This window comes from Anas acuta, chromosome 10 (genome assembly GCF_963932015.1).
Source record: "Anas acuta chromosome 10, bAnaAcu1.1, whole genome shotgun sequence".
NCBI classification, from domain to species: Eukaryota; Metazoa; Chordata; class Aves; order Anseriformes; family Anatidae; genus Anas; species Anas acuta.
Genome location: NC_088988.1, coordinates 9,713,018 through 9,926,697, shown reverse-complemented (window position 1 = coordinate 9,926,697; position 213,680 = coordinate 9,713,018). Strand labels below are relative to the sequence as shown.

At 41.6% G+C, this 213,680-nt stretch overlaps 7 protein-coding genes and 4 long non-coding RNA genes across 16 annotated transcripts; 5 read left to right on the top strand and 6 right to left on the bottom strand.

Moving 5' to 3' along the window:
• The first annotated feature begins 21,598 nt into the window (after nt 1–21,598).
• On the top strand, nt 21,599–56,049 carry LOC137861711 (uncharacterized). 2 transcript variants are annotated; one of them, XR_011099789.1, is made up of 6 exons: nt 21,599–21,980; nt 48,612–48,812; nt 49,853–50,035; nt 51,833–52,025; nt 53,229–53,378; nt 55,838–56,049. It is a non-coding gene; the product is annotated as an uncharacterized lncRNA (long non-coding RNA). The 2 variants fall into 2 exon arrangements; XR_011099790.1 differs by lacking the exon at nt 21,599–21,980 and adding an exon at nt 44,057–44,660.
• Nucleotides 53,884–132,256, bottom strand: WTIP (WT1 interacting protein). 3 transcript variants are annotated; one of them, XM_068693098.1, is made up of 8 exons: nt 130,234–132,256; nt 105,807–105,908; nt 79,112–79,179; nt 66,406–66,468; nt 63,887–64,017; nt 62,887–62,938; nt 60,906–60,974; nt 53,884–58,092 (listed from the first exon to the last, which is right to left on the bottom strand). In XM_068693098.1, exons 1-8 carry the CDS (start codon nt 131,711–131,713, stop codon nt 57,940–57,942), a joined length of 2,118 nt encoding a protein of 705 aa, XP_068549199.1. In that variant the 5' UTR covers nt 131,714–132,256; the 3' UTR covers nt 53,884–57,939. The 3 variants fall into 3 exon arrangements, with proteins under 3 accessions (XP_068549199.1, XP_068549201.1, XP_068549200.1); XM_068693100.1 differs by lacking the exons at nt 105,807–105,908; nt 130,234–132,256 and adding an exon at nt 84,943–85,161; XM_068693099.1 differs by lacking the exons at nt 53,884–58,092; nt 60,906–60,974; nt 62,887–62,938; ... (1 more) ...; nt 66,406–66,468; nt 79,112–79,179 and adding an exon at nt 96,936–97,226.
• On the top strand, nt 57,996–59,421 carry LOC137861712 (uncharacterized). The gene is made up of 2 exons (XR_011099791.1): nt 57,996–58,133; nt 58,605–59,421. It is a non-coding gene; the product is annotated as an uncharacterized lncRNA (long non-coding RNA).
• Nucleotides 132,257–133,620: 1,364 nt separating the features above from the next.
• LOC137861713 (uncharacterized) lies at nt 133,621–145,905 on the top strand. Of its 2 annotated transcripts, XR_011099792.1 has the most exons (4): nt 133,621–135,708; nt 144,347–144,403; nt 144,595–144,670; nt 145,465–145,905. It is a non-coding gene; the product is annotated as an uncharacterized lncRNA (long non-coding RNA). The 2 variants fall into 2 exon arrangements; XR_011099793.1 differs by lacking the exon at nt 144,595–144,670.
• Nucleotides 140,239–156,922, bottom strand: UBA2 (ubiquitin like modifier activating enzyme 2). Its single transcript, XM_068693101.1, has 17 exons — nt 156,657–156,922; nt 153,240–153,323; nt 152,919–152,989; nt 151,664–151,728; nt 151,086–151,186; nt 150,804–150,925; nt 150,140–150,207; nt 147,628–147,749; nt 146,659–146,758; nt 145,952–146,112; nt 144,946–145,039; nt 144,734–144,846; nt 144,106–144,261; nt 143,424–143,520; nt 143,209–143,314; nt 142,338–142,474; nt 140,239–141,318 (listed from the first exon to the last, which is right to left on the bottom strand). Exons 1-17 carry the CDS (start codon nt 156,798–156,800, stop codon nt 141,140–141,142), a joined length of 1,920 nt encoding a protein of 639 aa, XP_068549202.1. The 5' UTR covers nt 156,801–156,922; the 3' UTR covers nt 140,239–141,139.
• Nucleotides 156,923–158,162: 1,240 nt separating this feature from the next.
• Nucleotides 158,163–163,335, bottom strand: PDCD2L (programmed cell death 2 like). Its single transcript, XM_068693109.1, has 7 exons — nt 163,176–163,335; nt 162,881–163,044; nt 162,698–162,767; nt 161,234–161,628; nt 160,419–160,532; nt 158,870–159,018; nt 158,163–158,317 (listed from the first exon to the last, which is right to left on the bottom strand). The coding sequence occupies exons 1-7, from the start codon at nt 163,326–163,328 to the stop codon at nt 158,187–158,189; spliced, it is 1,176 nt and encodes a 391-aa protein (XP_068549210.1). The 5' UTR covers nt 163,329–163,335; the 3' UTR covers nt 158,163–158,186.
• A 1,811-nt stretch (nt 163,336–165,146) lies between these two features.
• LOC137861706 (fatty acyl-CoA hydrolase precursor, medium chain) lies at nt 165,147–174,710 on the bottom strand. 2 transcript variants are annotated; one of them, XM_068693102.1, is made up of 14 exons: nt 174,504–174,710; nt 173,531–173,735; nt 172,548–172,692; nt 171,879–172,012; nt 171,413–171,566; nt 170,409–170,510; nt 169,342–169,446; nt 169,157–169,207; nt 168,498–168,638; nt 168,326–168,412; nt 167,144–167,291; nt 166,807–166,938; nt 166,356–166,428; nt 165,147–165,915 (listed from the first exon to the last, which is right to left on the bottom strand). In XM_068693102.1, the coding sequence occupies exons 1-14, from the start codon at nt 174,571–174,573 to the stop codon at nt 165,738–165,740; spliced, it is 1,725 nt and encodes a 574-aa protein (XP_068549203.1). In that variant the 5' UTR covers nt 174,574–174,710; the 3' UTR covers nt 165,147–165,737. The 2 variants fall into 2 exon arrangements, with proteins under 2 accessions (XP_068549203.1, XP_068549205.1); XM_068693104.1 differs by lacking the exon at nt 169,157–169,207 and having other exon boundaries at nt 174,504–174,709.
• Nucleotides 174,711–178,849: 4,139 nt separating this feature from the next.
• Nucleotides 178,850–188,981, bottom strand: LOC137861891 (fatty acyl-CoA hydrolase precursor, medium chain-like). Its single transcript, XM_068693490.1, has 13 exons — nt 188,824–188,981; nt 188,061–188,265; nt 187,518–187,656; nt 187,122–187,255; nt 186,454–186,607; nt 186,094–186,195; nt 185,147–185,245; nt 184,547–184,687; nt 183,677–183,757; nt 182,185–182,332; nt 181,358–181,507; nt 179,550–179,622; nt 178,850–179,385 (listed from the first exon to the last, which is right to left on the bottom strand). Exons 1-13 carry the CDS (start codon nt 188,915–188,917, stop codon nt 179,196–179,198), a joined length of 1,710 nt encoding a protein of 569 aa, XP_068549591.1. The 5' UTR covers nt 188,918–188,981; the 3' UTR covers nt 178,850–179,195.
• A 1,806-nt stretch (nt 188,982–190,787) lies between these two features.
• CIAO2B (cytosolic iron-sulfur assembly component 2B) lies at nt 190,788–193,171 on the top strand. The gene is made up of 5 exons (XM_068693491.1): nt 190,788–190,985; nt 191,111–191,188; nt 191,430–191,555; nt 191,990–192,035; nt 192,560–193,171. Exons 1-5 carry the CDS (start codon nt 190,848–190,850, stop codon nt 192,655–192,657), a joined length of 486 nt encoding a protein of 161 aa, XP_068549592.1. The 5' UTR covers nt 190,788–190,847; the 3' UTR covers nt 192,658–193,171.
• Nucleotides 193,172–198,124: 4,953 nt separating this feature from the next.
• LOC137861921 (uncharacterized) lies at nt 198,125–208,900 on the bottom strand. The gene is made up of 2 exons (XR_011099925.1): nt 201,698–208,900; nt 198,125–198,643 (listed from the first exon to the last, which is right to left on the bottom strand). It is a non-coding gene; the product is annotated as an uncharacterized lncRNA (long non-coding RNA).
• A 136-nt stretch (nt 208,901–209,036) lies between these two features.
• On the top strand, nt 209,037–212,664 carry RRAD (RRAD, Ras related glycolysis inhibitor and calcium channel regulator). Its single transcript, XM_068693539.1, has 4 exons — nt 209,037–209,522; nt 209,634–209,707; nt 210,224–210,428; nt 211,760–212,664. Exons 1-4 carry the CDS (start codon nt 209,168–209,170, stop codon nt 212,035–212,037), a joined length of 912 nt encoding a protein of 303 aa, XP_068549640.1. The 5' UTR covers nt 209,037–209,167; the 3' UTR covers nt 212,038–212,664.
• The last annotated feature ends 1,016 nt before the right edge of the window (nt 212,665–213,680 follow it).

Here is a 213,680-nt window from a genome sequence, read left to right as displayed (position 1 = left end):
TTTGCTGACCGGCGGTGAAATTACCGACCGAGTAAAACGCTCAGGAGGAGTTCTTAGCCGTGACTTGCCGGTGAATCAGGCTGGATACCAGAATTATTACCTGATAATCAGAGTTCGTGGAGCGTGAAAACGACTGCTGCCTGACATAATCCCTAATGTCCACAGCCAACTGCAGGAAAAAGGCAGTGACGCAGCTTTGATGGCGATTCTCCCCTCAGCAGGGCAGAGCTCACAGTCACAGGTACAAATAAACACAAGGGAACAGACTCTGGCTGCATTTTGGAGATGAAACGGCTGTGAGGGTGACTGGCTGCCTAGCAAACCCTGTATGCATACAAGTCTGTGAGGCAGTCTGCTCGCTGAATGTTTTCCTTTTAAATGCACAAATGCTTAGCTTGAAGCCCCTCTTCCACAAAAAATGGCAGGTGCTAAAACCAACACCACTGAGGTAACTTGTAAGCGTTGCTGTGCTGCAACCCTGGCTGAGGGAGGCAGGCGCCAGCCCGGACGGGAGCCATGAGGAGAGTGCCTTGAGGGCTGGGTGGGAGCAGGGTCGGACAACAACCCAAAAACACCTAGAGAAGAGGGCACAATCCCCAGAACTTTGGAGACCTCACATGGGGCAGGCAGGAGGCAGATTCAGAGCAACATTTTTTTTTTTTTTTTTTTTTTTTTTTTTTTTTTACTAAATAGTAGACTTGCAGAGATTCCTGACAGTATCTGGAAGATGTTGAAGTTTTTTTTTTAAAAAAAAAGGCAGGAGGAGTCACTGGACAGATCACTGTTTGAAAAGGTAATTTGAGGATTACTAAATACATATAAACCACACATGGTTCAGGAATTCGCATTTAGTTACAAGAGTTGAAGAGTAAGAGCCAAGAAAGGTACTATAGGCTTGCACCCTCCTCATTTTTCCCCATGTATGTCCTTACCACCACTGCTGGAGGTGGGATGGTGGCCACGCTGGGCACCTGCACTGACCCAGCACTGCTGGTCCTCTCCAGCCATGATAAACCTCATGTTGAAGGAAAAAAAAACATGAGAAGTTTCAGATGCTGTTTCTGCTACTAGAACTCCAGTGAATCAGTTGAAATTTTGTGCAATACCAAGCTAGGCATGAATAAAACCCCAAGAGTTCTTCATGAATAGCGTTTGCATAATGAAAAGGCCTAATCTGGTCATTTCTGACTGGGAAACTAAGGGATGTGGCTGAGTGTCCTGATGAGACAGCATTATCATTATGCTGCAGGAGAGAATAAAGGTTACTAGACGGGCCAAGAAACACAGAAATGGTTTTTCTTCTGGAGAACACAGAATTACACTGAGACAGAAAATGTGAGGAAAAGAGAATATTTTGTTGTATATATTTTTGACAGCTATCTAGAAAGGAAGTACTATGCCTAAAGTAAGCAGAAACTCATCAGTCCTTTGAGCTGGAACAAGATCTTCTGATCCTCAGCCCAGTGTGTTAGCCACAAAATACGTTTCTCTTGAAGGTTCAGGAAAACACAGTATGGGAGTGCGTCAGCGTACGCAGGTAAGTCAATGATATACATGTATGTATGTACAATTGTACTGTAAGTGTTAAACATGGAACATCGATTACATAATAATAATGTTCACAGTAAAAATTGATCTATGAATGTATTTAAAGAGTTCTTGAGAAGGAAATTACTTAAGATAATTTAATATTTTTAAAGAGAATCATGTGAATTTCATCTTGTATTCCTACTGGGTATGCACTTGTTATAGGCTGTGTGAGAACCAGGGTAAACAAAGAATGTTTGTATTATTATGTGGTTTAAAAAGACTGAGCCTGTATGCTATGATTACAACGAAGATACCTGCGCTTTTGTTTGAAGAAAATTTTATTATAATGGATGTGATCCCCTTTGGCCCAATTTGCAGTTACCTGATCTGTTGGGTTGTTCTAATTTCCAAACTATCCAGCACTAAATGCAGAGTTTCTGCAGGCTCAATGATCATAATGGTTTGAGCTTGAACTGCTTGAAGAAAGGTAAGATGAGTAAAATTTCCCAGGCTGCACTGGAAACCTAAATTAAATCCATTGCTGTTCTACAAGAAAAAAAAGCACTTGCCGATCTGCAGTGTCAGGGCTTCAGCAGGTGAGCCATGATTCTATATAGATTAGTCAAGTAAAAAAATTATTTTTCCTCATTTGTTCATATTGCCTGGAAGAACATGACAATGAAAGTGCTTAAATTTGTATACTCCTAGAAGTATTCTGCTCTAGCAAGTTCTGTTGCTATTTTTTTCTTGAAATGGATTTTGGAGAGAACATTGTTAAGTAGATATGTACAGTATACAACAGAGTTATGAAGTCTAGAGCGTTAAAGTTTCACAATATGTTTTTCAGTAGGAGTTGGAAATTTAAATCAACAGCATGACTTTTCACAAAGACTTCCATTTATAATTGGTCTAACTTATTTTTAAATTGTATTCAGTGACATTAACTTAGGTGGCTTGCACTTCAGGACTGTCTCTCCAGGCTTTTCAAGAAATGAATTTGTAGCCATAGCATTGTTTAATTGTACAGACAAATCTCTATGCAGCATTGTTTTTTTCTCTAATAAATTATCTGATAGGTCTTTTTAACATTTGCTTTATTTCCTAAATCCATTATATATATTAAAATAGACAACTAAAGGGCTGTTGGCATGGCTCCCTGGCTGGATAGTCTGTGATCTAGCAGCAGTGGTTCCTGAACTACTTAAGAAAAGCAGTATTAGAAGAGACAGTACAAGGCCTCATATGGAGGCTCACTGGAGTTCTCCATAACTCTCCATCAATAACCATATCAGTTCTGATCTTCACTAGCCTTCTAACACTATTTGGAGTTGGAAGAGTTATGATGATCTATCGTCTAAGCCATGTTTAATTCACAGGTTATATAGCTGCTGCCCATAATAGTAGTAAATTTCAGAATGACAAGCAAAAAATATAAAAGGTATTGAGTCTTCATCCATTTTAATGTTAAAGTGGGGAGCATGGTATAATGGTAGAGGACTACTGGCCAATATGCATGTATACCAGCTTAATAATGCCCTTTAATTCTATTTGCATGGGATTGAGATTTTACTGAGAAGGCCTCTTATCTCACCGTTCAAAACTAGGCGGTCAAATACAAGTGAAAACGTCATTTTGACATAAACAGACATTGATCTGGTTGTTGGATTATTAACTGCAGTCAGGAGGCAATTCTCGAGACATGTATTTTGCAACAATTTTGGACTATTTCAGCCTGGCTACAGATACGCTTCTCTGTAAGTGGAAATAAAAAGCAAGCCTCCATGCTGAGGCAGACACGTGAGGGAACCTAAAACGTAGTGTGTACAATCTAACTTGGTTTCATAGATCTCTTCAGAGGTAAGCAGTATTTAATAATAAAAAGCACCAATTTTATTTGAAATATGTACCTTTGGAACAAAATTAAAGGAGAGGATTGACGCTAGCTAATCAACTGTGGTAGAGAAGCAATGTTTGCTGGAACAAAATAATGTTGGTGATGTCCTCAAACTTGGGGATACCTTTACTAAAAAAAGTATACATCAGTATATATATATATATATACTAGTATACACATGTATACTGGTTGGAGTTGCGTATACACACACACACACATATATATAAGTACATCAAACTTTCTTTCCTCTTTAAACCCACAGAGATCTTCCTCCTGGGAGATACCGACATTCCCTTCATATTGGGTGGATTTACCGCAAGGAAAGCTAGAGGAAACTTAAAAGTGTCCGATTTTATTTAAAACCTTGGTGGTCTTTAACGGCTGCCCCACAGTTCCAGCCTGGTACAAACTTAAACAGAGCTCTTTGTTGCTCTTGAATGTGACATAATCCTTTCATCTGGCATGCTGAATGAAGTATGCACATGGCTTTTTTGCTACCCCTGCTGGGCTGCCTTGTTACACCTTCAGAGCAAACCACCCCTCAGTAAAAAAAAAAAAAAAAAAAAAAAAAAAAAAAAAAAAAAAAAGGCAAAAAAAAAAAAAGCTTGGACTCTGTCATCCACCCTAACGCCAATAAACAACAGATAACTATGGTATCTTTTGGCTTTAAAATGCTGCCCCTCGTTAAACTTCTGTGTTGAGGAAGGAAACGGCTCCCCACATCATTGTTTCAAGCAGATACAGATACAGAGTACATTTTTTTGTTGTTTGCATGTTTGCTAATTTGAAGCTCTTTGAAGAATCCTACAGGGAGATCAAAGACAAAAGATTAGAACGTTTTTAATAAAGTGAAGAAGGATCAGGTTAGATCAAAGGGACAAGCTGACAGGAAATAAGTAGGTGCCGTTGTTGGCTGACACTTGCATGCTGTAGGGTGATTTCTGTGTTAATGTGAGGTCAGAAGGAGGATTGCTTTACATCTTATTGTCTCCAGACTTTGCTGACTGGGTGTGTCTTTGTACTTTGCTTTAATCTCAAAAATTAAAACCCATAAAGTCACAGTTTGGCTCAGCCACATGATTTTTCTAGTTATTTAGCTTTGATTTTGAAATAAAAATAAAATTTGGAATGCATCAGCAGGGTATGGAGGTAATTAATTGGCTTGCAAAGGGTTTTGGCTACAGGAGTACTCATTATCAGAGGTACTGGGCCTCAGTCATCCCCAGTGTCTTTTCACTGACTTTAAGGGAATTAAATCTTACCCCACTGTCCCTCTGAGGATATGTGTTTTCTTTATGTATGCTAAGGCCTTGTGTGCTCACAGGTTGTACCACCATAATTAAAGCAGGACAATGAAATTAATGGATGTTGTTTAGTTTGGATGCAGTTTTATTGATATAGAGCTGCTAATTGGATAGAGTTTAGATCCCTGAGAGAATAAAGTGACACTGCTAACCAGGGCACTCTGCTCACTGGCCTCCTTGTGATCTTCAGTTTGTAGATCGTGGTGGATGCATAGTAATCTTCTAATAAGAAATCACCCTTCTGCATGATGTAGCTAGAAACTAATTTGAGTGCTTGAAGACACTTCAAGAAAACAAGCCTTTTTTTTTTTTTTCTCTACATGGTGGGTGATTTTACAGTTGCACAGAGCTTGATCTCCCCATATGTCTTCACAGGTGAAAGGAACAAATTTTTGAGAGGCTTGTGTGACTTTTTCTCTGTTAGCAGGAAACCTCCTCTGCCTGAAAGGACGTTTGAAGGTAAAGGTGCAGGATTGGGCCCAAACAAAAATGCTTGTTTTGTTCTGCAAACACAAGGGCTAGTAGCATTAGTTTCTGTTCTGCGCAAGGACATGCACGGTTCCTCTTTTTGCACCAGGGGTTTCTGCTGTCCTAATGCAGATTATGGCACTCCAGTGATTAGATAATTATTGCTTACACCACATCAAATAAAGTGTCTTTTTTTATCCAGTCATGTTAAACTGAAATTGCAAGTTTTGGTATGTCCCTAGCAGAAAAAGCGCTGCTCAACGCCTAGCTTGTTACTGCAATACAGGTAATAATCACATTTTATGAAAATATTTAGAGAAATGTATTTTTATTGCATTTTGTAATTTTTGTCGTGCAGTCAGTTAATGAAACCGAGTGATCACTCTACAAACCCAAAGGAAAGTATTCAGTAAAATTAAGGTGCCTAAATTAGTGAGGCAAAGAAAAACGAAGGAAGAGGTTAGCTCACATTTAGGAAAGTGAGGAAAGTTTGTGAGCCTCAAAGGCATGTTAGTACTGGGTGGAACTAATGTGCACAAGTCAGGAAAAATGTTCCTTTTCACTGTGCTGCTGCTGAACAGAGCTTCTCTTTCCTGGTGCACATGGCTGTAAGCCAAAACTTCACATACTGTACTGTTGTTTGCTGCTTGTACACATGCATTATCTAGGGTTCCTGATTAAAAGCAGCATGGCAGATTGTATGAAGGGCTGCTGTTTTGGAGCCAATTTTATGATGCAGTCAGGATTCATTTTCAGTAGAGCTGACCTTGGGCATGCAGTGCTATTAAGCCAACAGCTGAGAATGGCATATGGGAAGAAGACAACCTGATTTGATTTGGAACGTAGTCCCATTTTCTTTATTTGATCACATTCTGTGGAGCCTCCTGGGTTGCCAGTCTGCTATTTTTCATGTCCAGTGGGCTCTAATTAAAATGACTTCTAAATCAGATATATGCAGTGTTCAGAAAGGGGGAAGACAAAAGTGAATGCTCCTCAAATGCTCAAAGTGTTGTCATTGTAATGGCATATCTCCCAGAGGCATCTACCTCTGTAACAACAGCCTCTGTTGAGTCCCATGCTAGACGTGGCTTTAGATGGCAAATATACACTAACGTGCTTCTCTAAGCATTCAGGTTTAGAAGTGGCAGGTCATTCTGAGATTTATCCGCCCAGTCAAAACACTGAGTTTGTGCCTAAACTTTAGATGTTTCATGGAGCCAGTGTTCTACAATAAAACCTACCATCACTGGAGAAGGATAGATGATGGCTTGAAAAAGGTGTACTGACTGAGTAGCAGAAAAATAGGTTGTTTGGCCATCTGAGCAGTAGGCAGACACATCTAAATTCTACTGAAGTTGTGAGGATACTAATGGGACCAGCTGGACAGATGTTCCTGAATTTCAAAAGTGCAAGAAAAAAATAAGCCACGTCCTAAACAGGCAAATCTGGAGTTGTAAATTGATTTAGTTAAATTTGTGTAATTTTTATTACATGTAAGGCCATAAATTTACAGGTATTGCAAGAGCCTGATAAGACTGGAATGTAGCAGAAATTCAAGGTACTTGAGGCAGTCAAACAGTACGAAGGGAAAAAGAATAAAAGAGTCCTTTAATGGACTTTGCAGAATGAAGATTAACCATTCAGAGAGAGGTGCAAAGCAGGGGAATGGGGATGTTGACCAAGTGTTATAGTAACAGAAATTTCAGTGATGAAACACAGAATTCCCTGAGGAAATCGTAAATCAGCTTTAGTCTACAAGGTATGTTGGTTCCTAAATCAGCAGGAGTCTGGTACCTAAATAGCTTTGCAGTCTAGTCTGTTAGTCTGTGATGCTTTACTTTGGACTCTTTGCTTCTCTTTAGGTTTTGTGTAGTTTTGAATGGGAATTTTCAGAGTTGTGAAATGCTAAGTTTTTTAGTATAAAGTGGAAAGCATTAGCACGGTTGGAAAATGACAGAAAATGTCAAGCTGAGACTGAATAATTTTGGGAGGTTTAATTTATCCAAATTCGTGCTTGAAGCATTAATGAGTGTTTTTGTGGTTCACTGCGTGTGGGCCTTCAGTGGTAGCATATTAAGAACAAGTAATTATGATCAAGATCCATATACAGCAGTTTACAAGTTGATTAGTACATCAATAAAGGGAAACGTTAGAATGTCGCGTGTGGAGGGAGATCAGAGGGCTGGAGTAGAAATGCAGTAGGAGCACTCTGTCCACTAGGTGGTAATGCTGAATCTTAAATCCTGTTCCAGCAGTGGGAGGCTCCCTCCTGCTCGCTGGGGCCTTGTACCTTTCTGCTGGAGGGAAATTTTGAACACTAATGAGAAACATCAGATCTGAGAATCTATAGGGTTTTCAAGGAAAGCAGGACTTAGTAAAGTTTAAGTTTTACCATGTGGTTTGCAGCAGTGTCCTAAAGCTTTGTGTAGATGTGCCTCACCTTGTGGTATGTCTGTAATGTCTCTAGGTAAGTTTTTTGGTGGCTTCTGAAATTGTAAAGCATTCACTCTACAATCACCAACTTCAGCACCCGTTACCATCTCTCTTTTAAAAATCTTCATCATTGTAAGTAATAATCTTCATCCCAAATGACATAAGAAACTGAAGAAACGACTGGAGTATGATAAAGTGTTGTTATCAGCTTCGATTTGCAGGTGAATTTGCCACCCACAGTGGTTTGTGGGAAAAAAAAATGAGAGGCATTTAATATTAACTGAAGTACAGCAACCTGTAAGATGAAGCATTTGTTTAACAGCATACCATGGTGTCTAGAACTGAAACAGTGCTGGGCTAGAAACTAATCCAAACTGAAAAGGGAATCTGGCAGGAAAGAATATGATTATCTGAGCTAGAGTTTGGAGAAAGCAGTTTAAGAAAATTTACGTTGAATCCTGACTCTAGATATCAGCTATGTGTCTATATCTTTTCAGCAGGCCTACCTTTTCTAAAGGCAAAATATTTCATAGCAACAAGGTCAAACTTCGGGTCTTTCAGCACTCAAAGATTGACTTTGTAATATTATTCCTTCCTGAAAAAAATTGGGGTGCCCACTAGCTGCTCAAATACAGATCTCATTCATCTTATTTTTCTTTGCTGAATCTATGAAGCAAGCTAATAGGCAGTAGGATAACAGATGCAGAAGGGCAACACTATGCAAGTCTGTCCCTGAAGAAGTTGCAACCCCAACTTGCTTTGGGGTACAAAGTAAAAATTCTGGAACTGATTTTACAGAATTTCATAAAACTCTGAAAAATTTGGTTGGGAAAATCTACATGAAAGAACTCTGATTTTGGAGTTGAATATGAATATATGAAAATGTAAATAAAATAAAATTTAGCTTTCAATTCAGAAGTATTAAATTTCAGTGTTGTATTCTATGCCATCTGTTCTATGCTCATGGATTGAGGATTGTACTCCATATTAATCTTTCAGCAGTTTAATCTGTAGTATTCAAGATAGAAGAGAAAAGAAGCATCTTATTTTCCAAACTCTGGCAACATTTACTGGGGAGGTAAGGAGGTACCTTTCTTTTATTCTTTTTTTTTTTTTTCTTTCTCCAATGTTAAGAAAGTGTGGGATGGCCATGGGAGGCACTGGACAGCTCTGCTTTCCAGTAGGAGCCCAGGTGTTAATTTGAGCTTTGGATGTAGGCAGGATAGCTGGAGAAGGGATTGCAGCTGCGCCTGCTCCTCTCTGCAGGTGCCACCTGGGCCACCACAGAAGAGGCAGCAGGGAGGCTGTGCCCTTGCACTTCTGCCACACTGATAATTCAGCCATAAAGCAGCCAAAGAGCCCTGTGTCATACAAAATTTAAGGTTATAAGTACAGAATGTGAGGTAATGTGCAAAATTCCAAGCTGTAGGTGGGGGATACGTGAATACCTTTCAGGAGGATTGGCTGAATTTTATTTTTTCCCCACAGTTTGAATTCATTCTGGAGGCATGCTGTGCACTCACTGCTTTCATCCTCTTGTCTTTTCTCTCTCAATCAGGTGTTTATCTCACTTCAAGTGTCAATATATTTCAAAGTGCCTTTAAGCCCCAGTATTAACTCTACACTACAGACAGTGCTGTAATGCCACTGGCATATAAATGCAGGTTTTACAAGGACAATAGATATTACCATTTTAGTGTTGGCAACAGAGATGACTCATATTCCTTGTTTTGAAGCAGCTTTTGTGTTTTTGTAGAAGCAGACTGTTAAATGCATGGAATTCATGCCCTTCCCAATTGTATTTATTAAGCTACATAACTTAATTTTTACTAAGCGTGTCATTGCAAAAAGAACACTGACATTAGCAACACTAAAACTTTGTTTTCTTGTTGTTGATCCTGCAATCTCACCCACAAAGATGGAACTTTTGGTTGGTGTGGAGCCCACTAGATTAAATGTATTTATTTGTGTCCATAATGGTTTGATTGGGCAAATCAGTGGCATGGTCAAGGACTGCATTTGCTGGGATTCGCTCAGAGTTGGAAGTACATCGGTCATGATTTGTCAGATCTGTAAAATACTTTGCCTTGTCCACCAGCCAACTGACTACGTTTTAACTCTAGGAATAATGCAGCTAATATCTCCAGTGGTGATCTATTTCCTTTTATCTTTTTTTTTTAATCACTATTATATACACTTTTTTCCTTATCTGCATTTATTTACCTCTCTTATTAGCTGTATTTGATGTAATTATCTGCAACTGATCTCTAATACCTCATGTTTCTGTGACTGGAAAAATCCCAGTAGTTAGCAAATCAGTTACATATTTTGGCATTCTTACACTTCTCCCTCAAAAGTAAAACATTAACGTTAGGTGAAATGAGGCACACCGACTAATATGTTAATTATGAAGATATATAATCATTAACTTTATTAAAGCCTTGAAGGATGATTCAGGTTTATAGAAAAATATTTTATCTCACATTTTGGCAGATATTTCTGTACTTTAAAAATACATAAGTGCACTGTATGGGATTTGAAATTTAGTTGCAAGTCTCAATTCTGTAAAATACAGAGTTCTGACAAGACATAGGATTGCAGTCTCTAGGTTAAGCTTGCTGAAACATTTTAAGTTTTCTCCAGAAAATTGTAAATAAAACTACTGATTGAAAATGGAAAACAGAATTATGAAACATTTGTGTTCTTTATAGTTAAAAAGTAACAATTCCTACCTATATCTTTTAAGACTTTAGATCTCTCATATCTGTTGTTTGCACCAGAAAAGACACAAAATACAAGAATATCCCAAACACAGTAGAAACAAAGTTATAGTAGAGAATACTTGCTCAGGGAGACTAGAAATATTGGTGTAAACAGTGCATATCCTACAAATGAATCAGACATTTCTCTTCATTGTATGAACACCACGCCTGGTATTAGCATTAGATGCATTCTGATCAAAAAGTCTACTACAAACCCCTCTGAAAAGATGTGAGGGGGACAAGGCTAAGCAACTCTGAATTTGGCCTCTGCTGTTTGGGCAAGCCTCACTGCCTTGATCCATGCCAGCACGTAAAAATTGTGCAGGGTTTGCTGGGGACATGGGACATGACAGGACTTGGTGTCCTACAACCACTGTTTTAGTAGGAATTTCTTAAACGCGCCCTCTATTCTGCTTTTCCTGGTTTTGTTCTCACCCATTGGAGAAGCTGCAGCCTAACTAGCAGGAGCTCCAAAACCAACAGAAACCTGTTGCGGGTGCAACTTTGAGAAACAGGGGCAAGGATGGCACTTTTACCAGCAGTTGCTTACAAGCTCCTCTGTGTTTTGGGGATGAGAAGGAACTTATTACAGCCTAGCTAGAGGCTGAACTTTCTCTTCTGAACACTTAAAAAAATAAATACTCTGTTTAGAGCTTTCCCTTGACTGCACAAAAGGAAGCAATTTGGGGAATGCACCAAAGGGTTTTGGGTAACTCAAACAGGACAGTGCCAGTCGAAAGCTCTCCAGCTTCTGTCAGCACACTGCTGTGTATGTATGCCTTTGCCCATACCCTGTTATTTCAGAAAAGATCTGATTTTTGCAGGCATAGGTGCTAATCTTCTCAGGCCTGACAGAATCTTACAGAAGATGCTCATATGCTTTCCTAATGCGGCACCGCCACCTTCTGCTTTGCTTTCAGGAATTAAGGCATGTGTGATGAACATATGGTATTCGATTTCAAGAGTACTTTGCAAATCAAGCATTTCAAAGTGGGAAACTCAAAGTTAGACCCGCAAATCCATATTTAGGTTACTGCTTATGTTGGCTGGTTTTCAAGAGTACAGATACCTCTGACTTAAGTGGTGGCTGCTGAATGTAAACCACTACAAGTCAGATGTCTCCTTTCAGAAATGTGGGTACTTGATTTGGACAATTGTGGCAGAATGAACATGACAACGATGTTTGTGCATGGACTTAAAGCAGAATCAATCTCTTCTTAAACTCCAAATGGGAAAAAATTCAGAAAATGATATGCAACAATAAGTTAGGCTTCACTTCCAAATGTTATTTTCTATGCTGCAGGTTTTGCATACCTGGAATTTGGAGTACATACTGAAATACGGGAAACATTACAGAATTTGTCCATTCAATATGCTTTTCTTTTTGTATGGAATTTAGCGTGTTTTTCTGTGACTGAAGATTGTGGGTATCTCTGGCTTCCAAGGGAAAACTTGTTCTTCTGGCTGGAGAGTCCTGTATACCACTTGTGCATTTTGAAAGGATAAAATAATGCTTACCAACATTTACATTCTTTACAAGGAAGATATAGCTGTTTCTGTGTGTACTGGGGACTGAAGGATTTATTGCTTTTTTTCCCCTAATAAGTTGATAGATAAATCACATTCTGTTGTACCCTTCATTTCCTGTCTTTTTGTACAATGTTGTTTTTGTAGTTATAGGCAACGTTTAGTGTGTAAAAGGGCAGAAGAGAGAGGAGAAAATTGACAGCAAAATATTCAGTATTTTTAGACATCTACTCTGTATAGCTGCATTACTACAAAAGGAGAGATTATATTGATTTTAAAAAGTACTAGTTGTTTCTTAAAAGGCAGTGGCCTTATGATGTTAAATTGGAACTGGACTAAAGCAAACACAGGCTTTCTCCTTTGACAAGCTTACAGTCTCATTAGGGTAAATTACCCAGTATTGAGCTCCCTGTTTCTATGATTAGATGGTTATTGGGATCCAACCTAATTAGTTTAAAGCTGGCTTGGTATCTCTATACAACACTGTCGTTATTTCTGTGCTGCTGTGGAGGCATAGTCTGAAGTCTTCATTTGAAATCCATTAAAGTCGAAGGAACTCTTTCTGCTGGCTGAATGAGCTTTGCATCAGGCTGCAAACATGTCAAGTGTACAGTACAGAAAACAGAGAGACCCTGGCCATGTGGCCCAGGCCTGGCATTTCTATTGGGATGCCGTGCAGTGGGGAGGGGGGCCGGGGGTGCAGGCTGGGGGCCAGGCCAGGGAGCAGATGGGGGGGGCATGTGTGTAATGCAAAAGCGCAGCAAGGAGAGGGAGAGAAATCAGAGCATCAGGGAGATGAGGAAAGATTTCTGAGGCGATGACAGTGATGGGAGAGACTTGCATTTTGTATAGAGCAGGGCAGAAGGGCAGTCTGGCACAGATGAAGCAGCACCCGGTGGAAACGTGCTCTGAGCCAGAATTTCAGGGAGAGGCAGGCGAGTGAAGGCAGGGCTGACGACGTGTGATAAATGACACTAACAGAAAACAGTCAGGGGGGAGGCCTGGCTGGGGGAATGGGCAGCACAACCGATCTGGTGGTGAATAAAAAGTCTTCCCTTTCCTAGTGCCTGAAATGATTTGCTACCAACACAAATTATTTGTCAACTGCTTAAAGAAATCCAACCCGACAGGAGTGGGGGAGCAGGAGGTGAGCCCCAGGGTGCTGGAACTGACAGTTGCTCTTCAGACTGGTGGAGACTTGAACCTGCTAAGGGGTAATACATTCCCACTCCCCACTAAAAAAAAAAAAAAAAAAAAATCAGAAAAAGCATAGCAAGCATATTTTAGGGCTGGATGGAATGTTTACTCAATTAACTAGTCAAAACAGGATTTCTTTGTGTTTCTCACAGTGCTGCAAAGGAAACTCCCTTTATGAGATTCAAATTCTTTGCCTGTATCTTCATTACCCAACATGTACCATCTTAGGAGCTTTACTAGTGTTGGCTGATCCATCTCTGTTGTGAAGTAAAGTAGCTCCATTTCCTCCTGACCTGACTAGATGTAGAAACATAGGGCAGAAATTAGGCAGCTTGCTCAAAACCTCTGGAGGACGTGCTATCACAGTGAACATCACAATTCTGTTCTGCTCATGCAGGTAGAACTGTAAGGTTAGAAAGAATCAATCATTAAGTCTTGCTTACTGCTACCATGTTGTAGTTATGTCTGGGAAGTCCAGAATGATCGTCAGAACATCACTCTGTATGCTTCTACAAACCACAGCTTGCAGAACACACTCTATAACAAAGTTAAAACTACTAATCTTATGGAAAAGATCAAAAGCTGCAAACTGCCATGTCCCATTGGAAGAGATCTGAAGTGACTAAGAGCTTCATCATGCTCCTAGATATTAGCATTAATATGGAACTTGTTAAGTGACATTCCTAGATTATCTGGAAAGTCAACTCTGCATTACACTATGCAAGAAGATAAAACAATTACAGTCATATTCCTTAACAATCTGATTTGAATGGAAAGTTTTCCTGATTTTGCCTAACCCTGTGCATCAAAGATGTTTAATACCATAAAGAGCATGAATGCCTTGGCTATACCTAATGTTTGCTACTTCAGGAAAAAGGCATCAATTTTTCCTTTTCCTAAAAGGTCAGAATATATATCAGATGGAAATGCATAAGCTGAACTCCAGTCAAGTTAGTGGCAGTTGCTGTCACTGCTGCAGCTGCACAGTTGCTGAAATCCAGTTCCTCTGGTTCCATTTCACCCTTAAAATCTTCCAGCTCATTACCAGCTGCATCACTAAAACTGTTGCTTCTTGCAGGAAGGGCTTAGGCTCTATTTACCATCCAAACAGTAGGAAGAGGAGGAAGACTTACTCTCTGCAAGGCTGACCCATTTCCAGGCCTCACAAATAGGATAAGGCCAAGAAAAGCAGTCTAGCATAAGCTCTGTGCCTGCCTTGGCCTGGCGAGATATAACCTCTTTTGTCAGGTTAGGATTGCTCAAATCCACTGTTTCTCTACTGATCTCCCAGCACTTGTAATGAGCTATTGTGTACCTTTGGCATAGGTGTTATTTGAGGTCCTTAACAGACAGGCAAAGTGTTTTTCCCCAGCCAGGTCACTCAGCCTGTCTTTTCTGTGTATAATTAGCATATTGATGAGAATATAAATCTTCTCGATGCCCCAGGAAGAGCGGAGGACTGATGAATGCGGAGTGAGCAATACTGTGCTGTACTTCTGCTCACTGATCGCCTTCAGTGCACAAGAGACCTCAAGAGAATAAATGCCATGTCAGGCTGTGAGGCTGAGTGGTGGCTACTGATTGCCAAGGTGGTAGCATTGTGGGTTTAATGACACTTGAAACAGAAGCGTTTTTGGTGTCACTTTTGTCTGCAGAAAGCCAGATGGTATAGCGTCGTTTGATGACTGGTCTGGGATGGGTAGAACCCCTTGCTGGTCTTGTTTTCTGGTATTATTTGTCAACAGAGTGGATTTTGACTGTATTAATGAAAATGCGGTTGCATTTGCCACTAGCAAGATAATAAAATGTAGCTTGGAATATGGTAACAGAGAGCCTTGAGCAGGCTGGCAGGTAGTTGTATTTCTGAAGTGCTGCTTGGGAATAGCAATGGGTGCAATTAGCCTACAGGCACTTCATGGATTCCTTTTATTTGCAGCTAGTTTAACTCTCCATCCTTGTATCCTAATGACTATAGCAGCTAGAGCTCTTCAATATATAAGCAACCATAGGCCTCGTTAATGCTGGTAGGTAGAGCAAATGCTTTCTTTTCATACCAAGCAGAAAACAAATGAAAAGCCTTTCCTACAGCCATAGCAGAAAGCCATGGAGATGTGAAGGCAACAAGTTAAGCTAAAGTCTCCCTACAGGTTGTTGGAGAATTTCTCTGGAAACAGCTGTAAGTATACAGGGGTGGGGGACTGACAAGCTGCAGCTGTCAGAGTGAGTGCACCACAGGTGAAGACAAGGTAGGAAGCATGGGACAAGCAGAAGCAGAGAGGCAGGATTTCTTGAGCCACAGGCCTGACCAGAAAGGTAGACTTGAGATTTGTAAGGTAAGCAGGTGTTTGTTTTTATTAATACCTGGTATGTTCAGAGGAGCAAGGTTTGGTTATGTTCCCTTTAAATAACGAGGGTTGCACCAAATAAATGCCTGATCTCCATTGTCAGCTTCTTATTCTGGAGTGATGCAGCTCAGGGCTGAGTGGCTGAAGAGAGGCAAAAAAAGCCAACACAACAAATATAGATAAAATTAAGTTTTGTAAATTTAAACCTCTTCAGGCAACATAGGTATTTCAGAAAGTAAGCAATCAAGCTATCAACCGTTTTCGTTGTTGTTTGTTTGTTGAGAAAAAGTCCTCTGGAACTGGCAATTATTTTGAGTTTCTTATCTCATGGATAAATATGATTGATCTTCTGCCTTCTCTACTCCACCCAAACACACCTCAGGCATATGGCTTAGTCTTCATTCATTGAAAAGTGATAGGATTTCCCAAAGTCCACTAGCTGTAATGTGTCAAGTATGTAAGCCTAATACTTGTGCTTTTGTTTTGTTTTTTAATTTATAAAAGCACTATTCTAATAATGCTGTCTGAAGACACACATACTTGTTTATAGTTTTTGTTCTGGCTTCACTTGAGTATTCCAATTATTAGAAAAATGTTCACTAAAAGTAACAGTTTCTTCCAGTTGTGGCCTTTTGACAATTGTTGTGTGTTTTGCCCAAGAAATATTATTCTTTTTTTTTTGGATTTGGTATAAAACTTTTGGGACCACTTGAAATGGAAGATTTATTTTTTACTTGTTTTAATATTATTTTTTTCTGCTTCACATTCCTTCTGAAGCTGCCCTAGCTACCTTTAAAAACATCTGAACGGTTACTCTGTTTTCAAATACAAAGAACAATAGCACCTCAAGCGCAGTGAAAACACCGAGTATTGATCTGTGCCTTGAATACCAGAAAAGCTCAGCAGGAGGTATATGGAATATTTCTGAAAAAAAAACGATAGCTTATCACCTGCAGACCTGGAGACTGCTGTCCATTATTACAATGACTTGCTGGGGGGCTTAAGTGACCTCCAGCCTTCAGCTATTTGTGTCTCTTCCAAGGCAAAAGAAAAAAAAAATCTTAGTTCTCTCTGCAATGTTTGCATTCACCTTGTTTCCCGTGTCTTTCTTTCACCTGAATTTACAGAGGTGCATTGAAATACGTCACCCACAGTGATGCAGCAGCATCAAAATTTCACTGCACTTGTGGAAACTGATGCGTGAACTGCTTTCGGAGTAAAGATTTAGCTGGCTTGTTTACACCCTTGCAAACATGCATGGCTCTATAACTTGATTCAGCAGGGGGCTTTGGAGGAGTTACTCTTGCTATGTGATGTCTTTGGATTCCTGATTAAAACCATACTGCACCTGAATGCCTATTTTCACTGTGCGCTCTGCTATGCTAATTATTTCCCTCTTGAAAATACTCTTGCATTACTTTGGGGATACCAGAATGGGGTAAGAACTGTTGCCAGACCTCGGCCAGCCTAGAAAGCTGTTGGTCAAAGAAAGTGTTTCCTTTTCCTTCTGGGAATAGATATGAATTAGTAGCTTTTAATTTAGCAACTGTAAAATGGAAGTGTGTCTGTCCCTTGTCCTACTTATAGGAAAGGTAGTGATACTCCTGGTCTTTTTTCTGGTGAGAAAATGGGTGAAAGACAGTGTTTTGGATGGGGTATGTGTGACTGTGGTGCACGAGTCTACCTAACAAGCAGAAGGAGAAGAGCTGAGTACTGTTGAGCTGGGTTTCCTTACGTGACTGGAAAACTTAAACATACTGCCACAGAAAGTAGGCTTGAATGAGCAAAATGGTCGATCTCCATGTACTGTATAAATACACTTAAAATGATTTTTTTCTTCTAGACTTAAAAATGTCACGTACACCAGTGTATATAACACAGTAAACCATTTCCAGTCTAGTAGAGTTTTTTGTATGCTCTACTGCTCGATATGCTCTAGCTACTTTCACGTTCCAGGTGACGTCTATGTTCTGTTGCCTTTAGTATGGAATTGGGTATCGTGTGATTCTTTTAAAATATCTCATCAGTTACTACCAGCGCTCAGGTTTTGTCATGCTGTTCTGGTTGGCTGTATGCTGTTGTCTGCTTCAATATCCTCATTATTCATATTTGTAGTGTTCACAGGACTTCGTTAACATTTTACTCAAAATGTGCAGCTGAATTAGCCATCCTGGTCAAACACTGGCTCATATTTATCCCTACTGTGATCCCACTGAAATTAATGGAATACCAGAAATGAGTTTATCCCAGTATGATCGGTCTACCACTGAGAAAAGGTGAAGGAAAGTGGTGTTGTTTTGTTTGTTTGCTCGCTTTTTTTTTTTTTTTTAAACTATGGAAAGAGGGTGGTTTGAATAGATGCTGAAGTATTTTTTTCTGACTTCTCTGCTAAAATTTCCAAGCTTAAAATTAAAAAAAAAAAAAAAAAAAAAAACAAATCCCCCAGAGTTTAGCTTCATGTCTCTCTCTCTTTCTCTCAACACAAAAATTACATATTCACTTGTGGTTAATAACCCCTGAGATGATTTAATTGAACTCTTTCTTTTGCATTATTTTTTCTTTAATCTTGCCTTTCTCCAGTATATAAAAACAATCATCCCTTGGGTTAATTGCTCTCAGAATTAAAATTTATTTTTCTTCTATTTCACAATAGAGGGAGCTCTAAAGAAACTTATCTTTCCATAGAAAGCATAAACAGGCTGCATCTTCAAAAGTGCTTGAGGGAACAGTAACAACAATACACTTACTCCTTGTGATAGGTATAAAGCGCACATTCATGTTTAAGTCAAGCCTGTCTTGCTGTCTACCACAAATGAGCTTTCATGGATTGCTGAGTAGAAGCTCAGTAGAAGCTTTGGCTTGCTTGATGAGAGTCACACTGCAAAACTCACTTTACAGTGTTTCTCCTCTGAGGATGCCTGGGGGCTCTGCTCCTGTTAGTGCTGTACCAGGAGAGCTAGGTGGTCTTTACTAAAGGAAATTGACAGCAGAGCATATGTATCAAGATGGGTGCTCTTATATGAGGGAGTGCTGGACCTGCAACTTTAATGGAATGGTTAATTCATGCTGAGTGGTTAGAAATCATGCCTTGCGAGGTTAGCAGTGACAAATGAGATAGCTATAATAAATGGTGGCCATGATGATGCTGAGGTGTTTCTATGTGGGAAAGTGGGCCAGCAGTGCCAGCTGGGACATTAGATCGCTTCCCCTGTGGCTTTGAACATCTTATTTACCTGTTCTTTTCCTTGTGTACAAAAAGAATATAGAATATCTTTTATACTTTGAGGATAAAAAAACTATTAGGAGCCAGGCTGGTCCTGAGTATGTAAGTGCAGTGTGTAGAGACTGGGTATGGCTTCATCAAAACCATCTGTCGACAATATATACTCAATATCTGGCAGGGACCTATGGATTTTTTTTAAGCTGTATTTGTTTTTGCAGCACCTGGAAGCACAAGGCCAAGTTCTTCCAAAAATTATTTTGATTTACTCTTTTGGAAGGAAGAAAAAAAAGCATAATGTTGGGTAACAGTTCTTAAAATCTTTTTTTTTTTTTTTTTTTTTGTAATTATAATGTAGTATGTGTTTGGCTGTGTTATTTTTTTTTCTCCAATGAGTTTCTTTTTGCCATACACCCAAAGACATCCAGCCTTCCTACAGAATTAACTTTTAGAAGAAGCAAATTGTTGTTTATGATCTCAATATATCTTTATTTTCATAAGACCGTCTTTACTATATTTCTTGGACCAAAGCTTTTTATTAGAATTCACATATTCCTTATTTTTCAGAAAATGTTTTACTGAAGTGCTTCTATTTAAACAAACAAAAATGCTTCTTCCCCAGATGACAAATGCTCTTTAATGTACAATGTGCAGTAATATGTACATCATGCCACCTTGCTCACATTAGAAATCTTTCTGAGGAGTAAAATGGCAAAGATAAGATAGTAAATTTTTGTTTTTAGGGTTAGTGTGAAGCTTATATTGTTCTGTTTTTTCAGTCTGCCAGCTCTTGACACAGCAGATGTTGATGGTATTTACCATCATCAGCTGAAAGGTGACTATACATCAACATAAAGAATTTCAGGTGTGATCAATTTAGCTTTCTATTTTTGGCCTGCACAATTCTGTAGCGTTTTAAAATATGGCCTGCTTTGTATGTTGAATTGTATGATTAAAGAATGGACATTTCTATAATATGCAACAATTTGTGTTCTCCCTCCCTCAGTGGTGATTGTTGAAGGCTTTTATTGTTCTCTCTGAGGAAGTCTCTATGCAAGCAAAAGCCAGACTGCAGACACAGCTTTAGTAATAAAAACACTTGCTGATACAGATTGTTTTGCTTGTAAACCAATACAAGATAGGTTGATTTTTAAAACAAACAAGCAGTATGTCTTTTAATCAAGGTAAGCTGCATGTATTCTAAGACATTTTGTTCATCATTGCATCTATACAGGAAAACTGCTAGGAATGTGTCTTGTTTTGGGAGGAGGTATTTTGTGATTGCTTGCTTTGACATTTTGGGATTGCTGTGCTTAAACAATGGCAGTTCCAAACCTCCGTAGAGCCTGATACCTCACAGAGCAGAAACAGCAGTAAGGCTTTCTGTCTGATCCTTATCTGGCTAGCTGCAATTATAAAAGTTTAGTTTGAGAGAGAACTTAACATCACCAGTGCTTGAAGTGTATTGAAATTGCCCTAGGGAATTCATTACATTTTGTCCCTAAAATCTTGGTAGGCTCTCTTGTTCACATGCATAATCAAAAGAGCCAAAACTCTTACTGAAATCGAGACTATGGTTAGTTGCAGAGAAGTTCTGTGAGGCATGGTAATAGGGGAGTTTAAGGATCCCTGTTTTATCCTGAGGAAAGGCTTAGTGAGGAGAGTTTTTTGACTATCAGCTGTTGTAGCTGTGACACCACATCTACTACAGACATTAAATCACTATGTTAGTGTGCCCAACTGACTTGCAGTTTGATGATACAGAGCTGTTAGAGGGGGGAGCAGTGGTACAAAAACTTTAAGGAGAACATAAATTGAAATGGGTCTACAGATGTCTGTCTGAATATTCAGCATTGATCTCTGGTGTGGAGCAGTATGCTTTGTATACAGTTACTTGCATTATTTATATTAATTATTCAGTTCTCATAGCCACGAGTCTATCATGAGACTATATTCACACAATAAATATAAAAAAAAAAAAAACACAAAACAACAACACATAATAAACCCCAGTTGATGAAGAATTTCTTCTTTTAACCTTTTAAACTATTTCTTTTCAAGACTACAACAATATACAGCTTTGCAGAAATGTCAGGTTTGAACAAAGTCCATGTTCTTTGAACAAAAAACCTCCTTCAATCCTAGAAAATAAGAGTAAGCAGAAATTTCTTCCAAGTAGCATGTTTCAAATTTCAGTTTGCTGCCAAGGGCAAATGGAGGCACCAGGCCTGCCTCTGTGCCTTTGTTTTTGCTATTTTGCATCACCTGAGTATTGCCTTGCTTGTTTGCAGCTGTGCAAGTGTCTGCTTGGGAGAGGAGACGCCTTCCTTTGCTGAGCTACCCTGACCCAACAGTAAAATCCCAGCTTGTTCTCCTTGCTGTTTTTCTGCCGATAGATGTTTGAGATTATGGTTGTGGTGCTGGTTTTTGGTTTGTTTGTTTGTTTGTTTTCCAGAAATCAAGTGTGTAACTGGAAGCTGTCTCAAATACTGCAATGTGTTTGTGGAGTATAGGCCCTTGTGAATGGCTAGTAGACAACAAAATGCATTTGAATTGTAAACATGGGTGTTAGATTTGGGGGGGTTGTTTGTTTTTTTATTGTTCTAATCCCACTGATCTTAAAGATATGCCTTCCATCTTTATACTGTAATGCTGTCTTTATTTTTATAAGTGTGAGTAGCTACTCCAGTTTGTATTTCCCCACAGTATGCGTGAGTTGCCTAATTCTTGCTTTGACAAATTTGCCATCACATAAGCATGTACTTAACTTAAAGTATAGGGATAAGAATCCTTCTGTGTAATTGGTAAACTCACGTTTATATTTGTTGCACCAGTCACTCTGCTTTCAAAAAATCAGCCACTAGGTGGGGGGGGGGAACTATCCTGCACAATACATTTTCACATTGAAAGTCTATGTGACACAGAAAAAGTTGTTTGAGGAGCCCAGCTGGAGAGGTGATGGGAAGGCTGCATGGCTATGAGCTTGTTGCTCTGCTCCCGGAGGTGGGTGTTAGGTGCTGAGCAAGCCAGCAGGGGCTGCAGCCTCTTCCCCATCCCCTGGCTGTGATCAGTTCCAGCTCTGATGGGGTGCAGCTGTGTAACTTCTCATCAGGGTGCTGTGGAAAAACCTGTGAGAAGTGTTGCTGGGGGCTTTCTCCCTTTGTTCATGAGCTGTATTTAAGCTCAGATCCTGGTCTGAGCTACACTGCACATGTGCCAGTCCTTGGTTGCGTGCTCTTATGACCCTGACCTTGCCTTCCTGACTACCTTGGACCTGCTCCATCTTTGAGAACTTGTCTGGTGAGTGTGGGGCTGTGGCTGACCCCAGTTAATGCCACTGGACCTGCTCTGCTTGCTCAGGGGCTGTAGGACTGTGTTGGTTGCTGCAGAGTTCCCTGCCTGCCTTGCTCCAGATTTCTCCCAGGGCACAGCTCTTGCTGCCCCAGCAGGGCAACAGCAATCTGGGCACCTTTTAGTAACAGCTGATGGATCCTGGGTGTTTTTTGGCTCTGTTGAGAATACCTTGCTGTCAGTCAGAGTGTCCATGAGAATAGACAAGTTTTCCTGGGAGGATGGACTTTTGGAAATATATGAAGATGCATTATCCTGATGGGTTATTGCCTTTATTTTTTTAATGATCAATATAAGTTGTATTGTTCTGTGATTATGGATGGTGCTTTATCTCAAAAAGGTAACCGTTGTGCATTCTGGTGACATTAAAAAATAAAAATGAGTTACGTAAGTGATGATTATATTATGAGTTCTTCAGACAAGAGGCTGGATCTACTTTCTCTTAGACAAGAAGAGTATATGATACTTTCTTTTTGTTGATTGAAAGTGGCTTGAAAGTTCAGAATTGAGGAAAAAAATAAATAAAGAAAAAAGGCTCTGGTAAATATTGCTACTGCAGGTTTCCTAACTAAGAAATAGATTGCTTTCAGTCATGTCTGGAGCATGTCATCCTCAGACAGCTGTGCACGTCAGTGAGCTAACAGTGCCCATGCCTGTGGGAAGAGAGTAGGGGGGCACAGAGTTCTCTCTGATAGTGGCCAATACTGATCTGCCTGTGGTTTACATTTTGTGGCCTCAACCAGGCTTGTGTGTGCTAAGCATCTGATTTGAACAAGCACAGTAAAATGTTAAGATAGTAAGATGAATTTGGTATAAGTCCAAAAATAATCAGTTACATCTTGAGGAATGGCATAGTGCTTACTGTCCCTTAAATAGAGCTTGTCAATTGATGGCAGGTAACTGGTTCTAAGAAGCAATTCTGAAATAAAAGGGTACGATGACAGTAAATAAACTCACGCTTTGGGTCAAAGATCTTCCTCTGCTGTGATTCTGGGTTGTTGCTCACACCAGCTTATTTTGCTGAGTAGGAAAGAGGAATTAAAGATTCCACATTGTATGCCAGAACGAGGCCTGGCAGAACAGCCCCCCACTCTTGCTTGGTGCTCGGGCTGAGCTCCCCACCCTCCTTATGCTGCATGCCTGCCTGCTGTCTGGAGCAGTGGCAGCTGTGGGGGACCTGTGTTGCTCTGCTCACCTACAGGGCATGGATTTGAATCAGTGGCTGAAAGGAGGATATTTGCACCCAACAGCTACATTCACATGTAGAGGCTCCCAACTTCTTTTAAGATTTGAGCCTTACCTGAAATTAAAATTGCTTTTGTTCTGTTTGGCATCACCCCCTCCTGGTTGGCTCGCAGCCACTGTTGCCCATCCAACCTTCCCTGCTGGAGACCCTTTCCCAAAGCCTGCCCCCATTCTCTCTGTTGTCTCCTCTGCTTTTCCCCTGGCAGCTCTGGGGGTCTGGGGCTGCGACTAAGCTTGGAGGACTTTCAGAGACTCAGGTGCTGCTGTATGGCACTCCTGCTGTGGTCCTGGGCCCAGCCTGGGTGAAGTTCCCACCAGTGCCAGGCTGTGACTTGGCTGTGGAAATCTCAAGGGACTCAGCTGCTGGGAGTCACGGCTGAGGGGCTCCTGGCCTGCAGGGTCTGCGAGTAGCTCTGGCTGCAACTTGCTCCGGAGGAAGCCCTGGAATTGCTGCAGTCCTGGCAAGCTCGGAGAGCCCTGGAGCAAAGTCCCTCTGGTTTTGTGGATGTAAAGCAGCTAATATGATGGAGACACTTGCAGGACCTCAGGAAATTACTGTAGTATGCATAATAATTAATAATAGTAGATTCACCTTATCGCTCTTAATTTTCGGCTTTGGCGGGTCATTATTAAGGGACCAGACATATTTTAGAAAGGCTGAGTGTAAACATTACTTCATCCCTTTGCTATGAGTACTCAGTGGAGCTATGCTCCCCTTTTTTATTTTTTCTTCTTCCTTAAGAAAAGAGGAATGTTTTCTCTTTGTGAATAGGTGTAAAGTACTAGCTTGTGCCAAGATGCCTGGTATTTGGCCTCCTCACATGCTTGCAGGACATGGGTTGCATGTAAAGCAGGAGAAGTGTAGAGAGTTGGGACAATGGATATTGGGGAGTAATTGAAAGCTTAAAAAGAAATCTCAGACATTGCAGGAAGACAAAGATTATAATGAAAATAAAGGCAAGGGAAGGTATAAGGGCAAAACTTTGTAGGGCAAAAGAAGCAATCTTTTTTTTTTTTTTTTTTTTTTTCCAAGGGACAAACATAGCCATGCAGCTTTTCTTTGGTTTGTGGCAAGTACATACTTTTAGTATAACAAGAGCATTGCGGTCGAGTTGTTTGGTGAGAACTTACATGAAAAATTTGCAATGGTACTGTACCCTGACTCGTTCTTTTTTCTTCATCCCTCTGTTCCCCTTGCTTAATTCTCCATAGACAGAGCAGCAGAGGGGAAAAGAGCTAATCGCACCTAAATGGTCTTCATCCCTCTGCCTGAATCTCCTCTTTAGAATTATTAGTTGAAGTCCAGTGGACTGTTTGTTTTTAAATAGCTCAGTCTCGAGGCCACTTTGACACTTCACATTAAGCAAGTGAACAAAATCTCCTCTGTTCTATGGCTTACTTCAATAAATAGATGTTCCAGTTTGCCTGTTGCCCTGTGATGTGCTGTGTTCCTTGATCAGGCTGAACAACTACTGCTTGGCAAGTCTTCAAGTGAGCTGGAACTCATACATTACACCCTCCTGGGACAGAAAGGGGATGCAGGGATAGGTCGGTGCCCTCGCTGTGGATCAGAGCAGTTCGATCCTTGCTCTGGAGTAACTTGAATTCACCCCCAGTGGGTCATCTGGTTGTGTAAGGGGTCAGAGGCAACTGGAGCTGACACTAGCCCCACTGGTTCTTCATTTACTGCAGAAGGTGTTGGGCTTTTAATTGCATTATCACACACAGCTGCATAAGCTAAGGCTAGATCTGTCTCTGAAGTAGAATGATGTGATGTTCTGGGTTCAGTGGCTGTTAGGAAAGATGAAAGTAATCTATGGCTCTGATGTGGTTTCTGAATGATGCAGTGGGGAAGGGCAACTCGGTTGCTTTAAAAGCTTTCAGAAATAATCAGAACTTGAAGGTGGGGAACTCAGCTATGCCCACATTGAGTATTCTCACTGATCTTCAGAAACCTTCGTCTATCTCTGACACTACAAATTTACTTTGCATATGGGATTTATCTGACTTACCTATTCCTAACTAGAAAAAAAAAAATAAAATGCTTTGAAATCTGTAATCTCTTCTTAATTTTTCATCCATTAATAAGCTTATATATTAGCAAAATAGTCTAGGAAAATAAATAAGCTTTTTCTTCTGTGGAATATAACTTCAGAAACACTAATTATTGTTCAGAACACCTCGATCTGTTATTGAACTTTCTTTTACACTGCTTTTTAAGAAAAATGCTTAGTGTTGTCGTATCAGATTCTGCCCTAATGCACCAGACTTCATAATTATTTTAAATCAAAACTAGTACAAAAGCAAACAAATCAAAGTTATTACCAAGTCTACAAGAGTTAATGTTTACATTTTTCATAGAAATTATCCAAGTTCCCAAACTACAGGAGTATTTCACAAAATAACAATGTCTAACCTCAGTACCTAAAAAAATAATTATTTTAAATACTGTAAAGTAATACAAGTTATGCTGTACTAGTGACATTTAGCACTACAACAAAATCCTAATGCAACACTGAAATCCCCAAATTTCACCCAGAACTTAACAATGAACATTAACAACTTAATAAAGAATGTTAAGTCTTTATTTTGTTTCATACTGAAAATGGACATCAAGATTTTCTTTGAAAAATATATAAAAACTTAGATTTCATGCAGCTTCGACAATAAGCATAATAAAGATGCTTTTAAAAGAAGCACCTGCCTTGTAAGAATTCTTTTTTGGAAACGGGGATTAGTTTTTCCAAAGATCTACAGCTCTTATTTTGGATTTCTCTCCTATATGAGTACTTGCTTGATTGAGGAATTGGGCTTTAGAGGTAGAAAATGAGAACTGGCTGGTGTCCAGGTGTCACTTAGATATGTTAGTTTTATTTATTTTTTTAAATAAGCAGTCACTAATGGGATACAGACCAGGACACACATTCAAGCTCATGGAGATTTATTAGCTTGCTGCTGTTCCCCTCTCATTTCATTAACCCTGCTCGGCGCCAGGCACTTGCTCCAAGTAACTTGAGGCAGGGGCCAAGTCCTTCTTTCCTTGGTGTACGGGCAATATCCAGCCCTGCCCATGAGCAGGAAGGTACACGAGGAGGAAAATGGAGTAGCTTTGGGAAATGTTTTGCCAAGGTTGTTGAGTTCAGAGAAGCTCCCTGCAGCTTCACCCATGCTGGTGCAACAACCTTTCTCCAACTGGGAAAGCACCCATATGCACTGGCACTCTGAGATTGACATCCGTTAGAGGGAAAGTCCTAGAAAACTTTTTTTTTTCAGAGATCAAATGGAAGACTACTCAGAAAAGCTCAGCTTGATTACAGCGGGCTGACACAGAGTCAGGAAATGGAGGTCACGGCTCGCTGCCTTGATGGAATTCTTTGAAGATATTGCTGCTCAAGGAGATATGGGGGACGAGCTGTAGTGACGGCACCCAAAGCTTGCTAAAGAGGGTCTCAAAATGATCATGTGCTTAATCTGCATTTCAAGACTCTGCCTTTTTAATGCCTTCTTATAAAGCTGTATGCACTATTCTGCATTTACACAGTATGACCAAAGCCTGTGTTGTAAGCATCATTGATTGGTCTTATGGCACACTATTTAAGTCATTTTTATGAGTGAGTTTTGCCAGCTTGTTAGTGACAAATATTGATGGAAAATTAAGGCTGATCAATGAAGTACAAAGAAGTGATAGGATAAACATATGGAAGCTTCATGCAGTGGAGCTCATTTCAATTCTTCTCCTTGTTTGTATTGAAAATAAGGAAATTCAGGGACAAGAAATGGAAAATAAATGTTATGTGGCAGAATGAATGGTCCAAATTTGAGGAACCTATGACTGGGGAAATGGATCGGCTTCAGATTCTTTTCTGAAGGGCCTGGAATTGGAGAAGTAGTGACGCTGTAATATCATCCTCTCTTGTGGAGCCCTTCAGCAGCTGCTCTGTGGGGCTTCCCACTGCAAATGGAAAGGGGGTCAGATCACAAGGGCAACATCTGTGTACCAAGCTGACCCTCAGCCATGCATGCTGTCCTTGTTAGGGTCATGCAGACATGAGTAATGTTACCTGTTAGGTTGAGGTGAATCTTTTTCATATCACATTCCACCATTAATATTGCTGAAGGATGACTTACTGAGTCTGGGAGCAGGATATAATACCTCTTCTCTGCTTCCCAGGAGATTTATTTCTAATTCCTTGGCTCTCTGAATCTAGAGAATCCAGACTGAGTTTCAGTGTCCAGGGAATGTCCATAGTTGTTTCCAAAGGAACAAAGAGACTTGACCATCAGCAGCAACGTGTGCTAGTTCTGGCATCTTTGTTAATATGGTATTTACCATTAAGATTGGGCAGCTTTGGCTGACAGATCTGGGGAATACCAGCCTGTTGAACAACCCAAGGCCTTACGATTTTGTTGAATATATGATGGGAAGAGGTGCTCAAGACCACCTGAAAGCTTAGGACCTTCAAGTCTCTAGAGATTGCATTAGGTAACTACTTATAAGCCAACTGACCAAAATGTTTTCTCCAGAGAAGTGTGGAAAGCTTTTGGCTATGATAAAAAGGCAGAGGTGGAGGTGTCTCTAAAAAAAAAAAATAAAAAATTGCCTTGTTAGCACATCTTAGAAGAGAGAAGGAAGTAATAGAGAAAATAAGGACGGGAATCTGTATTTCAGGTTTCCACCTACCAGCAGGAACTGAAGATAGCCTGACCCACATTACAGCTCTTAATGCAAATGCATGAAATATGGAGAAATACCAAAGTTTTGGTGTTGTGTGTGGCACTCCTTTCAGTTGCTGGCAAGCTGACTGAGGGTGAGGAAATGTGTAGTTAAACCTTTGCATTTAGAAAGCAATATAAAGGCTGTGTCAAAGCTGAGAACCAAAACTGTAAATAGAAAGTGCAGAGTTAAGTTTTGGCCAGCTCCTTCTGCTAAGGCGTTCTTTTTAGCATATAACCTGCCAAATCAATATATACAAACTAGACGCGTCTTTTACAACTGTGGGTTCAATAAGGTATAACAGTTGTTTGTTTTTTTTTTTTTGTTTAGACTTCTTCGTTGTCTTCAGTCTTTTTCTAAAGAAATCATGCTAGAAACAGGGTCTATGCCATTGCTTTATGAGTCCCCTTATAGCCTCTAAATTTTTGGGCCAACTTCTAACCAAATTTGAGAGAGATAGAGATATCAAAGGTCCTGTTGTCTTAAAGTGATCTGAAAATACCTGCAGAAAAAGTGGAAAGGGACTTAGACTTTTTCTGAGGGAAAAGCTGTGTTCGTTACAGAATCCTCTAAGGACTTCAATCATTAGATAAACTGTGAGAAATAATGCTTTATTTTGCTGCTCAGAGAATTATTTGTTTTAACATCTTAAAAAGATCTCTAAAACACTATATTGAAATAGCCTCAAAATTATAGAGACAATTTTATTAGTCCATAGTGCTACAAATGTTTATGTGCAAGACTAGTCTTGGCAGTTCATTAGGCTCATTAATTTAATCTCAGCTATTCCCCATTAAGCCAGTGTATAAATACTTGCAAGATCAGGCCTTTGCTGAAGCTACATAAGTGCTGGAAAGTGCTCTTCACTGTGCCTGGAATAAAATGTCTTCAGTGATGGCCCAGTACCATGCCTTATTATTTAATTATTAATTAAGAAGGGGGAAAAAATGTAACATTCCACTTGTTCATGATACAGAGAACTTAGTGGATCTCCTTCCTAAGTAGGCTGACTTACCTTCTGCTCAGGGATGCTATAGCTAGGCAAAAAGAAACTATGGACAAATGAGATAAAGACATTTTATTTCATGAAGTATGGTGGTAGGAAAGTGCATGCAAAGTGGAATTCTTCTTACATAGCTTTCAAAAAAAAAATCCTAAATGTTCTAAGGCCATTTACACAAGGGAATGGGAGTTGAACCAAACATCTGAAAAAAATGCAACACAGTTGCTCTTTATTATTTAAAAAATATGAAAAAATAGCCCACTCTGATGTCAAACTGGAACTATTTTTTTAAGATTTAAAATTAGCATTGAACAGTCTGTTCTGGGAGCCCCTGGTTTTAGTACAACATTTTTTTTTCTGCCACAGACAGTACTGGTTTCACTAGCTTTGCTTTCCTTGCTTCAAGTACTGTAGCTGTTCAGTCAGGAATGTAAAACTAAAACGAACAACAGTGAGGAGGAATTATTAGGATTGTTTACAAATTTAGATTTGCATGAGGGAGTGGAGATGTTGACAGTTATACTTTAAGAATCAAGCTACTGCAGCTGGATAAACATTTATTGGATATCTCAAGGCCCTTCTCTCTCCCCACCCCCACAACAGAGAATGAAGCAAATGCAAGTCCAAGCTAATCTGAAAAATAATAGAACGGCTTTCAACAAAACCTATTTATCTATGAGGTCAAAAAGTCTCAGCCTAGTTACACTCCTAGATAGGCTCTTCTTGACAATATCGTCATACTATCTAGGAGGCCAGGAGTTGTAGTGTTACAGACCACCCAGAATTATTGCTCCCACAAGGCGATGATAATGGTGGTATGATTTCACTGCCTGCAGACTTGAACTAACCTTTTAATAACTTGAGTAGCCATGGGAAACATACTGCATTGTTGTGTTTTACAGATCACTTTTCCTGGATGCCTTTTAGCCACCAATAAAACCATGTTGGTAGATGAAAAAAATAAAGAAAAAATATTCTGTACGTAAAGAAATAAAGAACTAAAGAAACAAGCTGGTATCAGTGTACAGAGCCTAAGCAAAGCTAGCTGTGATTAATAAATAGATTTTAGGTTTTTAGGCTTCAGTATGTTTGACGTACCAGAATTCTGTCAAACTTCTTATAAAAGTATAATATCTGATGTTTCTTATGATAAGAACATAGCAGTCTGTTCTCTGGAATAAAATCTGAATGCATCCCAAATGCAAAGGACTCTCTGTTTTCTGAATCTGTTGGTAAAGCTTCTAGGGCCTTTGGGTGCACCAGAAATGTAAATCGGAGTACAATCTAGAGGGAATAACCACTTGTGAATGCTTTTCTGAACATGTGTTGAGGAAAGATCGTAGAAATGGCTTCCCATAAATTTATTTCAATTGCTGAACGATCTTCAAGCTGATGAACAGTCCCATACGTAGGTCTGACGTAAAATAAAGCAAGCAATCTTGAGAATGTTTTTTGCAGAGGTCAGATTTCTATTCCTGCTTCATCTTAAGTCATTAGAAATTGTACTATAGATTTGAATTGAAGCAGGTTTGGCTGAAGAAATAAGCATCTTCCATGGGGAAATGGCTGTGCACATGGAGATCTCTTTGTATGAGTGTTGATTTACATACTCACATACCAGTTTGCATAAGGAAAGGTATTTGGGCCCAGCTGTTCATAAATATTGCAAGGTGCATGTAAGTCTCATTTTCTTCATTACTGTTTGAAATAGTCTGCTACCATCTGACTAAAGCTGAAAAATAACATAATCTCTTCTGTCTTAATCTTCTTGCCCTCCATGCCCTCTCAACAAATCTACTAAGTTAGCTATGAATCATATTGCTTTGCTGATAAATCTTTGATGTCTACAAATAGCTTACAGATACGGTTATCTTTCGTTTTTCATAAAGTTGGGTGGATCACTGATAGCAAATACTTTAATCAACCTTCTTTCTCTCATTTTTTTAATGGTTGTGGTTTATGTTTGGAGTATTTTTCAATGCATTGGGATGTAGTGATTAACACCTGTATGCTTTTGGTAGGTATTGAGTAAGTGTTTGTTTCGTTTGACACATTTTCAATTCTGAATGCTGAAGTCATATCTAGTACCAAATGGGAATGATGCCATCATTGTTTTCCCAAGAAGCTCCCAAACTTCTGACTGCAATTCTACTCTTTGAGCTGTAGTTCAGCATGAACACAACTACTTGCAAAAATACTAGCTTTAACTGGATTTCTGTTAGGCTCAAACAAGCCCTCTGTGATTGTACAACCATACCTGGTGTCATGAACCCCAGTGTATGAAGAGTTGCCTTAAAATCTGCTTTCTGGTGGTTATTAGCCTTGATATCTGGAAAAGCACATGTGGTGGACGAGGAGGCTATGAATGCTCTGTTATTTCCCTCCTAGCTCCTTCAAGTGACTTTTATACTGAAAGCTGTCAGAATTCAACCCCCTTCATCACCTTCAGTTATTATAAAGGTGAATATCAGACATCATACACCTCTCTGAACTAGCATCTTGGAGACAGAGACAGATAAACATTAACTGCAGATTATCAATAATGTAACAATATGGCTAGAAACAAGTTTTATTTATATTAGAATACTGTAAACTAAAGCTGTCTTTCCACTGTGTTCAAATTTCCACTTTGAATACAACAGCTCTTTCTGTTTACCATTTTGCTATATATAAACCTTGTCATGGAAACAGAGATGTTTGTGTGATTTCTTTTTCACTTTATCGCATTAGTCATAGATTTGTGTGTTGGTGTTGTTTTTTTTTTTCGTTACCCTGTTTGTTTTGTAAACCGCTGAGAAATGTCCCACTCCTGTTGTTGTTAATTCTGTGTGCAGCGTGCCAGCAGAATGAGGTGTCACTGAAACACTCTTCCCATCTGAGTAGATGTGTTTCACAGCCAGAAGAGCACGGGGTGTGGTGAGCCGTTCTCAGCAGCCTGAGTCATGTAGCCCAGGAACAGGGCGCCTCCTCTTCCATTGATTTGGCAGCATGTAGCCCTTGTAACATCTCATAGAAAAAGACCTATAAAAATAGGAATAAGCTTGTGGTGCTTGTCCAGAGATGGATGGTTTGGGCTGCACTTCTCCTAGAACTGATCTCTAGAGAGAACTATAAGATTTTTTGTACTTCATTTTCTGGATGAAGAGGGTCTTTAGTTGAAGAAAGCTCCAGTTACTTGGTCTTCTTTAAAAACTGGCCCAAGTGCTGTCCTTTGAGAAAAGACAGGCTGTGACACAGTGCCATCTAAACCCACAGTGATGATTCCTCAGTATCAGGCAGAGAATCATTGTCTCCAGTTTCTTTTCTTCTTTACTTTCCTCATCTCATCCAAGTTCTGGGCAAAGAATCCCACTTTGCTTACCACATAACATGCACTGGCTGGAGGCACCTTGAAGCATCATGCGTTTCCTCTAGAGTTTTAGCCCTAACTTCATGGCCCTTCACAATTCAGCTGAATCTCCCTGTGCAGTTTGGTAATATCCAGTACAGCTGCATCTGGCAGAAAACCTGTGAATTATTCCTCTGTGTGAAGTATTCTCTATTGTTGATGTGTTGCTTGAAGTCTTAAGAAGTATCCATGTCTTCCAACTACTAGTGATACTGTTCCCTATGTATTTTCTTCCAAAGGGGAGAGCTTGAACAGCCTGTTCTGCAAAACAGCAAGAAATGTCACTGTCTGAAGTGCCCTGGTAACTCGAACGCAGCTCTTGCTTGGACAGTGCAGACTTTGCATGTCCTGTGATCTGAACCAAAAACCTTTAAAACCTGTACTAGGAAAGCTGGTAAAAATACCCTAAGATGTGAAAGGAATTAAGTAATTACTGGGAAATGTTTCTCCGTCGTTGCTTTCTCTGGACCAACTGAGTTTCTGTCACCTTTTCTTTCTAATTTCGTAATAGGGCATAACTACTAGAAAATACAGTAGATCCAGGAAAATTGCAGTTTTGAACTTGAGATGATTCTCCATGATCCTAGGGAAGTTTCTGATAAACTCATTCAACTTTTTTTTTTTTATTTTTTTTGGAAGATGACTGTATTCTTTTTGCACTGAACAGGGAATGTGTTTCAAGCACTCTCTATTGCTTTGCTGAAAGCTCTGAGCAAATTTGTTACTTAGGAGTTACTCAGATAGGTTTGTGGTTAAAGCCACCCCCAGGACAGGGAGAGATCCCATGTAGTGTCCTGGATGTCAGTGAGGAAGTAGCTGCTGCTTTCACCCCTACACAGGAGGGCTCCTAGCCCTGGAAGAGCAGCTTATTTCTCTCATGCCTTGAAGCAGTACCAACACAGTGTACTTAAGAGGTTGTTGTTGTTGTAGTTGTTTCTAATGGGAATTAGATAGAGCCCTTCATTAGAGTTACCTGCTCTGCTGTTGATTTCCAATCCAACAAAGCAGTCTGTGGCCACTCAATTCCTCTCAGAGACATGATTCATTTCCAAGATGAGATGTGTTTTGTGGTGGGAGTCAATGAACTTCTAAGGGACACAGTGGCTTTCTCTGTAGAATTGTCCCAAATAACTCAATGCTGGGCAAGGAATGCACTGATGTATGAACGTCCATTATGTTGCAGTGTAAACGTGCTGTGTCCTCTTCTTTTTGTGACGCGTCAGTATGTCCTCAGGGAAGAGAATACTGTCCTTGAATGAATGCAGTGAACCATAAAGTCCTACCTGTAGGTTTGTAGAAATTAACTTAGGTAGTGGGTATTGCGAGTCTTCCCACTGAACACTTAAACATCGAGAGTGGGTTTTTTAATGTTCTAGAAACTATTATTTTTATTTATTTATTTAAGGGATATTTTTGATATTTAATTAAACCACCGTGCAAGTGTAAATATATGAAGGATTTATTTCTTTGGGGAGAAAAAAAAGAAAAAAGCATTCACTCCTGTGAACTATTTTAGCACTTTTTTTTTTCCGTCTGAAACCCTGGTTTTGTTCTGGAAAGGAGAGCTATTTTTATGTTCAGAAATCTGCAATTTCTCTTTTAACCATAAGAGATGCAAGCAGTGATCTCAGTTGACTTGAGAGTCAGATGAAAGTGTCCAAAACATGTGCAATGAAATGTTCTGCTAGGAAACAGCTTTCAAAATTTCATCTAATGATGGAAAACAATCTGTCTTGCCAAACCTTTCCCTACATGTTTAACAGGATTTTTAGCTTTAAAAGTCTATTTCTTACTGAAAAGCAAAACAGCTGTACTTTGAATGCAAGGTGTTTTCACGTTTTGCTGTTTGGGAGACTTATATCCAAACTCTTCTGCAGTAAATGTAACCACTTGTTATGTTTCTCTGTTTACCAGATGTAGTATTATTTTTTTTTCTGCTGTTTGAATTTTGGTGATTTCAGTGTTTCAGCGGAGGCGTATCAGTACCTGAAAATGGTCATGTAAACGTGAAAGTTGGATAAAAGACTTAAAGTTTCACCTGGTTTTTATGCAAGGTAGTAATTTGCTCATAAGAAGCTACACTTTAGGAAAATATGGAGAGAATGTGTTATTATTATTATTTTTAACACAATGTACTTATTTGCATGGATAAAAAAGTATCAACAGTGTTGAAGGCACAGTGAGTCTGTGTCTGGTAGTGTCCCTTTGTGCAGAAAATATACCTGCTGCACTGGTTCAGAGGTTACCATTAGTTCATGATAAGTTCCACGGTAAAAGGCTCTTCCCAGCATTAAAACAAAGATTTTTGCACAAACTTTGCTTGTGCATTTTGTGGATTTGCTTTGTGCATTGTGGATTTTATCTAGTGATTCCCCATGTTCAGCAACTCATGAATTTGCTAGTCTCGTAAGTGTCATAAATATTCTGCTCTTTGCTTTTGTTTTCAAGACAATAACTTCTCACACAGGACAACCACAGGGAATAAGGAGAGCAGATAAATGCTAAGATTAGAGATTGTCAGGCATTTCTTGGCTGAACAAAATCTAATTGAAATGTATTACTGTGCCAGAACATGCCTGGGACAAGTGAGATAGGGGAAGAAGCACTAGTAGTAAAAAGATTGCTTGCACTTGGGATATGAGAAACCAAGTACATGCAATGTCTGAGTCAAAGCAGAGATTTTTCACTCCAGGTCAATGAAGTTTGGCAAGATTTGAACATGGGGATCTCACCTCTCAGTGAAGTCCCCAGCATCTACTGTTTTGTGCATTTTGATGGCCATTCCTGTTTGTGGAGAGGATTTGTGCCAGAATATCTGTACTCTGTAGGACTTGTGTTCCATGTGCTGTGGCATCAGAGAAAAAGAAAACAAACAAACAAACAACGAGATAAAGACCTTTGTAGTTGCCACAGAAGAGGCTTTCTGTCCTTGATTTATTCTGGTCAGGGTTGAGTTGAACAGATCAGTAGATCTAGAGATGGCTTTGAGAGTTTTGAGAGTGATCTCAGTAGGAGTAAATGCTGCTCACCTGCTCTTCGGGAACTACTGGCTGGAGTAGTCTTGGTAGTTTTTCTGCCTGTGTGCAAGCGTACTTCTTTCCTGCAAGCCATGTAATCCTTCCAGTAACTGCCACTGGAAACTTCAAGGAAGAAATGTTTTTCCTCCTTGCTGGGAAATGAGTGAGATAGGAATTATTGTGCTAACGGTTTTCCAATAGACTGAACCTGAAGCTATGGAAGGGACAAGAATTAATGCAAGACAGACGATAAGGAAAATAGATGTTAAATAATAGCAACAAATTTTGTACAGAAGATAAATTTGTGGTTTGTCTCAACTGTGCCTTGAAAGACTTTGTCAGCTGTCCTTAACTGAGGAAAACAGTGGTGTGGAATGATAACAAAAATGTACCAACAACTAACTGTAGCTAAAAACTGTCCCAGATAAGCAGCCCAGAAGTGTTCACCCCAGGCACTCCCTTACTATTTGCTTATTTTTTGGTTCACTGAGATGAATCACTTCTAGTAGCCTGAAGTTGTACCTTACTTGTAAGTTAGGGTAAATGCACTTATTACCCAGCCAGTTTTGAAGCCTTGATTAAGGATGTAAGTGGGGTGACATTATGTTTTGCTGATAGTGAAGGGACAGCTTGCAGGTAATGGTAGTGTCATTTGACTTCCACGAGACGCTCCTCACTGAATCCTGGTATTTAGGAATGGAGCAGCAGGAGCATGGTGGTGCCTAAAGCCACCCCCCTGTGGAAATACGGATCAAGGCTTTGCTGTGTACAGACATTTCCTGTGAGTCTTGCTTCTAACATTTCCTAATAACATTAAAATTGTATTGACATACCGGAAATCCCTCCTCCTTAACTATCTGCTGTGTGATTCTCACATATGCTATTAGAGGGTCTCTGCTAATGGGGAAGGAGATCTTGACTTTGGTTAATCTTCACAGAAACTTTGAGGCTTGCTAAAGTACAGTCCTTATGTCACCTCGACTGACTTTATTCTTTTAAGAGGTATGTTTTCAGGAAGAGATGTCCAGGACAAAATGTCCTCTTGGTTGTCTCACAAGCGTTGCTTTGATACTGTTGTGGAAAGTATAGACCTTGTGTTTGAATTCTGTGAGGAAAAATCACACAGACTTTGTGTTGTAGTTCAGTTTGTTCAGAAACCATCTCTTATGTTTACTAACTAGAAGGTCTCTGCTATACAGGGTTGGATTTATAAAAGTATTAAATATTATATGTTTACACATTCACAGGTGTGTTTTTTTTCCCCCTCCACAGACATCTGTTTCTAAACGTTTCTCTAGTGTCCATCACCACAGAGTCAAAACAGCACACAGACGTCAACAAATTATTTCTTGTGATACTGGCAGATGGATACCACTATTTCAGCTCAGTGGATAGATTTCTTAGGATTAAGCGAGTTGCTCAAAGAAAGACAGTGAGAGCAGGCAGGAGCAGAAGCGTTAAGTGTTGTGCTTGCACCCTCACTCCAGGCAGAGTTGCACAAATGAGCTATCTGTTCAGCTGTCGGGAACCCGCTCTGCTGTATGGCACTGTCTCCCTTCAAAACTTTAAAATATGTTAGAAGGCTAGACATCCATGGTATCCACAAAAAGACTTGGAAACAAATGTCTCTGTGTGCTTTGAGCCGTACTTATTTTAGAAATCTCAGCTTTGGAAACTTGTTTTGCGTAATTAGAGAAAGGCTCAGGTTTCAAAATGCAGCTCTCAGTCCTTTTGTCCATCTCTTGACTCTCTCCAGCTCTGAGGTTTGGTGTCAGCTTGTATGTAGCCATTATCAAATTGTGGAGAAGTCTTTTTGGTATGTGTGCAAGCCTTGGCAAAACGTCTTGCGACAGTATGAGAGGTCTTCTAAGAGAAAGAGTTTGTATTTCTCTTCATATAACGCTTAGCTTCAGCTTAGCTTCATTCCTATGAATTGCTACTACTTATATGATTTCTATACACTTACTCGTGGAGCTGCAGTGCTTTTTGGGGTGTGTGTAACTATGGGCCATATGCTCTCTTTCCCAGTGTAACCGTGTGATGGTTCATAAACCATTTGCCTATTCAGCTTCTTATAACAAATTCTAGTTCAATTACAAATGATGCTGTACCTGAGAGATTCAGTTCTCTGCTGATGATAGCACCATTACTTTCCTGAATTATCTGGATAGTCTTTAAACAAGTGTGTGGTACTGCCACTGGCCCAAGGCCACAGCTTAGTAGGTTAAGATTCATTCTTGCATCCGTTCTGATACATAATGTTGCCTGTCCCACCTCACGTGAGCTGGTCAGTCTGGAGGTACCTTGGAAGTTCATGTGCAGAAACTACTTATTGCTCTGAAGCTACAGATAAAGACAGTTTAAAGGACCTTTATAGGCTTTACACTGAGCTCCATGCGCATTAGCAAGGACTTCAGAAGATCTGCACGCAGTTAAGGCGTAAAGGTCCAACAGCACAGTTTTGCACGGCTTTCATTGAGGTGCCTTGGATGGAGGGATTCATATCCATTCTCATCCCTAACGAGAGCAGATCACACTGCCTAAGTTACATCTGTTTTGCTTTGTTCATGAGGGGAGTGCCTTTCATGTTACCTGGCTAGTCTGCAGACACAGTAGCATTAATGCTGCCTGGATTCCAGTAAATCTTTGGGTTTTACAGTGGGAAATGTAAAGATGTAGCTTCTCCAAGAAGCTATTCATGTAATTGAAATTAACTGCTATGCTTCTGCTCTAAAAAGATTTTTCCAGTTACAAATATGGGTGAATGCAGTGTATTTATAATACAGTGTAAGTTCAATCTTATCACTGCCCTACAAGCAAAGAAAGCAAGTGGCAAATTCACAGTTCAGGTCAGCAAAGGTTTGTGTATGGACAGAGGGGCTCTCCAGGGTGGAAACAAGGTTTGTCATTAGTGACTGCCAGGAACGCCAGCAGTTGTCCACAGGGAGGCAACATGCAAATGGCTGAAGGGAAGAGAAGGATTATGGTGGGGAGATCCCTGTAACTGAGCTGACAGTGACTGTTGCTGGCAGGGAACTTTGGGAATAGTCGGGTGTGCAAGCAGCAGTGGCTCCCACCTGGCCCCTGTATGGCATGTCACTGTCACGGGCACAGTTATAGGGCTTCGGTCCTGCTGAGGGCGGCCAGATGTGCTGGGAGAGGTGCAAGCAAGCTTCCTGTGGCAGACACCAGACACGAAGGTCATGTTGGCCCATCTCACTTTTGCAGAAATATATTTCTGGCCAGCACAAGGCTGCTTGCTTTGGCTTGAGTGTGTGGCAAAATGCATAACAAAATATTTAGGAAAAAAAGTAGGTGTGCACCTGAGCACAAATTCTTAAAGCTCTTACAACCTCATCCATCTAGAGTTCAGCTCTGCAAATGAAATCTTGTTGTATGCTACTGGCTCTTGAGCATGCAGCCAGTATTCTTGTGGGTTACGTTTTCATATACTTAAGCTGTAGCTATATAGACCTTTATGTATACACTTGAATTCCTTTTCCTTCCATTGTATCGTTCCAGAGCTTGAGGATATAGCAAAAAATGAACACGGAGAGGAGAGTGTTTCTTGGGCTGTGGGTTTTTATTTATTTATTTTTTACTCCTCAGGAGCCATATGAATCACTCATAACCACAAAAAGACTTTGTAAATAATTTGGAAAAACAGGCCTTCTGACCTATTTTAGTCCTCCAAGATGGCAAAAAAAATCCTTCAAAACTGCTAAAGTAATCTGGAGGTAGGAGGATTACTGTTTCCCCCTTGCATGCCACCACTGCTGCTCTGGAGACTTTTAAAAGCCCTGAGCGGCATGAAAGGTAGATGTGACATTGTGCAGGGAGCTGCAGATGGTAGGCGCTCGCAGGCCCACGAGAGTAAACTTTCTGGGGGCAGCTGTTCTGTGTCACTGCTGTCACGTTGCTCTTTAACAGGAGGCAGCAGTACTGGGAGGGAGACAGTGCTGCGCAGAGCTGCTGTTTGTACAGGCAGCTTCACCCTCAGTCAGTGAATAAGGAGAGTTTGACAAGCATAAAGGGAATCTCGAAGTGCTAACACATTAATTCATGCCTCTGCTTGTTTCTCGTAGTAGTACTCCACCATGGGACTGGCTTTTTGATATAACAACTTATAAATAGCAGACGCCAAGGCAGAGGGATGTCTGGTTTGCCACCATTGCTTGGTGGGCCAGTACGAGCCTGAAAATCTGCTGGTCATCTGCTTTTTTCAAATACCATTGCTTTTCCAATTTCTGCTGCTCATAGGATGAGTATCAGGCTTTGGTGCCCAGAAATGGTGATCTGGTTGTTCATGACATCTATTTTTGTTGTCTTTGAGCAATAAGGTGACATTTAAGACATCTCTGATAATGCTGTTCTGTCTCATGGGTATTATACACACGCAAATGTGTAATACAAGCAGAAATGTAGGTATTCTTTTTTGTAAATTTGGCTGAAGCTTGACAGGTATGTTGGAAAAGCTTATCTCCCTTTAGAGTACAAAATTTGGGTGGCTGCTATGCTGCAGTCATGCCAAAGGGCTTTGCTGGCATTGCATATATAAACAGAGGTTTGGGATGAAACTTACTTTTTGGGTTAACATTGCTGTTTCTTATTTTTCAGTACTTTATGTAGACTAAATCATGAAACAGAATAAGTAATGGACTGTCTGACTCTATTACCAGTGAAGAGCAGAGTTGTAGGAACTTCTTTGGTTTTGGCCAAAAGGAACATTTGTCTTTAATGTTCAGCATTAAAAATGACACTTGTGAATCCTTTCATTTTTGCTGGTTTGAGAAACAAGACAACCTGGAAAAAAAAGACATACCAAGAAAGTTATCTGGCAAAGAGTAAGTTGATCATGAATTAAATTAATATTTCTGTATTGCTAAAGCTTGTAAAGATTGTAAAGCTGATGCTTTACACAGTCATCAGAGACTAAACCTGTAGTGATTGAAAGAAATCAGCTTTTGGGCTTGTTCTTTGACCAAAAATTTAGTTCTGTTCACTGAAAGGAATATTCCTGCCCCCTGACACTGTGAGGCAGGAGTCGTTCAAGAAATGTGTGTGTTCTCATGCTATGTTATTATCGGCTATGTTATACCAATTCCTTTGTTACGGTTTCATTTAAGCTTTTGGTTCAGAACCAAGCTGTAAAATTTAGAGAGGAATCTGAGGATATGAGGCAATTGATGAGGTAGTTATTTCTTCTTTCTATACGATAGGGGAAAAAAAAAAAATGTTGGATTTTGTCTGAACTGAAACTAGAGGGGGGATAAACAACTCCTCTTGTATCCTGTTCTGCTAAGAGCTGGTCGCGCAGAGGGAGGTACTCACCCTTCCAGCAGTTGGTTAGGCTCCTCACCCAGACACATTTATTTACCTCCTGGTGGATTATGCTTTAAATGTATATGAACACCAGGAAAGCATGACCTGAAATGTGGCTTGTAGTAAATTTTTCCATGAACGCAGTTCAGGAGAGCTTTCCTTCCAAAAGACGTTTATAAACTGTCTCTTCTATTCAAGGCAGAGCTGGCTGGTTGGTGGCTATGCTTTATTATGTAACTTTATCTGGGAAATGGAAAATTGGGTTTTTCCTCCCTGAAATAACCTCTAAAATGCATCAGGAAAATGCTGCAGCTCCTCTGGGAGAACACTTGCGGGTGCCTCTCTCTGTTAGCCAGCTGGAGCGAGAGCACTGACACCACACTATCATTTAAGCACCATAATGCTTAATATTCCTCTGAAATGCGTCTGATCCTTTATCATGAGGACTGAATGAAGTGAAACCATTACTGTAAACACAGAAAACATTCCACAACGTTCCAAAGTGCACATTTTTGGCAGCAGTAAGCTTTCTCCAGATAGTTGCCTGGGAATTTACAAATTGGTCACATCTGAGCCTGTTTTGTGAACCTTCCTCAAATCTGCACCTGCCTCCCAGAGACATACAGAAGGAGAGAGCCTATAGATACTTTTGCTGATGTTTCATTAAAGGCAAATGGAAACAGCCACGTTTTAAGGTCTGGTTATAACATCTTGGGTGGCAAAACATCTTGTTATTTGTTGGAAGTGAACACTTGGGGAGTGAGTAGCGCATTTTTTTTTCTTTTTTCTTACCCACCCCCCAGAATTACTGGGACATTTTTTTTCTTTTTTTTTCTGAATGAAACATACAACTTTCTCCAGGTTACTTTTGTTGTGAAGAGAGGACAAATACTTAATTTGAATCGCTGAGTGGGAAGAGGTCTCCTGGTGCTGTTTTTATCAGGCTCTGGAACTGATACTGGAGTAAAGAGGGCAGCAGTGAGTTGCAATCGTACAGGAAGGGTTGAAATAGAGCGTGTAGGTAACACAGCAGGAACCTCTTTTGAAAGACTGTTGAATTGTGCTAATAACACTGCTCCAACATCCACAAAGTATATGTTTGGTGGTGAAAGATAGACCATGGCAAATTTCCCTGCAAAATTATCAAAATATTTGCCCATCAAATGTAAAGAGTGATTTATTTTTTTTCCCAGTAGTAGTAGTATTTGGCTAGTTGTCCTTTTAGATTCAGGTACAGAAACAGAATTTAAAGCTTACTTACAGATTTGCAAAGAGATTAATTATTATTCTAGTTCAGCAGCTCTGGAAATGCCCAAAAATTCTCTTAAGACCTGTATAGGCTTTTTGGTCAATACATGGTCCTGTCTTATTACAGGACAATTTCATCCTGGACTGTGGCACTCTGAATTTGCTGTATTATTTAACTGTTATGAAAACGTTTCAGGCTGTTTGGTCATGACCCTTTTTTAGTCCCAAGTACAACTTGTTTGATGTAAGTAGCCAGTTGCTGGTGGAAATGAATGCTTTGTAACAACAAGGTAGGGTTGAAAGATTTTTTGTTTCTTGGTGAAGATTTTTGGTCAGCCAGAAAAAAACAGAGTGGTTAAGTCTGGGTTTAAATCTTTGGATGCAGAAGCTTTTATAGTCCCTCTGGCTTCAGTCAGAGCAAGCATGCAGGTATAAACCTGGGAGGAATCAAGAATTCATACTCTTATTCTGAGTGTTAAGGAAGGTATCTCCCAGTCTGTTGTGTCCTTGTTGCTTTATTAAACGATGCAAGTTCTTATGTATTTACATACATGCACACACCCTAAAAAAACAAATGCTTTCTCTCCCATTCTTTGTGAAGACATCCTTTCAAAGCTGGCAGTGATGTAAAGGTGGAGCATCTACTCTTTTTTACTCTTTCTCATATCTGTTTTTTATTATCTGTTTCTAGTGGGAATAGAATATCTTAAAGACCTTCTCTACTTTCTCTATGTTGTGAACACTTCCAAATGGAATTTGGGATCGAGTCTCAGAGAAGGAAATATTGCTTTACAGAAGGCATCAGTACACCTGCATGACATTCCTTTAATAACAAGTTAGTTGTTTATGTGCAAGTCAACAGTTGGATTGTATCAGCTGCTCTCCCTTTTTTCTAGCATGAACCTTTATGCTGAAAAAAAGGCTGATGTTTTATAACAGGTAATGGAGTCTCTGTACAGCGTGGTCCATCTGCATGGCAACTTACAGCAATACCTTTATCCCTTCCCTTGCTCGTTCCTGTTCAAGTCTTCTGACAAAGGCCCAGCTTTATCTCAGAAGGTACGAATAGTATCTCTTTCACACCTCAGCTAAAAAGTTGTTCCCATGGCAGCTTCAAAAGCCTCTGGGTTTATCAGTGGAAAAAATGCTTGGAAAGGAGAGATTTAGTACTTACATTAGTTCTATCAGCACTTTTTTTTTTGGCTGGGACTTGTTCTCACAGAACTTCAAGCTGGATTATTTGTATTAAACTTCCTGACTGAATTCCAAACAAGTCATCTTTCCCCACAACACTGACCTTTAGTTCGAGGCCAGAATAATTTTAATTTGTTTCAAGTTTCCTTTATAAGCAAGAGAACAAGCAATAAAATCCAAGACCTGGTTAGCTCGCTGCATGGCAAAATATTTTTTAATTCTAAGGAGGGAAAAAAAAATAACAATAAATATGAACATTCCATACTGACATCCAAACTGGGCACTTCCTGAAAGTGGTTAACTGCAACCTTCTGGGCATCCAGTCTGAAAGCTACAGAAAAATAATGGTTTTAAAGAAAAGTGTTAGGTAACTAACCTGTTTTTAACTAGGTTTATGCCCCACTGGAAGTGTTACAGGGCATATTTCAGGCCCCCATTTGCTGTTTCTGGCCGGGGGTGAGGCAGAAGTGATGTCTTGGGCTGTCATTTACTGAATGCATCAGGCCACCAGCTTGCACCAGTGCTGTCCCCGCTCTCCTGCACAGGCATTGGAGCCCCTATGTGGTGAGCTGGATCAGGTAATTGATCTGGCTGAATGCAACCTTTTTTTTTTTTTTTTTTTTTTTTTTCTGTGCTGGTTTAGTGTTAACCCAAATAAATTCCCTGATCTGCTCCATTGCATGGCTGCACAATGTGCCAGCACATGGGAAAAGGCCAAGGCCATGTGAGGATAGGAGCACGTAATGTGGAGGAAGCACACCACAGGTATTTTATAGCCATGACTAGATATGAGGACATGCACTTGGTCCTGTGATGGCAAGGAGTAGCTGAGAAATAGGAAGGATTTGACTGAAGCAAATCTTGGAGGTGCCCTGTTAGGAAGGGAAGAGAGCAACATGGCTGGAGAGCAGGAGGTCTGAGGACCCGCAGTGGGGTGGGCAGCTCAGATGCCTTTAAAATACCCATATTTACTTGCTACTCAGCTTAGACCAGCAGCATAGAGGAGAGGTGCCACAAAAAATGACCACTGGTGAATCCATGGTCACTAGCCATGTCTTTTGTAGGGTGTTCTTCTTAATCTTAATTTATTAGGATAAAAATGCATTTCCTGTGTGCACAGTTCATCGGCTGTTTTGTTCTCAGACTTGCTGCTGCCCATAAGTGGAAGTGTGCAGTCTTGACTTTTGCAGAGACTTGGCTTTTGTTCCGGACACTTAGTCCCAAGTATTTATGGGACTGCAGAGAATGGTCGCAGAAGTGGGAACATGAAATTTTTTTCAGCACTAGGTGGCTGTATGGAGTTCTGCAGCATCCTGTACACAAATATTTAGTAAGCTGGGGAATGGACAAAAGGATAAACTTCTGCTTTTTCACACACCTTCAATAGGTTGTTTGGGTGTCTTTTCTTTAACGATGGAAAATCAAAGAATGAGGACATTTTATTTTTATGAACTCATCAATCGCTGGCTGCAGACACCTTCATCTCTGTGGAGTCAAGGTAAGTATGGAGCCTATCAAAGAAGCTGCTCCAGTCCAGGGGCTGGGCTGGGATTGCTGTGGTTGGCTGGTGTGGCTGCTGCTTTTTGCTTAGAGGACTGGATTTGAGCACTGAAGGGGGTGAGTGAGTGTATGTGATTAAAAAGTAAGTAAAATATCTGGTCCTGAGCTTTCCAAATGATCATGTTGCTTGGAGGCCCTTTGGAGCTCCCAGTGGTCTCTGCACCTACGATTTCGGTAGGTCCCTGACTTCTGGTGATCCTCAAGTTGGTTGCAGAGCTGCTCTAGGCTTTGCTGAAGGACTTGCTGGTGGACCAAGCTTGGAGAGGATGAAGTTGTTGTAAGGCATAGCTGTGCCTGGTCTCCGTTGTGCTAGGTGCTGTACATGGGTAGCAAAGCGTTGGTTTGGACTCCCAGATGTTTTTTGTAAATCTGCATAAATGTTCAAGTGGTACTGCTTTGCAGCCTCGTTTCATGCTTACCTTCGTTGTTTCAGAAGTTTTCAGCAACACTTCAGGTAGTGGCCAGCAATTTTCTAACCAATGTTATCTCTACTGGGCAGGGAAAGCAAAAGACTAGTTGGGTAAGTTCTTGTGAACTGCTTGTGAATTTCTATAATTTATACTTAACAGTGTAAATCTCTGGCAGGTACGCTACTGCTGCTAGGGGTGGCTTTGATAGATGTTTACATGTCAGTGTCAGACATTGGTAGAGAGGTTCTTCCTGTAGCAGAAGTGCCATTATGTGAGGTCAAGGAGATTTTGGCAGTAGCGAAGATTTTGGTGGTTTTTACTCATAAACTCGTAATTGTACGGTTGCAAATATGTAATCAATTTTTAATAATTTAAATGATTTTAATCTTTTTTTAAAAATCATTAATATAATAATTTTTAATCATTAATCATTTAAATCATTTATTTTAAACAAACAAAGAAAGCTTTTTGCCCTCAGAAGTTGACTGTTGTGATTTCAGATGGAATAATAGATGGGTACAGGTGGTAGCCACTGAGCACTACCAAGCCTGATTGGCAGAGCTCTTGCAGACATCACAGCAGGTGAGGGTGTTAGGTAGGGTCTTAAAGGAACCTACCTTACACCCTTCTAAAGGAACTTTGTTGGACAAAGCATGTGAAAACAAGCAGGCAGTAGCGGAGGGCATCCTGGTAGCTGACAGTGGGGTTTGAGCTCTATCACGACAACTTCGGAGTGGTTGCTGTGTGGTGTGAACCTCTAGCGTTGGCCAGGAATGCATCAAAACTCAGGAGGGGAATGGGGAAAAACATAAATACTGGCTGATACAATCCAAGCCACTCATACACATCTAAATTACTGCCTTGTAATATGTTTAATGGAAAAGTAGTTGGGCAAGAGTTTGGTTTTTGGGAAGAAAAAAAGTCGGTTCATTTTAGTGTCTAATTTTATACTGAAAGCAAACTTTCTTGTTTGCCCTCTGAAGTCAGCAGCAGTATGATGGGTCTCTGGGGGGGCAGCAGAGCTGGCCGGAAGCGGCCTGCCAGGGCTGCTCTGGGATTTGTTTTCTTTTGATTATGGGAAAAATAGCCCGAGATATTTCTGTGCATGCAGAGCATTCTTAATGACTGAAAAATCTGTTGTCAAGTAGGGACAAGGGGGAAGTGCCATCTTGAAAGACAACAAAAATGTGTTTGGATTAGGTCTGAAAACCCAAACAAATTTATTTTTAGTGACTTCCAGAAGCTTCTATTAAAAAAAAAAAAAAAAAAAAAAAAAAAGTTGCACGGCTAAACCTGGACTCGCTGCACTGGAGTTTAGTGGAGTTCATGGAGACGTGCAGCAGCAGGCATGGGAAGAGGGTGTCTTCCACTGCCTCTGAGATATCAATTACTGATTTCCTTCACAATTTGTTAAGCAAGAAACATAGCAGAGGTGCTGTTATACAACATGGGGGATTTGATAAGGCTTTGTGCCAGCCTGTGGCTCCAGACAGCCATGTTAGAAAAGGAGGACAGACAGGATGTGCAGCTCTCCCATTTCCAATGGTGACTGGGTGGCTGGCTCTGCCGCCTGCAGAGGGAGGCTCTGGGAAGGATAGAGTATGCTCCACAGGGGTATCTGTTTTGAAATAACTTTGATATTTCCACTGGAAAAACATCCTCTGGTGCCATTCCCATGTCCTTCAAAGTCAGTGCACTTGGCACCATGTGGGAGGCTGAGCAGTGGCCATCTGCTCCTCAAACTGTGCCACTGGCCACGTCACCTCTGGCTCTCCCAACTTCTGTCTTTGATTTTTAGCTCAACTGACTGCAAATTTTTTTTTATCTGAGACCCAAACCCCAGGACACACAGAAGGGTGCCTCTTGCTGTGCTCTTGAGGCTGTGTTTTGTTGCAGCAGGCTGCATGGTGGTATCTCTGAAAGCAGTCTCCAGAAGCAGTGCAGGAGTTTGGTCCTTGCTGTCTGCTGTAGCCTGGCAGAGCCCCTGTGCCATTCCTGCCTCCTCTGCTGCCTGTCCTTGAGCACATATCTGCAACTTGGATGGGGAGAATTTCCCCACTGGTAAAATGGGATATTTAGTAAACTTCAGCTGGAGAGGGAGTAAGAAAAATGTACAATGCCAGATAACAAAGCGTGAGGAAATGTACTTACCTACGTGCAAGAGTTGTTATCTCCTGCCTCCAAACAATGATGTTGGGATAGAATCATAGAATATCCTGAGTTGGAAGGGACCCTTAAGGATCATCAAGTCCAACTCTTGACACCGCACAGGTCTACCCAAAAGTTCAGACCATGTGACTAAGTGCACAGTCCAATCTCTTCTTAAATTCAGTCAGGCTCGGTGCAGTGACCACTTCCCTGGGGAGCCTGTTCCAGTGTGCAACCACTCTCTCTGTGAAGAACCCCCTCCTGATGTCAAGCCTAAACTTCCCCTGCCTCAGCTTAACCCCGTTCCCGCGGGTCCTGTCACTGGTGTTAATGGAGAAAAGGTCTCCTGCCTCTCGACACCCCCTTACGAGGAAGTTGTAGACTGCGATGAGGTCTCCCCTCAGCCTCCTCTTCTCCAGGCTGAACAGGCCCAGTGCCCTCAGCCTTTCCTCGTACGTCTTCCCCTCCAGGCCTTTCACCATCTTCGTAGCCCTCCTCTGGACACTCTCCAACAGTTTCATGTCCTTTTTATACTGTGGTGCCCAGAACTGCACACAGTACTCGAGGTGAGGCTGCACCAGCTTAGAGTAGAGCGGGACAATCACCTCCCTCGACCTACTAGCGATGCCGTGCTTGATGCACCCCAGGACACGGTTGGCCCTCCTGGCTGCCAGGGCACACTGCCGGCTCATATTCAACTTGCTGCCTACCACGACCCCCAGATCCCTCTCTTCTAGGCTGCTCTCCAGCGTCTCATCGCCCAGTCTGTATGTGCAGCCAGGGTTTCCCCGTCCTAGGTGCAGGACCCGGCACTTGCTCTTATTGAACTTCATGCGGTTGAACTTCATGCAGATACATTTAAAATACCCTGTAGCTCTTTGCCACTGAATCTCACCATGGCCTATTCCAGTCTAAAATAAGGTATTTCCACATTACAGCCCTTCATCCTAGTTACACCTCTACATGTGGATTCATGTTTTATATGTATGTTGAATACAGTATGTAGTATAAGCAGTAAGCTCGTGTATATGGGTTTGGGGATATTGGGGGTGGGAGGTGCTACTAGAAGAAACAAAACCTTTGCTACTTCCACAGGCAGCTACAAAGGACTGTGCACTGATAGCACCACAGAGATGCTGGATGAAGCATTAAGAGGCTGTTCTTGCTGTTGCAGCAAGAGCTTAATGGCTTGCTTTGCTTTTCCTCTGCTAATAGGGACAGCAGCTGGTATGTTATTTACAGTCCTGCTCACCTCTTCTTCACTTGTGTTCAATATGGAAGCATTGCAGAGACCCTGCAGCACCCTCTCTACAAATCTGCTTTTCTTTCAGGCTACGTGTTCATATGCAAGGCTGCAGCTGAAGTGCTGGCTCAAAGAAAACAGCAGTCTTGGGTACTCCTGCTTCATGCTCCCTGATGGTGCCTGCTCAGCCTGCAAGTGAGTTCCAGCTGCAGGAGATCCTTAGACCTGGGATACAAACAGCCACAAGACATTTGGGAAAGAGCATATGGAAATTACTCACCGCAGTGCGGTATGTGCATCTTCGTATTATCTTCCAGCTTATCAGCGAAATGATTTCAGCTCTGAGGATGTTATGATTAATGAAAAATAAAAAAAAAATTCAAACCAAAGGTTACATCATGAAATCTAGCATGCTTTATCAAAGCATTGTCTGGCAGTTGCCAGAGCAGTTGATTTAGCACATTTTCTGCTGTCTTACAGGACAAAATGAGAAACATTTAAAAGAAACTTATATTTTCCTCCAGCTTCCTTCTTTTTGATTCAGTTAAGAAGATGCAGTTGTGCATCCTTTAAGGACCCTCACTTTGTTTCAGAGGCATTCACGAGCTCTTCCATTTAGACATTCTTGTTATTTTTTTCCCATTCTGACAGTGCTTTTGGAAAATAATTGGCCAATTGCATATTACCTGACCGTAAACATGCTCATTGTTAAAACAGGTTTTCTAGCTTTTGATCCAGAGCTTGGAAAATGTGCTGTGGATAAGAGAGAGGCTACCAGCTGATAGCAGGAAAAGTATGTGTTTTTTGTTGGTTGTTTGTTTTTAAAAAGGTTGCAAATTACATATCTCTATATATATCTATCTCTATATATATAGATATTAATAGAGAATAAAATAACCACTTATAACCAACTGAAGGCGGCTCTTACTACAGCTGAGAGTCTGTCACTTTGACTATTAAGTGTGGTATCTGGGGTGACAGAATAACAAGGAGCCAAAGAAATAGCAGGTATAGCTTTTATAGGCTGGGAATCTAGACAGCAAGGGATCTATTTGAAATGATATGACTGCTAGAAACAATAGGATGTGTCTAAAGTTAGCATACTGTTTGTTGAACTGAGACTTGCCATTTTGATAAAAAGGATCCACACGTGACAGTGACCGTTGGCAAGTGCCAGAGTCCTGTCTCCAGCAGGGTGCCACCTTCCTCTTTTCCCTTTTTGGTAAATGCACTGTTGAGAAATGGGAAGTGAATAATGCAGGAAGCTTTGATGTCTCTCTCTTTTTTTTTTTTTTCTTTTTCTTTTTTCCTGTTCTTTTTCTGCTGTAGGGAGAAGTGAGAAAAAGGAAAAACATAGCCAGGCGTGGAGGAGTGCTGCCACTGTCATTGTTTTGGAAGACCGTCAGCATCTCTTGCTGTAGGACACCAGTGCCCTTTTCTACCTCATGCCATTATAGAAGCTTAGTGGATTTTTATTTTTTTTTTTCCCAGGATCTGTGTCCACTTGTAGAGGTAAGTGCAGTTAAATGCATGCCTTGCAGGTATCACAGGTAATTCTTGTTGCTCTCTCCCTATTGTTGAAACCAGCCATACATGCTGTTTTTTTTCTTCCCTATTCCTTTGCTGCATCTATCCTTATACATAGTGTGTGAATGTTGCGGACTTCAGGAAAAGGCACTAAGGTGAGACCTGAGTCATGCAACAGCTGACCTTCACAGAGCAAAATTTTTGCTTTATTACTTCCTTTATTTCTGCATTTAATGCCTGAAGCTTTCAGCTGCAGGTTTGAGGTGGAAAAGGACACAAGGAATAATTTTTTTGTATTAATCTACCCTAATGCCCTATCTTCGGTGGGACAAGAGACACTGGTTTGGCTTGAACCAGCAGAGCTCTTTGCTTTTATCAGAGTCACATCCACCTGTACCAGCTGAGAGCTGTGTGTGTGTCACTGTTTCCTTGCTGTACCTGGAAGCACTGAGGAGTGCCTCTGCATTTGCACCAGAGCAGCCAGTAATTAACTGATTAGTTGGCTTTAATGTTCTTGCAATAGTTTCATGTGCCTTTTTTTTTTTTTTTGATTTTTTTTGATAGTCCAGTTAGCCACTGGAATCATCACTAACTAATGCAGTACTTTTTCTCTGAGGTGATGACTTCACCAGATGTGCACCTACAAATGTGGATTTTTGCAGATTCTTCTCATCCATGACACAAACCTCTGAGTTTGGTATTAAATGTATTTCTAGATAGACACTTATTTTATCATTTCTGGATGAATAGCTTTCCATGTGGTTTCTTAGCTTTTAAACAGTTTTCAGCTTGTACTTCTCCTATGCTGTGTGTGAATGCAGTGATGTATGCTAGCTGAGGTTGAGTATTTTCTTCTGATGGGACAGAAACTGACAGCACAAGAAAAATGCAGGTACAGCAGAACATGCCAGTTCTGATTATGTGCTCCTAAAAAATAATATGGCAACTTAAAAAAATTTTTTTTGCCGTCTCAGTGTTAAGTGAAGACTGGGTGAGCACTTGGTAGAATCTTAATTTTAAACAAGAGGAAAATATTTCTGGTCTTCTGGAGTTTTACCAAAAAATTGCGGTTAACTCCATAGCTTTAAAAATATGCAATTCAGCTGTCTGGTGCTGATGCGTCCAGGGATGGTCGTTGAGGGATAGCCTGCAATTTCTTCCAGAAGCAAATGCTGTCTGCTTAATGGGTGACATTTCTATGTTTAGCTTGGGCACTCAGAGAAGGCTGATGTATCCTTCTCAACATCCAGCAGGTCTTGCTGACTTTTTCCATATCTTTCTGAATAGATAAGAAACTTTAAGGGAGGAAGTATGGGTGGTTCCCAAGCATGAGGCTGTAACACCAGCTGGGATCACAGTCTGACAGTCAGCGAAATTTAGCACATTGCAGTACATTTCAGCAAGGCTTCAAGTAGGGCAGCAAGAAGCTTGCAGATTGCTGCCACCCTGAATTGCGTTCAGAGTAACAATGTCCAAACTTCTGGATGGGAAATTAGCTGTAATTACAGAATACTGTCCTTTGCTTTTAAATGAATTTCATAAGTGAAGGTATCATCTGTTGGCATGTTCCAATGTTTAATGTAAACAAATTGATGATTGAAATGAGAATGTTATAGTAAAAAAAACAGCACCCCATAGATGTTGCCTTTGCAAGAAGACATGCCTGCCAAAAATGTGTGCAAACTGCAGTGATCCAAAGATTGTTTGCATCACTTTTAGCGCAGCCCTAGTTCCTCATCTTTCTTGGTTTGCTAACCTCTTATATTTTTTTGCTCCTCTTAGCTGGTGTGAAGGTAAAGGTATGGGCAGCTATGATCCAGCCAGCTGGAGTCTCAAAAAGAAACCTGCAGCACTAAATGTGAGCAGCTGACTTTGCTGGTACCTGTCCGACTGGGCCACTTAGAAAATGCTGTAGCGGTGGGAATGAGCCTGCAATTCCAGCTTCCTCAATGCCACACCCAAGGGAATATTTAAGGTATTACACATATATAAGCTTTTTTTTTTTAAGCTCTGCTTTTGGGCCTTGTGGAAGGAAGGTGGTGTTGCACTTGAAGTCTTGTCCCAGCCTCACTCACTCATTCTCACTTAGTCTTCACTTATTCCTTGGTCTATGCATTAGGGGGACTAAACGAGTATCAGGGAGCTGTGCTGAGGACTCACTAGTCTAGCTCATGTATTCCTCATTGTTCCAAGCGGTAGCCAGTGTCTTTAGTTCAGTTTTGGGAGACTTGGCAAATCCTTCTTCGCCTTTATAGCTGCAAATTGAAAGCTGCAGACCTTCCCCTGCAGGGATGGCTGTTAAGGTGAAATGCAAGGCTAGCAAAGACCTCCTGAATAATCTGCATGCCAGCAGATGAGCTGCCATGCATCATGCAAGTTTCCAGTTACACATTGCCCTGTGGCTCAGATGCCACGCCAGGGAGACATGCCACTGCAGAGTTCTGTGGTGCTTCCCTCTGGGAGCTGGGTCCTGACTCATACTCTTCCTGCAGTGAATGTATATTCATTTTCCAGCATGTGTTTCCTGCAAGGAGGCCCGCAAGGGGCAGTTAGTATTTTTAACTATGCTTTTCTTTTCAACCAGGCTGGTTATGGGCTGGCATAAACACTTGCTGCATTAAGAATATGTCCTAGATTTTATTGACTATATTTGTGTCACCCACGTGATGATGTACTGTTTAAACACTTCATGAGCTGGACAGTCTCTGTGCTTTTTTTTTCTTCAAGGAGGGCATGAATTGCTCATTTTGAATGAATTTCTTGAAGTTGTGAGAAAATAGTGTGCATTTGAAGGCCTTATAGATGTGTAGTACATCTGTTTCAAAGCACAGGCTGTCTTCCTTAAAATAATTGTGGTGTTTGTAACTTCCCATTTTGACTATGCAAAAGAAAAAAATTGCCCAAGTAGTCATTGTGTGAAACCCACCAGTAAGCTTCACTTCCAAATATGAAGTCACTTGTACTTCACAAAAGCCAGTGTGGCTGAGCTGTAGGCAGGCCTCCTTTGAGGAGAGGGTGGCATTGCACTTGGAGTAGCTGCTTGTGAATATTTGGCTTGAGTCACTGGGGGAAAGATCATCCACAGGGTTGGGAGACTAAGCAGCTTAATTGAAAAGATGCCTACTAAATAGAAGTATGCAGAAAACAGGAAAAAACTCATGCTTAAAATCTTTCCCAGGCATCAACTTCTGGACATAGTTGGAGACAAGATACCAGTGCTGCCGATCCTTCAGCCTGACAGATCCTCACAGGACCACTGTGTACATGGTAAATGTGACCATCTGTGCCGTGAAGCTGGAGGCAAGAAATAGGCGGAGAGCTACAAAAGGTAAAATATATTAAAAAACATATATATATTTGATCCTATCAGAAAGATGGCCGTTGATTCATTGTGACTGTGACTTAGCAAGAAATTTGAGAGAATTCATTGAAACCAGGGTCCTAGTGTTTAATGCTATGCAGGTTCATAGCCCAGGATAATACTACTCTTCTGGAATACTCCAAGAAATAATAGGAATCTTGAAAAGGAAGTGTTCCTCCATGCCAACTGGCCTACATGTGAACTAGCCAGACTGGTTAAAGCTTAATTAAAAATTGCCAGAGTGGCTAAATTCTTTTCTAAGTGCAGCTGCAAAACATTAGCTGTGGGCATATTTTAGACCTTAATTAGTAACACTTGCACTGGAGGACCAAAATCCTTCATGACTGCAGCTGCAATCAATTAATATCAGTTAGGCATTTTTGTAGGTAATACAAGGGTCTCCTGAAAATGGTGTTAGAGCCCACCTAGATTAAAAAAAATACTTAAATGTAATAAACTACAAAATCAAAGATAACTACAAAATGTCTTTATTGAAAAAAGCAGATTATAGCATCTAAGGTTAAATGAAACTTCTGACTTTAATATTAAATAACTTAGGATGATAGCAAGTAGCTTCTTCTTTAGATAAATAAAATCTACATTTCCCAATTTTTTTCTTCAACAATCAAGGGAATCAAACACTGAAACACAAAACCACAAGTAATTCTAAAGACTAAAAGACAGAAGCACATTGGAAGGTTTTACAAGGATATATACAAAAATAGTTAAACTAATGTATATTTTCAGCATGTAAACTAGTTACATGATATACAAACAGGGAATTTATATATTTCCTAACAAAATAAAAATCAACGTTGGTCCAAGTTCTTGGAAGAAAACTATATTCTTTTAAAGAAAATGAAAATATTTCTCAAATGAAACTTAATTTAAGTCAAATTATACACTCTAGTTACGGCATTAGTTACAGGATGAATCACAAACTTTTAAACTTTTCTTGAAACACAAGAAAGCAGCTTTTGTCTCCTTTAGAGCTTTGGTTTACTTAACTACTCTGGAATTTCTGGTCTTAAAGAGCTCCTCTAACCGTGTTTTCCTTCTGAAGCTCCACCTTACAAAATATATACACACACACATACACACATGCACACAAGTGAAAAGAAAAGAAACCCAAACAACCCCTTTTTGAAAGCTCAATTATCTGAGTGCATTCTTCTGTTTTGTTTTCCAATTATTATTTTGGTCCTTTCTTTGGATCACGTCCTCCAGTGCATGAGGAACTCTGAATTGCCTAGGACAGCGTTGTATTGTAGGGACTTTGTAAGACTGCCTTACCAAAATGGAAAGGTGTACTCCTGATGCAAATGAGATCAAGTTGTTATTGTTTTAACTTTATGGAAATATTCTGACAGTACAGAATGCAGAAAAGGCTTCTGATGAACAATCACATCATAAAATGAACTCCAGAAAGTTTACATCTTTGTTGAACTGATTTTATATAAGCATACTCCTTAAGAAAATAATTAAAAGAAGCTTTCTCATTTACATAATTCCCCAGACAGGATGTAAAATGTGAAGAAACTGTCACTAGCACTACAGATTGCAGCACACCGTTGGTTTAGATTTGCTTTTATTTTTTTTCCGTTCTTTGATTGAAAAACTGGCAAATTTCTTTCAACCTCCAGCTTTTATACTTAATGCTGGAAAAGCAAAGCTGTACTTCATTAGCCAAAAACAAAATGGACATGTCTGTAGAAACTGATGGAACAACAACTGCTGCTTTCTGGTTTTTAAACAAATTACTTATCCTATATTGAAACAGTCAGTAAAAACTTTCAGTATTTACTGTGATGATACTTAACACATTGGAACTGAGAAGAACTACAAGACTGACAAATTAATGTGAAATTAAATATTATTCTGTTCTAAGGTATGATCGTTTTTAAAAAAGAAGAAAAGGTATTGTATGTACATGTTAGATAGTGTGCTGACCCTTGAAAAGTAATGTCAAACTGGAAACTTAACCTTGCCCCTGACTGGAGGCAAAGTGCTAAGGAAGGTGCTGGCAGAAGACTGGGCTAAATGCCAGCATCATCTCCTCCTCTGGCCACTGTGATTTTTAAGGTTTTGCTTTTACGATGGTAGAGCAAAGCATGGTTCAGTACAGCAAGTACTGTTATGGGACGGCTTGCTCACAGGAACAGACCCAAACCTTATCTGTATTTTAATGATTGTTTTCTTAATTTGGATTCTTTAATATGTATCACAAAGACAAGTAAATACAAGTACCTCAGAGCTAGATGTGGGCTAAAGCAGCATCTTTAAATAGAAAAGTATTACATCGCATCTCAGGCTAAAAGTTTATCCTGAAGGTCTGCTCGGTTCCATTTCATATTGTTTGTAGTAACCTTAATGGAACTGACCTAGTCATACAATCTAATTTAAGACAATTTTTTTTCCTTTTCTAGAATTTGCTGTTTGGGCAAGAGGCACATGTACTTCTGTTTCCCTCTGAGGCTGGTTTGGTGACTACAGACAAACAGGTAATGCTTGCAAATGCAGAGAAAGTGTGCACGCAGTCAGTGCCCACTCTTTGGAGGGCAGGCCTCTTAGGTCAAACTGTAGGAACAGGGCACTAGTTGCATTGTAATTCCATTCAAAACACAGTTCTCACATTAAATATGTTAATTTTAAACATATATTAATAAGAAAATTACTTTTTAAAGGAGCATCTGACTTGCCAAGGAGCATTCAATAGAACAGGTTCATCTAGGCCAATGGAAGTTTGGCAGAAGTTCAGAAAAGATACCTTTTGTTCCTTACTAACAGAAAAAAATAATTCACAGGAATTTTTCCTGCCTCCTTGCTCTCCCCCACCCCCCCAAGGAAATTCCAGACTATCAAAAAGTTCTGTTAAAGGAGTTAATTATTCCACTTAGGAATTAGTGTCCATTGGATGCCCTTTGTACTGCTCAAGAGCACCACAAATGGCTTTCAAAAAATCAATGGAGCATAAGAAACTAAACTGCAATGGTGTTACCAAATAAGTCATTTCATCAGTCTGCATGCTGAATTTAACGTGACTATTTCTGAACAGATTGGTCAGATTCTCGATGTGTTGAAAACTGGCATGGAAATGTCCCAATTTACACATGCGGAGAATCTGGTATTTCCACTTCCTTTGGAGCAGAAAAAAAAATATTTTATTGTAATTTTGGATACAAAGACAGCAATGATGGATTTATTTAAAATATAAATTCAGGAAGGCTGGATCAATTCTCATGAGAATGCAAGGAATTTTTTAAACATACAGATGTGTGATTTGCATGTAAATCATCAACACATGGTAGAAAACAAACCATAAAAAAGATTCATCTAACTTCCTATATGGAAGACATATATTTCCCCAGAGCTCTGAGGTTACTGTAAAAGCTTATGCAAAACATGAAAGTGTGTACATTCTATGTACACCTAATACTTGTTATAAAATACCAATGTTTCAATTGTCAGTGTCTAAATTATTATTTCTGCTAAACTGTATTTTGTTTTCCCATGAACATAATTACCATAATCAGTTCAAAAGTATATCTAGAAAAGAACACAAAGCTGAAGAGATAATACAAAAAACACTGTCGTCCCCCCCCTTTTTACTAACATCTCAACACACAATCATAAAGCAGTTGGTAACAAATTCTTGTATAAAACAAGTAGCGTGAAGACAAGTGTACCTTTGCATAGAAAGGGGCTGCTAACCCTATTAAACAAAAACAGGTTTAAAAGATTGTTTAGTAAGTGCCAAATCATCAAGTTGGTATGAATGCATTCTGAAACTGTGGCTACACTTGTACACGACAAGCAATTACAGAGGTCTATTACTTCCTTCAATTGTTGTGAACTTGCATGTAGCAATCTTTTAGATATGTTTGTCTGTGTTTTTCATGAGATGCTTGACATATTTCTTTAGCAAGCAAAATAGTCTTTGGATGACTGTGAAACCATGTAGGATGAAGAGTTGGCCTGGTGCTTCTTCACAGAATGCCATTATTTAACCCCTGCTGAAAACTGCCATTGCTAAAAATGTTTGCTTGCTTCCTATTCACTACTGTTGGGAATTTACGTTTTTAAAACTGTGAGACTGCATTCTCTAAGACCAGAATTCGAAGAAACGAGTTAAAATGCTAGTGTTGTTCTTATCATGCCTGCTGCAATATGATAAGGTGCTAACTTCTGGAAATTAATTCTGCACTCCTTACTTTGGTGAAACCTCCACTGAAGAAGAGTGAGTAGGGAGTGCAGAACAGCCCTTTATACCACTGTTTTTAGAATTGCTGCCACTTACAGTTACAATTTAGTGGCACGTTATTTGTTCAAGTAGACGGTGTCTCAGTGAAAATGTCTGGATAAAAGAACACATATGTACAAGATCAGAAAGAACCCCTCACCTCTGATTTAAAAAATAAATAGCTGGTTTAGATGGTTATTACTGGGATATCATCTTTAAAGGAAAAGGAAAGTCATTTAAGATTTCTGTCTTCTCTTTCAAACAGCTTACTGGTAATGGAAATGTCTTTCAGAGTTCTGTGACGTGCATCGGATAGCTTGGAGGTGGATGTGATGGCAATTTAATATTAAGGCGCCTGATATGACAGCCATGACAGAGCAAGTGGCCTTCTAATGGGTAACAACGATGGCCTTCCTCATCATTGAGCTGCAAGCCACAGTCCTGGAAGAAAAATTTAAATCCTGGGTTAGTGAGTGATTCAGGTAGGTTATCTCATATCAGTGTTGATCCGACTTGTGTAACTGTGAGAGCTCCCTCCCATGCCTCCAAAAGCAACAATCTCAAGAGTTTGTGGTAGACAGACCCTGACTATCTTGTATTAAACAAAATGCCGTCACTGAAATCTGCTAGGACAATCTCTAGAAGGACCCAGCCCAGTTGTCGCATTTTTTTTTCTGTTGTTTCCCACTTATCTTCATCTACTAAATGTTGAAGCAAATCAGATAAAATTAGGCTAAGGACTAACCCTGATAGACGCACAACGTGGAACAGGTTAGGAAAAAAAAAAAAAAAGGAGCTGATTCTACAACAAGGGTGTGAGCAGGAATTAGGGGAGTATAAGCAGAGAATGAGAAAGAGGAGTAAGGCCAGGAGGGGAGATAAGGCATATTTTACTTACAAATCAGGACTGAACTTTCATATTATTATTATTTTTTTAATCTAATTTGAATTAGAGAAAGACTTCAAGGCCCATGGTTTGTATTTTTGGTGGAGACACATTAGTATCTGTGGGACTGGCACATAACTACAGGGATGACATAAATGAACAACACTGGAGGAACAGAAATAAAAACAACAGAGTAAACAGCGATGCTGCCTGCTGACAACTGTGTACACTGTAATAGAGGTAATCCTGGTGCTCAGTTATCATTGCAACCTTGAGAATATTTGAAAGTTAGAGTGGTTTTGTGCTTGGATTTGATGTTTCAAGAGTTGTAAGTACTTAAAATTGTTACTGTGACCAATTCTGACTACTCTGAGATTCTGAATATGTAACTGAACACTTAACAGAAGAAAAAATGTGATCAAACTGGGCATATAGGTAATTTTAGTACTGAAAATCAATGCAGAGTTTTTAATTGGACTCAAAGTATGATTTTTCAGCTTTCATAGATAATGTTAAAATCTTTATTTTTTATAATGCTGAAATAAGAATGAAAACTTTTAAAGTAAGCTTTAAAACTGAGATGTTAGAGAGGCTTTAATCAAAGCTTCTGCCAATTTCTATTTTCTGTGTGAATATATGCTACATCCTACCTTTATAGTCTGTTATATTAAGATTTAAAATTCAGTTCCTCTTTATAATTTAAAAAATTCAGATATATTACAAGCATTTGGAATAGCTGTTGGGTACCTTTTCCCTGTCCAGAACTGGATTCCTTTTTCTGCAACAAGAAAGTCTACTTTCTCAGTGATTTCAGTTCTAGAATAAGTCTATATTGATCTGCAAGCCAGCTTGAACTTCACAGCAAATTTTAAGCTGTTGCATAAGGAAGAGATGACATGAAAAAGCAGAAAAGTTTCTGAGCTAGTGACTAGTGACTTTGAGTGACCAACAGGTGGTGATGACAAATGGCATTTCATAGAAATTTGGCCTTTAAAAAGAATCCATATGAATCCCTCAAAATACTGGTACTAACTGAACCAGCAATATTTGGAGACAGCAGTGACTCAGTGTGTACAGTTTGAGCCTAATTTGAGGATGTTAGGCAGTAACCTACCCCTGTTAACACATGGCTAACCCCCTAATTTCTGTACATAAATGCACTCTGCCATTCTGGGCAGATGTGGAGGCAGCTTGATTTCCCAAACTGGAAAGAGAATGGGGAAATGAATAATGAAACAGAACTGAAAATAACCCCCTGTCTGGACATTCTAATATAACATTGATAGGCTGGGAGAGAAGGGGAGGGAGCTGTTGTTTTAGGTGAAGCCTGCACAAAGCAATAGATGAGGAAAGGAGGAGGAGGGAAATACAGTTTTCCAAAATTCTGAAATTTCCTGTGCCAATTTTTCTGGAATATCAGCTACCTCTGCTGGAAGGAGATAACTAAGAGGATGGGCTCCTCCTAGGGTTTAGGTTCATGTACATTTCGAGAAGCCCTGAATTTTGCTATTTTCTCCCTCAATTGGAAATCTCTCTATAAAACCTTTCTGTGCAGGAGTGCACAGAAGACAGCATGGCTACATTTTTTGCTTCTGGTGCTTATGACAGGCCATGCTGGATGGCTATCACAGTTACCACCTGCATGAATAATAGAATGTATTTATCAGATAGCCGTACCTACTGCAAAAGGGAAGTTTTGGGTTGATCCCAAATTAAAGGATTTGTCTCCTCCCTTATGGGATGCAGAGCTAGGACTGAGCTCAGCTCTCCTCCCTCCCTGTGAAGCAAAGCCACTAGTCCCAGAACCTGATCTGCCCCCCCAAATGTTTAAATGTTCTGCACAAAAAGAAATAGCAAGTCACTGGTACCCGTCTCTTTTGTAGTAAAAAATCACTGTTCATCCAGCATGGAAAAACTCGGAACCCCTTCCCAGCATAGGGTAATGGTCTTTCCCTGCAAAGGCCATGTGGATTCAAGGCCCCTCAGACCACAGCCATGCAAACTGTATCCAAAAAGATCAGGCAAAAAAGAGAACCAGCACTTCCCTCTTTGTTCTTTCCTCATCTACAAGTACAGAGAAAATTCCACTAAAATTCCACTAAAACCCGGCCTTTGAAATTCATATACTGTGAGAAGAAAAAAGGAACTAATCTGGTGCTACTAGAGACGGCAGCACGACTGGCAGCCTATTGTGTATTCCTTCCTCTGACTCCTTTTGGGAGCTGTGGGGCAGAGCCCTGCCTGCCCAGGCACGTAGGAACCAGCAAACGCACTCTGGGGCGCGAGTCACGCACTGATCGGGAGGATGCTCGCTACTAGCAAAGCCTTGCCGTGGGGGAGCTGGGCAGAGGCACGCAGTGACACTTACCTCGCAGTGATAGCACTCCACATGGTAGTCTTTGTCCATTGACACTACTCGAATTGTCTCCTCGGAGCCCTGTTGGGGAAAGCACAAAGAAGGTAAGAATGTGTTTTTAAGTGGTGTTTTCTCTATCTTCTTTGAGTGCCCAGCTTATAGCTTTGGAAAGCTGCTTCCCAGGAGGATCCCCTCTCCTGCAGAGCAGAGCATGCTGAGGGTCTTGCCCCACTAGGCACAGCACTGCACCGCTGCTTTTGCAGTTCAGCAGCAGCACGGGTATCTGACAGAGCTAAGCTGTAGAGGTCCTTTGGGAAGTGTAGCCAAAACTTCATGCTCAAGGGACAAATTTCTCTTGAGATCAAATCATTTTCCAAGGGCACCCAGGATTTGCACAAATTACCAGCCAAACAACATGACTTACTGATTGGGTCACTCTTCCCTATAGAAATCCTGACCTGATCTTTCCAGGACTATTCCCCTCAAACCAGATGGTACACAGATATTTTGCACACACATGTGTCACTCTATGTACCCCATGGCGATTTACATACTAGTCCAGCAGGTAATTATGTGCACAGGCCAAAAACCTCAGCATGAGGGTGGATGTAGTGGAGTTGTGTAATACCTGGCTGAGCCCCAGGCCCTGCTGAGCAGCCCATACCCTTCTTCTAACCTCACAGACTTTCTCTGAGCCACTCTGATGCCTCTGAAGACAGAACTCATTAAATTTGCTGCCCTGCATTGTTTCCAGTTGCAGGCGTGGTCAGAGCATCAGATATGACGTAGCCTACGTCTAAGAGAAGCTGTAGGCAAGTTAGCACCTGCACTGCTAGTTTTGATCTAACCTATGAAACCTCCATGGGAAAGAACATGGAGTCTATCCCGCTAACCATCAGATGAGTCAGCAGTAGGGCTGCTTTTTCTTCTCTTTTCTTTTTATTTACTTTTGTATCTAAATATATATATATTTGTATTTATATTTTATATGTTTTATATATATATATATATATATAATTTTGTAAGACACAAAACCAAGGGAAGTTTCCATAGGGCTTTTCTCCTTACACCCCACCAGCAGGGCAGGTAGTTCTGTCTCAGCCTTTATAAGGTTTTAAATTATGTGAGACTTTACCGTTTAACAGAAAGAATTACAAATGGAAAATAACATGCAGAGTGGTAGAGGTGGGCATGCTGAGAGAGGCTCTATCCCTAAGCTTTACTGGGGCACAGCAGCTTACAGGCAGCAAGCTCTGGCTCTATAAACATGCCAAAGAAGAGGAGTGAGATGCTGAGGCTCTTGCTTGTGAATGAGCTGGTCAGTGACCTCAGCAATGGGAACTCAGAGGGTCCTACACAAACATCACTGCAGCAGGCAGAAAAGGATTGTCTTAACGTACAAATCTTACTGTATTCACGGCACTGCCACAATGGGCTGAGGTTGCAAGCAGCAGTCATTCATCTGGCTTTCCTTTTAGCCATCCTTTCTACCTGCTTTTCCACCCCTTCAAGCACTCATTACAGTGCCACCCCAGGATGACAGGCTATGTGGCCTTTTCACAGGGTCAGGGTAACCCCTCAGAAGTCTTTTCAAGCTTGGGCATCTTCACACATTCCATCAAAAATGCAAACACAGCTCAAACAGCAATTTTCCTTGTCTGCTAATGGGAGATTCTAAAAATAAACAGGGCTTTACTTCTTGGGTTGTTCTTGGAGCCCTGGTCAGGGCTTTCAATTAAACAAGATTTATAACAGCATAATCAAGACCTGGAAAGCACCCTAAAGATACAAAGTACTACGCTGCATAAGTGCTATGACTATTACAACCTCTGGGAATGTTTGGGAGTGACACTACTGCTGAACTGTATTTAATTTAGTATCTGACATACTACAGCCTCTGAAAGAGGGAGGAAAAGCATCTAATGTGTTTTTGCGAAGTGTTCATATGCCAACAGCTGTTTTCTCTAAAGAGTCTGTGCATGTTAACACGTACCTGTGCTGGTAGAATTGGCTGGTTACAGGAAGCACATTTTGGTGCGAAAACCCTAGGGTGCAAGAAGAAATTGTTCAAATTACATGCAAAGCTTCTCCAAAAAGTAGAACCAAGCCTTCTCATTAGCAAAATGTAAATCCAGGTTTGTATTTTTTGGTAATATTTCGTGAAAAGGAAGTTTACAAAGGCAGATCTACCCCACACCTTTACTGCATAGGTCTTCCTGACCTCTAGGCATAGTCAGTCCAGCCCTACTCCCATATATGCCCTTTCTCTCAGCTTTCTTTACTCTTAAAGTTGTTCAAATTTTGCAGAGCACCTCACGACCCAAGGAATGTCACCAACTGACACACTAAGTGTGAAAGGGTCTGATCTTGGCTAGGACCTACTTAAACCAAATACATCAACTGGTTTTATCCACAGCTGTACTTTATGACAGTTACTGAGCCAACATTTGCTCCATCCTCACCAAGCAGTCAGTTAAACCAATAGGGCTGAGTTTAAAGTGCAGAGCAGAAGGGAGTCCAAAAGCAATCACTTAACCACAAAACATTTTGTAAGGTGAGGCTAAAATCATTCTAACACTAGCTGCTAATTACATGTCTACTGTCCAGTCTAGGTTAATGTAACTTATACTCTCCAGTGATGCGCTACCAGAATCTAGACTTATGAAAGCCAGCAAAACCTAACATCATTGCACAATTAGCTATGTCTACTTCACGTTGGAAATCCTGAAAGCAGTAGAGAAGCAGCCACCAGAGGAATACATCCTCTGATATAACTTGATTTTCAACCTCACCTAGCCCCTGAATGTCACACTAGGCCCACAAAGTGACATTTAAAACTTTAAAACACTTTACAAATGCAAAATGTCAGAAGAGCACTAAGGGACATCACAGCAGACAGAAATAACCCTTTTTATCTGCTGCAACGCTTACAACTATACCAATAATTTAACTTGTATAATTTTTCCAAGCATGCACTGGATTTATTTACTTACGTATGGTAGTCTTTGACACAGTAAATATTGTTTTCCACATCTACAGTGAAGGGGACTCCATCCAAACACTCGTTACATACCACACAGCGGAAGCAGCCAGGATGGTATGACTTTCCAAGGGCCTGCAAGATCTTAAGAGGCAAAACAAAATAAGTGGATGCATGATTACATGAGATCCCCCATCCACTGCTATCTCCGACTCTTAAAAATTACAGTAAGAAACACAATTCAGAATGAAATTACCACTCTGGAGATCTGTCAGCAAGGGGCCGTTTAAAACAATGAGCTTGCTTATTTCTGTGGGTTTCTATTAGGCTCCCAATGATGACAGAGAACTGTGAAAATCAGACTAAGTCCCATCACTTTTAGCTCTGCAGAGCCAATATTGCCCAGTAGAAATTAAAAATAGTTTCAGTGACTACTTCTTGGAAAAATCTGTTGCAGATACAAGTTAGTGAGATACAGAGTTAATTCACAAAATGTAACAGGCTGTGACAGAGAGTCCAAACGAGTCATTATTAAAATCTACAAAGTAAAACAATAAAGCAAGCAAGTAGATAGCCTTTTATTAACGCTCCTGTTCCACCACAGTTACTAACTAGCTATTTGTCACTGGGGCCCATCAGTTTCAGTTTAAATTCCATCTGTATCGATGGGTAATCAAAACTGCACTGCCTTCTGCCATGCTGACCTTCCCTGCTGCATTTTAAAGGCTTTAAGGACAGGTTTATGCAGTCTCCATTATGTTGCTACAGAAAAATCCCCTCCTCATGGCATCCTTGTACTTACTGTGACAGCACAAAGGGCACATCAAGCCCATGAACATGGTTCTGGGAAGGGTTAGACATAGTATCATCTTCAGGCATCTCTCAACACCTTATAGCACCACTTGCATGCATTTCAGGTATAAGAATCACCTTTGAAAGGTAATCTCAGAAAGTTTCTGCTAGCAAGAACACTCATCTTGGAGCTATTAATAAGCTGGAGATGGAAAATCTCCCCCGACCAAGTTCTCATGGCCATGTAGGTGTTTCTACAGATAAAGTTCAAATCAACATGAAATAAGGTATGGAGCATAGGAAAAATGTGTGAAGTCAACTTAACTTCACCTTTTCCCTCTTCTAACAAATCTCTATAGCTCTCTGTTCAATGACTGACATCAGAGTCTGATTTGCAAGCCTGTTCCTACCCAGACACAACTTGTCTGTGTGTGTGTTGCTATCCAAGCAGCTACAAAACATGCACTGTTAGCCTGCCGTGGTTGCGCAGCCACCCTTTGCACAGAACAATCCCTAATTCGACTGCACTTTCAGCCTTGAACAGCTTCAGGCTTGCACCCAAGCCTGTGGGGCTGCAGCACGGTTCCTCAGCTGCACACCAGTAATACGACTGTGCAGGCATGTTTGTGTCTGTGCACTCCTGGGGAGGAACACAGAGCAATTAGCCAAATAAGACTGCTTAATCCCTGGAGCTCCCAGAGCTGTTTCCTTTTGTTGGAGCATACTTGCTGATGGAAGAAAAGCAGATGAGCACCTGCCAAACTTCCAGCTACTGAGCTCCACCAACTAGATATTATGGACTCTTGCCTGGCGTTCTGCAATTAAGGGCCAGCTGAAAGCATGCAAGTTGGGATCCCCCTCCCTGCACGACACAACTCTAGAAATTTGCTCTTGGGCTAAAACGAACAATATCCTTGTCCAACCAGTGGTGCCAGGATATGAGCCAGAATCCTCATTAGTGAAGTCTCTGTTCCAGCTCCTACTGCACCTCCGTGTTGCAATGCAATAGCTAGTTCTAGTAGGCATGCTAATGTTCACATACATTTTAAAGCAAAAGGAAAACACTGACATATACATGATCTGCACTTCTTCAATGTGCAAGCAATTTCATTTGTTTGGGAATTTTTGCTTAGGAAGAACAGACAAAATTCATCCTACTTTTTTCCCAGTGAAATGATGCCAACAGTATCTGGCCCAACCTATGGCTCTTTGATTTTTAATTATAAAAGTAATTCTGACTGCTGGCTCCCTGCACATCACAGTAGCAATAATGGATTTTAACAGACATGGAGCAAGTGACAGAAGGTAAATAAAGCAAGTCACAGAGCTGGCAACAAACCTCAGGACTACTGATAATGCTCCTCTCTTCCTTAGACCAGACTCCATCCTCTTACTGTCCTATTGTCTTACACAACACCTGCTTTCCTTTACCACATTCTCATACAAAGCTGTGGTCTATTTTCCCCTGTTAGTATTTAGATTCCTTTTATTTTTTATTTTTAATTGGCACATGGCAGAACAACAGAATCCCATGATCTCAGGTATAAGAAAAGCCCAACTTCCTGTACTTTAGAGTAATACAACATGAATATATTTATGATACTGCTTCAATTTGAAAAATTACCTTTACAATAATGGTGACAACAATAGTCTGACAAGGGAAAAAGCACAGTGTCTCAAAGAGCACTATCCAAAATACATCAAAAAGATATCCCACAATTAGAAGCTTAGCTCTCTTACCATTTCCATTATGAGGTGTCCACAAACAAAGCACTTGTCTGCTGTTTGCTGAAAACCTGAATACTGTTAAAATGACAGAAAAAACAGGATTATTAGTAACCACTCTTCTAGCTGCAGAAATACCTTTTAAACGAACACCGTGCTGTTTGCCAGCAAACTACACAATAGGTTTGGAAGACTGATGCAGAAAACTTGGTTCTGCTCTTGCAGCATGCTGAAGTACCAGCTTGGCCTCCTGATCTGCTGTAAATACTGAGCTTTGCAACATAACAATATCATTTAAAAACATGATTTTTAGATTTGAAGCCTGTTCAGGGAGTTTGCATTCATTTGGCGTGCTGGAATTAGCTTCTAGTCACTCTTTTTGCTGTGCTAGTGGGGTAAAGTAAATAATTTAGAAGTAAACAATGCAGGACTGACCTCCTGACTCGCACTCAAAACTAGCAACAGGATGCTTACTGACCTCAGTTTTAGGACCTACATTTCACTCAGTACTATATGCAGCCTGGAAAGATGGAGACAGGCCCAAGGATTATTTAGCTACCTTGTGGATACCAAGCTTTTTATCAATAAGACAATTTTAAAAGTCCAGATGGAGGAGCTTGTGTTCCCTGTGATACGAAGCCCAGCTGCAAGCAATGGGAACAGGAAAGGCTGGGCAGCCTGGCAGCAGAGCCCTCTTGGGTGCAGTGCCTGGGGCATGGCCGCAGGGAAGTACTTCGTGCACTTGGGACCACAGCTCCACATTCCCTGCCTGCACATTTTTTGTCTCAACTTTGTACCTGGGCCCCTAAAGCAGGTCCTGTTTCAGATGCCAAAGTTTCTTTAACCCTATGCTTAGGCACGTACAAATAATATCAAGGTTATCAGGCCAGGTGACTGACCTACCCAACAACTACCCTACAGGAAAGAGACATTTGCTTGATGAACTCCAGCCATGTAATTTTGAAACTGGTATTTACAGTGGCTGAACTTTACCCTCATCCGTACAAGTGCAGCATGTGTACCCCTTCCTTCCAGAGGAAAGGGGTGCCCAGGCACTTGTACGGTTATTTCAGCAACTAGGTTTGTAAGCTTGCCTGAAATGTACTGTAGTCACATACGATAAAAGATGGTGACTGGGAGGATAAGGGCAAACTGGACTCTCCTGACAGAGCTCAGGGTAATTGACTCAGAGCACCTAATGCATCCTCAGAGGCTCAGCCTAACAGAGCCTATGGCTTGCTCCATTCCCCCTTGATTTCGTGGGGATTAACTGTCCCCTCACTTCAAAAGCCAGTGGTTCACAGCCTAGCGCTGCCATATGTTTTCCTTTTTATTGGTGTGAGGGGATTACATATTATTTCACATCAAGAGGTTCGAGGCAAAATTATTGTTGCTATGCAACACAGCAGTTTAGAAGAAAAAGGTCTTGCAGACCCTTTGATGGGCCCTGAAAGTCAGTAAACGATGCTACAGCAGCTCTCACAGCTCTGTATTTGCTATGCACTAAGGAACACAGCTTGTACAATCTGAAGAAACTTTCAAACTTCAGCAAAGAGACCAGAGTGTTGAGGAACACATCCAGGGGTGGCAGTTGTAGCTGGCTACTTCTGGGAGATCCCATTCTGAATTGAGTAATGAAACTGGTGTGCAAGTCTGGACATGGAGAAATGGCTGAGTTCACCTCCCTGATTTCAGGTAGCAGTTTTTGTATCCAAATACTTGTTTTGTTCTTTTTACTGAGGTAGAAAAAAGTCCTCACTACTTGGGATGCTTCTTGGCTGCACTGTATCTGAGTAACCATCTGGCTAGACTATTTCCTAAGGTTGTGAACTCGAGGGTTACTGGAAACAGGTGGGTAGGTCCTGGCAGCGCAGACAGCAGGGGATTAACAATAATACAAACCCAGCTAATTCTAAAATCCTGCTGGAATGAATTTACCAGTACCATCTGGCTGTCATTTGATAAGGAATGCAAAGGAGCATTTACCCAGCTATTGATTAAGAGGGAACGTTATTCCCCAGGAACAGAATGGCTTAGTGGTCAGATTAATGTCATTTATTGCTAACTAGATTGTCATAAATTACACTGTTTGTCAGAAAGAAAGGTTTTGCTGACACAAAATCACTCTTTATATGACTAACCCTATTATATTAAAACCATGATTTGTTTTTAACAAGAGAATTGTTATTTGTCAAACACATCCAGAACTGGATTACCCAATTAAGACTTCGCAAAATGGCAGTAAGTCTACTAGCAGTGATAAAATCTTTCACTGTCCTTCACCACTACACTGTTCTCTTTTCTGATCACAGTATTGATCCCAGACAAACCAGAAACCTCCTGATTCACTGAAAGCTGGGGTTTGGATTAGGCTCTGCTTGTGCTTTAAATTTTCTTGGACTGGAAAAGAAAAATAGTCTAGGATCCCAGCAGCACCATTTTTCTATATGGTGGTTGTACTGTGGACAGTGCTGTGCAAAGGTAAAGAATAAAACATTTTCTCTACATTTTTGTATCTCACCTGTAAACTTCTTTAGAAACTTTGAGAATTCAAACAGCTGTTATGCTAGGTTTTCAATTTTAGAAGAAAACTTACAAAGTCTTAAAATACTAATTAAAATTGTTAACCTCTGTCTTTGAAACACTCAATTACTATTAAGCTTCACAAGCCTTGTGTGTGCAACAAGACAGAAGTTACAACTTGATCTAGACAGTAGACAAGGCAGAACGGCGGCATTATCATCCCAGCACACCCAAGAGCCTCCCTGATGGTGGGTTCCCAGCATGGCCGGGTGGAAGAAGCACTGGTCCCCCAGAGCTTGTGAACTACTTAACTGCATGAGAAGTTAGGCTGTACAGACTTGTAGTTTCTTTCATTACTGACATAGCTGGAGGGTGAAAAAGAAATTTTGGGCATACCAGCCCTTCCTCACAATCTGGAGACATGAAAAGCAGACTGAGGTGAAACAGTGAAATAATATGAGCTGATATGCAAGATCCTAACAGAGAAGCCATACCACAGATACAGTTCCTGTACACGTGGTATTTTATACATACAATTTCATTCCAGATGGAAGGAGAAGTAGGCTTACTTTATAACGTTTTCAAATGTGCCATTTTTTTAAAAAAAAAAGGAACTGTTGGCAGACCAGTAAGATGATAAATACTGACCAAGCTCAAAACTAGACTAGCATGTTCAAAAGGCTACAGACAGTACATACCCAGGACAAATAAGCGTATTTTTGAACTTTCCCAAATATTCATTATAAATGTTCACTAGGCACATACAAAAACTTTGAAAGAAGTTGTTATAAAACAACAGCTCTGACATTCAAAGCTCAAAATGAAGCATTAGCCTTTACTGTCTTTTCCGTGCATTAGAAATAAGATGCTAGTTAACAAAATGCAAAGAAAACATTACCATGGAAGAGCTGGTGTATTATTTTTCCTGATTCCTCAGTTTGATCCCAACTGTTTTTTCCCATATTTACCTTGTCCTTGAATTCTCTTTCAGGATAATAAAATCTCAGTCTGTGTGCAAGAATCTAGACTTCAAAATAAAGCTCCCCAATGATATTCATATAAAATAAGACTCAGAAAACTAAATAAACCTTGAAGTTATGTCAACCACGTCAAAACAGAAGAGTAAAAAATAAAGTAGAAGAACTGGCTGGATGAACTTCTATTTTGTTTGCCATCTACTATACTTTGATTACCAAACAGGCTAAAAATGTCTAATGATTCTGTCCAAGAGTCTTTGTTCCAGTGTAAGAGGAAAACAAGTCCCCTTCTGTCCCAAATACTTGGACTGTTAGTGTCCTTCTGTGATAATCTTGGGGTCTGTGAACTCTTCTGTCTAATGTGCAATATGTCCAAAAGAATTTAACAATGAATTTTTAGTATATAATGAACAATTATGCATGGAGGATAATCCCACCAAGTACTGTAAGAAAACATTTTTCCTGTCTGCCATCAATCCTTCAACTGAATCTTCGTTATCTACCAAAGGGTCTTTCACAGCGCTATGTTCTCATCACCATTTTCAAAAGCAAAAACAATAAAAAAAACAGCATGCCTGAAAAAGGCTTCAGGACCTTAAGTTTCTACCTTAGGCAATGTCAGATCTTTGAAAAGACATGTCGCTGCTCCTCCTTCACATGCCTAACCATGCCCAAGGAGAGGCTGATGCACTTCCCTGCTGTTAGGCACTCAGCAAAACAAAACCTTCCTCCTGGAAACAGACCCTGGAATCTCATTCAGGCCCATTTTCTTCTTTGATGGGGATGTTCAAAACCTGCTAAAGGTTTGTGCAAACAGATCAAGTGGGTTACATTTCAGTAGGTGTGGCAATTGCTGCCTATGGTATGAAGCTGTAAAAACTGTTACAGCACTGCAAAGTTGCTGAATGTGACTGCTCAGCCTAAAATTGACATTCTTACCCTTTCATGCTTTAAGGGCTTTAGAGAGGGATGATCAGGAGTTTTTGCCAAAATGCTGCAGGCATTTAATTCTGAAAACGAATTTCTGAATTGGGTGCTATGCTAATAATGTATTCCAACCCCAGGCTGCCTGTAATCCCTCACAGACTCTCTTCTCCTTGGTTTCCCATTAGCAGAGCATCTGTCTTCTCGCTGCTTTATTGTTTGCTCTCTGCATGGGACCCTTAGTACATGGGACACAACAATGCAAGAAATTCATAGGGTCACATTAAAAGAGAGAGAGAATATCAAATTTGGTTTCATGCAGATGGGTTTTTGTTGTTGTTGTTTTACCCACACATCTAAATGCAACGATTAAACTAAACTGAACAAAATGGGGCCTTAGCAGGCTCAGAGATACAGGAGCTTCGGAGCAGGTGGCAGAGATTAAACTAAAGCAGAATGGTCCAGAACATTACTCTTCATCTCGCCTGAAACCCTTTCATATATCTTCCTGTTGCTTTGTTCTGTCTTGGTGCCAGTAAGGAAACACTAACACAGCAGCATATCTTCATGCTTCTGTGTTTCCACTTAGTTAAGTTTGAAGGACATGGATAGAGCAGGGAGGGACTTTATGTTCTCTCAGTTTGTTGGGCCGTGCACAAAACACTGCCAAAACTCAGGAATTTAGCTGGTAACTAACTTTGCCTTAGCAGTCAGGCATTTCATCACCTCTGAGAAGGGAACAGCCATCTACTTCATGGGGAACCTACAGAGATCCCTAAGTGAGCACTCGCCAAGGATACTTTGTCTGATTAATTATGAGTAAAATGATGATTTTCTCAGCTAGATCTTCCTCAGACAAACTCCTATGGAAGCTTTGCAGTGACAATGAACAAGAAAGAAACCTGAAGCAACACATTTAACTCAGCACTGTATCATACAGTGCAAAATCTATGAACTCAATTCACATTGTACAGCGCCTTACATTGCGTAGCACTTACACTCTTGCTACGGCTTATTTATTGTCAATGCTACCATCTATTATGCACACTGTGAAAGAAGCTGTCTAGAACATATCTTCCTGAAAAAAGTCTGCATTTTATTCTAAACAGTTGTTGAAAGATTTCAATTCAAAACATACAGCAACTAATACCAGCATTTACTACAGAAGTGGAAACACACCACTTTCTCACATGTTTTTTTTTCTAATGCTCCCATAGAAAAAAATTAATGCTGTCTGCTTACAAGTGTTTGGCAGGAGTTCCACATAATTAAAAAGAGCTCTAGTTCCTCTTTAAGTGTGCTTCAGTTACTGTAATTTATTTTTCAATGCAATATTAAGAAAAAAAGGGATAATCGGAGTTTTTGGATCAGCATCTCAAGAGGAAGTGGGGAATGACTCTCTGACATGAAATTGACTGGACTTCCTAACGTACTTTCCACAACATGCCACTAGCACATGTGAAGAATGGGACAGCTGCAAGACCTAAGTCCATAGTGGTAAGTGTCAGAAAATAAATAATAAAAAAAAATCTTTGTCTTCCTTGTCTATTTTGTCATGGCTCAAAGAGTGATTCCCGTGACCCACTTAGCAATCCATAACCAAATTCAGGAAACACCGAGCATCTTCTTAGCAAATACAGATCCTACACATTGACATTCATTACATTATGTTTATCTGTATTACCATCTGGGGCTAGGTACTGCCTGTGTATTGCTCTTTTACAAACCCGAGATTTTTCTGGACTCCAGTCGGTCTCCTGTTTCAAAACACCACTTTTCTCCTATTAGCAGCCTACAGTCTGCCATGCCATGCAATGCAGTGTTTGCAGAATTCAGCCTTATGTTTCTCAGCCTTGGTGCCAACATTTTAACGTGGGCTTTAGCTTTAAAAACTTGTCCTCTGGGATTAATTCCTGGGGGAAAATCCAGCTCCTCCTGAAGTCCATGGGAGTTCTGCTACCGGCTTCAGTGGCCGTGTAACCCCTTGATGTGGGCTATACAGCAGTACGGTGAGGTACAATGAGAGGTGAATCCAGACTGCCAGCTCTACACGCTCCTTGGGATGACTGAGATAATTAACTCTAAACTGCACAAGCCAATAAGTATCTGGCTATCCCCTAAATATTGTGAAGTTTGTATTTAAAGCCCATCTGTAGGTTTGATGCAACACTTCAATTCAGAGTACCACAATTAATCATCGCTGCTGTCAAATCTGTTTATAAAATAAAACCTGGACCACTGGTATACCATGAACTGTCAAGAAAAAATAAGGAAAAACAGTATTCATAATTTTTTTGGCAGGGAGGGGATGAAGCAAGACACACACAAGTAACAACTTGAACCTCACTCCCTCATGCACGGATTACAGAACATGCTATAATCTGTTTGCCGTTGTTTTCAGGGGTAGTGTTTGGGAGCACAGCAAAGCCCAGCGTTCAGGATGCCTTTCACTGCGTGTGCCGTGGATCTGCCCATGTCTGATTAATGCTATCAGCGTTCTGGAACTTGAAGGCACCTCCTGTCCCAACCCAGAGGGTCAGTGCCTTGAAACTGCTCACAGACTTCCACACATTTCTGTCTACCAGGACTATTGCAGCCTTTCCAAGCTTTGATTCCGTTATTCTGTTAAACACATCAATAAACAAATGTGTCTGTCTGTCCTTTGACTGGAGAATGCATTTTAATAGCGAGTCTCTGAAATGCAACATCCTCATAAGTATCTAGAACTACATTTGCTTTCCGATTCCCCTTAGATATGAAATGGACATAAGCTGCAACTTTAATCGTTTACCTTTTCAACTGGAGTCTATTTTTTCTGAGAGAGTCTCACTTAGCAGTGATGGGCTCTCTGGCTAATGCACTAGCCCCAGTGCTCACCTCCCAAGGGGATCTCCAAACATTTATACTCACTGAGATGGAAAATCAAACCCCTGACTCCAGCTGACACCAGCTTCCACCACTCTAAATAAAAACTATCTTCCTAGGGCCCCAGTGAGTGGGGAGGCCATTTCCCACACTGCCAGGCTTGGAGAACAGCACGTGCACAAACCGAGAAGAATAGCTTCGTTATTATTAATATTTACATTGCAGCCCTGTATGCCAGGGGCCCAAATTAGGGTAAGGGTCTCATTGTATTTGGTGCTACAGGAGATGAAGGTGCAAATCCTGCTCCCAAACGCCCACCGCCCAGCTAGTCCTGCATTAGCATCCCGCCCCATTTCCCCCACTGCCCGCGGGCTGCCTGCCCTCCCTTCTGCCACAGCCTCAGCCCTTGCCTCTTCTGGAGGCCAGGGCAGGAGGCACTCAATGACCATCATGAGGGCTGGCCACGCTCAGGGGTAGGAAGGGCAGAAAGCCGACACCCCAAGGCCTGGGGGCTTGCAGCATCCTAAGTCTCTCTTTATGGTCGGCATGTGCAAAATTACATTTTTAGAGCCTTTCACTTTGAGGATTTATGGGCAAAGTGACAAATCTTCCCCTAGTCCTACTGAAACGGATGAACAGGTTTAGATGAAACTTTTGACAATAAATGACAGCAGAGCTGGCCAGAAGCACAATCCTGGCATGGAGAAATTCAGCCTAAAAGATTAAATTTGGCAAAGTTGTTAGAAAAATGGGAAAATCTTGAAAGGGGAAGTTTTAGATGACCTTAATGCTACGCGCTACAGCTTGTGGTGTCTGTAATAGGCTATCTCCATTGCATCTGAGTGTCTTCAGCAGTGCATTAAGCAACATAACTAACATCTGTCACAAGGTTCATTTTCCCTCTCATCTCCTCCCTGGAGGGAAATTCTCTAATTTCTTAACCTCTGCTGGATCCCCACTCAATAATGCTCATTACCTCAAGAGAAAAAGGAAAAGCCTATCAAAAAGTTAAAAAAAAAAAAAAAGAGAGAGAGAAAGAAAGGCAACAATAGATCTAAGATTCAGGCTGCTTTGGTGACACTTTTAAAGTCTTTTTTGCCAAGAAAAACAGTAATTTCTTTTAAATTTCTTTACGTGATATTTGAGCATTGAACAGGAAAGACAAATTAAAATTATTGAGCTATTTTTCCTTCGCCCTTGATTAGGCAGCAATTTATCAACGAAATGGAACAAGAACATCTGACTGGGATTATTTATTATACAGTAAGGCATTTATTTTTTGTTCACTTCACCAGGAACAGTGTCCTTGTTATGGCTAGTTAGCCATCTGTGTCCTAAAAGCTTTCAGGGAAGGATTAAACTGTCATTTGTTTTATTTCCTTTCAAGAAACTGTCCTAACAGGGCTGAGAACAGAGCTGGGTATTGCTGGACTTGCTGCCTTAAGGTGGCGTGAAGACAAGTGACTGCATCTTCCCTCGAGCTAAAGCAAACCAGGGAAAAAGTTTTTTATTTTGTTTTCTTCTTTTTACTGCTCTTTTTATTGTCCAATAACACAATATCACTACCCAAGTGCTCCTACTGGAAATTGGTTAGGCAATCTCTACACCATGCTTAGGCAGAAGTGGAATATCTGGGATATATATATATTTTTTTTAAATCTGATTCGCTGACCACGTTTAGCCAATATGGTTTGGATTTAAGCAGTGACAGAATCTGCAGCTAATCAGGGAACCAGGAGGCTGACAAGTGAAGAAGGCAGAGCAGTGCCATGCCATCTGCTCTCGTGGGGGTGTCCCATCCCTAACGCATCGATTCGCAGCCCTGCACACAGGAAGGCTGGCACTGTTCTCAGAAGGACGACCACAGCAGTTCCATGTGGCATCTCTTCTCCACCTGCAACTCCACGAGTGTGCCTAAAAACTTCTAGCATTTCTTCCCTGGAAAGAATGAGCAAAATAAGCTGCCTGATTCAGAGAAAGATAATCTGTGCCCTCAGTAAGAGCAAACATGTGGGAAAACTATTTGTTAGAAGAATGTACCTTGCGGCTATTGCCAGAGGTTTTGATGGGTGTATCTGTGCTTTGGATTGCTTTATGGCTCCACAGTGGAAATTGCTCATAATGAATGATAACATCTACATTTCTATAACACCTTTTCCAGAAATTTAAAGTACTTTTCAAAGAAAGGGTCAGATTTGGAATGCTTAACACTAGCAGCTCCTCATGTCACACTTTCACAGACTGATTTTTTTTGAAACAACTTGGTAGACAAAGCTCTCTGGCGCTCACCGTGCTTTAAGTGACAACTGAGCTCTCCTGAAAAATGCAAGCCATTTCACCACTGAAATGCAACTGCTTCTAGGGTGGAAGAGACACACCTTGAGTGGGTGGCACCAGCACTGTGCTAAACCTTGAAAGAGACGGTTTAGCCAAGGAGGGTGACCTCTGCTCTTACAGCAGGTGCCGAACACTTCCAAGGATCAGGTAACAGCATTTCTGAAGGTCTTGCCTTCAAGGACCATGAATAATACCTCAGTGAATTCAATGTAACACCTTTGGAGAGAAAGAGCTGACCTGAGAGTTAAAGTACCTGGTACCTTCTGTGAGCTACAAAGTACAGTTCTGGAGGCTGCTTCTACAGGAGTTGTTTTGACACAGAGAACAGCAGCACTCCAGAAGTAAAATACTGACACACATGGCAAAAATTTAAACTTTTCTAAAATTTCCAATAAGTAGAAACCCATACATAATATCCATTCTTCCCTAAAATGTATGTCCATTGGCTATTTCACAGCAAGAACCAGTTCAGCTTTCTTGCCTTATCACTGTTCCTGCCCAACTTACTGCAGGGCCACAGCGGGGTGCTGCTTCTTCCCTGTGCCCAGCCCAGCCTCAGGGACATCCCCAGTCCTGCCAGGGGGGTGCTGAGGGAGCACCTGGAGCAAACCCGTGAGACACAGAGCAGTAGCAGGGGGACGGACAGCACTGCCCCGTGCTGCCTGCTCCGGGCACACAGGAGCACATATCTAGGCTCTATATACACGCTGCTGCTATAGGACGGGACGGAGGCTTGCAGGAAAGAGGAGACAGCTCTTTGTGAGGGACCTGTGGAGCCAGGGCTACAGGACAACTGCAGAGGCTGTTATAATGCACGGCAGCACCCACAGTTCTGCCTCCTTCTGTGTGCTCTCTTCTTGGCCTGCAAAGCATGCATGGCAGTGGTCAGAGGCCACAGTGCAAGATTAGCCTAATACATCCAAAAGGAAAAACTTTTTACACAAACTCCTACCCCCGTCTTTGACTTCCCTAACATCCTACCAGTGTACTGTCAAAAAAAAAAAAAAAAAAAAAAAAGTATGGTATATAAAGCTGCAGTAAGAGTGTTACAATGGAGACTTGGAATTACAATGAAGACTTAAATTCTCAGTTACACAAGAAGCATTTGGCTACCTGCTTTAGATGGAAAACACCTCTTTTTTAGACAGAACTGGGACCTTGTAGTGGCTAGGAACAAAACCTGGGGGCAAGAAGCAGTTAAAATTATTTCCTTTTAAATGCTACTCTGCAGACTTTTCCTCTGACTGCTACGCTTTGAGCTTTCTCAGTCCTCAGGACTCTGAAGTAGGCAAAGGTGTTTGATTTTATTAGAGAAACAAGGCAATTCCTGGTATGCTTGCTATGAGGTCTGCTCAAGGGAAGCTAAAAGAGAATGAATTTACTTTTTGAGAAGCAGTGAGTTTAACACTGGCAGGGATAACATCAGAATTTAATTTCTTTTACTGCCTTTTGCTGCAGTCCCTTGGTCTGCTTCTCTCTCATCTCCCTGTGACAATGGGAACCTGCTAAGATGCATCCAAAGGAGGCTTGGGCTTAAAAATCGATGCCTGGAATGTCCCAACTGTTCCTCTACTTGCAGAAAATGTATTCTTATCAGGTCCTTAACCTCAGTTTTCTTGAGAAAATCACTGCGTCTCCCTTCAGAAGTCTACTGCAACACGTCTAAGAATTAAACGGTTCCACCCATCCCCTTTGTGCCTCCCCCCCCAATTGAATGTTCTCCAAAAAGATGTAGATTTTTAGATTTTTGTCATGTTTAGGCTGAAATTTCAAGATAATAGCAACAATCACATCATTCAACCTGGATTAAAGTTTTGGTCATGGGCACTGTTCAACAAAGTACATTCCAACACAGTAAAAAAAAAATAAAAAAAATCTCAAAGGTTCGAGCCCCTCTATCATACACTCCACCTTTCCTTCTTCTCCCTACACTTCTGCAGAAATGGGGGAAAGAAAGCTGAAAACAGCATGGAAGAACAAATAATTTTCTCTCTTAAAAGCAAACAAAACAGTAACACATTTCAATTATAACACAAAACATTTCTGCACAAAGTACAATTTGCTCTTCTCGGCAGCCTCCAGCCGTGGTAGGCTGAGAGTAAAGGTAAAACATATGAAGGCAAATACGGCTTATATTTTAGGAATTTCCATTATTTTTATGGATTGCATTGATGAGAAATGCATTTGTGTACTCTGAACTGCCAGTAACATTTTTGTTGTGGGATATACTTTGAGTAATTCCTTTGCAAAAAGGATGGCCATATTTTCATTAGAAATGGAAAGTTGTTCTGGAAGACCAATGCTTCTAAATGAATGGTATTTCAATAAATAAAGGTGCTGTAAATTCAACATACTGCTTCTCCAATTCATCATCCTATAAGCTAAAATATATCAGTTCAATTCCCAGCCATGCTGTCCCCTTATTCTTAATTATAAATGGTCTGCCACTTATCAAATCATTCTCTGTGTACCGCACAATCCTCACCCTTAATTGCACAAATATTTTATTTTTGGAACAACACAGCTCAGCAACAAGCTCCATTTTTCTTTTCATGACTCAGTCTCTATTAAAGCACACCATTTATAAAAGCTCTGGGCACATGGAGAGAAAATTAGTTGCTCCTCCGTGGCTAACAGTTTTTAGCTAATCACAATGCAGCTCCACATCACTCCTAGCAGAGCAGTGATTAAAACTGCGCCTGCAACAAAGCAACATTGTACACAGCGATGACGTGCTCCAGTCAAAAACGTCTCCCCTCTTGCTGTGATTGGTATTCCCCAGATGTTTGACTTTGAGCTTGGCAGGAGAGCCTTTGTGGCTGCAATTCAAGTCCCAAGCTTGAGCAGCTCTGCTGTGTATTCTCATAATTTACACTTTGTGATGGCTTATGGACAGTTATGTACTTGGTTTCATAGCCACCACTATGGGTCTGACTCCATCTTCAAGGAGTTAGTGGTAAATGCTCCCCTAATTCCAGCACTGGCAGAAGGATGTCCCAGAAGAGTAAACGAACTCTCAAAGCAAACAACCCAATATAAAAGAACAATTTGGTCTAAAAGAAAAAAATGAAAATAATGCCAAAAGTCTTACTTACTAGGAAGTCTTCTTCACAGTACACCTTGCCATTGACATTGTAGAACGCTTTTCCTCGTAGTCTTCTCCCTGTTAAAACAGTGTACTGTCAGAATTTTGTACTCTGTTCTGAAACCCAGTTGTTCAGGATGCCAAATAAAAAGCACACCCTGCTGCATGTGTTAGCAAGGCCAGTTCCTGGCTTCTCTCCCCCCTGCAATGTCCATCCAAATAAATGAGGATTAGGCTCCTGTCTCCATCCTGCATTCACAAATTCCTAATCAACTAAACATTACTTGTAAGCAAAAATGATGGAACCCAGCTCATTACAATTCCTGCAAATTTTGAAATCTAAAACCAAGGAAGATTATTCTGGACAAAAGGCTTCTTTGTAAATTGCAACAATTTTCTTAGCAGGTGAAATCACACCTAGCATAGATCCATTGGAATCAGCATCAGTGATGTACTTGTCTCTAAAGGACCACAAACATGGCATAAAGCAAATGGATGAGCCTGTCACCTTTAAAAATATTAATACATTAATCACTGTCACACCAACCACAGCCAGAGCTACCTGTGGTATCAAGGCAATACCAGGTGTATATGATGGAGGGAAGGGCAGAACATCACACTGAAAACAAGAGATTTCATTTTCAAGCTTGAACATTTTCTATTGCGTTACAGCTGGCTGAACTCTATTGACAATGCTTGTGATCATCATAAACTCATGGCTCCCTTTAGAGTTAAGAAATATACAACAGACTCCAGAGAGTCCCAAAAAAATAATTTAAAAAAGGAACGCAGAAATCACTGAACCCAACCAGATTTTAGATACGACAGATCAGATCCCTGCCTTACACCGGAGCTGCTACATTGAAGGCAATGAGATTTTATCAGTGTAAAAGCAGTGAGCGAGGATGGAAACCAGAATTACCCTGACTCACCTTATTTCTACTCTGTGTCAGGGTCCCCGTGACCAAAGCTCTGAAATATTTGGGTGCTCTCATGAGCCATTTGCAGCCTTGGCAAGCAGATGGCACGGTGCATGCTGTGGGCTGCATACCAGCTGCTGACGGCAATGCACACCAACAACACTGCCAGGGATATAGAGCAGGGAAAAGGGCAAAAGACTGTACTTACAGGTCAACAGATAACCTGTCCCAGGTCACTGCTGAACCTTTTGTTTCACAGAACAAGCTTGGACTTCTCCAAAACAGAGTAGCTGCACCGTACACACCACCTATCTGTGAAGGGTTCAACTCTCAGGGCCAGCAAGCTGAGCCAGTTGGCCAAGCACAGAGGGGCAGAAGTGCTCTCCATGGTTTCCATAAACAATGTTGAGGAAAATATGATTAATTTTCAGTGTTTAAAAGTGCCTTTTACACGTTGCCACTGTGATCCGATCCTGGGAAACAGTGTGTGGCACAAAAAAGTTGGGATCTGGGCTGATGCTTTTGGGAAATCACATGCTGCATGTGGTTGTCTGGCGGTTTTACTGTCGTGGCAGAGGGAAATGCTTCTTTTGTGTGCACATTCTTGGGCTGTCGATCTCACAGGCTGCTGTCTCCATACTGCTGGTAGGTGGAGTCAGCTCTTGTTTGTCTTTCCAGCTGCCTGGTAGCTCTGGTGGGGACCAGGAGCCCAGTGGCGTAGGCAATGCACTCAGACTGTCAATCTGCTCTGAGGCACTGAGGTAAAACTGGTCCATGCCATATGTCACAGAAACAAGACACTGGGCCAGGACAGCCCTCAGGGGACCACGGGGCCTCCCTAGGCTGGCACAGGAGCAACCACCTCTAGATCTCCCCTGCTGCTTATCCAGCTGTTCTTAAACCTCTCCCCTGAAAGCTTTGTCACTGCCCTTCCTTGCTCACTCTTGGTCTTTCTCACTGACAGCACAGGCTTCTTTCCGTAAATATCTTTACACCCTCCCTATGCAGATGCTGAAGAAGCCGTTCCCCGCTTGACTGCCACATCTCCCAGCTCACAGCTCTGAGCAGGGCCCTGTATAAAACTGTAAATATGCCTCAGGTGACCTTCAAGTGCTGGTCGGTCCCTGTGAGGACCCGCTCAAAGTTAAACCCAGGTGCACCACCAGCAGCCTTTACCTCAGGTGCTAGCTCCAGCAGGGCAGTACAGATGCCCAGGCCCACCAAGAGTCTCTCAGGTCTCCTCAGCGCCACAGGTTTGTGTGGTGGTGTCGCTGTTCCTCACCACGCCTCTGAGCAGTGCTCGTGCCAGCTGCCGGGCAGTCACTTCCCTGTGGGGCAGTGGAGGCCCAGCAGGCCCGGAACCAGGCAAGGGCACACCTGGCCAGGGAAGTAATCTGCTGCCAGGAAAGAAAACAGGAACTGCTGCCCCGATGCCTCTACCCAAATAGAAATGAAGGCGCTAACAATAAACTAATGTAAAAGGAAGGGAAGGAAGAAAAGGCGAGAGGTCAGAGCAGCTTTTGAAAGGCCATCTGGGCTGTGCCGGACCGGGCCAGGACATGGGGCCTGCTGTCAGGCAGTGGAAGTGAAGCGGCCGCTCCCAGGCCGCAGCCCAGGCTTTGATGTGCTGAGGCAGCTCCTCGCCGTGCCCACACACACTGCCTGCACAGGTGCAGGGCCGGGGCATTCGCTTCAGGTGGTGAAGCTCTGGCCATCACCCTCACCACACACCCATTATGGTTAGAGGCAGCAGAGATAATTAGGGACAAATTGTGAACTCTGCTGCTGGAAGGATCTCTGCAGGAAAGGAATGCCCTCAGCAAGGGCAGGCGTCAGCATCTCCTGAGGCATGGCAGAAGGTGAACGAGAACCTGTGTGTCCTGCTTAGGTCCCAGTGTGCAGACCCTGGCAGCATTCAGGTTGCAGAAGGACCAGGTCCTTCTGTTTCCTTAGCACAGCACTTCAGCAGTCAATGGTCCGAGGCTTCCCTGACCAGGAAGGAGTAGGAAGCCTAGGACCCAAAGCAAACATGACTAAAAGGATGATTTGGACCGTCTCTCAGTGATGCCTGTGTTATCAAACTTGTTTGGCACCTGATTGCTGGGTGACATGAAACAACCTCACCTCACCTAAGTGCAGCAAAGCTGTGAGTCCTTTCATCAGCCACTGCATAGCTTGTGGGCCACTGCTCACTGATTACACACAGCGCAGCGAATCCTCCAACCTGCCAAACACACACACACCCCAACCTCCCTTTCCACACATGTGGTTAAAAAGTCTGCTTTATATGCTCACAGAGCAGCACCTTTCTAACTGAGAAAAAACACCTTTTTCCAGCTGAAAAAAACAAGCTGCCTATTAGGGAACTGACTTGCCTAAACTCATAAAGAAAGCAAGTAGCTTACTCACATGATAATTACTATTATTAGCAATAATTAATATGATTGACAGGCCTGTTACCTTAGAGGAATTTCATTCAGGGATAGCGCAATAATTATCTCATAAACAAGAAGCAGCAAGTTTATCACACAAACAGCACGGCCTTCACTTCACTTCACTGGCTTCTACATACTGCGTCTTAGAAATAAAGGCAGAAACACACATTCCTGGTGCCCTCCAGAAGCATTTGCTGAATGACAGCGCTGCACACAGCCATGAAGCCATGTACCAGCAGGTGCAGGGCCTGGTAGGCTGGGACAGCCGCCTGAGCTCCATCAGCCAGGCAACACGGCTTCGCTTCTTGGGGTACTGGAGGAACTCCAGGCCTGGGCAGCACTAGCCTGTTCCATGGAGCTGTAGCCTATTACTGTCAGTCAAGCAGAGATTTCAAGTTTTTTCAAAAAACTCGCATTGTTTTAGGCAACTGAGTCAAGTGCCTGGCCAGCTAGACAAGGTACAGACATCCTGCCCACTGGTGCAAAGAACCTGCTGCTTGCTTTTCCTTGGAATGACTGAGCACAGCCAGGTGCAGGTTACCATTTGCTTTCATAATAGTGAAACAAAAGTCAGAGTTTCTAACAAAACTTGAAGCAACTTGCAGATAGCTCATTATAATAATAATGAGCACTTTTAATGAGCAGCCTAGCAGAGGGTTCACAAGTACCGGGTTTCACAAGCACTGTGCTGCTTTCCTCTTTTAGCTGGATACCCACCTTGGCACATCTGCCCCGTCAGACCAGTTTTCGGCAGCAGCAAGGAAGAGGCTCGATTTCAGACCCGACCTGAGCAGCAGTGGGTCGGCCAGGACCACGCAGGGGGATCACAAGGGTCCAAAGAGGGGGGCAGAACACCACCCAGCCTGCAGCCCAGGCACAGACATCAAACATCAGCTGTTACAGGGAAGCCCTTTTTTAGACTCTTTAGCCTCACTTACTGTAGAAAACAAACCTTATGCACTCAAAGTGACAACACCTGCCCACCAACTAACTTTTAAACTGATACCCAGATGTTGATGAGGTAGAGAGCTCCAGGATAACAAGGGTCCATCACATCAGGCAGAAAGCAGAGATCTTCCCAGTGAAGAAGGAGGTGTTTCGTGTAGACACTCTAGTATTTAGTAAAAAGTAAGCCAGAAATGACTTTGTCCCAAGGAATGATCACAATCGGTGTTTGCAACCAGGACAACAAAAATCAAAAGAAAGCAATCTTTTTGGAATTTTCTTTCGATACATAAAATCAGAAAAGCTCTAGATTTTTAACAAATATTTTCACATTTAACCAGTTTTTGAGTTTCCAGTATTTGAATGTGTCTAATAATTACTTCCTACACAATTTTTATGTCCTGTGTGCTGCATCTAAAAGGACGGAACAGGAGAACTGTTGCTTTAGCAAGGGACTCAACTGAAAGATTGGGCTTGCAAAAGGAAAAATGACCCACAGTTGACACATGCTGTCCACAACTATTCTCTTCAGTCTCCACAACACTTTGCTGGGTGGTGAAAACACACCAGCCAGGGAGCCAAGATGGGGTAAAACTTTTTCCAGCAGTTTCAAAAGCTGCTCCAGGCCCTCACAGAACAAAATGTGAATCAGACCGGGTTTTACAGTCTCAAGGAGAAGCTCTGAGTGCTGAAAATGTCCCGCTCCTTCCCCAGCAGCGCTGAAAGCATCTTCAAAGCCCTTCTGGCCGCTGCTAGCAGCGGGAGATTTGCCTACGGGGAGGTAAGTTTATCAAGTCACAGCCTTCAGTGGTAGATCTCCAGCCTCACACGGGATGATGCAACCGAATCAGGGGCCGACCCCCCTCTCCTTTGTAGAGCAGGAGATAGCCACGTCTCACTGTCACAGCATGGTTATTAGACCTAATTACTGTTTGCAGCATGCTTTGAAGTTGAAAAGTGCCAAGCATTATTATAATATTTTAAGTACTTTGATGATTAAAAACATGCAACTGTTGGGTAATAATCGTGATTTACTAGTATTGTAGTGTAAGCAAGTTCATGTGAGAAGTCTGCATTGTCTCAGTGGCTGACGCTACTTAAAAACAAACAGCTCCCCTCTGACATAATGGGAATGCTGCAGCAGCCTCAGCCTCGCCTCCCAGATAACGCCTGGCGCGTCCCTGAGACTACCAACGTGCTGAAAAAACACACCGGCACGCTTCCTCGCCATCGGGAGCTATGCTGGGGTATTTTAGATACATGTGCCTCTTGTAACTGCATGCTGGAAGGTTTCAGCATTAGGCGGAGGGAACAAAGCGCAAGATGACTAATAATATCCTTTTTATTTCTCATGTTACAGCTGTATGGAACAAGAGGCCTGTATTTTACTCAGAAAATGTAATTAAAACCTCCCGGTACGAAGCGCAATCGAAGAGGTCAGCTGTATTGCTGCTACAGATAAGAAAACTTCCTTCGTTAAAGCAGAGCTAATTAAAAGCCTGAACAGCCAAAGCTATCGCCACGGAATATTATTTGAGTACCTGCCATTCCTGTTTGCTGCAGACATGCCTGGGTAGGTCTGACCACACACGAGCACAGACCTCGCCTCTGCCGCTGCTTCTCCCATGGGGGCACAGCCCCCCCAGGCCCCCGCGCAGGCAGCAAGGTGCAAGACCAGGCGGGCGCTGCCCTGCTGCGGCACCTCTCCGCCAGCTGCAGGCACAGCAGCGGCACTGAGGACGTGTTCGAGACCCTGGCACAGCCCAGTGCTGCTCCCAGGAACCCTGGTGAGGATTTCCACACTCTCAAAGTTCTGGTCCACGACTCATGCAGCTTTCTGAGCACGTCAGCCCCTGGCTCTTCATGCCTGACTGACCAATGGACTGTGCGTATCTGTTTTATTTAGCGATGTTGAACATGGACCTAATTGCTTGTTAACAGCTTCAGATGCCATCTCTGCAGCAACTGATGGGACACCAGCATCATTATTGGTCTTATGGTAGCATCCTAAGTGAGCCTCTCAAAGCATTCAGGCAAAATGAAATGTAAATATAGAGGAAGGATTAATACACAACATTCACTCAAGTATTTCACAGCTCCATAAGAGAGAAGGGAAGTTCCCCCATATTACACCAGAGCCCCATTCGAGTGAAACCAGACTAGTCACAGGTAGCTGAGGCTGAGCAGCAGTTGTGTTTGCTTGCCTGCTGTCCTGCAGCCAGAGCTGCCACTACTTCAGGAAATTCATCACCTCTGGGTCCTATCACAAATTTTGTGCCAGGGCAATTGGTGCCATGTGATCCGTGCTAGGTGCTGCAGACACCATAATGACAGCACAGGGTGCCACAATGGGGACCTCATCCTTAGCATTACACTGAACTCTCAGGTGCAGATGCTGCAGCTTCTCACCATGCAAGGTGCCAGCCACTCTCTGAAGAGCATGTGTGCACTCTCTGAAAACACGCAACCACTCAGTTTGCCTTCTGATAGCATCAGACAGATTCAGATTTCAAAAATGCTGGGTTAAAAATTTAGGTATGCATTTTAGCAACTAAGAAGCAAGGCCCAAGAGAACCCAAACATTGAAAGGTGAATGCAATATCCAGCATCCAATCTGTTCTCTGTAAACCCTGAGGCCAGAACACTAGTATGGTCTGAAAAGCAGAAGCTAAAATTAAAGTCAGAAGCTGACACTTCAAGAGAAATACCAAGTTTTACAAACCTGGAATAAAACCTTGAAAATATTAAAAACCAACAACCCGTTTCTGTTACATCCTCTACCAGTTATCACAGGATAAAACCGATGCTGAATTTCATCCAGGAGAAGTATTTTCTTTCACTAAGTAGAGGAGATTCATCTGTCCAGGAATTAAAGATGTGCCAGAAGAAAACAAAAGCTTCCAACAGTTTTTATTCGTTACCATTTCTCCTTGACTCACATTTGAGTTTGGGCCTGCAGTTCTCCACCCCTCCCTCTGCTTTATGAGGGAGATCTGCAAAGGGATTTTCTTTCCTTGGGGTTTCTGCTACTCCACCCACTTGAAAATGGGGAGCACCAAGGCTGCTTTAGCCCCTGGGTAACTGTTAATTACATTTTTCTTCTCCATCTCCTACGGGGGACTTGCACAAAGCCACTGAACAACGTGAGCACAACCTCTCCACACGTAAGGAGAGCCGGGTCTGCAGAGCTCCGAGCTGGACCCGCGGCCCCAGAAGCGGGGTGCAGCCACAGGGCAGAACCTCTTTGTACTGGGGAAGGAGTCACCGCGCAGAGCTGTGCTCCAACCCTGCAACTGGGGTGGGTGAAATTTCCATCCCCCCCCCCGCCCGGTCCCCTCCTCACAATGCTCAGTTGCTTGGGCTTTGTGAAAGGAGGGGTGAATTTCTAGGGCTTTCAGGGTTTTTAAGATAGAAAAAAAAAATCAATGCCAAATTCCTCTGAATAGAAGATACTGCGTGTTGGCAGAAGCCACTTTTCACAGACTGCAGCCGTTTGAAATCTGAAACACTAAAAAGTGGCTACTGTGGATGTGCTGTATTCTTCTTTTCAAAGCAATCTGGCACACAATTTTGGTCCCCGTTTCAGGACCCAATCCTGCATTCCTTTCACGCTCAGACTCCCATTGACTTTAAGGAATGCAGGATTGGATCCTAAATGTGTGCTTTACTCACACAATAGCTCCTCATGGTTACGATCTATTGAGAAAGGCACACTTTAAAAACCATTTGGAATTGCAGGCTCATCCACCAGGCCAGAATGCTTGTAAAGATCTTCCATTATTTCGGGAAAAATGCTTGGTGTGTGAATTACACACACACATACATTCACACATTTTTCTGGTTTCAAGCTGCAGGCACAGCTTAGCTTGAGATGCATCAAAATATTTTGAGCTGGCCTGACAGCTAATAAAGAAACCACGTGTAAATTCAGTTTTCAAAAAAAAAAAAAAAAGAAAGAAAGAAAAAAAACTCCAGGGAAAAAGAAAACACTAAAGCAAACATATAAACAGCTGAATCTTTAGGACAGTTTTTCAGAGAACATTTGTAAAGCCTTTAAAGACCTGCACTGGCTAAGACAAAACAGAGTCTTGCACTGTTATTTTTGAGGATGCTGTAGATTGAGTTACGAGGCTATTACGATGCAAATCTCAAATGTACAAGCTTTTTACTTGGCCATAAACACAAAACAGTATACATTGTCCTTTCAGAAGAAAAGGTTTGCTGCTAAAATAGCAGAAGCCCTACGTAAATAACCAACATTCTTTCTGACTGAGGTCACTGACTTGGCCTATTCAATTCCGGGCTAGTCTGGGATTTGACAATCTAAGCAGGGGAGAGGCCCTTTCCTTTTTTTCAAAAGAATGCTGGGATTTTATTTGAAATTTAAACTCTTGCAAACAAAAGGTGGCATCGTATGCTAGAGGCCTATGAAGGTGGAGTACAGGATGTGTATTGTTTTCTCCCTTTACATAGATTCTTTCAGGAAAGAGTATTCATAGTCTGTGAACAAATTCTAATCAAAAATTATCATCAGGTAGGCAGAAATAGTAAGATATGAATTAACAGTTTTAAAAAATTAGGGTACTTGATTTTAAAACTATGGATCCAGGGCAAGTATAAAAAATTGTGTGATGATTTAAAATAATGTATTTAAAACATCTGTAAAAATCTTGACTGAAAATTCCTCCATAGCCTAAGTTCCTACACCAACTCTTATTTGCACGCTAAAAAATTACCTCGCTGCAAATTAGCTGTGACTGCGAAGTAGCATCCTTTTCCATCTGTCTCAGGTTGGTCCGTCCTGAAGAGGCAGACGGCAGTTCGCAGTTCTTCCTCCTGGCTCCTGTTGCCCAGCTCTTGTCTGGGCACTCACAGAAGCACCCCCTTTGCAGAACACTGACCAATTCCTCTCTGTGCCGCTAACCAGGCTCTGCGCTGCCTGCCGCAGACAGCTATGCTAAGCTGACTTCGCAGCTGGTGTGAACCATCACAGCATCACCGAGTTCATCACAATTTATACAAGCTGCAGACCTGCCCCAAGGTACTATCTTCACCAGAAAGAACTCCTCCCTGCTATGCGCTAGCTCCCATGTGGTAAAATCCAGATGAAAACAAGGCACTTTATCACTTTGACATGTTTGTAGCTCAAGGTAAACTCTAGACTCTCTTCTGCAGTTTACCTTAACCTGCCATGATGTCAAAATGAAAAACTTCATTACCTTCTCTTGGATTTTGCCTCATGTCAGCCAGCACGCTGAAGAAAACATCCTTCTATCCAGAAAGCACCTCGCTGCTGCCAAGAAGCCTTGCAATTGTGCTCATCGGTTGGTAACGTGTCTTGCTCTGACCAGTGGGCAGCGTTCATCGCCACCAAAGTCAGCAAGCCCAGGACTGGGTGGAGAGGATGTGGAGGTACATTTCTGCCCCAACCTAGCTGCGTGGCACAAACTGTCAGCCTCCAGCAGGGTTATGTAGATAGATAGCTAACATCTTTTGTTACCTTGCTGGAAAACTCCACCTTTCTTGGCAGGGTATCCACAATCTCTGTGCCATGTTTACTCTACTGTGGAATTCTCTCTTCCTTTCTCTGTCCTCTTCCTCTCCTGTCAGGTTATTTAACCAAAAGGTTACTTAATGCTGCAGGGACTAGAGGATCTCTGACCTTTGGTATTCAGGCAAAGCGTTCCTGTACAGACATATTATAAACTTCATAGATACTTTCAAGCTTCCATATAATTTGCAGAAGTTAAAATTTGGCAGATGTTTCCTTTCTTTCCCCACTTATGTATTTATTCTATCCCATACCACCCATCAATTCCAGGGTTAAGGCATAAATTATTTCCATGGAGCTCTGATAGATGAACTTACGTTTAGAAGGAGCTGGTAAAAATGTAAGCCAAGCATGTATTTAAAAACAGAAGTGCAACTGCCTGCACTGATCTAATAGCTATTTTTGGCCTATATATATTAACTGATACATTAAAATATATTTCTTTATAAGCTAGCGAGCAGACACACTAACAGAGAAATGTAAAATAAAACTCCAAATGTATGTGAATTAGGATTTTTTTTAGGGCTGGTCTCACAAACGCAAGTAACATCAAAAACAATTGAAAAGTGACACAGATCACTGGGTAAAAGCCACGAGAGGCCTTCCCACCACCCAACAACCTAGAAGGGAAAGGGGCATAGCTCTGTCCCCAAGGTAGCTTCCACTGTGGGAAGCTTTCGTGGCTCCATCACAGACCCCGCTTGTTATCAACAATGAATTCAACTTTTCCAGCTGCTGCCTGTGAGCCGGGACTTGAAAGAGTACTTGTCTTATCATGCTATCCCAGGGGTCCCAGTGTCAGCCCATTCTATGGCAAAATGCATCCATCACCAAACCCCAGTCTATTCCAGGCCCAGTCTTCCCAGCTCTGCAGGACACAGCCTTCCCGAGCAGCCCTGCTAGCTGCTACCCACGGAACGTGGTGGGTGGTTTTCTTTTAAGCTCCTCTAAGAACCACCACAACGGCAGCAGCAAGGATCCCTCCAGCACGGCATCCTGTCTCCAACTCTGGCCAAGAGTGGAAGCTAAATGGGAAAGAGCATTAGAAGCAGGGCTCGCACCGGCTGATGCGTTCCCAAGAATAACCTCTCCGCTTCCAGCTACCAGCACTTAAGGCCTTCCTGCACCGTGGGTTGCATCAGAACTATTATGTTTAATAGCCTCGCTAGACCAATCCTTCTTTAATTTGTCTAATTCCTCTATGAGCTCATTTATACTCCTGGCCTCCACTGTCCCTATGGCAGTGAGTTCCACAATTTCATTATGCATTGTATGAAGTGTTCCCTTTTGTTTGTTTTAAACCTCTGCTGATCTCAGCTTCTGGTGCTTCCTGCAGAACGAGGCAGCCTCTACAGCCACTGCCACCAGACCAGAGAGCAGCGTTGTAAATCAAACCCTGAAACTGCAGTCTTGACCTGCACCCAGCAATGGACAAGGTGCAGTCCCACAGACACAGCTGGTATTTTTATCTAGTGGCTTTTTGAAGCTCTGCTGAGGCTCTCACTGTACAAGACAGAAGTGGACACACACATGGAACCAATAGTTCCTGACTCAGAAACTTCTTGCTGCGTGCGAGCTCCCTGCAGGTGTGACTCAGCCACCACGTTCTGCATGGCCTCAAGTTCAGGAACAGTCTTCATGGAGAGTAAACTGCTGTACCCCACACCAGAGATAATTTCTACGGGAATAGAGCCAAAAAAAGAAGCCACTGTATTCCAGTAAAACTAAATGGAGGAAAAGAAAAAAAAACATTTAGTCTCTTCTGCTATCTGGATATTCAGGGCAGGAATCCACCAGACAAAACTGACAACTACCAGAAATTAGGTGAATGAGGGCACTGCAGACCCCTCACCATTGCCACCTTCTTGCAAGTCCTTATTCGCTTTTTCCTTCCAGTTCAGCCTCAACTAAAAATCATAGCTTAGCCTGCCTCTGGAGCAGGTGATTGGAAATGTGATCAAGAGCTGGTACAACGAAACGAGTCAGACTGCCAAGTATCACCTCTGCACCGAGCGAGCTGCAGCATCACTTTCTCTCCTACCAGTTTGTGCATAAAAGTATGCTGAACACAAGGAGTGGACACAGCCCAATCCTGTGGCAACATGCAACAGTGCCTCAAGGGAGATGAGCAATTTCCCTAACCTATCTTCTGAGTTGTCTCAGAGAAACAAGAATGGATTTGCACAGGAACAGTTTACTTTCTTCCTCCCAGTAGCATCGTATGCGTCAGCACCTCACTGTGAGTAGCATCAAAGGGTGCTGCTGCTGGACCTAAACATGCTGGTAGTGCTTGAGTCACATCCAACACCAATGGCACCCGTGTGTTTGTGAAATGAAGCTCACAACGCTCACATTCTCATTCCAAGATCTCTGCAATAACAGGAGATTGTTGAGATCGGCAGTGCCTAGAGATGGCATCTTGAGCAACAGCTTACATTCTTTTCTTCATGTGATAATGGCAGTTCCTCTTCTGGAAAAGGGGAACTACATACATTCTGTCTGAGCACCAAAACTGCTAAGCAATCTTAGACAGGTTAGTACTAGACAGTGGGGAAAATTCTAAATACTCTCAGGATGACAAAGCTTTAAAATGTTCTGCCAGCCTTGAAGCACAGTCTTTGGGTTCAGATTACTTAGCAGGAAGTTTGAAAGAACTGGACAGAGAGACAACTCTTCCCTTGTTCACACTAGTGAATGATTATACTGATGTTAATTACATTACGCTAGATTTATTCTGCGTAACTTCAAGCAACCCTTGCAACCATCTTAGACGTGTTTTGGTGACAATGTGGCATACGTTGCTTTTGATAAAAAAACAACTGAAAACTATAATTGTACTGAATTACTGAAATGAAGAGGGGCTTGCCCAGCCAATTCAAAATATAATTAGAAAACTACCCTCCCAAACAGCCTGTCCTTGATATTTTGTGGCAGGCTGAGCCCAGTTTCCTGCACAAGGTCACATTAAAACTAAAAGCACAAGCAGATTCCAAGACAGAGAGCTGAATAGGTAGGACTCCTGATAATACACTTGCTTCTTTTGGAACTCAGGTACAATAAAGATATTGTTCCTTTAATGCTTAGATTTCCTTTTAAGAAGTATGTGAGATTTCAGCCAATTCTCCCCAACGATTAGTTCAGGATGAATGTACTTAACTCGGGATTCAGCTGGAAAGAGCCCAAGTAGATGCAATCAATTTTCCACTAAATCCACTTCCTTCCCTGCTTCCTTACCCAGCATGAGACATCAGCTTGCCACTACAGCCAGTGGTGACTATGACGATGAAAACCTCTGCCTTCACCCATGCTTATATCAAACTTAGTTATTCCCTCTTTTGATTTTCCCTGGTTTTCTGTATTCTTATATCCCATTCACTCACCCAAACCTTGGGCTGGAAGACTTGGGTGGAAAAGCAGCTATGGAGCAAACCACAAATGCATTGGTTGCTGTAAGCACCAAGTTATTCATTCAAAACTGCACAGAACCAGCTGTGGAATTCCACTGATAAACGACAACTTTCCCCTTTGCACATCATTTACCCTAAGGTTTTAATGAGCCAGTTCTGTATGCCTACATCTAAGCTGTACTTTCTCCATGTCCAAATTATCTTCACCATCATCATGTAAACACCACAGTACTTCTGAGATATTAGCCACTGGCCATTTTATTTGAGCCAGCCCCACACACCACTGCCTGAAAAACAACAGGGATGATTTGCTACTAGAACTTTGAAAAGGTAAAAGACATCTTTTCCTTTTTCAAAATCAAGGCTTAGAAAACACAATGTCTGGCTCTCACCTATGTGACTTCTTAAAAGTTTAAGTAGACATCTTCCAACCTCATTTCCCCAGTGTATAAACTCTCCTTTGTTGAATAACTTGCAGAAACAGCAAAAGAAGTCCTGCTGGCTGTGTATTCCTCTACAAGAGCAGTCTCCAAACTTTTTAGATCATGCTCCCCTATCCGTAAAAATGTTTTGAGCATGCACCCCTAATGTACCTATACTTATTTATAAATTATATGCAAAGGCTATGAAATTGTAAGGTTTTCTTCCTGCAACCCCATGGATCATCTAGCACATCCCCCGGGATTCATGCACCCTACTGCTCTGGAAAACACTGGGTTGTTAATCCTGATCCAGCAAATTGTTTCCATAGGTCTGAACTTACACTGCTGCGGTTCCTAACATCAGGAATCCACTGACTCACTCTAAGCTATTTGCATTATTTCCAGGAAGAGTTTTGCAGGGACCGCAGTTGGAAAAACGACAGGGCAGCGTATCCAGGCAGCCAGCAAGGTAACTGAGGTCCTGTGACTGCATCCCACCCAATGTTAGGAACATGCCCTACTTGTGATTTTAAATGCACCAATAGACAACCATTTACACACAGCAGACAGTAATCAAAAGTGATTGCTAAATCCATCCACGGTTTTAAATTGGTATTAATCGGATGCCTTCGCTCAGGTACAATTAAAGAGCTGGCAGACCTCCTGTCAGCAGCCACACGCAGGCAAGCTCTGAGTCACCTACACCAAGTCAGCCAGCTGAGCTGGCAGAAGCCAGCAGTAACTGGTGATTTTATTTCTTCTTACAGGAAAAACTTTTTAAGTTTCTTTCCTCAAGTGCTTTACCTATTTCTTGCCTTAACTCATCATTCGCTTCCATCGTTATTACCTCAAACAGTGCAAATCTACAGGATTATGGCAAACAGACCTGAGGCTTTATAGTTTTAGGCAAGAAAAATCAGCCTGGGGAAGGGAGAGAGAAGCAAGCCTGAGGAGGGAACCAGAGCGGGGAGCACTGCGGGAGGCATGCCCTGCAGGAGGCAGGCAGGAAGCCGGGGCAGCCAGGAGCCTCTTCCCGAACACGGCCAGGCTGCTGGCGAGGGATGGAAGAAGACGCAGGGGAAGGGAGGGCTAGAAACCAGACAGCTGAGTCATGGGGGAAGCAGCAATCCGAGCAGGTAAGGAGGCGGTTGGTTGGGGCCCTGAACAGAAGGGGAAGGAATTCACTTTTTTGGGGGTGCATCAATAAAGGGAGCTCGTACAGACAAAGCAGCAGGATGGTACACGAGGCAGCAAGGTAAGCCCTGATGGAGGGCCCAGCTCAGATGCCTCCACACCACCGTCACTCCATGCAATGAACAGGCAGAGGGAAGAGAACATTTGTGAGACACGAAACCTGTTCTCATGAGCCTGCTGCTAATGCCACGAGGCAGTGAGCGCTCTCAGGAGACTCTGGACGTGATTTCACAAGGCCCCAGTAACTTCACAACCAACCAAGCTTACCGTGGGGTTTGAACACATCTCAGAGGCCGTGACTCCATCAGCAGCCTCTCCTACACCCTCCTCTCCAGCTCCTCCCAGACTGCATGCGCAGCAGGAGCACCTGCAAAACCACTCAGCAGAAATTCCTTTGCAAGCACAAACAATGCTTACTACCTCTGGTAGGCTTCCACATCTCTTTAGTTCCAATCACACAAATTAAAATTTAAATGAAAACGTGCTGAGCTACACCTTCACCTGTTACTCTGCTCTGTGGGATGTGGCACAGAGAGGTGGGAGCAGCCTTTGCCATTTCAGCTCGGAGGGCTGTCAAGAACAGCAATGTCATGGGCAAAACGCTGAAGCACCTGAGCCTCCACAGCCCCAAACAACGGTAGCAATTACTCTGGCCCAGGGCCACAGACCCGTTCCCTGAGTACTCAACAGCCATGGGAAGAAGAGGGCCAGGTCCTCAGGTACTCGCACAGAGCATTTATTAGGAGGTGCTGGCCCCAGCCAGACTGCTTCACCCGCAGCAGCTCGCTGATAGCGCAGCGTATCGCCTTGTCTGCTGGCTGCCAAAGCGCACTGGCTGTGCTCAATCAGATACCGGCCCTGCGAGCTGCCAAATGGAGTCAATAATCCTATAAATGGAGGAGCACTGAGTGCAGACTGGCCGTTGGCCATGAGGGAGGCCGTGGTGGGGTTCTGCTTCAGGTTTGTTTTTAGAAAGGAGTGAGTGCACCTAATTCAGCGCTGGGGGACTGGGTTTGCAAGCATGGAGATTTCTTCCTTTTGTACCAGTTCAACACAGGGCACCCACAGAGAAGCTTCACTCCAGTAAAACAGGAGTTTCTCATTAAAACCATAAATTAATTCCTTACTATTTCTGGCATTGCATTCATAATTAAGATTACTTGCTTTTTACACAAGAACAGGCTCACCTAGGGAGTACCGTCAGTGTGAGTGGAGAAGGCTCCCGATGCTCAGCTAGGAGCTAGTGTTGCTCCCCACAAGGGCACTTCGGCAGTAACTGAAACTGGATTTGGCCATGAATGATGATAAATCTAAAAAGTCCCAGTAGAAGTTCTGCTCAAAGGCAGGATTTTCAGGAAATGAGATATTTATTGGAATGGGAAAAAATGCTTTCTGGGTAAGATCAAATATACCGAGTTTTTCCTCCTGCTCTGTATTTGGAGAGAGAGAAGCAGAGAGGAAACCCTACCTGGGTTATAACCGAGCTGGAGTTTCCTGAGAAGTCTAAGGAAGGGAGACGACATCCACCACTGATAAATAACTCTGGAAAGTGACCTATAGAAGTCAATTTACCAGAACCAAGCTGGTTGTTTTATAACCGTAAATTTATAAGCAAGTAAAACATTTGGCTCATGTCAAATACCAGGGGTCACCGAAGCACTTTCCTTGGTGCCCAAGGACAGCCCACTGAAGCTATAATCGGCCAATCCTCCCGAGTCCCGTCAGTTAAATGAGAAAAAATTTATGGTTGTTTATGTAGGCTTTGCGCCAAGCCCGTTTCTCTGATAAGCTTCTCTGGTGCATTTGTGTCTCACATCCGATTCAGAGTCCTCTGCATACTGGAAACAGCATTCCTTGGATACTTAAATTAAAAACACAACGTAGGGCTTGGACAGGGGAATGGGAACCCATGCACTAAGGGCTCTGGGGAACAGCGCTCGGAAAATATTCTTTTTTAAATCTTGCATTAGTCCACGTATTTAATGACATGTAATCCTCAAAATATTCTTTCACAAATTGTAAATACACATTATTTGAGAAAGTAATTATTTTCAGTAGCATGCTGCAACAGCTGTATAGCTTGGATGCCAGATACTGCAAGTGGTTCCTCCCACAAATGCATCTATTTGTGATATAATTATTTCAGAATTTACATAACTTGTCACTGAACTGGTACTTCCAACTCAGGATCTCCAATTCTCTTCAAAATATTAATGAAAGCAGCCCAGTATCACTCCTGTGAGATAGGCAGAAATAATTAGCCACATGGAAAAGGTCAGACAGGTTAAGTGATCTGCCCGAGATGACAACAAGGCTGTGGCAGAGTGGAGCAAAACCCCATCCTCCAATTCACAGGGTGGATTTACTCCTTTGTGACCAACATGTTAATGCTTTCAGCTAAAATGCCTCTGTCTTTTGCTCACGTCCACTGCCAGAAGGAAGCTTGAAAGACAGAATGCTGAAGTGTTCCCTGTCCTTTTTCCAGGGACAGAAACGCCAGGTCTGCTGGTGTTTATTTCATAAATGTGAAGACAAACTACACCAACAAAACCTTTATTTTGTTTTGTACATAGTAAGATTCTGGGAAGCATCGTTCCTGGACTTGCAAGTAGTAGAAGCATTTTTCAAGGTGAAAAGCAGCAGTGAAAACCTTCAATCTGTAAAACTATTTTGTAAGATAAAGTTCTGACTGCTTTCTGCTATTAAACACCAGTGACTTTTCGGGCCATACAGCTGTGTCTCCCTTGAATGAAGGGACAAACAAAAGCACCTAAGGATGAGTTGGTAACCTAGCCTGGATAGGAGACATGGACGAGGTACACACACAGTCCTTTGTTAGAGAGCACATGGGGACAAGGACAACAGCAGCAGCAAAAACTTCCACTTTGCACTGCCTCCGTTGTCAAGAGCTTCATGAAACATTTCACTGACAGATCCTGCCCTATTTTGGCAGGACCTGCAAGGCAGAGGTGAGCAGTGTGCATGTGGCCAGACATACTGCCACCACAGTGTGGAGTATCACCAGAAAGGACAGCAAGAAGTCCAAGACTGGAGACAGAAAACAGGCAACATGACTAAGAACAGAATATGATCTGGTTGACTTAGTACAGGGGCAGCTTGGAAGAGAAGCTGTGTTGGTGAGGGAGGATGTAGTAGGACATAGTGAAGCTTCCATGGCTGCAAAGTGATCATACTCTTGCCTCCTTGGTAAGGGATATGATGGGCTGCCAGCAGTCTGGAGTCTTTAGACCCTGGGAACACAGGGATCCAGGAAAAGCATAAAATACACACAACACTAGGCAAAGTGGAAAGTCATCAGGGTACAGTGAAATTTCAAACAGTGCCAAGGACAAGGGGGAAGCTGACAATTTTCTGGATAAAGAGGTACTGACAAGCAGTTAAATGAAGGTCTTTAGTAAAGAAATTTATTATGCTCATTTGAAATTAAGAACAAAAGATGCCCACACAGAAATAATAAAGTCTGAATTCTTCAGTTGTAGGGTAGGCGCATGCCAGAGCAAACATAGGCAGAGTGAAGTAAGAACTAATCAAGGGAGACAGAAAGCTGGCTTCCCCCTCACAGAAAGGGCACGTGAGAAAAACTGAAGTCTCATTCTTCCAAGACACCAGGAAAAGGATCAGTTAATGTCGACCCACGAAGCACACTTCCAGTCAGTCCAGAGCATGAATAGCAAGCTCCATGCATCCAAAGGACAGGGACAGAGGAACAAGAGATTGAGCCAAATAAGAGGAGAATATGCAAGGGACACACATGTAGAGGGGAGACCAACCGCATGAACATGGACGGGTTTGTGTACACAAACAGGTTTGCACATGAGGCACACATTTACTGGGAGAGGAACCGGAAAGAAACTATCAGTAGTGGGAGGAAGAACTGACTGACTGAGTGCTGAGGTGACAAAGGACAAAACTGATTAACTGGTACATGTGGACGTAGGGTTCATTTATTGTTTAAGGAGTGATTATGATATCAAATCAAATTGTTTCAGCAGGCTCTGGCCTTCTGGGGTCTGGCTTTCAGGTAAGTGACTGCTCTGAATACTAAGGGATTCACTATGTATTTTACAAAACACATAACCTATAACAAAAACCAATATCAACAAAATTAGATGAAGCAAACCCCTCATCACCTTTGATTTGCTTTCTTTTTCTACTTTTTTCCTCCCTGTTTTTGCCTTCAGTTTTAAGTAATACTCAGAAGTTTCAGAACCTGGAAATAGGAAGCAGAAACATCTGTTGATAATGTCAGTGATTTCCCTGTGCTCTGTTCTGGATTATCTGGATTTCTTCTCCTTTGAGAGATGAACCCAGCAGCACAAGGGAATCTGCTCTCTTGGAGAAATTAAGATGTTTTCCAAGAAAACATTTTAAATGGGCAGAGGGAAAGGCAAGAAAGAGCAGAATGGAAAGATGGAAAAAACAGCAGAGATCTGGGCTTCTAAGACAATCAAGAGCTGCAGATAATAGATGTTGATAAGGAAACAGGGTAATTTTTGCAAATCTTGTTATGTGAAACAATAGGTGGCATTCCAAACAAAATTACATAAGTGATTAGATTCCCTCTAGTATTTACCATAGCTCTTACAAATAAGAAACAGAGGCAGAAGCCTTCTTAGCATACATTTTTTGTATTTTACATATTTTCCAAACCCCGAAAGGATCACAGGCACTGTCTGTGATTGGTTCCACATTATTAATACAAAAATATTTTGGGAGGAATACATCTATGGTCAGTCAAGCAATGCAGAGAAAAGTTTCCACTATCAGTTGCCAGGCAACCCCCACCAATTAAAATAACCATCAAATGCCATGGATTTAATGCTAGAATAATTAATAGCAGAATGCAATTAATACCTTTCAAGGAAACAAGGAGACAGACAAACCATCCGCCAACTATTCATCGCATGCCCTCTTATAATCAGAAACGGAGGACTGAAATGTTTCCCATCTCTCTGTTGGCTATCTACTCAGGAGAGCAATACTGTGTGAAGGGAACCATAGGGGCATGTGTTTATCTTCGAGCATCTGAGGTGTCCCCCTGAAAGCAAGAGCCCAGCACTAGGCTGATCAGATGAGTTGCCCTTAAAAAACAGGTCCTAACTTACATTTGAACTAACCTGATTTCAAGCAGCCACAGGAAGGAAAACCTTTCATGACAGAGCACCTATCGTCTGTAGAAGGGACACAGTCAAGGGACTGGTCCATCTATCTGAAGGCAAGCACTTACATCAGCGCTGTGTCAGACCAAGGCATAGCTGAGGCACAAAGCCATAGGCAATGCTGTGAACTACAACTTTAAAGAAAAAAAGGAAAACACCACAAAAAGCCCATGCCCACAGCTAACTACATTCTACACAGAGGAGAGTTTCCTCTGCCAGTTCCATCTCACACACCTGATAACCCATTCCCCATCCCTTCTCATGTCTCTGAAGCCTGGAGTACTATCAGATTAACAAGGGTTAAGATAAAGGAAATATTTTCCTGCCAGTCGGTACCCAAAGGTACTTGGGCTCTTACAGGGGCTGGTGTCCAAGCCTGACTGTTAACTACCAGGAACCAAGATTACATTCCTTTGCTAAGACTCATTCATGGTTCAGAGTCTTGCGCAAAGTAAACCCAAATGTCTGAAGCCGACTGTCATCTCTACGACCTGACTGCCCCCCCCCTTTTTTTTTTTTTTTTTAAAAAAAAAAAAGTGAGTACCTCCCTTTTGGTGAGTTTTGCATTAATGGGTATGTCTGGGACTGCAGCTACAGACATACCTGAAATAACTTCTCACTATCCATCTTGATAGGTGTTAGAACTGAAAGCACGGGGCTAAGTGCAGGCTGTAACTTATCCCAGAGAGGCAGAATGACTCAGGCAGAGTTCTGCACTCCTGGAGCAATGCTGCGAGTTGTCTCAGTTACACAGCTACACAAACTGCAGTTGTAGCAGCATACGCAGCCCCTGAAAGACCAGTGTTTCACAAACCCTTTTTCTTAACTGAACTCACACCTCTCCAAAGCATTTAGCTTTCGCAGTGAATCATTCCTCAAAATAACCGCCTCACACACAGAGCACCAGGAGCTCCTGCCAGCTCCAGTTATGGCTTGGAAATCACCAAACATTCAGGTGGCCGTAAATCCAATCCGAACACGGGGTCTGAGTCGGGGATGAGTAACAATTGCAGTTATGCAAGTTCAGGGCATCCAGCTCTCACGCTCCAGGCCACGGGGGTCGGGGAGGAATGTTCCCACATGCACAGCACTGAATCACCCGCCAGCTTGTCTTCCCCTAAGCACCAGGTATTAGCCAATGGCTCTGGCAGGATTACAGACCAAAAATCCCAAAATTCCAGTCTGCTCTGGCCTGACAGTATGTGGTTAGAAAACTGCAGAGAGAAGTGTGCGAGGACATGAGCTTCCCAGTAGACTTTCACTGCACAGCAATGTACCCCTTGAAGCAATATTCATTAGCTCCTCTGCCTTACATGTCCTCAGTGTGTTTTCTCACTGCTCAGAAGAGCTGCATGGAACAGCGGCAGGCAGATGAACAGATACTGAAGCTACAACTCACTCACCTGAGATTTGGCCACAAGGCACTGAAGAGTTAAAAGCCAACACAAATTTGTACCGCTAACAGCCAACTCTAACATCAGTGGACATACAGTACAGAGATCAGATTTGACGCTAAATTGTTTTATTCTACATGCACATTGCATTCACAGAGATCTGATTTAAAATTCCGAATCAAGTATTGGCAATAGTGCAGTCTGGATGCTGTGACTCACACTAGACTTATAAATATGCTGTGAGGGACAGGACAAATATGAATTGAAAACCAAAACAAACCTTCCACTGGGAAGTTTGCTGTTTTATTTTTGTTCAGTTTGTGTTGGTAGTTTTTTGTGTGCGTGTGTTTTGTTTTTAAAAACTCAGCTACCTTAAGATGTTCTGTGCCTTACCACTGCCAAAAGCAAACAAAGGGTCAACCAGGGGCAGCAAATACGCAAAAGAACATTTGCAGTGTCACAAGGAGCTTCTCAGTACAAGCAGGGACACAATCAACCTTCTATTAATACACATTTACATACAGTAGCAATCAGTGGCCTCAGCAAGAAGGCAGCTGTTGTCTCCAAGATGTAATACAAGTGTAAAGAAAGGTTGCATCTACAGCCACAAACTGATCTCCTTTCTACACCAGCTGGAGGGCATGGGCTAATTCACAACTGTGCTTCGTACCTTTAGGGCAACAGTACCTACTGCTACAGATGTCCCACTTGGACCTTTTAAAATCAGCGTGCTGTCAAGCTTCACTGTAATCCTTCTCTTAGAGCTTGTAGCAATGAATCTGGGGGAGTCTGGACAAAGGATAATGCTGATGTAGTAGCAGCACTGTCGGTAATCAGCTGAACTGTGATACCTTCACAAGCTGTCCCTTAAAATGAAACTGCTGCAAAAACCCCCATGAGTTCTCCAGTCCAATCAATACCTACTAGGTAAGAAATGAGCTGCATACCTTCAGGATTATACAGTTTGCTTTAGGCTTCTGATTGATCTTGCAGTGATTTCCTGTGCCTTAAAACCAGTGGCAAAAGTGCAAATTAAAGACGAATGGCATGCTCAAACATTTGCCTTCAAGAACAGAATGTGTCCCCGCTTTTCAGAGTAAAATACATCTCAGCTTTTAGAGCCTGAGACATCAAGCCCTTAGCTCTGCAAGTACCACCTGAAAGTAACAAATATCAAACTGGTACCTCCTCAGCATAGAGGTTTATCTTACTGCAGTTTCTACAATCATTGCCACTGGATTAAAATATCCAGCCTGAAAAGATGCTGTGGATGGCACTATGATTTGAGCATTGTTGCGCCCCCTGAACCCTAGAGGTGCCTGGTAAGTTATTTTCTGTAATAAGCATCAAACAGATCCTATCAATTCCTCCAACCAACCACCCTCACTGAGGGCACAATTGCAATAATTGCCATTATTGCAATTATCCTTCAAGAAACCCTGCCATGCTCTGAAATACTACCAAGAGGAATTAGATGATGAGCTTTTCAGACATATTTCAGCTCGTCTACCATAAGTAGAATTTGCAACTAAAGTCCTGCCAAAAGTAAAATTTTACACTTAACGGAAGGGACAATCTACCTTGTTGCCTAAATTCATCTCTGTTATTTAAGATTCAGCAAAGCATGCTTACATTTGAGTAATGTAACTTATTCAAGCATGTTTAAGCGTTTTGCTGAATCAAGGCCTAAAAAGAAGTTTCTCTGGTGTTAGAGCTAAAAGAAGATTTGAACCTACATTTAAAAAGCATCCTAACAAACTCCAGTTGTTTTCTGTAAGAGGTTGAGGACAGCGATCTGCATGTAACTATTTGGTCCCAGCAAATGATCCCATTCTCTCCAGGAATTGTGTGTGTGATACACTGACATGCATCCACAGGGGCAGCACTGGGGAAAACACTGTGCTCCCCTTGGAAGGCCCAGCATGGCCCACTCCGCCATGCACTGCCCTTTTCAACCACAGTACCCTGGCAGATTGTCTTTAGCACTGAAACCAAAGTTAAAGAGATACCTAAGGAAGGAGTCTGACTGCCAGAGTTTTGTTCTGACCGTCTCTTCCCATTTATCTGCCTAACTGCACTTGTCTTGCTGAGCTGAAAATACTCACCGCTGAGCACTGAACCTTGGAGGCTCTCCTACTCATCATCACATTTCAGTCTGAGTGGTCTCCAAACCACAGCTTTTCCCAGGAGTGCAAAATGCACTTAATTGTTGTTGGTTAAATATTGGGCTTTTATCGAAATCAAATGTCTTCAGGTACGGATTTTTTCTTCTTTGGTTACTGACTTACTTTCTAGATCTGTTCTATTCAAAGGTACCTGCTGTAGGGTAGTCTGGATCACTCTTCTTATTTAGGAAAAACTGGAAAAAAAGGCAAGCTTGTAATCTTTATCTCACATTTCCAAGTATAAATAGGAACCTGCATGGAAACAGTATTAGGCAGCCACTAATGTGATCCTCTACTCTCCTGTCAAAGGCATAGACTGTAATGGCCAGGAGGAACATTAGTCCATGGGATGTGACTTCCTGCCTAACAAAGGTCATTAATTATCAATTATCACTCAGTTACCTGTGTGTTGAATCAAAAAGTTTGGCTCGACTTGAGACACTTTCCAATGGGACATTTGGTCTTAATTTGAAAGCACTGAAGAACACACAATCTGTCACTTATCTTGCTGTTTTGTTCCAGCAATTAATCATCCTCCTTATATAAAATGTCTCTTTGATTCCCTATTTGAGTTGTGTGGTTTCAGCTTCCAGAAGAAGTCTGTCTTGCATTTGCCTCTAGTATGCATGAAACCACTTTCTAATGCTGTTTCCTGGTAAAAGCTGATTACAAGCTCCAGCCAAGTTCCTCCCCCTTTATTATTTCTGATACTCAAAATACACTGGGCCCTCATGATTATCTTTTCTCCAGGCTTTTATCACCCACATAACTCCTGCTATCAGATCCTGTCCAGTTTTTCCTCATCTTTCTGAAATCCAGCATCAAAACTAGAGCACAGAACCCTCAGCTGGGTCTCACATTCAAGGTAAAATGCACCCCTCGTTCATAAACTCCAGTACCGTGAGGAGTTCGTGTTCAGTTGCTCATACAAGATGTCCAGTAAAGTCTTCTCAGCAGCACATTCCAGGATGCAGCTCCCACAAACGTGACTCGCATGCCTCACTCCCAAGGTCTGGATCTACCGCCTGCACTGTCCCAGAAGTTACTGCAACATCCCCATTCTGGCTGTGCTCACTTTGATACTATTTAGGAGCTGAGTTGAAAGGAAAAACTCTGCTTTTGACTCACAGTTGACCGTAAGTTTTGATCAAGTATTTCACGTGCTGCTGCCATATTAACAGCTTAGATACCTTCCAGTGCTTAACATAAGAAAGGCCCCACACGTTCCCCTTTCACCAGGATTGTATTGGAGCTTGCAGACAGAAGGAAACCCAAGCGCTTCTTGCTTGCAAAACCTCCTGGCAGATGATAGCTGTGCTCTCCAGCCCATAACCACCACAGCGAGAAGCCCAGAGACAACCTGGAGCGCTGTTTCCTCATGCATGCATGTGACTGACTCACAGAAAGTGGTGTGAATCACAGAACTCCACCAGCACGGTGGGGTGAGGCAGAGCTACGCTCCAAAAGGGCATGTCTCAAGTCGCCCTCTGTTAGATGTACACTGGCCACACACACCTCGCCAGGATGGTCACAGAAGCTCATTGTACTTTTGGATAATTAAGTTGGGATTGTGTTTTGCTGTTAAAATACATTCCCCAGCCCTTACCTATTCTTCTGGGGAGGAGTGTGACACTTGTGTACAGGCCCCTGTAGCAACAAACACACATCCTGACTACTTTTAAAGAGAGTCTGCCCCACAGAGGAAGCTGGAATTCACCTATGCAATTAGGCTAGGTTAATGTTGGCGATGAGTGGATAGATATTATCCGATATCATATTTTGTAATCCTCTGCTAAGCAGGATGCTGAAGCACTTCGTTTACTCTGGGAGCCAACAAAATAGCTACTCATTCAGTGTCAGGCTTGAACAAAGTCATGAGTGATCCCTGAAGCTTTGAGACAAGTTTATTCTAGAACCTGGTAATGGTCCAGAGCGATTTATAAAGGTCACTGAACTCTACGTTCAGGTTGTAGGTTTCTTTAAACAAATATTTACTTATCTGTACATATCTCAGGAGAAAAGACAAGACTTCTCTTTTCAAAAGTGAACTTCACAATGGTTCTTTTCATTATAAACTTACTTAGTTCTATGCCAATAATCTTTTACTCTTTTTCTAATCCTTAATTAATCCTTTTTATAAACAATTCATACTCGGCACATTCTGCTCATGGTAAATCTTTTGCTACGTATATTTATCACAACAAGGTCTTCAATATCCAGGCAGATATTATCAACCTAAGTAAATGTGTGGCCGTATCAAGGAAAGCTACCTGACTCCAAAAATGCATTCTCAGAGATCTCTTGAACTTGGTGGGGAATCTGAGCGCACTTGGGCACTTTCAAACAAGACACTGAGGAAGTTACCAACTTCACTTTAATGCCGCCCAACTAAAAGGAAACACTTCTGAAAGTGCTGTCCTGTATTTTCCAAGCCCTGTTTTCCCTGGCAAAGTCATGACTTCCTCAAATCACAGAGTGCATCATTCTTACATTCAAATGAAAAAAGGAACCTGAAAAGGCTCTGAGAGTAGCACGGAAACAGTGGTTTACCCGCACAGCTTTCCTCTGAAAAAATCAAAACATTGTAATAGCTCAAGGGGTTTCAACTCACCATTTCTATTTGTTTCTATCACTTTCAAACATAAGAAAACAATTTTTGAGCACTATATACACACAGAAGTTACAAATATGTGATTGACTGGAGCTGAATTTGCAAATAGAAAGTGAGGGAAAATGGGTTTGGCTGCACAAATTTTACTGTTTTTCTGTAAAAGTAATAAGTATGCATTACAGTTTCATAAACAAGTGATTTAAAGTATGTAGTGCTTATAAAAGCCAGGTTGAAGCCGTTTTGTAAATGCAGCCCTTAAAACAACCAAATACTACTTTTTTGGCCTGTCACTTAAGAAAAAAAAAAAACATTGAACACTTACAGATGGTAAATAAAAAACAACTCTTGAAACCGGACTCCTGCATGGGAATTTTGCCCCAGGAAACAAGCAAGATGAGGTCTCACCTTGCACACTGGTTGCTACAGGAGTACGTATTACAAAAGGAAGCCACTTAATAAGGCTACAGTAAGTCTGACTTACCACAAGAGCAGCACGTGAAGCAGTTGGTATGATAGAGGTTACCCATTGCTTGGCAAGCCTGGCTCGCTCCATACACACCTTTTCCACATTTTATACAGATACCTACAAAGAAGAAACAGAACAAATGTTAGAATTCTCTGCAGCTTCTAAAACCAGCTCAGGGCCATTGATTCATGGCACTCACAATACCCGCAAATCAATGAGCTCCTCTACATCAATAGATTCAAGTACTCAAGTCAGCAGCAGGCAGCTTGTGTGAAATAGATGCATTGAAATTAACCCAAAATAAAAGGGGGAAGTGGAGGGGAGGGCAGAGCCTCTGCTGGCGATTCAACACATGTAGACTGAGGCTGGCTAAACACAGAAATCCCAGAAAGACAGTTGAAATCACAAATAGAACAGAAGATCTGCATGGCCTCTGGAAATAACTCAGTTTACTGAAGAAATAATCTAGTGAGATCTTCATAACTAAGTGCTCTACCATATTACATTCAATAATCACTAATGAAACAACCAATCAGGTTGAAACAATCAGGTCCAAAATCAAAACATTTCTTTTCTTTGACCCTCTCCAGAACCATGATATATCAGCAGTGCTGGTCCACGGTGGGAGCCATGCAGCACAGGGAAATGGGTCTTGCCCATTGGATTTATTAATTTTCCACAAATAGTAATAAGCAACCTCATAAGCATAACCTGGGAGCTTACAAAAACAGAAGAGCAAGGCATTTCCCCTCCTTATGGTCTAAGGGCAAGAAGTCCATCCAGCACTTTTGCAGTGAGGTCAGAAATTCACCTTCACTGCTTGAGCTCTTGGGGAAGCTGGGGATGCCTCTCATATAGTCTGCAGGAGATCCAAGTACAAAGAGCCAACACAGTGCTGGCAAATTCAGCTGTTGGTCCCACACAGGGCACTCACTACAAGGAGGAAATGAAATGCTGGAGAATCTGTATCCTTCCACATACTCAGGAACACTAAGTTTATCAGAGATGCCCACTGGTCTCTGACTACTGCTGTACAGTACATCTCAAAACAAAGCTGTGTGATATTGGAAGTACTACAGCAGGAAAAAAAAAAAAAAAGTGTTTTCTGCATCACGCAACTTTTGAATGAAACTGTTGTGCTCATGCTGTTTGAGACCCTCTTTCTACAGATGCACGCACTAATACACTTGGAAGTCTAGCAAATCAAGAACTACAAAATCAGGCTTTGATCACCCAGAATTTTCCTCTGCTGTGCTGTGAACATTTCACAAACACATGCAGTCACACACACACAAAAAATACAAATATTTATATAATATTAATATATTATGAGCTGGTAGAAACTTAAACAGAAAAAAAAAAAGCCCAAAGTTAATTAAAGTTAACATTGTTAAGATACCCATGTCCCAAGCTAAGCCTGTAACCCTGAACCAGCTGTCAGCTACAGCCATCAGCTCACTGCAAACAAAGTTTTGGGAAAATATTCTGGTCCTTAGACAAGCTCAGCTCTGACACAGGACATGGAAATTTCAGCATATTTGTTGTCTTATGTCTACTTATTTATTTGTAGCCAAAGGTTATGAAAAAGGTCTGCTATTTGCCATGAGTTAATGGTTAACTGCTGCTGAAAGATGGCTATTGATTACTGGGGACACCGATTAGAGAATGCATCCCAGCACCTGCACTGCGACCAGCCAAGCAGTCAGAGCAACCCACAAACCTGCTGTGCCTCCTCACGTGCTACGAGCCCTGACACAACTGTGGTCCCTCCCGGCCTCGGAGAGAGGAGAGGCAGAGCAGAGCAGATGGCCTTCGCTTCTGAAATGAGCGGTTTTAGCATAAGGTCATGATACAATATTTGCCTACTCTTGGTAATGGAGCCAGAAGGGAGCTCTTTCGGAGCTCCCCAGCTGTCTGCACCTTTCTTGCCCATCTCTTCACACCCAATGTTTACCTAAGACAGATGGCTATTGCTAGCCTGGCTGGGAGGTTACACAGAAACCTACCTTTTCCTATTTACGCCTAATTTTACTCCGAGGATAGCAGAAATCCAATCTGTAATTCTGACATCTCTCTGAGTTCTCGTGCACTAATCTACTGCAGCCACAAGCCTCTTTGATAAATGAAGTTATTGCCTAATTTCTTTGCCATTGCTCCACTGAACTGTCAAAAGCAAAAGGATTTATTGTGAATGTTAAACTTACATTGGCCTTTGCAGCAAGTGGTTCGTTAAGAGCAGCTGTCAGTTTGTTAACTCATTTTCTCTAAAAGACCAGTCATTAGCTCCAGGAATAAATGACCACAGAGACCATTAGCATACTAAGAAGGCACATGTATAATTCCAAAAGTGTACTTTGGAAAATATATACGCAGCTGTGGTGTGAGCATACAGTGAGCTCATAACTGCCTAGGAAAAGCACTGATTACATGGCTGTTCAGGTCTGGTTTTCCACCAGTCACAGCCCAGACCGCACATTGCAAGCTTGTGAAAGCCTTGACATAACAGCTACATCACTTTTCTTTTCCAGATTTATTTCCAAAGCTTGTTAAACTGCCTGTGAAGAATGTTCTGTTACAGAGCAAGCATGTCTCATTTCTGACACCTCACTTTATGTGACTTCATGTCAAGTATTTCAGCCTTGGTGCAACTCCTTGCCCCTTGCACCACCTCGACTCGAAGCAGCCATGGTACCTCCAGATCCTTAGCACACCAACTGCTGCATTTTCACCCAGGTCAAGTCTCCTACAGAGCTGGTCTCTCTCTTCAGCTGGGAAAAAGACATTACAAGGTCTTTCACATAGACTAATTCTGTATAAAGGTTCACTCAGCTGGAGCACAACACTGCAGCCTTCTTTAGCTGAGGTTCCTATCCTTACACAGTATTTAACCAAAACTGGGGAGGAAAAAGAAATAAACACACTGTGGACCTCAGCAAAAGTTCATCAATAAAAAAGCAATGCCAGAAAGAGACGGAGCTCCCTGAGAGTCCCTACTAGAGTGAGCTGCAGCATTTTGCCTGCACCCCCCTCACCCGTAACCTGCCCGCTTCATTGGGCTTGACTGTGTCATACAGCAACAGAGCCACCAGATCAGCAATGCTCTCCGGCTGGTGCACACATTAGCAAATCCTGATAAAAGCACCACAAGAAAATAAGACAAAAGTTGTAACTAGCCTAGACATGTATTTTCTGTTGCAGTCACTGATTTTGCTCCAAGACCTGAGAGACTACAACATGACACAGAATAATGGGCAAAGGGACCTGCAGCAACCTAAAGAAAACTTTACAGATATGCAGTAAGCCTGCTGTAACATAGGGGTAAGAGTTCCTTGCTGTAGCCTACACATTTGAACAAGTTTGGTACCTAGACATCAAGTTTAGGGATGATCTTGCTCCTGACAAGCCTTTGCAGTGTCCTTTTGACCATTCAGTACAGGTTGCAGACTGGTACTTCATATAGATTTCACCCAGATTTAAGAAAAAGGCAGTAGCCAAGAGGTGAGATGCCCTACATATAACGGCAGATGTACAATAACCTGCTGGCTAGGCTTTGTCCTCATGCACATGCGGAACTCAGCCTGCACCTAATTCCATCCTCACTTAACCTGAGTCAATGGTTTAGCACAACTACAAGAAAAATGGTACCATATGGCCCCCTCGACTTCAGCAAGCAGCAGTTGCACGAGCCAGAGGGAGAATCTGGCTATCGCATTCCTGACAGCGCGCCACAGCTCAGGGATGAGCTGCAGCTTTACTGCCTTACAGCCACACCGTATCTCCAGGATAAGTGCTACATGCTGCCTACAGTAGGAAACAACCATGCCCTGTCGTCAAGAGTTATGGTAAAGCTAAAATTAACAACTAACACATGGCACAGCTGAATCCCTCCCTGCCTCTGCTGTTTTGTTCATGCTGCAGGGCTGGGAAGAGGGTGGGTGAAATTTACCCTTGGGCTGCTGCAAAGTCCCAATTTCTCTATTCTCACAGGGAAAGACCATCTCTACAAACATCCACAATAAATTTTCTACAATTTTGGCTTACTCAAGATGTGGGGAATGAAAACCTACAGCCATGAATCAGGAAGAACAAAGAAACTGAACTGCAGCCAGCTGTGAAGGCAGGACTGCGGAGGGGCTGCGCTAGCCATCCGTGAGCCACAGCCCACTGGAGGCGTTCCTGCAGCCTCTCACACCTGGGCAGGTTTTGCACAGGATGTTGTTATTACCTTTAAGAACTGTTCTGCTAAGAAGCTGGGTAAATAGGGAAGCATCAAAGGTGCCTCGAGCTGGCCAGCCGTGCTGCAGCGCTACCTGCCTGAGCTGACAGTGGCTACTGTGCAGACATCCTGGGCTGCGGCAGCTCCGGATGCCGCGAGGTGACTTCAGCAGAGAAAAATGCTCCCTTCCTTCCAACAAACACAGGAGGAGGGATGTTCCAATGCACACGTCATCCCCCAGTCAGAGCCTGATAGAAAAAACAAGGCACCTACACGGGACACGGGCAGAGGCTCTTTGCAGCAGGCAGGGAGGAGCTGGAAACGCTCTGCACCCCAGCCCTTGCCATCACTGGGAGCTCTCACCAAAGGGCTTGAATTTGTCACCTAGCCTGGCAAAATTTTCAAGGTTTGATTATCCAACAAGAAATATGACACATGCAAGTTAAAAAATATACTCTGGACACACTCAGCAGCAACATAATTGCATGAAGAGTTGGGCTTACCCTTTTTGGGATAGATATGAGGGAACCACCATCTGGGTAAGCTGCCTTACCTGGGGAAGCTTTCCCCACTGGGAAGATCAGAAGAGATCTCAACTTGATTTAAAGTTGAAAGTGACAGACTGAGACAAGTGGGAAATGCTCAGATAAGCATTCTGAACTCCTGTCCGCAGCAGGAGCCCCAGCACCTCATGGCTGGGAGGGACCTGGCCCCAGCCAGCATCACAGCCCTGGTTTGCAGGTACACACACACAGGGCTGGAGTGGGTTAAACCAGGGGGGAGAAATGGGCCACAGCACCACCTAATACAAGTCCCAGCTTAAGCAAAACAAGACCAGAAGGCTCCTTGCTGTCATTATTAAACCTTATTGACATCATCCCCAACCTAGTTTTCCTCCTCACAGAAAGATCATAAAAACCATCATCAGTAAACTACTCAGGCTCAAAACACTTCCATGCCAACTTGACAAGATCTCTATCACTTCTGTGCCCTCATACTGCAGGAGGCCTTACTCAATTTACAGGTTTGGTGCAAAGAACTTACTCAGAAAATGGAACAGACATTCAGTGAAGAGTTTTGTAGAAGCAAACTATGTTCAAGTTTCAGCTCCTGGAAAAAAATACCTTCGCTTTGCATGTTATTTAACAAGGCTGTGTCTTGCATAGAACAAAGCTGGTGGGAAAGGTCAGAGTCAGGAAAAGAGTTGCTGGGACCAGTTCCAGGCACAGCACTGCAGATCAGGACACTGGAGCCGAGCTTTACCTGCCTGAAGGAATCTGTGCTGCCAGTAGGTCGGCAGGGCTTGGCATCTGCCTATTCCAGCCTGCTTAAATACATCGGATGTTCTGTTTGGCTGGAAACTTTCCAAGGTTTCAGACGCAGGGTGAGGTGATGGGTGCGAGTTTGAAATGACAGAAGGCTGTAGAAATGACTCTGGCACCACCCTCCCCGACTCTGTATTCTAGCAGCTATAAACTCAGCAAATCTCTGTGCTGGTGAATTAAACCCCAGCAGCTCCGGGTCAGCATCGCAGAGAGGGTAATGTCATGGGAGCTGCTATCAGCTCTGATTAGCAGCTGCTAGAAACTGGAAGGCTTTTGTTACTGTTAAAGTCGATCCACCCAATCACGCAGTAAAAGCCTGAAGCTAGTACAGCAAATGCTTATTGCTTCATACAGTATGTGAAATTACTGCTCTGAACCATGAAATTACTGACACTATCTGCACAGAGTTCATCCTGCCTTGGCCGCAGCCGGCATGCCTCTGCATAACTTTCTTTTGTGCGGATATCTCACTCTGCCACGGAGCCTCGCGACGGCACAGGGCATATCACAGGGCTATTGTTCTCCGCAGTGTTGTACTTACACTGACACTTGGTTTACAAATATTCATTCATTTCTCTGCTTCTTGATTTAGTGCATGGCAGTTCCAGGATGATTTATACTTCTCACTTGGCATTTATAGAAGGATCTTTTGCTAGTGAGGCAACGAACTGGAAGACCAAATAGTTCTTGTGGGCTGCTCTGCCTGATTCAGAGCTCAGCTGACTGCTCAAGCTTCATGCCCAAGTTGACAACCACAAGTAGAAGCACAAGGGGACTTACAAATAATTTCAACTGCATTATTGGGGTGCAAAAAAAAAAAAATGCTGATTCTAAAAAGCACCTTGTTATTACTGGAATTATCAAAGCAAGGAGATGTACAGCTGTGAGCAAAGCAGAGCACCAGTGGGAACAACCAACTCTTGCAGGGAAAGTTTGTCTATAAAAACCCTTCTGCATCCCACTCCACCTTCCTGGACACACATCCTACCACAGCTATATTTACAGGGTTTATGTGGGTGCCGTACCACACCTACCTCCAGCTGTTCACCAACACCCCGTGACAAGGCATTACTGTCCCTTTAGATCCACCAGCAGAGCTGGTTGGGTCTGCTCCCAGCCATCCTATTTCACCCCAAAGGGCCCAGGTCAACAAGGCCTTCAGCTTAAAATGCTTACCTTGGCTCTTTTCACCTGACACATCGTGCAGTGTGAACACACAATGAGACCGCTTGAGGAGTGGCAATTTCCAGCACAGTGGTAGCAGCGATCTGATGATAACAGGCTGAGGCCAGCAAAAACCTGAGCTTGTACAACTGCTGGCAGGGAAGGACACACCACCGCATCCACGGGCTGCCTCTGGCCAGGCAAATCCAACAGAGAGGCAAAGGAGTCACGCATACAGTGGGAACAACTTACGCTCCTGAAGATCCTAGTTTCAGCCCAGAAAGATCTAATCCAAAAGCTCCAAAGCAACACCCAAAGCTCCCCAGTGCTCCTGAGCATATTTCTTTTTCAGAAGGTGGTACATGAGAGTGCTGGGGGCGTTCAGCAAGTCATTTAGCTTCTGAGTCTTGGCTCCTTTACACAGGAAAGGGGAGCCACTGACACCTATGCAGTCTTCAAAGAAAAGACAGTTAAGCCTTCTGAGATAGCACTGGAGAGATAATCAATTAAATACTTGAGCTCCAAAGAACCTGTAAAGCCAAGTTACAGTGACAATGAAAACACCAGCAGTGCAGCCCAAATACGCTGAACTACCCAGCATGTCAGACCTGGAAACATCAGCTGCACACAGGTCAGGCTGGAGAGACATTTCATTGCATTCTCCTGACATCGCCTGTATGAGTCATCGCTAATATATGGCAGAAAAAGGTCATATATTACAGCTGCCTTCCTTGACATATTTAAAATGGGTTCATGATTAAACAGGGAGACTAGTCGAAAAGTTTCCAGGTGCACTTTTCTATTTTCTTAGATAATGGTCTATTTCCAGAACGAGCATGACATTCTGGAAAAGGCATGACATTATGTAACCACACTGGGTTATAAATTCAACAGCTCCTTCCATGAGCACTGCCCCAGCGTTATGCACTGACATCAGCCCCCTGCTTCTACCACCTACCCCGCTAAGGTGCCACAGTCATTGGTGTCACCTTCCAACACGGAGGTTGTCGTTTCCAGAAGTACAAACAGGTTTGCTTAAATAAAAAGCATGCACATAGGTAAGTATGATACAACACTGTTTAAAGAGACAGAACTATTCACTAGAGGAAAGCTGGAAACCACCTGAAAACCTCAGTGACCTTAAGAAAAAAAAATCCAACAAACTGATTGGAAGTTTAAGTCATTGCAAGCGAAGTGACTCAAGGATGCTTTCTAAACATGGTGGGGAGGGTGGAACATACCTTCCTATAAGGGCATCCAAGGATAGCAATTTCAGAAAGTCATTTGCTGTAGGCTTCTCACACCTCCAGCTCATGAAACATTCTAATTCTAAAGTCCATGTAACTATTCTGGCAAGCCCCATTTTCCCTGCCCTGGCTGCAGTGCAAAGCCCAGTCCTTCATCAGGCAGTGAGGTGCAGGGAGGAGCTCAATGCTAGAGCAAACAGCGGAGCTCCTCTTCCAGCAGGACAGGAAGCCTCTCAGACCATAAGAAAAGCGTGCCTGATCTAGCAAGACAAAACCCCTGAAGACAGCTGGTCAAATACAGCACTGGCAACATGTAAACAGGATATTCTAATTTTGCTTTCTTCACCTCCCTGTCCCCTGGGAAAGAGTAACACTAAATGCTATATATTCAGGCTCATTTCCTTCCTATGGATCCAAACAGAAATGAAAAAAAATCCGAAACAGAACATACCACCAACATCCACTGCAAAATATGAGTGAGTCTTCTACAAACCCAGCCAGTCCCACACGTTCGGCTGCTCTCCAACACAGACCAAAGGCAGACAAGTAGCATTGTTTAACTCTGTGTGTCAGTCTCCTGGTTGCAATGATTCTTCCCAGAGGACAATTCTGAGCTTTGCATAACCATGCTAGACCTGAGCTCAATTTCCATCTTCTGTGACTTGCTCTCCAAAGCCAGTCAGCACTGTTCAGACCCTTCAGAGTGAGCAAATCTCACTTCACTCCATAGCAGCCTTTCCCTTGAAATGGGCAGTCGGTGCAACAGATGAGGCCATGCTCCAGTGATGGAATAGAACCAGCTTTACAACTCAGTGCTGTATAAAAAAGAAGCTACACAATGTAAAGTACTGATGGCTAACTTTGTATTGGCATGATTTCTGCTAGGTCAGGTATCAACTGTCTGGACTGCTTTGACTTTTTGCTGGATCAGGTATTGCCTGATCTGGATCAGGTAACAGCCTGCTCTCCAGCAGCTGGCATGAACTGCAGGGTACGTGGTCTGTCTGGCTAATTCAAAAGAAATGTGAACACACAATCTACGTCCAGTCTAGCACTGCTCAATGATCCAGGAATGCACAAATATCACACTCAGTAACATCCCTCTTTCCCTGCTTTGTCTCTCACTGTCTCACTCATCTTGATGCAAAATGGGAATAAAGCGGATATAAGAGGACAGAAAATGGGGATGAAGAACAGGGACAGTTTCCCCAGATGAAAGAGCAGGGAAATGGACCTGGTTACAGCATTCAAGTAAATTGTATGCACACTTTGAGCTGTGTTCACTATCTGTTCTGTACCATGTCTCAACTAGTGACAAACCATCATCCAGAATTACAAGACCGCAGGCCTAGAACCTCGCTTGGCTTTGCCACCACCCAACTTTTATATTGGCATGGACAAACCGATGGCAGAAATGCCTGGGCTCCTCTGCAAAAACTGGGCACAGAGGAGAAGTACAAACCGCTGACCGTGTTGACGTGACAAAAGACAAACTCCATCTACAATGTGGTTTTGGTATAACCTGCTCTTTTCACCACCTGCCCACTGCACCTGCAGCCAAAGCCCAGCCCACCACGTCTACAGAGAAACCTGCAACTACTTACCAAAGTGTTAAGCTGCTTCTACTAAAGAACACGTGTCCTGCAACAGCAACTTGGCACAGAGACGGCTGATGTCAAAGTCTATTTGCTTGAGGGATGAGAGGAATTCCCTTCAGAAAGGATCCCTGTGCAAAGCACTGGTGAGCAGGTGCCTAGCGAGCACTGTCTTCACAAGGCAGATGTGGGCAGCTGCCAGCCAGCCCTCGGTGCTGGGGGCCCGACCACACATCACAGCAGGCCTGCTCCAGAACTAGCACCGGGGCTCTCTCCACACTTACCCTACATCCTCTTTTTTAAGCCAAATTTTAGAATGAGGACTCCATTTCTCATGAAGCAGGATGTCAGGCAGAATCAAGTCAAAGCAGTGAGCAAGGTGTGCGCCTTCTCTCCCAGTCCCACCACACAGCACAGCACCCCACTACCCAGACAGCTCCCATTTAGTGAGCAACGAATCAGCTCTACCGACGGGCACCAGACAGGAAAGGAGTTATGGCTTCATTTGTAGTAATACTTACAGAAACACTACTAAAGCGCAGTGGAGCAAACACCTCTCAGACAATTATTCATTAAAACTATTTAGAGGAAGCAAAAAATGCAAAAACAGGGAAAGAATGAGCAGACAGAAAAGACGTAAGGGCTAGAAAGGCAATTTTCCACTTTGTTAGTTTCAGTAAAAATCTCCAAATAAATGTGATCTTACATAGTTTATCAGTCAAACCTGCCCTCTGGAAAGGTTACATAAAGTGGTGAAATGTTAGTTAATTATGTCTTAGAGGACCAGCTAAGAAGTAACAGAAATGTGTAATCCTCTCATAATTAAAATAATAATGAAACTCACCACTTAACTGATATGAGAAGGCTCTATTCATAGCAGCTAAAAGGAACATTCATTCCTCTTTACATCATCCCTTCAGTGGTATGTCTTGATAAAATTTTCAACAGCAGGTGAAATCACTAAAAATTGGAACCTGTGAACAAGTTTCCTATCTGGTTTTAATTAAAATACTCAGCAAAACACAGAGGAGAGATAGAGCGCAGTAACCACTTCAGCAGAGCTGTCTGCTCATCGTTACAGAGCAGGTGGAAACCCCACCAGTGCCGAGCACTTCCCTATTAGAGCAGGGGTTCACTTTAGGATCATGCCAAAAGAATAAAAGATAATTGACAGCTGATTACGATCAACATAGTAATTCTTGGCAACCTCTTAAGTTTCAGAAGGGTCCACCTAAGAAGCAGGCACTATAACCACTGCTGCCTACACTGGCTGAGACCAGGTCGGTCATTCAGGACTGGCGTGTGAATCTCAGTTGCAATGCTCGCTGTCACTTGCTAAACACTGCAGCACAAATGAACACAACCTTCCCTTAATTTCAGGTAGGTCCTTCTGGAACCTTTCCTTTCACTTTGTCCACTAAGAAATACATTTACAAATGTCCCCTTAAAAAAATCCACAAAACTTCTTCTGAAAACTAGCTAAAAAAGGTAGTGTATTTGGTTTTGTTTTCTTATTGATTACTAGAGCCTTTGTTTCCAGATGAATCCAGCCTCTTCTGTAATTATATCCATGGAAATAAGGGGAGCTTTTACTAAATCAACGAAGAATCTCCCCACTGGGCTGTCTTTGTCAGGTTAAGAGCAAAGTCCAGTCATTACTAAGCTGGTGCCTACACATTCCCTGCCTCTCCTACTGGTGCTTTTGAGAGATGGATTTTATTATTTTGGGAGATGAGTTATTTGTCCAGCGTATAGAAGGAATCATTGTTTAATCTCCATTAAGCAAATTCTGTGTCAATCTAGTATCACCCACAACACATCTCTAGTTGTTGTCCACAATAGCCAAGAAGAGAGATGTCTCCTCAAACCAAGCAAGAAAAACAAAGCCATCAGTACAACTGGTTGTTCCCAAGTGATTTTCATCTGATAGCTTCGATCCCTACGTTTCCTTACACCAACTGACACGTTGCAAAGGTGGGAGTGTGACATAGGAGTTAGCAACTTACACCTTACCTCCCCCCCAAAATGAAAGCTATGTTCCTCATAGTGCTAGTTTTAATCTCAATCCTTTACTCGCTGAAAAATAATTAATACCCAAGCATCTGCTAGCAGAAGGCCCTTCAGCTCAGACCTGAAATACTGGGTGTCTCCCAGCCACTGATTTCTGTAGCAACTTCTTTCCCAGTACAATATTGCCCTGAGCACTATTTGCTATTATTTCTAAATGACCTGATCCAGGAGCCCTTCAAGAAGAAAAAAACTTGAAACATTATTCCTATTTAGAATTAAGCATGTGGACTGCTCTCTGCTCAGATCTACACTCCAGCCATCACAAAACAGCCTTACCTCAGCTCTCCCCCAACACAGAAGTCAGTGCCCTGGTGCTGAGCTGCAGGATAGAAACCAAAGATGGGACTACTGGGTACGAAACAGTCTCACTTGTGACAGCTTGTAATAACCATTGGCTAAAGACACCAATTTAAGAGTTCCCCAAATGCACACACTTCCCGTGACTTCCCTGCTCTGTCCCTACCCAGGGCAATGGCCCCCAGCAGCTTCCCAGCTCACCTCCCCACCTGCAGAGCAGGGCTCGAAATTCCCTGCACGGGCACACTGTGCGGACTGACCTAGTTGGAAATGCAAAGCCTCTAAGCCAAAATACTCATTATTCATGGGGTACTTTGTCCAAAAGCTGAAAGAAACCCTGCTTCCCCCCAGACCTCGTGATGCACCGTTTCTCTGACCCCGCAATAATGCACCTCTGGGCTTCCCCATTCTGCCAGTCCTCAACCAAGCCAAACACCCAGCAATTTCAAAGGCAGCTCTGCTCGTGAGGGACTCCAAGACTTGGCCTAAGCTTAGGAGCTAAGTTTTTTTCCCCTCCTCTTTCACAAGATACGGAAATAAATTAGACCCAAGCGAGGTAGGGTGGCCAGAGCAAGGCCACCATGGCACCCAGGGTGCTCCTTCCCCACCAGTGTCAGCCCCAGCGGGCAGAGCCCCTGCGAGGTGAGAGCAGCAGCAGGGAGAGGCAGAGCCTCACGTGCCTGGCACCCCAGGAAGCTGCCTTGCAAGTCTGCACTTGGAGTATCTTCAAAGTATTTTCTTTGTGAGCAAATGCAAATTAGCCTCTGGGGATCACCTCTTTCTGGGCTGGTTCTTCACCAGCCTGAATTCCTCCCAGTTGTGGAGCACGAGTTGAGGAAACGGTTTCCCAAAAAAGTAACGTCTGTTTGCTCTTACACCCCGTGTAAGGCTGCTCCAGCCAAACCCAAGCTACCTCTTCTCTTTTCTCCTATACCTAAGAAGTCAGGGAGGTAGTGGCTGTTTTACATATGTTTTGGTTGTTTTTTGTTTCAAAACACCACCACCACAGCATGGTCTGGCACTCCTGAGTCCTTGCAGCCCCCAGCACAGCGGCTCTGTGAAGCTGCAGGGCTATGCAGGACTTGGTCAGTGAATTATCACGTCACCACCCTGCCAGAAACTGCAGCAAGGGGCAAACCTTGCTTTGTACCTGCCCTGTGCAGCAGTCACACACAACTCCAAGCCCCAACAAGCACCAAACTTGCCTTGGTTTTCTCTCCTCTCAACAGAGCAGTGACCCGAGTTGAAGACGCTGCTTGTGCTGGTGCCAGGAAGCCTTGTGCCTCCCTTGCAGGCCTAGCGCAGGAATGCTCTTCCTCTAAGCTCACGTACAAAAATAACCCTTGGAGAGTCTCCTTCCAGGCCACACAAAGCAAGAAGCTTCTCTCAAACTGGTTATGAAACAGCATACGAATCCACACCTGATTGCCTCCAAAATATCAGGAAAAACTAAGCATCAGTGAGCAGGACCACTATTTTGCTGCAAAAAATGCAACCAAAGGAAAAAAAAGGCACCAGTACCTGGAGCCCTGGCAGTTCCTTTGCAGCTCACGCAGCATCAGGTGGCTCCACGTGACCACCGGCAAACCAGAGACCAGTGGCTCCCATGTCCATACACCCATCAGCCATACCCATGGCTATTCTTCCGCTCTGTGCAACCTCTCCAGTGAAATGTGAAATCTATTTTTCCATTAAACATTTAATTTTTTACCTTTTCATAGTGTTCCAGTGTTATTTCAGACTCTGCATTTAGCACTGTTTACAAGAAATTCCTACCTAACACTAAGCTGTCCACAGTCAAACTGCAACTCGCCTTGAGGACGACTGCAAAACCTCCAAATGTTTCAGAGACTGACTGCCAAAATGCAGAGCTGGTAAAAGGTTTAAAAGAGAGGATGACTGGGCACAATAAAAACACATGAAAACACTAGGTGTGATGTCCTGCTAGCAATATGATGTTGTCCTGGCCACTAAGACAGTTACCCAGCTCCAAGTGTTTGCTCAACAATGAACAAGCACCTCTGAGAAACTGCAACAAAAGGCTACACAAAATCACCACAGCAGCTGACAGAGGACAAACAGGGACAGCAGGGCAAGAGGACACTCAGAGCCCCCATTCTTACCAGCTAGCAGGACTCACTCTCCACATCCTAGCCCCCATGTGCAGCTGAGCAGCACCATCTTACCCTGTCCATGCAGGTTTGTCCTTGTTATGCAACAGCACTATGGAAAAATTGGGTGTCTCATGTTTTTTTCATAGTTAAGTCACTAGGATCTGCACTGACCTAGTGCTTTTTCACTAGAGCAAACACATCACGATGCGAACCGCTGCTGACTTACAGGGCTGCACCATGGAGGCTCAGCCCGCTCTGGCCAGGAACAGGTAAACCAAGCCAACACACTTTCTAAGAATACCAGCTACTGACCTACACTTCAGAAAATTTCATGCTTATTTCTCAAACCAGCTCAAAATCTGGACTCCAATGCACTTGATTGTTGCACAGCTCTGTTTTCTATTGAGTGTTTAGATCTGGGAAACATGGCTTTGATTAAAAATGGGCAACCCACCAGTTACAGAGAATTTTCACATAACTGCTTGGCAAAAGAAGAGCTGCAGCAGCGTTAGCCATTCATTAAAACTTCTCCTTTGCCTCTGAGGACTTAGGTGTTTCCCCCCAACTATCCCGGAATATGGGGATGCTGAAGGTTAATAACACAGCAACTGACACAGCGCGGAGACAAACGCTGAGACCCAATATTTTACCACTTACAGCTCCTTCTGCTTCCCGGTCTAATCAGCAGTTCTCTAAGTCTCAGCTGATGTTGGGCTCCAATACTTTTCACTGCCTTATTCATTATTTTTTAAACTGAACAAATAACATTCTCTTTGAATGTATTTAACCCTGGAGAGGTGGGGAGAGTGACAGGGTGTCAGTCCACGGGGACTGTGGATCCATCGCTGCTGCGTTTCATGTCCGTGACAGAACGGGCAGGGCAGCAGCACACAGCTGGCTTAGCACACTTCAAGTCGAGGAAACCATGGCTGAGTGACAAAGTCTATTCACTATCCCCCTGCTCAGAACCGTTCCCCCGTGATTATTTTCCAATCATTCAACATCTGGCCCAAACAAATGAATTTGAGCCAGAATTTCACAGCAGGAGCAAAGACACCAGAAAACAAAGATCCTGCTCTGACGGCACCGAAGGTAACGGCACATGCACGATGCCAGGGAAACAGGATCAGGCCACAGCAGCAGAGACCTGTCCACTGCCTCAATTCTATCAGGTCAGCACTTGATGAGTTAAAAAATAAGAAATAAAAAAAACACACTTCTCCTCATCAATACCACTTTTTAATAAAGGTTTCCCACCAATCACACGCTGTACACATACTAAGTTTTGCAAAGGCCAGGCACAGATTCTGCACTCAAAAATTAACCTCAGATTAGCAGAGTTTAGTTTGGGACACACACAAACAGCCGCCTGGCCCTGTGTTTCAGGTCCAACACCACACCATGCTGACCCCTCCAGGGACCTGCATTCAGAACCAACCTTACCTGAAGCTCTGCCGACTGGGACCATCGGTACAGAGGTAACATCTGAGGGGTCAGTGTAGCAGAATCTGCTAGGCCTGGAGCTTCACTCGTGGGAACCCAGCTCTGTGCAAAGCATGTGCTTTGGGACAAGGCTGCCGCACGGGAGAAAGGTTTATGCAATGACCGCCAGCACGCAATTGCATTTCCCATGCCTGGGAGAGGCCACAGGGTCTCCGTGGACCACAAGAAATATGATCCAAGTGAGCCGGAGCAATGCAAAAGCATCTAAATCTGCACAACTGTCAAACTGAATTTAGGAATGGCTTCTCTTTTCTCTTTATTTTAACTCTGATTTTTTTTAATTTTTTCAAGTGGCCACATTAAAAGGGAGAAAACATCTTGTTTTCACTTTCCAGAAGTTCTGCGGTGTTGTAAGTGAAACTGTTCACCAATTAAACAAATGTTTGGATGGCCAGGAAACCATCTGAGAATCCCCAGCAGTTCTTCCACAATAGCTGTCTACTTTTCACAAAAACTATAAATACATTCTGAACCGAAACACATCTTGTTTGACCAAATTCTTAGAAAAGCAATCGTGTAAACCCAGGCCTGACCTCCAGTAACCTGTTAAATGCCTTGCCATTGCTCACTGCATCCCTTCCCTAGCTATTTCGTGACAATACGTGGCATTGGTATTCTTTACATTTGAAGATAACCTTCCCTGCCCTTCTCCCAGTAACTGCAAATACCTGTACTAACCCTCACAACAGATGCACCTGCGTGTTGCTGTCTGCAGTTAAAGGCATTAGAATTAATCATCTCTCCCCCAGATACAGCCATGGGTATTTGTGGTGTTATTCCAACCAGGTCATATCCTTCTTCATAGTCATTAGACTTATCCCTGGAGTTTGCTTATCTTTAGTACTAATTTCTCAGGTCAGTGCTGGAAGCCACATTCACTCCAAATTTACTTTTCTTATGGAGTTAGAGCTCTGGGTGACCTACCCTGGCCAAGAGGCACCCTGTCACTTGCAGAAACTCAGTTCTCCCTTTGGTAACTCAACTCCCAAAAATTCCTCGCAAGGGCATCCACCAGCAGAGCCTGCACCAGCCCAACCCCAAAGGCAGCAGTGCTCACAACAGGGTGCAGAGCCCTGCTCAGCAGGGACACAGCTCTCCGGGTTTGGGACTGGGGAATTACCTCTGCTTTTGCTGTGTGTGAAGCAACAACTTTCTCCTTAGAGGAGCCCTGTCACTGCTGGGTATATCATGTAGACAGGAACTCCCTAAGCCATGCACCCCAATAACCAAGCAGAACGGTCACACAGTGCCTCGCCACCCACCTTGCCCAGGACTTGGAGCTGATGTGGTTGTTGTAGAAGAGGCTCAGGCTCCTGTGCAACCAGACCCCTTCTTCCAAGCCACGCAGTAGCTGCCAGTTTGCCCCCTTCTCAGGGTAGAGAGGGTCAGGGCTCAGAGCCACCCCAAGCAAGACAGCAGCTAACCCGCACTTGTCAGACACGTGCACCACTGCAGCCCGACCTAAAGCTTTAAACACAACCATCTACAAGCTTTTGTGCAAAATCAGCTGAGGGGAACTCTTCCAGGATCTCAAATTTGGAAATAGGTGTCACTAGCAATAAATCCTTGCCCCATTTGAGCCTCGCAATGAAAGCCCCTACATGTTTTATATGCACAGTAGTTCTCAGCTGAGCATTAAATGAGTGTTTGGGCTCTGCTGTGCTGTTGTGCTTTTCTTTCCCTTTAATGAGTCATAGGCCTTTTCTTAAAAGTTTGCTGGAATACATAAACGTGACATTGGAGATTTAGTAAAACCGCTCCAAGAAGCGAGGAATGAAGTTTCAGATGATGTGAAACTCTCCAGCTGGAAGAGATACACAACGCTTGGCCGTTTATGCTGAGCTCCCCTGTCTCACTGCGCAGCAACAAGGCCACACTGATAGGAAGTTAAACAAACACAGTGAGGTTAATGGGAAGAGATAACACACACCACACCAGAAATACCCACTCTGATGTAGCAAGTGGGACAAAATCCACACCCAGAGACGAGATCCACACAGGCAAAGTGAAAAATCACATAAAAACCCAACCCAAACCAGATGTTTATTGAATGATTATTAGCACGGCTGCTAATTTTAAGAACTAAAGGCTGGTCCTGCCCCCAGATAAGCCAACTGGAATCCTGCTGCCAGCCTTGGGGAGCCATCACATCCCTGGAACAATCTCTGAGGACGAATCCCAGCCCCAGGTACCACTGTCCTGTCAGGACTCAAACCTTGCAGGCTGTTGAACACAGCCCTCCAATATGAGCGTTTTAAAGCTCATACTACAGCTTGCTGACACCACGCGCATTCCTGTATTTCTTTCCTTTCTGCTGCTGCAGTTGTGCTTTACGTCACACATTCCCACCCCTGCCAGAGAAGAGGCACTTTGTGCGGGATGGGCATAAATCAAGCACCACATTGTGCTCCCAGCGACGCCCAGTTTCTCCAGCCACAAATTAAGAAGCGATTTTGGACACAGCTAATGCTGACAGCAGAAGTGCTCCACCTTGGCACGCCACAAGACAAGACGTGTACTCTGAGGCACTGCAGGAGTGGCTGCACCCCTTCTCCAACCAGCAGCACGGGGGATGCATGGAACAGGGTCCCACGGGATGCCAGCACCTTCACCCCGATACAAACAACTGCCCCAGCACCCAGCTGGCAGCCAGCCCTCCCCTCACAGCACCAAAGGACACAGTGGACTGCACCCTCGGCAAGTGCCTGAACTCAGTCCAAAACAAAAGAGATGTCCCCAGCACTGCAGGGCTCTGCACCCTGCCAAGGAAAACCCCAGACCACAACTCTGCCAGGACACCACAGTGCACTGCCCCGTGGTAGCTGTGATAAGCAGGAGGCCAAGCCCCCTTCCATTTTTGCAAATATTTCTTGGTTTTAGTAAAACTCAACTTTCTGTATTAGTGCTGCTGATTTATTTTCTTTCCATTGCTGAACCACCCTTTTAACCATCTGAAAAATGACTTTGCCAGGCTTTTTGGTTTTAATCACTTGAGTATTTGGAAAATTCACTTGCTTTTAAGGCCTTCTAAACATCCAACATGGCTGCAACAGAGGCATCTACGTCCTAGTTCATTAACTACAGATATTAACGATGCCTGAAGGATGCCCAAGATAACAGACTGGTACCTCTGCTGCTGCCACCACAAAGCAGGAGCACGCAAGCACAACAGACATCCTCAACGTCCACTTCAGAGTTACCTCTTCAGTGGAAGATTTGTCTCTGGGTGTATCACTTTTACATTTAAAAGCATCAACTTCACCTTACTGCAGCCACTGTGACAGCAACCTGTTACTCCAAATTAGGGTCATTTTCCTACTCTCCAAAATACAATTTAATGGATTCTGTGGCCACTCCTGATTCACCCACCATGGTGTACAAATCTCCAGTGCATGATCTGACACCAAACGGGGACACCCACACATACAATCCTTTGTAGAGGGTCAGGTACAGAGGCTAAGTAAACAACTGCCAATACCAGCCAGGATTATTTTGACTTGGGATCCTGCTTAGGATGTTTCCTTAACCCCTCTAAGAAGGCACACCTGACCATTTTTAGGGGCAGAACACAACACGGGATGACAAGGGTGTTAAAAGCCTGTTGTTACTTCTGGGAATTTGAGTACCTCTTACTTGAGGAATGCAATAGGAACATTGGAGCTTGTGACAGAGCCCTATACCCAGGCAGATCTAACAACTTGCTCGCTGCTTTGCACAGCAGCCCCAAAGCTCCACAGTCACCAGCAGGGCTGCAGGCACCAAACCAAAGCAAACTGTAACATGGGCTCCGCTCAGCTCTTACCTTCCTATATCCTCTATCTCCTTTCTGCAAGGCTATTGACTTTGCAACATGGGAGAAGTTTCTTTTTGCACACATTTCAAACCTAAACAATCTCCTTTCATTCAGATCCAGAAGACCAAGTGGATTCCCCTGTGGTTCAAAACCAACCAGCTGTGATATCCAGAGAGGTACGGAACACATTTCCTAAAGCATATGGTGACAGGGAAGGGTGACCACTAAACCAGGGCCTACCACACCATGGCAGCATATGCACCTGCACCAATGCTGCATGGCACATCCAAACCTCTCAAATGCAGAACTTATCTGTGGCAGCCCTGACAGAAGACGTGGCAGTTCTTGCACGTCACCATCATCCCCTGCACCCAGTGCATCGCTAACACCGACTAAACCAAAGATGAAAAGCACAAACAACAAAAACAAGCAAAAAACAGTTAAACAACACCCCAATTCAGAGTCAAGTTTTCTCCTACTGAAGGTAAGGAAGCACCGTCCCAGCTAATTATGCATGCTTATGTGCAAGTTATAGACACTCAACCTGCCACGTATGGTTATTGGTACCCATGTTACAGACATTTAGTACATAAAACTGTACTGCCTGATGCCTTGGTGCAGGACCAGTGACAGGAAGGGAACTCCTGGCAGCTTTGAGTCTCCAGGAGAAAGGACAAAGCTCACTGTGACAGGCTCAGTTGTTTCTCACTGAAGGCTAACAAGCAGGGGATGAACTCGCTGTATTCTGCCTATCAGATGTGAAACTCAAGGGGTGAGGTGGCAGCGAGGGGGTGGGAAGCACCTGCTGTGTAGCAGAGGCTGGGGAAGGCACCTTCACAACGGGCACTGCGCAGAGGTGCCAACACCACTCATCTCCCCAGACTGCACAGACAGAAGACAACTCGCTCACCCCACACCTACGTAGTTTCACTGCACTTTTTCATCTTTAGTCCAAGATGGTGAGACAATTACTAAATCAATTCTTGCATGGGATCCCACCACCCTTGACTAGGATAGGCAGACAGCCCTCATTAGGCGATGACTGCAGCACAGCAGGGGCTGCCAGGAACACACAACTGCTGCCCCGTGCCCCTCTGCAGGCTCTCCTTCCATTTCTGACAACGCCAGCAGAGCCACAGGACAGAGATCTTGTCTGAAACCAACATCCCAGCCAGCGTGACATTTCCCTGCCCAGCAGATGACAAGTCACAGGTTTACAGTCAGTCCCAAAAGGATAGCTCTGACTTGGACGGGTACGCCAAAACTTTCTTTTTCAGCACCTAGACATCAGCCCGAAGGTTTCTGCAAAGTAAATAGAATTTAAGCCAGCGCCTGAGCTGCTGACGTTCCAACACCCACGAACGTCCTGTTGACACCTCAGAATGCACATTCAATTTTAAACATCCCCAAAACACAGCTTTGGCAGTTTACCTCATTGCATACAAAGCCCATCTGAGAACAGTTATGGAACTGAGTGAAATTACTTTTTTATTGCTTCTGTTCTCAGCGTCTGCCAGTAAACTGAGCACACTTACTGAACTGTCAGTACCTCGAGAGGGGACGGACAGGGGTCTCGAGGGGTTTAGGATACAGCAGTTTGGGAAGGGGTAGCTGTACCTGCTTCCCCTGCAACACGAGCACAAAAGCTCACAGTTCTACCCACCTGTGGGACGCTGCCAAAGGAACAGCCTCATCCTTCCTGTGCCCTTTGTCTGCACCCTTGGGTCAGCCCCGGCCATCTCATTTACCCCATCACAGGGGTGAAACCGGAGCAGCTCACAGATCCAGCCCAAAGCAACCCTTCCTATCTCCTTCCTTTTTTGCAGGCTTGCTTTTCTCTGAGCTCAGTGAGCACATGTGGCTGCAACATGCTGGTGGGAGCACTTGGAAGTGGCAGGGTGCTACTTCTCAGCTGTGCAACTGGGAGCAGGGCAGGCGCAAGGCACTTCTTGAAGCATTGCTGCTTTTGGTCGGACTAAACCAATTGTGTAATGAAATCTTCCTTCTCTCTACAAATGCACTGAAGCCTGCTGGAAAGAAGAGCAGGATGGAGAAGGTGAGGCAGCAAAGCTCCCTGCACAGCACTGCTCAGAGCCAGCTGCTAGCCCCCAGATCTGCTGGGACACGCCATCCAGTTCCTCTCCAATGCTCAGATGCTGTACGTGCCCTGATCACGGGAGGACACTTCAGCAGGTCCCCAAGGGCAAAGCCAGCCCAGCAGGGGTGCTCTGTCTGGGCAGTGTTACTGAAGGACACTGGTTCTTGTCCCTTCTCTCTGGGTCCTTCTACTAACGCTCCTGTGTTCTGACTTGGGGCAGACACCTGATCTCCAGTCACCTTGCCCATCTCATTCCAGAGGAGGAAAGGGCAAGAGCAACGGCAGCAACAGCAGCTTCATCGTGTATTTATTTGCCCCAGAATACAGGCTGCTTCTGAAACGGAGCAGTGCGGTTTGGGAGAGCCGCCAGGACTGCCAACACAAGCATGGTGAGGGGAACACCCAGACCGACCCACAAACAGAACGAATGCAGGGTACAGTTATTCTTCCTCCAAAGAGGACTGGTTAGTCACTTGACCTCAGATTTAAAATAACTCACTGTTCAAATTTTGGAAGTTGTATTTGGACACAAGACAGAACACAGTGGTCTGCAGACAGCACCGTGTGGAGTAGCCCTCACTTTGAATGGACAAAGTAAGAATCACTGTATTCTTTCCCGGGGGCAAGGGGGTGCAGAGAACACAGTAAAATTACATCAGTGTCACCACATAAGCATTTATTCACCAGGCAATTGAGCTCATCTAATTAAGGAGCATTAAACCATCTGCTCTGTTGACTATTGGCTTAACATTTCTGTTCTCCATGGGCACCACAGGGCACTGCAATTGCCTTCAAAGCATGTCAGACACAAGTATGTGTGATACTAGAAATTAATGCATTTCTGTTTTTTTTTTTTTTTAAATCAAGAACTTCTCAAAAAAGTCAACCTAAACAACCTGCTCCTGTACCTGTCAATAAGCAGACTTCTCCTCATGCTGCTCTTTCTCCTTGTCTCTGTCCCATCAGCCTGCAGTTGTACCAGACCAAACCCCCACAAGCTCACTCAGCCAAAGCTCAGCATTCACTTCTATGGGTGATCTGCACCAGAAATGCAGGATCGAGCCCACCAGAATTCACTAAAACTCTGACAACTTAGACAAGTCAGCCCTCTCTTACAGCACCCCAGTTTTCTGGATTTCATCTACTTCTAGGGTGCAAACTGTGGCAACTTTATGCTGCTACAACAAATACCTACAGGGCAGCTGGTATGCGTGTTCCCAGACAGAAAGGCACAAGCTTGCTGCCGACCCGACACAGGACACATCTGCCGAGGCTTAGGGCATGCTGCAACATGTTGTGGGAGAATATACATGCAAGTAGTGACACTCACAACAGGTAAGTCCTTATAAATAAGTAAAACCCACCCACACCACAGATTCCTGAAGCTGCTCCTGGAGCCCCTGATCACACCCAGCTTCCCTAGCCACTGGAAAAACCTTGCAGAGGGTCAGGACAACCATAAGATATGTTTCTTACTCAAAATGCCTTTTAGTTCTGTCTCTCACTGCACACCACTGATATTTTGAAGGTAACATTTCTTGGTGTTAGCACATTAATTAATTCTCCTCTACCCCCATGCAGCTTCTGCACATACGTGACCCGTTATTGACCTCACTATTATTGACCCCAGCTGGTGATGGGCCTGCCAGCACCTGAAGCCCCTCATCAGGTGCAGCAGACAACCACCAGCTTTCTTCTTCAGCCCCGCACAGGATGCATGGAGGCACAACGAGGCTGCTGCAGTAAGCTGGCACTGTATTCAGCCTCCTTTGTCCAGGCACAAGAGCTTGTAAATACAATACCACCGCAGTTCACAGAAAGGCTTTCCTAGTAGGAGAGGGCACCGCTCGCTCAGCTACCTCAAGCGATCTGTCCAGGTCTGTCTCACTACAAGCACACAAAGCCCTGCAACTCCTCCCTCCCGCACAGAGCACACTCATGCTACACCAAAAGCAGCCTGAAACTTTAGTGTTTAAATTATGGACTGAGGTAACACGTGTCCATCTCGCACGTTTGTGTCACCCAGGGATCGCACTATCAGCACCCAGTCGGCACACAAAGGCTTAAGTACCCGGCCCCTCAGAGGCAGGGGACTCAGCAGCTCCCACACCCCGGGCCACTGCTGGGTGCTGACTGACCCCGAGCCCCTCTCATGACCCCAAGCCCCCCCATCTCCCCAGGCCTTGTTCTCCCTCCTCTGACAGGAGCTCCCCCCCCACAGAGCCCTCAGCCCCAGTTCTCCCAGTGCAAAATAAAAGACACAGGAACTATGACATGACTACAAAGCACGTTCACATGTCTCAAGAAGTTGCTTTTGTTCTATAAAGAAGCACTGAAGACACTTAGATTACTACCACAAAGCTGACACAACCTCACCAAGGACAGAGGTCTCCTCTCCCCCCACATGCCATGGATGACACCAGCCCCTACCAGACTCGTGCGCAGCACAGACCTGCAAGGCCTCACGGGGTGGAAACAATGCTGGGGATCCCACAAGCACTCCAGACTAGGATAAGGTAAGTGAATGTGGTGCTAAAACTGCTTCACCAGCCAGGCTCATCCTCTTTAACAATTTAAACACTGCAGATGGCCTGAAAGTATGATCACAAATATCACAGCCTCAGGGAGGCTGAACTTTATCCGTGAAAGCAAATGAGCATATCAGCACAAACCCCAACAGCTGCTATAACATTTCAGACAAGTCTCCTATCTGCGCTTGGAAGGGGAAGAGTCACAAAGCCTAGCAAACTGTGCAAGAAATAGAAGATAAAATGCCAGGGATGAGGCAAGGTGCAAATGCTTCTGACACCAGTTAGAAAGACAGTATCTGTGGTAAAACAGCTTTGTCTTGCAATGACCAGAGACTTCAGTGGGTAACTGGCCCAGAGCAGTTCTGGGTATCACACACCTTCCCCAGAGCTAAATCCACCCAGCTCCAGGCAGGCCCCAGACACCATCACCATCTAGCCACTCGCCCCCTCCAGGCCCCGCACCCCCTACCTCCCCGAGCGGTCACTCACCGAAGTACTCCTTCTTCATGTGCATCTCCAGCTCCTTCTCCAGCTCCAGCGTCAGCGCCTCCAGCCTCCTCTCCGCCTGGCTGGGGCCGCTGTCCCGGCTCGGCGTCACCTGGTAGGGGAGCTTGAACTTGGGGGCCGAGGCCGAGCCTTTGCCGGGGCTGTAGGCGTAGGGGGCCGCGGCGTCGGGGCCGGCCCCGCCGGCCGGGTGCTGCGGGTCGTGGCGCGGCGGGGACTGGGCGTGGATCTTGTGGTAGCCGTCGGGCAGCTCGGGCACCGCGCAGTCCTCCTGCAGGCCGGGCCCCAGCAGCGAGGAGCGGGGCGAGGGCAGCTGCAGCTCGGGATAGGCGCTCATGGAGCCGCGGGAGCTCCGCGAGCTCTGGCTGGAGATGCTGGAGCGGGGGCTGACCACGGCAGCGCCCTGCACGCCGCGGCCCTCGGGGGGCCCGCAGAGGCTGGAGCGGGGGCTGGCCACGGCCATGCCGGCGGCGGCCGCCCCGTCCAGCTCGGCGCCGCCCGGCGGGCCGTACCTGGAGTCCGAGTAGCTGGAGCGGGGGCTGGTGGGGCACGAGTACTGGCTGGCGGTGCTGGAGCGGGGGCTGGCGTGGCGCTGGTCGTAGCCCATGCTGATGCCGCTGGTGCGGTTGCTGCTGGGCTTGCTGCCGCCGCCGCCGTCGTAGCTGGTGAGGCTGGCGCGGGGGCTGGAGTGCTTGCTGGTGTCGCTGGCCGTGCTGGCGTAGCTGGAGCGGGGGCTGAGCGCCGCGCCGTCGTACTGCACCAGGCTGCCGCGGGGGCTGCCGTACTTGTCCTGCCCGGGCACCACCAGGCTGGAGCGGGGGCTGGAGAACTTCTCGTAGGGCAGCGGGCACCCCGCGCCGCCCAGGCTGGAGCGGGGGCTGGAGAACTTGCCGTGCTCGGCGCCGGGGCCCGGCGAGGCGGCGGCGGGAGCCAGGCTGGCCCGGGGGCTGGCGGCTCCGTACTTGCCGTCGGGGCCCCCGGCCGCCCTCCCGCCGCCCTTGGCCACGTAGCCGCCGTCGTAGGCGCCGGCGTAGCGGTAGCCCTCGGCCGAGTAGCGCTTGCCCTTGTCGGGGAAGCCGCTGTAGCAGGGCAGCGCCACCTCGGAGCGGGTGCACAGCCCCTCCTCGCAGCACGGCGGCCCGGCGGCCGGTGGCGGCGGCTCGGCGCGGCCGTTGGCGGCGCGGAGCGGGGCGGCGGGCGGGTAGGCTTTGCCGCAGGGGGCGGCGGGGAAGGGGAAGGCTTCGGCGGGCGGCGGCGGCGCGGCGGTGCCGTTCATCTTGCGGCCCCGCTGCTCCGCCGGCATGTGGGCGGCCAGCACCCGCTTGGTCTCCTCCAGGTCCGGGGGGAGCGGCGGGTCCCGGCGGCCGCCCCGGCCGTACGGTGCCTCCGGGCAGGGCTCGTAGAGGGACAGGTCCTCCAGGAGCTTGGTGGCCTTCAGTGCCATGTCCTCCTCGTACTTCTCCATGCTCGGCCGGACCCCGGCGAAACTCTCTGCGAAGGCGCAGTCCGGAGCAGAAAAGATTAAAAAATAAATAAAACAGCTAAAAAAAATAAAAATAAAAACCCGCCCCCAAAAGCAAGCTCCTCGGCGGGGCACAGCCGGCGGGACGCGGCTCCTTCCCCGGCGGGCGGCCCGGGCTGCGAGCAGGCTGCGCGGCGATCACCTCAGCGGCATCCCGGCTCCGTGCGGCTCGGTGCGGCCGGGCTGCCCGGCGGCGGGCGGCGAGCGGAGGCGAGGAGCCCCTGTGTCACTTTCCAGCCTTAAATAAGTTGCTGGGTCCAGTCAATGGCGCGCTGCGCGGAGGAATTTGCGCTCGGCGGCTCCCTGCCCCCGCCGCCCCCGGCCGGCCGCCCCGCGGCGGGGCCGCGGCTCCGGCCCGCACCCCCGGGCGGGGGCGAAGGCGGCGGCCGGTCCGTGAGGGGCTTCGCGGGGCGGCCGGCGGGGCGCGGGGCGCGGCGAGGCAGGGACTCCTTTGTGTGGGGCAGGAATGCGAGGAAGGAGACTGGGCGCTGCGTCCCGCTGGAATGTAGTTAATGCCGGAGCCAAACAATGATTTGCACCGAGTCAGGCGGGGAGAGGGCGGCCGCGGCGGCGGGGCCGGCGGCTTCCCCTCAGCGCGGCCCGCTCCCGAGCGCCGCTGCCCGGGGCTGTCACCGCCACCGGGCTCGGCCGGGGGCTGAGGGGAGTCCCCGGCGCTGGAGGGGGGGGGTCGCGGTGCCGGGCGGGGGCGGCCGCGGCCCCGTTTCCCGCTCTCGGCCCTGACTGGAACTTTCGGCCGGGGCGCGCCCCCCGCGGGCAGGGGCTGAGGCGCGGCGGCTGCGAGCGGCTCCCACCTGTGCCGGAGCCCCGGCACCTGAGGGCTACTTGCACTCCCTGTGGCTTCGTTTCAAAATAAATAAATAAATAAATAAAAGCAATACCGAGACGCGATGAACGCGCCGTGGCCCAAAGCAATCTGTGAATTGACATGAGCTTGAAAAAAGCGTGCTGCTGTTTGTGCAACTTCGCGAAGGCTTTATCTGTTGATCCTGTAACAAACGCTGCGCTGCTTGGCATTTACGTTTGTATACACACAGCAGCCTGTCAGAAAACACCACCAAACGGGCTGCTGAGCTGAGACCTCCGATGTGAAACGGTAGCCTACAGTTATTTTTTTTATAAGTACAACTCCCTGACAAGCATCAGTGCTGATCTCAGAAACACTGGTGCAGCCCAAGCAATAGGCACCTGAGTGGTGTCGATGCAACGAGAGAAATATGTTGCAAGTTTGTGCTGCAGGTGCTCTGCTCCTGCCAAGAACATTTTATCCTGTTATCATACCTAATTAAACATTAAAAGCAACTGCGTACTCGAAAATGTCCCCAGCTGTGGAGGGCAACTGATTGGCAATCTATTTGTTTGCATGTGCAGGATGGCAGGCAAAAAATAAATAAATAAATAAATAAATAAAAATCTAGCAAACCATCTAAATGTGCAAAACCAGCCCTGAAAAGCAAACCTGCTAGACATGGAAGAGGCTGTTCACTCTTGATGTGAACATATGTGTACAGATGCAACCCATCTTGGGAGTCAACAACTTTTCTGCTACGTTTTCCCATCTCCAGCAGTCTCATTACGCTTTCTGCTGGTGTCACCACGTGCTTCCAGAGGTTACTTCCCAGAAGGTATGTCTTACCTCTGTTTTGCAGGTGCGTGACAGCTGAAAGCACCTCTCGCTGTAGCACATCCCGGCATGTACTGCTGCAGTTCCAAACAACACAGCGTGGGCCCTGGGCAATGGCAACAGAAGCCGCCTGGTGAAGGTGCCATGGCGCTGACCTGGATCACAGCAGCATTTCATTTTCCTACCCCGTTCAAGCCTCGTGCTTTCTGGTGAAGCTGTTGACAAAGACACTAATCACAGAATCACAGAATTGTCTAGGTTGGAAGAGACCTCAAGATCATCGAGTCCAACCTCTGACCTAACACTAATAAGTCCTCCACTAAATGATGCTGTGTCCTCCACTAATGATGCTGTGAGCTGTGCGGTGTGGGCACGTACCCACCAAGAACAAACAGAGGTTCCTTCTGCAGCATGCGCAGAAATCCCAGTTAACTTGGGTGCTGAGCCAGGGACTCCTGAACCAAGTTCACCAAGGGCAGTGGGCATCTCTTACCAGGCTGCCTTCAAGCACGTGGGTGCTGAGCTCTTCCATTTCTGGTTCCTGGGGCCTTTGCTAGGATGATCCATCCTCTGACTAGCTCTGGGTTACTCACAGACAGTTTTTATTAGGTTGTCTTCTTGTGAATCTAGGGAAGGCTCATGGACAATCTGGGAACTTAGGCCATCAGAGCACCTATACAGAAAAGCTAATTTATTGTATCTCTTTTTTTTTTTTTTTAATTTTGTTTCTCAACAGTAGGTAACTCTATTATTAATCAAACAGGGTGTGTCGAGCATATCCTGAGGGGCTCTGCCTGTGTGCTCACACAAGGAAAGATTTTGAGCATCTGTTTTTAGGAGCCAAACAATGGGAACTGCAGAGCTGATAGTGTGTGATAGTCTGACTTGTGTGTGAAGTCAGAAGCATAAGCTCAAGTGGAGGAGCTTGTTGTCCTCCCATAGCTCTGTCTTCTAAGCCACAAATCAGCCCTTGTTCTGCCTCCAGCACAGTCTGATGCTGCTGCTGCAGCAGGTTGCAAGTTCCTACAGTAAGCCTCTCGGTATGTAAGTAGTTAAAGCACGTGCTTTCTTTAGTATGAACTCATGGGAAAAACATACTGGGGACTGAGAGAGTCTGGGGAATCTACGGAAATAGCCCCTTTTAGTAAGCAATTTGGATCAAACAATAAAAATCACTTATGTTTACTGTTGAAAGCTTATGCTCAATAAGTAAATCCTCAAAGCAAGGCCCAGTCAAGTCTGTTGCAGCCCTGGGCCAGAGTATTCCTGCACAGTGTTCCTGTCTCAGCCCTACAGCAGGGGCAATACTGCAGACCCGCTCTTCTCCAGTAAATTGTACTCCTGTCATACACATAATGAACATAACATTTATCCACACTATAGCCACAGATGTAGCCCACATGGGTGAAATAAATATGTTTGCAGTGGTACATAACACACTTGAGCACTGCTGCATTTCTCATAGAGGACCATATGTGCCGAGCTGTGCAAACAAGAAGTGTAGAGTTTAAACTGCTGTCGCTATAATAAGTACCCCCATCATTCTCCTTACTATTATATAAAAGAAAAACCAAAGTACAAGGCAATTACAGCTTGACAGTCCTGACATGTTTTTCTCCCCAATTTGTTTAAATAAATTTGCTTACTATTAACAACCAGATGGAAATGTATATATTGCAAAAAGATTCGTGCAACTAACAACATGAGCTATCACAGAGTATTATAAAAGATGAACTCCATTTCTTAATTTGTTGTGGTAATCCTTGTGTCTGATTTTGAGTTATATCAGTAAAACAGATATTAAGGAAAGCCAGCTGCTTCTGTTAAATAAACTCCTTTGTTTAAGACTTAAAGGGAGCAAAAAAGCCAGGTGGAGTTATTGATCTGTGAATATCATCCGGCTGGGCCTCACAGGCAGTACACTTCTGTTTCTTCTAATTGCCAGTGCCTTCAAAAAATGCTGGCCAAACCAACAGGCAGGGAAAATTAATGGTCTGCTGGGGATTTTGTCTCCCTGAGTTGCATACAGCTTATTACCAACAAAGCAGAGAATCTGTAGATATAAGAATTTAGTGGTAAAACCTTGGGCCTATTGAAGACAATGGAAAAAATCCCACTGTTGCAGCGTATTTTATGTCTTTACTGTGACAACGTAGGAAGGAGTTTGTTGTCTGACTCATCAATTTAACAATTTAACATGCAGATTTGCATGTTGATTTGGGTGCTACCTTTTGCAAATTCCCTCCTTCTCTCCCATAGTGAGAAAACAATGAAATCATACTCTGAAATCCCCAAGGTAAGAAAGGCTTACAATTACGCAGGTTCCTGTTCTCTCCCAAGTTTTGAAATTGATTGGTTTCTTGGTGAAGCACATAATGAAAATTCTTCTCCTTTTTTCTATTCTGAGCCTGATTAAAAAGAAATAATTGTGAAGCTCATACAAAAATTACATTGAGTAATGTATTTATTTTGAGAGAAGGGACTGAAGATTTTGTTTTCTTTGAAGTTGTAGTTGTATTGTGTTTTACAGTGCTTTGTTTTTCTGGGGTCTTATATGTTAATTTGTATTGTGATAACTTTAAGTATAAGCAAGCTTGTTAGAATATGAAGTTTGGATGTTGATATACATTAATATTTGGGTGAATTGATTGCAAACAATGTTAATTAAGGTTATTCTGGCTCTCCAAAATAATTTAAAGCTAGACTAGCCACTTGACTGGAAGCAGTAGCCTGGGCAACTATTTTTACACTATGTCAGGATATGAATGAAAACATCAAGAATACATCATTGTTTTATTTTTAGGACTGTCACTGTACCTTAACTTTTTTTTTTTTTTTTAAATACTCATTCGCAGATCACAGTTTTTGAAAATTGGAATTACTGAATGTGTTTTAGGGCACCATCTTCTGGTAGACAGAACGCAGTGTATTTGAATGGTTACCTTTGACTGCTAGACACAACTATTTAAAATATTTTTCACTAACACTACTCTGCAGGCTTACGGGTCACTTCTCATTCTAAATCTGCAATAAAAAACTATTTAACATTTTTTACATTCTTTGTATTCATTGCAAATGCAGCTATTCACCATGCTGCACAAATATGACTTGGGCCAGACCCTGTAAAATTCCAGTCACAACAGCCACTTTGTGAACGTGCTATATTAGACAGACAACATATGTCTAAGCACTTAAGATTAATACACCATTTATGTATCTTATTTCTTTTATAGCTTCATCTTCCACTTCTCTTACTTATTTCTGCTTTTGGCATTCCTGGCCACAGTAGCTTATTTGCTCATAGCTGAGAGACTGCACACAGCTTTACTCATACTTCCCTTGCAATCAGAAGACATAATCACTGTATATTCAAACACAATCTATTAGCTTAATAGCAGCTATTACATATGCATAAATACATTATTTATTTGGCCAGTACAGTTAACAGTGCACCCACTTAATATGTTTAAGTAGTTCTTAATTATGTAGATTCTTATTTCAGACTTGAAAATATAAAAAACAGAGACTTCACAGACCTAAAATTTATCTTGTACTAAAAACTAAGTCCTGACAACAATATTGCAAACCATGATCCAGGGGAAAAAACAAACAAACAAAAAAACAGACTGCATTAACACATTTAATAAATAAACAGAAACACTGTGTAAGGGGCAGACTGCTATACATGTCCCTCTGTTCTGTGCTGGTGAAAAATACCAGACTAACTGTATGTGCCTTTTTATACCACGCCAAGAAATATAGAAGGCTATGAGCACTGACCTCCTGACCTCACAATACAAGGCACTCCAGCTATGGTGAGAAGGGGACATATGTTTCTTGAGAATACCAATTACATTTACCTTGCATGATATTTTCTGTATGAGACAGTACAGAATGATAGCTGCAACACTTCTTAACTGAAAATAATAAACATATTTGCAAGAAGTAAGGAGCTGTTCCATAACCAATGGAACTAACAAAGGCTGGTCTCATACAGGACTGTATTCTGCATTCTTTGCGTTCTCCAGCTTGTAACCTTTTCTCCAAATCCCCAATAACAATGCAGTACTGTCACCCCCCTTTGGCCTGTAGAGCTCAACCACTGCGACAGTCTCCAGAATTTACCTGAGCCCTAAGCCATTACATGCAATACCTTCAGGTTCCTCCTATTATTTGCCTACATTCCTCAACAGACTTGTCAGTGTTCTTCTATCTCTAGCACTCCTCTACAACACCTTTAATTTTCTTCCAGGTCCACCTACATACAGCTTTCTCCGTGTCCCCTTGATAATATCCATAGCTCCTGGCAGCTTACCAGGCTTCTAGTTAGGTATCTCAGCTGTCCTTTCTTCCCAGCACACTCCTGCTCACTCCAATCACTACTTAGATGGACAAAATGCGGCAGGTGTGAGTGCTGCACCTAAAGGCTAAGTGTTACCACAGAAGGACTTTTGTGGGTCTCTATGTCTAGAGCCACTTACTTGTAGAGTTGCAGTATCTTTGAGATTGCTGATGTAGTTGCTTACTGTTTGTAAATAGCTTCATATTTTGTTGGAGGGGACTGGTTGGGGAATTCCTTAAGTTTCTTTTCTTTAGGAAATCATACTGAAAATTTCTCATTTTTCTCATGTGAATGAAGCTGCATGCTGATGAGAGAGATAATGACAGGTATCTAAAACAGTAATTTCCTACTGTTAATATAAACAGTTATCACACTATATCTAGAAGTACATTTATGTACTTGATCCCATATCTCCTTTATAGAAGAATCAAGGCCTCCAGATTACAGCATTAAGTTGCCTCCTCCCAATCCCTTTACCTGCAGGTATATACTCTTTGTAATCTTTTTAAGGTGCTAACTCAGAAATAATATCAGGCAAGCAGCAAATAGATGACTGACTTGTGTAAGATGTGTTTATTACTTTCATCCTAGTTTCTGCTTTCTTCTAAGTCCAGTATTTTAGATGCACACAACTGAAGATTTGTCCTTACAGCTGCAAAGAGAATAAATAAAATGTCTCTATTTAAAGGGAAAGAAACAGAACAGGGTGGGGGATTTATTTTCCTTAATTCAGTGTGTTCAGTTTTCTAATCCAAATTTAGAGCTTTGGGACAGTGGAGAAAAAGCTTGAAGCATTCCATATTAGTGGTATATTCTAACTCGATGCAGGCCTATTTTATCTTCTGGGATCTAATAAATGGCTAGCAAGAGGTCTTTGTTGTAAAGGTCACAACCTGAAATGGCACATCAATCTGCCTGCCAGCTGCCAGAGCCTATAGGTCAGGAAAGCATGAACATCTCTATTTTTTTTTCCAATGTAACTACTTACTACCCAGACAAAAGCAGTACAGTCACACATCTTAAACATCAACATGCAATTGCTTATATAGCTAAATTCTATACTACCTTTCATGCTGCAAGCCAAATGATGATGCCTATTTTAAAATTCTCTGTGGTTCTCTAAAACTTAACTTAATCATTGTCCTGCAATGGTACCCCCCATCCAATAATACAAGCATCCCAAATACTTTAATTATCTGAATATTGTTGAATTATGCTGTAACACTAGTAACTTAAGGAATACAAGCCAGTGAGACTGAATAAAACCCCTCACACCTTTCTCTTTTTCACCCCCACATCTGTTGGTCTCATATATTATTGTAGAAATCTGCTTAATTTCAGATCATTAAACGCTCAACTTGTAAGTCATATTCACACTCAAGTCAAACTAATGTGATAGTTACCAGTATTACAGCTTCTGCTGTTAAATTAATCAGAGATTTTGAAAGCTAAACTACTGTATACAGATCCGTGCAAGCAAGGAAATTTCTTGGGTAGTGGGATAAGATCACATTCTTAGACATATTATATGTGCCAATAGCTTAGACAGACCTTTGCCGTGTCATAACACGAATCTCATCCTATTACACACATAACAAGTCATCTGACAACTTATTTAATAAACCATTTTTTTATTTTTAGTAGAGCTTAAAATGAAAATGTCAGCCTTAATTATTGTAAAATGTCATCAGACATTAAATTCTAATGCTTTGTTTACAGTGAGAACTATAAAATCTTCCCATTACAATGTTTAAAATTGTTTCTCTAACTCCTCTTATTTACATCTTTACCTCTCAGTCTTCACTGATGCTGGCCAAGAAGCAACTAACTCAAAAAGATTTAGTTTCATGGTAGAGTATTATGTCTCCAAACAAGTTTGAGAAATAGTCATTGCATATGACTATTACTACCTAAAAAAAGAGATAAAACATTAATTGCATTATAGAATCATAGTTTTGTATCACATTGACAATCTAACACTAATGAAAACCTGGCCTTTTACTAGATGGAATCAGATGCAGGAACTCAAACTTACAAAAGGTGCTGGTTTTGGTTTTTACAGTCTCTTTCTATACAGTTAACGTTGTTTAAAATTTGGCCAGTTTGCAAACTGCAACAGAATAAATCTTGTCTGCTCAATTTCTCCACTCTGTCAGGCTATCACTGACTACTTAGTTATAAATAGAAACGGTTCTGATTCATTAACATAAAGTTTAAACATAATTTCAGTGCAGTGACAGAAATGACAGATTAATGCATTCTAAGAATCAACACTGATAGTATTGAGAGCTACCAAAGTAATTAAACAAATGCAGTAGGCTTGGAGATACTTCTCCTAAACATTGCACTTTCGCTCTAGGCACAAAGTGTAACATACAACAGACCAGTGCTTTTCTCTTTCTGAAGGCATGAGGTGCTGAAAGCATGTGTGTGGTGGTGCAAATGTTCCAACTGAAGAGGCCAATAATTGATTGTCCAAGAAAAAAACATTCACAAAAGTTTTATTAAAAAAATTCCCCTTTCACCTCAAACAAGTGAAGCTTAAGTTCTGTACTACTAGGTTATGTTTAGAAAAATGAAAATAGTACAGTAATTTTGAAGGCTATACATTGTAAAATCCCATAAATCAGCATAAACTCGGACTGTGCAAGCAAATATAGCAAGTATTTCAGATGTCATTTATTTGGTCCATCAGATGTACAGTATAGTAGTAGTATCTGAGTTTACAAAACATCAAATATAAATAACCTGAAACTGTAACAATACACAAAAAATTTGCTTCTTACATTGACATACCAGGCAGTACGAGCTGAAAAATTGGAGTAAATTAACAGTTTTACAGTAATGTACATAGTGCCAGTTGAAGTTTAAGAACACTGATAAAACATGGCACTAATTTGCTTTAGTGAATTTTCTCCTTGTTCAGGATGTGAAAGATGTTTAGGACTGGACTAAAAATACCTTTCTTCAAGCAAAAAATAAAAATTTATTTACTTAAATCTGGGCATCAGATGATGACCCTCTACTAAAACAGAGTACGATTTTTGTCCTATTGAATTATACCTAAAAGGTATTTACACAAAAATAACATGCTTTTTTCATGATGGTTTAAGCAAATACTTATCTGCAAGTATTTATAAACTATGTCTCTACTACATTTATTATATGGAATTCAATACAGAAAAACTTCTAAAAGAGTCTATTGAGATGACAGCTTTATCATCAAGAGAAACAGACAACAAATTATTCAAGCCAATGGTTTAATATTCCTTTGGAACGAAAGCCTTAGAATTAGTCTAGTTCTGGACATTTTTCACATCCCAAAATAATATGCTGTTACTGCATTACATTATCTTAATCATTTTGTCAAGGGGCATTTGCATGTTCAGTCTAACGCTATAATTTCATCTTGCTCCTCTGTCTGCTCTATACGCACTCTCTTTGTGCTGATGCACTCTTTGTCTTCTAGTTTTCTCTTGCGGCTTTTATCCTCCATATCATCAACATTGCTTGAATGGCCTTCATCTTCAGAATCGATAATCAACAGATCATCTTGATCTGGAGCTGCAAAATACATGTTTTTAATTCCAATGGGTACTGTTAGGTTTATCAACCCTCAAACCGAACTGCATACAAGATACCTCTAAGACAACAAATAACATCTTGAAGCATTCTTTATCCATACTTTCTCATTTAATTACAAGAATATTTTCAGTTTCTCTGAAAACAGTCTAAAACAGGCTTTTCATGTGGTCATTCCCTCTTCATTAGAGGTATGGAAAATATTGCAGTAACTCAAAAGTATTCCCATATTTTTGGGGAATTCTTACATTAGCTAACGCTAGCAAATGAACATCATCCAAAAGCTTAAGACAGAATTACAGATATTTAACTTTATCTGTCACAACAGTAAAACAGTAACATGTTTCCAGTAAATCATCTTTCACTGCTTAAACATCCTGTATTTGAGTTAAGCTATTTGGGGTATATTCAAAAGAACAGCCTATATTAAGAAAATGATGATACTTCCTCCTGGGTAGCACATAGCTACTTCATTCATCTTTTTTCCATCTCTTGCTCAAAAGGCAAAAAATAATTATGTAATAATTATTAAAAATAATTATAAAAAATAATTAATAATGTAAGCAGATTAATAAAGGTGTCTTCTTAAAATAACAAAATAAAATATGATCAAAGATATCCATAAAGTAACTTCTAATCTGTAGGGAGAAAGCAACCAATCTGGTTGATTCTTTTCTGTCAACCAATAGGGTGACTATCAGCTAGAATGGGTCTAACTTTTTAAAGTGACTATTTAAATCACTATGCAAATGGTGTATTTAAGCTGACCACCCTCCAGGAACCTGCAAGTTACATAATATAATATCAAGGTGTATGTACCAAAAGTTTTTGTAACAATCTTTGAATTTTTTTTTTTTTTTTTTACCATTTACTATTATACCTATACACAGAAGCAACTTATTTATTTCTTTTCATGTTAGTCATAGAAGTGAAGTATTTCAATCAGACCACCCTACTGAAATATTATTTTATTTTATTTAAGATTGCTTATTGTGACTTACCTGTTGATGTTGAGGGTTGCGCTCCATCATCGCTACCATTGGTAATGTTCTTAGATGTTGGTTCTGATGGTTTAGGGCCAACATTTTCAGGGGTGTCACCAACAACTTCAAATTCTACGTCTTTTTCTAGGTCTTCACTGCAGAAAAATCCATATGCTTTATAAACAACCAGGTGAAAATAAAAACATGTATTTTTTCACAAACAAAATATGTCATTCAAATTACTAAAGCACCCTGCAATTAGGAAAAAGTAAAAAAATAAAAAATAAAAATGCATTTTTTAAAAAAGGAAAAGGTGTTTAGCCCTCTATAATTTGTGCTTTGTCTATTCACAAACACTGTTCCACCCAGTGTCATGCCTTAAAATGCTTAGGAAAAAAAAAAATTACCTAAGCTTACTTTTCTTCCCCAATTTCACATTTCTATTCTCACTGTAATTGCAAGGTATTAATTTCCTGTATATAACATTGATATTACTTATCTAAAGTTAAATGCGAACACCAATTATTGACTTCTCTTTGCATTGCCATACTTGAACACAGGTAGTCCGGCAGATGATCTACTACTCCAGCAGGTTGTTTGTTTGTTTTTCAACAGCAGTTTCTCACTTGTTAGCTGCCCCACAAGTAAATCTAGCTTTGCACTGTACTTTGATGTTGCCTAATGACCAAATTATTCAGATGAACTCTTAGCAATTACTATTGTAATAAAATAACTATATCGATTCATTAAAAAAATTCCTCTTTAACCACTATATTTTAGCAACCTGATCTTTTAACTGTATTTGCTAATTTAAAATTCTTAATTGGAAATTCCCTATGGGACCTTGCTACATATATACACAAAAAATATTTTTTTTCAGAATCCTTACCTATGAAGCACATTGATTAACAGTGTATAATCCTGGAGGAAATCATCTGCTTGTAGTCGAGTGCCATTTCGAATTCCGAAGTCTGATAATTTCCTGTGGTTATTTGCTAGAAAAAACAGTGAAATACTGCGGTGAATAGAGATATTTATATAAAGATTTTCTTTCATGTTAAGAAATGAGTACTACTATCTAAAAAGCATTAATGCGCCACATACCTTCTGTTTCTCCTTCTTCCGAAGAGATAAGGATAGTTCCTTTTCCATCATCTATTTGTACATCTGGTGCTACCATAGCAAATTTTTCTTTCACTATCTGAAAGGACGAATACGATTACTTAATCCATGTCTGACTTTATAATACTTATAAATAACCTTGAATTATGCTGATTTTCCTATCCTGGCCCATGTTCAGGCATCTGCTAAAGCCGATACTTTATTTTTTCATTCCCATTTAAAAAAACATCATCTTTTTGCTGTCTGAAATCTTAAGATTTAGTCACAAAAATAATATCTATGACACCTTTGCAGATTCAGATGATAGGCTGAAACCTTTTTTTAAATACTTATCTCATAAAATGACAGAATTACAAATCAGTTGTTACTGTACCATAGCTACTGAACTATTCGCCTCAAATACATTTTTTCCCTGTTAGTTAGGAATAGGCTTTAAAAAGACCAAAAAAATACAAAATACAAACATTCTTTCATATATATGAACACACATAAACAAGACGCATACTGGCTAATCCAGCTTTTCTTGTAGCTGAGAGAAATGCAAAGAGTAGAGCAAGTATTAACAACTAACATTCAGTCAACATATATGGAACAAAAACCTAACTTCAATACTGTACAACGTAAGTGCCAAAACAAAAGCTGTAGCTAAGATTTAAAGTTTTACCTTGTCCTGGAGTGTTAGCACAGTAACTTTGTGTACATTAAGTTTCACAGTCACTTCTGGCTTACTTGCGCATACATAACAGTTAGGATTTGGTGGATCCAAAGCACAAGGAACCAATAGCTTCTTTTTGGGATTTGGCTGCTTGTTCAGGAAAATCTTGAAGACAGACAAGAATGAAACAAGTTATTCTGTAAGTAACAGCACTCATAAAACCTGTTTTCTTACGGATTTGTTCTCTTAGTCTCATAGGTTGTCCTGTTCTCTAATCCTCTTTGACATGCCTGGCGAACAGGAGAAAGTGAGTATTACAGCTAGTCCACAATGACACCTGTGCTGACTGACTACCTACTGCCAAACAGATCTGTAACATCAAACAGACATGTTTCAAGTGATGTCAGTCTGGTTCTTTCTCTTACCAAGCAGCCAATTTTCATGAAATCAGAAGGAACTTAATGATCCTTGAGACTTCTACTTTTCTTTCTATCGCAGCTGAAGGTTCCTAGCACATTCAGAATGTACTGAAGTAGCAACGAGTGATAGTCAAACTACACACTAGTAAAAGCAGGTAAAATATAACTTGAATAAATAATGAATAATAAGAAAGTAAAAGTATCATATTCCCACTTACCGTTCTACACTGATCTATTTTTCCTGATAAAATCTTCAGACCCTCCAGCACTATCAGACCAGCTATTACTGCATTAGTAGTAGCTATAGCTGGGATAATATTTCCTGCCATTGCTGCAAAATAAGCAAGAGTATGCAGATTTTTAACAGCAAATGAAAACTAGAAATTGAGATTATTATTTTAAGAAAAACAATGTTATATTTTATTCTTACACTTAATATCAAATCTGCTCTTCATATTCATACTGAAAACATGCATCCTGAGGTTGGCAGCAGAAGTGACAAAATCCATTGCAGAAGGGTCATCCTGACAAGAAGTTAACATAAAAAGTATTTAAAAATCAAATTACACATTGGGAAAAGTTAGAAATACACGGTACCAAAAATTACTACCTTAAAACCAGATGTTTTTTAAAAGGTCCATACAATATTCCATTTCAAAGTTTATGTACTTCCTCTTTCAAAGAGCATGTTTAGACAGAGCAGTAATACTTGAAACGTGGATTTTAAAATTTTATTTAGTATTTTAATTTAGTATATTACTATTAATATTTTGAACATACACGGCATTTTAATGTCTGATTACAAAACCTTACAAGGCTTTATGCTTAGTTTCAAAAACTGTTTTAAGAAACAGTGTTTTTTGTTTGTTTGTTTTTAGTAACTGTTGTAATATCATTTTACTATTTTGTCAACACCCTATATTTACACACTGCTTTTTCTTTATGCCAGGTGACAGGCTACAGAAAGATCACGGTCTCTGGTACTAAGGGAGACTTGATTTGCTTCGTTTTTCCCCAGCAAAACTTGTAATACACTGCACACTTACTCAAAGCTAATAACTTCCAACTCAGCAGAACTCTAGCAACAAACAACTGTGTAAAAGCAAGTTTTAGAGGTAGCTAGAGCAAAGGAAAAACGAACTGGCATTCTTAAAATATTTTCGAAACGAAAGTATTGCAACTACTTCTGAATTTGTGTGCTTTTTAAAGTTGGTGAATTGTTATTTTACATCACAATACTTAATCCTGACACTCAATGGAATACGAAGCATGTAAAGTATGTATATGCTTACATATGGAGTTTACTTATGGAAAGTACTTTCAGAGATGTGTCAGCCATTTTTCTTCTAGTAGTACTATACTGGAATTAAAGAGTCCAACATTCATTGTATGTATGTAGAATATAACTGTTTCCTTTGGTAATTTGGTAAACCAACCTTATCCCATATAAGCTCTGCTCCATCGCCTTTCTCAGCCAGGTGAAGTCTAAGGGTTTCGACGCTCTTTGAAAATAAGTGTGCATAGCTCTTCACATCGAGAACCTGCTGATCTTTCAAAACCGAGGAGGATTCATTTTGTTGGTCAGATACGTTTTTCTCTTCAAAAGGAAAAAAAAATAGTAAGATAAGGAATATTTAGAAATTCCACTAAAGTTCTCCTAAAGAGCTAATTATTTGCTAATTCAGAAAAAATATTTATTTTCTAAATGAAGAACAGTGTTCTTAAACTACAGTTGCACCAAGATTAAAAAAAAAAAAAAAATCCACATTTTCTACTGTAACTAATAGCTATACTGTGCCATATCAATAGATGTGCACAATTTATAGCAAATGTAAATTTTCACCAGAAGTCAACTTTTAGAGATAAATTCATCAGTGCATGAGAGATAAGGTCTTTGGTATTTAATCCTGTGAAATGCAAATTTTCTATGACTGATACCAAGTATCTGAAATAATTCCAAAACAGTTTTTAGAAAAAAATGTTTTCTGTATTTTGAAAAACTACAAATCTCCAGGAGTCATGAAGAAGTAATATGTTAAGTATCAGTAATCAACTGTGACAGGAAGAAACTGTATGTCACTGTGATGCCTTAAGAAACAGGAGGTGTGACTTACAAATAGACACCATGAGGAGGAACAATTACCTTGATTTTGTACTTCAGCCCAGTCCAGAGGCACTGGAGGCTTTCTTTTCCTCCACAGCTTATCCATGGTCAACAAATATCTAATGTCATCTTTGAAAAGCTAAAAAACATAAAAAAAATAAAATAAAATGTATAAAAAAGTATTTTATTTTTACACCTCCTTTGACACTGAAAAATCAGCATTAGATTTCAGTTTTTGCTTTTCTCCTTGATAATATTTTCAGCTGAATATATAAAATTATGTATTTCGTATTTTCAACTCCACACGAAAAAAAAAAAACAAACAACAGATTTGAAAAACTTATTATTCCCTGTTTTCTAACATTTACTGCAGAAATCAGACAGTTCTCATTAATTCAGGGATGGGGGGAGTAAAATTAAGAAACAGCAGTCCAAACAGTGGCTCCATGTGCCTACTAAAGCCATCTCTACAGCAATTCGTATATTCTCCCCAAGATACTTTTACCTACATGCCAACTTATTTTCCAAGGAAAATTATTACTACCTATAAACATGACATTTTATACTAGTTTCCTCTAATTATCACTTTTAGCAACTATTGTTATTTAGCAACATTTTAGAAGGAAAACTCCTAAAACAGTTCGTATTCTGTTTTACCAGTGTCTGATTACATACACAGCATGAATGATCGCTTTCTGGTCCTCAAACTGGTTCTGATTATGCTTACTAAAACTCCTACAGAATTCAACAGTTTACCTTCTCACATTAGAAGTAATTTGAATTATTTTTTTCCTCACATAATATGGACAAACTGCTGAAGTTGTCCATCCAGGCACAGATGGAATGCCATAAAACAACAAGACCAACACAACAGCAAAATTGGTGGAAGTCATAACATAGTTGCATGACTGATGGCTAGTATTAAGTGTTCAAACATGGGTTTTGACTTGACTTTAAAGCACCTCATACACTTCAAATAAAGACATTTATTGGGGGTAGAAAAGATACCTTAGTAAAAAGCTTAACTGGATCGTATCCAGTTGATTTAGCCCACTCCTTAGTTGAAACACGTTTAATCTCACCATCTTCATTGGATGCTCGTGCTCTGGCTTCTGCTTCTGCTGGCTCCCCTATTAATTAAGTATTAACAAAATAAATTAACAAAATAAAAGAAAATCACATCCAAACATTACCCTTTGTCAATAACCAAAATTATTCAGGGTCTATAAAATGGCTTTACTGTTCCCACTAAGAGTTAGATTAGACATAGTGCAACTTCTCCTGTTTGTTTCTACAACTACATTCCACAAGCCTAACTTATTGCCACAAAATTCCTTCATTGACAGAAAAAATGAACAATTGTTTCCTCTTAATTTTCTCCACATTATTTTGTGATTTCATAAATCTCTAACCATCCTCTTTTAGCAGCCTCTGTTACTGGCTGAAGAGTCTTGATCTGGTTAGAGGTTCAAAACAGAATCAGCTTCCTACCTCTGGCCACCCCTATCCAGGAAAATTCCATCCATGCAGATACTATTCATTCTGTTTCTTTCCCAGTCACATCCAGCAATTGCTATTTTTATTACTAGTAAGTAGCAGTCTGATGTTTTCATACAACTATTAAAATCTTGACTGAATGAGAAAATCAACTCAGAGACCATAATTTTATATGTAAATTTGTGAATGTTTCCCCCTTCGCCAGTACAACATTTTATATTAATCTGCACCAAAAACTACTTAGTATTTCATTGCCTAGTCGCTCTGTATTGTGAAGCATTCTGCTACTTTCAATGTTTAGCCATCATCTTTATTATTCTGAGTGAGTTTGCTTAATCATGTAGGCTGAACAGTACTGGTTCTATCCCCAGTCTGAGAAACTCTTCTAATCAAGACTTATCTCTATCATTTACGTAGTTTATCTGCTTCAGGATCTCATCCTTTTTTGCCCATGACATCTTAGCTCCTTTAGGTTCCTCATAAAAGAGTTCTTCCTGCAGATTCAAAATAGAGTAAACCAGATACACTTGTCCACAGGTTTGCCAATGCCTCCCAAGTTTTGCCAGTGTGACTAGGGAGCGACGGTATCCTCCTGGCAGAAGGCCACAGCTTCTCTCAGCTTTGTACCCACCACAACTGATGCAGCTTCCCAGGCTAGGTTAACGGTTGGACTTGATGATCTTAAAGGTCTCTTCCAACCTAAATGATTCCATGCTTGTAATCAGCATTATAGCAACTGACAATTTGCTCACTACAGATATGAGGCCTCTCGCTAATACGCTCACAGCAGCTCAACCCTTCCTCTGATTGCCCTAATGTCCTTCTTCAAGCAAGCAGCATTACGTCTGCTACCTTCAAGTACTCCAGCAGTTGTTGATTAAAGTGAGTTTATATTCCACTATCTTAAGAGTTAGCTATTCATTCAGGACTTGTGTAGGAACAACCTGTTAGGTAAATGCTATCCGATAAACAGAAAATCTGAAGTATCCGAGGCAGATCTGAGCTCCCTCTCCCAAGTCCACCACTCAAAAGGATCCAAAAGGAGAAGCTACAAAGATGTTTATTCACCTTTACAGTAACTACAGTTACTGTCCATACAAAAAATAAAGAAGAGCTACAAAAACATCACTCACAATGGGCATAATTGCTATGTGGATAAATGTGGAAGTGTTTCAAGCTAGAAGAGTTCAAATATGATCCCTCTGTTTTCAATTTGGCAATCCCTCAGCTAGCAGTGGAAAGTGCAAAGAAACTACAAATATCACTCAGTTTTCAGTCCTTGGTTCAGAAGGCAAGCCTCCCAGCTGCAGGGAAGGAATTACTCCATCAAATCCAAATATACTGAAAAAAAAAATGCTACTCTGTGAAGATCAATAATACTTAATTTTCACATCAGATTCACTTTTCACTTCTTTGTGCACATGGAGGAGACAGCTTGCTCCAGAGGGAACAGGAATCTCTGAATATATATAAACGTATTCATCTAAATCATTTATCACACACCTGGATGTATTAGCTGTTCCTCACAGCTGCTCTACCCACACTCTCTGAAGAGAGCTAGTACATGACAGTGACCTATCTTAGATTGTATTAAAAGGTTTTGACAACAGCTGAAGTGATCACTTCATTAAAGTTTTAGGCTGCCCACAAGGGCTACAGTTCTGACTGCTGAAAATTATTGAAACATCAGCATTCTGAGAGGCATTTTTTTTGCACACTGGCCACACAAAGACCTCTGGTATACACAGTGCATTGAGTTAACTAAAAAAAAAACAAACAGCTTGAGCCTGCTTCAAACTTTTAATAAATGGTAGTATGAGGGAACTAAAGTATGCATGGTGTACACAAATATCTGTGCTGCAAACACAACCTAAATTCATGTTCTCCATGGGCACTGTAAGTGGAATCCTCCTAGAAGAAAGTGGGGTTGCAATGTAACTTTACAAAATGGACAGAAGCAAGTCAATTTGTGACATAAAACATTTTAGTAACAGGCTAAGTTACCAGTTTATATCACACTTACAGGCAGCTTCAGGATCAGCTCTATCAGGAGAGACTTCTTGATCAGCATCCTCTTCTCCAAACAATTGGCTATATTATAATTAAGAACAACAATAAGACACTAGATTTTCATCATGTCTGTTTAAAGACTCAGATATTTGCTATCTGACATATACCCACTTTAAAATTCTTGCTATCAGAATGCCACTTCATACATTGTTTTTTCAATTGTTGAAATTCGTCACATGCAGACTTACCACTGACAATGCAAAAAGTCCAATATAAAAATTAATACAGTAAAACAGATCTATTTGACTCATTCAGCAGTTCATCTATTTCCACGATCCCTGCAACCTTTATCTCTGTTAATACAATTGTTACACTGAAAAATGTAACTTCCATACAAAAGCAAAGGATAAAGCATCCTCAGGCTACACCTCTTTGACAAACTTTTCTGCCAAATTTTAAGTGAGATCAGAACAACAGCTAAGTACTAACTGACATGGTATCTTTATATATATATAAAAAAAAAAAAAAAAAAGCCAAAGAACTGGAGGTTTTTGCTGTAATCCATGTTAATTTTCAAATGAAGTGTCTTTTTTATTTCTCAATCTGTAGGTTTAGAAACCTACAGAAAGAGAGCGAGTCACAGCAGCTATTAAAAAATAATAAAAAAGACAACTTACTTAAACAAATACTTGGCCCACACAATGCAATGGATAGGTTCCGATGGCGTATTTCGGATTGTGCAGCCTGGAAAAGTCTTCTGAGTTGGTTTAGGATGACATTCATAACATTCTGTCACTCCCTGGTGAAAAGTGAAATATTTACTTGTCACGCTGCGAAGGCTACTGGTAGTATATGCTATTATCAGATGAACTGTAACTTTATCTCAGAACACCCAACACCCTGTTGTCTAAAATAGCCAATGATTTAAACTTAGTGACAAGAGTAATGCAGAACCTAACCTTCTTAATAACTGTTACTTGTCCAAGGTAGCCTGCAGTGCCACTCTCTATCAGAGGAACATCAGCAGCCAGACACATCCTGTTCACGTGGTTGCGGGCAGCTGCAAAGCAAGAGGTTTTAAAGAAAAATTTGAATAATTAGAAAAAAGTCTGACTTCACCAAACACAAACTTGCCTCTTATGCACACAATGACCCTGAATCTGCCTTATTTTGTTAAAGAGAGCACTATGCCTTTTTCACAAAGGCGATTTTCCAATTAAAACAAGATATATTGACACTATTAAATACAGCAAACAACTGAATAGTTATACATGTATACACAACACACATCAGTTCCCATAAAGCAGTGACATAGCAGCCAATGTTTACTTACAAAGCACCTGTAAAAGCACTTACTACACTTTCAAGCCACTAGTTAAGAACAAAAATATTAGTCAAACTATAGCTGGCTTAAGAGGATGTTTGTTATTTAACTGGCATTGCTTAAGTACTTATAGTATAACACGTTAAAGTTCTGTTCCTATGAACAAGCAACAGTATTCTCATCTCCAATAAAAAATCATAGTGAAAACTTCACCTCTGTTATCCAGAGCATTCATAACCAACGTAAACTGGCGGAAGAACTCTACGTTATAGTCAGGGCTACAGAAAAGAAAAACAATACAGCATATCAAAGTTGTTGGTTATTACGCCACAACAGAAAATACACATATTGAAAAGGCTGTATAAATTACACATACTATAAATTTAGTGCTAGCCTTTAACTACCCCCTTTGTCTTCTGCCCATTTTAAAGATGTGTAAATGCATGAACTTCATGCCACTGGAAGGAAGCTTTCCCAATTATTATTACCATGACCAATGCAACAGGAAGACAATGGAAAAAGTGTTTATGCTGCTCTGACCTAATGAGTAAATTGGCTGAGCTCTGATCACTGACCTTAAAAACACCATCAGCTGAGGGTAAAACGCACATACCATAATTACCACAGCTCATCAGACTGTTGATAATTCATTACAGTTATATTTTACATATAATTGAATTATATCATAATTCAATTGGTTTTGATTGTGCCTCAATGCCCTTAGGAGCCAAGATGAGGGAGTTTAAAATCTTGACACTTTAGTACCCTGACACTGCATTTTTCTGACTTAAAGAAGGTAGTGGCAAAGACGACAGAGTAGCACGGAAATAGGATTAATGGTTTTACAGTTTCAGGAGAAAGATGCAATGAACCAATGCTTCGGTGTCTAACAGCAATGTCAGAGCTGAAACCTTAATATTATAGACCATGACTTTTTTTTTTCTTATTTTTTCCTTAAAAAAGGACAAATATGCATTTAAATGTGGGAAATATGGCTAATGAAAATCTACATGATCTCATATTTTGATTTGTTATGAAATACAAAGACTAGATTCTGATTGTTTAGGGCATGGTATCATATGGATTATATAAATATTACTCGGTTACCTATACAGACACAGAGGACTTTTTTCCTTTTTTTTTTTAGAAACCATGGACTCAACATTCACATTTGTTTTCATCTAGTTATTGGTCATGACATTAGGGCATCCTTACAATGTAGAAATGTATGTAGTAAACGTTGCTAATAATGTGCAAATTACACACAAGCAAACAACTACAGATAACCAGAGCTTAAGAAAATTCATGCAAAATTCACACTCCTACTCAGGTGCATGGTAGCCTCTCATTTACAGCTATTTCGTCTTACTGCAGAAGCTTTGTAAAGTATCTTAAAGCACACCATTGCAGCATTTAAATACAGCACTTGAAAATCAAAATGTGATCAGAGCTTAAAAAACAAACATACTTCATGATGCTATCATGGTAAGCTATAATATTAGCTTCTGGAGAAAACTGTAACACGCTTTCCTTGGCAACCTAGAAACAAAAACAAAACAAAAACAACACTTATTATTTCTTCCATCTTTCTAAAGAGACTCAATACCTGTTGAGTATTGAGTAAATTGACTACCTTACTGATTTTAATACTTTTAAATGCATTATTATAGAGAGCCATGAGCAACCAACTAACACCTCTTAACAGCATAAACAAAATTGTACCGTTTCTAACAATGTCAATAATAATAATACTGAATAAATAAGACTTGAGCTTTGGCTTTTTCCTCACCTGTGATTTCGATCTTCCAACATGTTTCTTTTGAAACAAAAACTGCCTGTTGAGATTGCTGACATCAATAGTATCCAAATCAATCTACAAACACAGAAAAGGCAGCCATTTCACTTTATACAGAAATAAAGGAACAAAATTAATAATAGATTTTGAAGCAAATGTGATAGGATCTGTGAAGTTTATGCATTGGGTCCTTTTCAGACCTGCATACAGTTATTACATCTGCACTACAGCAATTGTAAAGGCACAGTGATCAATTATTCATTTTCAGGAATCCATTCATTTTAAATAATTATTAACAATGTAATCATCTCAAAAATTAAGAGCTTTATGACAACAAACTTTTTTCAGAAAGAGTCCTTAGTATACCACACACAAAATTTTGAGATACATAAGCAGAATATTTAATAGAAAGTCAATAACTGACTCTCCTATTTACTGCTGGATGAAGACTGTAGTGGAGAACTCATCAGGAGCACAGCATACACACTCAGAAAATCCTGCAGGATTCGGTCAGGCCCCACACGGGACTAGTCACCCTGAACAGAGCTCTGCACCGTGCTTCCCCACGGTCCAGGAAAGGCTACCCAGCACACTAATTAGCACTTCTCCTTTACGCTTGAACATGGCTTTGAGCAACTGAAAGAGTAAACTGAGAGCTGCACTGTCATCTAATTCATACACTGCGGGGCAAACTTTTATGCTTGGACACCAGGACCCACTGCTTAAGTGCATATTAAAAAATAATGAAGTTCACTTAAAAAAAATAATCCAGTCGTGTAATCAAGATGTTTAAAAAACATACACAATTCATGAAGTACAACCTGAAAGTACGCCATTACCTTGATTCCCCTAAGAGCCATGTTTCTGTTCATTAATATACTCACATGAACATCCTAACTGCAAATGTCTTTGCCCCCCACCACAAGAATCAAGATTTATTCATTTTTTTGTTGCCACTATTTTTCCTTTATACCCATGCTAGTCTTCTCATGCCCCTAACATTTTTACATGGTGGGGGGGGGAGACAATCCCTGAGCCTCATCAGCATTTCCCCCAGCTCCCCTGGCAATGCCAACACCCTCAGCACCACAGCCCCTACAGCTCTGTGGCATACAGAGAGCCAGAGCATGCAGCGGGAGCAAAACTTGCTGAGGGGCTTCTCATCAGCTTTTCATTTTAGGAACCAAACTCAAGTAATGAAAAAAGGTATGCACACACTTCTCATTGAGGACCCTTTGCATGCAAGATCCAAGTTCCAATATTAAGCTTCCTGCTGTCCTAAGGAAGTATTTTTAATTTAAGGATTAAAAATTAATGTACTAAGTTGCAATAGCCAAATAGTTTTATTTAAAAAAATACATAGAAGAACCTGTGAATACTGAGCAAACTCATTAATATAAATTCATCAAAAATACATACTCTTTCAGAAATGCATTATGAGGTACAGGGTGCTTATTACCTATAGTATCCTCATAGCCAACTGCTATGGTCTTGCATCTCCTAACTAAAACAATACATGTGTTTGCCTGAAAACACACTTCTACCACCTTTCCTTTCTTGTAAGGCAGTCAGAACACTTGCACAGTCCAAAGCCACGAAGTTTGAGAACTTGAAGTGAAACTGATTAAATGCATAATTTTGTTAAAACATCCACTCCCAGGAAAGCCTTAATTTAGCACTTTAAGTGGAGATGATAACAAGTGACTTAAGCTACAGCTGAAAACTGATCTTGAACAGTACTGCCAAGCCCAAAAAAGCAAAGGAAGTTCTTCTCCAAGACAATACTTGAGACCACCAGACCTCAACCAAAACTACAATTTAGCTAAGAATGATCAGAATCTGACAGTTCTTGCATTAAAACAACTTCACACTTTTGTAACTCCCATTTCTGTATGTTAGAAGGAAAATATCTCAGAGGTTCAGAGAAATACACAATTGCATTCTTAATTTAGACTTGGATTTTGACTAATTTAATTTTGTTCTTGATTCACGAGAAGAAAGACACTGTTTCAACAAAGCGTACTTAATAAAGTTACATGTTTCTGGTGTTCAAATTGTATTTGTTTTAGTATTAATGTTTTGTTAAAAAAAACTTTCAGTTTACTTACAAAAAAAAAGCATTTTCACAGTTTTTGAGTTTACTGGTCTGAAAAAATCAAGAAAAACTACATGCAATATCACAAATGCTGACAAAAGCAATTTCTTCAACTGATATCAATTTTCCTCTTTGCACACAATTCTATTTTTGCTCTCACCTTGCCTTTTGCCCATCCACTCCATGTTATCAAAACGTTACTCTCCCGCATAGAACACTGCCAGTAATATTTTTAAATTAAGATGGCCCTGATCCAACATATACTTAAGTTAATGGAATCCAACCAAGTCAGACTTGAAAGACAATCCAAAAAAATCAAACTAAAATAAGGGAAACAATAAGCATGCCCCAATGAGATTTATGCTTAATGACTAATTGGAAAATCAGGATACTAAACTCTATTTCAACGGACTGCAGGAGCACACAAATGACACAGTAAGGTGGGTAAGGAGGAAAAAAACAACTGCAGAAATTGCAGACTTCTGCTCTCCTTCACAGGTTTAGTTTACTCGTATGTTAAGATTTGATAGGCTCTCACTGGAAGAATTAAATCCAAGGGACAGCGAGGAATTACACTTTAGCACATCATACAAACGTTTAAAAAAATATTTCAGTGGAAAAGCCTGAGTTATAGGAATAACAGTGCAAACCTGTAGCTGGACTCCTCTGCCTGCTGATAGTTTTAGAGAAAAGCTGTTTCTAACGAGCTCTGCTCAACAAGTCTAAATGCAGAAACAAACTTCTCACAACCTGCCACTGAAGCGGCTCCTGGCAAAGCACCGGAAAGTAAAAACGCATTGGACCAAACGGGCTTGTGCTCTCGCTCCGTTTGTCCTCCCCGACTTCTTAACGTGAAATCAGGGAGACGCTCCTCAGGGCCGCAGGGCAGCTCATCTCACTGCCATCCCTCGGCTCTGCCCTTGCTACCCCCGCAACCACCACCGGGAAGCAAAAGCGAAAGCAGCAGCAGTCCGCGGGCAGCTCTCTCGGCGGCTCCCCGGGGCTGACAGCTTTAGGGCCGGCTCCCCGAAACGCGGCCCCCCCCCCGCGGCCGGGCCGTTACCCCCGGCACCAGCAGGGGCCGCGCTGAGGAGCGCGGAGCCGGGCCCCGGCCCGGGGGCTGCCCGCGGGGGGCAGGGGGGCGCCCGCAGGCCGCGGCCCTTTGTGGCGGGCCCGGCCCCGGCGGCGCTGCGGGGCCGCGGCAGTTTGAACGCCCGCCGAGGAGGCGGCGGGGCCCGCGTCCCCCCCCCCCCCCCCCCCCCGCCCCTCTCGCCACACGGCGGCCCCGCGCCCCCCGCGCCCCCCCCGGGCCGCACCACGTCGATGTTGCCGAAGCCGGTGAGCACCAGGTCCTTGAGCAGCTCGCAGCCGATGCCCCCGGCGCCCACCACCAAGAGCCGCGCCTGGGCCACGGCCTCGGCCAGCTCGCGGCCCAGCGGGCCGGACACCGGCGCGGACATGGCGGCGGGGGAGCGGCGGTGACGGGCGGGCTCGGCGCGGCGCGGCGGGGCTCGGCGCGGCTCTCCTCAGCCGGGCCGCACTCCGCACAGCGAGCCCGGCGCGCACCAGAGCGCCGCCCGCCCGGCCCCGCAGCGCCCCCCGGCGGCGGGAGGGCCCCGGCCCGCCCACACGGGCGGCAGCGGGCGCCGCAGCTCGGGCGGGGCCGCGCGGGAGCCGCGGGTTCGAGACCCGCTCCCGCCGCTCGGGGCAGCAAAGCTCGAGTGGGAGCAGCTCCCCCGGCCCCACAGCCTCCTGCCGCGGAGGGCAAAGCACACACCCGGCACCCACGGGGAGTTCAGGCACTCTCTCGAACTATAGTGTAACAGTTTCTAACCTAAGTTAACAACTCACCTCTGAACGTCGACGTGGTAAGCTACAAGTCGTCTCTAGAAGTGCAGTTCTGCAAAAACATCTCATTATTTTAACTGCCTCCCCCTCTTACTTTCTTAAAACTTCAGTAGATTAATTTATGCTGTGGCATTCAGCCTGTACAAAAAGCTTTAAGGACACTTACTTAAATTACTCCTCCATTAAGTCAATTAAAATACTGCAATTTAGCTTAAACCAACAGGGAGTTCACAGAATTTAGACTGTTAACTAAAGCACAGTGTGATCAGCTTGCAAGCACTGCGCTGCAGTAACACAGCAGGTGCTGTACCCTTCTGTACCCACAAGAACAGTGCTAACAAAAGCTTTCACTTTCTCCATCCCAAGTAACTGTCACAGCTCATCTAGCTCTGCAGATGTGACATCCTTCAATGGAAAAACATACAGAAAAGCTTCCTCACAGGACTGTAGTTACAGCAAGGCCCTCTCAGCCACTGCCCACTCACTGAGTTTTCAATCTGTCATCAATACAAATAAAGCTGATTTGTTTGTTTTAATACTTGGATTAAGCTTCTCATTGCTGTAGTTTCTAAAAACTGGATCCCATCAGACTGATCAATGCAAAGTATAACAATGGAGTGCAGTTTGGCAACCTTTCTCCTTTACATTCTTCCTGTGTTTAAAAGTTTCCATGTTTAAAAGTGTAACTGGAATCCTGAAACAAACTCTACATTTCTGTTTGCACATGTAAACAATGTAAGCAAGTTTTCTGTGGCCACATTTCAGAGGCACCTTAACTTGTAGGTTATTCTAGGAAATAAGCACCATGCCATCAAATCAATTTAATTTTTCACCACGTTTCAGGAAAACTCTGTTGCATAATACTTTCAACTGCAGAAAAATAAAGAAAAAAAAGAAAAAAAAAAGAAAAAAAAAGAAAAAAAAGAAAAAAAAGAAAAAAAAAGAAAAAAAAAAAGAAAAAGAATAAAACAGACTTCCCATTTCTACAAGGAAACAATTTATTTAAATAATTTCTGATCAGGGTCTTCTTGTACAAAAAGAAATTCTTCAAGAGGGGTTTGATGATTTGCTGGCCAACAGCTTTTCTCACATGTATAAACTATAACAGTCCCAAATTCCACTGACAGATCTAAAAACAAAACAATAAAGGGATGTCATACATTAGAAAAATTAGACAGTGGCTATTGCTTATCACTGTAGCTCAATCTTCCAATTCAAAAAGTATTTTTTCATATTCCATCTCCTACAGACATAGCATTTTTTAATTAAAAAGATTGTAAAGCAAGCTGAGAATTTTTGAAGAGCTTCTTACATGTCTGCAAGTTGACAACATTTATTATTTTACAAGGTCTCATTTAAAAGGTAATAATTACTCCCAAAGTCATGGAACTATTTACATTGTTATTATGACAATTCACTAGGGAGCAAATAAAGCTGAAATCCGCTAATTCCCATAAACCAGAGTTACATCATTTGCTTAGTGAAACCTATAATGGGAACATGCTATGTACAATCCATACGGATATACCTACCCATATGTAACATATAATTCTATGACCACTGTAGTTAGGCTTGTCAGTGCCTATGGCTAGCAAGAAACAATCCAAATTACGGTTCACCGAACTTTAGCAGCAAGGTGACTGTTTCCAATATTCATTTAGCTAAGTCAAAAGCCAATAACCTGAATCGCTCTGGAGCATGCTGACCAGTGCTGGCATAAGTTGAAATTCAAATATTCTTTTGCCTCCGCAGTTACTGCAGGCTGGAATACCTTCGTTAAAGTTGGCTGGAGGACAAGTTATGAATAAAGGCTGACCACCCCAGGAGTATCTTAAGAGAAGAAAGGAAAAAAAGATTTATTTTTTGTATCTAAATACACAAACATTACTAAAAGCCACAATCATTGCTTAAGTTTCAGATGAGTCATTCAACAAAAATTAAAGTTGGTAAAGTTGGACCTTCGAAGGTCAATACCTGGAAAGTCTTAACAAAAGAGCTACATTTAAAGGAGATAAATGCTTTAAACTGACACCTCCAAAATATGCTGTACCTGACTCAATTAAACAAACTAGAGCTCAAAAGGGATCCAGCAGTCCAGGGAAAACATGTTTGAACATTCGTGTCATGTACCTATCGTGTATATTCACAGTGCTCTTGAAGGGAAAAAGGAGTGTTGCATAAAGACTGTAACTAACGATACTCATATGGGTCACTGGATGCACTGTTTTGGAAAAATGGAAAATTCAGAGAACATAATACTGCAAAGTGATAGATCCAGTGCAAAATACAAGTTGCCTGAAAACTTTACTTGCACTCTCTATCTGTAATTTTTCTGTATCATCTTTGATAGTTAATTAACAGAAGTTTCTAATATTTCTTATGTGCATAACCAGCCCTTCAAACTTTACCTCCTCATCAAAAAGGTACCAGTTAGTTCCACCTGGTTCTGAAAACCTGATAAACAAAGGTCATGTCACTAAACTGAGAGAGCTCGACCAGATGGGTTGCAGCAGACTCTCTGGAATAAAGTTGTTAAAGACAAATACTTCGTATGATCCATGAAAATTATTGGTATTATCTCATACTATGTATCAGAGAGTTCAAATCAACTTATTTACTCTCATTCAGAAATAATTCCTCTTTTTGGAAAAAAAGTTTCTCTGAGGCTTATCTGCTTTTGTTCTAGGAAATTAACCTATTTACAAGAAGTGAAGTCTATACAGTCATAAGGGGTAATCATAAGCTGCAAATGAACTCAGGCTTTAAAATGAGTAATGTCTTAATTCAGTAACATCTCAGAGACTGAGACATAGGCAGTAACAATAAGATTAGAAAACTTTAGAGGAGGAGAGAGCCTGGAAAGTATATCAGAGCACACCACTGTGCACTATACTTCCACCTCAAAACTCTCTTGAAAACTTCTACACCTGGATTTCAGTAAGTCTTTAAAGACAGTGTGGGTCTGCTCTCATCAGGTCTTACGTTGAAGAAGATTTCCTATAGACAGATCTGGGGGCTCTGATTCTGCTTTGCCTCTCATCCAGTTAACACTTAGTCCTGAAAGTCCAACTAGGGACTGAAGTCTTATCACTCAGGCACAGTAACAGCACTCTCAGCAAATTTTTCAATTAAGAAAAATAAATATTTCCAGTCAAATAATTTATTTTGATTTACTAACAGTCCATATCTACTCTCTGTATCTCCCTGTTACAACCAAGTGATCAACGTACCTTAAAATCTGTTCATGACAGACAGATATTTTTTTCATAAATTTATGGAATGTGTGGTCCCCACTTTTGACTTCACTCTTCTCATATTTTTCTTTATCACCTTCAGCTGCAAAACTATGAGAAAAAGAAATGAAACAAAAATGCCAACACAGTACAATATGCATACTTCAAGTAAGCAGTGGTTACTATATATTCACATTAAGACAAATACACTGAAAAATATACATATTAAATTAAGAGGCAGTTACTGTTTCAGCATACAGCTGAACATCCTGCTTCTAGTTCTTTGCATCTCTTACTAAATGTTTCAAGCCACTATATCTAATTCAATTCTACCAGATACGTAAAAAAATTATTTCTTTAGTAACTTCCCAGCAATTGTCTTTTTTTCTTAATTAAAAATTTAAAAGGAGTGTAATTTAAGCACAATCAAAGCTATATGATTCCATCAACATTAAAAAAATCAACAGAACACAACAACTAAAAAACATTCTCTGCATATTCTGCAATTGCCAGTAGCTTTAGTTATCAAAAAATTCAGCATTGTTCACAATTCAGGGAAAGTCACTGTAAACTTCAATACAATTAAAAAAGAAGTGGTCTGGATATTAAGTTAAAATTGAAAATATTTTCAGTAGCTACATCCAGAAATAGTTTTTCAGACAACTTCTTTATCAAAAACTCCATGAGTCCATCTGATACCATCATCCCAGTCTCTAGTTACAATTCCTGAGTAGTTAAGCTCTTAAAAATGCAACTGGAATAAGAAAAGCTTTACCCTTTGCTTTCAGCACAAAATTCAAACCTATGCGCACCTTTCTGACATCAAATGTTCCAAATCAACACCCTCTCTCTGCTGATACTCCTTCCATAGCTCATCTGCATGATCTGTATCAAGGAAACCAGCATAGTCTTCCTCATCCACAACACTAATGTAATAGGGACGGAACACAGGAGCTGAAGTGGCTGTTACCATATCCTCCCTGACTGGAAGATCCATATCCAGGGAACCTGACACATCTGTAGCTTCAGACAGGCAAAGCTGTTGGAACTGGGATGCACACTCCGCTTCTCTGGACGAGGAGCTGCTTGTCACTTCATTTAAGCCAAGCAGCTGAAGGGCACATGCGGGAGATTCTGCTCCATCACAGACTCCCCAGTCATCTGCCTCATCACACCAGTCCTTCGCAGAAAAGTTAGATTGTTGTTTCTGGGTGGGGGGAAGATAAAAAGAAGAGAAACACTTTCAAGAGCTACCTGATACATTTCAAATACAGTTTTACTACTGTAATGGATAATAAAAGTAAAACCTTAACCTGATGCTTAGCTTTTTTTTTGTTTTTTTTGCCTGTTACCCTCAGAATAGCAGTTACCAGCATATCCACCGTGCATCTCACAGCAGCACACTTATGGCAAAAAACATCTCAAACTGGAGAAACGGGGCAAGAATTAATTCACATTTTGCACGGGTTTAATGCCTTATGTTGCCATATCTAGGTGGTTGGCACATCCAAACCAGCTACCTACTGTCAGTTATATTTAATTGAACCAATTAGTGTATCACAGTAAGCCCAAAGAGCAGATACAGAGGAATATAATAACAATAGATATCTGCACCATTTTTATCAGAATATAAACGCATTTACCACAGACCAAAATACTATATTGCAAACGCACCAGCTGAATAAGCACACTTCCTGCCTGTCAGCGTTAGTTTCAAAGCCAGCCTCCCCTTTCAATCTTCCTAAACTGATATGCAAAGTTTAGCTTCACAGACAAAAATCCCAGAAATACTTTAACAATACTTGAGTCAGATAAACTAAACTTGATTTTTATTAAAAAATATATATATATTTAAATTAGAAAATAAAGACAGCATCTTAAAGACCTAAACCTAAAGCAGCATAGTCCTTTAAAGTACAGTTGAAAAAGTGTTTAGGTAGATTCTGTCATTATGATATTAAATATCAATCTTAACCATAAAACTGGATTGCATCCTCCATTTTAAAACTACTCTAACATAAATCACAAGTAAGAAATCGATCTTGTAGTACGCAGCATGTAGTGCTCGCTGCACCAAAGAGCCTGTGACTGCGATGACTTCTTCATGTGACTCAAAACCAGCACGTGGCACAATTTCTCCAGGGTAGCTATGGCTGCTTAAACAGCTACACACAGACGTGAAGCTCACCCGACTTGACTACTTTTTTTATTTGAAATCCTCCTTAATGCTGTACTTGACACAGGCAGACACCAAGAAAGCGGCTTGCCGGTTGTACCTGCTTTAGACTGCAACCTCGTGCCTCCTTTTCCTGAGTCTGCAAGCACTGGGAGCGCAGCACCTTCCAGCTTCAGCGTGCCACATGGAAAGAAGACAAGACAAGGGCGTTGAAGCAGCAGCGCCGGCTGACCGGGGCGGTGTTTCCGAGCCGCCAGCACAGCGCATCCCGCTCCCTGCTCACCTGCGGGGCTGCCCCCAGCATCCCGTGCCGGGGCAGGCGAAAACGTTGGCGAGGCGGTGGCAGGGCAGGCCCCGCAGCGGGCAGTACACCTGCACCAGGTGCGCCAGGGCAGCGCCGCACGTCCCGCAGCGGGGCTGGGCCGGGCACAGGGCGGGCAGCGCGTCCTGCAAGCCGACACCACACGCACCGCTGGAGGACGCCCGCGGGGGCTCCGCCGAGCCGCGGCCGTGCCGCCCCACAGCCCCGGCTCGGGGCAGAGCCCTCCCTCCCCGCTCCCTTCCCTTCCCGGCCGTACCGCGGAGCCGCCCATCTTGTTGGTGGCCCAGCCCGGGGCCTCCCGGCACGGCCCAGCCATGGGGGCGTCACGGAGCCCCAGCAGCACGGGCCGCCGCTCCTCCGCCATGGCCCCGCAGCGCAGCCCCGCGCTGAGGGCAGCTCCCACACGCATGCGCGGGCCCGGCGGGACGGGACGCGAGGGGGCGCGCGCTGCCTGCGGCCGCCATCTCGCGACGCGGCCCCGCCGCTGAGGTGGGGTCCGGTCAGCGGGGTCCTGTCAGGGGGCGCCCAGCTCCGCTCAGAGGGCCGTGAGCCCTCGGCAGGAGGAGTAAAGGGCCCAAAGTCACACCTTCCGTGCAGTCCCCAGAATCGGGTCCGTCAAAGAAAGCTGGAAAATCCAGACTTTTAAGTAAAAACCAGGGCCCGTCTGAGGCTTTTTGAGTGGCACATAACCGCAGCATATACCCAGTGGTGTTGAAGAACAGCCAGCCGTGTACTGTCTAGATTACGCGCACTTCTTTATACCCACATCCAAACAGGCCATTTGTTTCAGTATGAAGGAAATCCTCCTTCAGATAAAGACATTACATGAGCTAAAATTACCTGGGGTAATAACAAGCAATTACAACATTTTGAAGTTACACAGACACTTTTACTCAATCATAAACAAATTTGCAATATAATCATTTTTTTACTCAATCACAAGCAGACATTAGCAACATAATTGACTTCAGGTTTTTAAAGTTTTTAAATACCTTGACTACTTTAAATCAGAATTTTATAAAACACACTGATTATGTATTCTCTACCTGATTCTTGGTTCTGGCACTGCTTCCATATCCCAAGCACTGGTTTATTTATAATGTGGAGTTAAATCTGTGGGGAAAGAAACAGGAAGGTTTATGTTAGTCCAGATAAGGATGTAGGCATGTGTGCAAGACTGCTGTGAAGTTTACTGCCCTGGTAACCAAGATGCTGTAATGATCATGGCAAAAGAAAACATTTTTTTTTTTAAATCAGATAAGGCCTTTTTTCAGCTGAATGAAAAAGTAATTCAAGGAAAAGGTACGCAAGTGCCAGGTTTAGGCTGGTGTAACTAATCCTTTATATATTTTATGTATCAGCAAACACTGCTGTCACAACTAGGTAATCTCTACAGAAATGGTTTGTGTTATTACAAGTTAGTCTTAAGAAACCTTGTAACCACTCCAACCAACCCTTTCCTGAAATCGCTGCTGTGCAGCACAACCTTTTCAGTGAGTGATCTTCATCCACTTCAGTGCCAGACCAGATAGCTCTGCTCTGCTCTTTCACATGCTTAGTTTTAAAGGGCTTCACCTGCCCTTTATTCTTCCCTTGCTTTGGGGCAGTAGGATCCAGGTAACCAGTCTGCTCTCACACAGAAGCTGTGTAGCCATGGGCAGCACTGCTACCAACAGACCTCATGCAAATGGCTAGGAAAGCCCTTATAATTATGCAAGCTGCTGCTTTACCATATGACATGTACATTTGTACCATGAACTCAGCGGTTGGTGTCTGTGTGCAGACCATCCACGCTCTGCAGCTTTGCTTCCTAAGCAAAATACCAAATTCAGACTTGGGCAGCCTGAAACCAAAGGCCACCTTGCTGCACAGAGTAGCTTGGGCTGCCATCTCACTCCCTGGACAGCTGAGAAATGACAAATTTACAAAAATTAGAGAAATCTCTGTCGTGTTCCCAGCCCATTCCTCTATTGCATGCAGCACTTTGTGCACAAGACAGCCAGCCATGCAGCTAGGCAGGCCTCAGGCAGTGCAGACTGGAGAGGGAGGTATCCCAAGGCCAAACCCATCAGTCCCACCCTGTCCTGACTGCACCTGGGAAGAAAGAGCCCTCACAGTTCCCAGTTTGCACTTTCAGATAAATTCTTTGTTTAGACTTCCTAGTGGCTTTCACAATACCATTTTTGAATTAGCCTATAGAAGTTAGGTGAAAGAAATGGAAGTTCCAAAAAATTAAAAGTATCATTTATTAATAACAATTTACAAAACAGGAAAACAGGTAGAGACTTTGTCTTCCTTTGTGAGATGCCAAGCCCATACAATCCACAGCTGTTTTCTGATGGATGCTCTGCTCCTTACAAGCTGCTTCCACATAAAGAAAGTGGAAAGAGGCTGTATGAATGACAACTAAAGACTCTTCTGAAAGAAGAGTGGACATACAACATATTCTGACACTTAAGACATATTCTGTATACATAATTTATTACGGATTTCAATATATTTGCCAATTTGCCCCTCTCATTCCCCCTTCTCACAGGAGTATTATTCAGTTTTGATATTGACTGTATAGATAGCATTGGCTCAGTGCAAGATTGCAGTTTTTTTTTCCCTGCTTGTTTCATTAAATAGTGATTTATTAAATAGTGATTTTTAGTCCCACAACCATTCTACATTTCCCTTGAATCTCTCCTTTCACTGTGATCATGACAACAAATTACATACTAGTGAGTTAGAAAGTGATTATTAAACTCTGCATTCTGACAAACTAATATTTGACTTTAATTCATGTTTTAAAAAGAAGCTGGATCCTCTGCAACTCTTATAAATCTGTGTGTTTTCTTCTTCTGTCACTCATTATTTGTTCTGTAAGCTCCATCCAAAACTCCATTTTACGTTCTTTCAATTTCTTCGCTGCCTTTTGTGTCAGGTCTATTTCCAGGTATCTTTCATCCAGATCATATTGAGGCCAATGTACCAAGCCTTCTCCATTGGGATTTCTGAAAACAATATAATGAGAAGTTAACTGTACAGTTGCCAATCAATTGTGCTCTGACTTCTCAGGCTGAGATCATTTCAGAAAACTAACAGGAGCTCAGATTATGTAATTCTAGTACCGGAATAGTTGGATATTTTTATCAAAATGCTCATCATTGGAATAGTCAACATTAATAATTCTCATTACTTTGGGACCTAAACCTCCACTGCTCTTGGATTTTTATTTAATTTTATTTTGTTTGGTTTGCAGGCTCATTTAAAAGTTTTGTTGTTGTTGTTGTTGTTGTTGTTTTATTTCTTGCAGTTATTAAGAATAGAAATTATTGCTTCAATACTTATCTTAAATTCTGCCAAATGTATAGGAACTACCATACAAGTATTGCCATTATGTTTCAGGCAGCACAGACAAAACTTGAGCTGTAATTAGCATTGTGATTCTCACCCATTTCTAGCAAAGTTAGTCCAATATTTCATGACAGTTCTGCTAAGTTTTGCTTCTTCTTCTGTAGCATTCCCTGCAAGTGAGAGATGAAATAGCAACATTAAAAAAATAATCAAAAAATATCAGTTAAATCTATTCCGATAGACTGTAATCAGTTCTGTAGCAGACAGTGAGGAAGATGGACTAGATGATCTTTAAGGGTCTCTTCCAACTCAAACCATTCTATGATTTTACTTGTTACTCTGGGCTGTGGGAGTTTTACATGAACAGAGCTCTAGGACAGAACAGCAGATGAATGATTTCATGAGAAGTAACTACTACTGAAGACAGAAAATGATTATTTTGGTTCCGATATTTCTAAAAGATACTCTATTCTGAAAGCCCTCAGGTAAGTACGATTAATAACAACGATGTTTTAAAAAGAATTATTTAGCAAGCATGGATACGTCACCAGCTAAGAATGGCTTTCCAAAGACAAAGGCAATCTCATCTGCATGATCTGCTTTTACAAACTCCGGTACAACACCTGCAGCTGAGCTTGGTCGATGCTGGAATTCATAAAAGTAGACTGGGTTGCCAGCATCTAGTAGAAAATAAAATTAAAGAGAAGAGTGCTAGTGTTGAAAATGCCTGTCATGAAAGATGATAATTTTTTATCACAAGCTATTTTGATAAAATGAACACACTATCAGTTCTTTTGATAATGAAGAGTGATACACACTGTCCACATACACATCCAAGGATGTAATTCTACATTTCTTCTAATTGATGCTGAATTGGAGACTCACCTCTGTGGTGTCTAGCCACTTCAACAGCTGAAAAAACAAACAAAGGATCTGCTATTGAATCGAGAAGGCCATCTCGCACCTGAGCATGGTTCTCTGCAACCCCTATGTATTCATTGTATACTAGATCAACAATGTCAGAAGGAGCACCCTGAAATAAATAATAAAGATACTTTTTATAATGACAATGAATATTAAAAGGAGTAACAGCATTAACTGAGCATGCTACCTGCGTGTCTATGGCTAAATCCCAAACATTACCTTCTTTCAGAGAAAATCCCCAGCCGTGCCAGAGTGCATCTCCAAGTTCAGAATTAGGAGTTACACCATTACCAGGTATAGATGTTCTTAAGGGAAAGAGGCTTGCAAGATCACAAAGGATGCCCTCAAACATCTTTAATAAATATTAGTCACTGATGCTGATAGATAATGGTAGTCTGTTCTCCCTTTTGTGGAAATAACTCTCTTAAGAGAAAAGAAATCCAGCAGGATTTCATAAAATTCATTTATTGCTGCAGATGGCCATCATTTACTCCCTTTCAGAACAAGCCTGTGCTCTGCCTTTCCAAGTTCATGATACATATCTGTGGCTCTGAATGACCCATTGCAAGTACTGGCTATGTTTATCAAGTCCTTAATTCTTACATAATAATCTGAAATCTTCTATGTTTGGTAGCTTCAGGAGAGCTCAATAAGCAGAAAAGTGAGAACTTTGCAAATTACAGGGAAGGAAAACCTCAGGTGCCTAAATGTAGGTCTCAGTGCCATTTTAAACATCTCAGGGTATCCTTCCTAGTCTCCATCTGCTGCTTCAGAAAAGCCGATATGTTCTACAGGTCTTGAGTCATACCTGCCAGTACCATACATAGCTTAGATAACCCAGGGTATCCTGAATGTCACAAGAGACCTATGCTTAGCTAACTGCATTAATCCTGGATTTCCACAGAACTCCTTTTAAAAAAGACAGGGCATTTAGGGTGGAAATTTAGAATATTTTCTGTGTTCATCAATCAGTAGCAGCAACAGGAATACACCATCTGTGCTGTCTGTTTGGGAATTATTGTCCCAAGTTAGGAAGCTGTCAAAAAGAACAGTCTACTTTTAAATATATCCCTCCAGCAGTATGAATATAGAACCAGCCCAGTGAAGAAGGAGCACTTAGTTATTCTGGAAATGGTTTCTTACCTTAAATGATAATGCTAATGTGCTCTGTAACACTTGACGTGCAACATCTTTCTCCAGACCTTCTGTAAATTCAGGAAATTTCATCATCTGCATGACAAAGAAACTATGTATTTATTAGGAAATCTTTTATTAACAAAATTATATATGAATAAAACCATTATGTATCTCTTACTCTAGGAAGTATCCATCCAAATTCACAGTTATTTACTCCTATTATATATGGGACTGCATTGATCACTTTTTCAGATAGCAATTGCCTGGGACTCTTAGGGAAAAATACGCCATCCAGAGATGCACTGATGAACATGGGAGGCTGGAAAAAAACAAACAAACAAACAAAAGAAAGCTTCAATAGTACATTACTATTTTTTTTTTCTTCTAGAAAACATCTTCGCATTTTTACTATAGATGCAAAGCAAAAGAAATTAAGTGCCAAGTGAAAATATAAGAAGTAATAGTATTTAAGCTCTCTCTTAATTTATCTCATCAAATTTTCTGCACCAGACAGAAAATTTGTGAGGATTAGCATTATATTTTGAATATCCATGAAGTGTAGGTGATATCCAATTTACACTTCTTAGGTAGTTCAATCCCAGTATGAATGTACAGAGCAGTGAGGGAAGAACTAACTTCTGTGTTGAAACTGCAAATGAATATGGAAGCCAGTATAGTGACAAGAAATTTTGAGATGGACATAATACATGATATCAATTAACGTTCAAATTCTCCAGGAAAACTTTTACATTTCAAAATGCTCTTTTCCTTCCCTTGGTAGAGCATGACAGCAAACACATGCAGCTCAAAACCCATGTAGAATTAAAGGGAAGTAACCTGTTCACATTTTTCAGATGAGGTATAGCATAGCTGCAATGTTGTCGTATCCTGAAAAGGTCAAGAAAGAGTCAGATGTTACATTAAACTGAAGTTCTCCTAATATTACAATACACTTACAGCATACTCTGTTATGAAAAAAAATTGAAATGTCATTTGAATGCAAGTAGTATAATTTCACCTACCATTTTTAGAGTTATCTGTTCCATCTCTGCCTCAGTTTTTTCTCTTAAGCACTCAACCAATGCAGCTGAACTGGATTTTTCACAGCCAGCTGCAGCAGCAATTCTCTGCAATTAATAAAAAGAACAATCATGCTTTAATTTACTAGTTATCCATATGCTTCCTGCAGAAGGTTCTTCTGTTCACTGAATCTGAGAGTCCAGTGTGTGGCAATCTACATTTCTCGGAAAGGACAAGCAAAGCCAGATATGTTTCAACTGCAGATGCAGAGAATAGGAAGCTCTCATAACCCTTCATGTTGTGGGCTGAGCAGAAAGACAAACATACTCTTCAAAACATTTTCATAGAGTGGATACAATTACCAAGGTAATTGTTTTGGTAAATATAATGCTGGGCTGATAAGGCAGAATAGCATAAAGGAGCTCAAGTGATCCATATTCAGAATACTGACATGTAGATGATAACACGGAGCATGCTACACCTTTCTCAATGATGTATAGGTTTTTTGGGTAACATTAGTTCTCAGCTGTCATTAGAGAGACAGAGTTCATCACAATATTGCCTCTAATACAACCCAGACTAGCAAAAAGAGGTTTCTGGATATTTTTTTCTTGCAGGTGAAAAATTGGGTTGAAGTGAGCTCTTCTTTTTAATTATAACCAAATGGAATAAAGTCTTGTTTCTTTGAGCACAACAGGCATCAAATAGGAGGGAAAGACAACAGTAGTCAGAATCTGGTGCCGTTTTCCAGCCAAAAATTACAGCTCAACTTTTTCTAAAGACATAACAAGTTACAGTGTTTCTTTACGTTTCATGCTTGCTCCCTGCCTTCTCTCTCTCTGCTTCCTCAGTCTTCTGCTTTCACTCAGACATCTGTGGATATTCGCGTATTTTGAAAGAAAAGACTCATTAAGTATGTATTATCTGCACACAGAAACACTATCTCTGGTGATTGTGATTGCAGTTTCGCAAGAAAAAGGTCTAGTGCTGCTTTTTAGAATAAACCATTTAAGGTATGCAAAATTATCAGAAAATAAAAACATAAAAAACAAAACCACGAGATACCCACCTGTGCTTGCTCCTCAGGCTCGTCAGTGAACAAAATCCTGACCGCAGTACCACTCTCTGAAATGGCCTTATGGAACAAGCCCTTTGCCAGAGGAGATAAGACCTGAAAAAAAGCAAGAACAAGCATTACAAGCGTTTCAGGAATTACATTCTGACCACTGACTTAGAATTTCATTATCAGGAAATGCCTTTCAAAATTCTTTGAAAACAAATGTCTTAAGATTGTTATTCTGTAGACTCTGACCATAATTCAGCTATGCAAAAGTCTTTGGCAGTAATATCAGGGATAAGGAGTTCAAGCCTGCCAACTTCCATAGGACCTCACTTCCAAGTCTTCATGGAACTATACTGTAAGCCAGATATGGAACACATAACTATGTCAAGGATAGTCTGGCTGTGCTACAGAAAGGGAATAAACAACTATTCGTCAGAACGTAGGAGGTTAGCAAACAGAAATTATTGCTTAAGTGCATTCATTGCTGAACCCCAGGCTCTCTGTGTGATCTGCAGCAAACTGTGAGAGACTGGAAGAGAAGAATCTCTTAATCAATTAATCAATCAGTGTTGATGTAAAAAATTGGCATCATCACTGTATCATAAAATGCCAGTCTAGTTCACATATAATGACTACTCACCTGGGTTACTTTGCACAAGTGACTGTTGTAGCATACAGGAAATGGGCAACAGGGCTTCCTCTCAGAGAACTTTTCTCAAAAGGATAAATTTTGCAAAAGCCAAAAACCCCAGAACTCAAATTAGGAGATGATGAATAACATCTTGGGTCTAAACTACAAGATCTGTGTATGAAAAGTACCTTTTCAACAATCAGAAGCTGCATTGTTATCACATTGTATTATAGACCAAGGTGATGTGTGGTTTACTATAAAGCCCTACTTTTTTCTCTCACTGATTTTTCATTAAGGCACTAAGAATGAACGTGGACAGGTGTTTTTGTTGTATTTTTTTTTCCCTTAATTAACTAAAATTCATGACTTGTGAACTTACAAGAGCAGAAACACTGACTCCTCCTGCAGATTCTCCAAAAATGGTGACAGATCCTGGATCTCCTCTAAAATGTATGATATTTTCCTGAATCCACTGGAGAGCTGCTACTTGATCCAAATACCCCCAGTTACCACGAGCATGCTTATCACCAGTGCTAGAAAGAAATAATATGTTTAAATGCTCGATGTAAGAAAAAAGGTAGAAGTAAATACAATCTTAAGTATAAGAAATCAGCTGCAAAAGAGCCTCTCTGCATAACTTAAAAAGAAATGGCTGAGATCAGAGTATCAGGCAAGACCAGATTTTGAAGCAGATTTGGGACTTGTAAGTTGTTCCCAACTTGCATGTGTAATTAAGACACATATAATTTATTTGCATAAGCAAGTATTCTCCATGCCTTGTCACAAAGGATTTGTGCATATAATTTTGGAAATCACTTAGCAAAAACTAGGATAGAATATCTTACCTAAAATATCCAGCAATACCTAATCTGTACTGAATTGTTACAACTACCACATTGTCAAAGGCTGCTAGTGCTGAACCATCATACGATGAAGCTGCTCCAAAAACTAATCCACCTCCATGGATCCATACAAAGACCTGGAAAGGAAAAAGCAGAAACAATTCAGCACAGGTAAGAGCTCCAATGATATAAATTAAATACAGTATTTTGTGCTTTCACTCCCAAGACTTTCAGGTTAAATTTCACAGACAGTAGAAGTCTTTTGAAATGGAGGGTAGCAGCCTTACAACATACATTGATTTCATTAAATACTTAAATTAAACCAGTGTCCCGTGACTTTTCACACTTTTTGTTTGTTTGTTTGTTTGAGGAAATCAAACATTACTTATGTAAAGTGTCAGTAAGATTTTACTTGTAAAATGGGATTTTTATTTTATTTTTTTTTTGTATCTGCTAAAGCTCAATTAAATATTTAGTGGTGCAAAGTGTGTAATTGGATCATCATTAGAGAACTGCACCTGTAAGTCTCCATATAGTACAGGTTGTAGATCTGCTGTAAAATTGTTATAATCTTTAGGAAGCTTTTAGAAGTTTCAAGTTCAGGCTCAATTTGGTCCATCAAGTCACAGAAGCAGTAAAGTTTGCTAGAGGTTTTACAATGATTTTGCTTACAGGCAGCTTCTCCTGTTCTTCTGTAGAAATGGGTGTGTATACATTCAGATATAAGCAATCTTCAGATATTTGGAGATGAACTTTTTCTTTTCTGTTAGTAATAGCATCTGAAAAATACTGTCCTAATACTTTGTCCTGTAGACACCTGAATAAAAGAAAAAAAAAGCAACAGAAATAACTAAAACCTCAGTGGTACAAAGCATAGCTTTTATATACTCCAAGTACAAATCAGAAACCAATCTGTAGTACATTTCTAGATTGCTGGAAACAGAAAACATAAAATGTTTTTTCACCATTAATATATTTTCTTCCATTGACTTGGCGTTAGTAAGCTCTGTAAAAAGAAGTCACGGTCTGCAGCAGTACACAGTGACAGGCAGATATAATTTTGCATGTTTCAAAATATTACAGAAATATACCTGCAAATGGATATGGCTATAAATTGCTTAAATGAAAATGTAAAGTAATTATTTTACATCTGCAATAGCTTTTTGTATTGTAATTATAGATATCAGGCTTGAGTCACTCTAAGAAGGGCGCTAGTACAAGTGGAATAAGATATTTATAATATAGTCTAGAACTGGTCTGTTTCTTAGATGTCCTATTAAGCAAGTGATTCATTGAGCATTCTTTTCTTCCAATATTTTATTCCAGCATTTCCTCAGCTTCTTTCTGTTTCTGCTCCAAAGTTACACAGTTTATAAACATTATGGCCAAATGCTCCCAAAACATTACTGATCAAGTGATCAAGTGATGATCCATATTAGTTCATTGCTGATGCCATTTAGACAGCACTTTTTAACAAAAAGAGCAGCTTATAAAGATATCTTTAGAAATGCATTCATTGTAACAGTTGCAGGTGGTAGTGAGATGACACCAATAAATTTATCTTTGTGGACTTTGACCATCTTGCGTATCAGTGTCCTTGAACTGTGTATAATATAAAATCATGAAGAAGATAAATGTTTTTCTCATTGTCTTACATCGGTGGGTAGGAAGCAGCATCTCTGACACCTTTCCATGGCTCAGGTGGCTGGGGTTCAGAAAACCTTAATGGTCCAACAGGAGGCTTAGCAAAAGGAAGTCCCAGAAAGACATTGACACTCCTCTCAGCTGCATTTACTTTGACTTGGTACCCTCGGACACTCCCATAGTTGGTCACCACTTCTGGTTGTTCTGCTTTTTGTCCTGGGGGATGTGTACACAAAATTCAGATAATTGAGTGGTCTGTTGGTTAGTAAGTGAAAAAATTCTACGAAATTTAGCTACCTAAATATATACCTTTTTTTTTTTTTTTTCCTAAACAACTTATTTTCAAACATAAGGTTTCAACAAACTCTATCATTATAGATGACAACATTTCAGCCTTCATTCTGGTTGTGTTTGTATGTATAATCTGCTTCAGGTATATCATGTATATTTGCTCACTATGCACACACATTAGTAATTGTGTGTAGATCGTAATCCATTTGATCCAAGTTGTTAAAAGTCCAATAGACTGCTCTCATTAAGAAAAGGCATTTCCTTTTTAAGAAATGGATCTGTGAATGCGCAATATATATTTGGGACTCTCATTAGTAGATACAGACAAAAGAAAAAAACTTCTAATATACCTGAAAATAGTCTGGCATATACAAATGGTGTAAACATTTAGGTAAGATTTATGTTAATCACTGTGAAAATTCTCAGTATCTAATTAAAAACATGGCATATTTTGGTCTTCTCTGACTCAGCAGACAAAATTTTGCAAGAGGAATTTAGTTTTACTAGTTGTAAAAACAACAACAAAGACAAATGCCTGAAAATAGATCACAAAGAAGAAATGAAGAACTATTTGCTATTCAGACTTAATTTCTCTGCAGCAAGGTTGGGCACCCAGGTCCTCAAAGAAGGCTGGGATTCCCATAGGTAGTCTCCTTCCAGAAGGGAACAGTGAAAAACATTTCTGAGGCTTACCAGTAGCTACAAGTGCTGTAATCCCAGCAGTGAGAATTAAGGACAGCAGCGTGTTCTTTTCAGTTGCCATTTTGCATGCAAGTCACACATTTACCTCCTCGGTGTATTGCCTTTAATACTCTGTGAAGTATAACTGTTACGCAAGACAAACACTGATTAGTTAAAGCATTTCTCAAGCTGTGAAACCAAACCAACAGTGGCCAGCCTGAGCAACTGCCCTGACTGTAAGCCACTCCCTTCAAGGGGAGTGTGCAGCAGCTTGTCTGTATATGGGAACAGCGAGACCTATATGCAGAATGTCTCCAGAAGTTTCATACTAGCTTCTCGCCGCTTCTTATAAATCTTATTCACGGAGTATCAGGACTCAACTATTTGCCTTAAAATACATTGTAAATAGTCCTCATAACATCAGGAGATTCTTCCTGCTACAATAACACTACTATCTTTGAAAAATTAGGACTTAATCTCCCACTACACACTGAAGAAACCAGGAAAACTACCCTACTATTTTATTACATTTACTTCATTTTAGTATGTAATTGCTTCATTTCAATATATGTAACACATAGCATATCCACAAAGACCAAAATCCAAAAAATAATCCTGAAAAAAGTGCCTTTGCTGAAGTAAAAATCGGTAGATTTTTCATCTCACAAAGGGATATTTTTTGACAAAAGCAATACTAGAAAAATCTCAGCTTTTCCTGCAGGGTGGATACTCCACCTACCACTCAGTCCTGTGCGTTCAGGAATGTTTGTCTTTTATCTCAAAATAAAAGAGTTTTGCAATACTAAAGAGAGGCTTTCTCAACTATTGTAGCACGGGAGCAATATTAAACGATTTGGGTAGTAACCCCACATTTAATCCCTATGAAGAAATCAGGAGAGTTTAGAGACTTCTGTGTGAACTTATGTCTGTCACGCAGGCATGATATGAAAAAAAGGCAAGAGATAGATGAATAGAAATAAAAGAAATTATCAGTAAAAGGGATTATCTACTATGTAACTAGGTAGTTGTGTTTGTTCTATGTTTCCTTGCTTTGCTTTTTTCTTTTATTTATTTATTTATTTATTTATTTATTTATTTATTTATTTATTTATTTATTTTGGCTAGAGTCAGTAGCTCTTGTTCCAGAAAGCCTGTTTTGTAATTCTATGGCATTGTAATTCTTAGTTGTCTGAGAGAGCATTTCTAAACATTATCTTAGTGCCCACACCTTTGTTTCAGCTATGTGTGTCCTAAGACCCACAGTCATTACATTAGTTGAGCACGTATGTTAAACTTGTAGTGGTCCTGTGTGCTCAGGCTGTGTTCATGCACTCTGAAAAGATGCTTTACTCTAGATTCTAAGTTTGTCTGTACAGGTGTGATTTACAGCTTGTATAGGTAAATCCAGGCAACTTTAAACTGGACTGCTCGGGGTACAAACTATTGGCAGCTTGTTCCAGATGTGTATATTCAATGCATACTGATTATCTTAAGCATTTACTCCGTTATCAGAAGACTTTTGCCCTCTGTACTACAGCAGCTCTGTGATGCAGCCGCGACACTGTTAATGCCAATGCTAGATGGCTTATCAGCTGTTTTGGAATGTATGGTTAGTGCAAGTACACACTGGCAAATGGGATAACACATTTGAGCTTCTAAGTAAATAATGTGGTCTGTAACTTCATTGTAGAATGTTTATGGATTTATAAATGTCCTTTGAGAGTCTTTTTTTTCCTGTATTGTTTCTCAAGAGTAAAGTTCATGCCACGAAAACTGGGCTGGCATTAGTCTGTACTGTTATGTATGTAAAGTCCGTGCTGTATTGATCCATGTATGCACTGTTAAAGGCAATGAATGGAAACAGGCACCTGGACTGCAAGCAATGGACTTTAGCATAAACTACCTCCTACCTTATTTGTGTGACAAAGGTTTCCTGGAAGCAAAGGGCAGGAGTACTCCATAGAAGTAAACTCTGCTCTCCTGTTTGCCTGGTTGAATACTGTTGCAAATTCCCTCAGAATGTCCTTGGACTGCTTTGGTTCCTAGCATGGGTAAACTGTTTCTGTGCAAGGTGAAACTACAAGAATCCCTGCTTGTAACACTTGGCTTCCATCCTGAAGAGCATGCATGCCTCGACTACTTGCAACCCCCCAACTACAGGAGGAGTCCATTGCTACAAAGCCAAACAGTGCACTCTGCTCAATGCTCTTTCCTTTTGCTAAAACAAACCTTATGAATTTCCATAAATAATTTATTTTCTACCAACTGCTCTTTCTGGTTTTCTAAAAATCTGCCCTTTACAATTTGCTTTTCCTTTATTTTCACCCTTCATTTACTATTCTATTTTCCAAGCTTTACTCTTCAATCTTTCATTGTTCTACTCACTTTTTCTTGCTCAAGAAGCAAAATGTCTCAGCTCATAGCCCATCCACGGTCCCAGAGATGTACAATTTGAAAGCCAAAAGTATCAGCCATCCAGAAATTACTACCAGTGCAAAAGGTTATCTGTGAACTGTGATGACCTGATTTACATGACAAAATAAACAAATGGGATTTTAGATCTTTACTACCTTGACTACAGACCTTTGTATGGATCTACAAAAAGGACATACCTCTGCAAATGTGGAAATACTTATTCTAGTGATATAGACAAAATCTGGGGAATCTGGAGACAGTGCTACATACCTGGCAAGTGGAATTTTTTAAGACTGCTTTGCATTTAATTTTAAGAAATAACATTTTGCAGCTTACCCTCAATCAGTGAGCAATGCACAAGTCAGGGACCAAGCCAGAAAAACCCTGCTCTGTGATGACATTTGCCTCTTTATACATTAATGCATTGCTACCTGTCTTGATTGCAATAACAACAACAACAACAACAAAAAAAAAGAGACAAATACCACATTTATAGGCCCATAAAAAAAAAAAAAAAAAAGCTCACAAATACATTTTGCTTCAAGTATGCAGGGTAGAAATGTTTAAACACGCATTTAAAACAGGGTCAGTTTATTTTTATTTTTTTTAAACTTATCCCTGGAGCATGTAAAACTTAAGAGTGACTGTCTATGAAGCTAGAGCTTTTACAGCTGTAACACTTTCTCTTCAGCACATGGTAATCTCTCACCAGAACATTTCTGGGATGGGACAGATTTTCAGAGCACTCACACCTAAGCAGATAGGAATAAAATCTCTTCACATTTTCCAGTGCAAGTCATTTTAGTGTTGTGCCTGTATGTAAAAAGCCAGTTACACTGCACGTCTGCATGCAGTGTACAACACAAGCATATATTCTGTACATAGACATACAATGCTGCCTGGTTTTCTCCTTTTAAAGGGAAAGGTACAGCCCCTCAGGGGAACTATGTATACAATGAAAATCTTTGAAGACTACTTTGAGATTATATTCCCTTCACAAAACACTTTAGCTAAAACAAAGGACAATGGACAGATGCTTACCAGGAATTCTCACTTACCAAAACAGCAGTTATGCTAACAGTCTAACCTGATCTCCTGAGTTCTGACTGGCAACAGAACACGGGCAGAATGACATAGGAAACCCCACCCTATTTATCCCAATAAAGTCATTCAGAAAGAAGGGATGTCCAGGCAGTTACTGTAAGACATGACTAGACTAGATGGGAATGATCTTAAATTATTCCAGAAATACAGGTTAAAGAAATCGTGGGGTGGGGTGGGCAAATGTGTGGACATCCCTGTAGGATCTACTGTGCTGCATAATGCTGCTGGGAGGTAGCAGTATGGTCAGGAATATGGCTGGGATAGCTGGAGCAGCCTAGGGGTCAGACATAGGAAGCAACATGACATGGCAAAGAAGATCTCTGCAACACTGAAATGATGTGTTAAGACTTGTTCTTGGCAGTCCAAGAGCATATCAGCTAGTAAGAGCACTGGAGTAATTCTGGTAAATGAATCTCTCTCCAGTGCTAGTAATGAAGGCCCGTGACCTGGGCAGAGAACCTGGAACTGACTGGAGGCACAGAGAACAGCCTGGTGCACAATGTAAAGAACCAAGGAGAAGACAGAAAGCTTACACTTTATATTACCACAGCTGATCCTTCTAAAGTAGTTATTGCTAAATTTAGAAATAAAACAATGGAGGTAGTAGAGATTATTTTCTCTTTTCTAACATTTGAGAGGAGTCTTAATTCCAGCACTGCACTACTGTAACAGACTATGTATCACAACAGTCAGAAATAAACTAAGTTGTAAAACCGATTTATAGAGGATAAATATTTTATTTATTTAGTTTCATTTTTTCTTCACAGAGGATGTTTCTGTATGCAAATCAGACCAAAACTTTTTTAACACCACTGATACACTTGACATAACAAAGACAGTTTTACTTGCAAATCAGGTCTTTATTGATTTAACTTTATTAAAACAAGTAGCTGCTACATTCCCTCTTCAATCATGGCAAAACTATAGGAAAACCTGAGCAGCAGGGAAATCTGGTAACTACATTTAATAAGTGAGACTTCTAGTGTGGACATGAACCCCGGAAAAATTAAAGGATTACAAAGTGGAAATAGGCCCATTGGAATTATTACAGTGAATAATCATAAATATGACAACTGTGAAGAAAACGTGAAAGGAATGGACGCATTATCTTATCCTCAAAAATATTTTAAGTAACTTCTTTTGCTATCCTAATAGGATGCCTATTATGTATGTTTAAACTATAAATTATAACTCTGAATTAACCTTTCTGTTTTCCATTCTTTTGGTATTTGTCTGTTCAAACATAATCTTTTTCCAAAAGTCTACCTTCTTTTCCTTCAACTTTCTGGCTTTCTTTTGTTCTAGGTTTATTTGCAAGTATTCTTCATTTAGGTTATAAGATGGCCATTCAACCAAACCTTCCCCGTTAGGATCTCTGTAAACAACAAGAAAGAAAGAGTGAATACCCTCTCCAGTCCACTGGGGAATTCAATCACAGCCATTAAGAATGAAACAACAACACAATTGATTCACTACAGACTCAGTACAAAGTAGATAAATTACTTTTGTAATATTATCTGTCATGAATCTCATTCTCACCCATTTCGAGCAAAGTTAGCCCAGTACTTCATTAGCGTTTTGCTAAGTTTTTTTTCTTCCTCTGTAGCTTCACCTGAGAAACAAAATGTAAAACAATTATTATAGGAGGCAAAAATCAAAACCATGTTGCTACACAAGCAGCATTTCAGTCTGTGAATATGTTGGTCTTGTCAAAACTTCCTGGTTACAACAAAAGCACCACACCTGAAATGTATTAGTAATCCAGCAATCATCAGGAGATTTCAGCACTTTTTACGAATGAGATCAGCATTATTACCCTTATTCTACAAATAGGGGAGTTTAGATACAAGGAAATAGAGCAATTTGTCTGTACCCTTCCAGGAAACCAGAAGCATAACTGGAAAAAAAAAAATCCATCGTTTCCGAGTCCCATTACAACTCATGAAATGGGCCACATGGTTTAGTTTCATAGATCTCAACTAGCATAGTGGGACTGAAATTTCATCTGTTATTTAGAGTGTGACTAGGCAAGGTTTCTTCATTCTGATCCAAAAGGATGTCATTCCATGTCTTGGTATTTTAAGAATATTAATCTAAAAGTACTTACTCATATGTCCTCTCCTATCAATTCTGTGAAAGCAAGTTTAGTTACTGTGTTTAATGTTAAATACAACTCAACACATCATGAAAAATATTTGACATTTTAATGCTTTCAGTAAAGTTGGGCAAATAGAAAAGGAAGTGTATAGTTTTCTCTAGTATAGGAATTCATAAGTAACAAACACACACAAAATAAAAGCAAAATAAAAAGCCCTAGTAACAGATTAATGAATACTTTTTACAACATAGCTGGGTTGCTCCAAAGTTCAGTGGAGTAAAAGGAAATACTTTCATTTATGTGGACTTTGAAAAAGACTATGAACTACCATGAAAATGGCAAAAAATAAAAGCAGAAAAATAAATGGTGAATTCCGCTTAAAATATTTTTGTGTTTCTTTTTCCAAATAAGAAAACCTATATAACAAGAACAAAAAGACTCCCTTCTGAGTATTATTGTTTTAGACATATGCAATTAAAGGAATGTGCTAGATTTGTAACATTCCTGAATACATGGCATTTTTTATTTAACTGTTTAGTGATTAGCACATTCATTTGGTCTATAGCAACCTGGGATTCTTCCTAAAGGAACCAGAGTCCACATTTCTAAAATCCTACAAGAATGCCCAAACTGTTAAAGCAAATGTAATTTTGGGAATACACCTTTAATCCTTCCTCAACGGACCAGTTCCATGTTGGATAAAATGATTAAATGTTAATGAGTCGTGGTAGAAAATAGTCTTTAACCTATTATATTTTCATGTCGCAGTGGAACACTGGAGTACCAGCCTTGCTCTAATCAACACAAGCTGGAACACCGCAAATAGATCATACCCCAGTCTCTGGGCCCTGACAAGCAGTCGGATTTCATGGGAAATTTCCCGAGTACCTTGCTAATTCCCTGACAGCTTAACTGATCTCTCCCTTGATTTGTTTTTCAACCAAACCTATTTGGCAAATTCACAAACAGTGCCAGTATAATGACAGAAAAATTGCTGGAAAACATCATTATTTGCTAAATTGTTTACAGCATACATATCTTCTGGTGGTCCAGAAACAGCCTATATGTGATAAAGAATAGTGAAGACAGTAAACAAACGTTAAACAAAATAAAACAGGAAAAAGGGTTATACTTTGGTCTCACTAATTATATGTGCACTTTAGTCTGATTGAAATGGAAGTAGCAATGCCAAATAATGTCAGTATTATGTGAGTAATTTATAAGTGAACAATGATGTTCCATTCCTTACCGCGTAGGCCTATATCACCTGCCAGATACGGTCCTCCAAAGACAAAGCCAACTTCATCTCCATGATCAGCTTTCACATACTCTGGTTTACTATCCCGGTATGCAGTGGGCCGATGCTGATATTCAAAGAAGTAGGTAGGAGCTCCAGTCTCTAGAATATGTAACACTTACAGAATTAGAGGAGAGGTGCATAAATTACATCTTACATCGTCTACTTAAAATATTCTTTTCAATACGCCCAAAGCTTTATAGGTGAGCTGGCACATTTCTAAATGTAACATTACACTCAAAAATGTGTTTTTACTTTTAATTCAAAATGAAGAATGCACAGTATTAAGAAAATGAAAAATCACCCCAGGAATACCTACAGAAAACAAAGTAAAATCCAATTATTTTCCAGTTCTTGATATTTTGGAATGGCTTGCCTACACTTAAATACCCTAAAATCTCGACTACAGAGCTGCTGATTTCCCATGTAGCAGTGGGCCAAAAGACAGTCCTGGTTCCTTTATTTATTTATTTATTTTAATTATTTTTTGTCTGTGTACTTCACTTAGGAACCATGTACTTGTGTTATCATGCTCTGCTCTCAACACACTGTGAGTATGAACACAAGTCCAAAACACTAGTACAAAGGTAAAGGTGTCACTTGCTTGCCATGGTCCTGCACACCTAAATCACTCTTCACCCTTAAGATTCCCTGTGGGAATTTCAAGAAGGGCTGCCTACACGACAGGATTTTCTTCTATATTGTTTCATCTAGCATGTAGAAAGAGGTTTGAATGTACTATTTTGAGACTGCTCACTAGCTAGAATTCACTAGCTCACCCTTGTGATAATTCAATGCTTTAATGGATGGCATGACAACTCCTACATCCCCCAGCAAGTCGAGAAATTGGTCTCGTAGCTCAGCAGGATCATCTGTGTTTCCCAGATACTCATCCGTTATCATAGGCAATAACTCTGCTGGCAAATCCTAAGAGAAAAAGGTGAAACAAGAAACAAACAGAAAAAAATATCAATCTAAAAATGTCATCTTTTAAACTTCAGAGATTTTGCAAAGGCACAAAAATGCAGGGTAGCACCCACATTGATGGGGAAGTATGATGGCAAATAAAACCTTTTAGACTTTTTGTGAAACAAAACAAAACAACACAACAAACCTCAGGTTAAGTTTACAACAGATTTATATGGGTTAAAACTCTAGGAATGAAGTTCCAGAAGCTTGGAAATTCCTCCATCTTGATAATGCTTTTCGCATCCCTTTTCTTCAGAAGGTAAGAATGAGGAATAACAAAAGCAAGTTGAGTCCTTGAAAGCTATGTTGACTATTCTGATCCAACCTTTAACCTAGCTCTGCCAAGTCCACTCAAACCATGCCACTACGCACTACATCTAGAATTTCGAAGACCTCTAGGGATGGTGACTCAACTAGTTTCCTGGGCAGCCTGTTCCAATACTTCACAACACTTTCAGTGAATTTTTTTCAAATATCCAAACTAAAACTCCCCTGGCACAATTTATGGCCATTTCCTTATGTCTTATCACTTAGTGCTTGGGAGAAGAGAATGATCCCCACCTCACCATAGCCTCCTTTACCTTTACTTCACAGGTAATTGTGGAATGCGGTAAGGTCTCCCCTGAGCTTCCTTTTCTCTAAGCTAATCAAACCCAGCTCCCTCAGCTGCTCCTCATAATACTTGTTCTTTAGACCCTTAACCAGCTTTGTTGCGTTTCTCTGGACATGCTCCAGCACCTTGACCTGTGACCTTCTTGTAGAGAGGGGCCCAAAACTGAAAAAATGATCCTCTGATTCTATTAGACTACAGTTCAAGACCAACAGGATCTCTAAACATAGCTTAAGTTATTAGTGTTACAATTTACTGCTTGAATGATACATTTCAAAGCAAGGAGTGCAAAGTATTTTTGAAAACTATTTTAAAAGCTACATTTAATTTATTGAAAAATCCTGACCTGAAACTCATCTGCCAGGCAATTAGACATCAACTACTGTAGGATTAGGGGTACTATTACCATAACCCTACAAACAAATACATAATGTAAAAACGTTGGTTCTGAGGTCTAGAAGAAAAAACATATTTACCAAAAACTAGGTCTGACTCAGTCCTATTTCTGATTAGCTCCATACACTGCAGTCCTGTCAACTTTGCTGGGACTCTCCTCAAAGCATAATGGTACTTCAAGCTCTAGTAAAACATGGCTCAACCAGGAAATTAGAGAATACTAAATTTCACAGATTTGGTATATGCATTAAAAAGAGGTTTTACATCTTAGTTTGGATTAGTACAACAATTCTTACCATCATTGGTAGTAGAAACTCTAACGTTGAAGTGATTGATTTTTTATCTTTCACTTCCTTCAAACCTGGTATTAGTGATGTCTGCAAAGAAAAAAAATAATGTTATGGCGGCCATTCAACTTCTCCAAAGTTTTCAATATTGAAACAACTTTACTTCACTTTATTCTTACTGCTGATGTTGATATTTTTAGCATCATATTATAAAGAAAATTCACAAATCTACCCCCTGCAGTTTGCTGCACTGTATAGCAACTGCTCTCTTGGAGTCACCCATGGAATTTGTGTGCAAAAGAATTTATGCACTGAGAGTGGGTTGGACACCCATGTTAACTCCATCCTCTGTTCTCCTCTGAGATTTTCAGCCAATCGATCTTTCTACGTGATAACAAAGAACATGGGGCAATGAAATAACCATCAGTCAGCAGAGTTCAGGACTTTGGGGAAAGCTGCTTACAGTGATCACTGTAGCATTTTAAATGTCCTGTGTATCAATATTTTATATTGCGTATTTGTTGCAGGGAAAATAATTCTTTCTATTTTTTTTTATGAGGAATAAACTTTTGACTGCTGCATTATTTTTCCTTCCTCTGCCTGGATGATTTTAGGAAGAGAAAGTACTGTATAATATTGAAGATCCAAGGATGTTCATATAGTTCAGCTTGCAGGATGGAGCCTGTCTCACTGTTTTGTGACTAGCTGGTTCTGGGTCACTACAGAATCATAACTCAAGCAAAATTGAACTTGTATATATTTTCAACAATTCATACATAAAAGATGTCCTACCAGCAAACACCTCACCTACTTTTCTCAGAGTTGCCTGCATCTGTTAATACAAATATTCCAAAAAATTAAGAATAGACATTAAATTACAGATCTAATGTTCCAGCCAAATTCATTGTTGGTGACTCCTATCATCAGTGGAACCATATTAAACTCCTTTCCAGTCAATATGTCTTCAGGTGACTTATGAAGGAATACTCCATCCAAAACTAAGGGTAAAAGCTGGATTTCCTGGATGAGCAGAAAAAACATATCAAATTACTTGTCAGTAGTATTTTCCTTTTTCCTTCAAAACACATAATAAAATATCCACGCTTAATGTTCCAAATGCAAAAAAGAATTTTCAGAAATCTAGGTATATACAGCCACTGTAACATACATTTAGAGTTTTGCACAAGAGTGTGAAAAGCTAGCCTGGTTTTGGCTTGTTAAGCAATTTAACCATTTCCTGATCCTGTTCCGTTTCCAACTAGCATTAAAATGTGTGCTCAAGGCTTGCTCACAACTTTACAGGTGCTTCATTAAAAATTCTGAAAAAATACTCTGTGAAATTATTTGAATACATAGAGTGTACTTTAACAAAAATTCAGAAAAATAAACTTTGGAACAGGCCAATTATTAACTCCATTCAGAAGATGAACTACAAGTGTGCCATTAAAAAAATCTGTAACTAAGTAAAGTTTCACCTACCGTACTGTTAGCGATAATATCCATTGCTTCTTGGTTCCTCAAGCAGTTTACGAGTGAAAGTGAACTACTAGTCTCACACTTAAATATACCTGCAATTTTCTGAAAGTTATGAACAAAGACAAGAACTGTTAACTATGAGGTAGTCTATGAGGAATTTATATGCAGAAATTTATTATACACGGTACTATTAGCAGCTTTAAATAAAGCCTAGTTTAGGTGAGATTGATAGATCTTGAAGTACTTTATTTTACTAGAAATAAAAGTTAGATCATGAAGTCAAATCATTCCTGTGTACTTCTCTTTCCTGCTATGTTTCCATTCATCGTTCAATAACAAACCTTGCTGTTGAGATAATACTAAGTTATGACATAAATCAAAGAAAATTCAGAGAATCAGCTTATGATTTTGACATTATTGCTGACTACTGCTTCAGGAAGAGAAATACAAAGATACTTTTACTGAGGAGTTTAATTTCAAGGCTTTTTTTATTGTTGTTTTGGTGGTCTCTATTTGAAGTAAAAGCACTCCATAAAAGACCATAGCTGAAAAAAAAAAAGAGTACCTCTTCTGGATTCTAATTAAACTTCCCATAATAAATTCCACAGTCAATGTATAAGTGACAGTATGCACATAAATGGATATATGCCTGGCTGGGCATGTGTATAATTGAAAATACTTAAATCTACCCACAGACGTTATAATCACATAACTGTACAATCTATTTCTAACACCAAATGACCATGGTAAGATTGAAAATAAATGGACTATTTGAATTAAAAACTTACTAGTGCTAAACTATGTATCTATAGATATGCCTTGAAAATAAATTTAAATCAACTTTTTTGCACAATATGCAATCAGATTTTCCTCTTTTTCTTTTAAGGAAAGAATCGGATATAAGAAATATTTTATGATACAAAGACTTGAAAATGCAAAAATGAGCCTACCTTAAGATCTGCGGAAAGAAATAAATTTTTATTAGGGGGGATTAGAATTCCACTCTCTGATATTGCTTTATGAAAGAGACCCTTAGACAAAGGAGACATAATCTGTCAAAAAAGGAAAAACAGAAAGTATTTATACTACATAATGGTCCTTATCCCATGACTTTTTGCCCAAGTAGATTGCTGCATTCAGTGGGGAAATAAACACTTTTATATGCTTATAGGAAAAGTGTCCAGACTTAGAGCAATGTGCCACTAATCTTATTTTCAAAAACTGGATTAACATTAAATGTTACACTAGTTGAGTTTACTACTGAAGATTTTTTTAAGACTACTTTTTAGTATAATCTATTGCATGCTTACATGTGCATAAACAGAGCAAGATCCTGCAGACACACCAAAGAGTGTGACAGATCCTGGATCTCCACCAAAGTGTTCAATATTTTCTTGGATCCAACGAAGAGCTGCTACTTGATCCAAAAGTGCCCAGTTCCCACGAGCATGTTCATCACCAGTACTAAAAGAAAAGCAGTATAAGCTAACTTCTCAGGAAAGTAATAGTTCTTCTAATACCAGACAATATTAACCCTCACAATTTATAGTTTGTGCAATGTGCCCTATTTGGATAAGGAGAGATCTGTATTTACTGATCTAAAGCCCTTCATAGTCAGATCTAAGACCCACTTACTGACCTCTGTTGTTCATCCATGCACAAATGGATACCTGGCTTTGACATTATATGAATTTTTGTTTTATGCACCACTGGATAGAGTTAATGGCAAAATTTAAAACCCTACAGAGAACCAAATAAGCCCAACTATGATTTGGTAGTAGGCTGTAATCAAATGGCAATGCAAACAGAATTGAAGAACTACATTCTTAATGACCTCATAACCTTTCAGTTAACTACACTTAAACCACTATACCAGTGGGAAGCTGGTGTACGAGTTCAGTCAATTTAGAAAATAAAATTATCCATGCTTTACACAAGATAGAAAGTGTTTAGTAAAAAGTGAATCAGGTCATCTTACCAGAAGAATCCAAGCAGTCCAAGTCTGTACTGAATTATTACTACCACAACATTCTCATAGGCTGACAGGGCAGAACCATCATACCTAGAAGCACCTCCAAATACAAAATTGCCTCCATGGATCCATACCATTACCTTCGAGAGAAAAGGGTAAGACATACTTTTATAAATTGCTTGGCAGATTTCATTTGAAAGGGGGAGACAACATCAGAGAATTAGGCACTTTTAACCTCTGAAAGTAAATGGGAACTGAATTTTAAGTTGGTGGACTGTGAATTTTGTATAATATTGTTCTTAGTAATGGAGAATAATATTTTCAAAAGCAATTAAGCGATTTAGGAGCCATGATTAGATGCAAACTTTGTACAATGCAAGTTTGCACACTGGGTTTACGTACAGGTAATTTGTCCTTCTTGTCTGAACCAGCAGGGCTGTAAACATTTAGATACAAACAGTCCTCTGAAGTTTGGAATGGAATGTGTTTTTCTTTATAATTTTTTTCAGCTTTTTTCAACAGGGACAGATCTTGAGGACATCTTTACAAAAGAAAGAAAGTGCGACTATTAGTAATAAAACTGCAATACCAATGATGTAACAATGATAAACAAAACACATTTTCTTTATCAGACTGAATTTCCACATGGTGCTTCAACTTTGTGTTATTTATATACAGTTAGAGGTGTCAACTGTAAAAGCATAGCTCTGTACTTTTCCTTTAAAATATTCATTAATTCAGAATAGTATAATAAGAAAACTGGATTTCCAAATAAAGGAATTTACCAGGTATTCTTTATGCTTCCTATTCCCACAGGTCTTACAAAATATTTCACTAACAGTCAATCCAAGCACCTTACTTAAAATCAGATATTTGTACACTAATAAACACAACACTGACAAACATTAGCAAGTCCTACATATAAATGAACTGAATGGCTCTCACAGTGGTGGGTAGGAAGTTGCATCTCTCAGATCATTCCAGGGTTCAGGTGGTTCAGGTGGGGAAAACCTCAAGGATCCAACTGGTGCTTTTGCAAAAGGAATACCGAGGAAAACATTTACAAGTCGATCTGTCCCCTTCACGTTTGCTTGTTTTCCTCTGAGCCGTCCATGTGCAATAGTCACTTCTGGTTCAGCACCCTTCTGTCCTAGATTACACATAAGAAAAATAATTAAGTTGTATCTTCATAACTATCAGATTTTTCAGTGAATCATTTTTTTACCAGCTCGTCTATTTAGAAGATTTCAGCTTGTACAATTTTTTCAAGTTTTGTACAATGACAGACACCCCTTGCCAAACATTTCCATAACTGGCTCTGCCTATGACAACTGGAGCTAGGTCGACAGTTTATTCACTGTGCAACATTATAAATCTTTAAAACAATTTCAGAGAAAACAGTAACTGTCTAAATCATTAACATCTTCTATTTACCATCCAACAAAAGATTTTCAAAATAGTTTAGGTAATTCAGAAATGTTCTGATTTCTATTATTTAAGAAACAAGGTCTTTTGTTATTTTCATAAAACCATCTCAGAATTGGTTTCCTCCCACAAAAACAGTCACTTTTGCATTGAGATTATTAGGATATTTTTGCAGATTGCTAACACAAGTATGAGAAATGTACTGCCTTTGAAAACTACAACCCTTTAAATTGCTAATGCAGTTGCTTCCCCATCAGCAGTTACAAAAGATTTTATATCTCACCTTCTATTCCACAAGTGATAAATGTTATACTACAAACCAAGGTACAAAGCAAAAAAATCTGGCTTTGAGGAGACATTTTTTCCCCTACTTGCATTTCAGATATTGTTCCTGTTTTTAAATGGAAGACATTAGTACAAAGGTCCCTAAGGACTGCCCTCTTGGTAGGGAGTGCAGCTAAATTCCCTTCCAAACATAAACTGCATTAAGCACTTTCAGAGCTGTAATTGATATGAAATGTAAATACAATCCCTTAGTGTAACTTACTTAATTGTTATCCAATCCTGATCATGAATGATCTGAAAATTACAGTGCAAGAGAATTCAGAGCTATGTGCCGTTTCTTATATAGTTCTTAAGTCTCTGTGTTGTGCTAGTTGTGGAGATGTGTGACAATTTCTCACAAATTCCACTCAGAACTGTTCAAACATGCATTGTAGGACATACCTTGCCTCTTATTTTTAATTCTTCCCTCAAAAATTCTTTCTGTTGCAGTTATTTTGTTCCAGTTCAATCTGAAAATGAAAAGATGTAAGTAGGAGGTGAGGTCTATATTAAAGAAAGGAAAATGAGACTCCTTCCAAGTGAATGGCATTCTGACACAAAAAATCCCATTTTCCCAAGTTTCTTTTAACACAAGATATTTTTAAATTTAAAACCCAGATTTCCACCCTTTGTCTTCATCTCAATGACTAGATATTGAAATAACTCTCAGAAAATGAATTCACAGTGTAAATCAGAGTTAGCACTGTCTATTATCTGATATAAATCAGTTATCCTCTTATCACACTTTGGTTCAAATTTAGTCACTCAATTTTATATGGAATACAAAGTTAACACTTACCTGGTCTAATGCAGATGCCCAAAATGAGAAGTCTACATACGGTATTGGGTCACTAAAACCTCCAAAGAATGGGCTAGAAAACTTACTTTTATGACCTTTCAATGTAAAAATGACTGATTCAAAAGACAAAAGCAGGCAGTGGGATTCGATCAGCTTAAATGAACTCTGAGTGAGTCCCAAATTAACAACTCTTACTCACCTCAGCAGCGTGGACCAGCATTTTCCTCTTCTTCTTCAGCCAACAAATGTAGTATCAGATGTATTAGCAATTAAATACCTTGCTATTTAATTTATAGTGATTTACATTGATTAAATATGCCAAAGAACAAATGAGCACAAAGGAAAAGAGAAAAAAAAAATCGATATGCACTTTTATTATAGTATTGCACCAGGGGAGTTTTAGGTTAGATGTTAGGAAGAACTTCTTTACTGAAAGGGTTGTTAGGCACTGGAACAGGCTGCCCAGGGAGGTGGTGGAGTCACCATCCCTGGAAGTCTTTAACAGACGTTTAGATGTAGAGCTTAGGGATATGGTTTAGTGGGGACTGTTAGCGTTAGGTCAGAGGTTGGACTCGATGATCTTGAGGTCTCTTCCAACCTAGAAATTCTGTGATTCTGTGATTCTGAATTAAAAGAACTGCCTACAACAGCAACAATACCAACACAGAGAGAAAAGCGCATGCTTTCTAAACCTGACTTTGCAGCTAATCAGCTAACTGAACTGTCAGAGTAAGATGTGCTGTACGGACACTGGTGGTATCTGAAATGGTCCTGTTAGTGGCAGGTGTCAAATGGCTGCCAAAGAAGTTTAGACACCTATGCCAGCATCTATTACACAAATACTATTATCAGCAACACGGGATCCAAGCTTTTATTTCTGCTAGCCACCGGGGAATCCACCTCCGGCAGCCTGAGGTGTTTTACTACCGATAACTACGACCTGATGAAGGCAGCAAGGTGTCACCTGGGCAACAGCCACAAAACCCTACACATCACTTGTTCTGTGAGGAGAAATCAGCCATACAGCAGACCGCGTTCCCGGCGTTCCGGGGGCTGTGCACGCCGCTCGCCCACACGAGGGCGCTCCCGCAGCGGCAGCGGGGCCGCCCCGCTCCCCTCAGCGCGGCTCCGCCCGCCCGGTGCGGCGGGGAAGGGCGGCCGGGCTCCTTCCGCCGCCTCCCGCCATGGTGGGCCCGGCCGGCGGGGCGCCGCTGGAGAACGCCAACCCCCTCATCTACCGCCGCTCCGGGGAGCGGCCCGTGACGGCGAGGGAGGAGGACGACGAGCTGCCCGACTCCATCGACGACCGGGAGATCTTCGATATCCTGACGGGAAGGCCGGGGCAGGCCGGGGCAGGGCAGGATGCAGGACAGGGGGACTGGGACAGGGACAGGGACAGGGACAGGGACAGGACACAGCGCGGGGCCCTTTCCTTAACCTGACACATCTCATCCGCTCCATCAACGATCCCGAGCACCCCCTCACTCTGGAGGAGCTGAATGTTGTTGAGCAAGTTCGAGTTAAAGTGAGGTTTTGTTCTCTCTTTTGCTTTGTTTCTGGTTGTTTGTTTGTGTGGGGATGTTTGGTTGTTCGGTTTTGTGCCATGAGGTTTATTATTAGCTACCTACTGCATTTAAACAGTCCTCAAAGCAGTGAAGAACCCACGCGCAGCAAAGCACAGCTTCGAGCTGTGTTGTGCACAATGTGCCTCCAGCTAGCTGGGGTGCAGCTTTGCACACAGCAATTATTTGCTTGCTTTCCGACAGGTGAACGATGCCGAGAGCACCGTGGCAGTGGAGTTCACCCCCACGATTCCCCACTGCAGCATGGCAACGTTAATCGGCCTGTCCATCAAAGTAAAATTGATCAGATCTCTGCCCGAGAGATTTAAGGTGAGTAATGAATCACTCTGGAAAGCACAAGGGAGGAATGGTGTTTAAAAGGCGGCTAACTAACTTACAGCATAAAATAACCGGAGCTTTTTTCTTTCGTATTATGGGGAAGGGAAACACTCTAGGAATTGGGGTAGGAACTAAACTGAAAAATGGTTGCAGAGTTCCAGTTCTGTGATGGCCATGTCACAGGTGAGTGGGGTTATGATGGGAAGGTACCTGCTGGCCTCTACAGCATGGCATGGGAGGAGATCTTGAGGCTTTTTAATTTTAGACCTGGTTTTATGCTGCGGTGTAGAGTATCTGGCATTGGCAAGAATGTCTTTTTTTTTTGTTTTGTCTTGTTATTGCAGTATTTTCTGTATTAAATAGTTTTACTTTGAACTTCCAATGTTTTGTTAACTGGACACTTTTATTTCTTGATGCTTTTTAAGATGGATGTTCATATAACACCAGGAACACATGCCTCTGAGCATGCAGGTAAGCTTTTTAGTGTTCTCCTGTGTTGTTTTCTTTTATTAATCTTGAAAATTAGAAGATAAGTTTTTCCACCTGCAGAGCAGCTGTTTAGTATCTGGCACTTTACATGCACCAAGCCCCTTCTGGGGAATGTTACAGAACAGGCATGTGTAATAATGAAATTTAGAAATGTTTTTTACTTTACTTTAACATCTCCGTGGACAACCTGTGCTCTCATGTAGTTACTGATTTGCTTGGAGGGCTCAGAAAAAGGGGCAAGGCTGGGGTAAATTTCGTTTCCTGTTGGACCTATACATGTACAGCTCTCTGTTGATTAATCATAAATAACTTGCTGGTTTAACCTGTGGTAATATAGTAGCTTTGACTTGAGACCACAACTCTGTGGTGCACTTAGCATCTACAGAATTAGTCGTCTGAGTTACCATAGCAGTGGTGGGATTATACTGCAATGTAAAATGCTTCTAAAAAGACATTCTATACCAATGTTTTGACCATTTTTTTTTTTGATATTTTTTTCTGCACAGTTAATAAACAGCTTGCTGATAAAGAACGTGTAGCAGCTGCTTTGGAAAACTCTCATTTACTGGAAGTGGTGAATCAGTGTCTGTCTGCCCGATCATAACTGCCTGATCAGGAAATCCCCAGTATATCCTGCTGTGTTAAACGGATTTTGTATATAATTGGTGATGCTAGTGTTTCACTATACGTGTATCTATGAGCAAAATAAAATCGGTTGGATTTTCTTGAATAAATGTTTAATTACTTCTACAAAAAATAGTACGGGGCAAATTAGCTTGTAGGCAGCTACAAAAACATAATGAAAATTGGGTTTTCAAGTTTATTAGTTATTGCACTGGTAGGATTTTTTTTTTTCTGGACTTACTTTAAAAAGGTTTGAACATATTTTTAACAGGCTTCTCACTGTCCAAAGATAATTAAACTTCATTTTAGGAATGTATTTTGCATACTGGATTTCACAAGTCCACCAAGCTAATTAGCAGTTAAAAAATTTTATATTCATATGATTGTTTTGGACTGCTAATATAATTTTTGCTTCATACATCAGGATTTTAACAAGTTCATGCATACAAAGTTATAAAACATCTGTAACAATAAATGTAAATGATTCTAAATCATCTGCTTTTGTTTTTATTATCTCATCCTGGACTTGCCAAATAGGAAGGGCTCTAGATCTGTTTAAAATGTGATTTACTTTTTCTTACTCATTACTTGTGGTAGCAAATACCTTTATCTTTGAGTACCAAGAATCTTTGAATTTTTGTTTTGGGTTTGGTTTGATTTGGTCTTATTCACCTGTCACTCCCTCATACCTGACAGGAGGGAGTCAATCATAGTTTTCAGTACGGGCAGTCCAGCTATGCAATGCTGAAAGTCTTCCCTGGTAAAGTTCCAGCTAAATCAGAAGCTTTGCTTTAAACATATTCAGATTTAGCATTAATACCTAGGCTATGCTTCCCTTTCTGTTCTGGGAGACATGGGGCTTACTAAACTGTTGTCGTTTGGTAGAAACTGACAATATATAAATTCATTAAGGTAGAATCCCATTATTAATTAAAACTTTTGTATTAGTTGTTTCCAACCTGGTTCACAGGGAAATGTAACAGCCTTTACCAATCCTGTATTTTGGTGCAAACATGCAATACTACATATCAATTATTCAGTATCTTCATCATTATCAATTATCTAAAGAGCAACTAGTATACTTTTTATAAAAAAAGAAAAGTACATGTGTGACGGTAATGCTTTACATTTCAGTATTTTCTTTTGGAGGATCTCGGATGCTATTTTAAAAAGGGTAAACCTTATGAACATTATGTAAACCAAAGCCTGGTAGACCAGGCTAGTCTCTGTTGAGCAGCTAAGAAAACTGAGGCAGTGGTGATTCAAGTACAACGAAGAAAGTCACACATCAAAAAATAACAGAAATAAATCCATATCTTCAAGTTTTAGAAGTGACTCACCCAGTTTGCACAGGGCTTCTACAGAAGGCCAACTCTGCAGCAGCTTTAATCTGATCATTTGGCTTAGCATACTTTGAATGATCAGCACTTCCTTGGACATTTGAATGAAACTGTAAATAAAGACAATATTTATGTAATACTAATATTGGGAAAGTAGCAGAATGACCCAGCTGTTAATATTCTTTCCTCTGTGCCTCTCTTGCCAAATCACTGAAATGATCAGTCCTGATGCTACCAGCCTTTGCACCACAAATGAAAACTTCAACCATGGCAATGCATGCAAGCAATGCATAGGCAATATGCTTGGTTGATGTTTTGTTTTGTTTTGTTTTTTAACAGAAAATGAATGTTGCCTTCCCAGATTTTGTGGAGGACAGAAATGCAACTGTGTGTGTGTGGGGGGGGGATAGAAGGACAAGTAAGCTGCATGCAGATTGCTTCAACCTGCACATCAAACAGAACGAATCGGTAAATTATGTTTTATTGAATCTCTACTGCTTAGCCTTCACCACTACATAATAAAAATATTAAATAATTTATTGGGATGTTAGCACTTGCCTCACAAGTCATGTTATACACAGTAACTAACCGCAGGGGTGCACTTTTCACTGCTTACCTTTTCAGTGAAGCAATGGCATGTGGTTGTTTATAGTACATAGTTGGGGGGTGACTTTTCAGTAAAAGGACTCTACTGTGGAATATCAAAGAAAAAGTCTGACATCTCCTACTTAAGAATGGAGAGATCCATAACTTTGGGTCTGGCATGCTTCTTTAAATGACATGGATGTTATATTTATGAGATGATAGCAACAACAGAAAGGACAAACCAGTTACTATGCTTGAAATCACAGCTCTTCCTATAGGGGGCTCCCTCAGCTTGAATTCTTGCTGAATGATAATGCACTGCCAGTTGCAGCAAAAATCTTCCATTCCCTGGTTTTAATGATCATTAGCTGGCTCCTGCTGTATGGAGAGTAAGTGGGAGACGAAAACATTAATCTGTTACAAGTATTTCTTTTCAGACTTCTTTACCCCCTCCACTCCCCCCAAAAAACCCTATCCCTAAATTTAGTCTCTGGAATGCTTTGTAATGAGACACATTCCATCAGAAAATATGACCCTTCAGAGCAGCTGTGTTGAATACAAACAGCCTCATTCAAAACCAGGAAAAATGCCAGAAGCAGACATGTGTTTCACATTCCTAGGCTCTAGGCAGAGTCCTCCAGGAGTGGCTGAATGGCACATGTTACTCTCAATCTGCAAACACTGTGACAAGAGCTCCCCAGGGCCGCTGGCTCTGTTGTGCACTAGAGTAACCTGCCGTGTGTTTGAGCCAGCAGACGGACACAGTTTGTGCATCTTGGGCTCTGCCACTCTGCACGTACTCAGGCCTGCACGCACTATCCTGCCCCCTGGGAGGAAACAAGACTTTCTAGCTGCTCTCATACAGTCACTGCTGTCCGGTACCAGCAATCTGAAGACTCTTCATCCCCCAGTTTCATTATGAGCAGCTAGAAAACATTTCAGCAGCTTTGTATCCAGAGATGCAACTGAACTGTCCATAGAAGTGACAGGAATAACTTTGCACTTAAGAGGACAATATTTCCCCTGTTCCTTGCATGGAGCAATGTGTACTACACACTGGGAACAGTTAGTAAAAAAAATAAAATGTTATTTTGGTCTTCCAGTCATGTTCAAGATTGATGTGTTTACATCAATAAAGTGCTTTGATAAGAATCTCCCCCTGGAGCATTGAATTATAAACTACATGTTTTACAATTTTTTTCTTTTTAATAGCTGTTAAAAACATTTCCCTTTAGCCTGTCAAGCAGATAACTATACCACTTTCCTCTCCCTTATGAAATGCAGTTTGGCATAAATACAGACTGAACTAGTGGCAGACTCAACTTTTTTCCTTAAACAAAAGTAATGTTTATAGCAAAATCTTTCAAATGTTACTATGGAAAGTATCAACAAAGAGAAAAAAACAGGGGAAATTGAGGCTATTACCTGTGTATCTAAGTCTGCTAGTGTGCCTCACAACCATTTGCAGCAACATTTAACAGAAAGCACATAAAACCTTTTTTCCTTCCATGAGATACTGAAGGTATGAAACATTTTTACCAAACATACAAGTAGCAAGGAGCCCTCATTTTGTTCAGTGGACTTCAGTAGTTGCAGAATATATATGCTGCCAAGTTCTGTAACTTTCTCGTGTACTTTTTATTCTGTTCATGTACTTCTTACTTCATGTCTTACCTGTAAAGAACTTTTGCATCCTGTGGCAGGTTATCTCCACTGTTTAACTCTACTTTGTGAATGAAAGGAACAGCCCTGTCTGCAGTGGTAAAAACATCCTGTTTGTTTGGACAGTTGGAAACCCTGCTGTCCCAGCTTCATTCCACACACTCATCAGGGTCACTGAGTAATTTGCCAGTTGTCTCATCCTTTTTGGTGCTTTTCAGCATCTTACTGCAGCACACACAAGACTCAGATACCACAGCCATGCTCTTTAGAAGTTAAAAGTCCCTGGCTCCTGCCTTAAGCTCAGCTCCATGCACAGGGTTGGAGGGAGAGAACAGCACAGAAGATAATTTCCATCATGTCTGTGGAATAAATATAACATTGGAATTGGGAGCAGATGCTGCCCTGGAGCTTTGTGAGGAAAAGAGAAAGATAAGAAAGTGTAGGGCCATACAATACCTCACTGTGCTACCCGTATCTGGGGATGCCCTCAGCCTCAACCTGTGGCAACATGGAGATCCATGAGTTCCTACAGCTGCTTGCTGGAGGCTGTGACCTCCCATTTGGAGGGGGACTGAGTTAGCTTCCATGACTTCATGCTAGGCATCTCCCACCCTTCTGAGTCCTGTGTGGTGGTAGTATCAGGAAGGGTGATACAGCAATGTGAAACAAGCTATGAGATTCACCCTGGATTTCTCTTCCCTCTACTCTCTCTTACTGGGCTGTTACACAGCCCATCCCAAGTGCCCTCACACTGCAGCAGGTAACAGGAAAGCCTTTGCTGTCCTACTGTAGATAAATCCAAGTGCCTTCCTCCCAAACAGCAGCAGGAGAAAAGAAGAGCAGGAGGACAAGTATCTATGTAAAACTAATGCTTTAATTTGACAAAGAGAGATGCACACTTTGCCAAAACCATAACTACAGTGGCCAAAGAGAGTGTGGATGGCAGCTGTGCCCACACTGGGCCAAGCAGGAAGACCCAAGCAACAAGTCTTCCAAGACTGCCAAACTCTCTCATCTGGATATGATTCTCTCTGTTATTTTCATGTAGTTTTGGGATGATGGTTTATCATAGCACTTTTTTTCCTGACCTACCCAAATTAGTTTCATCTGGGTTCCCATCTGATGTGTCACACATGTCTTTGACCAAAATAACCTCAGTACATTGTCAGCAATTTGCTTAACCCCAGGATGTCTGGCAGCTTTATTTCTCTACACTTTTGCTAATGGAAGAGTTGGCACATGCTCTGTCTAAGGATTGTGAAGGTACCTAAGCAGCAATATTTGTTTTTGTCACTCTGACAAATATATCATCCACATAGTCTGAAACACTTGCAGGGAAAACCAGTAAATGCCAACATATTCAATTTTCTCCTGTTTTAATAGAACAAAACTAGTTTTACTACCAAAAATCTGAAAATAAAGTTTTTTTATCAGTGCAGCCAACTTTTTAAAGAACACAATTATTTTTGAGGTGGACAGAAGATAATGATTAGGAATGAGTTACATAAATTGTTTCTGTACAAATTTGTACGGACTTATTTTCATAACAATACATTTTGGAAGTTTTTGTTTTTTTTTAAAGACATAAGTCAATAATGAAAAAAGACGGTCAAATCCTAGTTTATTAATGATTCTTACTATTGACAAAAATTGATTAGGAGCTTGAAATAGGATCTGTTATTTAAAAACATCTTCCCTTTCCCTTCAAACTCACCATTCTGGGTCTGATCCTGCAAACTGACAGTTTTAATACTCTGGATTATATTTTTAGCATATAACTGATGAAGTCTTGTCAGATATTTATTTTTGTTGGCAAGAAGAATATTGGACCATCCCTAGCAAAAAAAAGAGGAGAGTTCATTTTATTTTGCAAACAAAAAGTAAACGTTTTATTAGCTTTAACCTCAATCTCGACAGCTTTATTTCAAATGCATATACCATTTGCATGCACACATTTCAGTTCATCTACAGTCTAAGCATTCAGTTCCGCAGATATACTCAAGTAGTTAACAGGCCATACAATTAATAATTTTCCTTTTTTTTTTTTTTTTTCTCAACAAATAAACACTGGCTTAGATGCAGATTGTATACACACTAGTTTAATACTTGCAACATATTCTACTAATGTTTACAACTGCAGAAACTTTGTTATGAACGTTATGAAGATGGCATGCCTTCTCCTGACATCCAGTCTTCATCCTCTTAAAAGCTGCTTGAGTCTTTCACTGGCTCCAAATAAGTTGTGTCTTTTATGGCTTGAATGCCTAACTGGGCGATCCCTGTTACACCACAAAGAATGAAGAGATGAAAGAGACAACACAGTATGAATTGTGGCTCAGTCCAGCTGGGGAGAATGGAAATGATCCCACAGAACAGGCTCTGGAATATACAAATAAAATAACATGCCAAAAAGAGGAAATGCATACGTGAAAGCTGCCAAGACTGTGATGTAATGTCTCTCTGATCAGCTACATTGAGGTCTGTACCAGAAAAAATACGTGCCACAAAAACGGCAATGTACAGATCATGTTCTTTCACAAACATGGACAATTTGAGAGGGACTCCCTGCTCCATGGAGAATGTTTTTCTGGCACTCGTTGGGTTTCGTGCCACTGCTGTATACAACCTGTCCCAGCCATGCAGGCTGCACTGCTGCACTCAGACTGTCAAACAAGATTTGACAGCTCTGCAAGTAAAATTACAGTACAGACAAATTGTCAAATTAGTGTGATGTAGAAATTGGAAACGGGATAGCTGAAAGTGATGTCCACTTGCCAGATCAGATGTGATCGTGGACTGCGATGATGCTCAGGTTAGCCTTACCCCAGTAGATGGTGCTACGATTTCACATTGGTCAGTGGCTGTCCTGAGACCCTACTACCACAAACCCCACTGAGAAATAGGGGCAAATGTCTTTATCCAGAACCTGAGTTCCTGCTGCCACAACACAGCAGAAACTGTCTTGGCACCTCATAATTCTCTGTGAGCCAGACTGTACCTGTCAGATGGGGAGCTACTCAGCCCACTTCTCTGCCTGGGGTACACAGGCACCCAGTGCCTGTGCTGTATCCGTTAGTCCAGATCCATTTTTTGGTTTTCAGTCAGCTGAATCTGTTCAGATTCCTAAAATCAGTGTGCACCACTCACAAGCACTCTGTCGCAACATACAGTGATGGACTGCACATATAACAGGATGCCTTTTCCATGCACAAAATCTCTTTTTCAATGCTGACACAATTTCCACTGAACTGAGATACAATTTATTTCAGCTGATTTGGTAATTATTGAAGCATTCCATTTTAATTTGGATGATGGTTAAAGAAATCTGCCATAAAATCATTTGTGGTTTTCAGCTTTTGTAAATCAAATTACAAATATGTAATAAATACAGAGAAATAAATAAGTACATTATATGATGCCTTGTTATCTTCTTTCAGCGCTCATCAAGGGAAGCCTATATATCGATATGTCTTGATGATGACAGGATAACAGACTCATTTCTCCAATGAACAGTTTTCTTCTTATAAGGCAAAAAGCACTGCATCTGTATGAGATCATCTAGAAAAGCCCTCCTTCCTGAAAAAATACTATATTCTTTCTTTGTTGCCTAGCTACATGCTGCTGTTACCTTAGAAGGCTGTAGATTCATCTGAATGATTCTGGTGGTGCTGATGTGCTCGAGCAGAGGAGTAATGCAAATATATGGCCCTTTCTTGGGTAAAGATTATGAAAGGATTATGCAGAGGGCAGGGTGAGTGTGAAAAGAAAAAGCCTTTGAAGAAATGCAATTTACTGTATTCATCATATTCTTTTTGACATTAACAGCTGAATAAAGAGCGTTTCTCCTTCACAGCCCTGGGCACACGAGCAGGCAGTGAAATCACAGACCTGATGCTTTTGACGTAAGACTCTGATGACAAGGAAGTGTTTGCCTGGTTAATGTTAATTACTGCTGTGAGTAAGTGTAGAGAAGGGGAAAGACTGTCAAGGCCTGATTCTGATCTCATTTCCAAAACTGTAAACTAGGAAAAATGCCATGAAAGGCAAAGAAATTGCTGAATTTCATGACCACCAGAGAATGTGATGATTACCGAGTCCTTCTTTGAATATAGGTAGCTTTGATGATTTGGAAAATTAAGAAAGACAATTTTAAATGCCTAAGGCCCAAAGATTTACATTGTAATATGCCTGTCAAAGAAATCCCTGACAGGGAGCTCTGCCCCCAAGCATGAGACATGCAGAGATTGAGAGCATGAGCAATAATTCCCTGGCAATTCCCCCATGTGATCAGCAGCTCAGCATATCACTGCCTCTCCAAAGATTTGAGGACATGGTATTCACTAGATGTGGTACCGAAGTATTGATTCTGTGAGTAATAAGATGAATGGGAAAAAAAATAATAATCTTATCTGCTTCACTGCAACTGGTTTGGGTGTAGAATATTCTTGATGGAAGAACATCATTTGGGATGTCTCATTTCCTTTATAAAATAATGTTTTTAATGTCTGTAGTGTCCTATAACCCTCTTTATATAGGGTACACATTTTGTATCATTCTGTTATCTCAGTTTACATTTGCACTTGTTGTTTGTAGTTTATCATGAGCCTGGATCTTGATCATCGTACACTTCTTGGAGAGAAACTGGTAGATAATGAATTACATCATTATTCCTACGTTTTTTTTCGAGAATGAAATCAGAAAGAATTTTGATAAGTTCAAGTGAAAATAATGAAGTCGATACAATTCCAGTATATCTCTACAATAACAATTTTGGAGGTCTTCATCAGAATATCATAAATAGCAGCAGAGGCAAAGCAGGAAATGAGACATTTTCAAAAAGCAGAGATGCCTATTACTGTTGTTACGCAAATGTGGAATTTGCCAAACTCAGCACATTCCAACCAGACAAATTCTGAGTTTCTCCTGGAACAGTTGCTAACATCTCTCACACCCAAATGCCTACATATCTTACATGAATGATTCCATGACATCACTCACCACAGGAGAAGACAACCATAAATTCAGCACTGGTTTATAAAGAAGTGTAAAGCCTTTCTAATTCAAATCTGTAAGTCTCCCCCGTGAGTGTCAGTTTTTGTCTTGGCTTCAAGCTTTTTTATTTCTTGAAATGAAAGGGAAATGGAGTTTTCCCTACATGGGAAACAAGATCAGACTGCGTCACCTAAAGCAAAAGGACAGCTATGTTTTAATTCTGGTCACCACCACTCACTACCTGGAGCCTTATATAAGATGCAGCTATTCTAAGCATTGTAAATGCACATCTGGACACGAAACTAAAGTTCTCTGTGTAAGAAAAGACAGATTTAAAAATCCCTGTCCTTTTCCCTTATCTAATATACAGAAGAGGGCAGCACAGTTAAGGTTTTATACTCTATATTGTCATTAACATTATAAATTGTGCTTCTGCCTTACCTCTGCCTTTCCTCAGTGACAGATCTATGTGCCTCTTAGTGCTGCAAGCATGTTGTTTATTTCCTCAGAGGTCAACAGGCTTGCTCCTAGTTTTGGGTTTCCATTGCAAGGAGACTTTTCCTTGTTCACCTGTCATATTCATGGAAGCATCTGTAACACAGTGATTTAACTGTGATTATTTATTACTTAGATATAATCCAGATTTTCGGTTCCCTTATTTCCAAATCTTCTTTCCTTTGGTATCTCTGTAATGTGTTGAAACATAACCAATGCCTCATCACTGACACAATCTGCTGTGCTCCTGGCACCCTCACTGTAATCTCTTGCTGCAGAGAAGTTTTCCCTTACAGCTATGTTTTTCCTTCTGCAACTTTCTGCAATGTTTCTGCATTACTAAGTGGAAGATGCTTGCTAACAGGCAAATCCGGAAGACCATGCTCTGCAGGCATATGGAAGAAATGGGCTCTGCAGGTTGCCAAGAGTAGCTTTAGTCTGTTTTCTAACCAGTTTCCTGGCTATTAAATATTAGTTCCTCAATAAAAGAGAATTGCAGCAGGCCCATGAAAATGTTACTCACTGCTCAGTTGACAAAGAGTAAGTGGTTGATAGAGTTCTCAGGACTAAAAAACAAAGCAGGAAGCATCTCTCCCTACTACAAAAGTCCATGCTCATCTGCAATTTGAATAACCTGTGATTCTTGTTCCATGACTTCTAAAAATGTATTAGAAATAGAAAATATACAGAGAAGAGCAAGTAGGGATTGTTTTTATGCAATGAATGACTGAATACACAAGGTTCTTGCACTGAGATAAAATTTCTAAAGGAAGCTATAAAATCATTACATTATGAAGATGAGGGAAAATTTCTTTTCTACCTCACTATACAGTAACAGAGGGTGTTGCAGGGTATCAAAAACCTACATGAATTAAAAGGCAATTAGAAAAGTATGTAGAAAAAATACATCAAGGGCCTCTGAACAAAAGGAATAGTTTTAGCCTGGCAGGAGTACAGGGGGAGTTTTAGCTGTGTTTATCATGTTCTTATTGTCTATTCTTCTTTAGATATCCGCTACTGACAGCTGCTGGAAACTGAATGTAAATTGAGTCTGACCCAGTACAACTCCCTTAATTTGTTATTGTAAATAGATCCATTCCTCTTGCCAAGAGCTACTGCTGGTAAACAATAAATCTTACATTGCAATTTGCTTCCTTACCACTATGTACTTCTTAGCAGGACAGCCAAACAGCCATTTATGTTGCCCACTCTTTAAACCAACTGTCTGTTGCAAGGTGTAAATTCAGAAGCTTTTTCATGGTATCAGACTTCTAGACATGTCTTGTAAGGGGCCTCTGAAATCCACACTAAGGAGTACACATCCCACAGGAATTGTAACAGGATATTTAGCATTCCATTCATGGATGGACGGTGTGTGTCACACACACACATTGACCATGACAAATTTAATACTGTAAAAAAGAGGAATTGGGGGTGATAAAATAAAATAATTATGGAAATATCTTAGGTCATGTTCTGATTTTACTCCAAACTTGAAATTCAATAGGAGCAAACAGCTGATCAGACATACTACGTGCTATTGAGTGTGTTTACTAGTGACTGGGGAAACTAAGGTGGCATCTGAATTCTGACTCTTGTAGCTGTAGCATGGTAGAGCACAAGTGGTTATGGTATTGGTAAGAAATAAAACCGAATCCAAGAAACTAAAAATCAGTGCAAATTTGAAGTTAAGATTCAGACAGAACGATATTCCCCAGTACATAGTAACATGATAGTTAACTAATAGTGTGGTGCGCTCTGTCAAAAAGAAGCTGTGGAACTGCACAGGCAAAAATGAAATTAGATATGCCACTTGTGCAACTTCTTTTTTTTCAGAGGAGTGATTCACTTGGCCCAGCTGGCCATGAGGTTTATCAAGTACTGGAAGCTTTTGAGATTACTCAAAGCAGTGAGAAATTCAGAGTAGCAGGAAGATGAAGTACATTTCCAATTATTCTTATCCCAAGTTATTTTTTGCAATCTTTTACAAGAGTTTCAGAAAGAGGCATTTGCTTTATGTTGCAAGCAACAGATTTACAATTTACCTATTCTATGCTATATCTGAAAAATGCAAATGGAACCACATTATTTTTCAGTGCCTATCAGTGAGCTCAAGAATTTCTGGTCTGGAGCTGAGAGAAAACAGTAACTGTGAAAGGAACCAACTTCTGATTAATTTTGTAGATACAATAACTGCTTAATTAGGTTTCTGTTTCCATTTCCCCCTTGACACTATAAGTGAGCTTTCTACACTATGTCAATTTCTATTGACTCCAGAGCTCATATTTCTCACATCTCATTGTTGCAGCCCCAATTCATGGCTATCACTACTCAGTCAAAAATATCAGCTGTGTTAATTGCAAGAGTAATTATGAGAACAAGCATGGCTCCTTGGCCAAAGTGGTGTGCTGCCCTACCTTGCGAACATCCAAACGCATGTTCAGCATAGATGTGACATTCATCGGGATTTCAGACAGACAAACTAATGCTTCACCACTGCTGGTCATTTGTACAGGTCAAACTGTGGCCTACTTTTATACCACTAGATAATAACCATAAGATAATGTGATATACTATATGCTACACATGAAAAAGTCTAATACATATGTGCATACAGCCCCATAGCTGCACTGGTTAGTCTGTACATGCTCAGTGCACACAAGTATATGTAAAATCACAGGACTATGGAGAGGAGGGCTTGAGACCATATTTTCACTATACTAAAAAATGTAGGGTAAGGAAAGAGTCTTTTGTTCATTTTTCCTGCAACTGTTTCTATCTTGCTTGAATTAAAAACAAACAAACAAACAAACACAACAAACAAACAAACAAAAACCACATTTCCTACTGCTGCTTCTGTCTCTTTTCCCACTGGCTTTAGTCTGTCAGTTCTGTAATTAAAATAATAATAAATAACACTGCTATTTCTTTTTTAGTCCAGGTATTTGGGAGGTAGCCAGACTCAGGCTTCTGCAGGAGTAATGCTTCATGTAACTTGGCAAGAACAGACCTTTGTGGATTCTCTACAGTTTTTGTAGAAATAACTTCACCCACATAATGGCTGATTAATTAGACTTGAGGCAGTGCAGATGAGCTGAAAAGTAAGAAGAGAAATGCATGACCTCCAATGTAGAGCCAAGCTGAGAACAGTATTTTCTCTCAAACCTCATGCTGCTAATCCAGTCTTTGGGCTGTTCATAATATTTCTATTATTCCTAACCAAAAGTGAAACAATTCCAATGCATGACAGTAACTACAACAAAAACTGGAATTCAGTGGTAACACTCATTAGATGTAAAAAGTATAAATACTATTTAAAATATGATGTCTGACTTTGAACAAACACTGATGAGACAGAATCACATACAGTTAATTCCAACTCCAAATTCTGCTTTTCCATCTGAACAGTCAAAGGGGAGGGGAGCTGGGTGTTAGGTTATACGTGCTTAGGCATTTAGACCATGAAATGCACTCTGCACCTAATATAGCAAAAAGAAACTCCAACCACAAGCTTTATTACCCCAGTAATAAATAACTGGAACAACAGGATCAGACTGCATGTTTTACATTTTCCATATGATGAAAAGTACTGAGGCCAATAGAGTGCATTAAAAGTGAACATTGCCACTTCTCAAAAGCTAGAGAAAAACTGAATGGGATAAAAAGGGAAAAAAAGAAGAAGAATGAGATAACAAAATAAAAAAAGAAGCAGGACATGCTACAACAGTAAAATACAAAGAAAAGGTACTTTAAGTGAAAGGCAATTGAAATAAGGAAAATGAAAACCATACAAGGATGAAATGAAACCAAAAGAAACAAAATGATAGACATTTTTAGAGCTTTGTGCTCAGGTCCCCATAATATAGGACATCAATGTTCCTTTCCTTGTGAGTGCCAGATTAAGTTCTTCTGTGAAAACTGCAGGACACACACCACAGATGCTGGGTAGCCAAGTAAAAGTGAAGCTTTAGGATTGATTCATAAATGGGGGGTTCCAGTGGTTCCTCCAGGATCCCAGAACACCCTGACAATTAGGATGTAGTTGACCTGGGTACTTGGGACCAAGTGTTTCTGGCCTCAGCAAGATTTGCATGAGGCAAATTCTTTCATTAAGCCTTATTCCTTCCCATCACAAGGATCTGGACAGACAGCGGCCCCTGACTGCAGCTCTGCTGCTGGTTATATGACATAGCTGCTGCAGGGAACAGTCACCTGAACTGCGCAGGAACCACCTGGAACTCAAGAACCGCAGATGGTACTGCTGCTGCACTGATAACCCCAATTCATTGCACTTCCAATCAATCATGCTGGCTAGAGTGGACTTTTACCTTCAGCATTGATAGACTCCAGGTCTGGCTGTACATAAAATGGAAAGAAATTATAAAATTTCCTGTTTCCATTTCAATACATAAGGAACAGTAAATTAGGCTTACTAAAAATATCAAGTACTATGTGTGCCAGAAACACTCGTTTAATTAAAACAGATCTTAGACCAGTAGCAGCTAGAATAATGCAAAATAAAAGTAGAAAAATAAGACATTAGAATTTCTTTTACATTGAAATAAATTACAGTTACTATATGTTAGAAGCAGAATCAAGTAGAAGTGGAAATAGAGGGCAGCTGAAATAGAATTGGATCTGAAAACCCTTCAGAGAAACTAAGATCAGCATTTCAGGCCTGTGTGGTCTCATGCATCCCACTGAAATCATTATGTGCCACAGTAATGTATACATGAATATATGGTAATAATAACAAACAGAATTACACGGTATGTGAAGAAGCATGTTATATGTCTCAAGTGATTAACCTGAACTATCTGTTAATTCTTCCCAACTTCACAAAATAGCTGGATCTATGAAGATCAAGGGAGATAAACCAGCTACGTGACCCCTGTGATCTCCCCCCTCTCTGGTTCCAGGCACAGATCCCGCGGCAGATGAGAACAGACCTCACTGCCTTGGCACAGCGCTTCTCCGAACAACTTGTAGCCCTCCCTCTAGGAACAAGCGAAGCCCCAGGGACCTAATCCAAGGCCATCTCACTTTCCGCTAAAGGACAACTTGCAGAGAACCCAGTGCCAGATCCTGAGTAGTATCCTGTAACCCTGCTGCTATTCTGTAAGCAATAATTCATTAGTTGTACCTGGGTGCTGGCATAAAAAAAGTGTTTGCCACACAGTCATGTATGATTTCTATTATTTTATTATTATTGTTATTATTATTATTACTTTCAGCCTCTTTTCCTACTGAAAAGCTGTTCTCTTCAAGTTTGTGTTTAGCATTTTTATATATGCCTTTCTTGTTATTTTTTTGGCTTATGGGGGCTCTATCTTGCATTTACATCATTAAAATATTCATAATGTTCATCAGCAAAAGACCTGGAATAAAAAAATGGCATTTTTAAAGTCCTGTCACTGAAAATCCCATTTTTAGTTTGGTTTCAACCAGTAATGCTACATGTGGCATAAAAGCAGCACAGTATATTTAGTTCCAATGCCTCCCAGATTTCCCTTCTTCCACACAGTAAAGAATTAAAAATACCTCCACTTTATATTTCATCTTCTAAAATTTGACCGTGACACACAGTAAAGTCAGCAGGAAAGACAGGTCCAAAAAACTCTTAAAATCAAACAGAGTATTTTTGGGCAAGGATTTTAGGCAGAGACATTCAAATTCATAAAGTTAACTGAAGAAAAAACAATTCTGAAAGTATATTTACCCACTTGACTGTATATAAATATAGATTAATCAAGATGGTTTGGTAGATTCCAGTTTATCCAAATTAAGTAACCCTGGTGCATTTCAAATGCTAACCATAACTTGTTTAAATATGATTTAAAATGTTGATCAAAGCTCTATAATTCTATTCATTTAACTGCAGCACTCAGTTCTCTTAACCACCAAGCTCTGGCTATCTAAACTGACATGGCTATTTTGGTTCCTGCTTTGTGAGACAGGCGGAGAGAACTCGCTGCGAGCACTTGGTGATCTTTAACTGCCACACTGACACTTCAACCTGCAGTTATCAGGGCAGAGGGGACAAACCTACCCCAGAACGTGAACTGCAGCATTAACTTCTGAAAATAAAGTATTCACTGGAATTCATAAGGAAAAAAAAAAATCCATTCCCTGTGGTCAGCCCCTTTACAGTATTTTCCATGTTTATCTTTGTTGCAGTTAATTAGCCTCAGAAATTCAACATGTTATAAGAAAAAGATGCTTATGAGCCAGTGTGCTGTATTTTGTTGGCTGCGCAACTGCACAGCCCAGCCCCACAGATTCCTTTCTTTCCTTTACCTTATTCCCTATGTCTGCATCTTAATCTCCATCAACGCCCTATTTCTTGCCTTCTTTAGCCTTGTTGCAGCAGTTGATTTACAAACCCTTTAACTTACTATTTTCATGGCAGTGGTCCCTACACAAGGTCACGGGGATTTCCCCGCAGTGACCAGGCTGTAATCTTTTGGGAGCAGCAGCCAGGGTTATTTTGGCTGTGAAATGTCTAACATGTTTGGGTTGCTAGGTAAATAATAACCGGTATGCGTGATGCCAGGGTGAGCCATTCGGGACACAAGTATAGTTATCTGGTTAGTCGTTTCTTCACTTGATCACACGGTAATGACTGTGCCACTTAAGAGATAAAACTTTCACTGTCTCACTTCGCTGCTCAGGTGAAATGAAGGGAAGAATTTGACCTTTATGTTTTGTGTTGCCCTCTGAAACCGTTAGCCCCGCATGCAGCAAGACTGCACCTAGAAGGGGCGCTCTCACCCCCTGCTCCTGAGCGTTAAGTAACGGCAGCACGGTGCCGAGCACACTGCCAATGTGCAGCTATGTTTCCCAAGGCTGCTGTAGGCAGCAGAGCCGCTCCCGGGCAACGCCACGGAGCGTGAGGAGCTGAGGAAAGCCGCCTGGCAGGGCTCACGGCCAGCCCCGTTTGCAATTTCATAGGGTCACAGCCTGATTACGGCTGGAAAAGACCTCCATGATCATCCGCCCCCCCAGCATCACCCACTGAACCCACTCCACACGGTGCAGCCTCAGAAACGGGGAGTGGGGGCGTGGGGGTGAGGAGGAGGGGGACACGACACCCGGGGCACACCCGCCCCCCCTCACAGCGCGGCATCTCCCACCCCCAGCCGCCTCCGCACGGCTCCAGCTCCCCGGGGCTCGGTGCCGAGCCGTGCCGAGCCGAGCGGCGCGGAGCCGCCCCCGGGCGCGCTGTGAGGGAGCCGCGCGTCACGGCGGGGCCGGGCCGGGCCGGGCCATAAATAGCGGCGAGGCGGCGGCAGCGCCGGCAGCGAGCTGTGGCAGCGGGGAAGCCCGGCTCTCCTCTCCTCTCTTCTCTCCTCTCTCTCCCTCCGGAGCACGTCGAGGGACGAGCGGGGCGGCTTCTCTCAGCAGCCCGGCGTCCCCATGACCCTGAACCGCGGCGCCAAGCTCCGCTCGCTGGAGAAGCGGCGCGGCAGCATGCCCTTCGCGGCGCACCAGCACCTGCACCGGCGCAGCATGCCGGTGGACGAGCGGGACCTGCGGGCCGCCCTGCCGCACGACGAGCTGTCCGGCCTGGTGCGCTGCACCTCCTACAGCCCCGGCGAGGCGCACCGGGAGAGCTGGGCCTCCGACTCCTCCGACTCCGTCATCTCGTCGGGCAGCGACTCGGACGGGCGGCTCTACAAGGTGATCCTGCTGGGCGAGCACGGCGTCGGCAAGACCAGCCTGGCCCGCATCTTCGGCGGCGTCGAGGACTGCGCGGAGGCGGAGGAGGCCGGTGAGGGCGCGGGGCCACCCCGGGGCCGGGGCCGGGGGCGCGGGGTGCCCGGGGAGCGGCCGCTCGCCGCGGTGCCGCCCGTTTCCCCAACGCTGTGTTTTCCCTCTCCAGGCAACACGTACGACAGATCGATCGTGGTCGACGGGGAAGAGGCGTCTCTGGTCGTGTTCGATATCTGGGAGCAGGTACGGAGCGCCTGAACGTGCCTTTTCCTTGCGGGCTGCGCGGGGCTTCGCTGCACAGCGGCCGCGTCCAGGTGTCCGGCTGCCTGTGGGCACCGTGTCGCGCCTACAAGGCGGCGACACAGAATCAGTGCGTGCCGCTTTCTTCTCTCTCGCAATCCATTTGTTGTAGCTAGACAGGCAATTAAAAAACCTGCACAGGCTCAGACAGCGAATCCCTTAATGCTTGCAGTAAGCAGCTGCTTACATTAGCAGCCCAGGAAATTCGTGCAAAACGAGAGATTAACAGTCTGAGCAGTGCAGACCCCATACAATTTCTGGAAACACGATGATTTTGTTCTGTAGTATATTTTAAATGAGAAAATCTTAAGAAACCTTCTGGGAGGTTGCTTACTTTGGCTGCCTCTTCATTATAAAGCGACAAAGAATATCTTTAAGATGTTTACAGTACCTAAATAATTAGTTAGTGTTGAATAGCTTTTTCAATGCAATAAATCTGTTTCTCACTCTTTGTTTTAGGATGACAGTCAATGGCTTCAGAACCACTGTATGAAAATGGGCGATGCCTATATTATCGTATACTCAGTGACTGACAAAGTTAGTTTTGAAAAGGCCTCTGAACTAAGGATCCAGCTAAGAAGAGCAAGGCAAACGGAAGACATTCCTATTATTCTCGTGGGCAATAAGAGCGACCTGGTCAGGTCCCGGGAAGTCTCAGTTGATGGTAAGTTACTCTTCATTTATACAGTGCTGTCTAAATTAGTGGCAGAGGATCATGATCAATAGAATTGGTCCAGGTTTGATGGAGAAAAACATGATTGGAGGCACCCCAAAGAAATCAAGCCAGCTGGTTCACACTGAGGGGGGGCTTTGTACCACAAGCAGCAGTGGAGATGGCAGTGGGGGAAGATCTGTGATTGTGCATAGTGCCATATGCTGAACTGCACTGCAAGAGACAATGCTTCAGCTTTAGCACACTGCTGTGTGTAGGGTTTAGCTGGATGTTAAGCACACAGCAGCACTTGCTAGTCTCAAGGTTTGATAGCCCGAGCTATGTTTTTTTAAGGGACAGGAGTGTCACATCAGAACCCAGGCAGTCTATGAAAACGGTGATCCCACAGCAACTGTACAATTTTTTTATTTTTTTTTCTGGAAGAGATTCCATCACATTTGTGGTGAGCTGGAAGGACCAGGCTCACACAAAGTCTCCTTGTACGTGTTCCACACCTGAGGCCAGTGAGAACTTTCTCAGTTAGTGCCAGGGTGCATTTCTACAACTAGAGTACAGATAATGATGAACTTTTTATTGCTGTCTGGTTATGGCATGATTAAATGCTTGTACAGGGAATTGACTGGATTTGATCAGGAGATCCACGTTCTTTTCAGGCTTGTGGTAGTGCACGGTTTACCCATCCTAGAGGTGTCATTATTTTGCTCAGGTTTAAACCTTTGCCATTATTCACCACAAGGCAAACATGGAAACTTGCACTGCAGCAATGTTCCAGAGTTGCATGCTTACCTGTGGAACACTGTGAACAGAGCATCATCTATTCTGACGGCAGTCCCAATCAAATCCACTGGTCTACAGCTTCATGACCTCCAATGTAATCTGTTTAATGACCTTTTGGACTGCCAGCTTCAACTGTAGTTACTATGGAAAACTCATTTCCTATAGCAAGGCTGAGGTGCACAATTGCTCAACAACTTCCAGAAGAAATAGGAACTAGTTTCTGTACCTCACAAACTTTCCTATTAGACAGCAAGCATGCATCCAAGTACCTCTCTTTTATCAGCTTTAGATCTTAAATTATACTAGGCTGGTCTGCCTGTAGAACTACTATTGTCTTATATTCAGTACCACTGGTCATGTGAGATTATTGACCACACTGCAGCAAAACAATGAGTGCAAATATTCATTCTTCCTACTATGTAACAAAGTTCTTTTGTGATGTTGAAGGCAGTTTATTTAAGTCAAACTTTTTTTTGTTCTTGCCACAATATATTAAAGAGAAAATGTCGGTCTCCACTCATCACTTTTTTTTTCTTTCCATCCAGAGGGACGGGCCTGTGCCGTTGTGTTTGACTGCAAGTTCATTGAGACCTCAGCTGCTCTTCATCATAACGTCAAGGATCTGTTTGAAGGTATTGTTCGGCAAATTAGACTTCGCAAAGACAGTAAAGAAGACAATGCTAGAAGAATGGCCAACACAAAAAGAAGAGAAAGCATAGGCAAAAAGGCCAAGCGATTCCTTGGGAGAATTGTGGCAAAGAACAATAAGAAGATGGCTTTCAAAGCAAAATCAAAGTCTTGCCATGACTTATCTGTGCTTTAGAAGCTTTCAGCAAGGCCAGATGTCACGCATGGGAGGCGAACAAGCATTTGACTGTTGAAGTATATGGATGATCCTCATGGTGATAAGAATGAGTTATCAGTGAGACTCTCATTAATGCCTTAAGGTGCACAAGCAAGTCCAGAACTTACATTACAATGTCTACTTCATTGATAAATGGCTCAAGTTTCAATGCGTACAAGTAAATGAACTTACTCTAAATAAGTGGCTTGACATGCCCACACTTTCATTATGTACATATATAATATATCCTCTTGTCCTGTGGATAACAGATGAAATGATAAGAAAAGATGATGATATGTATCACCATAGACTTGTCTCGTTTGCAGAGCAAAACTTAAATTTGTACGCAGGCTCGTACACTGTTTTTAGTATAAAACAAGCAATGATAAATCTTTTTAAACTTAAATATGGGGTGGGGGGAGTAGAACCACATTAGAATGGGAGTAAAACAAATTTATATATATAGTTAAATACAGAACAGATGTCATTTTATGAAATTAATTTGCACTTCCATTAACTGTTATTCAATTAATTCGTTACTTGTTTACATGCAGATTTTATAATAAAGTATTATTTCCTGTTATAATAAACTGTGCTTTTCTCATAGTTTGGATAAAGACTGGGAGCAATATTTTTATATTGACCTTCTTTCAACTGTACAGAACCTTATATACAGACTTCAACTGAGTTACATGTGACAGTTCCAGAATGAGATGAATCGGGCATACTCTGTGTCCAGTTCTTCAGCAGACAGTTTCTTTAAGTAAATCCTGCTTTCATGAGTACCTTACTACAACAGCTCACATCAGGAAGGAGTACCTTAATGTTATTGTTCATCTTCAACCCGGTTCTCTTATGAGCTCCAGCAGAAACAGACCTCTAGATGCCTATAGTTAGATGTGTTTCCACAATGATTAATTGAAACCTGTAGTGTTCAACTTTTTACATCTCTGTATGACAGCCACTGAACACATTTTTTTTTTTTGGGGGGGGGGTGATAGTAACTGTAGGTTATGGTGTATTTTTCCTTTCTGGGAGAAGTATTTTCTTGTCTACTCACAAGCCTGTAAGTAACTTTCAATGGCTTGAAGTTCAAACCATCATGGCAAGGCTGTTTGAAAGAGTTGCAGGCTCCAGCTACGGCGTGTTGTGGCCTTCAGTGTTATTACAGTTTTTGTGTTCATTTTATTGTGTTAAAATTGATGTGTTTCAATTAAATTTTTATTTTTTTTTTTTTACCTTTTTGCTACTAATTAATTTAAAAAGCAGTCATGCCTCAATAAATAATTTGGACTGGCTGCATATGCTTTAGAAGTTCCTCTACATAAGATATGTTATCTTTAAATTCTTTCATAAATCGTATAAACCATACATTCTGGCTTTTTCTGCCCACGGCTGAGGCTGAGGGCAGTTATTTAGAGAGATTGTTCTCACTGCTTTGGAGATCTGTATGTGATTTTATAGCTGACCTTTCCCATACAGCAGAAAAAGTGCATCAGTGGTTACACCTTACAGTGCTTCCCTGAGCTTGAACAAACAACTCTCCATGAGGCTAACCCAGTCTTTGGGCACTCATCAGGGAATAGTTAGTACTGTGGGAAACAGTATCTGGTTTGCATATC

Bases quoted from the DNA above. Each gene is read 5' to 3' on its own strand.
- LOC137861706 (XM_068693102.1), bottom strand. From the start codon at position 174,573: ATGGCAACTGAAAAGAACACGCTGCTGTCCTTAATTCTCACTGCTGGG. The intron at 170,511-171,412 runs GTAAGTTCACAA...GCTTTTTTTCAG, and splicing joins GAGTCAGTGTTTCTGCTCTT to GTCTTATCTCCTCTGGCAAA. The intron at 167,292-168,325 runs GTAAGAAACCAT...TATTTATTTCAG, and splicing joins CATTAGCATTATCATTTAAG to GGTGCTCCTTCTGACATTGT.
- LOC137861891 (XM_068693490.1), bottom strand. From the start codon at position 188,917: ATGCAAGTAGGGGAAAAAATGTCTCCTCAAAGCCAGATTTTTTTGCTT. The intron at 185,246-186,093 runs GTAGGCTCATTT...CATAACTTTCAG, and splicing joins TTCTTTCCGCAGATCTTAAG to AAAATTGCAGGTATATTTAA. The intron at 179,386-179,549 runs GTGAGAATGAGA...TGTTGTTTACAG, and splicing joins GCTAACTTTGCTCGAAATGG to AGATCCTAACGGGGAAGGTT.
- WTIP (XM_068693098.1), bottom strand. From the start codon at position 131,713: ATGGAGAAGTACGAGGAGGACATGGCACTGAAGGCCACCAAGCTCCTG. The intron at 64,018-66,405 runs GTAAGAGAGCTA...TTGCCTCTTAAG, and splicing joins GACACCTCATAATGGAAATG to ATCTTGCAGGCCCTTGGAAA. The intron at 62,939-63,886 runs GTAAGTAAATAA...CTTGCACCCTAG, and splicing joins TGTGTCAAAGACTACCATAC to GGTTTTCGCACCAAAATGTG.
- CIAO2B (XM_068693491.1), top strand. From the start codon at position 190,848: ATGGTGGGCCCGGCCGGCGGGGCGCCGCTGGAGAACGCCAACCCCCTC. The intron at 190,986-191,110 runs ATCCTGACGGGA...AACCTGACACAT, and splicing joins ACGACCGGGAGATCTTCGAT to CTCATCCGCTCCATCAACGA. The intron at 192,036-192,559 runs GTAAGCTTTTTA...TTTTCTGCACAG, and splicing joins ACATGCCTCTGAGCATGCAG to TTAATAAACAGCTTGCTGAT.
- RRAD (XM_068693539.1), top strand. From the start codon at position 209,168: ATGACCCTGAACCGCGGCGCCAAGCTCCGCTCGCTGGAGAAGCGGCGC. The intron at 209,708-210,223 runs GTACGGAGCGCC...TCTTTGTTTTAG, and splicing joins TGTTCGATATCTGGGAGCAG to GATGACAGTCAATGGCTTCA. The intron at 210,429-211,759 runs GTAAGTTACTCT...CTTTCCATCCAG, and splicing joins CCGGGAAGTCTCAGTTGATG to AGGGACGGGCCTGTGCCGTT.
- PDCD2L (XM_068693109.1), bottom strand. From the start codon at position 163,328: ATGCGTGTGGGAGCTGCCCTCAGCGCGGGGCTGCGCTGCGGGGCCATG. The intron at 162,768-162,880 runs GTGAGCAGGGAG...GGCACGCTGAAG, and splicing joins TGCTGGGGGCAGCCCCGCAG to CTGGAAGGTGCTGCGCTCCC. The intron at 159,019-160,418 runs GTACGTTGATCA...TCTTCTCTTAAG, and splicing joins TGTCATGAACAGATTTTAAG to ATACTCCTGGGGTGGTCAGC.
- UBA2 (XM_068693101.1), bottom strand. From the start codon at position 156,800: ATGTCCGCGCCGGTGTCCGGCCCGCTGGGCCGCGAGCTGGCCGAGGCC. The intron at 144,262-144,733 runs GTAAGTGGGAAT...TCTGTCTTCAAG, and splicing joins AAATAGATCAGTGTAGAACG to ATTTTCCTGAACAAGCAGCC. The intron at 143,521-144,105 runs GTAAAACTTTAA...TCGTCCTTTCAG, and splicing joins TGCTAACACTCCAGGACAAG to ATAGTGAAAGAAAAATTTGC.